The sequence below is a fragment of the Lates calcarifer genome, linkage group LG20, assembly GCF_001640805.2.
Source record: "Lates calcarifer isolate ASB-BC8 linkage group LG20, TLL_Latcal_v3, whole genome shotgun sequence".
Classification (NCBI taxonomy): Eukaryota; Metazoa; Chordata; class Actinopteri; family Centropomidae; genus Lates; species Lates calcarifer.
In genome coordinates this window covers 3169351-3386464 of record NC_066852.1, presented here as the reverse complement: position 1 = coordinate 3386464, position 217114 = coordinate 3169351, and the positions used below count along the sequence as shown (strand labels likewise).

General features: G+C 39.8%; 6 protein-coding genes across 14 annotated transcripts in view; 2 read left to right on the top strand and 4 right to left on the bottom strand.

Moving 5' to 3' along the window:
• The window catches only part of rcc1l (RCC1 like), a 38393-nt gene extending 31598 nt beyond the window's left edge, over positions 1-6795 (top strand). For 2 of the 8 annotated variants that reach the window (XM_051078840.1, XM_051078837.1), the window contains exons 11-12: positions 4653-4738; positions 5323-6795. In XM_051078840.1, coding sequence (XP_050934797.1) covers positions 4653-4738; positions 5323-5400 — 164 coding nt within the window. In that variant the 3' untranslated portion in view covers positions 5401-6795. Of the gene's footprint in view, positions 1-1440; positions 1529-3231; positions 3406-4652; positions 4739-5322 lie in introns of all 8 variants that reach the window. The other 6 variants (XM_051078839.1, XM_051078843.1, XM_051078838.1 and 3 more) reach the window with 6 other exon arrangements.
• Positions 6796-18902: 12107 nt separating this feature from the next.
• castor2 (cytosolic arginine sensor for mTORC1 subunit 2) lies at positions 18903-33766 on the bottom strand. The gene is made up of 9 exons (XM_018693790.2): positions 33445-33766; positions 29324-29394; positions 27397-27590; positions 24804-24936; positions 24510-24633; positions 23551-23661; positions 22030-22112; positions 21687-21781; positions 18903-21396 (listed from the first exon to the last, which is right to left on the bottom strand). Exons 1-9 carry the CDS (start codon positions 33555-33557, stop codon positions 21334-21336), a joined length of 987 nt encoding a protein of 328 aa, XP_018549306.1. The 5' UTR covers positions 33558-33766; the 3' UTR covers positions 18903-21333.
• Positions 33767-46047: 12281 nt separating this feature from the next.
• On the bottom strand, positions 46048-152905 carry doc2b (double C2-like domains, beta). Its single transcript, XM_018693783.2, has 10 exons — positions 152476-152905; positions 144362-145036; positions 97487-97566; positions 77582-77656; positions 68606-68715; positions 64706-64832; positions 56332-56489; positions 53294-53375; positions 51307-51403; positions 46048-50370 (listed from the first exon to the last, which is right to left on the bottom strand). Exons 2-10 carry the CDS (start codon positions 144690-144692, stop codon positions 50237-50239), a joined length of 1194 nt encoding a protein of 397 aa, XP_018549299.1. The 5' UTR covers positions 144693-145036; positions 152476-152905; the 3' UTR covers positions 46048-50236.
• Positions 152906-156120: 3215 nt separating this feature from the next.
• tmem248 (transmembrane protein 248) lies at positions 156121-169462 on the bottom strand. Of its 2 annotated transcripts, none has more exons than XM_018693780.2 (7): positions 169088-169462; positions 167603-167761; positions 166725-167013; positions 164442-164592; positions 162875-163058; positions 160850-161031; positions 156121-159647 (listed from the first exon to the last, which is right to left on the bottom strand). In XM_018693780.2, exons 1-7 carry the CDS (start codon positions 169088-169090, stop codon positions 159590-159592), a joined length of 1026 nt encoding a protein of 341 aa, XP_018549296.1. In that variant the 5' UTR covers positions 169091-169462; the 3' UTR covers positions 156121-159589. The 2 variants fall into 2 exon arrangements, with proteins under 2 accessions (XP_018549296.1, XP_018549297.1); XM_018693781.2 differs by having other exon boundaries at positions 160888-161031.
• A 1550-nt stretch (positions 169463-171012) lies between these two features.
• On the top strand, positions 171013-188465 carry lig3 (ligase III, DNA, ATP-dependent). The gene is given in 23 exon segments (XM_051078767.1): positions 171013-171103; positions 171914-172002; positions 172108-172691; positions 173558-173686; positions 174472-174690; positions 174793-174944; positions 175043-175195; positions 175197-175210; positions 176305-176382; positions 176481-176649; positions 178342-178497; positions 179599-179730; positions 179859-179938; positions 180518-180605; positions 180692-180769; positions 180886-181009; positions 181954-182096; positions 182211-182285; positions 182735-182881; positions 183521-183671; positions 184402-184481; positions 184637-184720; positions 185223-188465. Coding segments are annotated over 21 exon segments (3042 nt in total). The 5' UTR covers positions 171013-171103; positions 171914-172002; positions 172108-172135; the 3' UTR covers positions 185457-188465.
• Positions 187567-203729, bottom strand: rad51d (RAD51 paralog D). The gene is made up of 10 exons (XM_018693782.2): positions 203301-203729; positions 203163-203224; positions 198204-198322; positions 191556-191637; positions 191216-191350; positions 191039-191134; positions 190817-190907; positions 189752-189822; positions 189049-189216; positions 187567-187707 (listed from the first exon to the last, which is right to left on the bottom strand). The coding sequence occupies exons 1-10, from the start codon at positions 203380-203382 to the stop codon at positions 187609-187611; spliced, it is 1005 nt and encodes a 334-aa protein (XP_018549298.1). The 5' UTR covers positions 203383-203729; the 3' UTR covers positions 187567-187608.
• Between the last annotated feature and the right edge of the window lie 13385 nt (positions 203730-217114).

Here is a 217114-nt window from a genome sequence, read left to right as displayed (position 1 = left end):
GAGAACTGAGCTTCTGTATGGGCTGCTCAAAGGGCTGTTTTACTGTTTTACTGAAGGCTGCCTGACGGCTCTGTTGGGCTCTATTTCTACCTGTCAGTCATCTGTCCAGGCTGCCCTGTTCACAGCAGTCACAGTCAAATACACAAGATATGATATTTCAGCATTTTCACAGCATAAGACATGACAGGAAAGAGGCATGATGCAAGCACATTTTTATATTCCTGTCCCAAACCTCTCTATATTTCTTCCTTGAGGTTCGTTCTTGGCAAATGATTGAAAACACCAAGGTAACGAGGAGGTGCACCTGACTATGTGCATAATCCTCGTTCCCAGATGCTGCTGTGTGTATTAGCTGCCTGGTCTGTGCAACTTTCATTCACAAAAATGTCACTTAAGACTAAGAAGAAGTTCACAGTAAGTTCACAGACTTAAAATCTGCAAAAGAGCGAATGAAAATAAATTTTGCAGTTTCAGAGGTGATATTAATGAAAATATTAAAGCTGTTAGTGTCTGTGTCAATGCAGAGCTGTAGAACGTCTGAAATAACGAAGGAATGATTTGATATGAAGTTAATGACTTGGATTTCATTCTGATACAGTTGATATTAACACTGCAGTGATGGAATGTAACTAAGTACTATTTTAGGGTACTTGTAGTTTACCTACGTTTTGCTTTGCGTCTTGCTTTTCTTGCTTCTTCTTCACTCACTACTTTTAAGATTTCACATAAGAGGATCTTTTAAAATGTTGAATAACAAGTACAAAGTACCTTCAATTAACTTGGCAGCAGTTGATAATAACAAACTGTCAAACAAGCTCTTCTGCCTAATCAGTACTTGTACTTTTATATGTTAAGTTCATGTTGTTGATAATACTTTTGTGCTTAAGCAGCTCCTTGAATGCAGGACTTATTTTTAGATTGTGGTATTTCTACAGTGACGTGCATAAAGACCTGGAGACAGCTGTTGGAGGGAGAATTTTCCTCCTGAATTGCAGAAGCAGTGACGCACATCACTCTGATAGGATGAACAGAATATTACTTTTATTTTAAGCTTTTTCAGGTTTTCATTTATTTTTTGTTGATTGCGGCACCATATTCACACAACAGATTCATTGAGGTATTATTTCTTCCTGTGGAGAAAGGCTCCTGTCTGTACATGACTCGCACTACAGGTCTGGACCACTTTCCTTTTGTACCTAATTCTAAACATGAGAAAAAATGGTGGATACAAGTCTTAAACCACCTGTGCATGTCACTTAAGACCTAATCTGTTGTTATGAGATGTAAGAGAAAGATAGCCATGACATTGCAGAGGAGTCAAACACCACATATACTAGATGAATAATGGTATTTGGAAGTTAAAAAAAAAAAGACTGGGAGCAAACTCATCCAGCAACAGTTACTCAGTCTCACTGAACTCATCTTTTCTCTGTTTTCCAGATCAACTCTCCTCGACACCTTCCTCTGAAAGGCTGTGGAAAGGTGGTTCAGGCAGCGTGTGGAGGAACGCAGGTGGCAGTTCTCAACGGTCAGTTTGTACAAATACACCTGGAAACAATTCTTCTAAATGTGGACACTTATGTGACTTGTGAGGATGAATTACAAAGCTACAGACGACAGGGAGACTGAGACTTCAGATTTAGTGGCTGTCTGGAATGAACAGAAGCTTTCTGACCTGTTGAACAGTTTAAATGAACTTTAGTTCACGAAATCAGTCAGAAGAGTGAGTCCACATTCTGTCTCTTGGTGGCATCACAGATCACATGTTGGACTGTCTGGTTTATAGTTTGATTCCACAGATATTTGGGAATTTACATTTTTGACGCTACAACAGGAATAACACCAGTTGTTTCAGGCAAAAGCATAAAAAATAAGGCAACATAGCTTTTACTTATCCAGAGTTGATGGGTGTGGTGTGTGTTTTTTCTGTCAGGGCTGTGAGTCAACCAGCAGGATAATTTCCCATTTAAGGGACTATTTTAAGGGAGTGTTAATGTTCGCAGCTTCTCAGAAACTAGGGCCTGTATTTATCAAGTGTGTCAGAGCAGGAAATCACTCCTAAAAAAATCTCAGTGACACATTTTGGCTTATTTTACTTTCATTAATTCTGAAATGGCTCCTATGCTGTTGTGCAACTCTGCTCAACATGTGCGAGATGCAGCACCATCACAGGTATTATTAAATGCTGTGAGGATCTGTCACACAGCAGAGTCACGTTGCCCACTATTTTTACTTGTACAGTACATTTATTTTTTAAAGCTGTGCAAGTGACAATTATCCTAACAAGATTTCACCTTTTCATCACTTCTGGCGTCATGTTTTTAAATATAAAAACTGTGATAAGCTCATGTTTTTGACCTGTACACAAAGAAAAAAGTGCTACTTTACCACAATTTAAGATTTCACACTGAGAAGTTAAAAATTAATTTATACTGAAAGTGCCCTTGCTGAGAATAAGCGTAGGAAGCTTCATAAACTAGAATGGCACTCTAGAGCGCACACCTCCGCCCGAGCCAAACAGTCCTACACATCTGTCTAGCTTTTATCTGCCCCTTTAACCAGATCCACACCAAAATTTAATAGGTTCTTTCCTGGTCCATGCATCATCGCTCCAAGAAATAGAGTGCAAATTAGTTCAGTTCTTTTCATGTAATCCTGCCGACAAGTAAACAAACCAACAAACAAACACGGGTGAAAACATTACCACCTCGGCAGAGGAAGTAGTGCTTTTAGTCTGAGGTTAATCTTGATTAGGATCTAGAATATCTCAGCGACTGTTGAATTTATTATCATGTACTTTGATTCAGTGATTCGTGGTGTCAAGAGGATGAACCCTAGTTTCCTGTAGTGCCACCCACAGGTCACTTATCCTGTGAAATATCTCAACATCTACCTCCACCATGACGTTAACGGTTCCACCTTTTATTGAAATATCTCAACAACTATTCAATGGATTGCCATGAAATTTGCTACACACATTCATCTTCCTCTCTGGAAGAAGTGTAATAACTCTGATGATCCTCTGACTTTCCCTCCTGTGCCATCATCTGGACAGAATTTAAAGTTGTCCAATACTTTGGTTCATGAGCAAATACCTGCAAAAGTAATGAAATTCCCAGCAGCTTCGGCTGTAATTGTTTGGTGCTTATTAGCTAGTGTTAGCATTTTGTTTCACCGTGTTAATGTATGAATATTAGTCTAAGTCTTCCATGTGTCGCTGACTCTTTTCAGATAGAGGAGAGGTGTTTGTATGGGGATATGGCATTCTTGGAAAAGGCCCAAATCTATCAGAATCCTCCACCCCGGAGGTGATTCCCTCCACTCTGTTTGGACGCTCAGAGTTCAACCCCTCAGTCGCTGTCACCAGGATCAGGTGTGGCCTCAACCATTTTGCTGCAATAACAGGTAAGGATGTTTATCTTGTCAGAAAAGAACTCTTAACATCTAAAGTTGGACTTGAAGCTGCAGTAGATTAGATCTCTGTCAAATCAGCAGCACACCAGGTTTACTGATGCCACTTTACTGCTTCAGCTTTTTAAGTATCAGCTCTTTTCTCCAGAGCTTTTTTTCTTTCCAGCAAAGATAAAAGATGGAAACATAAAACTCATAAACCGCAAAGTCATTCAGTCTCATCCGGTCTGAAGTGCTAAAAGTGAGGTACAGATGTCTGGGGAGGCAGTTTACTGTTGAGTCAGGTAATTTAGTCTGTTTATGGCATTGAACAAAAAAAGTCGGTTTTTCATCTTGTGTGTATCTCTAAAGCAGCAGACTGAGAGGAGGCACACAGTCTCCTCACGGGGTAGATGACGTGGACAGTCAAGGATTGACTGAAAAGCCCTTTTAGCCAGTTTTTATTAGTCCGACTCAGACGTCTCAGTGAGCCAACAACACTAAAAGTCAGGACAGAAGTATTTGTGCCTTGAATGCCATTTCCTAAAGTCAATAATTGTTCCTTTGGTTGTAGACAGTGGTTGAATGCAAGTAGATTTACTAAAGTACTTTACTCAAGTATAGTTTTGAGGTACTTGTATTTCAAAGAGACATTTCCCCACTTAACCTCTAAGATGGTTTCATTTAAATAACAGTTTGAGCTCAAATATCCAATATTTCACATAAATTTGTGCATCAGAAATTCTTTTTTTTCTTCTCTCCTGGAGGTTGGGAAACCATCCACCAATACGTTAACTTTGAACCGCCTCCACCTCTCCCAGCGCAACAATCTAGTGATACCATATCTAATAATATAGTATCTTATTTACTTTGTTAGTTATTTTTCCGTAGAGCAGCTGGTTAGCCTGGCTTAGCACCAACACTGGAAACACAGGGAAACAGCTAGCTTGGCTCTGCCCTTGTGTTGTCTATAATGGCAAAAATTTACTGTATATTTAATTATTGTTTGTTGTGATATTAGATTTTGCCCAAACGCATCTTTTTCTTTGTTCAGCTGGTTAGACAACAAGGCTTTTTGTAAGAAGACATAAGCAGGAATGTTTTGAATTTATGTTGTTATTATTTTATTTAATCATATTCTGTGTGACTGAGAGATTTTCCTGCTAAAAGGTAGACCTTGTTCCAGACTGCAGCTGCTCTGTGTTGCGGCTCAGTGGGCGTTCAGACTCACGGCGTGCTGATGTTTCACTGTTGCATTGCAGATCAAGGCGAGCTCTTCGTTTGGGGGAAGAATGTGAGAGGTTGTTTGGGGATCGGGAGCAGGGACGACCAGTTCTTCCCATGGCGAGTAAGACAACACTGATTCAATATTAGTCGTGCAAACAAAGAGTCAAACGTGCAGCTGATGTACTGTGAAGAGGAGAAAGCAAAATGGCTTGTGAGCATGGACGTGGACGTTTTTTTTTTTCAAATCAAAATAAAATGCACACACTCTATGCATTTTCTTCATTATGCATGTGGGGGTTAAAATGAGAAAAGTCCGACATTTATCCAGCTGAATCTTTTCATTCAAGCCCACAAATAAATGTAATCCATACAAAATGTTGCTGGTAATATATTCTATGTTTGAAGTCCAGAAGGTTCTGTGAGAGGTTGTTAAATAAATCTCAACCTGTATGTCCCCTGCAGGGATTTCCAATATAAGTTTCACAGACTTGGCACGTCCCCTCAAGACATTTTAACAGGATTTGAAGGTGTAGCACTCAACACTGCTTGTCACTTACAGACAAACTCGGAGAGCAGGAAACAAAATAAATGCTCTCACTGTATGTGGAGCTGCACCAGGTTTTCATGGTTACTAAATCTGGAATTAAATCAAGTAAACTGCACTTTCCTCCTCTAAGCCGTGTTCCTCTGTGTGTTTTCTGTCAGGTGACTGTGCCAGGTCAAGTGGTGGACGTAGCGTGCGGTGTTGACCACATGGTGGCGCTGGTGAAGTCCCTCCTGTGAGCTTCTGTCCTTCCCAGCAGTGGATGAAAGGCTGGATGTTTTGGCTGAGCCTCCGCCCACCACCGCCACCCCCTGCTGACCCCCGGGCGCCTCAGGGAGCCGATCAGGGCCGCTCTGGAGTCTTAAAGCCAGCTGCTCTCCACGGGCGACGGACCCTCGTGTCCCTCCGTCCTGCGGTGACGTCAAGCAGTGAGCAGAGCAGTCGATTCTGCATCAAAGTGTCACTTACTCTTGCATGAAGGTCACAATGGACACACATCTAAGGATGGTTTTGTTACAACTACAGCTGAAACGATTAGTCGATTCAGCTATTTTCCAAGGAAAACAGTGAAGAAATGCAAATCATTCTGTGGTTGCAGCTTCTTCACTGAGAGAATTTGCAGTTTTTGTCTCTTATTGCATCGAGTCTTGGACTAATGTTGGACAAAACAAGACATTTGAAGACGTCACCTTGAGCTTTGGACATGTTTCATTGTTTACTGATATTAAATAGACTAAACTGCAGATTGAATGATTAAAAAAAATAATCATTATCATTTATATCGGTTATGTTAATGTAGTGCTCACCAAGTTAACTGCTGAGGTCTGGGAACTAAAACTGAAAGCTATGAAAACAAGACCAAAGCTGTGTTAAACTGGACCGGCTTCCCACCAGAAAACATAGTCTCCTTTCAGTTAGTTAATTCTATAAAATTATGTTTTGACTCCTCTGACTTGTTGGTGATTTGCCACTGCACAAAAATATTTTCTGTGAGAGAAATGTGCTCAGTGAATGAAGTGATTCACTGTGGGAATCATCGAACTCTAGTGGTTTGGGATTATCTCAAAACAATATGTTGCGGCACTTAAAATCTCTGCAGGCCCATGAAATGTTTGTGCAACATTTGTACCGTTTGAAAAGCCGGTGACAGCAAAACAATCCACAACAAATGATTATCTCCCTGCCGACTGCAAATAGAGGTGAAGGCACTCTGCCAGGGAGAAAACAGGTTTTGAAGAATCAGTTTTACAACATGAACTCATGTGTCATCAGCGGTGTGCGTTTGTTGTGCGTATAACAGGCATGCACTACTCAGGAGTGCGAGCCTGTTATATGCACAACAAACCAAAACAAGCTACAAGCATGGCATCCTGATGGCTGCCCTGACATTTACTGCCACATGAATCAAATGCATCAGCAGAACAGTGACTTGAGGCTGTTGTAAAAGGAAACATGATGAAAAAAACTAACAACAAGGAGACAGGGTTTTTAATTTGTTTAGTGTCACATCTAGTTTGGATGTATTTAGAAGGATTAACTCGCTTTTTCCCACAGTGTTACTTTAATGCCACGAAATTCATTCTATGAAACAGAGAATATGCAATATCAAAATAAATCTACTTTTATTTACCACATCAGTTGTGTATCAATAAATACTTCATGGTTGAAATAAAACTTTATTATACACAGGCAAAATAATGATTGTGACTCTGAGACATCAAACCTGTGATGTTTAATTTAAGGTCTAAGCTCAGTCATCTACAATACAGTGAGCTACAGTAATTTATCAGGGTATTGAAGTTAAAATGAGAAATTTGCATTGACCCAATGATCTGTATGCTTAATAATGAACACTGAAATGTGCTATTATGAGGTGGCAGTAGTCTGAGGACTGAGTGTCCGTATCTAAGGACAACATTTTGTGTTTAAAGATAAGAATGAGGCAAGTTATTTTGGAGAGATTCTGTGAATTAAAATTCACTAAAACTGTTGTAATAATTGAGCCAATGCAGCTGTTAAAGATACTTTAACTAATACCCATTTATTTCTGCAACACAGAGTGTTAGAATGAGTGTTTTGACAATGCAGAAATTTGTAGTTTGTCTACAGACAAGCATACAATTCAACCTACACTTGTAGATAATAATGAATAATGGAGCAGTTTGTTCAAACTCAGTGCTGAAATAACAGAACATTGCTGCTATTTTCCTCCCAATTATTACCAAATTATACACTTCTCTTCAAATAATGGAGCTGTAAAATACAGCATTACATTAATATTATTCTAAGTAATCTCTGCACTCTCTAAAGGTTGAGTTTAGCAGCTGTCTGAAGCCGATCTTGGCAATAACTGATTTACTGACAGTAAAAATGGACTGTAATAGTTGACAGACAGTTTAATTCAGTACAGTGAATGTAGCAGAAGTCAGTGCATTCACCCTGGTTGCTGCTGTTGTGCTGTGCCCTCCCCATTCAGCTCCTGTATTTTGGGCCATTCATCATTGTGACAACTTGTGGGCCTCAGAGAATATGGAAGTGTTTTAATGACAAAACTACTGAGTGAGTATAAAACATACCACCTGTGATCAACCTGCATGTCAACGTGTGAGAACTCACAGGGATAGATATGTTAACATAAAACAGGTTGGAGAGTAAAATCCTGGTTTTAATAGCAAATCTTACTCTGTTTTCTTTAAATGTAGTGAGCACAGACCCTGTGCTTAAAAATCTACCCAGAAATAGAAACACCTTTCCCTGTGGGGTTTTTCACATGGCATGTTTTTACAGATGGATCTGTTTTGTTTGCATTGCTTGTATTCACATTCTACTGTTTGTTTCATGCTATTCCACTGATTGAAAATTGGCGGAGGTTCCACAGCAGCAGCTGTAGCAATCAAATGTTTTATGAGGAAGGACATGCATTGGTTTTTTTTTTTTTTTTTTTTTTTTTTTTTTTTTTTTTTTTTAACCTCAAGGTGTGTTTTGGTGAGAATGATGGATGTAAACAGACACTTTGTTGTCTAGAAAACTCCACATGGTACCTCTAATGATTTCCCATAAAGCCTGAGATGTTTTGAATCATTTTTCAAACTTGCTGTTGCATCCGAACGCCTCATTCCTCACGCTCTAATCAAACCAATGTGTTAAAGATCCTCTTACTGGCTTTATCTGGGGCTTTCAACAAATCAAAGTAAATAAGTTTCTGTCCACTTGTATTTATGTTTATATTCAATTTGAATAGTTGCATAATGTTGCTTTAAGTTAAAGTTAACATTAGACAAACTCCATCCACTGATAAAGATCATGGCTAGTCAGCAGACCTTGAGTTGGGATTGGTTCTTGTTTAACTTTTGACTTTGAGGTCAAAAATGAACTTTCATGCCTAGTGAATGTACAGTAGATGTGACAAACACTTGTGCTTTGTTGAACTGGAAAGTTTGAGCTTTAATATCCAGAAATCCTGTAAGTTGACACCAGTGAGCTGCACATTATGACCTGAGTGTGTCATAGGAAAATGTGTTGTTGTTGATATCCCGCTTTGTCTGGGTGAAGTACTGCTGACTCACTGCTGTTTATATGTCAGTCGTAAAGTTTTGATTTGTTATTTCTGTGGGTGGAGATTTCCCACCAGTGGCTTTGCAACTCAACAGAGTGTGAATCGATCAAACAGGGTGAAGTGATGCATTTCAATTAGCAGCGATGAGACGCTCCTCCATTTGCAGCTCCACGGAAATTTTGACTCGTAACTTTAATTGTTGTGAGTAGGAACTGAGATGCAAGCAATAAGCCTTTACTGACAAGTCAGTGAGGCGCAAAGTTGAACTGCAGGGGGATTATGTAAGGAGAAAGATGATCACGATGAGGGAAAACACTAACATACCATGTCTGCTCCTTTAACCCGGCTCTACAGAGACGGTTTCTGCAGCTGGGGCAGCCCTCCCTCCTCCCTGAAGTGAGATGAAGCAGAGAAAAGCTGGTGTGCAGAGGCACCCGCGCAGCGCTACAAGGACCTGGCTGTTCTCTGCTTTGTTTACTCAGGTCAAATAATAAGACAACTGATATACCTGCAGTCTTCCCTGCTGTTGTCCATTTGCTGCAGACTGGAGCGTAGGAAAGGAATCAGTCCAGTCGTGAGGACACCCACTGAAGGGCAGGTGTGTGTAGTAAATGTGCATTTTCACATGTAAGTTAGAACTCAAACTACATCAACACTACATCAGTAAAACCCCCACTAGCCTCCCAGTGAGGCTGGCAGCAGCATATCAAAGTGTTGGATAGAATGAGTGAGATATAGATTTTGATGGATTTGGTTGAAGGCCCTGCTGTTATGAGACAAAGTCCAGAGGGGCATTTCAGTGAGACTATACAACTTTTTAGAGAAGAAATTGCACCTTTATTCTTTTACAAATGAAAAATAAAAACTGAATCAATAAAACACACTCCTCTTTGGTTCACACTCAGGGGTTTTGCAGATACAGCCTTACTTGGTCTGGTATGACCAGTAGTGCATGACTAATGATAGTTAATGATTGAAAACATTAGATGATTTTTGCTTTATCATCATGAAGTCATAAAGTTATGACTCCTTGCTACTTGTGCTCAAAATATGTCACAGCAATCTTCCTATTAGGGGCAACACACACCAGGAGCATAATGACATGTTTCAAAACATCTATACCCAGTGTTCTCTGTGTAAACCCACACACAGGCAGCATTGTGACGTGGTTCCTCGTGGGCTGACGTGCATCAAAACAAAGATCATGATAGATAGAGTCCTTTTCAGAACCATGATTCAGTCATTCAGTTTTTACATGTTAACCTGAAGGAGACAGGAAACGTTAAGGCCTCTTTATATACAGCTACACAGCTACAATTTTAAATACAGTCTACGGTTAGAAGACTCCTCGGACACCTTCCGCAGATTGGCACTGTTTCGACCAATCAAAACCAGCTGTTGGGCGGAGCAGAGTCGGCTGACCAATCAGCGTTTTGCCTGCTACGCTGGCTGGCGTGCTTCGTCATTGACCATGACGTGCGCAGAAGGGAGCAGAGCGACGGACGAACAATGTCGGGAAAACGAGTCAAAATGTAGAACAAAATCGTCGTTTAAATCGTCGCTTTGTCGCTGTGGTTTGTTGGCAGTGTGAGAAACACACGCATTAGCCTTGGTCTTCTCGTTTTTAATTGCATCTCTTGGTTTTATTTCCATTTTAAGTCATTTTTATTGCTTGGGCAAGAGTGTGTTTATGTTTCTGTAACTTAAACGTCCCTGACATGAGTTGTGAGCCCCTAACGTGGACAGAGGTAACAGAATTAGCATCTCTTGCTAGTCTGTTTACAACAGTTAAGTCCGTCTGTAGCAGTTTAGCATATGGTTGAGATCGTTTTGTGGCTCTTTGTGGTTGTTTCACACTCTGTGTGTCACTTTGTGGTCGTTTTTGTGTCGAGTTATGTCCGCTCCTGGCCATTTTGTGTCTCTCAAGTCATTTTGCATTTAGTGTCTCGGTTTTTGTATCTTCGGGGCAGTTTTGTGTTTCAATCTGGCTGACTTCCGCCAATTTGAGATCAGCTTTTTGTCTCTTCGTGGTTGTTTTCCAGCGGTCTTTATTATGCGGTTATTGACGAGTGTGTTTCTGTGACTTAATCAACTCTGACATAGGCTGTGGGCTCCTAACGCGGAGAAGTGATAACACAATTAGCATCTCTTGCTAGGCTGTTTACAAGTCAGTGTAAGTCTCCTTGTAATCGTTTCGTGTCCATTTGTGTGAGGTTTTTGTCCGTTCCTGATCATTTTGCGTCTCCTTGTAGTCGTTTAGCATCGTGTAGTCTCAGCTTTTGTCTCTTTGAGGTTGTTCTTCGGTCGTTTTTATCGCATGGCTAAAGGTATGTTCATGTTTCTGTGACTGAAGCGTCCCTCCCTAACTTGAGCTGTGGGCCCTTAATGTGGACGGATAACATAAGGGGCATCTCTTAGTAGTCATTTTGCAGCTCCTTGTGAATGGTAAATGGACTTGTACTTAATGCTTTTCCAGTCATATCGGCCACTCAAAGCGGTTTACATTACGCGTCACATTCACCCATTCACACACACATTCATACAACGCTTGCCATTTGCACAAAGCGCTCTAACCTCAGCCATTCACACTGGAGAAGCCGGGGATCAAACCACTGACCTTCCGATTAGTGGGCGACCTACCTCCTGGGCCACAGCCGCCCCAGCTGGTCACTTTGCAGACGTATAGCGTCTCTTTGTAATTTTGTTTTCCACCCTGGCCATTTTAAATCCGTTTCTGGTGGTTTAACATCTTGTTGTGACTGATTTTGTCTTTTCGCAGTTTTGTGTCTTTGTGATCTTTTTGTTGTGTTTGTAGTTCTAATAAGTCCAGTACCAATTAGTCCAAATACTGGTTTCTTTGTTATTTCTTTGTATCCTTTACTTTTACATCTTTTGACTATTTGAACTTTAATGCCCAGAAACCCTGTGGCTTCTGTATTGATGTTGTGAACAGTTGCAGCTTTATATTACTGTTTGTTGTTTCTGATTTTTCTTCACAGGACTGAAACTTCAACCAGGAAATCATGAAGAGACAGAGACCGACAGAAGATTTAAAGGTCAGTGATAGTTTATTAGTTTTTGTTTCTTCCTCTCTCATTATATCAGCCACAGTTTCAAACTTGTCTGGAACAAGCACCACTAAGTTAAAGCTGCAGATCAGCACTGTAACTTATCAAACTTCAGAAATATAATTACTATTAGGGCTGTCACTTTTGTCAAAAAATCAAAACCGATTGAATCTGACCTGCAATTTGTTTCAATTAACAACAACAGAAGAGAGCTTGAATAGTTTTAAGCTCAAAAATTAGCAAGGCAAAACCTGGTACCAATAGTTGTGATCGGGATCCAGGGTGCAGGTCTCTTATTATTAACTATATAACCTGCTGATGAGAACACGCTCAGAGTGCACAGACAATCCTGGCACGCACTGGTATTTCTGAGCCAGCTTTGACAGCTATGGATGCTAGTTTAAGGCGTGGGGCCAAGTGTATCAAATAATATGCAGTCAAACGATGCTACACATTTGGCACTGCCTCTGTTTTAGTGGGATGGTAAGCTAGCAGGAGAGTGTGCAGATTTGTTGTCATTTAAGAGTGACAATAAACAGCCTTATCTTTATTTGTGCCTTTGCCATCCACAGTGTAGAATCCAAAACACTTCCACATGCTGCTTCTCAGATATTTTGGTATTATGATTATCTGCTCTTCAGTAAAACACTTTTAACCCTTGAGGGTCTAATGCAACTTTCACGATGTTTACATCATTTTATAATATCCAAGTGTTTTATATCAAAATATTCAGAATGCTCTCAGTTTATTAATCATAATTAATATTAATATTAATTATTAATTAATTAATATTAATTTGTTTTTCAAGTGTTGTACTTGTGTTTTCCAGGTTTACTGGTTCAGCTGCTGCAGCCTGGACAGAAACACCAGCTCTCACCTTACAAACCAAACCGGTATGTGTCCTAAATATTTACCCAGTCTGAAAAAAATGTCTTGTACAAGCCAAATTATTAATGTTAGAAACAGTGTTATAAATCCTTGGTATTTAATGAGTGTTGAATATAATAATAACTGATAAATCATGTCTAGAAATTGTAAGAAAATAGTACTAGTTACAAGTTAATTTCAGTTAATTTTCTGCCTGTGGATTGAAGTATAATTAAAAATAACACAAGTCAAAACCCAGCTTTCAGAAAGTTTTTCTTATGCAGTTCACAGTAATACACATGATTCCTCCAGTGATTAGTTGACAGACAATTAATATTGAAATTTAAGATCTGATTTAGGACGGGTTAAAATGTTGAAGAGGAATAGTTCATAGAGTATTGATCATTTTTCTTTGTATATTTCTCTTTTTGCAGAGAGTCTTCATACAATGAAGAAGTTCTTTGAATCCAGGACAGACCACCAGGTAATTCACAAACAGTTTTACATAAACTGTCCAACACAGCACTGACATTAAATTATAAATCTTCAGTAATTGATCTGAAGTCTGAATAGTTTGATTTGATTTCACAGTTTTATTCTTACAGTGTGTGACACAGCACCAACACAGCACACCACACACACACAGATTCTGTCCACCAGAGACAACCAGTCTTTGACTCTGAAAACTTGAAATCTTTAGTGTAAATAAACATGACGGATGACAATGTCTCTTGTTTGTTGTGCCTCCGTCTTCAATCAGCTTACTTCCTGATTGGCCAATGCCCCGTTCCACATGACAGTCCACAAAGAGTGTGCCTGGCTTTCTTCTGTGTTCCCCCCACACAACAGGATGTTTAGTATTTATTGGGGCAGCCCCCACTTGTCTTTGGTGCAGAGCAGGGAGGGTAAAATTACTCTGAACACACCTCACACCTCAGGAGAATCTGGCAAAATAAATTTTAGAACCAAGCAATAATCAGGCCTTTGCTTGATCAGGATTTGGGCCAAGTATCTTTTGGTGTGTACCCCGCATTACTCTTTTTCTCTCTCTCTCATACACCAGTCTCTGCCTTTTGCTCTGTCTCTGTCTCATTATCTCAGTTCTCCAGTCAGAGCAGCTTCCTCTGTCTTTGTGTATAAAGCAAATTTAACTCTTGGACTACTTCTGATTAGTCAAGAACCAGTTCCAGTCTGGTTTCTTTGTAGATTTAGCATCTTTCACTACTCTATGACAGTTTAAAGTTCAATACCCAGAAACTCTGTGCTTTTATTTTGATGTGAAAGTCATGTGAAAATCTTTATATAATGTTTGTTGTGTTTTTCTCCACAGGATTCACACTTTAAACATGAAATCACAGAGAGAAGAGACAGACGTCAAGACATGTCTAGAAGACGATTTTTGATGCCTTATTATACTATGACATTTTTTGAGTGTTTTCGATGCCTTACTATACTATGACATTTTTTTGCACCTTATTTTTGACACCCTACTATACTATGACATTTTTTGACCATTTTTGACGCCCTACTATACTATGACATTTTTTGACACCCTACTATACTATGACATTTTTTGACCATTTTTGACGCCTTACTATACTATGACATTTTATGATGCCCTACTATACTATGACATTTTTTGACCATTTTTGACACCTACTATACTATGACATTTTTTGACACCCTACTATACTATGACATTTTTTGACCATTTTTGACACCCTACTATACTATGACATTTTTTCACCTTTTTTGACACCCTACTATACTATGACATTTTTTGACCATTTTAGATGCCTTACTATACTATGACATTTTTTCACCTTTTTTGACACCCTACTATACTATGACATTTTTTTGACCATTTTTGGCGCCTTACTATACTATGACATTTTTTGAGTGTTTTCGATGCCTTACTATACTATGACATTTTTTGACCATTTTTGACGCCTTACTATACTATGACATTTTTTGACACCCTACTATACTATGACATTTTTTGACCATTTTTGACGCCCTACTATACTATGACATTTTTTGACCATTTTGACGCCTTACTATACTATGACATTTTTTGAGTGTTTTCGATGCCTTACTATATTATGACATTTTTTCACCTTTTTTGACACCCTACTATGACATTTTTGACACCCTACTATACTATGACATTTTTTGACCATTTTTGACGCCCTACTATACTATGACATTTTTTGACCATTTTTGACACCCTACTATACTATGACATTTTTTGACATTTTTGAGTGTTTTTGATGCCTTACTATACTATGACATTTTTTGACCATTTTTGACGCCTTGACATTTTTTGATGGTTTTTGACGCCTTACTGTACTGTGACATTTTTTGAGTGTTTTTAACACTTTACTATACTATGACATTTTTTGACCATTTTTGACGCCTTACTATGAAATTTTTTGATGGTTTTTGACGCCTTACTGTACTGTGACATTTTTTGAGTGTTTTTGACGCCTTAATATACTATGACATTTTTTGACCATTTTTCATGCCTTACTATACTATGACATTTTGTTAAATGCAGCTTTCTTTTTCTTTGAAGTCGTAGGCTATTCTGTCTCCTCACTGGCTCTTTCACCCTGCACAAAGAAACTTTCCAAAGAAGTTTGTTTTTTGTTCATTTTGCTAGTTTGGGGGTTTCAATTTAGCGGTAATGTATTATGTGTTACCAGCCGGAGCAGCCCCTTTAGGAAGGTAGCGGATGTAGGTAAGACATGTGACCGAGGCAAGCATCTTGACATGCATCAAGAGTGAGTCATAGACAGATGTGGTGGAGAAAATCCGGTAATTTTCCAAAATAAAACATCGTTCAGAATCAGATAATAAATAAAACGGAAATAATGTAAGTTATGTATTCTTTCTGTGTGTCCCGGTACCAATTGACCCGCGGACCGGCCCTGGTTGGGGGTTGGGGACCACTGCCTTTCTATACAATGACATTTTTTGATGGTTTTTGACGCCTTATGACCTATGACATTTCTTGATGCTTTGTGATACCTTATTATACTACAACATTTGTTGATGGTTTTTGACATTCGTATGTCTTACCTATAGTATGGCATTTTTTGACTAGTCTTGACGCCATACTATACTACAAAATTTTATGACTGCTTTTGACACCTTATTATACTATGACATCTTATGATGGTTTTTGATGCATTACTATGCTGTGAGATTTTTTTGGCTGTTCTTGACGCTTTATTATACTATGACATTTTTTGATGGTTTTTGATGCCTTATTGTACAATAACGTTTTTGGCCGTTTTTGACTCCCTATTACATTTTCCACTTCAACTTTTTTATTTTTTGATTTTATACATATCACTTATACATTATTTTTACATAGCAGATTACTTCTTATTATATACTATACTATACTATGACATGTTTTGGACACTTTACTGTACTGTGGCGTTTTTTGACATTTTTGACCACATATTATACTATGACATTTTCAATGTCCCAATATAATGTGACATTTTTACCTCTATTTTGGATTACTATTACTTTTGCATTGCTTTTATATTACATATTACTTTTAATGTTACCTACTTTTACCATTATATATTACATACCTACTACATATCTGTTACATATTTCTTCTGTTATTGCTAATTACTTTTACAATACTTCTATTAATACAGATTACTTATTATCTTTATATTGTAGATTACTTCTATTATTACACTTTTCTGATATACTGAATACTGAACATAAACAGTTAAATGTCAGTGCTCTGTGTTGGACAGTTGATGTAAAGCTGAATTACCTGGAGGCCTCTGTCCTGGTCTCAAAGAACTTCGCCATTGTACGAAGACACTCTGTGATCGTGGACTACGTCTCTGTGATCGTGGACAATGTCTCTGAGATTATGGACAAAGTCTCTGTGATCACGAACAATGTCTCTGTGATCGTGGACGATGTCTCGGAGATCACAGACGGTGTCTCTGTGACCATCGACAATGTCTCCATGATCGCGGGCAATGCCGTCAAATCGGTGACCCCCGTCTCCGCCGATTCTATCGCAAGGTCTCTACGAAGCATGGGACAATGTCTCTGATCATGGACAACGTCTCTCTCGTCTTTGACAAGGTCTCTGCGATCATGGACAATGTCTCTGATCGTGGACGATGTCTCCCTCATCCTCAACAATGTCTCTCCGATCATGGACCATGTCTCTGCAATTGCGAACAACGTCTCAGCAATCGGACAATGTCAAGGACGAAGTGGTAACACCTGGAGAAAATCAAAGCAAAATAAACAAAGGAAAATAATCAATACACTACTACCTATTTCTTATCAACAGTTTTAGCATGAAAGCACAGATAAATATTCAACATCACAGCTGAACCAGAACATTTGATGGTTTTACATGCCTTTATACCGTGACAGTTTTTGACATTTTTCAACTATTACATCTTACTTCCGATATTGCTAATTATTTTAATATGCAGATTACTTATACATTATTTTTACATAGCAGATTACTTATTATTACACTTTTCTGATATACTGAATACTGAACATAAACCATTAAATGTCGATGTCATGGATGAAGTGGTGACACCTGGAGGAAATCAAAGAGAAACGTACAAAGGAAAATGATCAATACACTACTACCTATTCTTCATCCACAGTTAAACCATGAAAACACACATTCAATTCAATTTTATTTATATAGCACCGAATCACAACAAAAGTCACCTCAAGGCACTTTTCATATAGAGCAGGTCTAGACCACACTCTTTAAAATAGGTATTTACAGAGAGAGACCCAACTGTTCCCACCATGAGCAAGCACTAGGCAACAGTGGCAAGGAAAAACTTCCTTTTAAGAGGCAGAAACCTCGAGCAGAACCAGACTCGAGAAGGTGAGAAACGCAGCAGAATCGTTGTCATTTAATGAGTGCAGCCCTACCAGGTAAAGATGCAAAATGATGCAAAACTACCACAAAGAGGTAAAAGAAAAACTGAGACAAGAGATGCCTGTTGGGTTTTCATTCGTCCATGTTAGAGGTCCACGATTCATGACAGGGACACTTAAGTTACAGAAACACAAACACACACTTAACCATGCAATAAAACTGTCTGAAAAACAACCACAAGGAGACAAAAAGATGATCGCAAATAGATGTAAATCAGCCAGGCAGAGACGCAAAAAACGGAGATGCTAAATGCAAAACGGCCGCAAAGAGACACAAGAATGACAAGGAACAGACACAAAACGACAAACGATCACAAAGAGACATAGTACGACGTAAAACAAACTCAAAGAGCCAAACGATTGCAACCATATGCTAAGTCGCCACAAACGGACTTAAACGGACTTAAACTTTTCCAACTTTAGCTGAATTAGACATGACGTGTTACAGCTTTCGCACTGGCGCTGTGCAACGTCATCATATCACTTGACAATAAAATCTTGCGGGAACGCTTTTTTTTACACGTTATCTGCATGGATGTATTGTAAGATTATAAGACAAGATCTTATGATACATCCGTAAATGTTCAGCATTTAAAGATAATAGGATTATAATGTTTACAGTTTCATGTAAATGAGTGCATTTTTAGTGCTACCTTGTCATGAGGCGAAATGTGGGTGCAAATAATATCAAGAGGCCACCAAATAATTAGGATTCATTCATTCATATCTTCACATTTAAGTATTATAATATACTGCAGCTTCTTAAAAACGTGCCTATATTCCTGTTATGTTTTGCAGATTAGACATTAAGTGATTGTGGCTCTTTGTGCATAACACCTCAGAGAGTTTGGAAAATGCCTTTTCACTTGTGGAAAAAAAAAGTCCCTGATGGTTTGATGTAGTGCTGATGTAACAAACACTGTCAGTGAATGTCCAGACAACATCACTGCTGCTATTTGTGCTTGGCAGGTTATTATAGGTACGAGATGACATCTTTCACTTGCAGTTTGTCTTGTGCTGTATTGTTTTTTCATCTTGTGCCCAGACCTTGCAAAACCTAGCTATTATTCTGTTCTCTTACCATGTTTACAGCACTGCTTCTTAGCTGATGAAATTAATTTACTGTTTATGACAGTAAATATACTTGCAGAGTTGAAAATAGACCAGTGCCAGCTGGTATATATGCTACTGGATTATATTAAGTGGCAATTATATTTTAGGCAAATGCTTAGTGTTATATTTTCAGTGAGAGAGAGGACATTGGTGAGTAAAGACAGTAAAAATGAAACACACGTCAAGCTCAAAAAAAAGCTTGTTTATTTTTTTTCCACACAAGAAGCTCCAAATGAAAAGCTTTTAACATTTTCTTTGAAATGGAATCAGAAGAAATGTCACCTTTCTCATGTATTAACACTGATAAATACAGGGTTTCTACCAATCAAAACTGATCAGAAGAAAGGTTGCTGTTAGGTGCAAGGTGTCATGAAAGTAAAAGGAAAAAAAAAGAAAAACATTATCACCAAATGCTTAAGACCAACAGAGATCTCCCCATCTGGACAGGATCTTTCTAAAGTAAATAGTCCTCCCCATATTCACATCAGTACAGCAGGCCTGTGAGGGTGGAACCTGCATTAAAGTGCAGACTGGGGCAGGGGAGGGGCAGCTTCAAGACCTAAATGGACACCAGGGCGTGGAGGGAAATGTTCCTTCCCCTGTGTGAACCTTAGCTTATGCTTAGCACACTTGCACTGTCATTATTGTAGTACATTGTCAAAGTGGCTCAGTAATTTATTACTAATGTAGATGCAAACATTTTCATCATTGCATTTATCACCAGGTCTTAAATGTGGGTTCATACTGTGAGCATCATGATCATCAAGTCATTGAAAGTGATGTTGAAACACTGACAATTTAGATAAACAGCTTTTGCGTAGCATTATCTATTTATTGCTGAACAACTGTCTTTCTGAAAAGTATCTACTGCTGGCAAGTATTTGTCAAGAAGTAATTAATGTAACTCTCCATAAAACCACAAAATGTCAGTTTTAAGTTTCTCTTTGTGTCAAGATTAAACAAACAAGATGCAAAGTGTTAATTTGTAAAGTTTGGAGGTGCTTGTAGGTGTGTTTTTGAACTCTGGACAGAGCCAGGCTAGCTAAATTATTGGCGGCCAAGAGTGCCTGAATTCATATGTTCTTCTAGTGTGATTAGTGTTTTTGAGGGGGCTGTATTGCTCATTGTAAAGAGAACCAAATTATAAGATGGATAGAAGTCGAATTCAATTCAAAGGTTTGTTTTTGATCCTCAGCAGCTGCTGTGAAGGAAATGTGAAAATGGTAGTGGCTGAGCTGGTAGTGGTTGCTCTCAGTGCAATTTTAAATTATATAGCAAAGTATAACATCTGCTGTGTTCAGCATCTTAGTGTTGGTAGGTTAATGTCATAGCACTAAAAAGAAAGTTTAGTTGAGGCTGAGTTTTGCAGGGATTTGGTAATAAACCAAAGTATTAGACAATTGTAAATTTTGACCTGATGATGGTGCAAAATGAAAAGTTAAAGTCATTAGGACGCCTCATCTGGGAACCATTTTGTGCCAGATTTTATGCCAGTCCATCTAGTTTCAATCTAGAGTCAATAACAAGTGTCAGAGAATAGCAAAAATATTTGTATTGCCAATTTTCTTTTAAAGTGATTAAATCAAATCAGTTGTCACTGATTAATACATAAAATGATCTTTTAATAGACTAATGTGACTCTGAGGTGCAGCTCTGAAGTCACTGGTTAATGCTGCCTCACATCTGCTGCTAGCTGAGGGTCAGTTAAAAAACAAACCAAACCAAAGATCTGTCTGTCTACAATATTACAACACACAGTTAAAATCTACTGATCCTGTGTGACCCATCGACCAGGTTGCTCACAGTGTGAATGCATATAACTTATCAAAGCGCTAAAAGATTAATTCCTCCTTAAGATCTGGGATTCACTTCATGTTTCACCAGAACAAACATCTGAATTTAACTTCTAAATCTGAAGGGACTCCAACGGTCAGATCATTGCTATAATTAAAACATGTTCAAAAACTAATAATAAAAACAAAGAAAAAAAAAGACATATTACTCAACCAGGTCTGTCGTTGCTGGCTGTCTCCAAAATTGTCTCCTTCAATTGCACACATGTATAGTATTTTGACAAAGGCATCGGTTTAGGCATTCAATCATCTTGGCACTGAGAAAATGACCTGTGGAAAAACCAAACAAAAACCAAACAAAAAAAGGAAAGCTTGATATATATATATATATATATAATATTTCTTTCATTTTTGAGAGTACATTCGTCATCCTTCCGTGAGAGGAATTATGTAACTAATACAGTATGGTGCTCATGAGGGTCAGGGAGTGGGAAGAAGCAGCTTTAGAGAGGAAAAGAAACATATTCAGTCTGGTAAACTAAAGCAACAACTACCAGAGCAGGCAGTGGAGGGCCTCAGGTGCCAGGGAAGGAAGGAGGGGTGAGGGTAAAGAAAATGATCAAGTAACAAAGGCATCCCTATCAGACTGTCACACTCCCCCCGCCCCACCCAAACTCCACCCACGCTCTGTGCTTAGATCCCTTCCTTCTTTCAGAACCGGTCCATAGTAGTCCGCTAATAAGCTCTTGGCACTTTTTGGACATGATAAACGTTTGAACGAAATGACTTAGAAAACGGTTGTTTTCATGGTTGTTTCCTTCACTGTGTCGTGCTCTCGGTCCGCAGAGCTCCGATCACACTTTGGATGTTTTCCTCTGGAACCTGGAGAAGACACAGGGCTTTAAAACCATCTGTAAGCTGCTTATTAGGGGTGCAATTAAATATTATTTTTCACTTGACTCAAATTGACGTCATTAAATGTCCTGTTTTGTCCAACCAGCGGCCTAAAATTCAAAAATTTTAAATGTACTATAACATACAAGGTGCGATCAAAAAGTTCAAAGACTGTTCTCAGAACTTTTTGATTGCATCTTGTGAAACTACAAGCGTGTATACAGCATGTATATATAGTGTTAAGTCAAAATGAACTTTATTTGTGGTTCCTTTCTTACCAGGGCATGGTCAAACTTGAAGGTACTAATGTAGTAAGCTGGAATGTCAGCTGTTGCCAGGGGTTCTGATATCTGAGCCACGATGCCACACTCATCTGCAGAAAACAAAAGCCAAAGCATCACAGATTCTTGAATTTCCCTGCTGTAATTCATTCCCTTTTTTTTACAGTCTGATTTATTACTTGGTCACTTGAATGTGTTGTGAGGCAGTAAAGCAAGAACCACTTCTGTACTGGTCCCAGACTGGCAGAGATACATTTGCCATCACATGACCTTGTACTAACTACACCTAACCAGTCTTCTGGTGAGTCAAAACAAACAAACAAACAAAAAAGCTGCTCACCAAATCCTAAAGGTTGTCCCCCAATGCGAACCATTTTCCAAAGCTCACCAGAGGCACTGGTGAAGAGGACATTGTTTGGAAACCTTGAAGAGAACAAAGGAATTAAAAATTTTAATTTACGTTTAATTTTCATTCAAATAAATAATGTGAGATTTTCTTTGTCATGAAGGAGCCACATCGCTTCACTTTGCGAGGTTGGACCAACGTCATCACATCACAGATGCTACTAGTAAACAGCGAATGTCACATCCAATCATCGAATCACATGTATTTCTTTATTGCTAAATTCAATTGCAAAGTGTAATTTTATTAGGTCATCCACTGTAAGCACAACAGAGGGAGAGCTCCAGCATCAGCAGTGTTATGATTTAATGTCAGTTTTTGACTTTAACTTATGACTTTATAATCTCAGAGAATCTTCTGGTTTGTTTTCTCATGAATTTGTGAGTTTTTTCTTGTAAATCTCAGAGAATACTGGAGTAATTTTCTGGTATATTTACAGCTTCCATCCTATGGAAATTCAGAGTTTTTTCTCAGAATATTATTGCTGTTCCACTGCACCGTAATTTTTTTTCTGCCTACCATGGCCCTAATAATCTGTCATAGTGTCCTGCAGCAGAGAGAAAGATGTAGTTTTATTTCAGTTGGACTTTAATTCATTCCTATTGTAAACTTTTAAAACAATAAATCATTTATTTTATGTAGATTTTTGGGAGAGTGTCGCCTTCACATGTTTGCCAACTAGTGCTCCATCTACTTTAAAACACTTCTTTGTTTAACTGTAGTTAACAAATGGCAGAGACCAGGCACAGTTAACAGATACTGTATGGAGGTGCAGCACAAGAAGCTAACTATTAACCATCCAGCAATGGGAGCCAAACATGAACAGCAGCAGGTAAAATCTGTTACTATTGTCCAAACTGCTGCACTGAATAAGAGAGCCATTGTAAAGAAGAGTAAAACGGGTGACCTATTCCTTTAAGGCAAAGCATTAGGTCTTACATAAACGTGTGAATGAGGCTGACCTACATGCTGTACTAACAAAATATGAACTTTAAAAAATATAATAAAAGTTTGGTCCAATTATTATTTTACCTTCACATGGCTTTAAGTCATTACTGACCCATATATGGAACACCTCATCTATGAATGGACAATGTATGATCAGATGTGCTAATAGAGGAACAACCACATGGGATCTGCAGCTGCTCAGGTTTCTTCATAACCTTTCTGCTTAATTAGAGAGCCTACTGTGAAAAAGAGGGGGACGCAGTGGAGAATAAATGAGTCAGACTGAAACCCACTGTGACTTAAGTACATTATATATACCCAACTGCTCTATTACTGCTTAGCAACAAACTAATCGCTCCCTCACACAACAGTCATAAATTTGTTCTTGCTGCATAAACATTATGTCCCAGTCTAGTGTTGACTAAAAAAAGAAAACGTCTTGAAAGAACCAGTGTGGTTAATAAGCAGCAATATAAATGTATTCATCTCAGGTGTTTTCCTTTGCTCAACCTTTGAGTTGTCTGCTCGTCCATGACCAGAGAGATGTAGCCCTCGATCAGGGAGAAGGAGAAGAAGCGGATGTGGCTGGAGTCTTCACTGGAAGCTCCAGGCTCTTTTGGCCTGGAAAAGACAAGACAACGTTTGGTGTGGTCGGACAAGAGATGCAGAAATCACATTTTATGCTTATAGTCATATCCATATGTTTTCATTTTTATCCTTGGAACATCTAAGAGGCACGTGTTACACCACCTGAGAGCTGTAAGGCACTGGAAATAAAGGAGCATTTTGTAAAATTTCAACCTCATCTCTGTGTGTTTGTCTTATACACGCGGAGGTATAATAATGTGAACTCTAAATGAACAAGGGCCTTGTTTAATCTGGCAAGCACGACAGGTACAGCGCGGCAGGTCTGCTGCTGGCGTCTCCACACATGCCTGTTTTTTTGTTCATGTAGGTGCAGCGGCGCTAACAGCAAAAGAGCTAGCTGATGTGGAATATAGATCAGAGGGTGTGGAGATGAATAAATACACACTCAGCCTGTCACATCACTGGTCTCAAAGCACAGTGACGCATGACAACAACAGCTCAACAAATGGAGAGGTGCTACAGGAAATCATGATGGCTGTTTGGATGGATGGTGCAGAGCAGCACGACCACAAAACGCATTTCACCTCAAATCTGCAGCTAGAGGCAGATGGTGTGGGTTTTTTATGTAACTCAAACAACAATAATTGAAATAAATAGGCAAAAAATGAAGCTTTTCTGTGATCACATCAATCCAATCTTATGTAAATTTTAATTCTACTGTACCTCATGTCATAAATGGTCACGTCATATCGGAAAATGTAGGCAGTTTAGATATTTAATTGTGGATGAAAGTAGTGGACAGTCTCTCTCAGCTCAAACAGGGATTGTAGGTGACATTCAGACATACATATATTTTTTAAACAGTTAAAGTTGCTTCTCACCCTCCAGAGTAAAACATGACGTCCATGAGCAGGGTGGCTACAGAGGGCAGTGTGTCTGGGTCCAGGCTGGTCACACAGAACATGTTGCTGGGACTGGATAAAGGGTGGATGATGGGACGGGGCACTGAAAAACAAAAATGATTGAATATATGAGGCAGCTGCTTGAATGTTGCTATGTCAAAGGTCAAGAATTAACTTCTGAGCTGAACTCTAAAACCACCTGTACAAGAAAATATAATGTTTGAACAATGTTTGAAAGTCTGAATGCACGTATAAATGTTTGTTTACACCCACCAAGTTTTGGTTTTACAAATCCATTGGTGACTCCCAGATTGTGCGCAGCTACAGTCTCCCCGTTGACCACCCGAAGCAAAGTGAATTCGGAAGACAGTGTGTGCATGACCATCGGCAGGTCTCGCTCTCGAACCTGACAACAAAAACAGACCTTTTACTTTTCTCACAAATGGCTTTTTTGTATTGTCTGAGAAAATGGGTTTGGACTTTTACAAAGAGCACAGCAACAGCAACACATCATGTTTGAGGAAAAGCAAGAGCTGCATTCTTCACTCTCAGCACTGCTTGTGAGTGAGCAGTAAATGTATCTCTGCCTCTGCTCTGCTGTATGTCTTCATGTATGATTGTTGAAGGCTGTTTTAAGGTCAGGGACTGTTTACTGCAACATGCACTTAACGAAGAGCGATGCCTTCAGGGTCAGGTCTCTCTTTACCACAACAGAACACACCGCACAACACCTGCCTCAGTAGGGCAGGGTAAGTTTATATAACCTTTCATACACTGAGGTAATTCAAAGTGGCAAAGAAATACATTCGAACAACACTGAACAATGAGTGCAGGACAGAATGAAACACACTCAAGCAAAACACAAACAGACCAAGAAAAAAAAAAGAAAAAGCTGTTTCAGTGCTGTGATAAACTACCCCACATTCACAGTCACAGGAAAAACAGGAGAGCTCTTAGTTTAGATTTGAGAATGGCCAAAGGTGCATTTAAGATAATCAGTTAGAAAAACCTTCATCTATAGACAATCATGCTCCATGAAGTAAACCAGACTTCAAAGGGTCAGCTTAAAAACATTTAATAAATCGTGTTCATTATTATTTTGTTATAAGAAAGAAATGTGTGATGGAAAAAATGATCCTGTGAGTCATTATAATGAAATAATGACACTAAGTCAAGTTTAAGAAAGTTTTTTTTGAGAAACTAAGTCATTATTTTGGAATATCACAGAGCCATGTCATGGCATTGGCAGAAATTAGCTTCCACAGAATTCAGTGGCTTTGCATTCTGAAAAAACTTTATTCAAATGACAATTGAAGTTAGTGTAAAGCAACCTACAGTGAGCAGTTAATGCTTGATTTAGTACCTGACTATTAAACATAATGGAGCTGAGTATATTCAGATGAATTCTGACTTGAATCAATACATGAAGTCTTTGGTGTCTCTCAACAAATCTATTGTTCTTGAAACCAAAGTCATCTGTGGAGCTGGTAAAGTGTCAGAGTGTTTCTTTATCCAGGATGAAAGCTACTACGTCTATTGAATTTCTGTGTGTGTGTGTGTGTGTGTGTGTGTGTGTGTGTGTAGAAGGTAAAGCTGCTCGAGAGAAGCTGGTGTGTAGCGGCTTGCTCCGTCTAAATGAGTGCATTCATCATTTGGGTCAGGCTTTACTGCTTTATGTAACACAAAAGATCCAAACAGTGAAAAACAAAACAAACATGTTAAGCTGGCCTGTGTTTTGGTCTGCTCAGAGATTCTGTAATACAATCCAGCACAGTGTGAGATGAAGATGGGAGGGGGGTGTGGGCGACAGGGTGAACGCAGCAGGTTTTTTTATTCTTTTTTTGCCTCTTTGCCTCCAACACAACGATAATTAGGATTGTGGGTAGGAGCAGCCGGTGTCCAGACAGGAAACAGGCTCGAGTATGATACCTGGAATTCCAGAAAGAGGCTGAGCTGCTGATCCTCTTTACGTAACAGATTATCGGCATCGACACAGGTTTTTTTTTTTTTCCTTTCATTTTCATAAACATGCCAGAGCTGTTCAGCAGACCTTGTTTTTCCACTAAACCAAGGCAATAAAAAAACAGACTCCCTGTGGCCAAAAAGGCCTCGGTATGAGAGAGGATTTCTTCCTAAATCAAAGGAAGGGGCTGTGGATGGTACATTATATCCAAGGTTATTGCTTTTTCATGTCGGGCATGTGGACGTAAACAATTGTGTTGCCAGTGGTTGCATAATGGACAAATAATGCGACTTCTGAAGGATGCTGTGAACCCCATCAGTTGTCAGAAAGATCCAAACACACGACACACTCTGAACAAACTTTGTTTTGTTTTTTAACGTCTGGATTTCCTCGTTCAGTTTTTGTTGATTATCTTGGTTCATTTTGTTATTTAATTCAGTTTTTACATCCCTCTCCCAAAAACATTATGTCACTGTAGATGATATTTTTAAATCTCTAAGAAATAATTCTTAAGAATAAAAAGATATTTCAAAAATCTATATATCATAAATATTTCTGGTCTGCATTTTCCTGCGATCTGTACAGTAGTTTTCATTATTAGTGGCGCAGCCTGTCATTCCTGAGTGGGATTCGATTTACCCTCACACGCACATGGGACTCACAGGAAACGAAGCATGTATCCAAGCACACATTATTGTTTCTGTAAGACAAAAGTCTCACTGTTTGCTCTCCTGCAGCTCTAACCAGAGCTTCACATGAAAAGTGTTGAAAGATAATTGTATTATTTCATCCATGAGGGTCATCACTGAACATACAGAGACAGTGCAGAGAGAGAGGAGAGAACTGTTGTGTAGCAGTTTCTATCGACTGGATATACTGGAGATACTTATTATCCACACTCACCAGAATGAAGTCCGTCTGATACGTCGACAGCATGAAAACGGAGATGTTGTGGTCGGCCAGTGGCGCGATGACTGACTTAGCGATTTTGGTGACTCCGATGGGCGGTGAGTTGGAGGCGTTGCCACCGCCCGACACCACGTTAAGGGCCAACCATGTGGCATCGGCGACGCTGATGTGCTCTGACTGGGGCAGCTCTGGGAATGGACAGAGAGTCGTGTCAGAAAGAGGTCTCGTACTTTAAATGTTTGATGTTTGAAAACGCACAGGTGATGGTAAAGTTTAAAATAAACAGAAAAGAGACTGCAGCAGTTATCAGTGAACTGTGCTGTATTATAATAAATACAATACTATCACTCCACCCTAGGTTAGAGTCAGTGACAGAGCAGCAGCACCAGACTGTGCTGAACAGGCTTTTCTGCCTGTCCCAGTAAATTCCAGTCTAGACGGTGGTACTTAGTCCTGTTTGACTCTACTGTATGAACAGATACAAAAGCTACAGTCAAAAAAAAATCAAGAAATTCTACTGAGAGATTTGATTACATGACTGACCAATAATTTTAAATCACCAGCTTTACAAGGGACATGCTTAATACAGAGACTTAAAACACCGAATGAAACACTGTAATAATGATAGGGAATAAAATGCACCCTTGCTCAGTTCAATAGACTCGGGGTTTTCCTGCTGCAGCCTTACTCGGTCTGGAGGTATGATCAGCAGCTTATGGTGACTAATGTTGGCTAATCTTAGATATTTACTGAGTCACTTTACTGACTGGAAGACTCTGTATATATCTGCTTAGTTCTGCACAGCTGTAGATTCCCTGAGCCTCGCCACATTTATTTCATCGTGCAGTTGTTCTTGACTAATTGTGCATGTGACAAATAAACTTGAACTAAGACTTGTCATTATGCCATCACACTGTGGCTTGAACTGACAAAGTCTCTGAGGAAATCACACTGCAGCTATTAGAGATAAAATAATGAATCTCACATGTTATGCTTGCTGGTTAGGGCTGCAACAGTTAGCTGAATAGTTAGTCAGATGATTGAAAGATTTATGGGCAGTTATTTTTATATAATTAATTATTTGTTTCAGTCGTTTTTCAAGCAAAAATGCTAAATATTTGCTGGTTCCTGCTTCTTGCACATGAGGAATTCCTGCTTGTTTTTATCATATATTATGTTAAATTAAATATTTTCTGGTTTTGGAGTGTTGATCAACTACAACAAGGATTTTAAGGACCTCACTTTGGGCTCTGAGAGGTTGTTACTGGTGTTTTCTGTGCTGCTTTTTGAGGATTAGTCAGTGAATCAAGTGAATAATCAGCAGAGAAATCTGCAGCCCTTATGCTTATAACAAGCATTTAATATCAACAACAGCTAAACCTGACTTCAGTGTTATTCATGTACTTTGAATAGACTGATAATGATTGATTCTAATATTTACCTTAATGTTTTAGCTTAATTACCCCTTATTAATATGCATTTGCATATATATTGTCTATATTAAAGTCATAGAAGTGTATTTTCATGTAAATGTTTCAGTATATCAATAATGTTATTTGACATTTCTTGCTCGAGTTTCACAGTTTAGTTTCAACAGAAAACAGGCACTAACACAGAGCCAGTCACCAGCAGAAAATACCTGAGCCAGTTATGCAACAAATAGCCTGTAGTCTCCAGGGTAACCAAGGAGGGTCACCCTGGAAAAGGGTGTGTAATGACATGGATTCACTCACTCAGCCAACCACAAAACACAGCGAGCGGCAGCTTGGCCTCACATCCATAATGACAAAGTGTGCTCAAACACTGGCAGCTAAAGCTACGTGGTCCCGGAGAGAATCAGAGATTACACAATGTGATCTTTTCCCGCTGCCCGATCTATGGTTGCCACAGCGACTTTAAAGATCCACGGAGCGAGGCCCACCTTTAAAGCCTTCCTCATCGACGATAATGGTGTAGTCCTCCGGAGTCTCTGTCAGACTGAAAAACTTGCATCTGAAGAAGGAAAAAGAGAGAACAGATCAAGTATGTGAATTCATGATTTTAAAAAAGAGGACCTCTGCTGAGAAAAGCTCCGTGCAGGACAAAGCTCGACTTCATACGTCACAGCTCTGCTGCTCCCTGGAGCATTCATAACATACACATCAAACTGCCTGTTTGCAGAATTAAGGAGACAGACTCATATGAAAGCATCCAACGATGAGACGTGCAGGGACCAACACAGGACTGAGTCTGTGCCTGTTAATGTCTTCCTTATCATCTTATACTGAATATGAGGCTCATAACCAAGTCACCAATAAAGCTCATCTGCCTCCAATATAAACCTGGCCAACAGAAAGCACGTTTTTAAATACACCGACACAGAGCTGGATGATATGAACTAATATCATTACTAAGATAAATAATCAAATTTACCTCAGTAACAGTAAATGTAATAACATTAGTGTGTTACTGAGTCCACTTGGACTTGACCACTGATGACTCAGACTCAAGTATCAGCTGCGTTCAGACTCAGAAGTTTAATTAGGCATATGGTATCGATAGCATTATTAATACTGTAATGTAATTCAGCTTTATTCAAGGGCCGGCATGTGGATTCACAAGCACAGTCTTAGAACAGCTGGTGCTAAGGCTCAACCTTGATGACTCAGACTCTGGTACTGGGGACTCTAAACTGGACTTGGACTCGAGGTTTAGTGACTTGACTACAACAGTGCTACACACATATTCAAAAGGTACCATTTTGGTATCAGTACTAAAACCCACGTTTAACATCTCCAACGGTATTAAAAAGTTTCAATTCACATCCACAAATGTTCCTGTGTTCCTTATCAAATAACAGATGCATTCTGTTAAGACCACCCTTTTCTATGTCGCAGTTACCCTTTGGTGAGTCTGAAGTTATTCGCCTGACTTTATCCGAGTGCTGACATTTCAGTCACCAAACTAAAGATGTTCAAAGACAGTAAAGGATCAGCCTGAAATCACGTCCAGCAGACTCTCTTGAGCTCAAAGGAAAGCGGCACACTGGAAAAACACCATGCACGACACTCCTGTGATAATCACATTCTTTACAGGCCAGCTACTGAATGCTCGCACTTCACATTTGGCTGAAAGGTGTGAAGAACGGCGGGGGAATAACAGACAGGCTCTCAGCAGTGCTCTCTATGGAAACAGCAGCATTTTCTCTTGGAATTAAATGAGCTGTCAAGTGTCACTTTGACTCGCAGTATGTTTTGCAGAGCTAGGACATTAGGATGATGAGCTCTGGCTTTTTTTTTTTGTCTTGTGCAACGGGCTGATAATGCTCCTCTAATCATGATCATGTCATTATGAGCACTACATAATGACTTACTGTATTCTTTGACAGCGTCGATCCAGATCAACAATGAAACAGCAAATCACTGCAGAGATTCAGGATATTAGCCTTCAGCGAGGGAGGGAGGGAGATCACTGAACATTCAGCCTGCGTGTTTATGCAGGGAACTTCACAGGGCGTATTTGGATCAGTTCATACTGTAAAACACTGCACTCACACTCAAAACTCACAGCAAATGTGTTTGTGAAAACTAAAGAAGGCGACAGAGTTACTACAATTATGCTAAGCAGCCCCACACACATTCATTAAGTTTGAGAGACGCTGATGTACGTTAATAAGCTGATTCTGAGGCTTATTTAGTCTTTGATAAAATATCTCCTGATACAGATTAAGGAAACTTTGCATTGTGTAAAAACAGATGCTTAAGTTAGATTAATTCATTTATTGGGGATTTGGTGGCTTCAGCAGACACTGAGAAACATCAGTGTTCATTTGGAGTCGTACTCTCTTCCATCTGGCTAAATAATCACTCTTCATCTGCTAGATACTCCACTATGTTCACCAGTGCCTAATCAGAGCTGCTGCTGCTGAACACGAGGAAGACGACAGCTTTGTTTGAAGGCTGGAGAGCCAAAAACGACGAGCTAAAAGAGGCTAAAAAGCTCAGTGGAGCTGAGAGGAACTGCAGCTGGTTGATGATTCTCTGCAGGTTTGTCCATGCAAACGCCCTTCACCTCTCACATCGTCATTTAATCCATCGTTTATATGAAGATATCATAGTAATTATTTGATGGGAAAAAACTGGAGAAAAACTAGTTTGAATTAGCAAATCAACACCTAAACATGCATACATCATGTTCAGCTGAGAAATACAACCCTGTGATAAAAGGTGAAAGCATAGAGGTGAACGGGCTCATCAAGGAGGAGGCACTGCAGTTTGACCAACACGAGGCGGTGGATAGGAGGGCGGAGAAAAAGAAACTAGTTGCAAAACCAGAGTCAACTAAGGGACGCTCACGCTATCTAGTCAAATGATATGAACTTACGTAATCATTAATGAACGGCTGCCATGACCCTCCAAACATCCAGACTCTAACAAGGTGCACCACTTTAAGAATTTGCCCCAACACCAAATCCTGTGTCCGGCTAAGCCTGGGAAGATTTGCCAGAGCCTCACAGAATCCATTCAATCATAGAAAAGGAGTCTTTCATTTGTTTTTGTTATTTTTTTAAACTTCTCTGTCAGTGACATTTTGTGTGACGACCACAGACGAGGGAAATTACAACAAGGACAAATCCAACGTGTCAAAGTTAAAGAAAGTACAAGTCAATAGTTTAGAAAAACCACAGACTGTAAATGTAACAAACACAGTGGAGATGTGGATGCTGGTGAACTCTTAATATTTCCACATATTCACTGTTCAGTGTCAACGAGCTGATGAAAGACAAGACCAAGAGGTTATTCACTTATTTAACAGCTGCTCCTGATGAACAATATCAAAGCTGTGGTAACGCTGTGTGAGACAAAGAAGTTGGTTTAAAAAAAAAAACCCCACACTCATCATGTGTTTACTTCCTCACTCACATCAACACAGTAACTTCTGCCTTTCCTGTGTTTCAGGCGCTAAAAACTGTGGCTCAAATAATAATCCTGATGCCAAAGGCCTGCTTTAAAAAGCAACTAGATGACGTAGTCGGAGAAGAATAAAACACTGAAGAGCTGAAAAAAGGGTAGTTGGCAACCATTTTGACAGTCTGCTAATCTAAGGCGTCATTTTTTCCAAGCATAAATGTCAAACATTCTGTTTCCAGTGTCTCTGAGATAAGGATTTGCTACTTTTATTGTTTTTATATCATTATAAACTGATTATATTTTACTTTGTGTCATTTTATTGGACAAAAAAAGACATTTAAAGACGTCAAACTGGGAGTCTGTCACATTTTATAAGACAAACACACGATTAAAGGAATAATCTGCAGATTGATTGATAGTGACAGTGATGTGGGTAATTTAATTGCATCATGTAATCAGTGATGTGAAACCTGTGTTTTATCAGTGAGTTCAGCACAGAGGGAGAGTTGATCAGTTCACTGCCACTCTTGGGCTAATGACTGACTTTGCCTGTTGTAAAACAGCCGGTGAGGACACACAGTGTGTCAGTGAAGTGCACTCATTTGCTTAGGTTAATATTAATAACACACTTTGGTGATAATAATAAACAAAGTGTAAAGGCCTGGTGTTGTGGATCTTTAAATGAAAGTTTCTTTAGAGGGGAATGCCAGTGAATATTCACTTTACTGGACAGGACATTATGACTGATAGAGGTACACACACACACACACACACACACACACACACACACACACACACACACCCCTGCTGGCGTCGACCCAGCTACAGATGGCACAAAGCTACAAAATGACACTACAGAACAAGGATAGGCCTGGGAACTGGTGGCAGAGAGCAAACACACACACACACACACACACACACACACAGAAGAACACATCAAGCTGCGTTTTTACAGCATTAACACAACTACAGGAACTGACTGGGCGCAGGAACGAACACCTCCACCTTTAAAACACAAGCATTCAAGTCCTGTACGTGCAGCAGTAGTTTGCTGTAATGTTACAGTAAACAGCACTGAGGCAGAGCATGTGGAAAAAAACATTAATGACACAGAGGATTTTCACACAGATATCACGTCCTGGAAGTTACGTACCTTGTTTTTGAGGCCAGGAAGGCGAGTTTTATTAATCCGTGAGTGCAAATCTGGATCCCCTCTTTCTCTATACTCGCCACTTTCAAGCTGTGCTCTAAAATGTGAAGCTCCATCTTTTACGTCTTCTCATTTGAGGAGCGACTAAAACCAAATGTTTTTTAAAAAAACCTGGATACTTTCAAATAAGATGCATAAATAAATAAATACACACACACACACACGCGTGCACGCGCTAAGGCGTATTAAATAGAGAAAGAAAGAGGGAGGCAGGGTGGAATAAAGAAAGCAAAGAGGTAAAAAAAAAAAAAAAAAACGGACCTGCTGTCAAACCTGCGACGGAACCGCTCGCCGCTTCTGGTCTGAGGTTTTCAAAATAAAAGTCTCCAGCGTCAGAATTGGTAATGCACAGGGGTCATTCCTCCTTTTTTAAAGGGACCTCAGCTGAATTTAACCTGTATCCAAGCTCCATTTGTAACAAAAGAGCTGGTCTGTGTGTGTACATATGTGGATAAGTGGATTTTGTAATCACTGTACAGAGCCAGCCAGGCTAGCTGTTTCCCTCTGTTTCCAGTCTTTGTGCTAAGCTAAGCTAACCAGCTGCTGGCTGATACACTTGATCAATCGTTCTATCAATGACTATTTATCTCCACCAGGAAGCAAATAAGAGTTTGTTCCAAAATCCCAAACTATTCTTGTAACAATACTTAGAACAGTGTTGAATGTATTTCCAGATTCCTTCTGTACTATACTGCTGAAATGATTGGTTCATTAATCAGTCAGTAAATATTAAATATTAAAATCCAACATATGATGGATATTTTTGACTATTTTCTGACATTTATCGACTAAGAGATTTATCAATTATCTTAGAATATTGCACAACAAATCATTTCCATGACTGTCCACTGATTTGTTTGTATAACACAATAAGAGTTTGAAATGAAAACAAGTAATTTCAATATAGAAACATAGTAAAACAACAGTTACACATTTTTATTGGTAAATGAAATGGTAATGCTTTATTTAAAGTGCAGGCACTGTTATAGAAAATTGGATTTACTTGTTTTTAGTAGTTTTTGTGTAAGTAGGTGTTTGATTTCCTTAAAAAACAGCTCAATTTAAACAAAAAAATGCACAAAATGTTAAGGCTAACTACACAAATCAAACACGAACAATCAAAGCAGTTAAAATATTTCTGCTACCAGGCTCTGTTACCTCAGTATATCTGGCTATGCTGATTATATCTAAGATACAAAGACAGACAAGAGCGATGTGAAAAAAAACACAGACCTGTTATTCGTTTGAATGGGAGTGGCATGTTTTTTACTGTTACAATTCCTGTGCCTTTATTTTGAAGATAAAACGTGAAAGCGGAAGTGAGTGTGTGACCAGGTCCCCGCAGCTTGTCAGACCTGTTTAATGGGAAAGCAGTGGACCGCTGGTCCCCATGTTTGCTCTCCGACTGGAATAGTTAGCAGCTGGTCGGAGTGAAACAAACAACTTGCCATTCAAACGAAGGGGGCGGGTCTGCGGTGGGGCGGGGCATCATGGGAGATGTAGTTTTCTAGCGTGTTTGTTTTTTTTTTTTTAACAGGTGTACAGTGCAGTTTGCTGCACGTTGGATTTGAAATGAGGATTATTAGGTTAAAGTTTTAATCCTGGTTTGTTTACATCCTCCCAGATGATCAGTGTAGGAACAGACTACAGCTGTTATCATCAGTATAATGTCCCAGTAAACCAGTGAGCCTGAATGCCCAGTGACTGTGAAGATTTAGAGGACATTTAACATTAAGTTGAACCTTTCCCAGCTTCCCTACATCACACCACCAGGCACCTTTTGAGTATTGGTGTTTCATTCAAAATTAAATTCACAATAATTATCCCTCGCTGTGAGGCTGCAGTGGAAACACATCGATTCACGGCTTTGCAGGGTGCAACAGTTAAATTGGACCATACAAACAACCTCTGACATGTCTCCACCTACGTCCACGAGCATGCTCATTACATGCATGGGTCTCCTCACCACTCCTGTCCTTCTCTCATCCACTACCTGGTTGTCTGGTTGTCTGATCTGCGGTCTACCAAGTCGTTCACAATTACCCAGCTCCCCAGTGTGTCTCTTCTCATTAACATCACACATAATTTGGTTGTTTCTGACTGAGTCACCCTGCTTCATCAGCTCCATAATGACTTGCTTTACTACCTTTGGTCTCCTTATTAAGAGACTCCAAATGCAAATATTACATCTAAGGCTGAATCACCAACAAGACAAATGTTCTCTGTCCCTAGGTCCCCTTGAGACCTCCTGTCCACCTGTTCATTGTTCTTTTGGTAATTTGATTTCTTGCAAATTTGTTAGGAAACCTGCATCTCTAAAAGACAAAATCAAAAATAATGAGGCTGCTGAATTATTCTGCATTGTTGCAACCCTGTCTTGTAGAGGGGTCATATGTCTAAATAAAGTTTTAAAGGTGCTCTTTGTTAGTTTTTGCTATTGCTACATAGCCAGTGTTAGCATTTACAGCTGTTTACTGACCATGAGCTTCAGCCATTGTTGTGTTTACAAGACAGGATGTTAGAGTGATAATAACTCATCCTCTCATGTTGGACTGAGGGCAGACAGTGACTCACTATCTCAAAGTTGTATTACAAGACAGGATGGGCCTGGGCTAGCTGGTTAGCATGCTAACATAAGTAGAGGAAAAGAACTGATAGAAATGGAAGCAAAACAAGAGTTAACATTGGTGTTGTTTTCCACCAGTGGAGACAGCTCTTGGCGAGTGAAGGAATAAAGTTTGATGCTGAACTTGTTTGATGCTTGAACAATGTCTCCTCTAGACTGGTAAGTAAACAGTTGTTAATGCTAACGTTGGCTATGTAGCAATAGCAAAAATGTACATATAGCACCTTTAAGACATGAATTATTTTAGTTTATATTGTCTTCACATAGTGCACATTCCTAAATAGTATATAGTATATAGTCTTCTGTGTGCATCGTACTTGATGGAAACAACACCACTAATACATTCATTCAGGCATTCATTCATACCTACAATCACATCCAACTCCTTTTGCCAGGCTCTTTTGTGCATGAAGTAATGACGAAATGACACACATTGCCCGAGATGTTTGGCAGGATTTAAAGGACTTCAGGGTTTAAACAAGTCGCTTCCTGTCCATCGAGTGTCGAGTACTTTGGCCCAGAGGAAGACGACGCTGTGCACCAACTTTAAATCCCTGCCACTAAATCTCAAGCCCCAAGCGAGCAATCTTGGAGTGTTTTCTAATCCCGATTTGAATTTTGACACGGCGCATCCTGAGTATCACCAAAGTTTGGTCTTTTTGGAAATACCTCAGCATTTCTCTCACTGACATGATGCTTAAAATGTAGTTTTGGTTGGTTTTTTATCACATAAGCAGGCACCACCACTTCTCCTTCCTTCTTTTCACCATCCAAACCATCTCCTTGCCTCAAAGGCTACACTTGCATTTCATTTGAAGGTCTTAAACCACCTCCCTGACAAGTATATTCCTGTCTAACAAATCACAGAAGCACCGTGGTGTTAATTGTGTCTAGCCCAGGGCCTCTGCCGATGTAGCATTTCCAGCCAACACTCTAATTGCAAGAACATTTAGTCTGTAACAGCCCACAACAAAGTATTAATTAAGCAAACAAAGACAGGAGCTCTGCTACCACAACAGAGAGATAATTGTATTAAAAGAATTTCCCTCGTGACAGGCAACTATTGTACTGCTAATCTTTAGATGGGAGTTTGGAAGCAAATAGGTCTCTGGACAAATAAACATACAAACAATAACAGAAGGACATTACGTCCAATTTAGCAGCACTGACGCATTTCATGTAATAATAATTTATCATTGTGGTTCATGTTAATATACCACATAACAGATGAGCTGAGGTGTAGAGGCAGAAAAAAAATCAATATTCACTGGTGACTTCCTCTCTGTGGAAATTTATTTGTCGTTCTTGACACTTTGTGAATATTTATCACCAATTATATTTCAGTATTTTTATATTTATTGTGAGGCAGACTGGAAATATTAAACAAAATATACTGGTTTTTAAAATTTGTGATGAAGGATCAAGGACATTCTTACCGGCCCACTGCTGTATATGGAACCAAAGTCTGCTTAATGTACCTGCTTTTACTTTTCATGTGTGAGGTACAGTATTTCATATATTGATTTCTTGGAAGTGGCTCACAAGTGGGTCTTCTATGGCATCGTGCCTGTAAGTGAATACCAGTTCACTACTGAAGCATTAACAGGTTCACTTAGCTTGTGGTCCCTATGTGCTTTAGTGCTCAGTCATTACCTGACGTCATTGAGACACTTTTATGCATTGAGTTGTGGCTTTCTCCACAGACAGGAGCTTAAAGGTTTCTGCACGCTTCAAATAATGATGACCATGGTTTAAATACTGCTGGACAATCACAGGTTAAAGGGGAAAAAAGGTTTAGACCTGCTTTAAATGTCTGCATTTCAAGGTGGGGTGAAACGCCTGCTGTCACAGTCTTATCCTTCTCAAACTGATCGTGGAGCTTGTTCTCTTTTATTTTGGCGTCCTCCTGGTTACACTCAGTGTCTCTCCAAGTACTCAGTCTTTTGTGTGTTTCCCTAGTCACAACGTGATGACTCAAACAATTGGGCCCATTTCAGAAATAAGAGCTCGCACTTTTGGAAGTTTCTCCTTGAAGGCAATCATGGTGTTACTCATGAGGAGTATATGAAGTAGTTGCGTGAAATCAGAAATCACTTGATGGCTCTGTGGTTGACCTCTTTGTACCTAAAACTCTGCAGACTGTGCTCAAAGGGAATAACCCAAAATGCTTTGCACTGTGACGTCAAAACGGCGATGACTGTGGGACTGACTATTTGCTAAACTCCTACTCTGAGCAGCAGTGGTCCAATCATGGCTTAGCAACCGTAACTAAGCACGTCAGGCCTGTCAAGCTTTGGAGCCATGAGAGCATAGGGCTGAAGTACGAGTGACACTCCTGATACTGCGTATACAACAAGACAATTTACCAGTTGTCCAGGCCCTACTTACCACTGTGGTGTGAGAAGACTTACAACCAGGAAGCTTCAGGAACACCCCGGCAAAGAAACTGAAACAGAGCCCACAATCAGCAATCCCATCGTAATGCAGCTTCTTCCTAAAGCAAACAAAGTGTCAGGCTACATGTGAGGATACCTACAGACATCTGACATGGCAGCAGCAAGAGGAAGACAACAAGCGAAAAGCAATACCAACAGTTACATAAGAAAAACACATAAGATATTCAAAGTTAAATGGTTTGGTGCAGGACCTGCACAAACTGGACAGCCAGTAAACCCTGATGGCTGCTGCTCCTTAGCTCCAAGAACACATCGTCTTTATTTCTGGAAGCACTTACAAAAGCCGTGAATGTGGCTTGTCCCCACAGCACAATACTGGCAAAGAACTACACTGAAATTCTGTCCATTAGAAACAATGATTCTGTCCAGCATGTGATCATCAATGATTACATGATTGATTCTGCTGTGAACTGAGACAAATGATAGTGCAGTGGCTGCAAGAGGAGAGAGCGACAAGACTGGGAACTGTCATGGAATTTGATACAGAGCTTCAGAAGTATCCTTAAAAAACAAAGAAAGACTGACCTCCTGTGATATGTTTTTTGGGGAGGCATTTCTTCAGTTTTAGTTGGTCTTAATTGATACCTCTGCTGCTTAGAACCAAAATGAAAAAAAAAAAAACCCTTAACAGTGTAGCACGTTCTGTAGCTTATTATCTACTTGTACTAAGAGCCTGATCACTTAAGATGTGTTTTTTGCTGCACAGAGCAGCCTCTGCTTTTTACAGACTGTTTTTGGGCTGCTGTGCACCTTGTGTTTACCCTCTCACTTGAACAAGTTAAACTCTAAGATGAAAAGAGACCTATGATGCTTGTCAGTGTATTTCTGAACTGTGTGAGTACATTAATAGATAGATAAGAGTTCAACTGCGATGTTTTGAAAAGTTTTTGGTTGTAGCTGAGCTGAAAACATCCCAGTGTGAAGTCACGTTGCTCATGTTTGGACTGTCATCAATCAGAATCTGAAAACTAGAAAGCCAAGCACCAAAATGGAAATCCTGCTGGTGGTAGCTCATTCCCAGAGTTGGATCTCCCTCTGAGGAGTCGAATTAACACAGGAGGAGGTGGAGAGGAGGTGGGGTGAATAAAACCGTGCTGAAATGACAGCCAAGGACGGCAGAGCAACGGACCATTTTAAATTCTGGCAGCAGCATGATGATTGCTTCGCTGAAAAGATGGAGCCATCATAAAAAGAAAATTGCAGGAGCTGAAAATGACAGCTGACAGTGTGAGAAGTTGACAGAGTGGGAAAGTCCATATCTAAAATCTATATGTGCCTCAAGTGAGACGCAGTTGCAAGCTGTGAATAAGCTGGTAACTGATAATGTCAAGCTGTATGGGCTCTTAGAGCACAGGCCCAACACCCTCAACATGTAACTTTCACAAGTGAAACACCTTCTGGAATCTGCATGAATAGATGCTCAAGTCCTGTTTACAGTCAGGAACTGATGGATCACATGTTTCAGTTTCTCAGAAATACTCCTGACAGCCTCAGGCTCTCACCGATGCCTCCAGCAGACTGATTTTCTCCAGCTTCCAGACCCTGAGTCATTGTAGTTTCTGAGCACACTCAGCACTTTTCAAGATGCAGTTGTCCTTAAAAATGTACAAAAGAACTTCACACATCAGCGGGCCCAAACAGCAAGAGATAAGAGGATTTCTGATGACTCCAGTTACACAAAAACTCTGTGTACTGGCACAAGAAACTGCATAGACAGACACACACATCTTTGTACACCTATCTTTGTGGGGACTAGTCATTGACATAATGCATTTTCTAGCCTCTTACTCTCACTTGTGTTGTCCCTTGTGTTGTGAGAGTTCTGCTGCCAGTGAACATACAACCACTGTAATGTAATGAAGCGATCGAGTGGAGGTAAGCTAAAGCCCATCAAGGAGAGAACACTGCACAACGGTATCATGAGGCCTGGTTTACCTGCATAGTTCCAAATTATGGATAATAAATTGTGGATAATCTTCATAGAAACAGAAGAAAAAACATTCATTCCTCTCCAAACTTTGTCAGAAACTTACTATAACTTTAATGACATGTATCAAGATGTTTTCCTCTGTGCTGTTGTTTTTTTGAAGGGGATTTCAGTTCAATCTAACTTTGCAAGAAACTGACCTTTGTGAAGGTGTTCTGGGTAATTCCACCTGCAAAAAAAGTTTCTTGGTAATCTTACATCTTACAGATTTGATCAGAGAGTGCTTTCTGAGAAGGTGTAAACATTGTTTAACATTGTGCAACAACACAAGGTTTTGTTGCACTGAGCAAATGCTGCTAGTAAAGACAGTATTTGATTTTTGCTTTGTAGCATTTATCCATAATGAATATGTGAGTCTACCTGGGTGTCTGAGTCATCAGACATTTTCCAGAAATAATATAATCATGTGCTGAGAGTCAGAGATTTGGCCTTTGCTTGAGGATTATATGAGCCTTGTGCTTCAATCTTAGATTTAATGAAATAAATTTGTGCATGTGAGATATTTCATTTCTAAATTAAGAAAAAATGAACAGGTTTTAGCACTGTGAAAGCGTTGAGTGATGTTTAAGAGTTTCTGTGCTGCTGCTTGGTGTCATTTAAGAGCCAGACAGAGGCATGTAAAATGGAGGACAGGGGTAAGCTGTAATCTCTTCCTCGTGACCCAGATGAAATCCTGAGAACAACCAGGGTGTTGGCAGGACGCAGCCCAAGTCTTAGAAGTACCTCCCTGCACCAGTACACACAACCATGATCTGTGCAAACACCATTCTTCATGGTTGAGTGGACTTTGTACACGCTCAAGAACACAAAATACCTAAGCCTGTTACCTAAACCCACAGGTTATATAAGTATACAAGTACAACTATTAATCAAGAATCAGTGTGTTTCAAAAAAGTCCAAATGAAGTATGAGGTGTTAGAGGTTGTTTGATTTGATCAATAGCATGATCAACCCCCTTAAAGGTGTCATTAGACCACCTGTTCTCATTCAAAGGCAAGTTAAAGCATTTACAAGAAATGCTACCAAAGAGTAAAAATAAGAAGTGCACCCTGTGAAGCTTCAAGTCCTGCTGTCGGGAATCACCAGACAAAAAGATAAGAAAATGTAACATGTATCAGTAGAGGTAGCAAAACAAGAGAACAAGACGTACATCAGAGCAGAGATGTACCGAGATAGAACTAGAGAGGGTATGGTTTGAAATTAAGTGAATGACAGATGGTCAAGCGGATGTGACGCTGGACAAAAGAGTATTCTAATCTACAGGAGGGTTTAATATCCTCTGTTATTGTGTTTCACTGTTGGATGATACTGGAAAACAACCTGCTTAAAGACGCTGAGGTGGAGCTGGAGTGAGAGTGAGTTGATTTATATCCATTAAAATCATAATTTCCTTTCAAAAAATTCTTCTATATACGTGTGGCCTTATGGCTACAGTAGGTAGTGTGCGGTTTCTGTGGTTGCCATGGTCACAAATAGCTTAGTGCTGTGTTTCTGAAAGCAGAAACCAGGTGCCACCACTGTCATTTACTAACACACAGAAACCCCTGCTGAAGTCAACTAGTCACACTCATCAAAGCAGAAATATTACACAAGAAAATAAACATATTAATCTCAGCTTCACAGTTGCCTTATTTCTATTGTTGCATCCGTCTTCCCTTTCTACCTGCAGAGGTGGAGTTCAGCTGCAGGATTCAGCGAGCCACCAGAGCCACTCGTTCATCATTTCATGCATTTTCCATTTGTTAGATAGATGGCTGAAAGCTCAAATTTCCTCATTTTCTGTTGTGCTCAAAGACATAAATCAGAGGTCAAAATGTCCCAAAAACATACTCTTGACAGGAAAGTAAATGGGCATCCTCCACGGTTCTGTGTATATCCCTAAAAAATATCCTTCTAATGTGGGCTGTCAGACAAAATGCCATCTCCTGTCACTTGAAAGCAAACAAGAATAATTGTGCATTTTTGCTCTTTTCTCTTTTCAGTGAAGTTTGCTACATTATTTTCTGAACAGATGTCTTGTCATACAGTAACTGCAGAGATGTTGTTAGCCGGTAAAAATATGTCTTTTATGATGAGGTGGGCCTGAATCTCTGCCAGGTGAGTAAATGAATGAATGGATGAGCAATGATCCTTCTTTCTAATGATGAAAAGCAGGAAGAACAAAACTTCCTGTCAGACTAAAACTTTCTGCTTGTTTATCCTCCTCAAAAAGAGAGTCGTCATCAACTAAAGAGCAGTTCATTTTTAAGCGTTTGCTTAACATTTAAATGAACTGATTCTTTGGGGGTAGAAACCCAAAGACAAACAGCCAACACCTTCTGTTAGCTAACAAGCTAACAGGTTAGCAAACATTTTGCAAACTTACACATCTAACAGACAGAGAACAACATCATCAATCATTTGGAGTTGTGTTTCTGCCCCTTTATGAATTTAAGTACAAGGTTAATTCTTCTACTAGCTCTGTTTTCAACTCTGAGAAAAATATTTTCTCTTTAGCTGCTAAACAATCCAGCGCGTTCATTAGCTAGTTGGTATCTTTGACTGGATGCTGGGTTGCTAATCTACAGTGGGTTTATGTTTTTGTTTTGTTTTGTTAAGTGAGTTTTTGTTGTTGAAAACAGTTGTCCTGTTGTTGGAAAAAGGGTTGATGATTGTGACTTTGAACTATATGGTAATAATGTGTAATGAGATGATAACAGTTAGCTAAACAAGGCTAAGGAAAGGCTGGTAACTGTAAATTCCAAACTTAAAAGTTTTCCTTTAAGAGTAATGTGTCACTCATTGTAACAGCTGTGTCTTCTGAATAGTTTCAAAATACTACAAGGTTACGTTGTGTTATGATTTTAGCTTTAGCGTGACTATCAGAACCACTACAATGCACAAACTTACTCGCTGTTAGCATCGTACACAACAGAATTTTACACAGTGACTGGATGTAGTGGACAGAAAATGGACCTTCGGAGGTGTAGTTAACCTCTCTCCTTACTTTTTTTTAAATGTGCACATGCTTGTATTTTGACTCTTTATAAAAGAACCTGACATTTTAATGAAGTTGCTTCTTCTGTTTGATTTAACCAGGAGAGTTTCTTGCTCCTCCAAACAAGTAAGTAACTTACCACACTGACATTTGATTAATTGTTCGTGTACCAAAACATAGATTGATTGAATATACCGTAGTTTAAGCTCAACTTATTGATGTTATGTATGGGTCTACATCTTAAAAAACACAATGCTAAAGTGAGGTGTGTGGTTACTTGAAAACCAGTTGCTACAGATAACTGTGATTAGACAGTGTTACTGATCATCTGAGGCAGGCTTGTTATAGGACATTAGTGCCTGAATGTTGCTGACAGAGAGTTCAGACTCCTTCACTGTTGGGCGATAATGGGCTGCATTAGGGGATGAGGGCACAAAGAAACAGGCGGTCACACAGCTAATTGATTTTCCTTTGTTCCCTGCATCTGAATCAGGACTGTGCAGCCTCATGGTTTTCTGCAAGAACAACTTGGCTACAGGCAAAAGAAAAGGAGGATCTGTATCTTCTTGAATTGTAATGTCCTTATAGAGGAATACCACTTGAAAAATGGCCTGTCTTTTCAGTGACCATATACAGTGCAGCAGAGGTTTGAACAGAAACAACTCTCAATGCAAGACAGAGCAGAAGTTAGAACTGTATTATCTCATTTGCTGAGGTTGAGTTGTCTGAACAAGGCTGCATAATGTAACATTAATTACTGCAGCAGCTTCAGCCATCTGGTCAAAAATTAGGTTTATCTGCAAGGTTCATTTGGTATAGAAGCAGTGATTTGGAAGTAAAGATTAATCAAGAATCTTCAGATTGCCAAGTTATTTAAAGGGAAAGGCCAATTTTCAAGATGTCTGGGCATTTATCAGGCAGGAAGGGGCTACTTAAAGGATGCTGTTTTATAATATGGTGCACATCAGCAGTAATGTGGAGGTTGTACTGGACCATTGAGGTGAGGAGGGAGCTTTCGATTTACATTCCAACCCTCACCTATGATCATGAGCTTTGGGTAGGTACTGAAAGAGTGAGACTGTGAATACAAATGGGTTTCCTCTGTAAGGTGGCTGTGCTCAGCCTTAGAGATAGGGTAAGAAGGTCAAACATCCAGAGGGAGTTAGGTTAGAGCTGCTGCACCTTTGTATTGAAAGGAGCCAACTGAGGTGGCTCTCAACTGATCAGGATGCTTCAGCGCCTTCCACTGGAGGTTTTCTGGGCTGCGCTAACTGGTAGGTGGCAACGGGGTAGACTCAGAACATACTGGAGGGATTATCAAATCTGGCCTGGGAACTCCTCAAAGTCCCCAAATGCAACCTGACTCTTGATAGGCAGCAGGAAATTGATAGATGAATGAACACTACTAAAATATATACATTACTTTAGATGACAATGTTAGTTTGACCATTGGTTGGTGTGTTGTACCAGACTGAAATAACTCAACAACTGATGGACTCCCATGAAATTTTGTACAGACATTCATGGCTCCCAGAGGATGAATCGTGCTGAATTTGGTGATTCCTTTTCCAGGTGAAAGTTTGCACTTATCCAGGGAGAAATCTCAACATCTACAAAATGGATTGGCACAAAATTTGGTAATGAATCCTCAAAACCACTGGAATCTCCTGCCATGAAGTTAACATTTACGATTTTGAGTAAAACAGCTGTTGGAGCCATCAGATGGTCAAAATTTTAAAAGTTAGCTTTGCTAATATGCAAACAGTTTAATTACAGTTTAAAACACCAGTGTGTCTGAGAGAGGAATCACTCACTGCAGGAATGTCTCCAATCAGGGTTCAGCTCTGTGTGGACTGTTAGAAACTTAGCATTAGTGATACTGTATGCCTAGTCATCTGGGAAAACCTAAAAAAAAAGAAAAACAACTATGGTGAGTCAGATGAATCTTGCTAGGTTAATATGGAGACTTGAACTTGCGTGATCACACTGGCCTTGCAATAGCAGGAAACACAGCGGTAATGTAGCTTCCTGGTGTTTCTCCAGTCAAAATACAGAACATCGGTATCACTGAGCAGGCAGGAACCACCTGCCGTTCACAACCACCATCAGCATGGACCCCGACCTGACTGACAGAAATTAACACAGAAAGTCAGACTGCAGAACTTTAACCAGATTAATAATTTGATGATTTCTTGCAACCGTACCCTTAAAATGATTAATTACAATGGTATGCAGAGATAACCGACCCTTCAACATCATGACAGAAAATATCAAAGTGAAATGCTCCTATATTTCCAAACCTACGGTGGCCCTGGGAGTTCAATCCACTGCAAATTCAGAAAACACATGGAAGTAAGTGAGCATGTGGTGCGAAAACACAGAAATCGAGATAAGGAAAGGCACAATACCCCGTCCATTTGGCATAGGACTAAAATATAATTTGGGACAATCATTTATAGTCATACATTCAACAAACCAGAATAATGCAAACAAGTGCCTGAGTGTTAAAAAGGAAACAAAACAACAAAGGAGAGATTTTAATTCACATCAAGTCACGCTTCCAGATAGTCAATACAGCAGCCAAACAGGCAATGCGATAGTGTTCAAAGGTACAAAATGTTGTCCAGAAGAAAGACTGACTTATAGCATAATCTTAGAGCATCCACAGTCGTGTATTTTGTTTTTTTTTATACAGAAAACAGTATCAAACATTAGGCAAAGTCATCTCATGACAAAACCAAGAACGTACGCATGCAGAGTTGTCTTTTTTTTCTTCATAATATTGAGCTTGCATACAAAGGCAGACATATTACAAAATCAAAATCACATGTTGGTTGTATTCATTACATATTCATCAGAGAGAGAGAGAGAGAGAGAGAGAGAGAGGGATCACTGTTGTGTCAAGGAGTATATTGAGATGCCAACAAGGTTTCACAGCCGATTTGTGCCTCACAAATCAATGTGGCTGAAGAGGCTGTTAACACTTAACGGAAAACTGAGACGTGAGGCCTGATATGATGCATTAAACATTTCATTACCCAGCATTGAAGGTGTGATATCATATATCAACATAGTGCGAGAGGGAATGTAACCGTTCAAATAACACTATGTCAATAATAAAACTACAGGTTTAGAATGTAAAATAACATAAGAAATGGACATTAGGGCTTGTTTGTAACTATCCACCGACTGTAATTAGTGCCTTTAAATGATGTGATCATAAAAACAGTCAGCCACACTGACAGTCGACATGCTCCTAAAAACAAACATGCCTGGCCTATCACTTACAGTGACGTGAGGTAATGACAAAAAGCTGTTAGCTGAATTGCAAGCCTGACAGGAATCCTGAACGTTAGGCTACGTGAGGACTATTCGTATGGCGTTTCTGTGTTACCAGTCAGTGCACGGTGGAAATTTACAAGAAAGGTGGGTGTGGTGGTGGTGGAGGGGGACATGCAGAAAAGGTTATACTGCAGAATCGAACTCATAAAATCACAAATACATGGCATGCATCCCAGCCTACTGGTCCGTGAGGGCACTCAGGTTACGAGTTTTCAGTTTTCAGGGACTCAGGGTAAAAAACTTTAACATAAAACATAAAAATTAGAGAAACAGAAATAATCAAACAGGCTAGAAGGAATCAAAATTTTAGTTTCATCTAAGTGTATGACTTGAGTGAGGCAGCCCTGTTTGCTCCTGGGCTGCGAGTTCAACCATCTCTATTCCCAGACGGACGTGTGTGTGTGTGCTCAATTGGAGCTTGAGATTTGACATAATGAACATAATGAACAATATATCAACAACACAGAGCACTAAGGTGCACATTCTCAGAGGATTTACTGTGGAGTAGAAGGGGTTAAACATGTACATTCTGTTTGATACATTTAGAGTGGAACTTCTTACAATAAAAATCTAAATAAATCAAAAACTTATGCAGCAACAGAACAAGATACATACACGGCTAGTATATTAAAAATTCTGCCCTTCTCACCTCAGCCCGTCTTAGCAAAGCTTGCATTGCATGACTGAACAATCGCAGTGACTTTAGCAAGGGCATGTTCGCCCTGTCAGCAGCAAACTTGAACTTCAGCAAGAATAGGCTGTTGTAAACAATACATGCTTTTATTAGTAGTATTTTTTTTATATATTTGACGTAAACTTTCCGCTTTGAAGATTTTTGCCCTTTTTGACATACAGCAGGTACATTTTCATCCACATTACAGTTGAAAATGCCGCCATGCGAGTTTTTGTGGAAACTCATTTTCTGTAGTGTAAACAATAAGCTGCACACACATCACAGAGCTGCCCAATCATGTGGTATTGTGGTACGACAAGTGATTTTCACCCACTGAACTTCATTCTGTTGTTGATTACGGCTGGTGCCTATCAAGTAGGCTCTCTGCCTTCCACACTGTGTGATTGCTGTGCTCAGCGACTGTGAATGTTTTCCACCTCTGTGCTGAAATTATCCACAGATCATCAGAATTATCAGGTGCATATGAGATCTACTTTTACATCCATAACCCTCTCCAGCTCCTGAATAAACACAGACTCGCAGCAGCTATTACACGATTATGCTCTTATTGCGCTGGTTGGACTGTCTGTCTGTTCCAGTTTGACTCAGTGGCTCTCTGCTCACACTCTGCACAATGCATTTAAAAGAAATTTCATCTTGCCCTTGAAGCTCTGCTGTTCTTTCAAGACGTCAGTAAAAATCACTTTTGACCACAGACAGGCAGCCGGCTGAATGAAAACAACGCTGTGGCCTTGTACTCTTGATTCAATTTTACTTGAATTTCATAATGCATATCTGATTTAGCAATCCACTGCTTTTGCACTGTCAGTAAGAAACCAGCATTTTGTTGTCGGTGACTGAAAGGATGAAACACTTGTGGAACCTTGATATAGGATTACCACAAAGCTAACTAGGCAGCTCTATAGATCAGGGGTTACACTGAAAAATCAGTGAGTAATCCGGGTCGGTGGCGCCTTGACACCCAGCATCGTCTCATATCGATTTGTGTAGAGACGCACAGGGAGTCGGTGTTCGTAATGTCATGAATACTTGCTGAAACAAACCTCAGGGAGGAGTTTAGGTAAAGTTGATTTTTGCATTGGTTTTGTTTAGTTGACACCGGTCAAATAGTTTCTGCTTATTAGTGGTAACCTGTCATCCTGCCATTTTACAGATCAGTTGTCCTTAAATCCTCTACATTCATCTCCTTATACCCATAAAGCCTTGCATTTTGGGGTTGTTTTGTGTTGTTGGTTTGGTTCCGGTACTTTGTTCCCTCCAACTAACTGCACTGCAGTTTACTCGGAACAGGACTGAAGGCTTCAGTATACTTCAAACAAAATTACTGATTCAATACGTCTACATGCCTTTGAGGACAGGTCTGAAAGTTAGAACCATTTGTATGATTCACAGCTTTGACTGCAGACTTTTCTCCTCCCAGTGTGAATATTCAGAATAAGCTTTAACACTTTTACTTTTAAATGCAGTCAGACAAACAAGTCCTCTAAGTTAAATGGCAAAATAGACACAGTGGAAGCATCTGTACATTCTGTTTGATAAAATCTGATACCCCCATCGCCAGTGCAACACATTTTGTCCGTGCCCTTGGAAATCGTTATAGACCATTTTCTGATCTGATGTCGCTACGGTTAATGTTTGATTTGGTCTGGACATTTTCCTTGATGTCCTGCGCTTGAACATAACATTCAGACATTCAGACGTTTTGGACAGACGAAGCTGTTTGGACTCATTTGTTTGAAGCATTCTGAGGCCTTAATGTGAGCAGTATTTTAAGGAGGTTCTGTGTTCCTATGATGTTGTTCTCATCTGGGCCAAATGACTGAAATTAAATATACTCTCCAGATTTCTAAAAAAACTTGTTGCTGTTGGCCTGTTGTGTGTGAGCCGCCTACATGAGGCGTGAACAACAGCAGGACCTGCACTCCCCACATTAAAGTGCAACATTCAAATATGTGGCTGATTATTCAGCTGCTCCACTACAACATTAAATATCAGTGTCAAGATAAGGAGATCTATTCCACTAAACGTTTTTGCAGACTCCAACAGTATGAAATTTTGCCACATCCTCCACTCTTTTCCCCCTGTTCTTACGATGCTTGTTGCACTTTAAATTTTTACCCTCTTTTATATTATATTTTTTATCTTTTATCTTTTTATTTTTCTATTTCGCCAGTTTTGTCTTTGTTCTTGCTGCTGTAACATGTGAATTTCCCACAAGTGGGATAAATAAAGTCTATCTTATCTTATCTGTCTCTTACAGTTCTGTTTTACTTCAAGATGACAGTTTGTGCTGTAAATTATTCAGCTGCTGTAAAAGATCTAATTGAATCATTTGCTCCTTTTATCTTCACTTATCATACAAGAAATAAGTTCAACACTATAACCCCTTTGATTGATTTGGTTGATTGAACTGAAGTAAAATAAATGAGCAGCGGAAATCCTATTGTATATGTGAGAGTGTTGTTGTAAGGTTATGGATACTTTTAGTTGAGCCCTGTTGAGAGGAAATATATTCCCAAAGAGAGGTGTCACAGGTCACTGTGGCCAACATGAGGAAAAATCCAGAGAAGAAGAGTTGGGTGGAGGAGTTAGGAAAACGAAGGCAGGAGAGTCAGGCGGGGGCCAACATGTTCTGACGACAGGATGTGGGTCTTCAGTCATTTAATGAACCAGGTAATTCATTGGTCAACGTGTGCCAGCGCTCAATTTTCTTGTCCTTGTTTTTGAGGCAGTCAAACCAGTGTTTGAGCCTCTCTCCGTTTGCATTGATACCCAGAGATACACCACCTGAAAGAAGGAACAGAGACAGGATGATTCACACACATGAAAACATGTAGGGTATTTATAATGGGTCACATTAGAAAATCATCTTAAATGTCTTAGCAGCAGCACGAAACAGCTGGAGACAGGAATTAAAGATGCAGTGTTTGGCAGCAGTCAGTACAGCACTCTTCACACAGGGTTTACACTGCTTCACTTTGACTGAAAAAACTATTCTCCTAAAGGCCACAACTGCATCCATTCAGTCCAGAAAAAAACAGGCACATCTAAAGGATTCTTATGTTTAAATCAGAAGTCAGCTGACTCGGCCAGAGATCCAGTTTTTCTTAAACCACGATACAGACGTCATCTAGAGAACTGCCTAGTTACAGATATATAACATAACATCCTAGCAACAGACAAGTGAACACAAAGATCATGAAGTGTGGATGAGATCAGCACAGCTGCAGAAATAACAGCTCTTAAACTGGTAAATATCTTTGAACACCAAGTACAAATTGTCTCAGAGGAAAGACAGAAGAAAAATTGTATAGCAATGCTAATCAATTCTCAAGAGTATGACAGAACAATCTTAACTTAAAGTCCACTTACTAGCTTTTTCTAGGGAAACTAATGGTCTTCATCAGAGGACAGAGAACCTTTACTTTAAGATTATTTTGTCATTTGTCAAAGGTGAAGAATGAACGTTCATGCACAAATTCTTAGGAGGCCTCTGATCCAATTATTTTATTCACATCTTTTTCCCTCAAAATGTTTTTAATTCTCATGATGAAAAGTGGGATAAAAGCTTTTTATTACTCACTAACTGTAGAGGGAGTTCAACATGTTCATACTGCTAGTTCTCTGCATGGCTCAGTGCCTGTTTGTTTCTCAGCTCGCAGCCAGACAGACGGCAGACGCAGACAGGACAGAAGGATCCTGGCACGGCCCACCTGTGCTTACCTATGAAATCGTTGGACTTTCCGATGTCGTAGTCCCACACGGTCACCTCCAAGGTCTTCTTGGTGAGGTCTGCATATTTAATGTCATAACAGAACTCCTGCAGAGAACAGGAGAAAAAATAAGAGCTCCAGTGGTTTTTCTCTCCAGTGTGATCACACACAATTAGAATATAATATCTCATCTTTTCAGATTACCACAAAGGATAAAGCCTTTGTAGGTTTAAAGGTCTTGAACATGTTGAATAAGAGTCTGATTCTGCTTCACCACCTTCACAACAAAACACTCTTCTGCACAGGTGTTGGGTTTGCATAATCATTATTACAGACCTGAATGCAGCTGACATTTGTTTTATTTTCTGGTGAAATTGATTCACATAATTCTGAGCGCCTCATTGAGTTTTAATTTTTTTTGTTAGTGCCTAAAATAATACGCAGGTTAACGTCGGTGGAGTAGCTGCCTTTCCTCGCTCTCAGGGAGTCATTCGCCTCATAGTCAAACATTCAACCAGTCCTATTAGTTCAGGACGCTCACACAGACTCATTCAATATACTACAAGTGCGAGAAGTACCTTGATTGGAACATGAAGGAAATAAAATGTGAAGTACATTCAAGGGTACTTTAACAGAATGACAGTGCAATCAATAAAGTACACTGTCCACTAACTGAAACAAGCATTTCTTCTGATATCAATTTGCAGTGTGCAAAGCGAGAGTGTTTATTCTGCATTTCAGTCTGTGGTTCAATCAAGGTTGCTGCTCCACCTTAATGAAATCAATGCCTTGATATGGAGGAAGACCCCGGTTGCTCGGTGCTCTGACAGAAAGGCCAAGAGATGACGGAGGAATACGGGCGCAAAAAATGTCAGAGGAAATGTCAAGCCGCTGGCATGCGTGAGTGTTTGGCCAGGGCCGTCCACTCGAATACAGGCGTGTACTTCCGAGCCATGTTACCCTGTGCCACGAAGCACCGAGGGGCTCAGCCTTGAAAACATGTTTGGCATCCCTCTGAAAAACACGGCTGGGTCCTCAGAGACAGGGAAAATGCATTTCTGATTTCAACAGTATTTACAATCAATCATTTCAGTAAGAAAGGAGGTGTTCAGCTGCTCTGGCTGAAGGATGCCAAAGCACTCGAGCAGGGTTGAGGGGAACTGTGGTGATACAGTTGGTGATAATTCTAGCATTTAAGCATCTAGCAATTATGTGGGTTTGTCTCGATGAGCAGCACATTACACATGGTAATTTCCCCCCATTTTTAATGTAAAAATATTGATTAGTGCAGCTTTAAAGCTCCTGAAAATCTTCAAGTCAAAGGTTTTTTTTCTCTGAATATTAAATATTCATGATAAAAATCAAAGTTAAAGTTCTAAAACAAAAATCCTTCAGTATAATCAGAGTTTAACAGGCATAAACTCATCTTATCTGCTCATTTGGGACTGTATGGGCGTGATTTGGAAGACAGTGACCTCGCAACATAAGAAACAAACCCACAACTATCATCGCATTTTGACTCCAATCCTGATTGACAGCACCTTTTTATAAATGAAACTGCTCACTCCAAATCAGCCAGAAAAGCAAGGACAAAAACACAAATATAAAACTAAACAAAAACTGTGGTAAAAAATTCTGTGTAAGTCAGACCACATGAAAGAAATATGTCCTCAGGGCCTTTAAAGAAATAATGAATAGTGCATCAGTGGAAGACTCCAGGACCTCAAGTGTCTCACTGGTTTTCAAGGCTCAATCACTGGTGATGACGGAGGAAGCTGTGGTTCAGAGCTGCCAAGAGACACCTGAGCTATGTCTTCAGTGACAAATATTTGGCCTCAGTTCTGCTGCTCTTAAAAAGTCGTCTTGTGCTGAAAAATGTCAGCCGTGCCCTCTCTGAGTGCCTCAGCACTTAGTAACATTGGATAAACACTCAACAGCAGGTAGAAGGAAAATAAGAAATCAGAGCCAGGTTTCAGCGCGGTAGACGTAGTTCATACCTCGTTGAACTCGGGATTGAGCGTCTTCTTTTTCACAGCAGTCTTGTGCTTTGACTTTTTGTTCTCGTCGGGCTTCAGGTACCTGTGGGAGAGCAGAGCGGAGAGGACGACTGATTACAGACTTATTACTCAAAGCCTTCACTGCTTCTCATTTCTGTGGATGGAGCATTAAAGAGAAAATACTACTCGTCCCTGTAGAAAACATTGTGCTGATGTATTATGTGAATTGTTTGAAACCCTATCGTATGTAAAAGCATCTACTCTTTGTTCCTCAGCTGTTATATTGTTCTGTCCTCCAGAGGGTGCTGTGGTACTGCCCTACGTTAAACTACACAGCTGCATTTCATTACACACACCACACTGCATTACTACGTTTTCTGACTTTATAGACTCCACCTCTGCTTTTATTAAAGACATTTTTTCTCCACTTGGGTATACATCGATAGCAGAGTTGTCTGCTCTATCAAGACTGATGTCCAATACATGCTTAGTTTAACAACTAAATTTCATTTTAGTGTCTTTTTGATGGGATTACAGAGGTGAAGACGCCTCAGCTTCTCATAACAACACAACATTTCCAGCGTCAGCTGATACTCCCACTGCATCACAACATCTCCAGTATGTAGCTCACATAAAACAGAAATCTTTCGTCCTGTCATGAGGAGGTTTTATGGGTTTGTTCAGGTAGAATTTTATTACCTTTACAAAGTTACTCGTGTTGCTGTGCTCCTTCCTGTCAGTGGATTTTATTTTAGATATTTGTGAAGCATTTTGAGTCATGATACACACAGTTGCCAGTTTATTAGGCACACCCAGTCAAAACATCCCTGCAATAAATCCTCTCACAAAGGTTATAATGTTCAGATTTAGAGGTTTTGGTTTCATTTATGGTCATTTTCTTCAAAAACTAAACATCACAACGTTTGTGAAGTTACACGTTACTGCAGGGCTGTTATATTAGACTGCAGCTTTGGTTGGGTTTATGTAATAAACCAGGATTTGAGTGTGTGTTGTGAAATATGCAACGCAAATAAAAGTTGAGAGTGTTTTGCTTTGTTGAGGTGTTGCTGGTGTTCCCTAAGCATGCACCATTACAGGTTACTTATCAGTTACAGTTTGCATTCACTGCAGTCTGTGAAAACAGGCTGTTAGTGCCACTGTTGCTCTGGGTCCAGGTATACAGTCTGTGTTTATGGACGTACAGCCCGTGTGTGTGTGTGTGTGTGCAGGCTGGACCTTTGTTTCTGTTTTACCTTCATGAATTATGGAGGCAGGCTGTACTCAGACCCCGTGTACTGGATGTTGTTTAGCACCTCTGTTCATTTGGCAAAAGAACAGTTCTGGGCAATAATGCACATTCTGATGTGGTATATTTCAATCCAGTGTGCAATTACAGTAGCTCGTCACATCCCTCCTTTTCCTTTTACGTGCTCACCAGACCCACACAGACTTCAATTTCCCAAGGTAACAGGGAGACTTAAAGGGAGGCTAAGTGGGTTATTGCTCACAAACTTACCCCAGGGGGAGTGGGGAGGGGGCTGAAATTGTTGTTGATGAGGATGTTGCAGCGAACCTAATTGTTGTCACGTAATGGGACGACTGACCCGCGGGCAAAACGAGCTGTGAAACGGTGAAACCAGGATGCAAACAATGCTACTGTGCAATAAAATGGTTTTTAAATGTTATCTCACTGTGTAAATCACTGCAGGTTTGCAGCACTGCCATTATTCTGCTTTTGTTCCAGCTGTACATTGAAACTGAATTCTCATTCTTTAAAATCTCTTTACCTCGAAGCTTGATGAAATGCACTTGTCACTGACAGAGGAGCCATTAAGAAGAGCATTTTTCATGATGTACTCGCAGCACCTCGTCCACTAATGTGTACCTGCATGCTACATTCATACGGCACGTGCATTTTAAAGATATTCCTGACATTACTAACACAATAGAGCAAAACATTCTTCTGTTCAGGTGACAGCTGTGACTCGATGCATTAGATGACTCTTGCTAGACATGGGCTGGTGAAAGAGGAGAAGCCAATCATGCCTATCTGACAGAGTATACATTTCCTTTATTCCCTCTCACACGAGCCAGTCAGTAAATCTGTTATCTGCCAGTGTGTCCTTCAAGCTTCGGGGAGATTTTCTCAACCTCAAACTGTTGGAAAAATTGTTGCCAGCCCCTCCGAAACGAGTTGCGCTTTTGTTCTCGAGGTGTGCACAGCGGAGTCGGAAATTAATTGCACTTTCATTGCTCAGCCAGATGAAAGACTTGGGGAAATGTTCAGGTGTGATAAATAGGACTCTCCTTCAAATTGCAGCCCTGTGGATGGCCTCTTGTGCTGTGTGTCTTTCATGCTGCTGATAATCACAGTTAGTCTGCCTCTTTTCTGCTAAAACATCAGCACTGCCAGCTAATCCATTTCAGCACTTCTACAGTGCCGTGTACAGCCACTAAAAATAGCATTATTATGATGAGCATCCGGTGTTTTGAGGAGAAATGTTTGTTGGGAGGAGAGACAGCAATCAGTGGACAGGTTGCTTTATGTGAAGTCAACCCATATCTGTAAACAACGTATGCTGTAAATTCATTTACTTCTTTCGGAGTATAACAGTCCTGGTGTTTTGAAGGCTTAAAGATGAGGAGTCCATCTTACATTTGCTCCACAGCCAGATTATCTTGACAACTAAAAGTCAATTTGCCATGAAATTTGATTTCAGTATTCATGAAGCCTCGGGGCTGATTTGTAATGACGCTGGTGACCCCCTGAACTTTCCTCTCTCATGCAATCATAAGGTCAGATATTGTAATCATCATTTTGTGTCCCTTTGTGGCTTTGTGTGCATCTCTTCGTGGTCATTTTGTGTCTCATGTTCGTTACATCTTCGTGGTTTTGTGTCTATTTATACGAGGTTTTTTTTGCGTGTTTGTGGTCTTTTTTGTTCAGTAATCCATTCATGATACTAATAAGCCAACTACCTATCACCACCTTTCTCTGATGGGGGGGGGTATTGCAGGTGTTTGTTTACAATACTGACGTTTTGACGTAGGGGTCGGAGAAGCCGTTGGCGTCCATGGCGGCGAGGTGGGCACAGCGGATGATGCCCACGACCAGGCAAGACTTCTGGGTGTTGTACTTGAGAGAAATCATGATGCGTCCTCGTTCCTCCAGGGACTTGTCTTCTGTCTTGTTGACCTGCGGCGATAAAAGTGACAAGGTTTAGGAATAATAACCAGCTCCTGTAACAAACGCTGCCAGCCCGGGCTTCCCCTCACGCTCGCACGAGCATCATTTTCAGCTGACGTTTCTCATTTCTGGCTTTGTCATCATCCTTATTTGGGAGATAACCAAAGCTTTCATTTCCAGAATGCTATTAATTCATGTTGACAACAAAATCATTACCTGGAAATATTCTCACTCTGTCAACAGTGGATTTATTTCATTTTCTTTTATTTTCTCCTGCCAAGCATTTTCTTAAAGTAAGTCGGTGTCATTAAAAGTCAGCAGCAGCTACAGTACTTGCCCTCTTGACAATCGTGCATCTTGAAAATCATCAACACTGATTGGCTGATTGATGCCATCTCCGTTGTAGACGGTGAGTTAATAGCCTCATCAAAATTAATTTGCCATGTTCCTTAGAGACAAGATAAACATCTGAATTGACACATGACCCTGTGAGCCAAGAGTGTGTGCCTGTTTTCAGTCCAAACACCACCACCACCACCTCAGCCTGAGAACCAGACGTTCAGGTCCTGACAAATAAAACCAAACAGTCCTGTCTGTTTGGATGATTCAGGACTAAATGTGATGCAGCCAAGGTTCAATTTAAGACCAAAGAGAGACAATCATCTGAAAACTGTCAGCTTCCCTGATATGCTGCTGCATCTGTATCAGTCATGCAAGATAACCTCTACGTGTTACTAACACCCTCACCAGTCGCCTCGGTCGCCTCATCTTTGTCCGGTTCAGACAAGATAAAACTGGAGACCTGACAGATTCACTGAGGAAACACAATAAGATGAAGAGAAGTTAAACCTCTTCTCCCCCGCAGTAACACAGAGACACTAAACAACCCGACCTGGTTACTGAAACAGGTAGACTACACAGATACAGGAAGACAGATTGTGTTCTCACTGAGCTCCACCTCCTCAATCACTGCACCACGTACTTAAATAAGAGATGGATGCCTTCACAAAGCTGCCATCACACTGTGTGTTCAGAAATCCTCCACCAGAAAAAATGAAGGTGAGGCAGAAAAATAGCTCTCATGACTGAAAACATTATCATTTTCTATTATCATACATGTGCACTGTTTGAAGTCATTTGTTAAGATGTGATTGGTATCAATTTCATTTTGTTTCCTTGTTAAAATTCAGTTTGAAACATCAACTTTAACAACCATGCTGATGAAAACAATCTTAATCAATTCAATCTGTATGGACTGATTTTCACTAGAAATAAGTAGAGAACACAGATTTCTTTTCTATTCATAGACTCTCACTGACAGTGATGCATTCTTCTTCTTCAGCAGCTTTCACTCCTGTGACTCTGGACTCATCAGGGTATCAGATACAGACTTGGTGATTTGGGGTCTGTACAGGTACCTCTCTCCCTTTGATACATTACCTTTGAGCTGGAGTTTAACAAAGTCTGCAGGAAAGAGCTGGACTCTCTGGAGAACTCTTCAGAGAGAAAAATACATACTTGAACATTTGACTTTTTACTGAATTACAGCTCAGGTCCCTCATGAGCTGTCTGAGCTTTGTTTTTTTTTCACTGCTATGCCCAGTGACTTAGAAATGCAATTTACCAGGAACACTCCCTTTGCTGCTGATTGTGTGAATATGCACTGGACTTTCCCATACCTCAGCATTTATTTTTAACCACATATACTGTATAAGACCATCCATATCAGCCGAGCAAAATGCACAGAGGCTTGAGGCTTAACAACTTCAAGCTTATCAAGAGCTTCTTGAAAGTGCACGGACCAGTGGCAAAGGGAGCATTAGTACTGTGAGTTCTTTCAATTTCAGTTTGTGCCATTTCAAATTGATATTCATTAGGCTTTTCTGTCAAATTCTCATTTATGACAAACTGCAATTTTCTTCACGCAGGAGTGAAGCTATAAAGTTAAACTTAAGAGACATATAGTTCAGGAAAAGTAGGTCAAATTAATTTGGTCTTCATGATATTATAATACATGATGTGACTGATGAAGCCATCTCTTCCTATTGTACGTTAAAGGTTTCACTTCGGGTTTTCCAACTTATGAGGAAATTTCTGACTGTGTCAATTATCCACGTCATGTGTTGCATGAGGAGAGATCAGTGGGAAGAGGGAAGTGAAGACAGAGCATAGGCACGTGTTGCACTTGTGGATATTATGGGATGAGGATGCTGGTGAAATGGTTGAGATGATAATGTTGCTCTGTAACTGCTGGATGTGTAAATAAGCATCTGTTAGATACAAACTAACTTCCTCCTCTTTGGCTTTTGGAGCCAAAAACACTTATTCTAGTTGTGAAAAGTGATTCTGCTGTTTGCAGCTTGTCAACACAGAACAACAAAATATCCCCAAGATGCAGAGACAATATAAGAATAATGACATGAAGAAGAAAAACAGGCAGAAAAAGCCTCAGCAGACACAGACTTCTGTCTCCTTCACAGTCCTGTGCTGTGTGTAGGAGACTGTGCTCAACAATCTGTCCAGCAGTGTCCACCGTAGGATACTAATCAGATATCTCCAGGGAATGGACTCTCTCTACATGAATCACAGATGACTTTTGCAAGACGTCTCGCTGGACTTGTGGACTCACCATCCATTTCATCTGGCATGCCAACATGTTTCAGACGCCGCCTCGGTTCGCTGTCAAATCCATTTAGTCCCGTCTCTTCCTCTACTGTTTATCCGTGTTTAGGACAACCCACTGTTGTCTCTGTCTCTCTGTCTCCTTTAACAAGGTGCACTTTGGGAAGCCTGTGACAATCCAAGAGGCTGACAGGAATACAAGAGTATCGAGATGGAAAGCGAGCGAGGGAGGAAGTACAAACCTCGGGCTGCCTGGATGGTATCAAGGCCGTACCTGACAAGTGCAGACATCTTTTCAGCACTCAGTGTCTTCTTTTCCATTTCACACTCACAGAACATCCATTTAGCCTGGCTAGCCTTCCTGCTCTAACAGCAGACACCAACAAAAGACATTCAGAACCAACACTCAAACGATTACCACGCAACATCATTAATCATGGATAAAAACACAGAGATTGTCTTCGACTACTTGGCCTCTGCTCTCTTTTCCCGTTTCTCTGAGTCTCCTTTTCCCATTTCCATCAGTCCACTCAAACATAAAATCAACTTACATAAGCAAACACACTACTGCACAGTAGTGTTTGCTTAATATTTTCCAGCTAATTGTACCATTGCCTGGAAGGAAACTCAATTAAGATCGGCTAGAGGATGTCCATTAATTGAATTTAATGCACAGTACAACCGGACACCTCTGATTGTGACTGTCTGAGCATCACTCTGGATGAATGAAGCCGCAGTGCTAAATAATTGAGGGAGATTTACGTCACTCTCTCTGCCTGCTTCACTGTTTTCTGAACTCCACAGACAACAGACAACCCAACACAATATTCTAAGTGTATTGACTGGTTTCCAGGTATTACTCAGCCCCTTAGGGGTTACCAGGGAAACAGATATTACCAGGAACATGGCCTGGTAAAATCCCAGGATAAAGGGGAGTTTTCCTTTGACGGGTTCAGGCTGCTGAGCCGGTAATCAATCCCAGTTTTTAAACTTACAGTTCAAAGTTGAAAGCGTTCATTAAGTGCTACAAGTCTGTCTGTGTTTGTCTATCACTCCTGACTCGTGTAGAGGAGCACAAGTCTTCTCCTGCGCCACGTGTCGTAACTAACCCTCTTTGAAACAATGCGTGGGTAGCTCAGGATATGAGGCTGTAAATTTGTGTAACAGGAAGCCGGGCCAAAACGCATCTCCTGCCAATGTCCTGGTAGGGATCCCTCAGATCAACACCTCTCTGAGAACAGCGGGGCGCTGACTATTGTGCTGATGCAAGAGAAGAGGCCACGGCTTACAGGGCACTGGCATTCACTCGCAAACATATCCCATACAGAGAGGATGGAGAAAGCAGAGCTGATAACAGAAGAGGTAAAAAAATCAGATAAGAAAACTCGGTGCTCTGAGGCTTAACTGGGAATTTTTTGGCTCCCTGAAAGCACATTGCTGCAGGCCTCAGTCTTATTTTCAAATAAAACAAGAAGAAAAGTTTTAGGCCCTTTAAGAGCTGAAAACCTGGTTCAAACAAGCAACAGAGTTCCAAATTTGTGAATTATATTCTATATTATTATTTATAGAGACTTAAACGCTTTGCTAATGTGCTTCATCAGTGTTAGCCAGGGACAGGGACCTGGTCTATCTGGGCCTGTCTCCTGGAAATTATGTTTATATACAAATGAACTGCAGCAGCAAATATGTTTTGTAGGAAAGGTAATTGGTGGCTGGATTAAATTTAGAGGCGACTTCTTTTTAGATGAAGTGCTACATTTATTAACAGCAGAGGAGTCGCCAGGAGGAGGTTAGGGAGGCATTTCCTTCTAAACACATTTACTGTTGCAAATGAGTTGGATATAAACATAATTTCTAGGAGGCAGTGTTGCTAGGAGAGGCTGCAGACAGTCACATGCTGCTCTACTGAACATACCAGTCGCTCTTATAATCAGGAGACGATATAATCAATGTTTTACCACTTGTATATGACTCTACTTCCATGGAGATTTATAGCGTCTTTCAGCTCATTGTTTTGGTTTTACTGATTTTAATTCTTTCTCACTGCTCCAATCTGTGACTTTCAGCTGTAGCAGGCAGCTGTTTTCTGTGACCTACAGTATGCCACCTGCCCAACATCTAACGGCAGACAGTTAGAAACTGGCTGGTGAACATCCCGAAGCATTTAAGATCTAATAAGGCAGATATTTCCCTCGTGAGTCAGAGGACACTGACAGAACCACAACATTTAAACTTTATTAGTGTTAATGGTATTGTTACTGCCATCCATGTTTCACTGTTCTGTCATTATTATTCCTATAGCTATCATTATTATTATTACTATTACTTACATCTGGACATAGGCTGTGTATTTTGTAATGTTGTTTTTCCCTGGTGGGATCTGTTGGGTCTCTAAGATAAAGAGTACGGTCTAGACCTGCTCTTTATGAAAACTGCCTCAAGATAACTTCTGTTGTGAATTGGCGCTATATATAAATAAAATTGACTTGACTTGACAACTCAACAGATGAATGCTAATGATGCTGGATGTGTAAATTGTTTGCTAACATATTTGCACACAAAAGCTTTGTGAGGTAATGATGTGTTAATGTTGTGTTTATAGCTCATTTCTGCTGCTCCCAAGTGGCCAAAAAAACAATTATCACAGGTTTAGTGTGAAAACAACCTCCCACTTTTTTCTGCAGAGGAAAGAACTTGATCTTTCACTTGCTTCACTTTGACGGCCCCAGGTCTCTGTGGCCTATTCAGGAGAAGATTTTGACCTGCTAAACAGAAGCTCAGGGGTAATCATTATCATTAAATATCATCCTCTGGGGGTCATAAATGCCCATACTTGCACAGTTTCATTACTTGTGAACATATGTTTCTGTGGAGGTTTTAAACAGACCGACATCATCACCCTTCCTCCCACCACCACAACCTTTTTTAACTATTCAGCTCTAAGGCAAAGCAACAGTTTTTAAACATTTCCTTTCTTACGCTGTAATGAGACACAGCGTCGTCCAAAAGGAGGAATTAAAGCGGCCATTTTCCAAAAATGGCAACAGGGTGAGTGAAAAATTTGCGGCCTTCTCTTACAGTTAAGCCTTTCATTGTCCAACTGAGCCGAGGGAATAGAGAAATGCATTGCACGGAGACACTGAGCCAAGATTCATTGCCAGATAAGGCTACTGGCTCTTACACTGTTCAGGCCCTTCTTGCTGTCTTGCTGGTGCCAGTGCTGGGGGCAGATCCAGAGCCGAGGCTGGCAGATGCATCCATTAGATGGAAATGGGTGAGTGGTCACAATGCTAGCAAGGACGCAGCTGTCCAGTCACCTTGGGATTACCAAAACATACGAACAGCTCCTCTGTCTTTCAAAAGCCTTTAAGTCGGTGGGCACTATCTTGACTAGCCTGAATAGTTTTGTCCCTTTAGGCACATGTTTACTGCACATACGTGGGTCCTCGTCTATAAATTCCCAAAATGTTTTCAGGCTCTTTAGGTTACATCTAAACATTGTTTTCTGTGTTTCTTTAACTATATTTCAGCCTGTGACGGGTCCAATCCACAGGTCCACTGGCTGGCTGACTTGTTTATGAGCTGAACAAGCCAAGTCAAAATGCTCCACTGTCAGGCCAAAGCCATCAATAAGACAGGCACTGCTAGCTGCTGGACGAGATGATTAAATGGTCGGTGCTCTATTCTCTCCAGCACGGCTAAACAACATCCTGTGTTCAGGCTGAAAACTCCTTATCCGCTACTTCAAGAGCAAGCAGAGCAGAAATGCTTCCTGCCTTGAGCTCTCTGTAACCAGCAACGCTCACAGCTTCGCTTTGCCTTGAAGCATTTTTGAGTGAAAACTGTGCTTTAAATCTCCCGTGCTAGGGGTGAGACATATGACAGGGTGGTCCAAAATAGCAAAACAACTTTACTGAAATAGAACAGACGACCCTGGAAAAAAACAGTTATTGAGTTTGACACAGACATCTGCTCTACAGCTACACTAAAAGCCACTGCATGCTGCAATGGTTCTGAGCTACCAGATCTGCTGAAACGCCCTCCGGTTTTATTCTCACTAAAAGGAAGAAGCCATTTAAGAATTAAAGAGCATGTATAGTGTATGTAGAGTGAATCCATGCTGTAGATACCTGTTGAAAAGCAGCGGGCAGTGGTGTCAAGCAGGTTCTAGCTTCAATTTTCTGAATCATTTTCACATTTAGTCACAGTGAAGGTACATACGCAGCCATAAACATCATGTAATCCACTGTCAGGATGAGCTTTTCATGGCGTGAAAATACTATGAAAACACTTGTGAGTCATATGTCAAAAGTTTGCAAATTGTAAACTGCTTTACCCACTAGTCCCACTATGATTTTATACACACACACAAAAAAATATCAAGATCGGGACTGTGAGACTATGACTGTGATTTCTGCTGGCACTGTCACTCTGTAATCATTGTATGACAGATGATAGACTCCACACACATTTCAAATATGGTCATTCTGAAAGCGTAGCATGTACTTTTATTAAATAAACCTTGACAAAATCAGGGCCTAGCATGGTGAATGCACCGTGGCGGTTTGATACCAGTTTTGCACGAGCATATTTTGTATTTTTGGATGCCATTTCACACTCCCACATAGAGAACAAAGCATATGAGAAGAGCAACAGGAATTTGTCTCTCCAAACACAAGGCAGTGCTCTATACTCCGAACATGGATGGTCCAGAATGACACTGTATTATTCTTTTTAAACCATAAACTGTGTAGGCACTTTGAAAAGGATATTCAATCACAGTTCAACGACACTCCACTCCACTCCCATGCTCTCAAAACACATAATCCACTCCTGCACCACACTCACAGGCTCCAAACCCAAAGCTCTGATCTGTCATGTGGTTTAAATTAAATCCTTATGGATACTGTTGTTTCTTCTTGGTAATTACCAACATGTAGCCTACAATACAGAAAACCTATACTAATCCTAAGCAAGACTTAACTTCTCCTTCGGCTCTAAATTTGTATTGGTTATTGTTGTAACACAACTACTGGGAAAAACCAAACCTTTAATCATCTGAATTAAATTATTTAATTCTAAAGATCACAGAAACATGCTGTTCTCGTGAAAACTATTTCACTGAAGCTCGTCGCACCAAACCCATACTCGCTGCCAAAGGTGCCTCAAGTGCTGGATAATATATCGATGTAATATTTCACTTTTTCCTTAAAAAACATCAGTGTAGTGCAGTGATTGCATTATTCACAGAGGCCACCCCCATGCTCAAGTAGCTGCTGGAGTCTAGTATAGTGTAGTATAATCCTTGATATAGTGCAGTATAAAACAGTATTGTATGGTATATATACTGGAGTACAGTAATGAATAGTTCTGTAAAGTATAGTAAGGAGGAGAGTACGCAGCAAAGATAAAATCAACTGTTGCAGAGTGGAACTTCATTTTTTGAAAAAGTAGATAATAGTAATAAATTCAAAGTATTAAACTTATACTATCACTGTCCCTGACATTTTAATCATTCAGTAAAAAAACAAAACAACAACAACACAAAAACACGGCATCAAATCTTTCAGCCACAAGCGTGTGTGCTGGCTCAGTGGACTTACAGGTAACTGTTTCTCCAGGCAGTTGTTGAAGTTTTTGATTTGGTTGGGCTTCAGCTTCTTGAGGGGGATTCTCGTTTCCCCGATGAACTCGTTGTGGCGGAATTTGTCCTCATCACACACTGAAATCCTGAGAGGAGAAGAACAGAGCGGTTGGCGGAGGACATGAATGAAGCGAGGCTAAGGTGAAGGTTTTGTTGCTGAGAGGAGGTTTTAACACCGTAAAAAACAGTCATTTTCCACCTGGAGCCCATCATCCTCCATCACGGGGATTCAGCTCTCACCAAAATCTTCACTTCACTACAAAGCTGCTCCCACTGACTCTCTAAGACCTCTGGTCCTCGGAGCACTGAGGTAAAACCCCAGCAGTTGTGCAGAGAGGACTCACTGAGTATGACAGAAAATGACGGGATAATTAAGATTTAGGAGGCACTGCAGCCATGTGCGGATCAAAAGACTCAAAGATACTAAAATGAAAGGAGAGACTGATGAGAGGAAGCTGAGAGACAAATGACTTAAATTATAATTTAAAACCAAATCATGACTTCAGCTTGAACATACAGTACCTTGTTGTGATCATCTTATTTACTCAATTAGTGCAGCTTGAACTGAATTGTGCTGTGGTGCATGGTACATTCAGCCTGTTTACTGATTTGTATGACGTGCCCATTTTCTCTTCCCACAGAACGCGTAAACACACATCCTCTTTTCAACGCACGACAACATCCTTTTGCAAACATTAGTGTATATTTGCTAGTGTATTCTGCAATCAATAAAGAGAGATTCATTATATTACACAGTATAACTGCTAAGAAAAGATAATGATTGATGGTGGACTGAAAAGCAGCTCTCAATTCAAAACCACAGAGGACAAAGGCGCACACGCCGTACTCTGAGCTCCGGGTTTTACTTTCCAGACTGGAGATCCATATTCCTCTCCGCCATTTCATTAAATTTATAATGAAAGTCAATTATTGGCGGGGGAACAACGCTGCTCTCAGCGGACGTATGTCTTCAAGCGCCCACAGCCCCGACATGACATGATTCACACTCATGACCACACTGAGCTCATGTAGTGGATTACTGTTTGTTTCAAGTGCTTTTCGCTGCATAATCGCCCGACATATGGAGGAAAACATGCCGCCTTTGTGCACCCCATGGCATATTACTTATACCATGGGGTGCCAAGTAATAAGCTTGTAGGGGGATGTGGGGAAATCAGAATCACAATGAAACTCAAAAATAACTATCATCTGCTTCATGGACAGGTGCTGCTGAATTCAAATTTCAATTTACAAAAAGAAATGAGCCGTGTTGTTTGGAAACGTGCAGTCCTCTCTCACAGTCTGCTGTCTCTGAGAAATGGTTAATGTGGTGTCCATCAGATCACACCTAAAGAGTACAGACATTCACTGCTGATTTGACGCTCAGTGCAGTGGCAGCACAATCATCATTTTTGCAGCTCTGCAACACACACTGAAAAAAAGTAGAAATAAGTAAAAGAGTTGCAGAGCATTGATAACAGTCAGTAACTGTGCTTCACCGACTCATAATGTGTTGGAAAATCGTTTTTAAAATTAGTTTGAATGTTGAAGAACTGATGATCAGATTCTAAATAATTATTTTTCATTAGATTATTATCAGAGTGTTTTCTGATTATTTGATGAGCACTTGTGCGTTCGTCTGCCATTAATCCAATAAAGCTTAAAATGCAAATTAGATGGACGAACATTGAATTTGGCAGCAGAGGAAAGAAAGAGCTTCTTGAAAAGTACATTAAACCCCACGATACAACAGTGTTGAACAATGCTAAGAGGCTTAACACAAGGGGGCTTTGTTCACTATTTCATATTTAAAGGAGCTATCTGTAAGTTTTCTCTGCCAGGGAACGTGGTTTCTTGCCAAGAGCTTCAGTGATCGTCGTATTTACAATATAAGAGGTTAGAATACTGTAAGCAGGGTTCCTTCTTCAGGGCAGCTATAGTGAGTTGCTATCAGAAAGTCGCTGGTTAGCATGCTAACTTCAGTAGAGGAAAGGAAGTGTTATTTTTGCACATATTAGATCATAAACCAAGGATTAAGTTTTGTCCTGATGAAGTTCAAAGTTTCTAAACTCCTCATAAGAATGTCTGTACAAAATTTGTTGAGAAATTTTACATAAAACCACAAATGTGATCCTCTGGGGACCATGAATGTCTGTATAAAATTTCATGGAAGTCCATCTGATAGCTGTTGGAATATTTATTTCAGCCTGGACTTATGACTGTAAAAAAAAAAAAAAAACAAACAGTGTGAAATGTCATGATTGACAGCTGAGACTGAGTCATGATTGGTTGGTGGATGTACCAATGGGAGCTCGATACAGTGGCTCCCACCACCCGATCCCTACTGTGCCGACTCTGACTCCAAATGATATCACCAGCTCAAGATGGCAGCTCGTGTGGGTGGAAGTAGAGATGTGTCGTCCATCTTTACATACTGTCACTGGTCTGGACCAAAGCGGTGGACTGACTGCTGACAGATGACCCCCTACAGCCAGTCAGTACCATTTGTTGCCACCTGTTTTCCCACAGTAACAGTGTCACAAAGACACAGAAACACTACTCACAAACACAGAGTAGTTACTGTGATGCTTCAGGGGCAAACAGAAAACTAAAGCAAAGCAAAATCCTCCACTGAATACAGCCCACCTATCACTGGGATGTATGTTGTAGCTACTAAAATGATTATGCATATGATTACATAACCTACTTCCACCACTTGATTGCACTGTGTTAACACTTTGGTAAAAATAAAGGAGCAAAGAACAGTGAAGTAACACCTCCATTGCATAACAGTGTTTCTGTTCCAGGTTTTAATCTATTCTCAGGTGTTGTAGTGAAACACAAATAACCAACAAAACAGGAAGCTGTCTCACCCAAACAGAAGTGCTGTTTGGAGATTACACAAACAAAGGGTTTCCCGGCTGTTATTCTGATCGGGGGCTATCACACGTTCAGGTTTCACCCTGGCACAGAAACGCGCGTCATAGATTGTAGTGAAAAGGAAAACAAAGGTTAAATAACAACATCAGCGTCATCTCTGAAACGGCCGTGGCCAAACAGAGGGAGTGATTTACCTCAGACAAACATCACTGCTCCATGACAGTGACCGTCCGGATAAACATTTTCTCTTCTTTCTCTTCTATTTCTTTTCCTTCCCTCTTTTCTCTCCTGTCTCTCTTCCTTTCTTTGTTCTTTTCCTTTTGGTATCTCTTTCTCTTGACTTCATTTTCTTTCTTTCTTCTTTGTCTACTCCTGATATTTCCTTTCCTCTTTTTTCCTTTGCTTAAATTGCTCAAATTATTTCTTCCATCCTTTTTCCTTTTCGCCTTTCATTCCTCCACCTCCCTTCCCTCCTTTCCTGCTCTTCCTTTCGTCCTTCCCTTCCATTGCTTTCATTACATCCCCTATTTTCTTTTCTTCCCTTAGTTTCACCTTTTCTCATTTGCTTCCTTTCTTTTTCTTTTCCTCCATTTCTTTCCTTTCATTCCACCTTATTTCCTTCATTTTCTCTCTACCTTCCCTCTTTCTTTCCTCTGCTCCCTTCCTTGTCTTCTGTTGCCTTTATTAATTCTTAATAATTTTCTTTTTTTTCCTCCTTTCACCCTTAGTTTCACCTCCTCCATTTGCTTCCTTCTTTTTCTTTCCTCTATTTCTTCCATTTGTTTCCTTTTACTCTTTCATTCTCCTCTATTCCCGTCATTTCCCTCTCAACACCCCCTTCTTCCTCTCCATTCTTTTTCCTCCCATCGCTTTCATTACCTCCCTATTTTCTTCCCTTTTCAGCCATTCCTCTCCTTTTATTTTCCTCTCCTTTACCCTTCTTTCTTCCTCTCTTTAAGAGTGTATGAGTTAACAGTACCTGAGTGTTTTGCGGACCATATCCTCATCAGTGATGCCGTAGTAGGTCAGGGTCTCGCTCCAGACAGGGTTGAGTGTGTTGTGCAGGGTCTTGGTTCTAAGTTTATTGGCCTGAAAGACAAAGAGAGAAGTCGGCCATTGAACAGAATTGAACATTATAATTGACTAACTACTGTCTCGCTCTGACAGCTCCGTTGAGCTCATCCCTCAGGTGTCAGTCTCATTGAAATGCTGCCAGAAATTATATAAACATCCTTGAAAATGTACAAAGCCTCCCTGCCCTGGTGAAAATTTGTCAATGCATTGACGTCTGGTGGCACGCGTGCAAACACGAGCTCACTGCTGCATATTGAATGCTGCCGGGGGATGAAAAATAAACACGAGACTGCATTTACCAGTGACAGGCATTATCAAAGCAACGCAGGAAGTGAATGAAAAACACTGACTACAATGTGCTGAATACTCTGAAGTTAAAAGATAGTTACAATGGCTCAGCTCTCGCTCAGTCTGTTTCTGTCAACACAACATTTTTTAAGAAAACAGCGTTTCAGTCAGAACTTTTAATTCTCAGTCTGAAAATAAAAACATCTTTACACTCAAGCCATAAGCTGGAGTGAAATCACATACACGCAAGACCATTAATACTTTAGAGGATAAGTTTTTTTTGGGTGTAAATGATTGATAGGGAGAAAAATCTTTGCAGCATTGAGCAGCGTACCTGGCCACTGCAAACAGCTGCTGCAATGCAGTCCAGCTGAGGCTGGGAGTTTGACCATGTCAAACTATGTCCACTAAAGTGTGTGTTTTTGCCACTGACAGACTCAGATTGTTATTAGAAGTGTGGATAGACCTTATTAATAAAGAGTAAGATCCCTTTTGTGTAACCAGAAATCGCTATTTATTGCAACCTGACTCCATTGACAGAAACAGTAATTTTACTGAGCAGAACACAGGAGTTTGTTCCCGTCAATCATTTACAAAAACAAGGAAAATAAGGCCCAGGTTCAGGAGTTATCAGCATAATTTAGGGCATTTATAATTTATATACATATACAATATCACAAACAGCGTACTTCTAGATTTATAGGATACAACAGAAACCTAAAATACAGAATAAGTTAGTTCAAATAGGAGGATCAGACAGCATCCAAACAAAAGACATTTTTCTAAATTGGCACTTTAGAGGATCCTATCGTACGTGTCCCCTGTGATGAGAAGATTGATACCAGTCTCATGTCTGTCTGTTAAGTACAGAAGCTGGGAAACAGCTAATCTGACTCTGTCCTACCAACATTGCTGAAAGTGGCTTATTTGCATGATGTGTCTCTTTGTTTACACCACACATAAATATACATGTAAAATCAGAAATCTGTTCTTCAGCCATCCAAGCAACATTTCTGTGCGGCGTTCAAGCACGGGTCGGATGAACAAAGGTTTCGCTTTTATTTCTGGACAACAAGTGAGAACAAGAGCTCAGCTTCGTCACCGTAAAAAATTAATTACAGTACATAACGCTTCATAAAAGACATTTATTTAAATTTTGCACAAAGCCAGGCTAGCTGTGTTTATTGTTAGAAAAAACAGCCTGTAATTAGTTTGACAATGTTACAGGAGTTCAATGCTAAACACAACTGTGTTGAAAGGAAAAAGTAACTCAAGCTTAAACTACAAATTTATCACAACACATTAAATAACAATTAGATAATAAGAGTCTCTTTTTTGAGAACTAGGTCAAGGTTTCCTCCTCTGGGTTTAGACCTGCTCATGCCGATGAAATGAAGAGTTGAAATAAGATCAGGATGTACTCTCCAGATGAAGGCAGTGTTACTGAACAGGATCCCTCCTGTGTTTATCAAACAAAAAGTCACTGAGTGGCTTGATTAGCAAGAATTGCATCAATAAATATCAAAGTAGACACCAGACTGTTTTGTAGCATTTCACTGCCTTACTCTGTCAGATTTGCATCACCTACAATCTAGCGAGGTGATGAAAATTACTGTGACAAGCCACACCGGTTTTTATCAGTGGAATATTATGCGGGGAAATCCTCTGAGCACAAACACAACAAGATGAGGATGATGATACTGTTTTGTGAGTCATGGGTGAGGACATGTGATTCTGTTGAATTCAATCAATTAGCTGGTGTGATTATTTGCAAGTCTGATGGCAGGCTTCCATGTAATAAGCCTCTCGCTGATTGTTTCTCCCATAATCAGTGGTCGTTTCCCACAGGAGGGGCACTGAACACACACACACACACACACACACACACACACACACACACACACACACACACAGAGTGTTCAAAATCATGTTTTAAAGGCTGATAACACTTTGTATAAAAATGCAAATAACATATTTTATTCTATAATTTAATTAAATTGCTAAATTTGAATCTCGCATGCTTTGCATTAATTATTCATGTCTTTTCTCTCATCTTTCTGTCCTACATTACAAGTTTTTTCTAGGTTTTTGAGCTCCTCGACGTAAAACATCTCTGAAGTGACAGTAACTCTGTGGACTCCAATCAGTATGTCATAAGTCTGAATTCTGTCAAGACTAGCATCTCACAAACTTTTAATATTTTCTGATTATTTCAAATATTTCCTCAGTTTACCTGTTTATTTAGCCAAGCTACTCCAGTGAATTGTCTCTGAATTTGTCTCTCTAAACATTAATATACCATATAATAGTTGTGTATCCTAATTTCTGATTTTTGCAGCAATTCAAAGAGGTTAAATGTTCTGCTATGGCGTTTACTGTAAATGCCTGTGGGCATATACTGTACAGGAGTATGAGATTACTGCACAAGTCAATTACCAAGCAGTTTTGCTGTGGTGAATATTAAAAGCCTTCTCCTGTATGGGAGCAGAGAGCACTGACATAAAACATGAGATTCCTCTTGTTAGTAATGCGATTTTTCCATAAATAAGTCAACGTGTGATATTGTACCTGTCCATTTAGCTACTTCATCACTGTCTACAGCAGTGTTCCCATCCACTATATGAAGGTCAAGGTGTTCCCGACTGCTGGGAGAGGACACCTTGGTTATTTTGAAAGCACTTCTTGGCAGTTACTAAGTGGATTGTTGGCAGGATGGTGAAAGCAGAAGGAGTGATCGGTTGAATTACAATGTAGTCAGATGAAAGTAAGAAAAGTTGTGGGCAGGGACGTCAATAAGTCACAATGCAGCAGGTTGACGTGAAGGTGCACTGCAACAGGTATTTAATTAAAGGGTTACAAAGCCTGGTTCAGATCCTCTCTCAGAGTGACAGGCTGCTGGCTTTAACTGGAAGCAGTGAATTAGACAGATAAGGAGTGAATGTGCAGTAAAGAGGGAGTTTCCCCATCTACACGTGTTATTACCATGCATTACAAGGGAAATAATTCACCACCACCACCTGCTCACTACAAGCGAGCAACTGGTGTCATTTCTGCTGCAGAGGCTCAAAAGTATTAGCAGTATTTTTGCACGGACATCTGGGTTTAAATGTGCTCTAACTTTAGTATAAAAAGCTCCCGTACCTGAAGGACATGGCGAGAAAGGTGGTGAGGCAAAAATGCACAGCTGCGTAGGAGGGAGAACCAACGGGCTGCCGGCGCACACACTCCAGTTTGTTCAGTGACCCAGTTTAAAACACAACAGGTTCTTCATCAGCGTCGCTAACTTAACCAGCCTAAAACTGCTGCTTTAAGACTGCGACACCTGCATCTGCCTAATTGTATCTCTGTTATTTGATCTATAAAACTAGTCAAGTCAAAATGATCTGTTTTAACGACAAGACAGTGGAGCTGTTCTCTGAAATCTGTTGTTTCCGAAGCCAAAACAAGACAACCCTACGACCACAGAGGATTTTATACAGCTGTGTTAACTGGGCACTGTTAAAACTGTTCAGTTTCCACAACAAAAAATCACAGACTTCATTTCAAAGGCATCTATCGAACAAAGACGTGTTCGGTGTCTCTGTGGATGCAAGTGAATCATTTCAGCACTGACTCCCTGTTTTATTCCTGCCTCCTCAAACATTGCTTTTATTGTGGTTTGCTATGTAATACAAAATACAATATGCAATAAAGAACGCTGGGGTCTAGCTCATGAGGATTCAATTTCATTCTCCCTTAACTGATTGATTTCTTAGACAAGTGGTAGGTTTTTAAAAACAATCAAGTCAAACAATGAAATTCAATTTCATCAGCTGCTGAGTGTGTAACTCCTGCCTGTATCTTCTTTTTTTAGAAATTCAATATTACAAGTATGAAGGTATAAATGGTTTAAATATTAGCTGTACCCAGTGTATCATCACCTTGTGCTCCTGTGAAAACATTAGCATTTTACAGTATTTAATCCCTGACAGCAATCGACAGTTTAATCTGGAATAATTACAGGCATTTCATTGTGTTTGATTGTGGTCTAAAGGGAATGAAACTATGATCTGGCTTTGCAGCAGAGCGTGAAACTTCACTTCTGATTAGAGTGCAAGCAGAACTTATGACCTCTTTAGTGGGTCTTAATGAGGCTCTTAGACCGAGCCTAATGATTATTTTGAGAGCAAGCTGAGAGGATATCAGAGCAGGGGAGGTGATGGCGTCTTGTTTTAGTGGCAGGAATATGCAAAGGCGTCAGTGAGGCCTCCCACTGAGACAGGAGACAAATCTTAGAGGCAACATGCCCGCGTGGAGAGTTTTATTTCACTGTACCAGTCAAATAATCCATGACATTTTCATAGAAATTCATGTCTGCTCTGCTACTCTCTAAACTAAGCTGGAAGGAGCTGGGTAGTTGGCATTGGCAGTAACAGTCACCATAGCAGGACAAATAAAGAAAGGAAATCCTCACTAGAAAAAGGATATGACACCGGTCACACTGTGAATGACAAATAATGACAAATAAGTAGAGTGCAGAAACCAGGCTTTCCCTGAAGACCAAAAAACTTTGTAAGAATTATTGGATGCTGTTTATAAAGTTTTAAAAGTATATTTAAATCAGCTTAGAAATGGCATTTAAACAAGTTTTGAAGATGTGAGCGCTGACTGTGACGCCAAGGCATCCATTCACAGAAGATTTACAGTAGCACTTTATCAGTGAGAGCTGGAAGGAGAAGCAGATGGCAGGAGGAGCAAGCCAAACTCAGTGTAGTGGAGAACAAAAAGTGTGCTTGACCTCCTCAGGCCTTTGAAGAAATCTGTCATGAATGATGTTAAAGCTAAAGTTTACAGATACAGAGAGAGGTGGTACGGTGTCCTTAACAAAGGGAGTATGAAAGTAAAGAAGGGTCCTTAGCAGCAGCTTAAGGAATAGTTCACCAATAATAAAATCAATCACTAATACTATTATAATATTATATTCTTTCTGACACCTCTTCCATGTGAACTTTAGGGTCATTATACAGGCTGTAACAAAGATTGCAATGATTTTGGGTTAGGCTGCTGTCAGTCTAATCTAACTTGCACCTGGCTACTAGTCAGGCTTAATTTCACAGACATAAATCTAAAACATGATATCACGTAGGAAAAAAGCTGCTGAGGGTGAGACTTTTTCTGTGTGAGAAGATCAGTAGCAGCAGCAGCTAGCCTGGCTCTGCCCAGGTGAAAACATACACACAATGAAGGATAAGGTCGTTGTTTTATTGTTGTGGCACTCTGCCAAATCTGACAATCTTAATGTGTTTATAAAGCAGAGAGGTTCACAGTTAATGCACCTGTATCCTTATCAAAAAATAGCTCCGGTTTATACTTCCCTTTTAAAACCTCATATTGTTTTTACATCTCTGCCCGAGCGAGAAATGAAGAGCACCTTAATCAGTGAGTGTTACAGGTGGTGGTAGGCGTTATTTCTTATTCAGTGATTCAAAACAATAATATAACACTTAATATTGTGAAGGTAATAGCAATTATCTCTTGCAGAATTAAATAAAATTTCCATTTAGAACAAATAAAGTGTTGAATCACAACTAGTTATGTGTCATTTACTTCCAAAGGTTTAGAGAATTTTCAGCCTCAAACGGCAGCAACTCAGTTTGTAGAAATGGCATTTTCGACAAGTAAACACTTTTTCCTCGTGTTTATTTCTGCAGGATGGAGAGCACACAGCATTTCCCAAAGTCAGGCAATCATCAAAATCATCATCAAAGATGATATTGATTTTGCTGCAAGGATCAAATCACTTGAATCATCCTCGGGGTGTGATGAATATTCAAAGCAATCTGGTCGCTAGCCGTTGAGATATCTCACTCTGGATCAAATCTGTTGGATGGATAGCACAGATGATGTCTACAGTTGGCAGATTTCTCCTTTAACTGGAGTGATTAGAGTGGAAGGAGCTGTCCAATTCAAACCAACAGCAGGCAAACTGTTGGTTTGTTTTATTGGCCTATTCCATTTGTTGTGTGACAATTATTATGCTATTGTTTCATTGCAGTCATCAGGCCTCGGGCTTCCTCACTTTCTGCATGGCTAATTACACATTCTCATGGTAATAATCACAACTCTGTCTCTGGATTGTCACTAATTAGTCCATTTTTAGAAATCAGGAAAACATGTTGTGTCACAACAAAGCACCAGCAGTGTGTGCACACATGAAACAGTCAGTAATTTATTTTAATTAATTTTTAATTTTAGTCAGATATGAAGAGACTGAAAAGTCTGTTTTTTGTACATAGACTGCACAGTGTAAGTCCCAGCACATTGTTTGGCTGAGCTCACAGTGGGCAGAGTGGCATAACTAACAATAAAGGATGGCATATGCATGGCAGACACGATGACTGTTTCCATCTGTCTGCAGAGATCTAAGAGACTCAGTTTATTTAGAGACCCAGACATCCAGAATAGCCTGAGCATTAACTGAGGGGTGCGATGAAGACACTGTTATCATGTATCTCTCAGTTACTGTATGTTCATGTAACAGGGAGCAGTCAGTTTGTCAGAGCTGCATCATCTGTTGATTTATAAGTCACAGTGTGAAATCAACAGGTTTGCAGTAATAATACCAGACTTTCTCAGCCAAGAAAACGCATTCACAGCCTCCTCTATAAGAATCATTCACACTATTCTTCTTTTATTGTCTTTTTTATTAGGTTTCTCTGTGATAAATGGTCATTGCTGTGGTGAATTTTCCTTCATCATATACGAGGTGCGATCAAGACGTTCTGCTGTCGTGGGTCAGTATTTAGCGTCACGTCATGCGATCAACATCTAGAACTGTTACATGTGTTTTCTGACCACCCGCAGGTGCACATTTGTCTCCAAGACTCCAACACTGAAGAAGGTGCATCAGGACAGGAGCGCGACCATAAGTGTGATTGTCATTTTCTTCGACATTCTCTGGGTTGTGCACCATGAATTCGTCAACCAGGGTCAGACTTTGAAAAGCTGAGGGATGAAGACATTCAGTGCAAACAACCTAAACTCTGGCGCGATGGCAATTGGTTGCTTCATCATGACAACAACCAACACAATCGTCTGCATCCATCATATTCAGATTTGGCTGCCTGCAACCTTTCAAAGAAGAGGAAGAAGATGCATCTGAATATGAAATTCAAGCTGACTTTGGGCAGGTGAAATATCTCAACCAAGAAATTTGGTACAGACACTCATGGCACCCAGAGGATGAATCCTAACAAGATTGTTCTTGTCCTTGTTTTTAGTTTTATTTTGAGCTCTCCAATGGTTGAATTCATGACAGGACAGTAATGAATTCCTTGCATGTTTACAAGCAAATATGTTTAATATTAAATGCTACAGTAGCCAACATCAGCATACCAACATCTGGATTCTGTTAATTAAAAATGATAAACCACACGACCTGTCAGACGTAACTACATTCATAAAAATGGTCTGAAGTCAAAGCTAAAGTTCTGTGGTAAGACCAGGCAGGAAACAATTAACAAAGTTCTGAACAAAAGAACAAATGAGACGAGTTTGAAAAGGAATTAGAAGAAAGGGAGATATGAGTCAGGTAGATGGATAATCACACAGCTTCAGCTTTCAGTAAGCTGCTTTTGTGGAATGCACTCATTCAGAGGATCTATATTAGATCTGAAGACTTTAATGAAAGGATTAAATTAACCTCAAGGCCTGCTGTCAGACGCAAGCAAATGAAAGAATTCACTGTCTCCTATATAAAAGGACCAGTGACTCATTTAAGATACAAAAATTTAAGATACATTTCCATTTTTTAGTATATATATATATATATATATATATATATATATATATATATATGTATATATATATATATATATATATATATATATATATATGTATTATGTGATCATACTGGCTGAAAAGCGGTGATTGGGGACTGATGTCTGGAGATCCATGACAGCTTTAGTGACTCTTATACAGCAGAACAGTCCCTTCAAGTGCATCCACTTGTGACATTGAGCAGACCAAAGCTTTGCTCACAGCATGATGATGAGAGGAAAGGTCTTCACAAGTGAAGCACATTGTTGGTGAGTGGGTACATTAGGTCAGTCAGTTAATGTTGTTTACACTGATGAAGCCTTTGCGCTGACATATCCGCACTGTGGTGCTCCCCGAATCATGAAATAGATTATTAGCCTTCTACTCATGGGGGTCTACTGACAGCCGGGGGAAACTACAAGAAGGGATCAGAGAAAAATATGCAGTATATTATTCCTGAGAACTCAGACAGCAAGGAACTACAGACTACAAACCAAAATGATACCAAGCAGCTTTTAAAACTTGGTTTCTTTACTGTGTTTCAGTCTTTGGAAGCAGAGTGGACATGCTCATCTTTTTTTTTTTTGGAAATGCACTAATTGATTTCTTGTGTTTGTGTATTATGTATATCAAGCTGTAGTCAAGACACTGTTAGCCTAGCTTAACACAGAGACACATAAAACTGAAAGCAAGCTGAAACAGCTAGCCTGGTTCTGTCTAGTTGTTTCAATATTTCTCTTTATGTACCAGTCAAAAAATCCACCGCAGATTTATTATTAATTAACATGGAACGTACCTTGCTGGCGCCGGGCAGTAGGTGCAACTTGACATAGGGGTCTGACAGCCCATTGTGGTCCATTGGCTTGAGCCCCTGAGGAAGAGACGTAGAGAAGCATTCGTGAATCACTCTTGAGAATACTGCATTCTGTAGATTTTTGTGCACCCATTACAAAAAACATTACACTTCATCATCTAGAGACCATGAATATCTTCAAATTTAAATAAAATCTTAAAATATCCTGTTCTACAGCAAAATGTGGGACACATGGACAGACCAACCAGCAGATCAACCAACATTTACTTTTTAATTATTAATTTTCCCAACAGTTTTCAAGATATGTTCACTGGAGCCAAGGTGTTGGTCATACAGAGATTTTGACTTAATGGTGGCACTATACAAAGGTCATCACAATCATGAGAAATCAACCTTGAATATTCATCCTGAATGTCATGACAATCAGGCTAGGTCTGATTCGAAATACTCTGCTCTGGACTGAGCAGATGAATCTGACCAATAAACCAGCTGACATTGTTATTATTACCTTTTTAAATGTTATAAAACTCAACATACAGACATCATCAGTATGAGTAGAAAAACTGCCTGCAGTCGCAACCTTTATAATCTTACATTGTGTTACTGTTTTCACACAACTTGGGTTTTGTTTTGCTCAGGACATTTAAATCTGAATATGACACACTAAGAGCAGCTTAAAGTGTCACATATTATTGTGAGATCTGCAGCCAGTGACAGTAATTAACAATATCTGGAGCCTCTACTTGGACATGTCACCTCTTATTTCTCCTAGAAAATCATTACATAAAATCATTTGTCTCTGAGGTGTGAGACATTCAGTACAGGACCACCTCAGCTAGAAACTAACCTCCACAGCACCCAGAGAAACACTCAAACTGACTACAAAAAAAGAGGTTTTTACATTCCTTTGAAGAGCAAATCAATGAAACTAATAGAGGGCACAGGGTGTAAAGGTTACTCATACGACGAACGAATAAAACACCACCATGTGGCTGCACATTGAAAAGACCTAAGGGGGTTCAAAACTGATATTCAGAGGGAATAAACAGAGGAGCTGCAGCTTGGAAACCTCAGTCTAAATATCTTCTCCATGGAACGCAGGGTGCAGTTTTTGTTTGCTTTTCTTTGACCTCATGTGGTGATGTGATTATTCAAGTTGCCAACCCCCTTTTGAGGTAAAAGCTTAATTTGGATCAGTCCTTGAATTAGTATGTTTTAAAGACACTGCTGAAGACAGTTTAGACAAATGTCAGCTTTTTGTGCAAACAGGAAAATCAGCTCTGCTTCTAGTGTCATGAGAATGACTCTGACATTCTACCAACTGAGAGTGCAAGGATTTTTTTTTTTCATATTAGACAGGGAAAATTTCTTAAAACAGGAAACTGAAGCACCAAGATTTTCACATAGTACTTTTAAATCATACATTTCAACAAGACCAACAAATGTCTTAGAACAAAAAGATCTTAGATTTTAGTGGTTCACTTCCATAAATGTGGGGGAATGAAAGGATGAAAAACTGTAGCAACAAAAAGCCAAGATATTCTGACTTCGGGTCCCTAGAATGGGTCAAACTTTAAAAACACTGGGTTGTAACTGGGTTGTAAACACTGGGAAGTAAAAGGCATATTGTTTTAGACCCTCTTTGTCTGGTAAATTCCCCTGGTTTTCAATCTCCACCAGTTTGTGTTGCACTCATCATGACTAAACTGGCCTTCACGTATAAAATCAATGATCACTTTAAAGACCTCCATAAAGCTGGATCTGTGCTGGATCTGCCTCTACCACAATGCAACACAATAGTTAGTTAGGCTGCAACTGAGGATCATTTTCATTATTGATTAATCGATTCATTGTTTGGCCTTGAAACGTTGTTAAGTAGTGACAAATGCTAAGAGCCCAATCTGATGCCTTCAAACGTTTAGTTCGTCCGACCAATACTCTGTAAGCAAAGATTATTCAATTTGCAGCAATATCACAATAATCACATTTTGAGAACAGGAAACAGTAAACAGATTACAGACTACTTTTCTGTTGATGAACTAATCGATTAATCAGTTAATCGTCTCAGCCCTTTGTCCATTAGACTCCCACACGCCTCAAGTTTGTAACACCGACTGTCTTCTTTTGTTTTTCTCTCCTTCTTTATTTAGTCAACAACATATAACACAATAAATGTCAGACACTTTACATATAGCTGAGATGGGGGAAGTGCAAGTGTAAATGTAGTGAATGCCAGTGGGTGTAGAGTGTGGACGGAATATGAAGAATATGTGTAAGGGGAAGTGAGGAGAAGGTAGGAGGCTGGAAAAACACGACGATTCTGTGGATGTTTTTCATCAAAGAATAAAAAGCAGTGGATATAAATCATTCTTCCTGTAGTCCTTACATTATTACCAGGATGATCTTTGTAAAGCATCCTGATCTACAGAGGCTTCTGTCAGTAAGAAATTGTTATCTGTGCCTGGTCTACAACTGATTTCACCCTGCGTGACTGCTGAATACTGGTGTAAAATGTTGAGTCCTGACTCTCAGGGACAGCAGTTCTACTCTGTGTTTTACAGCGTGTGTTGTTCTCGGTTTATAGGAACATATAATATGAAACCGTAATATCAAAAAGCCATTTATCTTCTGGCTGTGAAACATGACTGTTATGCATTAAACAATACTCCAGAGGAACACACAGTAAAATTAGACAACCTAAATAATAAACCTTATACAGTATTTTAATTTGCAGATTAAATGATAATAAGGTTTAGAAACCCCATGGCTTTATGTTCTCTCAGTGAAAAATTCATTTCTCATGAGGAAAATAATAAAGATTTCACATCACATCACCACAGTGGGAAAAAAGGAAAATTCTGCATTATCGGCTTCGTACCATTATTTTAATTGTTCCCTGTCTTTATGGGTTTTTTCTTTAATGGATCAAAAAGGGAAAAACAAAACAAATATGACGTCTATTCACCCACAATTATCAGGCTTAATAGAAGAGCTCGGCTCAAAGCCCAGCACTCAGCAGGAATTACTGGCAGCAAAATGACACACTCAACCGTGTCGCTAATAAGGCAACACTACAGCTGTAGATCCTGTCTGCACAAAATTGAAGCACAGTGACACTAATTTCTTCTCATAAACATGTCCACATTTTCTGAAGGCACATAGTGTCAGATATAGTTAGGTCTCTGACGTCTCGGGACAGAACCCTGGACGTCCAGACCGAAGAGACGACTGTACAATATAAAAACAGAAATCAGTTTAAGAGGAGAGACGAACTACATGAGTGGTACTTTTTGATTTTATTTGGGGTAGAGCCAGATATGCAGTGAGCTATTTACTTCAACAGGATTAAATTTGTTTATGCTCTGGCTGGACAGGGCGTCGTCTGCCCTTCGAGGATTTTATTGTCACATCTTTGCTTTAAATGTACTGCAAAGACTCGAGATAAATGAGAGGGGGGCCCACGTGGCGTGCTGTTGTTAGCAGTCTGTTCGGAGAAAATGCAACCCTGTCTCCTAGAAATTACATTTATATACAACTAATTTGCAACAGCATATAGGTTTTGAATGAAACATTATGCCAACCAGACAATGTTTTCTATTAACATACTGAGGATATGTAGACACTGAATGTATCAGTAAAAAGGTACATTTATTTTGTCACAAAAATACCTGATGTGGCAGTACAATACAATCCACTTACAAAGACTACAGTATTATTAAATTGGCTTAAAGACTGTGGTCTGATTTAATATGGAAAAAGCTCACAGTGACTTGAAACACAACATGTTTATTTACATTTAATCAAAACCACCCATTCATGACCTTCACCTGTGCAAAACAGTTTGCTTTGAAGAGAGTGAATTTGTATGATGGTGCTGAGCCAGGACAATGTACAATGTATGGTGCATACTGAGGAGTGTGTATTAAGCTGATGTTTTGATACATCTTAGGACAAACAGATGGACGACAAATTAAAGGACAACCCTGAATAAATCTTTGTTTTGTGTGGAGTCATCTCCAGTGTTGAAATATTTCAATTTGAAATGTTCATAGGTGAACATGGAGGAGCTTGTGGAGACAATAATGATAGTAGTATACTGGTTTCTGTGTCCAAAACGATCACTCTCAACACAGTTGGCTTGAAAGCTTCACAAGGCTTCATCAACGTATCGCTACTGACCTTCACAGTTTCCAGGACCCAACTCAGCTGTGTCAGACAGCGCCCTCCACCACAATCATCAAAACACCAAATTGTTCTTCCCTCTAGTAGAGTTCAGAGACTTGGACAATCTATGGCAAGAAAGCAATGATGCAGTTTTGGAGGCTCAAGGTGGAACAGCACCTGACTGTGATACTTTATGTTGGTTTTTCCATCAATTAGCCAACCAGGATGATAAACATTCTTTCTGATTGTATAAACATAACACAGACAATTAATCCTGGCTGCTAATATATTTTTCTCGTTTGGTTTCCAAAGTGGGGGGAGGAGGCCACAATGGAGTTAGGGTTTTTTCAGTAAAATACAATTTTCTGCATTTGTCTACATATATTAATCTAATGTAGCATTATGAAATAGGTCGTAGTGTTTCCCATAACAACATCCACAACCGGAAATAAGAATAATATCAATATGTACATATATTTACATATATATTTTTACCTGAGGAGTACTATTGTCAGCCGCGAGCAGTGTTTGCAGTCTTACTCTCTGGCTGTAAACAGCCTCCTACATACAGGTTGTCCTAAGGTAGGAGATTCTGTATGGAGCCGGAGATATTTTAGTGAATAAATCAAACAAACTGTGAAATCAAAATATTAAATATTCTTCCTCTGGACTTGTAAACGGAATGGTGGCCGAAGCTCTAAGTAAACAGCTGCTAATGCTACCAAAAACGCACATATAGCACCTTTAAGGTTTTATAATGGTTTGAAATGGGAAATGAGCAGTAGTCTGAGTCTGAGTAGTTTGAGTCTAGTGTTTTGTCTGGCTTTTGCTACAGTACATTTCCTGGTCTGCAAGCCAGAGGAAACATTCACTTGACATACTACATAGTTGTCCAAATGCTGTATTCCTCATTAGTTGTCTGACATTGCTTTAATGGACTGCCATGTGTATTATTGGAAACAACAAACACAGAATCTCTTACCAAAAGTTCCCATCTTTTTTTATGATCATAAAATGTGCATTTAGAAATTGCCAAAGGCTTTCATTAGCTTGCATCTTGAAAAAGAAGTGGTAAAACGATGACTTCTCAGTCAGAGATAAAAGAAAAATGAGCCATGTTTTGTTTTGATGGCTAAGTCACAAGTTGGCCGGAGGGTTGAACTGAGCTGTTATTTTTTTTAAAGCTTTAAACGCTGCCGTTCTGTCCATCTTTAAGATTAAATATGTTGTTTTGTAGCACAGTAGAAATGCAAATCAAAAGACTTTAAGGAAGCAACAAGCACACAAGAGAGTATTTCTTGAAGACAAAGTTGGACACTGTGGGCTTAATGAAAATCAAATGAATACATCCTCATGGTTAATTACTTTAATTAGAGTCAAACATACATGCATTAAGACATGTTTGTAGCCCTGCTGCTTCACTGAGGGACGTAACGCTCAACAGCAAAATCCAGGCAACACTGAGAGGCAGATGGAGTCTGCTGCGTACGGTGGCTGGTGAAAATCAGGTGATACAACACAGTCAACATTCACTTTGCAACCCCAATCTCTGTGTCAGCCGTGACCCTTTCTCCTCAATCTGGTTTCTTATTTTCTCCCCCCTTTATACCAGGAGCAGCCTGGGTGAACAAAACATGTAAAAAATATTTGGCTATAAATAACATACTTGAGCTGAAATAGAAACACTTTGATCTGTTTTTTTCCCCATGTGATCTAAATAGGAACATAAACAAGCTCAAAGCTAAACATGCCTCTAAAATTGAAACTGCCTGTTCACTGATTTTCATTTTCTCCTCTTAAATGCACTTCTGGGTGTTGGAATGTTAGGGTTATATTTAGCCTTTTTTTTTGACTGTTTTCCACACAGAGTTATTGAGACGCCACCATGAGAGCTGATTGGAGAGGTTAATGTTAAGAGGCGTCTTAATCTACCTCTATTGTTGCCTTCAGCAAACACCTGAGCTATCATTTAAGTAGAGGCTCATTATGTGGCGTTGGACTGGGATGAACAGACAGCTGCGTCATGCTGCTGATTGCGCGAGCAGCCTGTGAATACTCGGTTGATCATAATTACCGAGGGTTGGAGAAAAATGACCACTGCGAAAGGCAGATGGGTAACATGCATCAGTGTATCCACACACCTCCCATCTCACACATACTCATTCATAACAGCTCCCTTGAATAACAGCCTGTAAATGCTGTGAAATGAAGTTGAGCTCTCTTTGTTTAGGGGGATTATGAGCTTCTTCCTTGACATCTCTCAGAGGAAGTGAGGGGTGTAGTGGGCCTTGGCATGCGAGGCCATGTTGAGTTGGAGCTCGAGTTGAACTGAAAACATCATAACGACCAGAAAAAGAAGTCACATTCAAATCTAGCGAAGAGCATAAAATATATGCAGCTTTATTTACTTCAAATAAGATTAAAAAATTTGAATTAAATCTTAATCATACGAAGTCATATGTTGATGTTTGAACCTTAACTATAAATGTTTCTCCTTGTTACTTGTACAGTTTGGATTTTCTTCATTTATGTTGCATTTCTTTGTATGTATTCTATTTTCTGTTTGCGTTTGTTCATCCTGTGGAGTCATTTCTTTACATAAATCATTAAATTGTCATCTCATTAATACATGAGGCTTCAGAACTTCCCATTTATTTTGAGCCACTACTGCTCATGTTGATTTTCTAAGCCCTATGTCACTGCACGGGTTCTTATTTTCCACAGCGATATCAGCCTCTTCATCGGCCGGCGCATATGTCTTCATTACCATATCTGACTGGGCCTGGTAACCTGCAGGTGGAGGAAGCATCAATCACCAGGAGCAGCAGATAAGAGGATGGATGAGACGGGGCATTGATCTCACCGAGAGCGGGCTGACCCGCAGTCATGTTAAAGAAGGGGTTAACACTTCGGGGCCACCTGGGATCAGTGGAGGTGCTCAGGTCAAGGCTATTTGAGGCGATCGTGGAGTGATGGAGGTAGGCAACATGGAGAGCAGACAGATGGGTCCCATTCATCACTAATAAATGTCAACGTGATGATCGAGATGGTTAAGAGAGGAGTGGAGGTGGGGGTTGTGTCATAGAGTCACACTGGGACGCATTAGTTTCATTGCCAGTCATGTCGTTGATAACGTCTCATTGATTTGGTGGAAAAACAGCAGAGAGGCCGATTTGTGATTTTTCACCTGAACTCACTTTTAAAAAGCTACTGGAAAGTAACTTGCTTGTCATTGCACTGATGCTCCGTGTTCTTTTGTTCCTCAAGGATAAATAGCCAAACACAGAAGACATGAAGTTCAGCTGAGACATTTCCAGTAGCTACGATGTAGTAAAACAGAAAACAAATTTCCAACAATCCCAAACAGCAACGGTAAATGTCTGACAATCTGATTTATAAGTTGTATCCATAAGTTGTATGTGTTGTCTGAACAGTTTACAGGTGCTTTCATTGGCTTGTGTTTTATCCAGTTGCATCATTTGCATGTGTTTTCTTACGTTACAGTGTGCTGATCTCTCAGCCACAGTACTTCATGTATCTGCAAAACCAACTACTTAATTAAAGGAGTACTGACTATTGTTGAAAGGCTTTCTAAGAAAAGTAGAAACTCACTACTGTATAAGCAGAAAAATGGATTTTCTGGGAAGCAGGTTCAACCAAAGATATAAATCACACAACCTAATTAAAAATAACTATATGATGTATAACAGTATCCTGTATCTAGTTGAAGTTTACCTTTAATTAATCAGTAAATTGGTTGACCTTTCAGTCCAGTGTAGTCAATCACCACATTACTGTGCATGTGCCTGTCACTGTTTGTTATCAAGGTGTTAGTTTTTAATTAGTTGACTTGTCTTGGTGAGTAATTATTTACAATATGCACCACTGTACAGCCAGAGAAGAATGGGACCAACATTAAATCACGTCACAGTGATAATGAGAGGGAGGTCAGAGGAGGTTAACTAGGGGTTGGTGATTTTTTCGATCAGGGTTCACTGGGTCTGGACACTGGTTGGATAAGGCTAGGTATTGATTAGCGGGGACTGGTTGGGATTTGAGCTTATCTCAGCGGCTTACCTTCTTGTATCTGGGGACAGGAAGCTGTTTTTCCAGCAAACATAAAGCACCGACACACAGAGACGATGACAGCATGCAAAAGAGTAAGGTGGAGGAGAAAAACAAACATAACATGATTGACCATGTGAAATTGTTGAAGCAGCTGAATTAACATGCAAATAAAAAAAAGACAACAACAAAACATGATGGAAAGAGAAACAAAAAAGAGGAAGTGGTTTGTATTCTTTCAGATATTGTTTGGTTTCCACAGCTCAGAGCGCTGATGAAATGTTTTCTGTGGAAACAGTCTGTGTGAAAAATTGATTAATGTGTGTCTGTTGATACAGTAATTCTCAAGTAAACCACAGCACATAGTTGTTATTTGCTTCATTTACATTTGGCAGTAAATTAATTGCAGTTGGAAAGAAATGTTGGTGACAGTTTGTGACAATGAGTAAAGCTGTCTGAGTTTAAAAAACAAAAGAGTTTTCAATCCATGCGCCGACTTCAAGGCAAACCAAGAACTTTAGCAGGTGTTTCTGCCCACGAAGGTTCACACAATTAAAGCACAGAACTTAAGTAGATGTTTCAACACGTTCAACACCTCCACATGGTGCGAGGTTCACATTCAACGACACTGAAAAATAAATAACTTATGTGAGATGATAAATTGGATGGCATCAGCTTTAAATGAATAGTTGGACATTTTGGTGAAGACATGTATTTGCTTTTTTCCTCACAGTGCCAAAGTGTTTGGGCAAAACAGAAACAGAAATATAAAAACAACAATTTGTGTTACGTGCTGTAACTAGGTCTTGGTAACCTTTAGGAGAGTCTGTGCAGATGGATTAACAGTTGTTGGTCAAGAAATAGTTACAGCAGGTCTTCCCCTTTAAAGACGAATTGCTTTTTACATCTCTTTGTGCACATTTAAGAAAACAGAGTTCTTTCAGGAAGTCTGGCCACTACAGTGAGTCACTATCGGAAAGTGATGAGACGGGCTGGTCGGGCCTGGGCTATCTGGTTAGCATCCTAACTTCAGTAGAAGAAAAGAAGAGAGAGAACTAGAAGCAAAACGTTGCCACTGCTCTCCACCTCTGGAGACAGCTCTTGGTGAATGAAGGAATGAATGCTGAATTCACAACATTTCTTTTAGACTGGTAAGTAAACAGCCGCTATATTGGCTATGTGGCGATAGCAAATAAATGCATATACAGTAGCTCTTTTAAAAAACTATTGATCTTCTAATCTCTGTCTTGGAAATACAATTATTATAAACATATTTATCAAAATGTTGAACTGTTCCCAAGGCTGATGTTGCACAAACTTAACAATACACTAACTCAACAAAAGGCTGAAAAAAAAAAAAAATGTAGTGGACAAATCACACGTGTAATTTATTGCTAATCTACCAGACACTTGCTGTCTAAGGCTTGACAGCACTAGTATTAACTGTTTAGATATGAATCACAATTGATTTTACTGTGGCCATGATGTAGCAGCTACTCATTTCATCCTCTCTGAACAGCCTTGTGGGAAAGTCTGCTGGACATTTCATCAATATTTATAGCCAAAATGTGACAAGTTGAACAATAAAAATAAAGCATGTCTCAGATTTTTCTGATTTTTTTCCATTTACCATAACACAGGGATTACAAATGACATGCTTGAATGATGAAGCCTTTTTATGTAAAAGCAGTGACACGAAAACAGATACAAACAAGGATAATGAATACAAAAGAGCAAAAACATCTCTAAGAAACAGAGCCAGAGTGTGTGTGTGTTTGTGTGCTCCCACACACGAGTGTGGGCGTACTGGGCAATGAAAGGCCAGTCTGCAGAAGGAGGAAGAGAATGAAAGACTGCAGTGGAGTGTTAAGGTGGGTTGTAGTGTAGGCGGTGCTGAATAAACAGGTCTTGGATCTGCAATTGAATAGTGAGACAGTGTCTGATTCACTGATAAAGGCAGGAAACTTGTTTTTTCTATGGAGGGAGGTGCTTCTTTAGAAAAGACTCTCCATGCAGCTGTTTACTTTAATATGTGTGGGATGACAGCGAGGGCTACGACGAGGTATGACTACACTTATAGAGCAGAAGTACATAAGCAATATATCAAAGGATGAGGCCAACAAAAGCCTTGTAAACCTTTACTGTGTGAAAGTAATATACCGCCACCTTTGACTCAGTATCAGAATGTGCTCCTCTGATAAATACAATAAATAAATGTGTGTGCTGCTGGATTGAATGTTGTTTTTTAAAATATCATCTTTGTTTAATTTAAACATCTATACTTCAAAACATCATTGCAGTTGCCAGACAGGTATCAAGTACACCACAGGCAGCCCTATCTCCAGAATAAATGCAAATGTACTTCAAATTTGAAAGAGCAAATACATTTTGAGGCTTCCCTGTTCGTGTCTGTAGCCGTGCTGGCAGCATTGCTCTAGGGGCTGCAGTATCGGCCAGTCATTCGTTCCACCACTTTAGTCCAGACTGAAATATCTTTACAGCTACGGGGTGGATCGCCATTAAATTAGGTACACATATTCATGTGTCCCTTGGGATGAATTGTAATAACTCTGGCAATCCTCGACTTTTCATCCAGCACCATCATCTGGTCAGAATTTCAATTTTCCCAACACTTTGGTTTCTGACCAAAGAAATCATGAGAAATTAAAAATACTTAGCAGGCTTACACACTATATGAAGATGAGCCTAAATACAGTATCACAGAGCTGCAGCACGGCTGTAAACTAATTAAATTATCATATCTGCAAGATCACAAAATTTTCAGACTGAATTTAAATGCAAAATAGTCAGTGGCATCATATTTTTTATCCTATCACAGAAACTAAGGCTTAATTAGTGTTTGTATGGTTATGCTTAGGCACTCAAAGCACTTAGATGAGGTTAGGAGAAGACAGTGGTTTTGTTTGAATTTTAAAAAGTCAATGTGGATTGGAAGAAAATGTCTTTCAAATTCTTTGTAACCACCAGATGCATTTGCAGTGAAGAGAATATGTTGTACTGTACAGAACAAAGACTCCAAAGCTTTGAAAAACTTGGATAGCAGTGCAGAGCTGAAGCCAACTGTGGAGGAAACAAATGGCTCTTTCTGGCCACAGTAACTTTTCCAAGAACCCATGAACGTCTTCAGGAAGACAGGAAATCAGGAAAACTACTTTGCCCACTCATGTAATGCCTAGAAACGTCCCTGTTTCCATGGCTGTCTGTTTTGTTTACCAGGTAAGGAAGTGGAATTTGAAGTGCAGTCAAAGACAAGCCTTGCCAAATGCTTCAGAATTCATTCAGTGTTCATTCAGGTTGCAGACAAACGCTGCTGGTTGCAAGCGTCTATATTAAGACCAGTATTAAAATATCGACAACTAATTTGATAGAGATCAGACCAGCAGTTGCTGAGATATCTTACTGTGCACCAAATTGTTTTACAGATGGATAAACAGGACTGACAGACTGGCTTTTACCACCCTCTCCAGACCACGCGTCTACAGGGGTGAAAAGGAGGAAATAACGTGATCCATCTTTAAACTTCTAACATGTGGTTCACGTGTTTTTGCTGTGTGCATCAAGCTGCAGAGTCAAAACAGATCATAGTAGATGACAGACAAGCAGCAGGCAGAGAGATCTGAAGACGGGGAGATGTGACAGTCCACAGATCAGCTGTGACCTGTTACCAGCCAAGACAATAAATTAGAAAAGTCAGGTGTGAGTGAAATCACTTAGGAGGAGTGATGTGGATGCCAACAAAGCATTGTAAGAGATTGAAGCTGACACAGAGCACCTATCAGGAGCTAATAAGTTGTTTCTTATTTGCAATGAAGCTGGAGGTGACTGTTGAAATTCAGGGTAACATTTGGCAGTGTTTTTTTTTTTAAATAGAGGTGTAAGATTGTGAATGGGCCTGTAATTTTTCAGCTTTCATGAAGCTGTGTAACTGGAGCGACAGCAGAGAAGCGAGGACAGCATCTTTCTATGCAGATGGACCTCCTGCAGGGAGCAGTTCTTTGGATAATTTTATGGTTGTGCGGTGATGTGGTGAGGTGGAACAAGCTATAAGGATGCGTTCAGTAGAACCAAAGTACAATGATGAGACTATCTCCTTTTTCCTGATTTTATGTGCATGTAATGCTAGTACACGAGGGAACAGAGAATTTTCTATTCAACTGTGGTAAGAGAAGATAAAGGAAAAGGCAGCGTGCCACTTAGTGAGATATGAAATGGTACAAAGCAGGAGTGCAGGGTGCTGGCATGGTTGCATTAAGATAGCTAAAAAGGTGACTAGCTGATGTTTGTTTGTGTTGTAGCAGGTATGACCGTCATTCAAAAAGAATGAACAAACTATAAGATCCTTTATGCTTTCATTTCCACAGTGCCTGTGTGGCCTCTCAGATGTGTTTTAGGTTTTTGTGTATGTATTTCTGATGAAGTACTCCTTCTAGTACTATACAGTATATTTACATGCACAGCATACAGTGTATAGTGCAACATGCCTTTATAAACCTTCCATGCTTTTATAGAAGAGTAAAATGTAAACAGATTAACGTGAGTTTCAGGCATAAATCCAAATTAAGAAGGCTCTGCTGTCCTGTAAATTGATGTGTGTACAAAACATTATTGGATTAAATAAGCATATAAATGTAAATGCACAGAAACTAATGTGGCAATAACAATCATCTTATCTTACTTTGCAGAATCATAACTTGACTGACACGTTTTCAAAGACAAACTTTTTACTATTACTAAATAAAGCAAAGAAAAAAAGACGAACGACCACTGTTATGTTACATTGCTGTCCAATAGAGGGGTCTAGGGAGAGAAGCTCAGCATGGAGTAAAGTTGTATCTTTGAATGCAGAGCAGATAATACAGAAAGGAAAAAACTATTTTTGTTATTTTCTTACTCTCTCTCTCAAGAGTTAGGGTAAAATTTTTCTACAGCCATGTTATTATTCGCTTTAACACTGGCACGCAGCGCATCATACATCTTTAGTGCGTCCTCACAGCACAGCTTTACTGAGTTGACCCATGATATTATGGTGAATCTCCTCCCAAGAAAAACTAGAGCATCAGCTGTTTCAGCTGTCCACAGAAGGCTGAGGTCAGGGTGAATGGATAAGACTGCAAAACATCAGACTTTAACACGGGAAACCACGGTTAGTTTCCCTGTTTCCCACTGACAGTCAGCATTAGTTTCCTTTAAGCAAGACCACGAAATGACATTTAAATACAACTCATTTGCGACAACAAATACATTTTGTAGGAAATGTAATTATTTTTTAGTTTTAAGTCACTCATCCTCAGAATGAGAATAATCCTCTAATTATGAATTATTTTTGAAAGAGCAATGGCGTCCTGGCGATATGGTGTCATTTCAGAAAAAACCTGTGCCGTCGTGGAGGACATGGACCGACAACATATTTTGTTGTTTAATTCATTGTTGATATTATGGCCCTGCGTTAAAGCCGGGCAAATCTCGACAGCCTAGATGGAAATATTAAAGTCACACTAAACTACCCGGGAAAAGAGAGAGAAGGTAGCAGTGGTCCACATTAAGATTTTTCCACTTGTACACCACTGGGGGGCTTTTATTGTGAAGAGCCCTGGCTAGGTGTTGACTTAGACCCTAAGACTGGAGATCAATTGCTAATTAATTCTTTGGGCTAACATTTTGTGGCACTTTATAGCCAGGGAGGCACAGAAGAAGAGAATGAACTGCTTACTGCAGTTTAGGCAAACCTCAAACCTCCAACGTGATTTCAAGGTGTCATTTTAATATGGAAAAACACTTGCACTGTGTTCTAATCACCTGTCGTGATCATGCTTGAAATGCAACATGTGTCACAACCTGTCTCTGCTCATATTTAAGAATTCTGAACAATAACCAACTCCCCCTGTAGCTGCAGTCATAATGAGAAGCGCACAGAGCCTGGGGAGGATCTGTGCCTTGAGCTGTATTGGCATATCCATGACAATGAGGCACCACTGTCATCACATAATTTGGATTAGCTCAATTAATTATTGGCTTTGTAGTCCTAAAGCTGTGCCCTATACCGTTTTCTCCTCTTGTTGTAGAATGAGTGGGTAAAATTAGATTCCAACTGGAAATTCAATATGTCAAGTACACAAGTAAGAAACAATGAAAATGCCATTCATCTTCTAGTTTTAAGTAAGTGACTTTACTGAATTTTACCAGTATCAACCTGCTGTAATATCAGGAATAACTCTATTGATGTCAGAGGACAGTAAATCATTCTGTACAATTCACTAAAATCTCACCAGAGGCGACTACAGTCAGACAGTGAAACAGCCCAAAGGCCGAGATTAAGACCAAACTGTTTTATCTGTGTTTGAGTCATCGTGATCCCACACATCTTTACTGCTGCAGCCGACTGGAGACGAACACCATGTAGAGGAAGTGCTGTTAGCTTGGAGCTATTTCTGTCTCTCTGTACATCTACATGCATGTACGCCCTTTTAAATCAATTAAAGCCTATTTCAAGGGGCTAAAATTGACTTATTTCTGTCATGTGAGCCATTACAATGGATGTGATTTGATTCACTTAGTGCAGCGAGCAGCCTGTGAAGACAGTGAAACTGCAGGTGGAGTGATGTTAGCAAAAGTAAAACTGTGAATTAAGACTTAAACGTCTTTTGGGTGAAATCAGTGCAAAAACAAAATCTTGGTTAAAAAGAAAAGTGACAACGTGCGACATGTGGAATGACTGTGCTGCTTCTAATGCTGTCAGAAAGGAAACTCTGGGCTTTTAGGTCCAGACCACATCTCACCGTTAGATGGCAACCAAAAAATAAACTTTTATTTGACTTCCTACGCCGTCAGATGAAATTAAAACATAATACTTTAGACATTTTTTCTATTCTTGACGTATTGTGCATCCTTGGTGCCTCTGTGCGTGTTTCCATTCATTTTATTTAATCATAATTGTTTGATTATGTTGTTCAGTATTAAGCGTCTTAATAGTTAATTTTATATTTGATTGACAGATGACAAGTCATCAGTGCTTGTAGCTGTAACATTTGTGCCCACACTTAATTGAGACATTATTTGATGTCACTAAAGCTAATGTTTTTGGTAAGTGCCAATCTCCTCCAGCAGCTCAGTAGGATGGAGGTAAGTGCAGGAATAATGCAAAGCCCACTTTGACGAGGGAAATACCGCTGTCAGATAACATATGTCACAGGGTTTTATCTCATAAAAAGTCCTACAGGATAAGAAACAGCAGTGCCAGAGGATCAGAGCTTGAAACTGTTTTCAACAGCAGTCATTTTACCTTGTAAAAGCCTTCATTAAAAAACTAAAAGCTAATTATCAAATAGTTCTGGCTCTCTCCCTGTTGACATGTCAAGACAGATGATTTAATTAAATTAAGAGAGAGTCCATGGGCTATTTGTCCTGCTACCTTCATCCTTATTGCATGGTTTGGAGCTTTTCGTTTCCACTTACAAATTAATTCCAAAGTAGATTACCAGGTGCAGCTGCCAAGAAACCCACAGACCTCTTACTTAATGTGTACTTTATACAAAAACTGCTCCACTATACTCTCAGAAATATTTACAGGGTTTCTTAGTATCCATAAAAACTTAATTAAAATACTGGAGACTGCACAAGCACAGAAATCTGTTTCACTGAGCAATAATAAGCAAATTAATTAGTGGAACCAGGAAAATAAGTAAAGCAATGCCTTATTATTGTGCTCATACTTTTATAATTTTTGTGTGTGGTAATGAGGATTAGAGACATACAGTGAATTACTCATTCCTTCTTTCTGAATACTGCCAAACACTAAAAAAGAAAAACACATTGATTGACTGAAAATGATATATCATTTGCTTTGTAATAATAGAGCAGAAAGAGAAAGGAAGGAGAGGAAGTGAAAATGCACAGGTCATGATTGGCGGCTTAACTGAGAGGCAATAATGCAGGTAGCATTTTGTCTGTATTGTGCTGGGTGGGTGAATGAAGGGGCAATTAAGGGCCTGAGACATTAAAATGTATAAGATGTGGGAAGGTTTCTCTCTGCTGGATCAAGCTGCAGAACTAGACCTGTTCTTGCTTTTAGGATGACATGGCCAAAATGGGTCTCATCTAGTAATTATAAAACACAATCTCGAACAATATTGTCTTAGAATCTAAATGAACAGAACAGATAGTTATACATTTCCAAAAGCTAAGAGGTGGAAATTAATTTTAATGAGCTGTTTTAAATGGAACATAGTCCATACAAATATTGGTGTACTTAACTGCCTATTACTAATTCTAATTCAGTATTTTAGCTACAGCAATGCTGGGGTCCAGAGAGCTAAAAAAGGGCAATCTCAGAAATCTATGCTGCTAAATCTACGAGCCATCTGATTTCTGAAGTCCTCACAGTCCCTCTTTATGGCTCTTTATATGAGATTGACTGCTAGTTTTCAGTGTGAGATATAGCCGAGTGTCATCAGCATAACAGTGAAAACAAAATACATACCGACTCATCATGTTACAAGGAAATGTAAAAAAAGATCGAAGGACCCAAGGTGGATCCTTGAGGGACTCCACAACTGATGTCAGCTAAGAGCAGCATGAGAAACTGTATATGTTTACTGAAGAGTCCTGACTGTAAGAAAGGAAGAACAAGGCTATGTCATTAATACAGACTGATATTCTTCAGGTGGATAATCTGAATGTTACTTTGTCAAAGACAGAAGTGAGGTTTAAAAGGCGAACAATAGCAGTTACCAGGAGCTAAAAGAATATTTATAACCTTCAAGGAGGCTGATTTATAGCTATTCAATCTAAATTGAAATCTATCAAAACATGTCCAGTACACCCAGGAATTACATTAACACCAGACAAATTTACATTCAATATACACAAGTGTAAGTGCTATAATCTGCTTTATATGTATATATGGGATATAATAAGTGTATGGAGGCAGGATGATGGATGAATGAGGAGTGCGCCCAGCTTTCATGCCAAAGACCAGTTGCATCCCGTTAATTTGTTTTAACCTCAGCCAACTTTCACTCTTTACCATACTTTAGCCATGTACTACTATAGAATATAGAATTAAGTCATTTAAAACCCAGGATTATGTTGCCAACAATATCAACGTTCTACCTAGTGACAGAGTTGAGAATATTGTATTGCTGTGAATCAAATTTGGAGGGAGCTCAGAGAAACAATGTTTTCAAAAAGCTGTAAGTGGGGTTTTGAGTGTTGGGTCAAGGGTGATTGTACCACTGCTTGTTATAAGCAGGGTGTCAAAAAACCTACGGGTGAGAGAGCTGTTGACAAGACAGAGTAATGGAGGCATTATATCAAGTTCTCACTTTCAAATTTTAACAAATTACAGAGATAACTGGTTCAAAATTGGCTCGCAGTAGAATGCAATACTTCATCAGCCATTAGTCAAATGGAGAAGAAATGGACAGAGTGAAAAACATGAGCTCTGATAGTTTGACATTTAAGAGCAAAAGACAAATCAAGCATTTCACAACAGTTTCAGTTATGTTGGAGGGCTTACTGACTAAATGGTATTAGAAAATGTACTAGCCTCAGGTTTAGTGCAGTTATGTAAGATACTGTCGCAAATTAATTCACTCTTGCAGTTTAGATTTTTCTGTTATCAATACTTGAAGTTCACTCTTTAATATTACAATCTGCTCTTTACTCCAGATTTGCTGAGCTTTGCTGTCTGGTGTTTTATTTAGCCCAAGCTGAGCTTTATTATTATTATTAATTTGGCATTTCCCATTTTCAGTGTATTTGAGCAAGTGGAACTGTATACAGAGATAAGCCTTTGTGCATTCTCCATATTTGACATGTTATTATTTTATAAAACAATTTTATGCAAATTTAATTCAGCTCTTTCTCCATGTTAGAACAACCATCAGATCAGTGGCCTTTTGCATCCTCCTTTAACCTCTTTTGTTTGTTTAAGTTTTGTTGTCTGGTGACCTTTTGTCAGTTTCTGCAATGACAGACATTGATTTTTCAGACTAAATGCCAACAGTGCTATGATAATATAAACACTGTAAACATGGGCCAATACTGTTGCAGAAATATATATATAATAAACCCTGTCCCCAGTGTAAACTTCTCCTATCAGTCCACAGGCTTTAGTAAAGTTCCTGTTCCTGTTTTCCTGTAGTGTGAACCTTCTCTCATCCTTCCTGAGCGAGGATCCAAAAGATCTGATGAGAGAAATGCTTAATTGAAGAATACTTAGTTACAGTTACTATTGGAGCAACTGCAGCTCTGGTAGCAAAAAAATCTATGGTTAGAAAGACCAATAAGGGATTTAGTAAACAAATTAAGACATGAAAATGGATATCTACAGTATTTGAGAGAGAAAAAGCATTTTCTCTGCTTGGCTAGGCAGCAGCTGAAGTCCAGGAGCAGAGCAGTATAGAAAATAACCACCATAAATCAAGATGGCCTGATGCCCACTGTGCTGTCCAACACTCCTGCCAAGACTGGCTCCTCTGATGCCCACTTTCCTCCATACCAGCTATTCAGGCAGACAGATAGGAAGAGTTATAGCTGCTGACGGCAGCCATGGCTGTCAGAACCACCACTTCATCACAACACACACAGGAGGGAATCAAAGAGGACAACATCCCTGTACTCACTGTATCAGATACGGTTTAGTTTTTTCTGTCCCCCTCTAATGTGCTGGATATTTGGATGATTGCGTATTTATCAAAGAATCAACCAATGTACAGGACGCCTTTAAACTGTACTGATTTAGCTGAAAGTGCCACATAATACACAGGATATTTTAGCTCAGCACTGCTGCTCTTACAAAAGAATTAACACATAAATAAAAAATAACACTTGATAGAAAAACTGAGATCGTTTCCTGTGATTTTATTGAGTATTTGCATGATAATAGTGAACTTACAAGCTCTATTAGCATGGCAGTAAAGGCCTCTCTGGCTTTTTAGGCGCTAGATCTTTGACCTGCTACATGGATTAGATTCATATAAAAACCTGCTTATTAACACTGATTTAAACACAGCAACACAACTGGTTGGGTGCATATTCATTATCTGTTTGTTAGCAATATGCTTGAGAAATAATTAATGCTTTCTGAGATGAAAATAGATGTAAATATCTCTCTCACAGAGGACTGTGGGACGTGTTAAGTTGCTATTCCACAGCCTTTTTGCCAGTGCGTGTAGGCTGACATGAGAGTAGGCTGCTGCAAAAATATTCATCTCTGACAGTCATCTTATTGAACCTAAAAAACATATTGAAAACCTGTCAGTTGATTTGTATTGATCCCCTCCTCACTGCCTTGTTGTGAGGTTATGATAGATGATGTAATGAGCAATGAGTAAGATCTCTTTAGCTGATTCTAAAACAACTGCTATGAACATGTGTTACAATTTGCGTCTTTCATGCCAGTGTATTTGGTACAATCAAAGACCCCATACTGACTTTGATAAAAGCGAAGATAATCAAGAGTGACATTCACAGATACGCTGGAATTGAAAGTTAACTGGGTTCACTGAGGGATTTCATACATAATTTCTCTTTTAAAGTAACATGAAGTAATAACCAAGGAAAAATTTAAATAAACCACTTTGATGCGTGATTTAAAGGCTGCAAATTAACGTCATTATCACCATCACAGTGACTCACCTTGGCTTTGTTAATGGTGCAGTGCAGTGCATTGTTCTCCTGGTCATACAGCAAACTGAATTCCAAGGTCCCCAATGTAGCTGTAAAGACAAAGAAAGGGAGAAGAGAAAGAGGGAAATTAGTTGCTAGGAAAGAAATCTTCATGGTGCACGAAGAGCCTCACTGGGGAGAGAAGAACCAACCCTGCCTGCTTGCTAACAGTCCTGATGGGAAATCTCCTGGTGTTCATATCTCTGACATGTGGCCATAATAATCAACAGAAATTAATGCACAAGAGAAAAGACATTTACAAAAACTGATGAATGGAGTTTCGAGTTTTTTTTCTGCATCTCAGTCTTTTGTGGAGCACCAACACGAACAGCACATTTAGCTTGTAATCAAAGTGGCAACTGGGAGAACTAAGAAAAATCCCAGCGCACTGTGTTGGTCTGATACTGTGGGCTGACAATACTGAGCCCTCCTGCAGGCTGAGCTGACAGAAACATTCAAACACACACACACACACACACACACACACACACTAGATCTGTCGCAATCAAGTCTATAACAGAGGAGTATATAAGCAGCTCTTCCCCAAAATGGCACAGTCCTACAATGACCTGACCTGTTGCTCTTTATAGCTCCACACCTCATATCTTGCTGACTTCTGACAGCACAGTGCACAAGGCTGAGATATAAAGTGACAGATAAAAAGGATGAGAAATCGTATTTTAAAAAAGGATAAAAACATATTAGAGCAGAATCCTGCCACGTCTACTAACAATAATGGATCTATTCTGTGAAGTTGGGCAGCACAAGTGGAAATATTAAGTGGTCAAAATAGAAAAATTAATGGACATAATTCAATTGTTACATATTAAACAGGCTAAAGGCTAAATTTTATTTTATCATCAGCCAAATGTAGCAATTACACTGTATAAAACTGATTAAATTAAGAATAAGCGTCAGGTCTTTTTCGGGGGACCAGCATCACCCCTGCTTGTGCTTAATCAGCATGTCTTCAAACTCAGAGGCTACTACATCTTATTAACACACAACAGTGCTGAGTGGTGAACTGTAACAGTTTATGACATGATCTCATCCTTTGTCCTTTCAAAATGCCAAGCGATAAGGGACTCGTTTCTCGGCCTAATGAAATGTTGTCAGGATGAAAACTTTTCAACAACCACAACATAAAAAAAGACGTGTGTGGGCTTCAAAGGGCCTGAGGCATTGTGTTGTTTGCTCATTCACACTTTGATATTTATATGAGAAGTGAATTAGAAGTGATTAGTTTCATGGATTTACAATTGCACTTATATCTAAAACCACCTCCTCCTTGCTTTACCTTCTCTTAAAAACTTCAATAGATTTGGCTGAAATGAAGTAGATGTGCTCTGTAATCTTGGAGGATCCAGTATTAGCTTCATTCTAGAGACTGCAATATCTCAACAACTATTGCTGGGATATATATGAAATTTTGTACAGATATTAATGATCCCCAGAGGATCTATCTATTGCCTTTGATCCCCTGACTTCCTCTAGAGCCACAAACAGGTTGGCATCTGTGAAACATGTTGGATGTTGGGGAAAATGTTGAGATCTTCTCTGGCATTAAAGGTATAATTTTGCAGGTGGAGGAAGCTCAGCGTTGTAACAGATGTTTAAAGCCGTGGTTGCAGCAGTAGTGGGACCAACAGAGTTGAAGAGGTTAGCAGGGGGCAGACAGGAGCTTAAGTCCTGGAAAGGGCGAGGCTTTGGTGTCCTGCTCAGGGAGCTTTTGACAGCTGTGATGAATGAATCGATTTTGAAGAGGAATCAAAGGTGGCTATGAGTTACAGTAATTCTCAACCAAACTATTAATGTGCAGACATGTTTCCTTTTAACTTATTGTTAAGTAGTTATGCTCCAAACTTATCAGTAACATAAAGTTTTTATGACTACTCTGTTATACAAGGACAGAACTGGACAAAACACAGCAACATTCCTTTAGAGAATTTTTCTTGTAATTTAAGAGGGATGGTATTTGTTTAAATATGTTTTACACTTTATAAATAACAAGGAAGCAAGAGAAGAAAGATAAAAACATCATGTTAAGCGAATTAAAGAAATACAAGAACTGATGAGTTACAGGATGGTCTGCTTAACCACTGGTGAACAAAACAAGGCTCTCCATCAACATCAAGTCAATAGTTGGTTTGCTTCCAAAGCATTAAATTCCTCAGGTTCAGAACGAAGTCTCTATTTGTGATTAGAGTTGTCTTGTGGCTCCTAAACAGCAGTGAATCAGTGCTCCTGGAGAAAGCTGAGCTCATCAACAATGACTGGACCTCTTCACCACCTCCACCCCCAACACACACACACACACACACATGAAGATGAAGACATTTAGTTTCCTGCCCAATTCGTTGATGTAGTGGTACGTGATTAATGGGTTTGTTTTACAAAGAGTTACTGTGTACAGTCATTATTTGCTGCTGCTTATTGCCGCCCCATGCAGCTACACGCCATGAACAACCAAGTTTTATCCACAATCTCCTGCAAAATATCAGTTGGTTTTACACAAATATTTCACCAATTTAAAGCTTGTTTTGTGTCCTGGTGTCTTTCCTTTCTTCATCAACCTGGACCTCAGAAACAGCTGTTTTATTCTTCTGTTCAAAGCCACCAGACTCCAGTGCAGAATGTGGGAGTTGCTAATTTACTGCTGCCTCGAACGGTTAGTTAGTTTGTGTTGTTATGTGGTACTTAACTGTAGTAAAAGACTGAATACTTCCTCCACCACTGAAAGTCACACAATAACACGGACAAACTACTAATTGAGGCGGTAACTCCTGTGTTCTGCTCATTAAAATGATGTTTTTGTGAGTGGAGTCTGGTAGTGAAAACAACTGTTTCTGGTTAAACAAAAACACTGTCAGACACTTAATAACATTTTGAAGCTGTGGCAAAAAGTGAACATGTTTTGAGGTGGACAGTTACAAGTTTGAATCGTCTTCTCAGAAGTTGCTTTGTGTATTTTCTGAGTATTGTACAGTATGCAGCTTCCACTTTGAAAGAATCTGTATAAAGTGTGCCTGCCTTTTCTCTGCTAATGGTTCATTAAGATTTAATTAGCTAACTTTTTTCACAGTAACACAGGAAAGATAAACAGAGGTATTCTAAAGAGGACTATAGTTTTAGGGATGAAGGAACAAAACATAACTTGTCCTGCCATGAACTCCTGCACAACATTAACATTTAATCCACTGTAACATTTGCCTGTGTTTATATTTGTATTCAGGCTAACAGTAGGTTTCTATTAGGCAGTTCTGTGGAGGTGCTTTTTGTAACACAGTTTTGCAGCTATCATGCAGCTGCATGAGCCATCTGGATGGCTGTGGGGTACGGCCCAGTAAGATGCAACAGTACTGTGAAGCCTACAGGAGTATAATAAAGTGGCGTCATTTTTTCAACAGCGGAGTCATATTCTAGTCTTGCTGTGCAGCCTAATTTCAGCAACTCTCAGGAAAAGGTGACGTGATAGGTCTAATTCAGTTTCGAGTGGCCACTTAACAGTGCTGAAAGCAATAATTACAAAATTTTCCTGCAAAGAATCGTGTATTATGCAATTCTTAGCAAAGACAGGAATAAATTACCTCTAATTAATTATATCCTGGACATGCATTAGAAGGTAGTGAGTTACTCTGAGACAAACTGACTTAAAATTTCTTTCAGTGTGCTGATTCCTTTTCTTTCCCTGAGAAAGACAAAAGAATAATTCAGAGTAGAAGGGGAAATATTGTCAAATGCGGTCGGATGCCCATAAGTATGTTGAATTGATGAGATGCTGAAATACTGAAAAACATTAGGTGATGATTGAACCTCTTTGTTATACAGAGGGATGGATCAGGTGATGTGAACGCTTCCCTGGGAATGAACGATGACAAGTGTTGAGAAGCTGTTAAAATGTTTACAGCGTCATCATTCCTTGTACAAAACATGTTGTTCCCACTGTGTGTAATGATTTATATGCTGAGGGAACTCGGTGCCTGTTACCACAGTCATTGCTTGAAGCAACATTTTGAAGCGGACACATCGACCTCTTCTTTTGAAACGACGGATTGAGGCTTTGGAGTGACATGGACATCCAAAGAGGGAACATTTGCCAGGAAGGCAATTGATTAAAAGTGAACTGTAAAAATGTATCACAGAGTTTAACACCTCTGAAAAGCAGGCATGCCTGCGTAGGTGTCACATTGTCGTCAAATTGCTGAAGCCTGGAAATAATGAAATATATAGATTTCATATCTTCTGTCTTGTATAGCCAGCAGAGAAAAGGATCAAACTAGTTTCTTCCTCATTACTCGTGTGTGCATTGACTTCTGCAGCAGCTTTTGATGAGAAAAAGTGAGTAATATTTTGTCTCACTGATTCACACGGTCCCTTATTTATTCCTTTATTTATACCAAGTGCTGGCCAACAGATGTCTCCATTTAGACTCTTTACAGTAGTATAAAGAATAGCACACTTACTTCAAAATGGTTCAGTCCTTTGAAAAGCTCCATTTCCCTCACCAGTGCCTATTAACCTATGAACAAGCGGAAAGCAGTAGTGTCCATTGCACAGAGTGTGGGCTAATATCAAGGCACATTAGTCTGAGCAAATTCTATAAAAACCCTTGGCTCATTGCGAAAACATGCAGCAGACAACACAAAGGCAGATCATCCCCACATGGCTCCACATGATGTGTGCGTCAAGTGACATTTTACAAATCTGATCTCCAAGAGAGGGATGAGAGGGCTGAGGAGAAACGGTTAAAATGTGGACACAGCCTCTGGCCTCTAATATAGTCAGGAAATGGAGAGGGGAAAAAAAAGAAACTGCTTAATTTACACATTCACACACTTAGGTGTAATGTGACGACACAGCCAAGCAGCATGTTGCACATGTCAGAGTGCTTTTTGTAGTAACGGTCTGCTCTCTTGGTCATAATAGTGTTAAAGGAGCTGATGAAGGAGACACAGCTGACGGGGACAGGAGGTTTTCTGAGTGATGACTGCTGTCAAAGTGGCCGTCACAACGCTCAGTTAAGAGGAGTGCCACACCAGCTCCATTATGTCCCTCCAGGCAAAACTGCAGAGGCAATTCCCTCTGAATGAGGCTGACCGGGCAGTCACCTCCCAGCTGAGAGCCAAGTTCACGATACAGTGCACTGCTGTGTACATCGTACCTCTACGTACACACACTGTCTTGGTCTGTCCACATTCAAAAACTTAAATGAATCCACTGCAAATTAGGACTTTTGTCCTCAGTTTCCTTTCTCTGATCAACAGGCAGCAGCTGAGGATGGAGCCAGTTGTAACATAGACTTGAACACTTTGAAGAAATAATCAGCACACCATGTGAACACCACCACCATTTATTTTTTGGGCTCTCTCAGGTGGAATGGAAGTGCAATTAGGGTGCCATTACCAGTAAATAGCTCAAAGTCAAATTGCATAAATTGAGTGCAGAGTAATTCATCTTGCAAACTAGGTCAAACACCTTGTGATTTTCTCACTTGGCTGTGCTGCAAATGAAAGGAAATAGATAATGAATAAAATGTGAGATCATGGACTTCATGTGAAAAATAGGAGTTATTTTTTCATGTGAACAAAAAGACTCTTCCAATATTTTTACTTCATTTACTTTCAAGTTTTTCACCTTGTTGTATATACAGTATATAACTTACGTTTGGCTGTAAAGACCTGGTCACACTTGCATTTCTTTGCCTTCAGATCATCTCAAAGTGAGTAAAAGAGTAACTGTTGAACTATTGCTCTAAAATCTAAGGTCCGCCGAGAGCTGTTCACTGACCCATTGGGTCAGAAAATTCAGATTAGTGGCAGAATCTTAATACAAGGCAAACATTTGGAGATTTGCTTGAATCTAGATGAATAATAAAATTCAAAAACAAACCCAGTATGTTTAAACTGCTAATGTGAGTGTTTTATTTACATAAGCGAGGGGGGGCCACCATGCATACTATACTGTATTACTGTAGACCAAGGGACAAATTGCCCAAGTGTTAATTTGTCTGCTTATGTAGTGCTTGAATGAACAATTAGATTGCATGCTTTGCTTCAGCATCCCATTATGCGTCTCTCATTAGAGTGGAAAACTCTCATGGGGGATGACAGGTTGTGTAAAAGATGTTATTTGTTTTGCTTTTTTCCACAGAGCTGATTTAATGTGTGATGATAGAAAAAAAACAGGATTTTGACCAGTGCTGTCACGAGACAAGTCTTTAACACTGACATCTGAGCACTTTACAAGCGTAATCTGTTCTTGACATCAGGGGTTATTTTATGAAACATGATATAAACTTTCCCACTCGCCAGCACAGCCTCTATCTGCAGAGGAAATGATTAAATTTTTGGAGCTTGTGACTGCACACATTTGCATCTTAATGAGAAATAAAACTTCAGAAACACTGTAACATCCTAATGCTTTTAGATAGAGTTCATATTAATTCTGAATCACCTGTGTGCTCTGTGCTCTCTTTTTAGTGATGACAACATCAGAGCGAAATGCTGGTGTTTAACATATGCCAGTTATGGCAGCACATTAGGTAGCTCTTATTAAATGTTTCCACAGGGGGCAATGATAAACAAAGGCCAACTGGCAACTGAAAAAGATCCTCAGCCAGCAGACATAAATGTATGATCTAAATATCTGAACAGCAGCGTAATAAATGTAACATGTTGGTTTAATTCTAATTCATACCATACGGAGATAACATTAGCTTAATAAACCACCTTAACAAAATACGGAGAATAAGCCAATCTTAAATTAAGAGGAGGAACATCCCTCTCAGATATTTTCATGTCAGGTGAACATATTTTTACCCCCTGGCAACAAAGCAAAAAAAATCCTCCTTGGCAAATCCCATTTAACAGATTAGTTGCTGAGTCAATCTAAATTTTAATCGTTTACTCTTGGCAACAGGATGACAATCCAACAAAATCCTTATACCTACAGAATCACCGTACAGGATAACGCTGGTATTTCTGAACCTGGGCCTTATTTTTTGGGTGTAAATGTGTGACTCTCAGTGGCGGAGGAAGTGTTCAGATCCTTTTCATAAGTAAAAGTACCACACAAGAACACAAACACAAACTATGGAGGCAGCAGTATTCCAGCAGCTCCTGCTGCATGGTAAAATTACTGATTTCGTCAATGGAGTCTGGTAGCAATATATATATATATATAGTGGGTACACTGTTCTTGCTCCATGCTGCACCGATATCAAAGATTTTAGTCCATCACTCCACACACACACACACACACACACACACACACACAAACACACCTAGCAAGGTAGATTCTGTCACTAACACTTTTTTCAAGCCACAGGACAGAAATCATTTATTGAATGTGTAATGTTATCCAACTCCAAACACTGAATGTGCTGTAGCTTCAGGAGGCATCAATACACACACACACACACACACACACACACACTGGAATAATAACTCTCTCTGCTTCTAAGTCTCCTGTCATCACTTTATATCCACTGCCAAATCTCTATCAGCTCCTCACCTTACATCGTCTCAATGTGTACAAACCATGGAGGAACACAAATCAACACAGCTGAATTTAGATTTCCATTTTCTCTCAAAATGATCAAATACAATCTTTATTTGTGCCAAATCACTAAAACCCTTCAATATAAAAACAGCTTTTGGCAGAATATGTCCCACAACTGATTATTTTTGATGAGTTTATTCTGATAATCATGGAACAAGTCAAAGACACATGGAGATGTCAGCCCAGTATAACTACAGTAAGATCTTTTAAAGCAGGTTTTGTCTATGAACCTGTGTGGCAGCCCTTCAGATTACTGGAGCCGACAGGAGCAGAGGTCAAACTCCTGTTAATTACTACAGCCACTGGAGTGTGACATATTTTGTCTGTGTTGCTCGCGCTCCAGGTTCTCCTTATTAGATACACAGCCTATAAAATATTCTGTATAAGTGCTCATGCTCATATGAATGTGCATCACATATCTGTGCTTCCATGCCGATACACAGTATGTGATAATACATGCGTGGTAGGTAAAAGATTAAGGAAGACGACGATCTCTGCCAAGGTAGAGATAGAAGGTTTTTGGGGCCTAGCTTTCCATCAAGACTGTCCTCACCAGCAAACACAATTCATCATGTGGTTAAAGACATAAAACTGAATTTTATTTGCATTTTTCTGACAAGCAACCTCTTAGCCATGTGAAATATAAAAGTTGCCCATCTGAAGCAGAGACAGCAGCAGTGGAAAACTTAAGGAGAAGGGAGGAGGTTGGAGTGGATGATTGGTCGTACAGAGACTTTGTCCACATCCTGTAAACAGTCCCTGTATTCTGTACTGAGATGAGAGCTGTTTCTCCTTCTCACTGTATCACTGTATCACAGTATCTCCAGAAAACAACAGAAAGAAAGAGACCTGCTGGGCTGAGGTACAGATTTATACTCAAGCTGTTAACATGCTTTGTAGTCTAATAACCAATGTGTCCATCTTTTCATTTTCAGAATAGGGTCACTTTGGTAAGATGTCTAACTTGGAGCCAGCAGCTGTCTTCTCTGTGGAGAGCCACCAAACTCTCTGTGCATATGAGTATTAACATTATGATGATTAGTAAATAACAAGAGTCTCTCACCGAGCTCGTGGCTCTGTGAGGCTGTACTGAATGCTAATGTCATGCTAACGTGCTCACAGCGAACCATGCTGATGTATAGTAGGTATAATGTTTGCCATGCTAACGTTTGTTTATCAGCACTTAACACATGCAGCTGTTGCTGATCAGAATGTCATTAGCTTTGGAGATATCTGATCATAAATCAAAGAGCTGGACATTAATAATTAAAAATTAAAATTAATTAAAAATTTGATCTGATAATGCTGCTAGATTAAAGGTTTAAGGATCACCAACGTTAGAGCAGTTCATCCTGAAGGATGCGTGACTGTCCCATCTTGTAGATGCCGGGATATTTCACACTAGTGAAGACTTTGCACTTTTGATTGACTAGACCAACATGCCATCCCTTCAAGACAAACTAAAATAAGTAAGTCTTGTTCTTTTGGTTTTTTGCAGGCATACTATACAAACTTTGGCAAGAAGACACTCAAATACAAGCTGAACTAGTGTAGATTAGACCTATAGTAAAGACAGTCCCAAAGCTCCTTGTTATAGCTGAGGCTGGTGGGGCTAAGGTCATTGTTATAGATGAGGCCTGTTTCTCCTCTGAATCTTGGATGTTGGTAGTAGGATGACAAATAATTCAGAGGAAGACAGCTTTAACAGTTTCTTTATGTGTGAAAATGCTGCCTTTGTTTATATTACATGCCACAAAGCTCTGTTGCTCTGTAAAGTCATGTTCAATATCTCTGTTACACTTCTACCTAAAATTGCTTTTGTGTTGTTTCCATAAAGCTCAGTCTTCATCAATACTTCTCATGGATTTTAGCTGCAGGCCAGTTTAGAATAAAGGTCAGCTGATTATGTATTTGGATGGAGGCTGATACTCATATCAATTATTACGAGTGGAACTCTATCCTGAAAATCCTGTTATAATAAATCAGACAAACACAGCATAATCTCACTTTGATTGGACGCAGAATCCACGTTCAGCCTGGATCCTTCGTTTTAATGAGGCCGTCGATCTGACAGGTGAAAAGCAAAGAAACTTTATTTAATTGTCCTGTCATTATGAAATATTGTTTTTCAGATTTTTCCCAAATGTTGTCTTTAGATCCCAGAAATGACCAGTTTCATTGTAACAGCTCCGTCCTCCCACCGACCTTGGCTGCCAGGATGCTTACTTACTCATTTCAGGTTGAGGCTTTTACAAAGAAAGATTACAGTTATCTTTATTTATGAAATAAATGCCTGGCCATAGTCTGGCCCCCAGGCCCTGCAAATGAACTTAACAAGCGTCCAAATCTCTGTGTGGGAGGAGCGCACTGCTGTGAGTGTATGAAAAGAAGAGTGAGATCAGTGCAGTACTGGAGGGCACAGGGAGGATAGTTAAGGAATTTGCGCTAACTAATGGCTCAAATGAGCTCAGCAGAGAATTATGGATAGATTTGCCAGAAGTCAAACAGCAGTTATTCCTCCATGAACAACAGTAGTGTCTTTCCACTGAAATGTGAGCATACAGTATACTGTAGAGAGACAGATTCACATTCACTGTGTGTGGTGATCTATCATGTCTTCTTTCTGTGCAGCTATTTCAAACATCTGACATGAGATAAGAGTTTCTTTTCCAAAGCCACTCTTTTGCACCAACATTACTGGAAGACGTATAAAGGAAGAGGATCTCTACAAGTGTAAAATAATCTGAAAATCAGCTGTTTTATTCACAACCACCAGCTCATTAGCTGTGGCTATTAGCTCAAACATCCAGTCATATTCATGCATGTTTACAGGGTCATCATTACGTCCCAGGCATTTCTCACCAGTGCTGCTCAGACTGGTTCATACTCCTGCCGTCGTCGTCTGCTCAGTGAAACATAAACCTTGCCGAACTGGGTGTATATGTGCAATTAAAGATACATTAAAAACACATCCCTAACTCAGACTACAAACCTAACTACTGATATTAATTGACAACAAGAAATATTGCTTTAATATTGGCCTCATATCCTTCGTGTGCTCGATTAAGAGCTTGTATGGTATTTGTGGAAAATGAGGTGGGCAGATAAAAATATTTTCCCTAATTTATTATTATTATTATTTTAATTTTTTGTGCTTCATTTCCCAGTAAAAATACAGTTAAAGAATCCTGATTTGTTTTAGTTGTTCAGAGATTATATGTACAGTTGGCTTTTTTAATGAGCTTTTCAATGTTAATGTTCTGCCAAGATCTTCCTCAAGATCTTGGCAGACGAGACAGTGTACGCTGTATCCTTGCTTGTAGGACATTTCTGTTATGTAAATAGGATCTTTGTTATCTTTTTCTTTTTTTTTCAATTTGTATAAGAGTACATCATTAGCATTACATGACCACAGTTTTGTTCAGTGTTTGTCTGTATAGGCTGGACACCATTTAGCACAAGACACTTAACTCTCTCTCTTTTTTTTTGTCGTTTTAAAATCTCTTGCTGTAAAATACCTCTCAGCTTTGGGGATTGTGTTGAAAAGCATCATGGGAAATGTATAAAAATAGTAACTAGAGTAACAAATTTGAGACAGTTCACCTCGATTTTCTCTTTATTTGCTGACTTTATATTCATTTTTTATGCTGAAGCTAAACCTCTGGTGGTAAACACATACTCTACAGCAGAACCTTTGTGTGTGTTTTTCAGCATTTCACTCTTTCCTCCAATAAAATGTAACGTCATCCATTCCTTCAGTAGGATTATGCTGTCAGGTTGTCTATGGGTTTAGAGGAACAAAAGGTGACTTTGAAGACATTGGCCTGTATAACACCTCAATGATACTGTTGTCACACACTGTGTTAATCCACTTAAGTGGGCATAAAGAAAGTCCATCATCCCTTTGGAGTTAAAAGTTCTGTCTTAAGCAACAGATAAAACACTGTTTCTGTTTAGCTATTGGGCAGACGTCGACTTTATTTATAAATTTGAGAGAGGACAAAGACGAAGGGAGTCAGGTGATCAAGAGTTGTGCCTGGCAGCCTCCCCTGAGAGAAGTTATCTTTTCCACCCCGCTGTACGTTCACTGTTGCAGCCCAGTGGATTAGACAGGAAGAGGAGTGCTTTTGCTTTTGCTTTTGCTTTTTTCCCCCTGCGATACGAAATTCAGTCGACAGAGCTGACAACAGAATGAAGGGAAGAAAAGGCCCTTTGATAAGAAATGACACCCAACACACGTGTACTCACAGGAAATGTATGTTTGCTGAATTCAGTGTATCTCCTCAGATTCATTACAGCTTGTAATGGGATTATGTTGATGTTACACAGATGAATCATCAGTCAGTGATACGCTGTTGGTAAAAAAAATAAAGGCACAGGATGCTACAGAGTCCATATTGTGTAAAACACTGATTTTTTTTCAGCTAGTAAAAGATGCCATCATATGAACATTATGATGAGCTGCTGGACCTCTGCTGTCTCCATCCTCTGTTAAGGATGAATGCAATCACAAACCAGCAAGCACTTGGCAGACGGCAATATGCAAGAGGGGGCCAAGTTCAACATTCCTCCAAATGGGTTCAAAATTTTCACAATATGATATTACAGCAGAGTGAAAACACTCCGTAAAACAGCTTTGGATACTGTTGAACTGATTTCAGAAAGATATTTAGCTCCTGACTTCACAGAGCAGTGCAGCAGGTAGCGATGATGGATGACTTACGGACATCGTCTCCACTTTCATTTTGGCTGTGATATATTTCAATGTAGGCTGCGGGCTATTGTATGAGCATCTATTGAATGTCAAAATGTTTGATGAGAAAGGTAGGAGCAACTTAACATGAAAGAACAGGCCAAAGGGCACAGACGCATGTTTTTTGCTTTAAAAAATTAAGTTTATATTTGGCTAGGAGAAGGAGAGAAAACGATGATTGCTTACGGCTAAAGCTTACGCCTCACCTTATTTCGTTGTTGACCTGAACTGCACCTATCAAATAACATGACAAAAACTAAAGCAAAACTGAAGTGTAATTATTTAATAACAGGCCTTAAACACTTAGCATCTACCTAATAGCTAAACTGTAGCCTACATCAGAGCTAACATGTCCCACCTCAAGTAGAAATACCTCTTGGAGACAACAAGAACTGTGACTGGTTGCTAAAGGAAAGGTCAGGGGATCACTGACAACATAGGGATCTATCCTCTCAAGACCATGAATATTAGAGGCAAATTTCATTAAAATCTAGTCCAGTGTAAGATATCTTGACAACTTGACAACCAAAGTGTTACACTGACCAACACACACAACACAGCTGCTGATGCTGCCTGATCACACCAGAGATTAAACGGCAACATCCTCCGGTGAAAATGGAATCGCTGCAATCGCTGGATTCCTTCCTTTAACTGTGGTGATCGACTAAGACTTTCGTCAACTCTGACACATGAATTTGCACTGTTGACCAGTAACAGTTCCTCCTAACAGTGCTGACCATTCAAGGAATGGATGGCTCAGGAAGTAGAGTAGGTAGACCACTAATCACTCTCTTCAGATCAGACCTTTTCTCTTTTCATAAATACATTACTGACAGAAATGCATTATAATCCTGAGGATAAGTACATGGAAGTATTGTGACTGACTAGTGCTAGCCTGTCTTGACTTATTAGCTCGCCAGCTAGACAGCCCTACAAGTAGTCATTACATCACCGAACCTCAAGGACCAAATGACTAATTTCTGTGTGCCAACCCCTGTGAAACTGGCAGTGCTCTTCACATCCAGCCACCCAGACGTCAAGTCAGACAGCACCACATGGGGAGCTGCAGATGATAAAGCAACACTAGCTGTGCTCCATTAGGAAGATGTATGCTACATGAATATGCATGCTACAGAATTCCAGTGTTTCCACACTGAGATGTACTGCAGTGAAGACAGGCGGTCTGTGTGATGGAGCGCTGCTTGATTGATGCACTGCTTAATCTTTGTGTCTGATCAGAGCTGGGCATCGACCGCGGAGCACCTGCCTGGATAATATGCAGTATGTCACCACAGCCAGGAGCTCCTACAAATACAGTTGTAGTGGAACAAAGAGCAAACATCAGGCAGTACTAAGACTTATCAGTGCTATGTCATGTGTTTAGAATCTTAAACTGAGTTGAGTTTGCGTTTCCTGTTTTATATTTCCTCTGCCTTCTTATATTTTGTCCACTGGCTGTTTTTGAAAATAAAAAACACATCTCTTTCTGATTGTACTCAAAAGAAAACAGACCTGCACATGTATGTTTTTGAACAACAGATGGTAAAATTTTCATGAACTGCCCGGAGGTTGAATCGTATGGCAACAAAAAGCAGACTACGTCAAACAACATCCAATTTAAACATCACATCTATTTTCAAAGGAGCTGGCTTTCTCTGTGGCCGCCATATGTTGCTGAACATATCTGCTTCGAACGTCAGGGTTTTGTTTCGTAAGCCTGTCCATGTGTGTGCGTGCCTGTGTGTGCAGCTGTCTGTCCTTTCTCTGTCAGGCACCTGTCACACAGTGATTTTACCTAGCAGTGGATCAGCCTATTTGACAGTAATCCCATCTATCTATCATCGTGTTTCTTTTTCTCTCTGCCTTGTTGTCTTATCTCACTATCACTGTCCATGTAACTGTCCATTATGCGGTTTTGTCCCTGCAGCTACAGCTCGCTGGGCTCAGCTTGGAGTCTCTTTGTGTCTAATGTTGCCGAGCCTGGATGTTTTCCTGCCTGCACCACTGCACAGAATGACCCTTGATGTAGAATCTATGAGGGTTGATGAGGTTGTTGATCAAAACCAGTGACTGAGAGGGTCACTTGACCATATGGTGATTCCAAGTTCAAGTTCATTTACTTTTATACCTTCAAGGTCTTCACTAAGGCTTCCTACATCCAACTAATCAATCACAGGTTAAAATGAAGGGAGACAGAACAGCATGTTAGAGAGAAGCAACAAGTAATCTACTGGCCTACACTACAACACTACAACAATGAATTCTCTTGCATCATTCTGAGGCATCTGAGGGAGGACATTCAGCGCAAAAGACCTCAACTCTGGCATGATGACAGCTGGTTGCTCCATCATGACAACGTACCTGCTCCCAGCACATTTTTACACCCAAGTTGTTTTTTTTTTTTTTTTGGCTGCACAGACACAATCGTGGCTCCCTGTAACTTCTTCCCGAAAATGAAATTCAAGCTGAAGGGTCATCGTATCGACACAGGCGGTCAGACTGGTTTCTGCTTGTTATGGGAGCATTCTCAGAACTTTTTGATGGCACTTCTGCAGCAATAAAATAATTCACAACAGAAAATGCAGGAGTTGAACTCAGGTTATGTCAGTGGCTTCTAGAGTAAGGTGTGCTTTTGTACAAAATATGATGAGGTTCCATGCAGAGTCTGATGGGTAAGACGTGTCCAGGTGGTAATTAAAGTTACCTCAGGCTGGTGTTTCACCAGCAGTGCTGCTTTTTTTGCCTTTCCCATCTCCACCTGATTGAGATGTTTGCCTCGACTTTTCCCAGTTTTTAAACTCTTAAGTTTTTCTTTTTTTCTCCCCAACACTGCGATGTGTGGCTCTGATTAATTTAAGTGAAAGTACAATGTGATTGATTGATCAATCTTTTATTGCCACCTGCTGAGCTCTATCAGACGGATCATGACTCATGACGTGATTAATTTAGTTACAACCCATTTCCCCTGTTCTTTCACCATGAAGCTAAATGTTTTATAAAAATAGAAGTAACTTCTTTTTACATGAATGCAACCCTACATCCTGATTTTTTTAACCACTAATTGCTTTTGCTAAATACCTTTAGGGAGAAATGTAATTGCTGCCTGATTACACTCTTATACCCAGAAGTTAAGAGGTTGGGGTGGATGTTCTACCTCACATGAGACAAGGTGACAAAAGATTAACAAAACCATAATGAAAACACATCCTGTCAGGGCGGTGTTGACTATTTTGATATGTAACCAAGACGATGATCTTTCCCCAACCTTTGAGCTGTCTAAACATGAGCAGAAACACATTCATCATGCTTCAGATGCTGTGGTATTACTCTCCACCTGTTGCTCCCTCCTTCAGCAGAATATTACATGCTGAACTTGGATCTTTGCACCCAAGTCACAGTAAAGGATCTGTGTGTGTCTGTGAGTGTTTATGTCGGGATGTGGTGACTTCTTTTCCTTCTTCTTTCTTTCTTTTACCACAAAAGGGACAGGAAGACGTCTGGGACCAGCTGGTTCAAACCAGCTGGTTTTGGAATATTTTGTCCTCACATACATCTGCTTTTTATATAATCTAAAAATTGAAGTCAGCCTACCACAATTGCCTAACTCCATTTTAGAAATAAAATGTGGAGTAAAGTGAATTGTTGCAGGTTTACCCTCTGTGACATTTCTGAATTTTATTATAAATGATGATTACAGGCTTTGGTCTATAGCCATATCCTCTTTTGAATCACTGGCTTATCAGTTGTGTGAGAGTGTGAGTGTGTGGCTGGATGTGCGTGCAGGCACATATGTGTTTATCTGCTGTGCCTGCATGCATGCATTAAGTCTGTATAATGTGATTATGGTATCTGCCTGCACTCTGGGTCTTTCTAAACCACTGAGAAACAGACAGTCTAATCTTGTTGGTTGCTAGGAACTGGGCAAGCTGGGGAATGGATGAGGCAGACAATTTTGTATCCCCATCAAATAGCTTACCACATTGGGCTAGACTTGATCTAATATCAAGGGGGGAAATAAATGGGTGGTTGTGGAAGGGGGATATGCATTTGGCTGGAAACAATCATATTAGAAAATGCACTGTGGCTGCATGTGGTCATTGTGTGGCTGAATGATTTAAGGCTAGCAGGGGTCAAGAGATGCATGGAAATGAACAAAGGAATGGTTTTGTCCCTGACAGCAGCTTTCAGAGTGACAATTACATTCATTCATTTTCGTGGATATTTCCATAAATATTTGTGCAGAGACTTTGCTGAACAAAGGTTTCAAGGCAAGAGTCTCAGCGGTCGATATACAGTTTAAATATGAAGTGACAAAGGTTGCAAGTCAGAGTTGGCACACAAGAGACATTTTGTGACATTATTGTGCTTTATGCTCTAAGCAGGAGAGTGGCATTTCCTTTACAATATGAGAAGCTTTTACTCTGAAGATTTAAAAAATGATTATTCTACAAACCCTGAGGATAGAGACAGTAGGCCACGCACATCCATCAAAAACAAACAAGTATGATTAACAGCTCTTGCTCTTCTTTTATACATTTGTAATATGAACATGTTTTGATAATCTCTCCCAGGGAAACAATCATTATTCTCCTCTTTTGTACTTTTTGTGTGTTTTTTCCTATATACTAGTTTTTCCTAGTTTCTATGATAATATCTTTTGGATATATTATGTGATTTCTAACTGATGTTATTGCTTTGTATATATTTAATGTATTTTTCTCTGTTTGTCCAGCTCAGTGCTGATTGTGAGAAGATACTGACTCTCAATCATGCAGATCACAACCACCTGAGTGGTGAATTTCCTCTTTATGATGTCTATTTGACAATGCCTGACAAAGATCTCTGTTATCTCTGTTAGATTGCAGCGTTAAATTAAATTTGGAGGGAGTTATCAGTGCGGTGTGCAGATCTTTGTCTGTTAATAGAAAAACAAAACATGGACTGCAGTGCAAACTGAAATCACCCTTTATACCTCAACCCATGCCAACTTTGTTCTTACAAAGTTTTGAGATGGTAAATGTTGATATTCATTGAATTTTTCACATTTTTTGGGAGCAGGATATTGGTTGGCACATTATATTAAGAAAATCCAATGGGAACCATTATCTACACTCCAGAGTCCACACTGGAAGGTCCTCTTTCTTTTGATTATTGAGGATGAGGTCCAGAAGCTGCTGGCCTGAGCACTCGTCACGCTGGTAATGTAAAGGGCTGCTATGGGTAATGCAGAGGCTCACAGAAAATGCTGACACACACATCAGCCAGGTTTCAACACTGAATCACATGGTGCTGTGTTTCCTGTCAGTAATTGGTTTTAAAAAGAAAAATGTGCTTCACATTGTCGCCTGAGAAGCATCCATGTGAACGTCTCAGAACAACACTAGTGCTCATGTCAGCTGAGAAGCGACAGTCTCTTTCAATTGAGACTGTACCTCCACAGGTTGAGGAGTACTCAGCGTTACTCAGGCTGCCTCCATATTCTCAGTCAACCACCGCCTACTCTTACACACTCTCACACATCTTGGGGTTTCCAGCAAAGCTCTGCATAGTTTTCCTCCTACCTGTCTGAGAGGTTTCATAGAGAGACTCTCATTCACCACACATCATGGGACCTCTCAGGCTCCGTGCTTTGCTTCCACCAATTCTCTCTTCACATCAACTATTATTGGTCCTTCATCATGTCTCAAATATTCCCCTGCTATGCAGACAGACTCTGCTGTGCCTCTCTTTTCACTCCACTGACACATGCTGTACATCCAGTGTACAGTAGCTGTACAGTAGCTCACATTTCCAAGAGGATTTCCTCCCACCAACTCATAAATGAACAAACTGAGCTGCTCTTCTTTTCCTGTGAAATCAAGTCAACAACAGGATCTTTTTATAATCATTGACCAAACTAACTAACACCTACCTCAGTGCTAAAACTTTTGCACAATTCTTACCCTTAGAGAAGCATTGTGGGTACAAGTCTCTGTTAGACCTCAGCTCTGATCAGCTTAACTACCTCCCTCCTTGTTAGCCTCTTTGTTTCCACTTGTTCACTCTTAGTTTATCCCATTTAGTTGCTCCACTATCTCACAATCACCACAGAGTCACAGAGCTTTAAACATAACTACACAGGGAATTAAGCAGGATAAGATATGTCACCACATTTGTTATAAAGAAAGCACAAAGACAGTTTTCTAACCAGGGGAATTGTAAATGTAGATTATGGTTTTACACTGTAGAGTGATTCAGTAATTCAACTGTTTAAAATGAGGGGTGAGCTTTTTTTAACATTAACACTGCTGATTAGCAGAACACTTGCAGTGCAGCTAACAAGGGAAGAGTAAATGTGTGAAAATGAGAGGTAGCACATTCAGAAATGTTCTACATGAGTAAAGCTCACAGCTACAATATGTTCCTAACCAGTGCCTCCATTTAAAACATTTTGTGAGTATTTGTTTTGTCTAAAAGCAGTTTAAAAAGGGTGATTTCTCTGTGAAGACATTTTCAAAATAAAAAATCACCATCATCAGAGGCTGTAATTTGCTGTCATCGTGTCAGCGTGAGGATCACCTGCAGGCGGGTTACAGCATCACTGTGTTTTAACAGCTAGCAGCTAGCAGGCATCAGCAACACAAGGACAACAACAACAAAAACAACACTGATGATATAATTAGTAAAGCTGTCTTAACCAGCTGTGAGCGTCAGACGTGTTTCCTTTCACCAACCAAGTGACAAAGGCCCTGTCTCTGTTTTGGATGTCAGCTGTTCTTGCCTTCACAAAAGGACGAGGGAAGACTGGTAATGGGACGTTCACTCACAGAAAAATGTAGGCCTCAGAGTTGAAGGTTGTTTGGACATTAAAAATGCTTAAAGATCAAATGACGTCACTGAATCCAAATTCCTCTAAATCAGAGAAAAGTTTCACGTGAAAAAAGTGTAAAAATAATCAGAACGGTGTGAAAGGTTAAAGGTCCTAGGTAAAGATCAGACATCAGAGAACTGCTAACAAGACATCAGATTTATTAAATGTTAAGGTCGTGTGTGTTTGTACAGTAGATGTATGTTCTCTGCAGCAGGCAGCAGCAGTGGAATTCAGGCACACCTCATAAAGCGGAGATTTATGAATGAATAAAGATATACAGCGTATCAGCCCCGCGGCCGTAATGACAAATGGCAAACACTGTGTTCGCGTCTCGACTGTTTTCTGCCCCCAGCCAATCCGCCAGCCGTCCAGCGGATTAAAGATGTGCAAGGGCGATAGGATTTGGTCACACAGAGAATTAGAGGGGGCCGTTCGTTTCTCCTGATGCACGAATAAAATTGCCTCTAGATCGATAACCTGCTGTCAGACATGACTTGAGTGATCTCGCTCTTATCCCTGGGTTGAATACCAAAACATCTCATGCTGTACTGAGCCAGCGTGCACATGCATCTTTTCAAGATTGGACTGAAATTTAGGGAGGGGTTGATAAAACGTATGTCGTAGTGGGCTGACTTATCCTTGCATGACCTTGAGTTTCTGCCTGATACATGAAGAGTAATGTGTTGGAACACAGCGAATGAATCTTAACAGGAAGGGACATGTCAGAAAAGATATTTTAAATCCCAAATAAAATCACAGTTTATCACCCCTTGTTGTTGTGTCACAGTGAACTTTTTACAAAATATTTATAGCTCGGTTCTTTCTCTGGAGCTACTGTACATTCTCAAGTGTGTGGCTCACCTGTCAACAGACCTTTTTCCCAGCAGGCATTTGGAATTCTAATAGCAGGTAAAGCACAAGTGTAATCAATAACATTAATTATGGCTTCATTCCATTTAAGTGCCTCAGTAAGCTATGCCAAATTCATTCCCCAGTTACTATATAGAGCAGTTTATGTACCCTTCGGCATTTAATTTGTGTCTGAAGTGTTAATTCTGTTCACTATATAATGCTCTCAAACATTTTATAGATGTGAAAGTGTTTTGTGACACTATGCCTGTCAGTGGTGATGCATAAGGTCCAGTGATTTATAAGTCTCAATTTAATGCTCACAATCAATGCGTGGGTTAACCTACTGATTATTGTGTCTATCATATAGGTAGTGGTGAAAGAGTCGAGGTCAGCATGCACAGCAATAGGACCTTGTAATTTGTGAACCTAAATGGAGTGCAGCCATTATCAGTGTTGTTAATTACACCTATGGTTTTCCTGTAATGACACGTCAAAATGGCGGCTGTCAAATGGTCGACTGTTGCTGTCGCTTACAAGCCCAGGACAGACAGCATTTTGTTAGCAGTAGCATTTAATTTCTAAATGGATCAATGTCCAGGTAAGTTTTTAAGCTGTACAGTGTGCTACAGCTAACTAGCCAGTTAGCTATCTAGCATAAATACTGATGTTAACAGTGCATTTTTCCATTCATCAAGCCAAAATGTAACATGAAACACCCATCGACGCATAAAAGAAGGAATCATTAGCTAGTTGTTTTGTAGGATGTGGCTCTTTTTTGTGCTGGCTGGCTGTTAGTAGCCTTTTCACACAGAGATTGTGTTATACTGGCATTAAGAAAACCTGTGTTGCCTTTGCAACAAACCAAACCCACTGATTTCACCTTTGTACCTTTTAAACAGAACAACAAGGCAGAATAAAGGCACAACATTTCCACCTTGAACAGGCTGTATAAATGGGTATAAAGTGAGAGCTTTTGACTGGGTTATGCAAAGACGTCATCTGCCTCCACAAGTACTGACAATGTGACAGACATTCAGTAATTTCAGTAGAACTTCAAGACATTTAGACTTGTTTGACATCAGATAATTTAGTGTCTGAGACACAGGAATAGATTGCATGGTATAGGCTACTCCTTAGATTCCTACAGTGATGTCTTGTTTTATTGCAATTTGAGCACCAACAGAAATTCTGGACCTTCGAGGGATTTATGATCTTGTGCCATGTGTGAATTTAGAAACACAGATTAAGTGTTTCTTTGTGCTGCTTAGAGGAAACATCGAGGAACCGGATTTAATGTCAAAACCCACTTGAATCTGAGTCCATATGCCAGGTTGTGAGATCAGTCTGTTATTTTTTGATCATTCCTTCCGTTCAGTCTGGCTTTGATTGTGTAGGCGGCTTTTTGAAGGCATGCAATGGGTCTGTGATAATCAGCATAATGAAGATTCTGAATACATTTTAATAAAAAAAAGTGTTTTTTCATTGTTGAAGCTCTTTAATTTGAAGCATGCCGTTTTTACTGATTCATATAAAACCCAGAGGCAGTCACACAGACTGTATCCACTGGGCTGTTTTTTAAGAATGTCTGCATAGTGGGTGGAAGAGAAGTAAGCAGATACGGAGAAAATAAAGAGGAAACATAAGAAGCCAAAAATGTTCTGCTTGTATCAGCAATACAGAGGAAAAAGGTGAAATATACAGGAGAGATTTTATAGATGTAAATTTAATAAAAATCTGTCTCTAAAAACCTTGCGTCATCCCAGTTTTATCCCAGTTGTCTCTGTTTTATTGTTGTTTATGTAATCCTTCAGTGATATATATTCATAGCTACAGACGGTATATAATGCAATAATGTATACAGACAGATGCAGTGAATCACTGTGGCTGCTCCCTGTGGTAAAAGGCCTACTAGACATCCCCTCACATTTCCATCATCATGTTGGAACAGAACATAAACTGTTGAAACTGTTTGAAAATGATCTTGACTACGCTGATGAGGCTTGTAATTACAGAGATGAAGTGCCTCTTAACAGCTTGTCCCATTGTCTGGTGGGCGGTGGCCTTATAACACTCATGTACAGCAGATGCATATAAACTCACTAATATACAATACATACACAATATTCCCGTCAGATCTATAAAGCCGTGCATGCACGTGGTTATGTTTTATGAATCTGAATGGGTGCACGTGCACAAGCCTGATCTCTGTTCTCACAGTCCACCACAAGACAGTCTTAATCTGATGATAGTCGTGCCTGCTCCACCACTCATTAGACCTGCAAATTTAGTGACTGTGTTGCATTGGCGAGGGTCTCCAGCAGTGCCAGAGCAGCCAACATTACTCATGATTACTACTATTTATAGCCACATATCATTAATTCATCACATGTACCTGTAAACCGTTATCGGCTGTGATATCTCAATCATCATTATTAAATGTCAGAAAGTTGATTAATGATTAATTCATAATGCTAATATTGAAATCAACTTTACAAAGTGCTTCACATTGGGGACAAAATGAAATATTATCAACAGGGAGCTCAAGGCTGAAATGTAAAAATAAAGTACATGAATATACCTTTAATTAACATGTTATAGACTGAAACATGCATTAGTGCCAATATGACAGCTGCACTGACAGCAGCAGCTGATGAGGTATCTGCTGTGAAAGCCACACTACATGTATATACAGTATACAACATGTCAGTTCAAGGATGTATCATGGTGTTTTTTTTTTCTTCCTATACTTACAATGTTACTGGGCCATTGCTGTGAAGGAGGGGACTGGCTCTGTACTGAAGCAGTTTATCAATCAGATTTGAGCAATTTGATGAAAATGATGGGATCATAGGGTCGAGGTCAAAACCAGAGTTATGTTTTGATCTGGTTCCAGTTTACAAAAAACAGGTTGCAAAATGGCAGGCAGTAAATATATGATATGACATAATAGTCATGTATGATGAAACGATGTGACCAGTCACCACCACATCCTGTGAGCATACACCGACAGGCCAACTGCAACTTTCCATCACTCCTCAGAGCTTTGAAAGGAACCCATTAAATGGGATGTCTCTGTCTCTCAAGGCTGCTGTTATAAAATGTAAAATTGGCCCTTCAGAGAAGCTCTCACGCTGAAAAAGCAATAGCCCTCCTCAGGTGTGATCCTCAGGCAAAATTAAAGTGCACAAGTGTCCTTCGGACTGATTATTTGATTGGCCCTTGCCCATCTAAATTTGACTTCAGATAATTGGACAAATCTTTGGAAATGCTGGCTCACTGGAGGCTTTGAAGCAAGTGGAAAGGACTGACGCACTTTCAGCACAAAAGTGAATAAGTCAGAGAAAGAAAGTGTGTCATGGGTGTACTGAAAATATCAATAATAAGGAGTAGTAGCCATCATAATCTTCCAGGTAGTTCTATGTATTCAGAGTCACTCTGGGGTTAGCTAATGCAAAATGGAGGCAATCTTATAATTATCCTCAACTTGCTGACACTCACAACGGTCACAATTCTGGCTCCACTGAGCTGCTGCTGTCATTATCAGGCTAAATAAGCTTATCTTGTTGATCAGCAGCGAAACATTTCTCGGGCTTATTGCAGGATTATTTCAAGATTAAAATTCCATTTCTTGCATCAATAATTGAGCTAAAACCTTCCCTGAAACAGAACTGATGTTATTCTTATGATACTGGAAAATAAAGGCTTCATTTTCTCTCTCACTCCCTCTGGCCTTAACCAAAAGCATCATCTGCATCACTGACTTTGACTGAACAATGAAATGAAACCAGTGAATAGCGAGGCTAAACATCTTGAACCCCCCCACTCCCACTCCTCCTCCTCCTCCTCCTCCTCCTCCTCCAGCCTCCTTCAAGCAGTCCACACCTGAAAACAGCAAACTGTGTCTCCTCCTCAAGGCTGCTGTTATAAAATGTGAAACTGTTCCTTTTTGCCTGTTGCCCTTTCCTTTTAAAAAAACCCATATTGCGGTGTGACATTCAGGACGAATTAAGGCCTAGAAGTGCCCTTTCCTTCTGATCATATGATTGGCCCTTGACCTGCTTTTTTCACAGACGATGATTGGACTTTGCTTTTTCAATGCTGGTGCAATCTGAAAGGGGAATTTGGTTCCTCTCCCCCGGTTTGCATGCTCATGCTTTGCAGCTCAGCAATTCCCAGCAGAAAAGCTGTCCCCCTTGCCACCCCATCCTGCAAACCAACCTCAATATCCACCAACACTGCTTTCATCTTTTCAGCAAATAACAAGGAGAAAAATGAAAGTGTTTTCACTCCAGATCAATATTCAAACACAGCAACACACGCTGCATTAATGGGAGTATTCAGGTTGGATTAACTGTTGTGAACTGTATAAATCATAACACCAAAAATGCCTAAGATGAAATAAGGTTTTTATACAAATTCCTAAGTGCCATACGAATTTTCACAGACAATCTTCACAGAATCTTCACAGACAAACTGCAAGTAATCTGCAAGTCCTGACTGTGACTGATAACAAGCGTGGAAGCCTTGGAGCTGCAGATGGATACAAGAGATTGTGACTCACACAGCACAACAAAAAGAAACATATGATTTGTTTCTCTATTAAAATAGAAAGAGTGTGTTTTATTAAAGGAGGGTCAACAGGGCCACGTTCTGTCTGTCCTACATTGTTGCCTGCAAGACTCTGAGCTTTGAAGAACCCTATCAGTGATTTTCCATGTGTTTGCCTCATTTCCAGGCAGCAGTTGATTTCCATTAATCACCTCAACAGTGTTGCAGTAATGATGGCGATTGTACAAAAATGTTCTGTTCAATGGCATGGATTACACTTCTGTCAAAAGTCTGCATGAGAAGCAGGAAAAATATACGAAAAAAATCAGAAACCTCATGCAAAACGGTAAGAAGACATGCAAAGTATCCATGGTCATACAAACAGGCCACACGAGTGTTATCTCAAGAGTAAAATATATGATTTTACTGCACTCCAGGTTAAATCTTTGTATACGGTCTTCACAGCTAACTGAGGAGCTGATACACAAACACTGTTAAGTTAACAAAGCACCAGTCTCCAGTGAAACTTCTGACTCCCAGTGAACTCCTGCTCAGGTCACAACCTGAGAGACTTGATCGTGCCACAATTTTCTGCCTGCTCAGACACAGCAGTATATCATCACCAATGGATTGAAACAGCATCCACTGGAGAAATCATAAAGTTAATTAGTTATCTAAATTCATAACCCAGAGAAATGGGTGTTCCTTTTACCTGAAATGTCCCATTAGGCAGCCAGGATGCTGCTGAGGTGAGGAAAGAGAAGTGGCTAACAAGCAAAATAAGATGTGATGGATGAAGAAACCTAAATAAGCGATTATGAGAAATATAAGAGACATTTACATGACTTAGTTTCATCATAATGACAAGGTTTTTAGCCAGCATGGCCCTGCAACCCACAGGACCCAAAGGATCCACTGCCAATGTCCCGGACACCACAGGACACCCCCAAAGGTCCTGTGTCCATGCCCTGACAGGTCGGAGTCGTTTTAGCGGCACAAGGGAGACCTACTCAGTATGAGGCAGGTCCCTCAGATGTGCACTCTGAGGCTGGCTGTTTTGGTTTTGACTGAAATTATTCAAATAACTATTGATTGATTGCTATGAAATCTGACAGCCATGTCCCCCTCAGGATCAATCATGATCACTTTGATAATCCCCCGACTTTTCACCTACTGCCGTCAGGTCGAAATTTTAATTTGTTTAATACTTTGGTTTCTGAATGACATTCCCATCAGGCCATGGCTAATCTTTGTGCTAATTAGCAAATGTTAGCATGCTAACAGCTGGTGAACATTAAACTCGCTTAACATTAGTATGTGAGCGTTATCAATGTGAATGTGTTAGCATTTAGCTCAAAGCTTCTCAGCTGTGTACAGCCGGTCAGAACCATTAACATTGCAGCTTCATCTCACAGTTACAAGACCTACTTTATCTTTAGGCTATAGTTTTCTCATAATTATGAAATACAGGTCTTGTAATTATCAGTATTTATAATCGTAATACAGACATCACAATTATGAGAAACAGTTCTGTAAATAACATTTAGTCAGAACAGGAGTGCCGTGCCTGGAAATTGAATTTCAAGTCTCAAATGTAAATCATTATTGACTCTAACTGCTAATAACGATTTCAAGCTTGCTTTTCCAAATTCATTTCCATTTGATTCAATTCAGGCTCAGCTTCCGCAGTCACACATCCAGCCATGAGGGATATGAGCGAGGCACGGAGCCACATGGCTCAGGAATGGAGGAGTGTTCACTGTCAACAGCTTTGAAGGAGCCGGACACCTTCCAGTCCACACTCGGAACAAAAACTACCCCTGCCCAGATGTGTGACTCATGAATGTCAGTTAAATACAGTTTTTAACAAAAATTAAACGAGATGTTTGGTTTCTGAGGACCAGTCCAGCAGGTCTGCCATCATTTTGTGTGGTGACAGCAAACACAACATCGATTAACGATACCTCCACTGGTACCTCCGAATACATGGATGACTAAGAACAGAATTTATTTTAAACACTGACCTTGTAAACCTGTTGCTATACCAACCACAGAGTTTTATTTTATGTTAGGAGCCATTCACAGTGTTTCTTAACTATAGAATATATTGAGGTAAACCTGCTCAAATTCAAGCTGACTTTAATGTTGTATCCATTATACGTATTTTCAAATTGAATGTGCCAAAACACAGAACATGAAAAACAAAAAAACCTTCAACTGTCCAATTACTTATGTGCACTGTACTGAGTGTGATGTAAATAGAAAAAGGAAGCTGGTTGTTTTAACATCTTCTGATCAAATATAAGGGCACAAAGCATTTGAGAGTCTTAAGAGTTTAGAGAGGAGGAGACAGACGGATTGCATTATGTTAGCCAGCAGGAGTCTGTGGTCAGATACTGTGTTGAACAAGCCAGCAGGAAAACGCCTGCTGAGTGCTTCTGCAGGGCTGTACCAGATTTTCACCACAGATACACAGACTGAATTGTATTTCCTTGTGTGCGTGTCGTCTATAATAGAAAGTTTCTCACATATGGGGTCTAATTGCTCGTTGTTGTGTTTGTTTATCTGTGAGTGTGTGTTTCTACATGCATACTTCTTGCACAGGAAAAGAAATGTGAATGAAGTAAGGGACTTTATCCAGTTTACTGCCATCTTGTTATTTGGACTAAAAATGATCATGTTGCACAATTCTTGGGAGGATAAATGTTTATCATGAAGGTTACTGTTTGTTTTTATTTTGCAAGGCTTGATTTTGCTTCCTGTTTAGTTTAATTGTGAGAGATAAAAACAGCAGTTTGGTCCATCGGATCATCCTCTGAGCTCTCCCTTAACATACGCCCTAAAGATCTGGTGGCTGGTAACAGCAGCATGAGGGCAAAGGGGGGTGGGGTGAAAGGACGGGAACATGACTCATGATTACTAATGCTTTTTCACCTCACTTGTAATAAATGAAGCCATGGGAGGCCTTTCATTTGGCAAGAAACAGGCGACAGAAAGGCTGCAAGTGGACAGTGTGGAAGAAAAGCAAATAAATAATGTATTTTCTTACTCTGACAGTCTGGGCGTGGGAGCCAATTACACTGAGCCTTGGGATTAATTGGAAATGACCACTTGGGCAAAATGTAAAAAGTGCTTTAGCTTATGAAAAATGAGCGCATGTGAGAAAATGTATGCAGGGGCTCATTACAATGTTCGGCATTTCAATTCCAATTAATCGCACAATTCATCTTCCAGAAAGTGAGAAATCAGGAGGGGATTTGCAAAACAAAAGATTGTTGTTTTACTGTGAAAAAAGCAAATGAGAGACAGCCAGAAAGAAAGAAAAAAGTCATCTTTAATTGTTTTTTTTATCGTCAGGACCCATTTTGTACTTTTGTGTCTGTTTGACTGATGCTGCTTTCCACTGAGCCTACACCGTGAAGATGGAGCCATCAGTGCCACACCTTATTGAATCTGCACTGAGCAGACACCATCCGCCACAAGATACAATCTCTGACAACATGTACAGGGCAACAGTGAATACACATCTGAACTATAGCTGCATCTGCGCTACAGTGGGCTACATAACTATACTATTGCACTACTGTGTACAAACTCTCTCTGTGTATCTACTTTTATGTGTGTGCAACATGTCTTCTAGACTGGTTTACGTTTGTAATGTAGCAACAGCAAAAACTTTAGTTTAGTATTATTAGTATTTCTACAGAAAATAACAATTTAAGAAATTAAATCACATTTTCAAGACTGGTTAAAAAAAATAGTTGAAATATTTTCCTCAAACGTTCTGCTTTACCTGTAAGGCTGTCTTAATATTGACTGGATATACACAATATTCATTCCTTGCATTCAAACTACCAAAATACTGCACTCAGAGCTGTTCTGTTTCATGATTCATGTGAAGATTGTTTAGAATAATGTGTTATAAAGAAAGCTTTGATTATTGAGGAGTGGAATCACCAATATCACACACACACATACACCCAGAGAGAGGCAGAGGTCCAAACACTCATGTGTGTAAGTAATGATTTAAACAAAAGAATAATTACACAACATTTGTGAGTGCTTGTCCTACGTATATGTGAATTCCAGGTCCGATTTTTCCTCCTTGTTGGTAGCCTGAATGACTTCAAGAGATTTAATATAAAACCAACGAGCAGTTCTGTTCCTTCACTTGTTTTAGTCAGAGTTTGCCTGAGGCTGAAGCTTAGGAGCTGACAAACCAGCAAATTACAAATCATTGTTCTCATGTGAAAACTGTGCATCTACAAAAAGGAGGAGAGTGAAAAATTCAAGATCCAAGGTTTTCCCCAGATTGTAGCCCTGTGTATAGACACATCAAAGTATCACATATTTAAGTGGGCCTATAATAAATAACAGGGGATTTATTATTTCATTTTATATACAGAGAGAGTGCACTCCAAAAACAAAGTATTATTGAGATAAAACTACGATGAAGTGCAAGTCTATTATGTCAAACTCAGCAGTACTGGCCTGTACACACACACACACAAATGCTCATATACACTCAAACACAGAGGCACACGTTCGTCTCCTTGTGCTCCCGAGTGAGAGGAGACAAGTGATGTGGATGAAGAAGTCATTCTCAATCAGGCAGAGCAGTCAGAAGGAAGCAGACGAGGATGAGAGTGAAGGCTGTGCTTCATGTCAGGAGGAGGAGAGTGCTCATTCATGTACAAAGGCCAAGAGGTAAATGTGCTTTCCACAAAAGGAAATCCAGTCACCTCTTGAACCCTAAATCTCCCACTGATGTACAGTATATTCAACACAGTAGCATAAGTGGATGCACACACCAATTCACACTCATGTACCCATCTGTGAGTTTGACATCAGTATCTCTGGAAACCTGGTTTTTGACTAGAATTTTAACTAAGGCTCAGCCAGTTTGAACAGTGCTCGACCTTGTGTTTGTAATGATGGACCCACAGGTGGCCACAGCAGGGTGGAAGAGGATATAATCATTGCAAATGTAGGCCGATCAGCACACAGTGGTTCTCTGAGAGCTATTATGAAAGGCAACACTTCTGTTGTAAGCTGAAAGGTACCTCAGAGTCCTTTTCAGGTTGGAAAGAATTTACTTTACGTTTTGAGCAGTTTCTGATATTACTCCCAGAAGCACAGTAGTCAGCTGATAGAGAGAGAAACTTTGACCTGCTGATGGTGCGAGATAAAAAGTCAGGGGATCACCAGCCAATACACTTCATTGTCTGGGGACGATGAACGACCCAGCAACCAACAGACCAGCATCCCATTTCCATACCCTAACAGAGCAACATTAAATGACAAGCTGGACTAAATGGTGTTAAATAACATACATAGACATGACATGCACAATGTCCTTGAAAGTGGCGTGCTATTTATAAGCAATCCCATGATATTACATGGGGCATCCACAGAGGAGTGCGATGTCAGACCTTGAGGACATTTTCTGACGCTTGAAAGGATCTGTAGTCAGATTTCCAAAGAGGGGTCCGGGTTATGCTTTTTAACTCAGAGGGCATCCTGATGCCTGAGGGGATGTAAACAGGACATCCTTGGTTTGTGCCGTGCCCAGGGTCTGATTACATGCCCTCCTCCTCTATTTACTCCTCTGTCTCATAATGTTCCCTGTCTCTCCACACTGTGAACTATCACACAAAAAGAAGCAGCTAAAATGCCACACACTCAGAAAAAAATCTTCAAACTCAGTGAGGCCCAACGAAGAACAGATTGGGTATAGATTGGAGAATGTGTAGTTTCTGCTTGAAAAATCCACCCACCCAGGGCATATTGACCATAAACTGTGCACCAGTAATGATAGAAAACACAGGCTGTGAGAAAGCACCTTCATTGATAAAACACCATGACATAAACACAGCACATGAGAAGCAGTAAAAGCATGACAATGCCACAGCATAAGGCATTCATAGACACATGAACCCTGTGGGAGCATTTAGAGGTTCGGGTTTCATCATGAGGTGCATTCAGGCAAGACAAGTCAGGTGCACACTGAGAAACGCTCATTCAGTCTTTTCATGTTCCTGATTGAAGACACTGCCTTGATGCTAGAAGGCAGCATTTGTTCTCAGAGTTTCTCCACATTCCCTCGCTCCAGTCTTACATGTTCAGGTTTATAAGATGCAACTAATGGCTTTATTTGTAGTTGATAAATACTTCTCTAATCCTTCAAAGATTAGCTAAAAACTAATAATAAGAAGCCATTAATAAGATTAATAAGAGGGGTGCAGGATCTCTCTCTAGCTGGTGAGTTTATAATAGTCAAGTCATTAGTCATTCTTGTTTTCAAGGGAAGCATCGAGTCTTTAGCTATAAATTCAATAGGTCAGTAATAAAGGGTAAAGAACATTAAATAACAGTCAAATATGTTTCTAAGTCATTAATAAAGGCTCATGAGTTTCTGTTTTGTTATAAGCAGTCGTCTTATAACTCTTAATAAATCTTTGATAAAGGTGTTTTTCATTATAGAGAAACTGTTAATTAATGGGGTAAACACTCTGTCTAACCAGGGAACATACTACACAATAATCAGGGCTAATTATAGTGTAGTAAGGCAGGTCAACATGGACAGTCTGCACACGTTATCTTGTGCTGTGTGGGAGTCTGCGATTCAAATCTGTCACCTCCAGACTGAGCCTCAGAGCAGCTGGAGCTGCCATGACCATACTGACATTTTTTTTCCCCACAAGTGGAATTACGAGTCTTCTGGTGATTCTGTTTCAGCTCGTTAACAATACAGACAAACACAGGCTATTTACAGTCAGTAAGGATTTTAAAGTCATGTAATGTGCTGAATTTGAATGTTGCATTGTTTTTTAGCAGCGCTATTATATGTATCCATGTCCTCTCTTCAACACAAACAGCATGATTTTAGATATAGTATATTTAAAATGCTCACTCGTATATGTTTTTCCTGCACTGTTCAGAGATTGTATGCTAGTCAGGCATCATCAGGATGAGAGGATCAATCCACCTGACAGCTAACTAGTCTCAGTTGTTTGGTTGTCTATTGTTTAACAAAGAGAAAACAAGAATATTAACATTAATGTATAGGCTAGCTGCATTTTCCACCATTTACAAAATAAACTCAACCTGGAGCATGGACACTGAGCTGGAATATTTAACAAATAAAAGTATGGATTTCTGGATGTAATCAGAAACGAGGGTCAAACACTAAATCCACAATATGAAGAAAAAGAGAAAAATCAACATGGGCCTTCACTGAATATGTATTAAACTGACTAAAATGATCTACTTTTCCAGGTAATCAATCTAACATTTATCAAACAAAGAGGAACTCTGCCGAGTGAGTTTGTTTTGATGTGAAATGTCATACGACCTGTAGGTGACTTTACTCAGCCTGAAACTATTCTTCTACCCGAGCTTCCTGTCGTGAGGCGTTTGGTTACACCTTCAACAGGCTGGCTGACTGGAATACCAGAGGACTAAACCTACGGCCTTTACCCAATCATTCAATTCCTGAGTCAGAGAAACCATAAAGGTCAAGGGGGCGGAGAACACAGCGTATAAATTATCCATCCTCAGACAGACCCAGGAAATCATTCCACGTCTCTATCCAGGCCTCTACCAGCCCCAATTACAACACTGGAAACTGTGAAAAATGCAGACTCACACTCTGTGTTGTATCTGTCTGTTTTCACTTGCAGACACCGTACACCATATTGATACTTTGTTTTCCTGCAGCTTTTCTGTGGTGAGATTATGGCCAGAGTAGCTGACAACAATCACACTCAACATTTTCCTGCACTAATTCAATAACACAGAACATGCCTGCACCTGCGTGAATGAAAGTGAAACTGGAAGGCAGCGAAGGACCCTGAGAGGCCCTGAAACCTCAGTCAAACAGCAGCATGGCACCATTGTGCTACTTTTGGACCTTATTTAGTGTTTGGTGCAAATGCATCTCTGGAGGGATCAAGGGGCAGCTTACCAAGGTGTTGCCGACTCATTAGAGCCAGCAGGATCCGATCAAACTGCACTCAGATCTATACAAATGGAGCTTTTCAGAGAAACCGCAATCTCTACGGCGGGGAGGGCGGGGGGAGGGTTGACCTTGATGAGGGATGGTAAAATGGTGTTTCACAACAAAGCCATACTGCACAGCACACTGAATCTTTCAACAGACTATTAGAGAGCCATTTTCTATAATATGCTTTACCAGAATATGCCGGGGAACAACACATTACAGTAAACACGTCTGTTGAAATATAAACACATGCGGTTATGCTGCTTGCTTTCTTTTGCATTTCATTTTACAACTGAGCGGCAGGGACCTTGACTGTATGTTTGCAGGGGTTTCATTAGGCTTAATTTGATTAAATTAAAAATCAGTATATGTTGCTGCTCATGCACACTTCACTAAAGGAGCACCTTAGCATGCCTCTTCACAAATAAAAAATGTATTCAACACCCCCCACCACTGACACTCCCACTGCCCTCACAGCTGTGGTCATTACTCCAGTGTTGCCAGGTTTCCATGTGTCAATGGTTCATTTCTACACAGTAAATCTGGGAGTTATCTGTGAATTCACAGAAACGTAGTTACATACTCAATTTGAACATCTACACTGTCAGACAACAGCTCCAGTTTCACTTTTTTCTCCTGCTGGCTGACATTCAAAGCAGTAAATGTGACTCCAGTCTCCACCTTTACCGACAGCCTAGTGGGGAGCCATCTGAACTGCTAGCTCAGCAAGGCTTCAGCAGATGCAGTAGAGTCAATGAAAAGCGGCAGAATAGAGGATGTGAACGGTGATGGTAACGTTTGCAGATCAATGTAAACTCCTAGCTTAATGCTACTGGTACCTCCTGGTAGTATAAAATAAAACAAAAATAAAAGGAAAAAACACAGTGGTAGGCAGCAGCAATGCGAGCACCCTTATTCACCATATCATCAGAATAATTTCAAAGATGCTATTATCACATGCTGCCCCAAAACAATATGTTTATATTCAAGTGACAAAGCCCTGTAGTGGCTGTAGTAACTAAGACTACTGTCAGGAATAGAGGAAGTCAGGTGACATTACTGTAGAACAACAAAGCCCTTAGAGGGAGGAGTTGTTTTCAATTTCCCATCTATGGTCAGTGTTAGTTTTCCTATAATCATGACCATGATCCTCCCTGAACCTTAACTGATTATTATTGTAACAATGGTGACACGACTCCCTGTCCTTAATGAAGTTGTAATTTTAATTAAACCATGCTCTTTCCCTGACCAACACAAAGTTATTTTTCAGTCTAAATCTAATGAAACACTGATCACAGCATTGATGGCACACACATGGACTCTGTGATTGGCCGCTGCCCTCGCAATAACAACACCACTCTCACCTTCGGATTAATGCCACTGTGCCAAATTATTCCCTCACACACAGAATTATCATTGCTACAGAGAAGTTAAGACACAGCTCTGAGGGTCTGTCAGTTATGTGTCTGTTAGCAAACAGAGACACGCTTGTTCAGTGCAGGGTTGATTCAGGACTTTACCCTGAGTAAGAGATGATTCAAACACCCAAGCAGCACTCTTTATTTATCACACTGTGTGTTCTTGCAAACGTCTACTTCCCCTGCGTCAGAGCACACTGGATCAGGCCAAAGTCTGATTCTCTTTGAGGGAAAAATCATCTGGTTGGTATGGACTGCACATATATGTCAATCAGTTATGGGTTGTTCCTCATGTTATCACTGCTGGCATCAAGTGGTCTTCATCTTCCCTCCACCGTAATGAGGGTCTGACTTTCAGAGGGCTGGGTGGGTGCATTAGGAGATGAAAGATTTTCATTTCTGTACTCAATTATACAGTTAAATGTCTACTGAAAGCTTGGAGGTCTGTATCTAATGTCTGCGGGGTTTCCTCATTTAATGTCACCGCAGGAAGTGAAGAATACCCTGGATAGGCACTGTGACTGACACAAATATTGATTTCAGCTGATGAGCCTGTTTCCCAGTAACCTGCCCTGTACTCTATGTGTAGATTTCATTCACTAATGGCAGTGCTTTATAGAGCTGGACCCTGACGGGAACTAGAAGAAATCATGTGGCTGTTTCAATTTAAAACATACGACATATTACACAATTCTCTAATCCTACTCTGTTGAATGAAGAGGTTTACGTAAGAGAGAACAGAAGTTAGTGCAGCAACATTGTCAGTAATCAGGCTGCAACTCCAGATTCATGAAGTAAAATAATGTGGCTAAATGTTTTCCATCCTGTTTGACACACTTTGTATACATATACTGTATGTATTTTTATCTTTCTGTCAGATTCCCCACCTACAGAATGTGAGGCAACATTCCCATTTCCACTTTGGCTGTCTTTTCTGAAAATAATCCTCTGGTCCTCTGGTAGGCGACTAGGACTCTGATATTTAAAAACTGCTGTGAGAAGTGATATTTCTTTGGCTGAAAATTATTTCGCTTTTAGCCGCGCAGAAGTCCGAAAGCAGTCAACCCACTCTTCCTGGAAAAAACTGGTCACTGCTGTACACTGAGGGGTTTTTATGCTCTCGCGATCAATAATTTCTATGAGGTGTAACTACTCACCTAAGACAGGATAAAATACTTTGTGCTTACTTACTTGTGTTTGTGCTGTAGTGATACTGTAGGTTTAAGACTATCAAACAATCAAAATAAACTAAGAGACTTGCAGAGACATCATGAGTCAGAGCACACACAGAAAGATAAGAACCTGCAGGGAGTCAAACCTTTGAAACTCACAGCATCAGTTCTTGGAAGTGGTGCGATGAAGCTGCCTCCTGAATTATTGTTGTTTGGAGCACTGTGTGGGATTTTTGTTCTGCTTCTCTGCTCAGTAAGTTACAGATTTCTACCTGGTGGGATGAGAACAAATGCTAATCGAGTGAGGCAAAGAGCTGCAGGCTTTTTCCCACTCTGCATGTTAAAATTTACTTCTAAGTGGTGGTGAAAAGTAAGTACATCTACTCAAGTCAATTAGAATTTTGAAATACTTTACTTGAGTATTTCCATTTTAACCTACTTCTACTCCACTTTGCTTTAGAGGGAAATGCTGTTTTTTGTTTTTTTTTTTTACTCCACTGTAGTTACTTTTCAAATTACGACAAGCTCGTAACCAAAAAAACGCACATTGTTAAAGATTAAGCCATTGGCTCCTAACCCTTTCATGCATGGTATCCACAACAGTGGACAGACATCTGGAAGCCAATTTGAACCTTTTAAGTCATAGTACCGTGCCCAAACCACCGTTCTTATCTTTGAATCTAATTAACTGTTCGAGGCTCCAAGAGGTAAAATGATCAAATACTCCATAAAAAAGCAAAGATAAGAGAAAAGTCAGAAGATGTGTAAAAGAACATTAACTATCTCATAATGTCAACCATTTTACTACAGAACAAGTCGTGACTTTTAACATTTCAAGTGAAATTTGCCTATAATACCTGGTGTATATTTACATGAATGTATTAGTACTTTATGGATCTTTGTACCTCCACCACTGCTTTTAAAGATAACATAGGAACAAGAGAGCACCCTGGTCAGTTTAGAGATACAAAGGAAACCCCGTCTAAAACAAAATCCTGTATGTTTACAGTGTATATACTACCAACTTGCTTTGCCAAATACATTTCGGAGGAAACTCAGCTGCCGTCCAGATTACATTCAGTGCCAACATTTTCTCTAATCATGGGAGTGAGATGTTGTTATCCTGGACAGACGTTGGAGGTCAGGGTGAACGGTTCTCTGAGAACCACACCTGCCTGATGTAACCCACTTTGTTCTTTTGCTGCATTCTTGTCGAGACATGGCCTATCCTGTACTGACGGAGCTTGGCCTTAACAATAGTTACTTTGTAACCATCCAATCTCTATCACAGTGGCTCTCAGGACAAACAGCAAGAGAAAAAGCTCTGTGCAACAACAACACCTGGCTTCATCTGAGGGAAGGAGGCCCTGCTTTTTACAGCAAAATGCCCTGAAGGAGCTTAAAATAATTGAAGCCTTGGAAAATGTTTTTCTACAGATGTCTAATTCATTACACTTTGATCAGATACAGGGAAGAATGATGACTTTTATAACATTATAGCATGATTGCAGGTCTTTATCAGGATGACAGGTTGTTACTGCCAATAACAGTGCTATTATTGGCAGATAAATGTGGATGTAGAGTGAGATGTTTTCATGCAGCACCCCCACACCAAACACTACAGTATGTTCCATGAAACATTCACTGACTGTCACACCAGATCTACTACAAAGATAGCATTTACACTCAACACTGGGGATTTGCATTTTAAAGAGTTATTGATGTGTTTTTTTATGTCACACGGCACTCAAGTTGACTGCCCCTGCTAATGCACTTGAGAATAACACAAGGGCTTTAAGTACTATGCTTCATTATCACGTTAAACCCTAGGGTGCATAAAGGAAGGGAACACTGCTGCACACACCTCAAAGTATCTTTGAGAATCAAAGGGAACAGTGGTTGGTGATACAGAGGTGCTAGTCATGAACTTCCATCCATCCTTCCTCTGAAAAGATCAAGACAGAACACAGAGAAGAATATACAGAATATAATGTGGGTGATTGTGTGAATATAAAGCAGCAGTCAGAACAGCTGGGACTAATAGAGTCCCATAGTCAAATACTTAATCTTTAAAGAAGATTGCACAGAGTGGGATCTGAATGGAATTTTACAGGAATACATGGCAGTGCACTGATACTTGTCTCAAGTCATTTCCCGCCACATGTGAGGATGCAAAAGCAATTAAGTCAGAGTTTACACAGGGCTTTCACAAAGTGCATTTATGTTGTTTATTGACTTGACAAAGTGTGAGCTAAAAGCTACTGGAAATGCTAAAGAAGTAGATCTGAAAAATATCTGTTGGATAAACTGAATTAGAATTATATAAGATACAATATGGATTTCAAAAGAAGAGCTACATTTTATGAAAATTAACGCCTGAATTGCAAACAGGAACATTAGCTTGTAGTCTCATGAAAGTTCTTTAGTGGAGTGAAGTTATTTAATATACATAAAAAGGTCTTGTTTCGTGCACCAACCTTTTCCTGTTGACATGAGGTTAACTTAACTGTAAGTTTTAACTCCTCTTCATTTTCCTCGTCACCTAAAGTGGAGGTTTAAAGTAACACCATCAACAAAACGCCTCGGCATTTATTGATAAAAGTGGACTTTCATGGAAAAATGTAATTTTTTTGGCCTTCTGAGTTTCACAGACCTGCGGTTCCCTGAAAAGATGACTCAAGCACTGATACAGTACTTTGTGGGGCTGCCAGAAGCAGAGTCATGGATCTTTACGTAAGCTTCTCACTGATGATATTTTGATTGAATTTTATTGGAGACACAGCATGCATACAAACTGTGCTTTTAATACTCAACATGACAATTAAATGTCAAACAATACTGTGAGAAGTACTTGATTTGTAATTCTGTGGTATTAGTTTCACTTCATCTTTCAAATGAGTCTTTGTCTTGTTGAATTCAGAACAGCAGCTTAGGATTTTTACACTCTAATTTAACTTTACCAAATCTTTCATGTCATAATTTACACTAATACTGAGTAACTGTTCTCAGTTCCATTCATTTGTTTACTTCCTGGAAAATACAGTGTCATTTTTCACCACTTGAAGCTGAGAATAAATGTCTAGACCAGGGTGTCCTTTCCTCTAGTGCCACCAAAAGGCCAAAATTTGCACTTGGACAAGAAAAACTTCAAATGTAACAAATGCATTGAGCTCATTCATGCTCCTCTGAGGATGAACAATTTCCATTTTGTACATTTCATAAGGTTTCCTCTCAGCCGCCACCAGCCAAGGAAAACGTAGCGCAAATTTTTACCAAATTTCAAGAAATATGCAAAAGAAACTGCTAATTATTGCACATTTCCATTCACTGCTGCTTTGTGAACTTTCGGAGTTGGGCGCCATCATAATAATCATAAGAGGAGGGTGCAACGAGATGATGTAATTAAAAGAGCAGCAGTCAAACCTTTGTATTAATTTGAGGGACATTGACATTATCTACATTTGTGAAAAATGTTATGATCACCAAACTCTATGCATAATGGCTTTAAACACCAGTTCTAAATCTCTGAGTTCTGTAAATTCCACATGAACTCCACATAAACCTCTAACTCCACCAGTTAACTGCACAGCAACCGCAATAACATCAGTCACTGAATGTTTCTATGAGGCAGAAACAGTGACACACAGTCCAGCACATCCATGCTCCAAAAGGGATAAAACCTTTTGATTTCAATAACTCAACAGATTTTTCCTCACTGACTTATATGACTGTGCTCTGACAAACCTGCTCTGCTTCTTCATCCTGTTCAAATTTAAAACATCTTAACTTACCATGAAAATGTTATTTTTATGTGACTTTTGTACAGTGTGATTAGAGATTACATACATAATCTTTAAGCCTGCAGTTGTCTGGAGACCATCTAGCAAGTCAGACACCCCCCACCTCGAGGAAATCAAATCGACTTTAGCAGACAATAAAGGAAACACACAAAACACCTACACAAGGAAATCCTCCTGCCCAGCTGGTATTAATCCAGGTGAGCTCAGCGAGCATTTTCAGCCTAACGCTCCACTCTGGGCCCAGACATTGTGGTCTGTGGTCTGCCTACAGCAGAGCTGTATTGTACCACTCATTGAGTTCTCTCTCCTGTAGAAGTAGTAACTGAAAGACTGAAATACTAAGATGTGGCTTCCAAGAGTCCAAAGAAGCATGGTAGTGACCTGATATCGATCCAACTGAGGTGGGATGTAGAGGCTTTGAAAAACACGACTTCAGCATCTTCTCAGGGAGTAACAAGAGGAACTCAGAGGAAAGAAAGTAGCCTTTCTGGCCAAGAAAGAAATACAAGTGTTGGACTAACGATCAAAGCTGAGGCCAACTATTGGTCCATTGAGAAAATCACTACATGTCTATTTATTTCTATATTACAGCCACATTACTGGAGATCAACTGTTTGAACAACTGTAAAACTGATCTCAAGATACAGCTACCAGTTATCTACAAAGACACAGTGTCTAAATGTGGTCCTTGAGCATTTCTATCAGAGTTCATTCCTGGATACAAAAAGAAAATGCAAAGTAAAGGCGAGGTAGTGAATAATGACCATCTGGTTAGGGTCATTAGCATTTGCTTATTATTACAAAATACATTATTTATTGTAGTTATTGAATAAATAAAATGTCTCTGGGTTAAGGGCCATGTATTCTCCAAAACAGACAGATATGTTTGGCATCCATTATTCTGTTTATACCACACTGGGTGTTGGAGCATCCTCTAATGGCCACGAGGCAATAGTGAAGACTGTACTGAGTTTTAAACAGAAATGATCAATTAGGCAAGGTCTGAGCAGAACAAGCTGACAGACATGCACTTATATACTTTAAGAGGCCCAGAAGCACAATTAGCTTCGGCTGTAAATGCTGTGGTACATGCCATTGGTTTATGCTATATACATGGGCCTATGCTTATAAACATTAAATAAATTATCACATTATAAAAGGAGTTATGACTAACACATTAGCAAACTGTTGCCTATTAGCACATCCGGCAGGCAGGGAGCAAAATTAGCATTTGTGCAGTAGTAGTTTTATCACAACTTGTTTGCTGCAAATGACTCCCTGCTGCCACCACAAATGAAACTGACTCTGGCTCAGTCATATAATAAATGAATCAGGTGTTAGAAATCAGCCAGACCTTAGCTCCAACCAGGCATCCTCCCTTTTGACTGAATTCTGCAATTTTGTGGCTCCAGCAGCTGACAACATGTGAACGGTAAACCAGAAACAAAACTCAAAAAATATCCCTTCAAAAAACCTTGGGTGACATCACAACATCCTGTAAATGTGTTTCACTGTATAAAACCTATGAACCAAGGAGATAAAATGGTTCCTAATAAAAGTATGCATAAACATGGATATCATTTTCAGTGGACATCTTTGCCCTGAACTGCAAATGGCAGTCAAAGTAACAATTTGAAAGCTTTGAACTGTCATATTCAGATATCCTTTAATGTGGCCTCATTAAACTGCACACAGCACACTCATGCTTCACACCAGAGAGACGAGAGGCTAAAAATCTAATACTGGTGGAGTGAGCTCTCTGTAGACGGAGTGCCCACTCTATGCAGCTGTGGTTAAGTTAGTTAAGTCTTGATTCATCACTTGGCGTGGGCAGAGAAGTGATCAGACACCAGGATTAATTTAGGCAAATGAAGCGAGTCTATGGCTTCTCAGGAGGGGAGGAGGACACTTTGTGGTTTAAGTGGACAAAAACAGGATATTGGATATTCCACTTAAAAAAACTGAAGTTTTAAGAGCATGTGTATCACCTGCGATATTTTAACATATTCCCTCAATGTGTGCATGCAAATTGTGAGAAACTAAAGCCAAAGAAAATTTCTCCCCACTGATGACAGCCCCAGACGCCAAATGGATCTGTGTAATAGCTGGCATTATCATTACATAATGTGCTTAGTGGGATGAAGGGAGGGTAGAGGCAGAGTTTGTATCTGATGAAGCAGAACTGCTGCTAACTTAAAACACTCGATGGCCCCTGTTGAGAGACAGCACCAGTAATAATAACCCATAATGTGAACTGACTGACAATCTGGCATGCTTTGTTAGCGCTGGGTTAGTCACAGGAAAACATGGGACACTACAGTGAGTCATTACTATTGCATGACAGCTTGCAGATAGACTCTTAACAGGATTCTACTGTGCTGGGCACGGCAGTGCTGAAATCACTCTTTACATTGAACTGAGCATTATGAGGCTCAGGGGATGTTTTCAAGTGGATTGATGCAGCCCTCTGTTTTGTAAAGGTCTGGAAATGGCTTTTGGTCTGGGAGAGGCAACAGATGGCTCACCACACACTTCCTTCTCCTCTGCCCTTAAAGGAATACACAGTTTTTAGGAGATAATCCCACTGGCCAGATAACAAAAGCATTTACACATTACTGCTAAACTGTTTGCTAAGAGCAGATACTTTGGAGAATTGTTCCTCACGTGAAACAGTATTCTGAAAAGCCATTATAACTTCGCCTCTTATTTTATCATGCAAGTCTTGCACTTACATTACTCAGACCGACAAAAAGTATGTCAGTAATCCTCATATTCTGAGTGTAAATTGGGATGGTGCACGGGGAAATATTAAATTATTCTTCTCACTCCAGATGATGGTGCTGCCATTTCTTTCTGACATTATCAGGTGTTCTCACTGGACCACTGAGAAAATTCTGTCAGCTTAGAAAGAAGAGTGCTTCAGATTTAGCTTCATTACTCAGATTCCCTGTTTGTTTTAGAATCAAATTTAATTTCTTTTTTAATTAACTACAAGGCACTACATGGTAGAGCCCCAGAGTAAAGTGCTGAACTTCAGTAAACTTCACATTAAATCCTAAATGGGGGGAAAGCACTGCTGTACTGACCTCTATGTTTTGAAGGGTGTAGAGGTGCAGTACAGCCACAGTCATAAAGGACTATCTTCAGCGACAACAGGAACAAAGAGTCCTGTGATGAATGGTATGGCCTGCACAGAGCTATCTCAAAGATGTCAGCAAACATCTGAGAAAATTCTGTCACATTTTGCAAATTAACCCCAATTATCCTCAGTAACAACTAAACATAAAATATAGTTATTTTTAAAAATCTTATTTACTTTTCGGACATATCATTTTGCTTTGTTTTAGTCACTTCCCTCCTACTCTGACTGCATCTCACCAGCTGACAACTACAAGCAAACAGTGTAGCTCAACCCTTGTGCTGAGGAGACAGCAGTACTGCCAGAGCAAGACATCTCAGGGGAGACCTGTGTGTGCATACATTACCAACTCTTCTCCCCCAACCAACCCTGCACTGCCCTGTCAACAGATACGGCTCTGAGGCTTATCTCTCAAAAAACACAACAGCCTGCTCTGTCATGTGGGTCACACTGGCTGTTTCTCCTGGCCCCGGCAGTGATGTGGCCCTCTACACCCACTATAAACATCCATTAATTGATGTGGCAGAGATCCGGATGTCCAATTGGTTTTTATTACCGCCTCTCGCAGGGGAGCTGGGACACTTGGTGGGTGATGCACTTTTCCGTTTCAATTAAAATCAAGTTTTAGTCACAATGAGTCAGAAAACGCTGCTGTTATGCAGATTAACCAGCAGGTTCTTAGCAAGGATCGAGATGTCCCTGTGTGATTTGGTTCATAAGGGAGTACACTGTCACACTGCTCCACTCTCCCTCGCCTCCCCCCCAGAGGACACATGCAGATACTGGATCAAGTCCCACAGGACCATGAACAGCCAATTTGGGGCAGCGCTGGCTCTTTTAAATCACAAACAACAGGAAGCAGAGAGTTCCTCTCTCTTACATTTCATGCAGCAACAGAGTGAAAGTTACATCTCCTGTGCAGTTTTTGAAAGTCTAACAAATTGAAACTGAAGCAGTTTTTTCATTTGCCACTTGCTGCACTGCCAGGAGAGAGAAATTACTTCACCTCAGTGTGTGACTCATATGTATGCGGCTAAGAATTATCAGATCAGCCGTACAACAAGTGTGTTTAAACTTTACAAACCCGTACACATACTAAACTGATAAGGCCAGAGAAAGTGGTTAGAAATTCCATTTCATTATTGTTACTCTCATGAGCCTGTTGCCGTCCAGTAGAAGCTGTTTCTCTGCAAAACTGATAAAATGTGTCTCAGCCTTTACTGTGAGCTCCTCTCAAACAGCCTTGGTTTCAGATGTCCTTCAGCAAATCTTTCAACACTGCAAATTATGGGAGCAGTTGTATATGAAAGGAGAAATCCTTTCACAGTCTTGCACCACATCAGTCTCTTATGTTTGTTGCATATTTTCAAGCAAGAGAAATGCTCTTTCATTTGTTTGCTTTACAAGGTCTTGATGTCAGAAAATGAATATCCACCAAAATATTTTCACATAATAAAATGTTAAGCCGACTTTTCAGAGTTCTCAAGTCAGAGTATTTCTCCCTTATCAAAAACACTCACACAAACACAAAGACACAATATGTGTTATGGCTGAATTGATCCACTGAGTCTATTTGTACAAAGAATTTCTCACTGGATGACTGTTAAGCTTTGGTGCAAAATAACGAGTGGCTGTTCTTATCTACTGTACAGTAGGTTTTATTAACTGAGTCTATGATAGCTTTAGTTTTGCTCTGCTGCAGTAGTATTTTGTTTATACACCGTATGTTCCTCCTTTCAAACTCCCATGGCAGCAGCAGCAGCTTGGGATTATTTGGGACGTTGCATCAGACCCAAACAGCCACTTGTTATTTATTCTTTTATATATTTATTTTAGCTCCTGCTTTCATTAGACACATCAGTGCTGTAGGTGAGGCTGGTGATAAGCATGCAGTTGACTCAGACATTGGGTAACCCATCCAATATTTTATTTACAATTAATTGCCACCCTAATTACTTTGACGCTCTTTTCTCACGTGGCGTTTTCCTCACGTTTTTTTTTTTGGAAGAAGGGTTGACATTGTAATTATCCTGCATCACTGATGACTCTTCAGGTGATTGTAAAATCATTAAGACGATGCTCCGGCAGATGTTTGTGTCTAATTGCCTTATTAGCAGGGAGGATGGAGAGAAGCTGTGGTTTGACATTTACATGAACGTGCACTGTGACTGATCCTCAACTGACACCTTGAAAACAAGTAAGTTAGCAACTGTGCCCCAACACCAATTTGATAAAGTCACAGTAACTGAACGCACTGCCACAACATCCCAACACCTGTTGCATGCAGCCAACCACATTTACACTTAGCTTTTTTCATGTATCTTAGGCATATTGGATAGCTACTGTCACCAAGGGAAAGCCAAGAGTAAATGCAACCAAGAAGCATTAGAGATGGATTAAAACCAAAGACCTATTCTATCCAGATGTTTTAAAGGTCTACATCTGTCTTTCCAAGTTGCGACTGTAATCTGAGACCTCAGTATGCTTCAATCTGGGTCATATGATGTGTCTCCAAATGATGTCTGAAGGCGAAGTTAAACTCAAAAGCCTTTGTAGTCTCTGCACAATGAACTGAAATGCAGTAAGGCTGCACACTCTGGGCTCTGAAAGCCATTTATAGTGTTGCACTTGGCTGTAAAAATGAAAAGTGGAAAAAAAGATCTTGAAAGAGAAGTTTAACCCCTGCCAACTTCCACACCTGTTTTAAAAGATACTATCAATCCTACATTATATAAAGATAGAAGGACTTTGACATGAGGACGTCACAGATGCTTCTTTTGAAGTATACTGAATCCTTCACTCATCCCAATCTGAACTACTTGGCAATGGTAAGTTGACTGCACTTAAATGGCACATTTCAACCTTAAATGGACAAAACACATCACAGTTTGTCTCTCATTCATCCCTTCACACACACTTTCAATCACCCATCTGCATGCAAGGTGCTGGCCTGCCCACCAGGAGCAACCTATGGGTGGAAGCTGGCATTTGAACAGGAGGAGCTGGGATCAAGTAGAAAGCACTTCCTGTGGTTTGTAGAAGGTGTAAGGTGATGCTGTAATTCAACTTGTACTTAATGTCATCTTATCAACTAGACTGGAGTGTGTCCCATTTGGACTGTTTGAAAAGCCACAGGAGAGAAAGAGAGAGAGTTGAGACAAGAAATATCTCTTTGCAGAAAGTCAGAAAGTCATATCTCAGTACAAAAGTCAAGTGTCTCACAATTTGCCCTCGCAAATTAGGAGAGTGCATCTCTCCATCTCTTTTTTCCCAGGGAGTGGAATCCTGGTTGCCTGGTGGAGGTCATAGAGCAACATCTGCCAGGCCTGACCTGCCTTCCCTGCTCTCTACCATCCCCCCTCCTGTCCAGTTCTGGATTAGAGATGGCCTAAGTCCCCCCCCCCCCCCCCCCCCGGCATGCCGCTCTGCATGGATTAACTCTTAGAGAAGCTGCACTGCTGTCACACATTAACCTGCAATCACGAGTCTCTTGTGCAGAGAACACTCGCTGAGCAGGGGTTGTTAGAGTCTGATACAAACGCACTGTGAAGCGTTTTCACTGTTTTAGTGCACTGTGAGAGCAACATGTTGCTCAGAGCGAGATGCAATCGGGCTAAGTTCAGTGGCAACCAAATGCTAAAACAGAGACTCCTGCACTGTTTCAGGGATTTATCAGATGACGCTGAGGTTTGTAAATATGATGCAGATAACAGCAGCTTCTTTCATTTTGGCACTACATCTACTCGAGTTCCCAGCACTGGCACAGACTGTCGTATCATCGGTCTGTGAAGATGTTTGCTGGGAGTGAAAATGGTTTTGCAGGACATAGAAATCTTGTTCCATCTCTGTGATTTGTTATTGTTCTTATTGCTGTTCTGCATGTTTTTAATTTCCATTATTATTCAGCCACTCAAACCTTTAGATTAAAGGAATGACATTCAGCAACGGCTTTCTCAAAGGAGCCTCCCTCTCTGATGAGGACAGATATGTACACACACACACACACACGCACATCTTTATGCTTTGGACACACAAAAAAAACAGATCGACAGACAAATAATACGCTCACACAGCTGGAACTTGTCTGTCTTGCCACTAGACAGCACAGTATGTGGATGAGCTTACAGATGCAGTCAGACTCCACTGAGCGCAAAACTGCGACTAATGTGAGGCTTCACCAAGAAGCTATGAATCATTCAACCCGCTTAGACTGATCGACAGTATAGACTGAGCACCCTGTAGACACTGGGAATATGAAAAATGCACACATAACACTTGTTGACAGACACATGCAGTCGTTTGCGCCAATAAAATCACACATATCATCTTTTCAGTTAGAGGAGAGCAGAGGAGGAGGAGGGAGGGGGAGCTGTATTCTTTGCAGCAGCAACAGTTGGCTGTGTGTCGACTGAGAGGCAAAGAGTTAGCTGCAGCACAGACACACACACACACACAGGGACAGACACAACATGCATGTACACACACACACACACACACACACACACAAAGCAATTGGAAATAGAAGGAGATGGACGGGGGAGCGGAGAGAAGAAAAGGTGACAGATAAAGCCACAAAGCCACACGGCTGGAGGGATGCCTGGCAACCGGTGGCAAAAATGGAGATGCAGTAATAAGAGAAAGGGAGAGGGAGAGGAAGAACTAAAAGGGGTAGACACACACATACAGACATATTGGAAAACACTATGGTAAACAGTAGGATGGAGATGACAAGATGGGATATCATCACTCACTGGAGTCATCTGAGTCGTATCCCTCCACATCAGGCTCCTCGTCCCTCTTGGCGGCCTGTAAGGAGGCGGAGGCTCCGGCACAAGCCCGGTCTGGGTTGTCCTCATTGGGGCGGTCACTTTCAGCGGTGGCGGCGGCCGAGGAGGTGGAGAGGGCAGAGCGCAGGGACCCGGCGTGGCCCACTTGGTGGGGCGCAGCAGGGGGGAGGCCCCGTGGGTAGCGGGGGAAGTAGTCAGAGATCTGCTTGATGGGCTGGATGGGGCCAGGGCACACGTCAATGGCCATGTGCTCCTGGATGCTGATGGTGGGTTTCTCGCCTTTGCGTTGTGTCATGCATGCGGTCCAGCCCGGAGCCTACTCCCAAAACAAAAAAACTGAGAAAAGAAAAAAAAAAAGAAGATAAACAGACCCACCCCCCTCGTCCTCCTCCGCCTCCTCTTCTTGTTTCTTTGGAAGAGGTGGGTGTTGTCCTGGGTGGGTGCTGATGGGTCCAGGTGATCTGTGGATGTCACCACACTGGTCTACATGGAGATGTGGAGGCTGTTGCTGCTGCGTCTTCCAGTGTTGTCCTCAGACCCAGACCATGCTGTCTGACAGCCTCACACACACTACTACCTACCCTCCTGCTCTCTCCTCTTCCTATACCCCCACACTCTGCCCACGTCTGCGCTGCCTATCTGAGAGAGAGAGAGAGAGCAGAGAGTGGTGTGTATGTGTGTGTGTGAGGGAGTGTGAGGGAGAGGGAAGGGATTAGAGAGGAAGGAGGGAGGGATCAGCTGATGTCACTGCCTAGCAACCGAGCGGTAAACAGGAACCGTCGGCTGAGGTGCTTAATTATGATATTAACCCCATCCATCTGTCAGTGGGAGGGAAGATCCAGTGCACTGCCAGACTCATGCACGTGCAAATGTGTGTGTCCTTCAGTGCGTGTCTGTGTACCTCTCTATGATAACGTGGACAATGAGCCATGAACTGATGCTTTGTGTTTGTGAATCACCTCCAGGATGTTTTGGTGCTGAAAATGGTTCTTTCGGACTCTTTCACCTGGGTTCTTTTCAATTGCAAATGTGTAAAGTAAATGGAAATTCAAAACAGAAAAAGTGCCTGGGGCTGGGGCGGGGGGGGGGGGGACTAAGGTAAAACTTCTCCTAGGGCCCCAAAATGGCTAATACCGCACCTGCCCTCTGCCACTTTTCTGCCATCACACCCTGATTTTTCATTTGTCACTCTCTTGGACATTAACACACACACCTCCATTCATTCATCCATTCCATTTCATTCATACACAGACCTATTTACACCACTTTGTGTACCAGTTATGTACCTTGATGTTATTGCACATTTCCTAATTGCTTACCATCTGTTGCAATTTGATACTTTCACACTTGTCTGATAAACATATTTCTTGCTGACCTAATTACACCTGCCCCCTCACTGTGCATCAGTGTTACTAGATTCACTAACTGTCCTACAGGACACACAGATAAGAAAACAATTAGTTTAGTAACATCACTTTAGAGGATTTCTGGGTAAAAATGCCTCCTAGTCATCCCCTGCTGGCAAAAGATGCACATGCAGCTTTAAATACAAAACTATAATTGTAATTTATTTATACTCACAATATGTCAAAGCTGATTTCCCCCCCAAGCATACTACAAGGTGCTTAACAATTTTCATATAACTCACATTACATAACAAAGCGACTCACAACCTCTCAGGAGAGGCTGTCCCTGCAGATTTACTAAGAACTCTAACCTCTGCAGCAGCTCTGTCATAACGTTCACTCATTCACAAACAAAACAAACACATCTACAGTGAACAGATGACGCAGCACCCTCTTGTGTTAGTTGTTAGCAACAAGTTACAGCTTTGTGGAATTGAAATTCAGAGGCTGTGCCATAGCTGACAGGTGGTTTTATTAGAGTTTCATGAGATAATCTGAAACAAGATGAAGCTCTTTGGTGAGGTCTGAGCTGCTCTGTTCAGCTGTTTTCTGTTCATTATCTGTGCAAACTACCAGTGTCTCTTCCTTTACCTATTCTAAGCAAACCAGAAACACAAAACACATCCTTTATGGGTGAACCAGCAAAGAACGCTTACTATCATCACTGCCTTGGCAGAGATTTTACCTCCACAAAACGCCTCTCTTTTGGGGCCTTTCTGAACAGGTGGCCACAATTATTTCCTCCTCCTCTGCAAGGCATAGTATCCCCACAGGATCCACACTGAGGATTTCCTGCCTGTCACCAGAAGTGAGGATGTCAGGTCCAGTGGATGAGTTTTGATTTGACAAATCAAGGAATCACAACTAAATCCAAAGACTTAATAAAAAAGTGTTGCTTTGGATATAGTTGGAGGAGATTTAGTAGAGTAGATATTCCATGGTGGTTTATTGTGACAGTCAAACGAGAGACAGATCCTTTGTCCACTTTCTTAAAATTTCATCATGGGGAAAGGGTTTTTTGTGAGTTTGGAGATTAAAGGCTTGTGTGTGAGTGTATGTGTGTGTTCATACATACACAATAGGGGCTTTAGAGAGATATAGTAAAACCATGCTTGCTTTGTAATAATGCACTGAGAGATAGCAGTGTGGGACTCTGGGGTATTTAAAGTAGCCCTCTTGTAATCCCCAGCCACACTGAGGCAATTATCTCAAATAAGCAGTGAGACAAGACAACAGTAAACACAAGTGGAGCACCAGGTAGCCCTTTCTATGAAAACATGAAAACTAAAACATCCCCAAGCAACAGCTGCCTGACAAACAGCATCAGCGCTGTGACAGTTTAGAGCTGTATATATGCCATACTGTTACTTCCTCTTCTTATATCAGAAAAGAACAGTTTACAGATACAAATGACTTTTGATAAAATGCAGATAAAATTCAGTACCCTTCAAATCGACTGGTTTGTGTAACATCCAATGTTTTTACTCGTTCCAAATGTACACACACAGGCACAGGGCAAAAAGCCTGTCATAGCTTCCTCCTGTGTGCATCACACTGCCTCCCTGATCTCTCTCCAAGGATGACGCAATGAACTGTACAATTTTGGAAGAACAGACAGTAACAGACAAAAAGTGGTGGCTGTAATTTATTATGTGAAGCAACAATATAAAGAATTAAGGACTTCACACACTGCCTAGTTTCACATCTCAGCACTTTATCTTGAGTCCTGTGATGTATTTAAATTATCGTTTGCCGCGCCCTGCTTCATTTTCCCTCAGCACCTGATATCACATAACTCTTAAAACACTGCACGCTCCCTGCTCAGCACCAAACAGCAGACAAATACAGTCAGCAACTAGCTAGTGAACACGGTGGAGCATTTAGCAAGTGAAGAGCCCGAGCTAAAAGAAAGTGAATATTCAACATGTAGCCAGACACACGACTCCAAATGAATACTAATGTTGCTCCAAAATTGCTGTATGTCTAAATAAGCAACTATTTGTTGGACATATCAACGTAGAAGCTGATGATATGGCAGTAATGTGCCCCCAAGTGACCAAAGGAAAAGAAAAAGTTATTGCAAGTTTAATAATGATAGAGACAAATTCAATGCTTATCAGATGATTGGGTTAATAAAGCGCACACTGATTACTGATTGGCTCTTGTGCAGGGAGGAGAAAAAGTCTGATTCAGAACCAAGAAGCTCACTGTGATTCATTTATTCCCTCTCCATGACAAATTATGCTACTGTGTTTGTTTTACTTGTTTTTCCCGCTTTGATCCATGCACAGTCATTTCCTGTCTGCCTCCACAAAAGATCTCAGTAATTCATTGAGAAGACAAGGGGTATTTTACAGACGAGCAGCTATTGTGGCCGATCAAATCAGCACTGCTTTAAAATCAGCTTTATAAAGCTTCCAGTCCCCTTTAAAAAGAAGCGCACTCCCCATGGTGACTCATTGATAGTTTTGTCATGGAGGGCCCAGACCAGCCTCTCCCAAAAGGAAATTAATGTTCTTGGGGTCCAGAGGTTTCAATATAAAACACCTCAAATATGAATACACTGCACACTAAATATGTCACACAGGGCAGGTGATTTCCCTTCTGAAGCTGACCTTATGGAACAGTTTCTGGAGATACAAACAGCCCGGTGACCATGTTTTCTGTGGGTAATGATGCACATCAAACAATTTCATTTTGGATATTGATGGCATGTCCTCACCTCATTGGAACTGTAGCAGCCGAGTAACAATGAAGAATAACCGTATACCTTTTGTTAGAAATAATGAGGTGTTGAAAGTTATGTACAGAAGCAGACATCCATGTCGAAAACATGTTTCACTGTGTTTGGTTTGTTCAGTTTACTGAAGTGATTGAGTCCCCATCTTGCCACCTTCAGATAATTACACAGACCTAATCAGCCCAAAAGAAAGAACATGACATCCTACTGTTGTGCTGTGTGGATGACAGGTATCAGCAAAAATTATCCCTAAATCTAGTCCAATGCACACTCTACCTTTTAGGCTTTGTTGTCTTAATCATATTAAAATCATATCTTTGAGGTTCATGTCCAGAGGTGTATGTGTGTGTGTGTGTTTGTGTCTCTGCCAAGTCAACCTGCTAAAAATGCATGGAACACCTGCAGCTGCACTAAAGGATGATCTGAGAAGGACACAAAATTACACCGCATCACCCAATTTGTATTTACTCTTCCCTCAAGTGCTCATTTTGGAGCAAGCAATGACATGGTGTACCATGAAATTACTGAATGGGGAAAAATCCACTTGTGCCCAACAAAATAACCATGTTTCCAGCCTAAGGTCACTGTATTTATCCTGCTTGTGAGCTTGTGAACCAGTGCGTTAGAGGGTGGTGGAGCCTGGTGGATCTACACTATCTACTACACATCATAAATTGTATACTGTGATTGACTGGGAATTAAAATTAACTATATTTTCATTATAGAATAATTTGACTCTACAGAGAGCCAGACACCACTTCCTATGAAGCTATTGATCCACTGGCTTCTGTTACTCAGTGCAGTCTGGCATTAGCATTTCTTTCAACTGTCTTTCTAATAACAAAAACTATTAGTTTGTTAGCATCAAAAAACTACAGCTACCATGGAAATGTAGCACCACGGGCACCGCAGTACAGCTAATATGTTATTATAACTTAGTTTCCTCCATATCCACCAATACTTTCTAATGTGATTTTTCCAACTTTTTAGCTGTGCTGCCTGAAATTGTGACTCTGCCCTGCTATTATCACAGCCATGTGTAAACTAGCTGCAGCCACTTGACTGACCCATGGACTCGGCTCGTTCTGTCGAGCTGGTGACATTTAACCCACAGTGTTTTTGGGCTTATGAGAGATGGTGTTTGTTGAATACAGCTTAAAAATAGGACTGTTAGATAAACAGCAATATTACATTGTTTTCAGTGTGATTTTTATGTGCTTTTGTTGCTTTTACAAATGAGCCTGGAAGTTGTGGTTTTACTTTGGATCTGTTATACATTATTATCTGTAACAGTCTGGGTCTTATTTTTGTAGATTTGAAGATAAATTCTATCAGTAATAATGACCTAACTGATCTCACTGAGTTAATAGCGGAGATCTGTGAATCACCAGCAGCAGACAGTCAGACAGGTGAAAATGAAAATGGAAGGATTAATACCCAAACTGTTGTAAATATTCATCAGAGATTATAGACCAACTACTTCCAATTGTGCTTTAAATAATGATTTGTAGAGTTTATTGTGATAGAATTAGTTGAAAAAGTTTCTCAATATAATAATTATGGTCAAATTAACTGAATAATTTACTGCCCAAGCAGATCTCCCGACTCTCTGCAAGCCCATTCATTTTTATTGTGAGTTTCATTTTCTATATTACATTCATATTCCAACCTATGCACTCTGCTGTCTGTGACAGCCTGTATCTGTTAGCGAATGAGCTGCTGCTGCCTTTTTACCAGCTGTGTCCCTGATCATTAACTTCTGAAACATATCTGCAAAGAGAGTGAGAGAGGTAAATGCATTGGACTGTCTTAACTCCAGCTTCCTCCTCAGCTGCTGACTTCCCTCTGCTAAATAACAGCTAGCTATCTATTGGACACTAACAAGCAGCTTTGTACACAACTGAGTTATAAAGAAGTCTTTGTTGACACTGTTGTTATTCAGAGCAGGAGCGCACATTTAAAAAAAAAAAGGATAAACAATCTTTCTCAAATTGCATGCCATGTCTGGAGAAATCTGATTAATGGTCTCTTAACAAGCGCTCCAAGGAGGCTCTGCCACTCCTGTCACCCAGGAATTCAGTGTAAATGAGGGAGTCAAGGGTAAGAGTGACCTTTTCAAATATGCTTGTTCATAATGGCCCATACTGATGCCTGAAATCCAGCCCTTAATTTTAACTGCACACAGTTCTTGCATGAAGATACAATCACAAAATGAACAAACTTCTCTCACACATCACCCAGCTCATGCACTGAAGACTCCTCAGAAGTAGGACTGCCCTAAAGACAGAAATACCACTCATGTCCCTAAATTAAAACAAGTAGTTTGAGCCAAATTTTTCTCTTGATGAAAAGAAAACATGACAAAACATTATACAGGGAACCATCTCTATCCATGGATTCATTGGTTCTGATAGCTGCCACAGTGGTGGGGAGTGATATATCCACATAAATGAAGGCCTAGCTAGCATGAGTTCAAAAAATGATTTTCATTCTCCTCAAGTCCCATACAGTAAAACAGATCATCATTATGTCAAACGCTGAAGGACAGTGTCTGAAAAGTGAAGAAATTGGTGCTCAGACTGATTTGATCCATTATACATAGCTCTCAGGGACAGAGACAAACTGTGTCCTTGCTGAGATATTGGAGGCTGAATGCGTCAACCTGTAGACTGAGAAGCCACAGGCTCTACGTTATGCTTATGTTTCCATATTGAAAATAAAGTACTCATAAAACTGAGATGTTCAGTGGTCTGAGTGGATTTTACTGGACACTTAATGACAAATATTATATTTTCAGGGTACAAGAGTTTGCAGTTTTAAATTTAAATTGAGTGTCTCTGCCCTCCAAACACCCACTGACAGTAAATTCTGTATCATCTGTCCCAGGTAATGTCCACAGCCATTTATTAGAAGGCTAAGAAACACAATACAGTAGGCCTGCCTCTCATCCATATGTCTTTCAACCCTGCCCTCTGGTGGTGACAACACAAAGACACTGCTTCAGCAAACAAATCCAGTTTTAGTATTCACAGGGGGATACTTCCCCTCCACACAACTGTGAGTGTGCCTGCTCCTTGTATTTCCAGGGAAATTTAAATGAATGAATGAAACATTAGTATGGAGGAGAGTGGTCTGCGATCAGCCTAACTGATTTAAAGGACCAGTCAGCTGATATGTCTGCTGTTTGTTACCTGTGGTTTCCCAAGACCTCTACCTGCTCCAAGAGATGGTTTTAATGAAAACTGACGAGCTTGAAACAGAAAATATTCCCCTCTTTATATCTATCATGTATTTGTTGTTATTTGTTAAATACGGTATACAAAAATACTTTATCATGAGTTTATCATGTCAAAAAACATATTCCTCTATAAAAACAAAAAAACAACAAAAACAACACTTGATCAATTTTCTTTCTACCTAAACAGGTTTGGTCTGATCAAATCCTTCTCCTAACATCGTTAAAATGTTTATCTAGAAGCCTGCAAACAACACAGCACATTAATTCTTCACTTGTAATAAACACTTGGCATAATCCCGCTAAAATTCAACCTGTCGTATTTCCAATCTATGTGGCTATTGTGGCCATAGGAGTTGTGATGACTTAACATTAACCACCACTGTAGGAGAGGTTTAAAAAAACATATATAAGGGCAATTATCACCAGAAGCTTTCCAAATAAAGGTAATGTTTTACATGAATCACAATGAAACGCTTGTTTCCGAGTCTCACTGAAAGTAAACATAGAGTGTAGCTGCTAGCAACCGCCATTATGCTAGTTTATCTAGGGGCTAATTAGCCAACGAAATTGTGACCATTTCCTCTCAGGTTCTCTAACAATTTCAGCTCGTAGTGGGTCCAGACCTTTCACAAGATGCTTGTGTTTACTGCTTATCCCCTCACAGTGTTTTATGTTTTGTAATATCTCCTCTTACCTTATGGAAAGCTGAGTGGTTGTCCAGTCGGCCGCCATCTTTACTCCGATAAAGTCTGGGCAGGTGAAATTAAAGTCTCCAGGAAAACGAGGTTGCTAAGCGCCGTAAAATCACCTCGAAGGGTTGTTGTCTTTCAGGGCGGTAATGTCGCCTCTCTGCCTGTTTAATTAGCTCCTCGTCTGTGCACTTCAGTTGGGAAAAACACCACAGTGACTCGCTCCTCATAATAATCCAAGGCATTTAGCTGTTTCCTCATAATTCCTCAAAGCATTCCCCAGTTTCCTTAGAAGACTCGATAACTGCGGCGAAAAGTTAGCCTCACACATGTAAACAATCCGGCGCCATGTTAACAGATTAGAGTAGCCATGTACCCCGCGTGACAGCGCTTCTCAGGTGCGGCTCGAGCGTCGCGACTGCACGCAAAATCGCGCCCCATTTTTCACGCGCATGCTCACGAGTCCCAGCAAAATCAGACAGGGAAAGATCTGCTGATGTTGACGTGATACCAGCAACGTGATATAAACAGTGACTTTCACTGTCACTGAAAGTGAAAGGCAGTGGTTTCCTCCTTTTCCCACATATCTGCAATGGAGGCCAATGCATAAAACCACACGTGCCACATTAGGAAATACAGTAGGTTGAATTTGACCAGAACTATGCTTTAACAATGGCTCTGTTCCATTTAGGTGTTCTAGTGAGCTAACACCGGTCGAGCCCTAAATGGTATGCACCCCTGTATTAGATACAGCTTCCATTCATATATTAAACTGGAATCAATGTAATATATTAATATGAGTGTTGAAATTGTTGCTACTGTAAAGCTTTGTGTACTTTTAGGCGTTACTTATTTGCTCAAGAAAGTCTCAGCTCCATCACGTGTTACCCTTCCAGTTTGACAGCATGCAAGTCATTATCATTATCTACTTTTTCCTGCATATGTCTTCCATGAAAGCAAAACAAGCTGAGAACAAGCTAAGAACAAGCTAAGAAAACAGAACAAGCTGTGCTTTACGTGCAATAATTGTCTATTTACAAGTGGAGCAGACACAAAACAACATTATCTTTAATTTGAAGATATGTTTCTGGCCACCTGCTGCATGTAAGTCCAATATTCACTCTTATTTTACTTCTATTTTACTCCTCCTTAATCCTAAGAGAAATATCTCTCACCTGTTAAATGTTCACTATCTTAGTTGCTAAAGTTGCCTGTTTTTTGTTTAAAGCAGGGCAGGTGGGCTACAGGGTGTTTCTCACACCTTTTTGCTGAAAGCAGCTGCCTGCTGTTTTGTTGTTGATAAGAACAGAGTTGTGGCCTTTTTGTGAGTAATTTACCTCTCGTATTGTGTTGGTGAATGAGAACAGGGGGAGTCTGAGAAAGTCTGGCATCAAAACTGAATGATTGGAGTCCTATGGCTGAAGGTCTGGTGGTGTTTTGGAGTCTTCTTCTCTTGCTTATTTGAGTATTAAAAAGGAGTCACTGGAGATACAAGATAAAAATAACTGTAATCTCTCTTTGGGGGGTGATGCTGTATTTTTTTTTTTTTTTTTTTTAACTTTCTGTTGTCTGTACTCTTTCTGAAACACCCCCACTCCTAACTATCAGTGGCACAACAACAATGATAGCATATTTGGCTCCTCCACAAGTCTCTGGTTTAATGGCTTTTCCTCTTATCTTTGTGGGAATAATGAGAATTTTTGAATGTTAATCAGTCCACATCTTCTGGCTTCCAATACGCATTTCTGAGCGGGAGACATTTTAAAAATAACATTCAAAAGGCTAATGACACCCAGTGGGTTTCACCAACCAATCTTGGTCCAATATTAGAAGCAAACAGATGACACATAATGGCGGCATCCTGATGTCCTTTATACACAAGCACCAATGTACTGTATTATCAGCAGTGCTAAGTAATCAGCTGCCTTCCTTTGAAATTGGACCTTAATTTCACCAACTAATATGTTTTATATATATATAACCACTCAGCTCTGCTTGCCTGCACAGGTGTCGTACATTCACCGGACACTATGTAGTGGTGGATGCTATTTGCTTTGGCTCGTTTTTGATAAATGCTAAACTGTAATTATGTATTTTTAGAGAGAGCGTGTGGTGTGTGCCCGCTTGTCCTGTCCTCAAAAATAATCCAGTGTCCTCAGTTTTCTTATTGTCAACAAATCCCATGAAAAGACCAACAACAACAGCAATGCATTAGTCTGCCTCTCAAAGCCTGACAGGCCCACTGGTTCCTCCTGAAGACAAAATTGCCTCACTCTTTCTTACTTATGTTTTTTTACAATGCTCAAGAATTTCCTAAAATAGCTGGGCACTTTCGTTTATGGCACACTGTAGTAAATAGTGCATTTGTTGGGGACTATTTTCAGACATGGATGAACAGACATTTAGTGCTCTATTGAGTTTTTACGGTGGCAGGATGGTGAATCTGGGATTGACTCGAAAACTACAATAGCCATGTAGTGAATTAAAGAAAAAGTCATTCACTGCAACGAGGCAGATTTATGTTTTTTATTAGTTTATGGACAACAAGTGGGCTGCACTTCACAGGCAATACTTTGTAACAGGATCAATTTTTCGGTTTAGGTCTGCTAAAGGGATTTGTTGACAACAAAAGATAAAATTGCCAACCCTGCTCTTTAAAGAGCAATTTTGCAACACTGAACTTTCTTGACTGAGACTGTCCAGCAATGCATCATGACGGACTGTAAATAGTTCAGTCTCTGTTGGTTGTGTTGTGGGCAAACAGCCTGTTGTTGTGTTTGGCTCTGTCACTGAGGGGAGAGGACTGATTAAACAAAATGTTCTGGTACACTGTAGTTAAGAGGTGTTTATTGTCTCTGCCCACCTCCTGGACACAAGCTGATATTTCAAGAGAGGAGGAGTACAAAGGACGAGGAGTAATACATGCCACACAAAACCTGATCCCTTTTAAACCATAGAAGACCACACCAGTGAAAAGTATAGCTAGAATGGGGAGAAATTCTGAGTACAGTCTCTTTAATGGAAAAGTTTTCAGGCATTAATGCAACCGTTGTGACGGTGACTGCCTCCACAGCAGCAGCTCCAGTTCTGCTTTAAATATTCTTGGAGCTACACCTTCATCCTGTTTCAGAGGAGCCTGTTCAGGGGCTGCCACCGGGGCAGATGGGTGTGCTTGGTGGTTTTGGATCTCGAGGGCGGTTTTGACCTTTGTTCATCAAGGTCTGCGGTGGTTAGGCCTGCTTAGTAATTCTGCCCTGCTGCCATCTGCCCTTTGAGTCTCACTGATAAATAGTTTAACGTGTGAGGAACTTTTATCATTTCCTCCAACCACAACCAGCAAAAAGATAGCATGTGTTTAAAGCCTCTGCTTGAGAGTCATTAAAGTTTTTTCAATTCACAAAATCCACATTAATCTAACTTTGAAGGACAAGTCTGGTGATATTGTTTTTCTTTCTATCACCTGGTTAATACCTAAACTCCCACACAGACCGTTTGAGCCCTGGGTCTCCAGCTCTATTTGCATGGCATTTTACTTCCAGCACCAGCAAATTAGTTCAATTTATCTCCACTGGCACACCATTAATCTCCCTGTAGAGAAAGATGAAAACTATATGGTGGTGAATAGAAGAAGTGTCAGGGACAAAGTGATGTTGATCTTTAGAGACAGTTTATTTAAACTTGAATTCATTTACAGCAGTTCCACTGGAGAGGAAAAGGATTTGAATGACATCCTAGCCACATTAAACCTACGGTCCTATCTACTGTATGTACAGGGAGGAGGATGCAGCTCGATAGTGCAGAAGGCACAGAGTTGGCTTAATACTTGCCTGTAAGCGCTGCTAATATGACAGAAAGGATAACAAGGTGAAATGGCAGCCTTATATAGGAGACTTCTGTGCATTTTGCTTTATGTAAAGCCAAGTATGCTGTGAGATGTTGGAACTTAAGGAGAATATGGCTCCACTGTTTTTACTCCAGTCCTCAGTGATATAGTGGAGTAGATTCAGAACTACAACAGCAAGCGTGGTCATTTGAGGTGATAACATGAGTATTGTGTTTGGATCTGTTTCTGGAAAGCCGGTGCTTTTTACAATATGAGATATGTGAAACAAAGAAAACTCCAATGAAAGTGGACAATGTTAAGGCATTTTGCAATTAGAGATGCAATTCCAACCAAAGATGAAAACAGCAAATCATACACAAAGAGGGATAAGACACAAGTAAATGCAGGTCACTGACACTAATTATGACGGTTTGGCAATAACATAGCATGCTTCATTCACATCTTCAAGTTTCCCCCACTCACATACACCCCTGCCAACCCAACCGTCCAGTAAAAGCTGCCAGATCTTCCAAAAAGAGTCGGCACAGGAGAGCGCGATGACGGTAAAAGCAAGAGATGTATGATCAAAATATGATGCACATCAGAATTAGGAAGACTTGTCCAAGCATCATTCAGCGTGGAGGGCAAAGTTTATGACGACCATTAGGGACCAAAACCCAACACCTCTCACTCATCCACTGACATACACACACACAGAAAATCAAACGACAAATATACAAAGTGTTTGATACAATAATGTGACAAGAGATTCATTTTTGCCACAAAAAACCCTTATATGAATACCACTCAAACTAAAACACAATTCAAGTAAAGCCTTTCAATAATCAAACTACATCAGATTTTAAAATCACTTGGAATTCTTGCATCTCAGATTTAGATTATGCTTCTTATTTTAAAAAAGTACATTCAACAGGTACATCAATTATGGAACAAAATTATAACACAGAGGTAAGTAAAATCTATCAGTAACTGCTAATGAAAAAAAGTCATACATAACAGCTGTTAAAGGCGGATTTAGATTTTTCCTCTCCAGTTTTCCTTTAAGACTGTGGGTAGGTTTGGATTTTATCACTGCATCTTCTCTGGGCAAAGACCAGCTCAATAGACTTTACATGTGTGTTAAAACAGCACAGTGGACAGAGGTTGGTGACTCAGGATTTTAACATTAACTACAATTTAAACTTGCAAATCCAATATGTGTTCCAGTTCATTTAGAATAAATGATTGTCAAAGTCAGCCATGCTCTCAAAATATGAATTATATAACCATTGGAGGAGCACAAATTTATCCTTAAAGCTACAGTTAAGAGTTTCAGCACAACAAAACAACTCATGTGAAAATGTGCAAACTTTAGTCTGTCAGGGGAGGAGAGCTTGTTTTTATCTCTGTGCCCAGTCAAGTCAAAACAGACTTGTGCAGTGAAAAAATCCCATTACACTTACAAGTACCCAGACGTTTAGTCATTCAGAACGAGCTTTCAGAGAATCAGTCTAAACCCGCCTTTATTTATCCAAACATTTCCAAACTCACTCACTCAGGCACTCGCTCGCACACGCACACACACATACACACACCCACCAAGTGAGTTTTTGCACATTTTGTTGTATTACAAAATAATAAAACTTAAATGATTTAATCATAAATATATTAATTTTATACATACAATTATATGATAATTTATAATCATATTTATTTTTAGGAGTCAAACTTGTTTGTTCAACATCAGACTGTTTACATCTGCTATATGGACTTTTTTTTCTGTCTTCAAGGAGCAAATAACTCAAAATGTGCAAGAAATCTGAAGGTGCACTAACTATGCAAACACTTGATCACGTGCAACTGATATCGATTTGCTTAAAATAAAAGCTTAAGTAATTAAAAAGCATCCAAAAATATAATAACTCAAGGGCCACTTGACATTTACATTAATCGGACACAAGGTGACAAGTTTGATTTCAAACCACAGGCTCTTCATACTGGAACAGAACAGAAAGAAAGATGGCTGTGGAAGAAGGGACTGACAAGTTCATATTGGAAAGAGAGAAAAATGATCTTCTCGCCTATTTTTTAAGCAAGCAAGTCAGTCATATTGTACTGTAGGTAAGGCAAGAACATGTTTTGCTTCATCCAGGTGCAACAAAGAAGAACTGTATAGAACATCACATAAGTCTGGAAGCCAAAACTACCAAACTGCTGCAGAGCGACTGGCAGCTGATAAAACACGAGAGGCAGGTGAGTGATGAAGCCACAGAGGAAAGAAAACAAAAGGCAGAAAATCTTGTTTTGAAGTCTGACGACATCTACTTGTCTCAACAATTTTCAACACAAACCACAGTTTCCGCAGCTTATTTAACCACCATTAAAGTGGGATTCATTAATTTTACTGATGATGATGTTGTCTTCTATTCATACATTATTGTGCACAGTGCAATCATCTGAATACTTTACTCCATGTTTACTGACACACAGGGGAAAATGGGAATTTAATTTGGTCGTGACAAAATATGATTGAGAGTTCAATTAAATAAACTAATTGCGCAAAGCTACTTTTATGTCCAAATTCTGATCAGACTGTTGATTACACTGTTGAGTTTGGTGCAGAGAAACATGCTACATTCATTCTCTTCCCTGTTGAAGCTGCAACGCCAAGTGCATACTGAATATTCAATTTTAATGTGTCACAAGCATCTCATCCCCAAGCAAATATCTCAACCCAGTTATTCAAGCATATTTAGTTCACTTAAACATATTTCAAGTGACTAATCATCATGCTCTCTCATCATGGGAGATAAAAAATACTCTGGATATCTCAAACCCATCTGAAGACATTTACAGCAAAAACTCATCCAAAATCTGTGATTAATGTCATGAATTGTTTTGGGAGACCCATGTCTCTGTGGTTTGAAATGACTTTTTTTCTCTATCTTGCTTGAAAATGAGACTACATGACTGCTAGAAAAAATGGCAATGTAGTTCTTGAATGTGGGGTTTTGCTTTGTTTGCGTACTGCATGTTTGGACATGGCACAAGGGGACTCAGGCAAAATAATAATAATAATAATAAACCAGAAGAAAAAAGATTTTGCACAGAATATCAGAGTTCCTACAAATATTTACACCACAGATACAGGCACTTGTATATCTTTGGTTGGAGAAACCCAACATTGCAAGAGTAATGCATTCACAGAGCTTTTGTGTCCCTTATTGTATTTCCAGGGTTCACTAGGCAACTGGTATGTTTATTTTATTTCTTCTGTTTCTTTGAGTTTGTCCACGTTACAGGTAAGTTCTGACATAGCTCTCTGACGTCTTTTTAACTCTCTGACAACGCCACCTGCAACAGAAGAAATGCAATTTAGTGCAGCTTCACAACCTTGTGACAATGACTAGTGCATGCATTAAAACAGCCTCACAATCCCTCACAGAAAAAATACACACACACACACTCACACAGGAGCAGTGAAATCAGATGAATGCAAGATGACAGAAAAGACTGCTTCCTTCAGGTAATTCTGACTGTTGTTTGAGTGCTCTCTGACAGCGTGTCATTTTTGACACAATAAGAAATTTTCAAATCCTACATCTAAATGTAGTGGCTTGAAGAATTGTGCACGTAAGGATTTAAAAGCTCCTCAATAAACAGGAAGAAACAACTGCTGTGAAAATCACCAAAATGATCAAAGTGAAGGACATCTCAGTTCACACTGACACTTCCCTTTAACAAAGCCCCAAATTCAACTCGATGACGTGTTTATCTCTGACTGAGCGGTGCTGCATAGGCGGGGCTCTTCTTCAATAAAAACACATCAAGGCAACAAAATAAGGACATATTCTGAGCTGTGTGGTCAGCAGACGTGTTCTAAAAATTGCAGGGAGGAATTTCATAAACAGAAACAGTCACAGTTGAGCTGTTAGATGAAGAACTATACAACTTTTAGTTCAGCTCCACCCCTGCCTGTCTGTATCCAAAATCAGTATAATTTGTTCCCCCAGCAGAGCTCTCAAAATCTTCCGTTTGGCCTAACTCAGACAATGAATCAGAGCATGCTGACCTAGCTTAAATCTGATAATCTCTGAACTGGCTCCTCGTACAGTGGCTGTGACGAAAGGTGAGAATTCGTTGTGTGTATTGTGGAACACACAGCAAGACCAAAGAGGAACAATCTTCCTTTACCACTCAGAGTGAGATGTGACTATACACGTAGCAGGCACAGCCAAGGACCATCAGCAGCACATGACAACGTCCTCACAGGTTTACAGCTTTTGTGTGGACACACCAACAACTCATCTCCTGCTATAATCACTTTAAATATTACCAGCTGAAGCAGAATTTGCAAATATGTTTACGTTAACATTGTCAGTATGAATATGTGCTCATCATTTCTCAAGCAATAAGGAGTTAATGTGCCACATTACAGCCATTATATATATATATGTATATATATCCATAGATGTTGGAAAAGCAGCAGAAAGTCAGAAGTGATTGGATCATGTCTTTGACCAATCACTGGTCAGTTGATGCTTGGCTGAAACTACCTGTTCACGTCATATAGCACTGCTGGTGTCTGTTGTACCTTCTCAGGGCAGAAGTCAGGGTTGGTTTGTCGTACTTTGCCAGGCCGCCCCTTGATGACTGCATAGCAGAACATAGTGATGACCATGACAAACAGGAAGTAGCTAGTGTGCATCAGATGCAGGTTGATGAGGGAGCGGTCATCCTGGTAAGAAATGAGTTAAACACTGTTAAATATCCCAGTTTAACTGAAGGTTTCATTATATCCAAAGGCATTTTCTACATGATCCCTGGTAATCGGTTAATGTCACCACCTATAAATACATTGTACATATCACAGTATATTTGTTTAATAGAATATGGTTTGAGCAGCATGAGACTGTGGGAATTGAGTTTCTTACTGAATAGAGTTATAATCAGTTAACTTTGAACACACTTAGTAACATAGTTAACATGTTAGAGGGCCTTGTACTGTATAGCTGACACCACATGCATGTGTTCTTGTCGCAACACAACATTTTTACACACTGTCTACACACTTTTCACTGCTGCTTCAAAGCCACGTTGCTCTGTATGAACAGGCACAGTTGATGTCTTTCAGCCAGTGTTTTCTCACTGTGAGGGCAGAGTCTCAGTCAATCAGTCATGCAACAATGTGCAGATTGTTGTTTTTCTTTCCACACCACCCCTGAAGCTACTCGTCAGAATGCATTATCAAACATAGCTCAAACTTAGAATTCAGGTTTGAGTCGTGTTTGAGAAAGTTGCCTAATACTTAAGGTGCATCCCATAACTGCAATGTCCGCAGTGTGAAAATATGTGAGGTGACACACAACATCCACTGTCAGACCAGTTCTGCGTGGTTTGCAAAAGCCATATCACTACCCTCTCTTAGAGCCAACTTAATAATTACATGACTAGGAGTCTTAAAAATAACTTAATAGTGCTTTGTTTCAAAATTAAAATTACTGGCTGCGGTTTAATACAACTTCATATCACTTGATATCAAAGATTTTTGAAGACTTTTTAATACAGATTACATTAGACAAATTTTATTTGCACAATGAGTCTGAGGAGTAAAGAAAAGAAAAACATAGCTGGAATTTTTACAGCCATTTAGGCTCCACTTATCAAAATAAAAGAAAAAAGGAGGGAAACAGCAAGTGTCAGTCCATCTCTCTGTTATTTTGTTGATGATGGTGGAAGAGTCTGTCTCAAGCACCACTCCCGAACCCTCTGTGTGTTCAAGTGGGCTGAGATCAGGTAACTGTGCAGGCGCAGCATATATTTTTAAATTGTTTTCAGGCTCGCTGGACCATTCAGTGCCCAGTTGTGGTCTGTCAATGGGATCATTGTAATCGTGGAACAATCTACTGCCATCAGTATAGAACTAAGACTGAATGGCTTTCAGAATGGGCTTTGTGTTTGGTCACATTGACCTTGTCTTATAAGGGAGTGAGTGAGTGATTTGTTATCCTGCCTGAAAAATCACACCTGAATGATTCCGATACACAATCATACTGGCATATTTGGCTTTTCCTGCGTTTTTCTTGTGCTGCACTACAATAACTAAATGACTGTAGAACATTCTAGAAAAGGAAACATCTATTAAGTTAGGTATAAAATACCACATGAACATAATGTAGATAGTGTACATCACTAATCATCTGACATCTTCTGGTCATAGTATTCAAATAATATTACAGCTGTCATTACATTACACTGAATTAATAAATCAGAAAAATGCGAAGAAGAGAATGTGAAATTAAATAAAATTCAAGTGGCAGCGGGCAGACATTAGGAAGAAGTCAACCTACAACCTGAGAGATCCTGACTAATGACAATATTTGACACTTGATCCAGGAACTCTGTTAGACTAGAGTTACTGCCTGCAGTCCTTTGAGCCATTCCTGAGACATTGCGCTCATAGAATTGGACAACAACCCACCAACATTATGCCTCTGGCCATGGCTCTCACCAGTGCAGAGGCATAATAAAATGAATCTGAGAAATGTTTGCGATCAGAAGATAAGGAGATGATGACTCACATCTGGAACGATGACAGTAAGCTTTGGGTTGAGTGCGTGGTACACCTTGCCGATGGCTCCTTTGTAACACCAGAAGGGGTTGTAATCCTGACTGTATTTGGTATCGGAGTCACGGACTGTGGTGAACACCTTATACCAAGATGTAGCATTGGTGTATGTCTCCGGCACGCAGTGTGGCGGCTGCCTGCAAACCAAAACACAAGAGTGATGTTTATTGCCTCGTGTTTCAGAACTGTGTTGGCTCATTTACATGATGCAATTCTCTTTATTTACTCATCTGGTCATTTATTTCATCATGTTTTAAATACTGGACATTTTAAAGAAAAGAGAACTGTGATGTGGTGTAAAGAGTTTTTATTTTCACATGAGCAGTTTATCTTTGGACCTCCAGAGGTCTCCCAAGTGTATCTAAGACAACTAATACCCCATAATACTTTCCACTGAAGTGAGATACTACAGTGTGACATTCATAGTAGCTGTCCACTCTGAAAGCAGTGTCAGACTACCAATAACTAAGTCACATCTAACATCTGATAAAGCTAAATATCTCCACTTTGGCTGCAGTGCTCTCATTATAATTTCACTGACTGGCAAGAAAAGCTGCTGCTCATCCCACAAGGTCCAAGAGTCTCTTTCACCCCATTCTCAAAGTGCATGCTTTATTTGCTACACAAGATCATTTCCTCTTTCTCATTTTTACACATTGCACTAATCAAAACAAATAACATATTTGTGCTCCAAGAGTGAACTTGCAAGAACTTAGTAGGGCTTGCAAATTCATAATTTGCATGTGCAAATCATTTGTGAAACAATTTGCTTTAGAATGACACATGGATGTTTGAAGTTAGAATTTAATTGGGATTCAACCTTTGCTACCTAGATAGCAGCCTTATTTGGAATATCACACAGAATATGAGATGGGGCTACCTAGCTGCTAAAATGGAGAGCAGAAAAAAAAAGAGTGTTACAGACACCATTACAGACTGTAATGTCTGTAAACGATACTGACTTGCAGAGCAAGTTTCATTTTGCAGTACAGACTCATGGGATGAATACTCATCATCTATAGCTTTTAATATCTGCGGGCAACAGCTTTGAATAAGGAACCTGATAACGCAACGTTCTTTGGTTATATTACACCATGTTGCTGCGACAATTAATTAATTTATTATGTGCTTACAAACAAAGAGATGACACAGAACAGAGGTACAGACATAATATCTGACCAAACTCCACCATGAGGAGGATACGTATAGAAAATATTTAAAAAGAAACAGTTCAGCTTTTAGTATTGGACTGATCTGAAAATATTTTGCTTTGTTGTAGCTGAGTGTAAAGAACAATAAATACCTCTATGTGTCATTCACACACTAATTATCTTTTCTCAGGGACCATATCACCGACTAGTGTAATCGCTGAGATTCAACACTGTATGTATGCATTAATACTCATAATGAAATGACGTGAAGATAAAAGCATTAGGATACTGTATTTCATTTAGTCAGTTATCATCCAGCTCTGAAATATAAAGTGTCTTCCCATGAGGCAGGGAGGCAGTCCAACTCACACTGTGACTGGGAAGATATTGCTGGCCGCTGTGATCGTCATGCAAGTGCTGAACACCACCTGCTCGCAGTGTCCGTGCAGTACACAGTCATCTGAGTTCCAGGATACAGGCAGGGTGAAAGTGATGTTTATTTCTTCATGGGCTTCCCGGCCTACGCACAAAAACATGTGATTTTACGATGAGAGCAGAACAGATTATTAAAAGATTGACATGATTAGACTTGGACTTCAAACTAACCCTGAGAGAAAAATCAGTCTGTCCAAATTTCTTTCACTTTTTTGTTTTCGGTTCATATGCGTCAAACCTTCCTATCCACATTCTGGTAATTGTTATGTTGACATGGGAATAATTGCTTGTGATTAACCATGATCAGAATAAAACAACCTGCGGGCCTAGAGAGAGGTGTGTCCTACCTCTGAGGAAATTATTAGAGCCTAAACATAGTGTAAACAGTGTGCACACAATTCTCACTGCAGGAAACCAGGGACAGCCACAGTGATACCAAGCTTCTCCCCTGATAACAAATGACACACTGATTGTAGGCTTATACAAAGTCAAATAACTGATGACCTTTCTAGTTAGTCATCAGACACTTGATTGAGGTAATTTTCTCTCAAGATTTCATTTGTTCCAGATACACCTGAAGGTTAATTAGATGGAGAAGTAGACATGAGAACCATAATTGAAGATGTGCATTTATACAGAAAACCAACCAGGGTGTCAGAATAATATCTAAAGATTTTTTTGTATTACTTTATGAATGATATATCCTATAATCTAAGGAAAACAGTTTTGGACGGTAAATTGATTTCACAAGGTTCCAATGAAGGAATTCGTTGACATTTCCAAGGAATACTCTCTTCTCATTTTACACTGTGTAAACTTTATTCAGACAGCTCTATTTGCTCAGTTTAATACAATATTTGCATTGCTCCTTATCAACTTTGCTTTTCCATTCCAGTGCTTTTTTAATCTAAAACTAAGTACATGATGGCAAGTCACTGAGCCTGGAACAAGTATCCCACCATACTGTACATTCAATAACAACGGCAAGTTATCTATCTGCCTAGAGGTGAAATTATTAGAGGACACCAGAGTTCATCAAAACAGAGGAATTATTTGGAGATAGAATGTCCTCAAAGTCAGAAAGCTAAAACCCATATACAGCCAATCTGGATGGGATTAACTTCAGTGTGTAAGGCTGTAAAAAATAAAATTACCTGACCTTACCCAGGGGAATTTAATCTCCTCTGAACAGAGATAGAGACACAAAATGTTCATTTTGCTCTGTCACTAAGTAATGGTTTAAGATGACCATTTTACTTATCCTCACAACAATGATGTTGGTTTTGGAAAGCCATCACATCCACTACATGTTTAATTTTCGCCAAAGATGACATCTGATTCAAGTTTGACATTTAAGTTTAGCTGCTTTGCATAGATGCATAACTTTACCATCTGGCTGATTTATGCCCAGCCTGAAAGACACAAATCTGCCAAGTTTAACATTGCAGTCATTTCTTCCACCTTCCTGAATTCTTTCTCTGTGGAGCTGTACAGCCAACATACCAGAGATGTGCTGCCACAGGACACAAAGGTAATACACAAACAAAGACGTGCACATGCGCACATGATGTATTCAAAACAAGGGGTTTTCACTTTTAACTTTCCTTCTGCCTTCTGAAACCTTTAAATCTGAAACCTATAGGAGGACTGAATAAGAACAGCTTAACGTTACACAAGGCTGACATTGTTTCCTCCCCATGTTTAAGTAAAGTCACTACACAAAGATGTAAGTTAAAACCCATTAAAAGGACAAACTCCCAGCTTCAAAAGGCATGAATTACCTCCCTGCAGCAGCCACACAGAAACAGCCCAAGTCAGTAACAAACAGACACTATGGACTGCGTACATTAATCGCATAACAAATAATAATTATACATTTCAGTCTATAGTGCAGATTAACAGATTGATGGTTGCAACATATGGAGTTTAATCCATAAGCACAGTTAGTAGCACTGTGCACTTCTATGTTGGAACTTTTATCATGAAGTAAAATGGAGTAAAACAGGTTTTCAAAAACATGAACACATACAAACACAAACAGGAACACATACACAGGTACACAGGTCAGACACTAGTGATTTTATCTTCGCTTCACCTCCCAGTATTTATTGCTTAGTCTTTGAAGTCCAACCGTTTTTCCTGGTACCATAAAAAGACTTTTTTTCTGAACACGGATTATGGGGAAATAAAAAAGTGCAAGTGATAAAGAGTACCTACCGGACAGACCAACTTGCTGTCCCAACACTGTGGCATACAGGTGGGTGATATTGCGAGAGTATCCTCCAAACGGGCGCTGGGGGTCCAGCGTGAGAGTGATGGGGACTGAGATGTTGATGGGACCTGAGTCCTCTAGCAAGAGCGGAGACTGGGTGCTGGAACGAGCCTGGCCACTGGTCACAACCATGCTCTCTGGCGTGGTTGATTCATTCAGGCCGTGCTTTATCGTTTCATTCTCTGACACACAAAAGTCCAGCTCGTTGAAGCGCAGCAGAAAGGTGTTCCAGTCCTGACAAAGAGTAAGTGTGTGTTGATTGTTGGACATGACAATGTGCTGTGATTAACAAATCGTCTATTATCTGATTTACACCACTACATCAAAGTATGAAATGCCATGCACAGAACCTCCCTCATGATAATTAAGTTATGTATTAGCAGATAACACTTCACATCACTTGCTCTATTCGTGGCACACTCCATCCAACTATGACACCACCTACAGCCTTTTTGATTTGCATATGCTTCCTGTTGAGATTCACATGCAAAGGTTTATTTTCATGCAGCTTGTGTATGAAACTTACAGCCAGATGGACAGGAAGTCAAACGTACTGTATAGCTTTCACTGTAGAAAACCTAATGGTTGTACTAAAAGGAGCTTATTTTAGTCCTGCAGAGTAAAGTGGGTGAGACTAGAAAAGGCTGAACAGGTCATAAACTAAATGAGGCATGGCTTAAAATTTTGGAAACATGCATCTTTGTGGCAGGCAGATGACATATACTATTTAACAGTGACCACCACACTTCACTGGTACTTGATACTTTAAGGAGAAAACAAAGCAATTTCAACTTTTTTAAAGAACTCTGTGTGTGAGCCTCACCTCTGTCAACTCTGGTGACTTGATCTCTTTAATCTTGAAAAAATAGCCGATGGTCAGGAAGGCGATGGCCACTGCACTGACACTGATCATAAAAATGACCAGTGGTGGACGGTTGTTGATGTAGCTTCTCAGGTTCTCTATAGGATTCAACAGGTACACCTGCATATGGACAAATACACAAATGTCCCAATATTTAAGCAATAATTTAATTCTTATTATTAAAATTATTCATTATCTGTATCTATGTATTAATATAGATGATGAAGTAACTGCTAAACAGATTTGACCTGAACAATGGTTAACGACTGCCTAGGTCTTAAGTCTCAAACCTTGAGTCTGTACTAGGTAAATTTAAAATATCTAAAATGTGATGCATTAACGAATGGGTCAGAAACTGTGGTTAAAAAAAAAAAGCATGAAGCAGTCCTTGACATGGTGATTTTTTTTATTTTTTACAGCTAGAATTAAGGTCAGGCGGTTTAGCAAGATGCTTTTAGCAGGAGTTTGATGTTTCAATGGGACATTTGTCAGCAGAATTTTAACAACCACTCATTAAATTTATCCCATAAACCAGTTGCTTTATAGGACTAAAATAGCACTGACGTGGAATGGGTGGTTTAGATTGAGGCTTTGAACAGTCATGTCTTCACCACTGTTATAAAGACAATCTGTTAATGAAGCAACTTTTTCTGACTAGTGCAATGTCAACTTTAAAAAAATGGAATTGCTCAGACTACTACTGTATAACAGACTTACAAATGCGATGCAAAAGTTTTTACTGCATACCAGATACAGAGCTGTTAAAAGGAGGAAATAGATGTCATATAAAGGCAGTGAATAGGATTATCATTTCTTGAAGGTGCCAGTAACATTTTCAGTTGTTTTAAAAAATGAAAAAAGAGCTTCCACTATGATGTATGTCCAATATCATTGTTTATGCACATAATTCCTAAACGTGTGAATTCAACAACCTATCCAGTTGTACAGGACGTCTTGCCAACTCCTCGTACTATCACTACCTGCTTGTGCAAGACTTTTAGCCATACTCTTCAAACATAATACTGTATGTCCAAGGCTGGTAACATGGGGGAATCTATCTCTTGAACTGATCTCATTTCCCTGCTCCAAAATATTGCTGCAGCAGTCAGTAAGAGCTCAGAAATTTGTTGAAGAATGATAAAGAAAAATATAAATGTTACTAACAACTCCAAAGACTCTCTTATTTCAATTCTACAAAGTGAAGACATCTAGTATTAAACGATCTTTTCACTGCAAGGATTTTAAATCTAGTGCTGAGTTCGACCGCAGCCAGCCAGGTGACAGAAGCTGTCAATCCTGTAGCTCGGTAAGCTAGCTACCTGGCCGTTTGACAGTTCTTCAAAGATGTGACAGCAATGTGACAAACAGGGTTTACTACAGGCCAGACAATAACACTGCTTAAATAGCAGATTAAATTTAATAAAACAGCACATTCGCAGCTCTCACCATTTTCTCTTTCTGTGCATGCGACGGATGCTAGCTGGGAGTTTCGTTGAGGGCCACGATAAAGGCAGCAGTTCTGCTAGCAAGCTAGCCTCGCTGCGAAGCTAGCCTGTGCTGCTAGCTTGCTTGCTTCCCCGAAGCTAGTCCCTCCTGAATATACCGCTGAAAAGCAAAAGTCGGTGTTCGGTGGAGACGACCAGGCTTTCAGCGTTAAAAACACCACGTATACTCCTTCCCATTCTTTGCTCTGTAGTTCACTGCAGATCTGATGAGAAATATCTCCTACGAACAACCTGGAATAACGTCAATAATATATCTGGGTCCTCCCTGCCGACATCTCCTCCGCGTACTCGCGCACTGCGTAGTGAAAGCGTCGCAGCGCCGCCTTCTGGTTATTTCCGTAGAATGTGCGTCCGAAATTGGTCGCACGCGCATTGGATTATGTTGACGTATACGCAATTTACGTAGACGAAAAGAGAGCGCTCACCGTGTTTACAAATGTTTTGAGGGCTCTTGCTGCATTAAGGTACCGTCGGAAATATAAAGCGCAATGGGTTGCGCAACTGACAGTAAGTTGTGTTTGTTTCGTGTCCCTAATTAGGGTGTCTTCATGTCTTCAAATGTCCCGTTACGTCAGCCATATAATTATATTTACAGTACGTTTGTTTTTTAACCGACTATGAAGCTGTCTGATGTTATGTTCTGCTAGGAAACAAGATGAAAATGGCGATGCATGAATAAGATGAAAATATTAATTACTGTAGGAGGTATACAATAATAATAATAATAATAATTAAAAATAGGGGGATTGTAAAACTTCATATTAGTAAAAGATGCTGAGTGTAAATAAGTGAGTTATTATGAGTGAAGTCCATTTGATCTACCATTTCTGTTGAAATTACTCGTACTAACTTACCATCTACTTAGGTTTTAAAACTAGCTATTGAGTTATGCATGGGTTAAGTGCTCCGGTTCAGCAGATGGCGGTGTCTGCATCCTGCTGTGTATTTAAAGGTCTGTCGTTTCTCTATATACACGAGCAAACGAGCAGTGTTGCCCCTGCAGCCCATGCTGTAGCTGCCTTGGCTTTTAGCTTTGTGTAGCTCCGTCAAGCTCAGCAAAGTTCACATTACATTTACCGGAAATAGGCAGCTAATCCTTCAAAATAAAGCATGTCTACGACGGTCATTACTCCATTTGTCCAGGGGCCAGAATTTTACTGAGCAGACATTGTTGGGGACTTTCAATAAAAAAAAGATTTACACTTATTTAGACCTGATAAGCCTATAATTGTTACATATTTTCACTGATAAAATTAATGTAATTTATGTATTTCTTTTTTACGCTGTCCGTATCAGTGTGAACAGAGAGATGGGAAATCCATTATAACTAGATATTAGGTCTAACTACAAAATGTTCTCAGGTCTTCGCCAAGAGGCAGATTCCGGAAACGTATTTGAAGAATGCAGTCATAATTGGCGGGAAATGATAATCAACTATAACCGGTTTTGACCATGTTATTGGTCTGCTTCAGCTGCCACAGCAAAACTGGTTGAGACCAGGAAATATACGAAACAAATTAATTGGTCAAATTTTGTAGTTTTACAAATAGTAAAAATAAGAAAATATATGAAAATCAATGTGCAGCGGTCAATGTTAAGGAAAACAAATGCTAGATATGCTAAATACCTCCTCGCGTTTTCTGAATTAATTCATATTCCGCGATCCAGGTGAGAAGCTTTGGCGGGCCACCTGTGGTGATCACAGGTGTTCGAGGTGGAGCAATAGTACGCGCTTAATGTACAGAGGGTGTAAATAAATTATTTTTTTTAATAAAAAATAACACAAATTTCTCCTAATGTGGCTTTTATTTTTGAAGGGCCACGCCGGAAGTGTATTGCCTCTTCTTCTATTGTAATTGAGGGTTTCTTGACACTATTTGAGCTGTTGGCTAACAACAATGAAGAGGAGGGGTAGAAATTTAAACCGTGCTGTCGTATTTTACTAAGCTTCTTCAAGGTATAGTTCCTTTTTATGTGCAGAGATATTAGCGACATGTCTAATATTTTTTGTTAGCTCCTGTGCATGTAAGGTAGCTCGGTTAGCCGTCTGTATGTAGAACAGAGAAAGTGTGGCTAATGCTAATCCACAAGTTAACCCTAACAATTGCCTGCGTGTCGTCAAACTTCCACGTATCTTCTGCACCCAACGTTAACATGTATAAATATTTAACTAGAGCATTATAATTGTGGCTGTCTTTAAACGTGCAGCTTAGGTGAACTTTTAAGTCTAATTTGCTGTTAAAATGCTGCAAGACACATTAGCAGTTTGTGTGTTTTGTTGAAACGTCTCACCGCCTTTTGTTAACAAATTAGTAATGTAATGCATATAATGCAGTGTAGTTTCTTAGTCTGCATATTTATATGGCATATTTCTCAAATGCTGTTCTTGAAAATTATAGTTGGATTAGCATGTTATTATAAGTAGCTAATAACATTACCATCTTCTTTGTAATATTCAGCGGCGTGATGCTCCAGCAGCTAGCTTTGTGTCTTCAAAACAGGTTTTTACAAAAAGATGTGTTCAACTTATGTACTATGCATAGCACTATCTATGTACTCTTTATGTCATGTTATTTATTACTTAGTTGGTTAACCCTGTCTGTTCAGAGATAGAACATATCAAGAAATGAGTCGAGATTCTTCTTCTTCTGCACATTTTCAGACATTTTGGTTGATTACACAGCTGTTACTAATGAGGAGAGGTGCTAATGTAACTTCATCTAATCAAAATATTGGATTCTAAACATAAGTGACGAAATTTGACCAGTCAAGGGTCAAGATGAACTGGACACTATGGGAATCAGTTGCTGGGGGCGTACTTTGGTCCTGAAACCTGGGATGAACTGGCCAAGCTGAGTCAGTTATGCTGGTTTTAGTAATGTTTGATATGCCAAGGCAGCTTTTATACAGAGCTAATAATAATGACTTCTCTAACTCTTATGTCCCTTTGCTTTTTTTAAGGTTGTAATTTGCCCACCATCACAACTGGATGCAGAGATCTCTTATTTTGTTAGCTCCCAAGACTGCCTGTCTACGCCTACAAACTCCTCGAGCACTTGTTAGGAGTCAGCAACTCTTGAAAGCGTGTAGATCCTTTCCTGTCTCTTCATGCTTTGGACATCAACTACCTCCACCCGTGTATGTGCTTAATTGTTCCAGGGCAATCTGTACCTTGTCCATAGTATCCCATAATCACAGCCTCCTCCAAAACTATCTTCCTCGGTATTCTCCGCATCGGTGTTTCTCCAACGAGCCAGATATGGCAGAGCAGAGGTTCCTTGTGGAATACGCCAAACGTGGCACTGCAGGTTGTAAGAAATGCAAGGACAAAATCCAGAAGGGCATAGTACGGATAGGGAAGATTGTGCCAAACCCTTTCAGTGAGTCTGCAGGGGAGATGAAAGAGTGGTATCATGTGAAGTGCATATTTGAGAAGCTGGAGAGGGCAAGAGCCACCACGAAGAAGATTGAGGACATCACGGATCTGGAAGGCTGGGAGGAGCTGCAGGATGAAGACAAGGATCTCATTAACAAACATGTTTCAGGTACAACAGACCCACACCCACATTTACTGTTTTATATAATCCAAAAGCCATATTTATCATGTTCAATACTTAAATACAGTAAATAAAATTATTGTTTTGTTTTTTGCATTTGTTTGTGCTTTAGATTCAAGTGTGTACCTTTGTAGGGAGCACATAAACAGATGATATAATGATATTATTACACATTTAGAAAGTCAATGAAACTGACCAGAGGCTGCAATGCAATGGAGAAACACTTTTCTGTCCACTGAAGTGTTACCCAGTTAGAGAGCACCGGTCAATTAATACACTCCAAGTAAAAACTATATAATGGGCAAGTCATTCAGTGATATATAATAAAAAGAAATCAGAGGCACCACATATCAGTACAGAGTTCTCTGGAATAAGTCTTCCTGCCATTATTAATATCTGTCTGACCTTCTGATATCCAGTAATTAGGTTCTTTTGGACTTACAGTGTATGAATTTAAGTATTTAATGTGACTCCATGCAGGGTGTGTCTGTCATTATGGCACCTAATGTCACCTTACCTGTTCAGCCAGTACAAATAATTAGATGACTTAACAAACCAAATACAATGCTACTCTATCATGTGATGTAGTTGTACCTGGGCTGTGTAAGGGTTTGCCTCTTTGTACTGCATAGAGGGTGTCTAGCATGTACACATTTTGTATGCGTTGTCATATTGCTGGGAGAGAGTGTATGAAAGTACATATTATATATATGTGTAGTCATACATTTATGTGACATTAAAAACTCATTCAGTGTTCATTCATCATTCATTCATGTGTTCTTGTTAAAGGCTTGAGCATTGAAATATGGTGTCTCACATCGTTCTTATTGCTCTACACTCGTCTAATCTTGCAGACCTAATGGCCAAAGTCAATGCAAGTCCAAAGAAGAAGGTGCAGGGCAAACTGAACACCACAGGCCAGCTGATGGGTCCTCCTGCTGACCCATCTGTCAACGCTCCACGCAAGTTTTCAGGCTTCACTGGTAAGAAACGACAACCAAGGTCAAACAGTTCCTTATTTGTACTAGAGCCTTTTACAGAAGAAGAAACGATACAAAAAGCTGCTCAATGAAAAGTAATGGATACAATAACATGATATAAAAGTGGATAACTTCTCTCTCATCATTTTCATGCCACAAGAGGAAATTCTTTTCACAGCAAGGCAGTATAAGAATATAAATAACTAAAATATAAACCCAGTAAAGACAACTGTGGACAGTGAGAGCGCTGGTGCTTGACACGCGATACAAAACGCAATAAAAGGTTCCAATGATAAAAGAAAAATGACACCAATAAGAGGAGGGATAAGATTAAGTTTTCAGCTGTGTGAGGGTAAGAGGCAGTTTTTGGTGTATTGAAATTAAGAACACTTATTGCACGTGGGATAAATAAAAATTTGAACCAGTTGCACCAAATTTCTAGACCACAAGGTCTCATTAAGAAGATGGTCTGGATTTGCCTTGATAGATATAGCACACTTGATTTGTATCCATAGTGTCAGCTACAATGTAAGGCATCAGTAATTAAGTGTTAGAATTTAAAACATAAGCATAAATAATGACGAGCAGCATTAAAATTTGCATAGGCTGAGAAAACAGCTTGGGAGACTCAGCTAGGACAGTTAAAATAAAAGCTGAAGTTCTATAGAAGCCAAATGATTCCCTTAAAAGAGATGAGTAAACTCTGAAACCTACTAATAATCATTAAAGCTGTTTCAAATCGGGAGAATGTCACCTTGATGTCCGGTTGATGTCTACTCTCCTGTCAGCTGCGAAGGCTGGCACCTCCAGCAGCTCAGGACCATCATCCTCTTCCCCCGCCAAAGCCAGCCAAGGCAGCGCTCTGTCCTCCCAGCTCTGTGACCCCCAGCACAAGGACTGCCTCTTCAGAGAGTTTCGCAAGCTCTGTGCTATGGTGGCAGAAAACAACAGCTATAATGCCAAGACACAGATTATTGAGAAGTATCTCAAGAAGGGCTCAGCTGGAGGTTGGTGTGGTTTGTTTAATCAGCACGACAGCATCTGACAAAATCCAAAGCCAGGATTTCTGAGTAAAAAACTGTCTTAAACTTACTTTTCTGTCATTCTAGATAAGTTCCACGGAGATCTTTTCCTGACCGTGAAACTGCTCTTGCCAGGCGTCATAAAAAGTGTCTACAACCTCAATGACAAGCAGATTGTAAAACTCTTCAGCCGCATATTCAGGTGTGACCAGGATGCCATGGTGCGCGATCTGGAACAGGTCTGTGATCCATATGTTCTCACACATAAACGCTCCTGCTTTGTGAATATTATCAAAAGTATGACACTTACAGTACAGTTGGTGTCTTTGTTTTTAAGGGCGATGTATCTGAGACAGTGAGGATGTTCTTCGAGGAGAGTAAATCATTTCCTCCGGCTGCCAAGAGCCTACTGACCATCCAGGAAGTGGACGCATCCCTGACCCGCCTCGCCCAGCTGACCAAGGAGGATGAGCAACAGACTGAGCTGGAAGGATATTGCCAAAAAGTAATTTCATTTCCAGCACATCATCATTTCCATATTAATTAGGCTGAGTAGTGAAGTTGTACAGAGAAGGTAATTGATTAAAATAATAAGGACTGCAGACCTGCTGCTTTTTGAATGTATCCAAAAACAACAGAATTGTTCATGTGGCAGAAATTCAGATATAATCTTAACATACAACTGTTCAGTGTAGTTACGTCTGCATTACACAGAGAGGTGTTTCTGTTGTTTAGCCCACTCTCACTGATATAAATGGAGTGGACAGAATAATATAAACACCTCTTTGTATAATGGAATACTGCACCACAAACTACATCCTCCAAAATTATCTTAAAATTGAATCAAACAATCTCAGTAAAAACTGAACATTCTAACTTTCATAAACGTAGGATTTAGTGCGGGACTGTTGTATTAGACTGCATTAGTTTTTCCTAGGTGTACATAATTAACTGCCTACTGAGTGTATTTTAGTGCTTGTAAACAGTTTACTTCACCACTGTGTAAAAGCCAGGGAGACAGATTTTGTGATTTCTTTTCTCAGTATTTTTAAATGGTGTGATTATTTGTTTCCACTTGTTTAGCTTGTACTGATTTTTGTTAGTATTTGTTGGTTTTGCAGTTTTGTCTTTTTAGATTATCTGCCTCAGGCAAGCCTAACACACACACACACACACACACACACACACACACACACACACACACACACACGACATCTTTATTTGACATTCCACCCTCCACAGCTGCAGACAGCTCAGCTGGACTCTGTTTATTTGTCATATAAAACGGACAGAAGCATTATTTTGTCCTGTACTGAATAAAATGTCTACTGGTGTTATGTGACATTTATATGGAAAAACAAGTCATATGAATCATTACATTACATTACAGAACAACAATCTCCCAACATTCTTTCCACATTACTTACAGTTTCTGTGACTTGCAGTCCAGTTAATGTAAATGTTGTATATTTACTGCTTTTGTATTATTATTTTAAACACTCTGTGGTCATAAAGATGTCTGCTCCATAAAGTCCTGTAATACTCCAGCACGTCACAGCTTTTACCCCAGTGATAATCTACACTCTCTGTTCATCATAGATGCACCAGCAATGACCTGAAATGCATCATTCGACTTATTAAGCATGACTTGAAGATGAATGCCGGTGCAAAACATGTGTAAGTGTCTTAGTCTACTGTGTAGAAGTTAATATACACTATGTTCTTTAAACATTTAAAAAAGGCTATTGATCTTTTGTTACTGCTTCTTTATGCAGCCTGGATGCTGTGGATCCAAATGCTTATGATGCCTTTAAGGCCTCACGTAATCTGGGTGATGTGATCGAACGGGTGTTGAGGAATCAGCAGGAGGCGTCTAATGGTTCAGGACCCAGGAAACTCCTCACTGTGGAGGCCTCTCTCATGACCCCTGTTCAGCCTATGTTGGTGAGTATTTCCAATGGAATCCAATGAACATGACCTCCAAGGAATGACCTCATTTAATTGTTAAATCATTACACATCATGTATCCAGCAGAGGGCCAATACTAAAATCATCTACTTTAGCTTTAGGGCAAGGTATGTGGGTTATCAGTGAAAATAAACCCAGTAAATTAGAAATAGATTTCCAATAAGACTGTAATTGTTGCTTTAATACTTTGGGTTTATAAAAGAGAAAAGTTTAAATAAGATGTGACCTTCTGCATTGTGAAAGTAATTCAATGTGATGCCTTGGTCTTAATGACCGAGGCGCTGTTAAACCTCTTGCTTTAAAGGCCTCAAATTTGTAGTTTTTTTTTTTATATATACTTTTGTATGCAAGATAAAAGATTTAGAGAAAACAAATTTCTTTTTTCTTCAGATTAAGATGACCATACACATTAAACAAAGCAAGCACACCTCCACATATAGCATTCAGTAACAGGGGATGGACTGTTTGTGACTGACTTGATCCCCAGTTTCCATCAGATTAGGCAAAAACTCCACAAGATGTAGAAAATATGATGTTCACAGTGTTTGCAGCTGATGCCTCTGACCAAACAGGCAGCAGCTGGTCCTTGCAGATAACTCTGTACTCTAAACATGAATATGGTGAATCCCCTTCTGCAAATGCAAGTATTAATTCAGCATGATTTAAACAGTTTCCCCAAAAACCTACAGACCGTTAAATTTCACATTACACAGCAGACTTTTAATCACACACACTATGAAAGTAAATTGAAATTCACTGCAGTTATATCATATTTTAGTTTACAAATGAGTAGCATGGTCCAGTTCCCAGCTTCCCACAGGCTTACAACTTAAGTGTTTTCAGTCCTAACTTCTTTCTCTCCTTAACATCAGTTCACAAAAAGCTCCATTGCCCTCTGTTACATCCAGTACACACAATAGCTGAGGGAGAAACATGAAACAGAGTCAGGAGGAGTACGGACATAAAATTAAGTATAATTTATTTGGATGATGTGCTCTGAAATGCAATTAGTGCACACAGAGCAGCAGGTGAACATTCAGTCATATTACCAGCCTAGTCATATCAATTAGTGTAACAGCATAGTATTACCAGACCACATACTGGTACCACACTGAAAGGAATTAATTAGGTTTTTGTTAATGACACAAACACCCGTTACCATGGAAGTGAGTTCATGATGCATGCTTATTTAGTAAAGGGCAGGTTTGTTTGCTTTCACTGTCATTAGTACTAACCTTACCTCTACCCCTTAATCCTAACCAGTTCACTAGGTGGCACTGTTGTGAAAGACTAGGGTCCTAGGGATGGAGTCCTTGGACAGCGGTCTTAGAACTGCAGCCTCCTCTACTGCAAGAGCATAATATTGACAACGTCTCTACAGTGATGTCAGACAGGGCAGAAAAAATGACTAGACAGGTTGTAAACAAACAAAGTTCAGCCTGACTGAAGGTAAAACCACAAGTGAGCAAACCAGAAATGTCCATTAAAAATAGGAAGGATAGCCACAAGTATTACACCACGATTGAAAATAAATATATCAGAATAATCCTTTATGGAAACACTTGTGTCAGTGGACCAACCAGGGAAAACTTTTAATAAAATGTAAGCATAAGATTTTGGTTACCTGCTGGGAGCTTTGTGATTGACTGTTTTCCTTTGTGATTTCAGGCAGAGGCATGTAAATCCATCGAGTACGCCATGAAGAAATGCCCCAACGGGATGTACTCAGAGATCAAGTACGATGGAGAGCGTGTGCAGGTCCATAAGAACGGAGACAACTTCAGCTACTTCAGCCGCAGCCTCAAACCAGTGTTACCACATAAAGTCAGTCTCATCACACACACACACACACATACACATATATATATAGTGCAAATGTAAACACATAACCGCACAGTCAATGCATGTATGTATATATGTATTCATGCAGAATAGAATGTCTCTAGGTTTGCCCCTGCAGGATAAGCAGCTTAAAGGTATTATCCTAGTGTGAAATTCCGACATTTCCCACAGCGATTTTCCAGCATTTACTTTCTCAGCATGCGGCTGATAGCCTTAAACATGCAGGGATAAATAGCTCCACATCACATTCATTAGCCCATTTAAACCACTAGAGGTAGCTGCTGTGCACAGAATACATACCTCACAGCAACTTTGAACCCTAGTAAATTTCACAAAAGAACACCAAGCACTAAAGCAGAAGGAGGAAAAGCCTTGGAGCTTTGAAACATGACAATATGTACAAGCCTTGTGCCTCCGCTCATCGGGATACTTGTGGAGGCTTCTCTGTTCACACAGTTCTGCGGGTGGCTTTTTAATGAAAGAAATCTCTCTTATCCAAGCTGCTCACAAGGAGCTTCGCCCCCTTGCTTTTCCAGTTTCTGAGCAGCTATCTGAGACTTCTCATGTTCTTTGTGGTTTCTGTTAAAGCGTGGCCCAGTGTTAGCCCTCTAACCTGACTGGCTGTAGACATGTTTCCCTGTGTGACCGCCATGCCTGTGCTCCCATCAGCCAAATGGCTGATTATGCACCCTCGGCCACTGTAATTAGGCAATTTATGTTAATGTTAGGTTAACATTCTGTGGGGGTGGGAATGGGGTCTAATTACAACAGTCCAAGTTTCCTAATGCTTTTTATTCTGATAAATGATGACACTGTAAAACTGTTCAGATCATCCACCACAGAGTATAATGAAGGTCGATAGTGGTGAGAAGCCCAAATGTGCTGTGGCATGCCATTTCATCTGCACTTTTTTTTTACAAGTTGACAATAATTAGGCTTATTAATTACTTTTTTACAGTGTCATGCCTATTAGAAATTTGGGTTGCTGCCAATCTCTTAAGTCCTGCTCTAATAGTTCTTTGAAATGCTTCCTATTTTTACTCCGTGCCTAAGCCTCTGTGTGTGTCCATGTTGATGTTTCAGGTGGCCCATTTCAAAGAGTACATCCCTCAGGCTTTTCCCGGAGGCAACAGTATGATACTGGACGCTGAAGTCCTCCTAATTGACACAAAGACCAGTAAACCCCTGCCCTTTGGGACCTTGGGCGTACACAAGGTGAGAACACCAAAGCCAATTTGTCCTTTCTTTTTTGTCGGCAGCATGAATTTTGTCACACAGCTTGTTTTTGGATAAGTCACTGTTGTCACACGTCATGCTTTCCTCTCTCTTTCCTCTCCCTTCAGAAAGCAGCCTTTCAAGATGCCAAAGTGTGCCTTTTTGTTTTCGACTGTATCTACTTCAATGGCGTGAGCCTCATGGAGAGGTAATGTGTTCCACTCCAGCCAATATCTTAAAAGCATATTTTTGTTCCATTGTACAAAGAATAACCCCTGATGGGAATGTTGCAGGCATGTGCTTTTTAACACGGTTAGTAAGATGCTCGTCCAAACCTCAACAAACACCTTTCTACTAAAGCATTTTGTTCTGTCCTTGTGGTTGACTGCTCTGTGTTTGACTCAGTGTTATTTATGCAGTGTTTCCAGTATTGTTTTATGTGGGGATCCCATTTTCATTTTAGCCTCAGTTTATTTAAAGGTAATTTTCCTTGTGGGTTTGGTAGTTTTACTTTTTGGTAATTAGTTTTCAGTACTATTTTAATTGTGAACAAGATTTAATTATTGAAAAAACTGTGAGCGAGTCTATAAAAATATATCTACATTTTTCACATGCAAAAGCAGCTATTTTCCCCAAACTAGTGTGTTTCATTAATTTGTGTATAAAATTAAAAACTAAAGCTCTGCCCCATGCTACACTTTTTGTCACAGGTTTCATTTACAGTAATAACTACAGAAATACTATAAGAAGCTGTCTTACATTAATCCACTGGCATTTTATTCTCCAGGCCGCTGCGTGAACGCAGGAAGTTCCTACATGACAATATGGTGGAAGTCCCCAACAGGATCTTGTTCTCAGAGATGAAACATGTCACTGTGAGTAAAACTATGATTTTTGGCTTTCTGTTTTTTTACATCTGCAGTAGCAAGGATATCATTTTGTGTCATTTTTTGTGTGTCAGAGGGCAGCAGATCTGGCTGATATGATAACTCGTGTCATCAGAGAGGGACTTGAGGGTCTGGTGCTAAAAGACATAAAGGTGAGGTTTTTTCTTTGTTTGTTTGTTTTTCCCTGGTTTGTCAAGTTATACTTAGAAGTTTAATTATAGATGTAGCTGAATGATTACAGTGACTGATGTGTATATCTGTGTCTCAGGGCACCTATGAACCAGGAAAACGCCACTGGCTGAAGGTGAAGAAAGACTATTTGAATGAAGGTGCGATGGCAGACACAGCTGACCTGGTGGTGCTGGGGGCCTTCTACGGAAAAGGCTCAAACGGTCTGTAAAGCTCTAACCATCCACCACAGTACATTCATTTCTTTATGCAGTGGACTTGGAGTTTGCTCCAGCCCCTGATGCTTTATCTTACTTGTTCTGACAGTTTTAGTGTCCTTTTTCTCTATGCTTAGACACTTCCTCTAAGGTGAGGAGTGTGACTCTGGGGACTCCCAAATTAGCTAAGCAAGACAGTTTTACTATTACTGTTAATTTTTAATAATGCTATGAAACTCTGTTCAATGATCAGTAGGACCATTTTGCAAACAGTGTTCAAGTTTCAGCAAAATTGATATTTAATGTGTTTTAGTAAGGCTTTTTATTAAACAATAAGATTTAGTATGATCTGTATTCTGTATCAGCTACAGTCACATCTTCAACATAAAGACTAAAATGTGTATATGTTCATATATACACAAAATATATAATTTGCCCAGGGGGTGCCCAAACATTTGCATACAACACTAGTTAGACCATATGGTGAAATGAAAAACAACACAATTTTAACTTCTGCAACACTGTGAGCTCAAATGAACACAACATGCATAAGGATAGGTTGTTACTGGGTAACGCATATTAACAAACAAGATATGGGAGCCATTGAGGAGGCCGGCTAATGAGCATATGAAACAATGGAAGCATAACAAATGTCAAAACAAAGGTACACATCTCCAAAGCATGGCTAATAAAGACAGCTCATGCAGTGTGAAGACAGTCTAATAGAGCAGAAACAATAAATCAGATGAAGACACTTGTCATAACATACTGGAGGACAAAAGTGGGAAGTAGAAAACAACAGCTGGGAAAAAAGACCATAGGAGTGGATTTGAATAGGGCTGTTTTGGGAAGTTAAGTTAAACTATACAGTGTAGATGTGCACTGACTGGGTATGAAGTCACTTCTCTAAGTTGTCTTCCTAATGCCAGGTGTCTTCTTCTACCCACCAGGGGGCATCATGTCCAGTTTTCTGATGGGTTGTTATGACCCAGACTCTAAGAAATGGTGCACAGTCACCAAGTGCTCTGGAGGCTACGATGACGCCACCCTGGCCAGGCTCCAGAAGGAGCTGGATGTGATCAAAATCAGCAAGGTCAGAGAGGATCCACTTACAGACCTGCCTGGAATATTGAGCTGATGTAATAAAATTGAAAATGAATCGTGTGTGTGTGTGTGTGTGTGTGTGTGTGTGTGTGTGTGTGTGTAGGATCCAAGCAAAATCCCAGGCTGGTTGAAAATCATCAAGAACTATTATCCAGATTTCATCATCCGCGATCCTGAGGTGAGATTTCACTATTCAGCACATTTGTATTTCCCAGTGGAGCCTGTTCGTGCACAGCCTAGTTGTATATCTGGGTACTATAGACCTTTAAATGAAGTGATCAGTTAAAAATATCTCTTGCATATGTCGTCAGCAGGGATGTCTACAAGTAAATTACTCTCAGACGTGCTGAGATAATGACCACTCACGCTGCAGAGCTGGGAAATGTGTTTCCAACCTGCACATTTACTGAAAATAGTCTTACATGTACATACTTTTTAGAGAATGAAAACATTTGATTGAAAATGACCCTTTGTAGCTTTAGAGTTTGAAATGAAGTCCACAAACTTCTTTCCTTAAATAGTAATAATCATAGGGTTTTTTTGAGCTGAGGTGATGCTTGGTCTTTTTTCATTTAATGGAAAAGCCAGTCATATATTTTCCTTTCATTTATTTTTCACCTGCTGCAGCAAGCACCTGTCTGGGAGATCACAGGTGCAGAGTTTTCCAAATCAGAAATGCACACTGCTGATGGCATCTCTATCCGCTTTCCCCGCATGACGCGCATCCGTGATGACAAGGACTGGAAGACTGCCACCAACTTGCACCAGCTTAAAGTAGGATATCACTATTTAGATTTACACGTGCTTTGGTGTTAATGATGCATAGCTCTTCCTGGGTACAGGAAGAATGAATGTAACTCTGTGTCCTTTTTTCATTAGATACTACTTATTGAAGGACATGACTTGTAGAAAGGAGTGTTTGTAAATGCAGTTAACTGATGGTAACATGGGAAATAATTAACCACCATCACATAATGATTAGGTTTTAATGAGATCAGTCACAAAATGCTGTAAGAATCAGCTGCTCATTTGATACTAAACACTTGAAATGTATGTCCAGGGATTGTTGCTAATTACTTTCCATCTCTACTGTAATATATGATGGAATATGGCTGAGGAAGGGGAGGCCAAGAGATATAGGTGATGGGTGTGGTAAATAATTAAGGCCACTGTTGAACAAAGCACCCATGGGGCTACCTAAGTTAGATATGATTTAAATGTTGAGGAGGAGGAACGAATTTGCAGTCAGAGTCATCCAGCAAACTCTGACAAATGAGCTGAAATATTGGCTGAGGCAGTAAAACATGCCTGCGCTAAATTATTTCAATCCAACACAGGCCTTCAATCTCTTGTGACACGAAACATTACATTTCTTGGCTGAAGCCCATGTTGTCATTTCATCACTCTGCTTAGGAGCTGTTTCGCATATCAAAGGAGAACTGTGACTTTAAAGTGACAGCCGGACCGTCTACATCTAATGATGACAAGGGCTCATCAGGAGGGGACAGCGGAGGAAACTCCCCACCGTCCTCATCCCACAGAGGTCCTCCTCCCAAGAAGACCAGTGAGTACACAAGTGTTACTGTTTTCATGCTATTTACGTAGTATACATTTCTGCTCATGCTACAGTTTGATGTGAAATAATTTAAAGTTACGAGCCGTGAGGGCAGGATGCTTACTGTTGAGTGTTCAGACTGCAAAACATCATTATCATTTAATCTGCAGGTACATTATTTCATTTTACCTGTGCAGCTATCAGAGAATAGTAAAGAATGTCTGCAAAATTACATTTTCAAATTGCTCAATTTTCAGATCCTTATATCATCCTCAACAGTCAAAGTAGTAACAGCCCAGCCATTAGCTATCATCTAGCTCGAGATACTCCAATTCTGTTATTTTCCTTAAAATCACTTTTCCTCCTGTCACTCTGTATTCATGGAGTAGAGTCTAAGCCTTGGGACAAGCACACATTTTTTGCTTGAAGTTGAAATTTTCAACTCATGCAGACACATCTTTGCCTTCACTGGCTTCACCCACAGCAATGTCAATATGTCCCCATCATTTACACGTCTTTTTAAAAGACAGTTTCAGGCAAAGACAGGACAAGGACACAGTCACAGAAAAGTGAAATGTATGGCAATGTATGCATTTATTAAATAAGGTCTGTTCATCAACTTTAAATTGACCTGGAACACAGAGAGAGATGTGTTGATTGACTCGACATTCAGTTAAATGAGTGAGTGCTGCAATGCTGCTTTATTCTACATCATCAATAACATGCACTCAATTTTCAGGCAACAGCGCTCCACCTAAACCGAAGGTGGTGAAATCTCAGCCTCGCACCCCTGGCTCGGAAGCACCAGTTGCCAAGAAGGTATTGTCTTTTCTGCACAGCACACAGCATGTTCACATGACAGACACCTGCATTATTACAGTAATCCTGTCAGACAGCTGTGACAGTAGACTGGAGCTGCTCAGGCTACACTTCATGCAATAGTGATGACCTGACTGTGGTCTGTTTACAACCAGGCGAAGAAGAGTGAAAGTGTTCAGAGCAACGGACAAACCAAAACAAAGGCAACCTCGCAACTGCTGGAGCCAAGAAATGACAAGGTAGGTCAACAACAGGTCTCGCTTCCTTTAACTGTATGCAAACAAGTGCACTGAAACTGTCATGGTGCTTTAGAAAACATTTCTGAGGAGATAATGAATTAAGTTGATGTAAAAAAATATTAAAATTCTGCTTTTTAATGGCTCTTCATCTTAACAGCTATTCAGAATAACCTCTAGTGTTCGAGTGTGACATTTTACTAGAGCTAAAATATTAATAAGTTCATAAATTAATAACTGACTTTCTTGGTCAGTCAAACATTTTGCTAGTTTTACTGGAGGACATCACTTATGTTGTTCCAGTTGTGATAAGTTGTGTTGTGGTAATTGCAGAATTAAATCACATTAAATTAATAAACATATGAGATGTCATCCTGCAGTTTTGTAATAGGTGAATACCATGCAGCTTTAACATTATTAAAACTTAAATAAAACATGTGAACAGTCTGTTTGCATGGATTCAGGTGAGGGTGTGTCTTGTGCTGACCGTTTGTTTTCCCTGTAGACTCTGCTGGACATCTTCAGCGGGGTGAAGCTTTTCCTGCCCGTCTCAGTGCAGGACTTTGACAAACTGAGGCGCTACTTTGTGGCGTATGACGGAGACCTCGTCCCGGACTATGACACCGCCTCAGCCACACATACTCTGGCTGAACCTGAAGAGAACAGCCAGGCCCAGAAGGTCACACCCAGCTGGATCTGGGAGTGTATCCGCAAGAGACGCGTTGTACCTCCCTGTTAATAAGAAGAAAAAAGAACACTGCACATTTTATACACTGCGTTTACCTGTAATGCACATCAGTGTCACTTAAATGATAACTCTGGTAGTTTTGAACCTGATATTGATATGAACCAAAATGTTTGGAATCAGTGCAGGAATGAGCAGCTGCTGCAGTGTAATCCACTGGGCAAAAGTACATGTCAAAGTACATGCACTGAAGTGCTTGTTTTTGCCACTGACAGATTGTTGCTCAGATTGTTATTATAAGTGTCTGAGAACATAATGGATAGGATTCCTACAGAGACAGACCTTTTCAGTAAAGAATAAGATCCTGTGCACAACCACACTCCATTGACAAAAACAGTAATTTTACTAAGCAGAACACAGGAGCTGACAGAATACCACTGCCTCGACTGGTTTGTTTGTGTCATTATGTGACTTTCAGTGGTGGGAGAAGTATTGTGTTATTATGTGGTGCTTTTACATAAGTACAGGTACCACATAAATAGAAGTACCACACAATAATACAAACATAAACAAACTAACCGATCAAAGCAGTGATATTCCAGTAACAGAACAATGAAGCCTGGTAGTGATACATAGAGACGTTTCTGGTAAAACAAAAAGGATCTTACTCTTTAATAAAAAGGTCTGTCTCTGTAGGGATCCTGTCCATAATGTTGGCAGACACTTGTAATAACAACCTGAAGCCTGTCAGTGGGAAAAACAAGCACTTTATTCAGTGTACTCTGACAGACACATGCACCATTTGTTTATATTGCAGCAGCTCACTGCAGCTACTTTACTGATTCCAAAGATATTTGTCTCCATCAATCATTTACACTCTAAACATGGCAAAATAAAGGTTTAAAAATATCAGAGTTACCCTTTAAATCCATGTTAAACCACATGAGCAGGGTTGATCTTTCTGCTTTGGGGACATTACTGTGACATCAGACACTGTCCATGGGTTCACTTACCCACAGTGATTTCTATTTATTCTTTTCAAGCCCTTTGTGTTTTGAACATTTGCAAACCAGCAGGGGCCACATACAGCATTCATTTACTTGCAGAGTTTCAGTTTTTGAATGCTGGTGATAGATGTAGAGTTTTCTAAGAAAATTCACTGAGACGCGGTTAAATCAGCCACACGAATAGAGTGCAGTCCTGAAAAGCTTTTTAAAAAGAGATCATGTAACAAATCACAGAACGAACTTGGAAATGAATATGCAATTGAAGTAAAATAATGGGTTTCAACAACATGAATGATTTTTACTGTGACAGGGAAACATTTGTAAGGTATTAAACCCCAGCTCATGAACTAGGAACAACCAGACTGGTGGGCCACTGAATAAACAACGTACTGATAAAGATAATAAAAATGCCTTGGTAACATCATTCTAATGCTATTTATATCCTTCAATTTGCACTGCAGCTACTTGCAGTAAAAGCAGCCATATTACAAATAGGACGTTAATGGATTTCTGATGACATAACCACTGCCCTGCCAAACTACTGCCTTCCTGTCTGAGATAAGGAAAAAAAACATTTTCCTAAATAAACATTTTGGAGAGTGCTGTTCATGTTCTCAAATTTGCCAACATCATATGAGAGGAATTAGTTGTTTTAAAAGGCTTCCTCCTCCTAAACCAAATACATTTCACTCTGATTCTAAATCATGAGACTGTACAATCCGATGAGATGCTGAGAGGGTTTTTTACTGCAGCTTCCTGCATCTGAATGGCTTTCAAGGATAATTCAGATTTGCTTCTTTATCCCTGGGATACTTTAGGCTATGAGGTGGCTTAATTAAATGTTTGAATGTATTAAAGCTCTGATGGAGCAAAATCCACATGAACCTGCTCTGTTTCCCCGAAAAGATACACTGGAGAAAGAACTCCTTTGCCTCCATATTCCTCCCTCCCAGGCTAAAATATTAATACTGCAGTCGATGACTGACAGAGCATCTCAAAGGAATATACTTCCAGTGTCACGAGCTAAATGGATATATTTTGTAGCAATGATCCTTTTAATTGGCATTAAGTTAAGCAATTATTCAAATGATCAAATATTTGCATTCTGCTTCAAAGACACATTTTCTTGCAAATCTGGTCCAGACACTTTCACTAACCTTTGGTCGGACATTTTGGCAGAGGTTTATATTTGGCTCTCGTCAGGAATCAGTCTCATCCAGTTTTCTCTTTCCCAAGGAGGGTCCTCCTTTAGATCGACTCCACCACTGCAAGTCAAACTCTTCTTTGATGTGACAAGGCTAGAAGTGGAGCAGACGACAGGGTTGATTTAGAACTACTTTCCAAAAAAACTCTGAAATATAAAACATTAATTTTGGCTATGTTCATTTTGAAAGCACTCATTTCATTTCAACTGATGGACCAACTCCAAAATATATAATTAATGCAACTGTAGGGAGGAAAAAATACAAAAGTTTCATCAATTTCCTTCCACTCACTATTAGTCAATTAATGTGTTTGCCATTCTGTAGGTTGGAGTTTGAGGTGAGTTTTGACCTCTTGAGGGGTTACAGGCTTTTCATTCAGACACTCTGGTGCTTTCACTAACGTTTCTGTTGGTCTGTGCTGTTTTTGAACATACATGTAATTTTATTAATGCAAAATAAAACAAAAGTGTAATTGGAAAATTACAACAAACCCATGAATCACTTAATCAAACCTGCCACACAACTTAGGCTCATATATTATTACTTTAGTCGAGGAAACGAATGTGTGTTGGAAAGTCTTCGAGGGTTTTTGTGTATTGTTTTGTATATTTCCATGCAAATGTTGGTTTGTGTGGTACAGAAATCAGTTTGAAGACGTTTTGAGTTGTGTAATTCATAAAGTGAACACCAATACTGGATTAATATTACTACAAATGACAAAAATGAATGCATACTTCATGTTCACTATGATAGATTACACAATTTAAGGAAGTTTCAAGAGGCTAATACTGTATTTTTATAGTGAATGAAAATAAATTTGAATCCAATAAACGCCTCTGCTTCTGACTGCAGTGGGTTTCCACTTAAAACTAACTAACACTTGAAAAATAACTGCAAGCACTGAAGTCTTTTGAAACATTGTACAAGAAAAAGTAATTTGTTAAAGTAGAAATAGGTACAGAAATAATGTTGTGACAGTGGACACTAGCTCCAAACAGCAGTCAGTGGGACTGTTAGAAGATATAAACTTCACTAACAAGAAATCCTACTAAAGTATTCTACACTGTTATAGGGGTCAGGTCAAACTCAACTCGAGCGCTCACTCAGGGTTTAGCATTTTGTTTTGTTAGTGTGCGTACATGGCACTGGAATTGTTTTTGGGGTTAAAACAGCCGAGCGTCCTGAATCTAAATCAGGAGAATGAGACACTACTTTTTGTTACAGCCTGTCTTTGTGAATTAGAAAGATGAGATTAGTATATTTGTCTTATTAAAATCTCTTTATCAAACCAGACCTGTTTTACAAGAGCAAACGAAACTTCAAAGTCTCCATTTTAACGAGACGTTTTGACATTCGCCTCTCAAAGAGACTGCTTTAACTGAATCAATACGGAGCTACAGCAGATGATGTGCAAGTCAATGCTGCTTGTCGTACCTGTCTAGAAGACTTGATCAGTGTTGCAGAGCGCAGACCGGGACGGCTGACGGCCACGGCCTTCTCTACTCGCTCCAGCAGGACTCTGGTTCTGGGGATGTGACTCCACGACACACCAAGGCCTGGCTGCACCTCCCCGCTGCCGCCTCTCGTTACGTGGTTTGTTACCTGCAGGCCCAGACATCATGTTTAGTATCACAGCATTTCTACATTCTGTTTTATGATTTAGTATAGCTTTCCAGAGATAATACAAGCTTTAGAAGAGATGAAAAATCTTAAGTAGGACAGCCAGATTGTCCCACTTTTAATCAAATGGGACATCAAACAGCCCATCAAATTATCTTTATCTCACTTCAAATAATGTGATGATCTGAGGTGAAGGGAAAATTTTCTTTGGTGCGTGCTTGTTAATGTGATTAGTTCATTAATTCTACATAATTATCACCTCCAGTCATACACCTGAACTAACAAAGGTGTTTTTGTTTTACATCTTCCATCATGAAATATGAGAAACCTTGTGTTTTTAATCTTCATTGTATTTTCTTGCCCAAAGAAAGGTGGAAAAAAAGGTTTAGTTTTCATCTCAGGTCTTAGAGCAATAACAAGAGGAAGCATGAAAAGGGCTGTGAAGAGTTTAGATTGACACTGGAAATGCATCTTGCATCCCAGAGTAGCACACGTCAAAGGAGTGTGTCATCCTTACTAAAGCAGCAACATTGAAGTCCTTCGCCATCGTCTTAAGAACTCCCGCCACTTGTATCATCAGGGACATCCCTGGAGGCACAGGAGGTTGCAGAGAGGTTAGTTTGTGTACAGAAAACTCTGTGTCTTTCAATGGTACTCTTTAAGCAACAAGTCAAACTACAGATATTATTACTGTCATTAAACATTTCTGCTTCATTTTGAGCCACACTTGTGGCAGGCTCCAGGGATGGCAATGTTAGTCTGCTATCTAGCAAATATGCTATGATATGCAAATGCAAATTGTTACCCATTATCCAGCATTAAGTCCATCTTCAGGTTATTTTTGTAATCTCAGATGTCTGCTGCCCACTTGGAATAAAATGTTGCCCAGGGTGAAACCAATGTTTAGATTCCATATTTCCACAGACTGTGACTGTGTGTGTGGTATCTTTGAAGATATAACCCGCTGGTAAGTAAGAGGAGTTTTGACTTTTCACAAAATAAAACCTTATGTAACTGAATCACAGGGTAACATATGGTTGAGGTCAAAAATGGGCAAATCCTGTTGCCAAATATACAGAGATGGATTCTATTTTTGTTTTTTATGATAAAATGTCCTGACTACACTAATTCATTTATAATACACCAACTACAAAATTCTCTACTGAAGCGAGCTCATTCTGTCAACGTATAACCTCCAGTTTAGAGACATAATCTATAGTGTTTTTGTTATCATGTTGTCTCAACTGCTGAAGCCATTTTTGTTTCATTTTTTTTGTTTAGGAGTGGAGAGAAAGAAACTACTTGGAGGGAAATTCTATATTTCTGAAAACAAACTGAAGTCACTCTAAATAGACTATTAGAGTTTTTCATTAATCAGTTCTGTGCAAATTTAGTTGTATTATTTTCACGCTTTCTTATGACTGGAACTCACATAGATGCCATGCCTCCAAAATGTGCGTGGGAACCCTGTTGTGATATTTATTTTACAGATTCATGACAGGCATTTGCAGTTTACAGGCTCAGGTGTAAACACAGCCTCAGGTGTGATGGGCTATGATGGACCAGCAGAAAGAGATATCACCTTCATTCTGTTTGCCTCCCAGGAGGGTAGAGATAACAGCTGACACAGAGTCCACAATCACTGCCTTGACAGAGCCACCGCCAACAGATGCCTAATACAGAAATGTGACAAAATTACATTGCTGAAAATTTGATCCATCTGTCTCAAAGGTTCCCTGGGTACAGCAAGATTGTAGGTGTATTTTAAGCATAAGGAAAAAAAACCAAACAACTGCAAACGAACCTGCTGAAGCCCACCGCTGCAAAGACCATGCAGACAGTCGAGTAAGGAGAAGACGTCAAATAAACGAAAGATATGGATCCTCTGGAGAGCTTCCATCTATAACGTGATAGCGTCTTGTTTCAAATCATTTTATTTTACACGTAATATTTGTTTAAAGCTTAGTTCCCGTCAACCCACCTGCTCTTCTGTGTTAGTTGTCTCAGCTTGTAGCATTTCAAGCAAGCGGCTGGCAGTCAGTCCTCCTGTTGTATCAATATATATTACACTCTGTTTCAGTTGGTAGGAAATGTGCACTGCGACACCAAAACACACCTAGAAGACATGACAAGCATGCAGGGAATAGTTAAAGATAGCATGGATAATTTGTGCTGGTTAAACTACAATAAAGCATTACCTCAGTATTATGATTTCAGCCAGAGTGAATTTGTAATCTATAGGAGATGGGGGAATTCTGAAAAGAGTGAATTTATGAGACTGAAATAATCAGTGATGGAGAGGGAAGGAAGGAAATGTTCACCTGAGATTTACCACTTCCTGGGCCTCCTGACAGCTCTGTTATCTCTCCAGTATACAAGCCTGAATCCAGCAGTTTATCTAAGCTGCAAGAAACAAGGTACAATTCATTACTCACAACTGCCATCCGATGTAATAAACTATTAAGTCCAAGTGCATCTGTGGAGCCAACATAAACTGCAGTTGGGTAAACATAATACAAACAGGGCTTGCATTAGCTTCCAGACTATTCTTAAGATGTTTGGCCAAATCCTAATTTCAGTTGCTATTTGATTGCTTCTTATCAAGCTCAGCCACCGGCTGTGTCTTTCAAATTGAATCTATCAAAAATAGTTGGCTTTTCATTCATCTGTTTTTGGAAGGGGACTGTGTGTGTGTGTGTGTGTGTGTGTAGGGGTCATTGTTTGTTAGTTACAAGTCTAATGAGTCTGTGTAGTGAATCTACAGTGCCAATAAAAAAATTAATCAACATTGTGTAAAGTAAAACAAAACACATTGTTACACTGTATATCCTGATTTATACACATTCAGCTGTTGTAAATGCAGAATCAGACCATGTGTTGCACCAAATTGCCAGTGTTACTAGGTTTAATGGGATGGGTGCGCTGCAGTGAACTGTACCAACAGACACTATTAGGGATTTGTAAAGACGTTCATGAACCCAGAAGATGAATCCTACTGACACTGACCTTTCCTCTATCGCCACCAGCAGGCTCCGGTTTTCACTTACCCTGTGAAATATCTCCACAGCTGCTAGACAGATTCATGTTTCCAAGAAGACAAATCTAAATGACTCAGGTGATTCCGTTTTTTGTCCTATTGAGGAATCTACCATGAAATGGCTTGGCCTGTAGCAGAGTATGACATTGGCTTGTTTGGACTGATCTGCAGCGCTGGTTTTTCTTGCTTGTAGCCTCAGCCAGTGCAGCTAAATGACCACCTGTTACCACGTGACTGAAGTCTCACATGTTGGGGTGAGTTTGAAAACCCTGCAAACACCTTGTACTGTGAATGCACCTTCATGTCATGTGGTCAACAACAACAAACCCTCCCAAGGTCAAGAAAGCTTTTTTGATGCTCAGATATAAATCTTCTGCACACGTCCTCTTTGACACCACTCTGTTCAATTACATCCCATTTCACTATTCATTTTTTATTACTAGATTTCTTCCAACATTATAGGCTGAGGCCAATTACTGCCAGCAGAAAGCAGATGCAACACCTGCAATAGCCTCGAACTCCTGCAGGAACATGCAGAGATGGATACTTAAACTGTCTTTATTGACAGGGATATACTGGGTGAAGGAGGATCTGTACTTAAGATTCATAACCTTGTCAGTCTCGTTATGGGTTCTTTGTTGCTGCTCGGGTAAATCTTCCCCGAGTTCCACCTTCATACACCTCAGGTCATCTATATGTGACCTCTCCCACCCCAGTGTATCCGCTCTTTTTATGTGTTCACACCTGCAGCAAACTTAAACCATAAATCACCAGAGGTCCATTAATTTCCTACTGGGCTCAGTGAGCAGAGGCAGGGCTGATGTGATGGTGTGGATGTGGTTAAAAGAAGGTCATGGATGAAAGCGTCACATTTACCTGTCAACAGTCAATGACCTTACCCTACCACTCTGACTCCATTTTGTAAACAATAGTTCTCAAAACTATATTGAACTAAACAACAGTCCTGCCAAACAAATGCAAAGGGAGTGCCAGGATTGTTTACAGCCTGTCCAGTCTGTAAGCTGTTCACAGCTTCAGTTTGAAATACTACATGAAAACATCAATGGTTGGCGAGCTACTGAATCCATCACTGGGGTTGAGGGCGAGCTCTGAGGCTGGTCGTTTGCCTAATCTGATCTTTCTGCAGTAGAAGTCAAAGAGGCAAAAACGACTTAATTTTCCTGTTCAAACCGAAGCAGCTGTGGATCACTACTCACATCAGAATAACGTCTTGTGTAAATTTATAGCCCCTCACAATGTTTAACAATACTGGCACAGGATCCTGAAATTGCTTGACCTATCAGTCTTCTTTGGGGAGGGTTTTGCTGTGTTTGGCTGTGTCTCACACTTCCACTCCAGTAAAGCTGAGAAATGGGAGACTACTGAGATCAAGGTCCTGCCAACAAAAGCTGAGCAACAACAATATCTGGTGCTTTGATAAGAAGTGGAAGGTAAAAGCCTATGAACATAAAAACTACTTTTTGATTTAAAAAAACGAATAAACACTAACGATAAGAGCTAAACACTTTATACAAACATGACAATATATATATTTATATATTCACACAGCAGTGTAATGAAATTCACTTTCAGATTATAAGTCAGTTTTGGACAAATTCAGCAACTGTGGTGCACCATTTTGTTTCCAACTGTAAAACGAAGCTTTCTGAATTTGCAACAAATCTGATTCACTAAGCAAAGAGACATGAGCTTCTGGATGACTCAGCATTTGGAGCCATACACTGTAAAAAAAACAGATGTCAAACACATGGTTTCTCAAACACAATTATGTTTGGCTACAACATAAATATATGACAAAGTCTACATAGAAGCTCCCTTGTTTTTATGCTGAGGAAAATCGAGGATATATTTAAAACTAAAGTTTTAAAATGGATTTTCATTTGATAAATATACTTTTGGAACCATTAGTTCCACATTTTCATTGTTTTGGTTTGTGTCTATTTGTCTGTGCATGTTAAACGTACTGTAGGCCTAATACTTACTGAGTGCTGATCAATATGTCGGTGACATTGAGTACCAAAATATCAATCATTCACTTATATTCTTGATTTAAGTGATAATTTAGTTAGTCTAATGCTGTATTTTATTTTGGAAAACTTTCTTAAAGCTACATCTACTGATACATTTGAGAGTTTTAGGTTTATGTGACCAAAGCTGAAGGTCCCATTGAATGAGTGCTGTTCATGCACTTATATTTTGAACGTCGTCAACAAAGTGTTTGTTGCTATAATCCGATCTGATCTGTCAGCATTGGAATGTCTTGATTACCTGACATTCAGGCCAGTGATCTGTGCAGATTGTGGAACTGCATCATCTTTGCCTGCGTGTGTGATGACGGATGTGACGGCCTTACAGTTAAATCTATTTAGCCAAGGTCCTCCAGCTTGAAGGTTAAGAATCACTGGAAGTCTGTGGTTGGCTGATAGTGGTTCTCATCAGCCCACAGCATGATTGTGAAGAGGACAATAGGTGGGGACGGACATACTCGCATTATTCCAGCCATCTCTGACAATGGTGCAGAGAGGATTGTACTGTTGATGAAAACATCGGGTTGTACTCATGTAGGGGCTCTGAAGGAGGAAAGTGATTGCCCTTGAAAAGCCAAGGATGCAGAATTTCCCATGGGCTGCACTCATCAGAGAGATCAAAATACTGTGCAGTCCTTGGACCTTAAGGTATTCATCTTAGTGTGTGATTGGACTCAAAGCAGTGAGTCTGGTTCTTAAGACAGAGAGAACTTTTGAGGACAATTTTACATTCCTGTGTACAGATATACTTTCCGTGGACTTTCCCAGCAGGACTTTTTATTTTATTTTATTGTGGGTCTTAACAGGCATAGCCCTGCATAATTTGCAATCACAAATCTCTTTAGTTTATCTTATGCTGGCCCTTTATTCAGTTTAGCCTCTGTCCAAAAAAGCCAGTTTTTGCTTCTGGTCTCGTTAAGGTCCGCCCTCCAAATGAGCCCCACTCAGATCTGATTGGTCAGCTCCTGGAGGCCGCCTCTAAACATCTGCCAGCTCGAGAGGCTAGTAAAACAAACAATAGTCATAGTCACTTCTTTTTCTCATTCTTTACTGAAAATATCAACTTCTCAAATACATTTGTACATGTTCAAACCAAATGCCAGTTCAAAATATTCAAATAGACTTGCAACAAAGGCGGCTGTTTGTGGTGATGTGCAAATGATTTGCCGTCACTTTGAGGGGGGAAAAAAAAAAAAACACAAAAACCCTGACACATCCCCTTAAAACAAATAGTGGGGATCTGCAGCATCTTATTTAAGGGTGCTCAATATAGGTGTAAGTTGCAGCTTCATTTTAAGGCTGCCTGTGGGCTGAATGAGAACCACTAACTCTGAGCTTCAAAGCTGAATCCATCAACTCCTGAATTCAGTGAGGTTTTAAGTAATTGCCTTGAATTGCTGAATCTTATCATTTAATCACAACCAAACGTCTTTACAGTAGCCTACACATGGTACAATAATATCACTGTGACATTATGTCATTAAGTATTGACAAAAGGCTGCATGACACACAAGCTGATGAAAGCTATAAACCATAATAAGCCCTCATCATTCATCCTCTTTGTATGATAAATCACCATGGCAGCAAGGAAATCTGATAAGCTTTGTTTAGTTTTTGTTACTTTCTTTCTGTTTGTCTTGGTGCATACTGTTTGATATTCTGAGAAGCTAAAAATAAATGTCATTTATCATTCATTATTAATTATTTTACTATGTTTGTGTTTTGCTACTTGAGCTGTGAGGGGGATATTTGAAGTGTTGCATCTATGTGTTTACAGTGTTTTTGTGCTGCCAAATACAAAGACATAGATACTTTTTGAAATTTAATGAGGCATGTACTATTGTAGGCGTAATAATGGGAATACAGTGCAAGTATATTGTGTTAGATAGAAAGCTCAAAACTGTCTGACAGTCCAGGAAAGGTTTCCCGAACCATGCCAAGTATAAAGCTTCAAAAGCTTTGGTTATTCCACTGTGTTATAGCAGAAAGGTTTACTTTGAGCTTTTTTGACTAATTGTTGACATTTCTATTAGGTGGATGAAATAAACCTAAAAAGTATTACGCTCAATAAGTTCTTTTTATCATTATCTGGGCTGGAGACTCGAATTCACTGTGAGTCATATATCAAACAGCTGGAAGAAGAAAGGGAGTGTTAAAAAGTGTGTACAGCCTTCAGGGCTTCAGGCTTTAGGTAGGAAAAGTCTACACTTTGCTGTCTTCAGTGAGCATGATGAAGAAAATGTAAATATTAAAATACATGCATCCGTTTTGTTCAGATGAATTCTTTTCTCAAACAAAAGAGAAACAGAAAAAAGCATCAGTTTTCTGCTGTTATAATGAAAAATATTTTCTGTGAGCAGTTCACTGATTCTGACTCAGTGACCAGCAAGAGGAAGATCTCTTCTATCTACGCAGGCACACTCAGCATTAGCTAGTAAGGAGAGCATGAAGTGTCCTATTGAATATCAACAGGTTACAGAGTCTCTCATGCATCCATCTGCTGTAGTTATGCTTCTGCATCAACTGAATCACCACCTCTCTCAAACTGTTTCACCAAAATAAAGTGGCAACTAAATATATGTTTCATTACACACTCTGCTTAAACCACACCACACACCATACTGTCTGTGACACCATGAACAGCAAGGAGCATCATTCATTACTTCACTTTTTCACCAGTAGAGCGCAGCCAAGACACACACACACCACACACACTGACTTTCCTCACATGGCTGATTCAGTTTCATATCACTAATCCAAAGCACTAACTAATTAATGAAAAACACTTAAAAAGAGCCACAGGAGAGGAAAAAAAAAACACCTGTGGTCGTTAATTATGCTGAAACAGTGAGTTTAACTGTAGGAAAGGTACCATCCTATAAATTATGCCACCCTGGCCCATTTCACAGATTTGTTCAGAGCAGTCTGTGTCCTGCCTGAAGAATATTTCCATTCTTAACGTGAAATATTTACCTGTGATGCTTTGTGCTTTAAGCATATACAGAAAACTCAATCTTCCAGCACACATCTATCCGTTAACCTCTCATGGGATGCTGTGTCTCAGTTCTGCAGGTTAATTGTAAGCTCTGCTGTAACACAATACCACGCTGGTAGCAGTGGGAATTTTTGGTTTCTTTCAAGCCATTAAATTTTGATTTCCTGATGTACCGCAAAAATGCTTAAAAGGACTTGCCAATAGTGTTTGTTTTTTGTGGAAAGTAGTCATGGTGGAGGCCTAGTAACTGCAGCCGATATATCAGAAGCCACTTTAGGCTGCGTTCAACGAGTCTAATGGAGGAACACGCAAAGAAGTCAGCTTCAGCTGCTAAAATGTTTCCTCAGTGCAAGAATGTAGCACACGAGCCATTTCTAAAGCACTCGGCTGTATTTTTAACTACAGCAGCCATACAGCAGATGCATATTCTACCAGCACAGCTCAATGGAAATTGGATTTTAACAACACTGAAGAGATTTTAGTTTGATAAAACGGATCGATACAGAGGATTCAGGTTGCAAACACCTTTGGTAATGTATGATTCTATTGATTTCATGTTATCCTGTGATTGTGGAAAGTCTGTGTTGGTTCAAAAAAAAAAAACTGAGGACCAACATCTGCAAACATAATGGATTTAAAATATTAAAAATTTCCTGTTCATCATTATATCCACTAATGAAGAAGGCAGTGCAGGTTTAAACAAGCTCTAAGCTGAACAAAGGGAAGTGCCTTTAATTCAATATGTGGAGAACGGTCCTCAGGAATACATATTTGATTTTGGAGGTGAACCTTGCTTTAAGCTCTTGTGGCACTGAGCCTGCCGTTAAATCCCCCTGGTCCCTGGAAGACAAAGTAGTGAGCTCTGCTGTGTGTGCAGAATTGTCTTTACCTGGGATTTCCAGTGGAGACGATGGCTGTCGAGCTCAGTAGTTCCTCATACAGATCAGCGCCTGACACGGGGAATGCTGTGTGTTGGGCCAGCAGCACTCGGCGGATGGCAAACAGAGCCTGAAATACAAAAATTACAGTATGAGCCTCACGCAACTCCTGCATGGATCAGCCACAACACGTGTGCTGAGCCACCTCGGCCAGCGTTGCCAGATTGGGTAGTTTTCTGCCCAACTGGGCCATTATGTTGATAATCCGAAAGCACAAGGTGAGATTTTGGCTTGTTTTGATGTGATTAGGAGGATTTTTGAAATAATGTCACCATGCTCTCACTGTCTGCTTTTTCTATGCCCTTTTTAGTCAACATTTAAGACTGAAGTATACATCATGAACACAGAGCAGATTTCTACCCAGACTCCATATCATTTAGGGTAACAATTACATTATGTTATTATGTTATTATGTACCTAACAATTATTTTCATTATATATTAATCTGTTTTTTGTTTAGTCTATGACAAAAACTGGTGAAAATGTCCGTGACGATCACATTTTGCCAACTTTTTTGGTCTACATCTTTTTTGTTTAAGTGTGATAATAAGTCCTCCTTCTGTTCATTGTAAAAATAATTAGTCAATATAATGTATATTAATGATGATAACTGAGTCAACACTGATCTAAACAGGGATTGAAACATATCCCACCTCCACAGAGAAGCTGTCACTGAGGGAGAGCGCAGGGATAATTCTAAGTCAGGACTGAGCTCATTATTTCTTGCTGTAAATTTTGCCCCTTGTGAACACCTGACGACTCAAGAAATGAACCTAGTTTCCACACACCTTGCTGGGGAGTTTCACTGATTCAACACGTCTTCATCTACCCATCGCTATTTAAAACAGCATGAGAAGCCCGCTCCAGTAAATGAATAACAAGCTGCACACCGACTCACATACTTATTTATTAGGAACTGAAACACAGAACATCTCAGCCCACTCTAAGCACCCTCAGATCCCAAGACAGTGACCGCAGAAAATAGTAATTGTTACCGGTGGATTTTCTGGGGCCAGTCAATCAGCCTGCATATTCATTCTGATGCAACAGCCTTTGAGACATACATGAACATGGGACTTTCAGATCCTGTAAATTTAAAAATACAATCTGCATCCCTGTGTTAATTGTTCTATCTCGTGGTAACTGTCAAAAACACATCAGAAAAGCAATCAAGTATTAAAATATAAAACTCCCTCTCTTTTCTGCTATTCCTGCACTTGGGGGAATATATATATATATGCACATACATATACATATGTAAAGACGCACTTGACCACTAGCTCATGGGCTGTACGAGCTGAAATAATGTGTGTTTTTATGTGTGTGTTTTGATATCTTAACTGGCAAAAAATGTTGTCCTTTGCCTCCTGATCTAACAATACAGGAGAGGGAGGTGTGGTCAGGGTGAACAATCCTGTATAGCTGGTGTTATCACAGCGAGATGACCAGGAACCACTGTCACCTCCAGCACTCTGCCATTAAGGTGGCTAATCAATCACTCCTGACAGAAATAATGTTTTAAAAATTCATTTAAAGCTTCTACAGGAAGTAAAGAACTTAATGAAAAGTCCCTGCAAAACCCACTGAAGATGCATGACCAAAGGGAGCACGACTGCTGGAGGCAAATAAACGAACGACCAATCAGGTCGCTCTTCTGATCACCACAGGGTCACCTCTTGGGATATCTGCTAAGACAACAAGTGCATCCCACTGGATTTTACAACATAACATCAGTCTACTGCATGAGAACGATGCTTGTTATAAGCTCACTGACCAGACTAGGCTGTGATGTTTTGTGTTCAAAGGGATCAGAGGGAGAAAACATCAAATGTTGGGGAGTCCAGCTTTCTGTGGAAGAAGCACTTAGTGCTGTTTAGCAGACTTACATTCTGATTAGTCTCTCCTTCTGGGCACAGAGGATTTCAAGTCAACGAGTTCAAGTCTAACAGAAGAAATTTATTTTGTGAAATAAGGCAAATCTATTGGGTCTCAATTAGTGGGAATTCTGGTGCCCCAGTTTAAGATATGGCTTCATAAGACGGCTGTGTTTTTACATAAAAACCTTGCCTTGTCCTGCTTTAACAGAACTGTAGGAGGCTGCCTTTGTCAAATAAACGTGTCGGTACAGATGACCTAGCATTGACCTCCTACCCGTTGTGTGTGCAAAACAATGGCTCAAATCAACAGCGGGAGTCTGGTCGACCAGAGGGATGCTGGTTATCAGCTCAGGGGATGTCTGCAGGCTGGACAAGCAGGTCAGGGAGTCTAGCTCTGTCACTGGGATGAACCTGAACCTGCTACAGGCAGTGAAAAGAATATTTAAACAACATAATGATCTCATGGGGGGAAATGACTTTCACTCACTCTGTGGTGATATCTCTAACATTTTAAACTCAAATCACTTCGATCAAAGTGGTACATGACTCCTGCAGCCACAATAATTAGGTAGTGGGGGAGGATGCAATCACAGAGACGTTTAATTACTTGTAGACAACATGATAATAAAATATGTGGCAATAGGAGTATGGAGACAGTAAAATATATTTCATACTATTTCAAACTTTCTCTTGTAATTGCAGATCTTTTTAAATTAGTTTCCTATATGTGTCTAGTTTGCATGTCCAGACACTCTGACCACAGAGGATGTATTAGTGACTGCAAATCTCTCACTCATCTCTTTACTGAGAATGCTTGGGTTGCCTTCTAAGCCCCACACAATTACTCACTGATACACTTTTATCTTAAAGCCCCTTCTGGGTCTCCTTCCTGATTATTTACGCTCCTATATCTCAGAACGTGTTTGGTGGAAAACACTATTTATGATATTAGAAAAAAAAAAGTTACTTGTTATCTGCTCATAAAGTCAGAACTGAGTTAGGCAGAATTTCTTTCATGATCTCTGCTCTCTCTTCATGGCTCTCACTGCAAAATGATTTAAAACTGAAAGAGCTGGCCTCTCTTTGTGGGTTCAAACTTATAATGAAGGACTCTGAGGCAGACCCAGTGAGGAGTTTTTTTTACTTTCTGCTAAGACTTTCCTATTGTTTACTGCTCACTGTACACATACTACTATATAGAAAATGCTACTTTTAATTTTTGCCGTGCGACCTCTCTATGACAGTTGGGTGAAAAAGTTTGCCCACCCCCGGGCACATTACATATTTTGTTGAGTTCATGAGTGAAAAGAAGTAAATACAACTCCTGCGGCAAACACACATTAAAAATGTTGATGCACTGTTACTTTCTATTCCATGAACTTAAAAAATAGAGACAAATTAAGCATACATTTGGACACCCTACTTAATAACTCTTTTCAGTTTCACTCTGACTGATTCACGACATCTGAATCCAGAATTTCCTGATATTTACTAGAATCCATTCTTCACTCTATCGGTGCAATGATTCCTGTGCCTCCAGTTGCCATAGAACCCCAGAGCAGAGAGTTTGCACCCCCTCATGTTTGAGAGTTGGTAAGTTGTTATTTTCATCAAATGCTGTTTTTTCCTCCAAACACACCTTTGTTGTTTTGGGCCAAAGAGCTCAATTTTAACTTCATTTGTCCACAGCACTTGTTTTCGAATTGACTCCTGGCCTGTCCAGATGTTGCTTTGCGGACATCAGATGTTTGCTTTTGTGATGAGGTTGCAGGTAAGGTTTCCCTCTGATGACTGTTTCCACTCCTCCACAGTGAAACAATGTCCCACCACTCCTGTGTCAGCTAAACCTTCCTGCAGCTCCTGTATGCCCAGCAGACCTGCAGTTTTATCTTTTTTTCCCAGATCTTTTCTTGGCTTCCACATGTTCCACTTAACTTCTACTTCTTAATGACATTTCAAGTAATGGACATTTCAAGCTGAAAGTGCTTTGATATCTTTATATAGCCTGTCCTGCCTTGTAGTTATCAGTTAGCTTCACTGTAAGATCCTCAGTCAGGTGCTCAGAGGAGCCCAGGGTTGTTTGAATTGGGTTTGAATTGTCAGAGATATTTCATCAGCAGACAGTTTTTGACCTGCCTGTCCTAAAGAGTCAATTCTGATGTTTAAAAGTAGGGTGCTCAAACTTTAGCATGTGCCACAATTAGTAACATATTTTCTGTTTTTTAAGGTCATGAAATAAAAAGAAAGCCTCATTTTCAATATCTGCTGCAGGAGGTGTATTTACTTTGACAGGGGTGGCTGATCCTGTGCATACAACTGTACTCAGCACAAAACAATAAAGTCTAGATGTAATAGCTGTGTGGGAAAATTACAAATAAAAAACACAGAGAGGAATAGGAGGCAAACATGATCTTCAACCTTAAATTGAACATCTGCCACGAAACAATTTCTCCTGGCTTCTAAACCAGATGACCCGGCTTGCCACGGCTATACATAACAAGCCCAGTGGGAGGTCTGCTTACATTAAGAGTGCCCTTTTTTAAATTATAGGCCATCTAATATAAACTACTTACACAATGGGATACTCGTGCTGTATGTGGTGTGTCTAAGATCAACAGGATATTGGTCAGGTCCTAAACCTCCCACTCTGCACTGTTAATACCAGGAATTAAACGTGGGTATTTTTTGTTTTCATGTTATTTTTTTTCTAAAACATCAAACAAAAGCGATGAATTTGATTTATTCCAAAGAAATGCTGAAGCTTGTCTTAAAAGATGAGCTGCTGTATGTTGCAATGAGGAACTGTGTTCTGTTTCAGGGGCCTGAACGAAGCAGCACTTCTTCTCTTTTGCGTGTTCTCCAAGCACCTCATGGATTTGGTGAACATAATATAACATGTTGGGTTAATGTGGCTTAAGGGGACATGGACAACTCAGTCTGGCAAGGCTGAGTCCCAGGATATTTACTATGACATGCACAGTTTTCAGGGTCAGTGAATGAGCTCCATGTTTAATTAATGTATGGTATAAATACCTTATATGACACAGAACACTTCTGAGCAAGTTCCTCAATGTCAGATGAGACCAGGTCCTCCACTGTGAAAACAGCAATCTGAGTGTTAGACCATGAAACATCCTCAAAACAAGCGCGCACGCAAACATACACACTGACCTGTTTTAATATCAGCAGCACGCAGACCCCGCACTAAATCCTCATCCAGTCCAGGACACATACCTTCTCTCAGGACCACCATGGTCTTGCATTGTTAACTACTCATTCACACGTAACTCGACGATAGGAAATAAGCTTTCATGTAGCTGCGTTTACAGCTGCAGCTAGCTACAGCTGTTTTTAGCTTTGCGGCTAAAGCGTTACAGCTAACTTTTCTGTTTGTGTGGTCGATGTCGTCTGTGCGAAGGACTTTGCTGAAGCTGCTTCCTAAGTGGACGACGATAAAACCCGAGTCGTATCTTGACTAACTCAAACTAATCGCCGTCACAAAACTTTTTCACGTACATCACCAGCTCGGCAGCCGCACACGCTGCTTAGAGCCAAATTATAGGCGAAGGCGTAAATGCCCCCCTCCTGCTTGCCGTAGGAAAGTGCACTCGCAGTGTTGTTAGGGTAATGTAGTATATTGCCGTGACGTTTTTCATTTTTACAGTAATTATCATTGACTATTTACTATTGTCAGATTTTACTTAGTTTCATTCGTTTCTTTGTTTTTGTATTCCCCTGTGAAATATTGTTTTTTTTATTGTTGATAATTGTTTAATCGTAAAACATGGCGTCTAGTAATCATCCACGAAGATTGATTTGATTCTGTCTTTAGATATAGGCCTACTAAATATATAGGACATGACACAACATAAGGTAAACACACTATAAAACAGCAGCAAACAAGTTTTGAAACAACAACCTGAGAGCATCACAAATGACCCTTAAGTCAGACTTAGAATCGCAACATTGTCCATGAGTTGTTCAGGCGTTTTAGACAGAACCATAAAGGTGTATATTATTTCCATTATGACATTCAGCAAGTTAAGACTGTTCTCTTTCAAGGTAATAAAGCCTTGCACAGACCCCATCAGTTTGTAGTCTTAGGCCCTTCAGTGTAATAGCCACACTCTCAGAAAATCATCAATGAAAAGGATTTTCAGGTTCACCTTGTCCCCTCTGCAGAGATCAGCGTCAGGTGTGGAAGTGGCCGTGTCACTTTGAGTGCTGAGGACACTCATCTTAAGAGAGACTTCTAATACAGTGATCATAAAACCTGTTAGTGACTGATCCTCACTAGCTCAGAAAGTCATTGACTCTGGCTCAGCTTGTCACTCTTTTCAGTACTCTCTGGTTCAGATTCGGAACAATTTTTGTCTCTGTTCTGCACCTGTGTTTCTTAAAGTGGCAAGGCAGCTTTGAGAGCAAGGAGACTGACCCATTAACCCAAGTACATGTTCTTCTATCAGCAGTCATTTCCCAGCTTAAGTGTCATTTAGCAAGACACAAAGTAATGCTAGCCAATCAATATTTTTACTTACTCTATGATCTCCTTTTATTCTTTTATTGTAACTAATCATTTCCTGGCTGTGTTGTGCCTCCTGTTAAACACTTTATATTGTGCAAAATATATGCTTCATAAGTATAGTTAGATTTATTTGATCTGATACACCGTGGAAGAAAGGGAGACAAGAAAAAATGTGATTCTCTCAGGGATCAATGAAGAATCCTATAATAACCATTAATATGCTGATATAATTCCACCCAAATGAATCATATTAGAATTATGGATAAAGAGCTGAATACTGTGTTAATCATTTCACTATGCCTGCACGTATATGAGTAATAAAGTTCCACTTTGTGATGTGGAGTTTTGAGTAAAATCCAGCTGCTCTGTTCTCTCCATTACTGAAGGCTTATTCTGAAAAGTTATTTCTGTTCCCAGAATCATCCCTTTGAAGGCCGAGTGAAGACTCTTCACCTGTCACACAATATGATGTAGAAATGCAGTGGATACTGTGTATGTAAATGTGTACAGCCAAAAGAATAGAAACAAAATTGTAATGCAAAAAGGACCTGGATATTAATTTAGCACTTTTTAGTTGTGGATCCTTTTGTACAAGAGGTGACGCTGGGGCCCCTTTACTATACAGAAACACAGTTCTCTGCATTCAATTATTCATCAGCGATAACACACTGTTTTCACATACAGTGAAGTTAGAATGAACAGGTTGTACTTCCCTGAGCAGATGACAAACATTAACTGACGTAGATTTAGGTACCTAGATTTTTATAAAGGTCTAGAAGGACAACAAGTCAAAAAAAGCCTGCCTCTTTTGTTGTCACTTCACAAAAAGAACAACTCCAACAGACGCGACAGAAACCATCATTCTACAAATACTGTTCCACAGATTCTCATTAGTAACTGGGGAGAGGAGGTCATTCAATAGTCAGCTGTTAGAAATGAAAGGGTGCACCTGAAGTGTCAGGCAGAAAAATACACAACCAAACCATGCAGAGGAAAAATGAACGGGATGAAAGAAGATAATAGAAAAATAAAATCAAATGACATGGTTTGCTGTGTTTTGGGCCACAGAATGGTTTGTGCTGGCCCCAGTAATATTGCTGCTGTGCCATTTAGTGTCACTCCTTGCATTGTTGTCTATCCCATTACTGCTTACTTCACTTGTCAATGAAATAACAGAAATGACATAAAAATACAATTAGCAGAGTTGCCCCCCTGCATCCTTCGTGATAACATATATCTGAAATGTTCTGTTTAAGGTGGAAATACGGGAAGAACTCTGTACCAAAGCCTGGGGTTGTTGAATATTATGGAAAGCCATAGATTAGGGGTTGTTCAGTTCCTGTACTTGCTTTTGTTTCATAAGGAAAGGTGAGGTGTGGGATCTGTGGGAAAAACATCATGGACTTGGGTTAAATTTGGATGCACTTACAATACCTATCTCTCAATCATGATGTTCCTGAAACTGTACAGGACAAGTAAATGGTAGATGTCCGTATATGACAGTATCATCTGGTCCATTTGGAGCTTCACAAAAATAATTACTATGGTTGGACTGCAGAACATAAACAATCTCCTTCACCTGAAAACAGCAAACTTTTCTGCAGCGGGTGAAGTGGTATAAAAACGTGATATTCATAGCAGTGGATAAAAAAGATAAGGCTGAGATGAGTCATCCTTTTCACCCTGTTCTCGACAAGCTGAATATGACCATATGTGCACATCAGAACAGGTCAAATCATGTCTGTTGACTTGGCCATTAACAGAGTGAAAGGTTGTTATGTTGGCTGTTTTATGAAGCCCATTTTCCTGGTTTGGCTGTGGTGCTGTTATTGTCTTAGAGGCAAATGTCAATCACACAAAGTGTTACTGAGTGCTGGAAACCATGTGGAGAAGCATCCCTGGTTTGAAACAAAGTCAAAACTTTCTAACAGTTTGATGAGACAGCAACTGAATCGCTGTCAAAGTTATTAATTTTAGCGGTAGCAACAAAGAAAGAGATAAAAATTCTTGACTTTGCACAGGCATTCTGAAAAAAGACTGAGCTCATAAAGTGTGTTCACAGACCCTCTGGGCTTTAGGTTGCTGACATATTGAGGAAAATGAAGTGACAGTACCATCTCTGCTCTTCCTTAACCATCTTTAGTGAGAAGATATTAACAATGCATGCTGCAGTTTAAAAATGGCTTCAACATCCCGTTGATAAGTCATAATCCTAAAGAGTTTTTTCACCAAATGTAGGCAATGTTGCTAAAGCCAGCCTCATTTACACAGAACTTGGTTTTGCAAACATGCAATCTCTCACATAGAACACCAGATACTTATCAGTGCCAAGACTCTGTGAAGCTGTTCTTCATACGCCAAATGCCAAATTACAGTGTTTTATTTTAGCACTTGCACTCCTAGAAATGGGAGGTGTTACAAGAACAATATAGTGTTTTTTAACTTGTCTTCATATGAAAGTCGTTTTCCACCTGGTTAGACTTTGAGCAAAGGTTACACTGAGAATCCTCTCTAACAGATTCTTCCACAAATCCTTGTTAATACCACAAACCTAGGTGTGATAGCACATTAAGTCATTATGTCTGGAAACCTTGAAATTGTTCAGGAAGAACCCTTTACATAGTTCTAAGGTTGAAGTAAGTGCTTTCTCTAAGGGAGGGTTTCGGCAAAATTCCTGTAGCTTTCTGAAGGTTCTTTAGATCGGCCTCTATTATGATTATGATTATCTGACCAATTCCAATAATGTAATAACAAGGCCAAGAGTCTACAGCCACAATCTGGAGCTGTAATGCTGTCAGGAAGATAAACCAAAGTATTGGACAAATTGAAAGTTTGACCTGATGGTGCTGGATGAAAAATCAGGTTCACTAGCAGTTTGCAAAGACGATGAATGTCTCCACCAAACAGCATGGTAATCTGTTCAACAGTTGTCAAGACATTTTACTCTGAACCACAGAGGAAAAGTCAAGGGATCACTAAAGTCATTAGGCTTCATCCTCTAGGGAACAGTAATGTCTGTACCAGTATTTGTGCCAGTCAGTCTTGTAGATGTAGAGATATTTTATTGGATAAGTGGAAGTTTTGACCTCCGGGTCAGCTGTGAATGTCCTCTTTGATCTTTCTCTGGCTGTCCACTGACTCCTGGTCGATGACTTTGAAGATTTCTTCACAGTCAAAGCCTTGACCCATGTTGATCTGATGTTAACAGACTGCTGATGTTGTTTGGCGTTCAGTCAGTCTCATGTCAGTGGTCATCTGATGCCACAGCCATCCTTGTTCGGGTTAGAGAGGTTTAAATGCCGATGCTTTTAGAAACTCTCTGCATGAGACTGCCAAGACTGTTTTCGTAAGAGGCAGCATGCACTGTCATAGAGACATCTGCTTCTGTTATGGCCCCTGATCAATAAAAGAGAGGATGATGAATCATAAAATGGCAGTTTAACTGTTCATGTGAGGTACATCTTCACTTGGGGATTTCATACAGGCTCCTGCAAAGACTTAGAAGAAACTATGGTTGTTAGGTGACATGTGACCTTTAGGGAAATGAAAGAGGCCTAACATGCAGTACTTTAAACAGTCAACCCTGTCTCTTAAATTATTTTAAATACCTCTAATTTGCAACAGAAAATAGGTTTTGTAAGAAACATAATTGCGACTGGACTAGTTTATTAGTATATGAATGTAATTTCTATGAGACCGGGTGGAAATGGTTTAGGGATTTGCTCATTACACTGCATCATTATAACATAATGGACTCAAAATCCTGCCATCCACCACAAAAAAGTTTCTCTTGGTCCTGGTGAGATAATTGAGTAGTTGCTACAATAAAATAAATGATCAACTAAATGATTCAATTTGTTTTAATGTGAGGAAACTCATATTAAACAAATCATAACAGTCCAGTGTTGGTGTTGAAGCCACTGTAGATCAAGTTTTCAAGTGATGCAGCACTTCTGAAGACAGAAAAAAGAAAGAGGAAAAATAATAAAACCCACATGGTAGTTTAAAGGAAACAATTCTCCATTTATCATACAGTTCGATTGAGGGTCTTGTATCGCAAATTGAGTTTTGTGGGTTCAGAGCTAACTTTCTTTATTGTTGGCTCCCTGTTAAGCAGGGCACATCGCCATGGTAACCGAGCTCCACGTCGCTCCCAGCAGGATGCATTCAGGCTATGACGCCTAAATGTATAAAAAGCCTTGGTGTTCACTGCACCCTGTGGCCATTTTAAAATAACCACCTTTATTGCAACAGTTTCATCTCGAAGCCCGATTACCTGTCTCATCCAAAACAAATGAGACAAGTAATAAAAAGAACTGTACAAGGGGACCACACTGTTCTCAAGGCGGTGCTGTGCAGCCACTTTGCCTTCTGTGATGATTTATTATATCGAACACATAATGAATGTTTGTAGCATTTCCAAGCCATTTGCCCACTAAAGCTGGCCTCTTTAACTAGCAGGTAGCTATCACTGTTTGATGATAGTTATCAATAATGAATCAAAATGACTACTGCATAATAAAAACGCTGAAATTATTCATTGGATTCCCAAGAGTGATTAATGTAGTAGAATGCGCCGTAGTCCATCACCTCAGCACGAGGCTGACTCTTATATTATTATTATTATACAGTCTCAGTGTGAAGACGCAGTGTTGTCTGGATAAGGTTAAGGATTGCACTTGGTATAATATCTGAATCCTGCTCATTATGTTCTTTAGAGAACCAGAAAAACGCTCTGGTTATCTATCTTTTTCCTGATGCAACTTCTATATGGTGACTTTATAAGTTGGCGGTAAAAACATTTATCTCTACGATTTGATAATTTGAGGGATTTGAAGGATTACATGCTGAGCTGTGACTTAAGAAAATTCTTTTTTCCCCTGCTGGATTATCTCAAATGCATTGTCACACGGCTTAAAATAATTTTGGAGATTCAGGGTTTTCATCTGACAGCAGCAACATTATTGTATAACCTAGAGTCATTTAATGTCTATGTCTTATGCTCAGTGAAGAAATAAGTATTCAGGTCTTTTACTTAAGTAAAATATCAGTACAATGATGTAAATACTCAGTCTGCACTGGCCTCTCTGACTGATTCTCATACTGGACATTATATTGTTATATTGTTTATGATGATGGTAGGAAATAAGAAAAAATTTAGCTTTGTTACCCAACAAACAACATTAATTATAACATTAATTTGTGGGTGTGATCTTTGTTTGTAACACTTAGCTGATGAAACCAGAAGTTTAGGGGTGGGACTGCTGATGACAACCAACTGAAACATGACAAATGTTTTGTGAGGGATCACAGACAGATCAGAGCTTATGTCATGGTTTTAAAATGTAAAAACTTATAATAATAACAGTATATAATAATAAATTTAGTTTAATCAGTGCAGGATGAAATGGAAGTAAAGTATCTCAAAATGTTGCTGCAAACAGAAGTTGAGTAAATGTTCTTAGGTTCACCACTGTTTTTGCTTCTTTTTATATTCCAGTGTTGTTCTTACATTATGATCACAGTTCTTTTGCCATCAACAGCCTCATTTCCCGGTCAAAGGGATCAATATGCTACTTTATATTATAGCCAGTACACTACACTCATCGTGATTTGCCCACATTGCATGAAATTGGCCATTTGTTACAAGCAGGGTCTTTTTAGTGCAGGGTTTAAGTATGTGTCCTTCAACGCATCATAACCAGCGTGTCGTGAGACAGTTTTCAATTCAGTTTGAGCCTCACTGAGACTTTTTCTATAGCTGGAGATGAATCATGTATGAAGTATAAATTATATACAACGTGTCTTCTTGTAACATGCTGGGTTCGCTCAGTATGTACAGCAGCATATGGTGGTATGCTGTGACCTACACGCAAGGATCGAGTTCTTTCTTCTCTTGTGTCTTTAACCCTTCCCCCTGGAATGTCCTCATATTAATCTCAGTTAACAAATGTGTGCTCATGTGCTGCTGTATCCTTGGCTCCCCTGCAGCCTGTGATGCTGCCGGGCGTACAAACTCAGATTCTCCATCAAGTGGTAAAAACTCACTAAAGATTGACGTCTGAAGGCACTCATGTACCTCAATAAATTTAACTGGTTTACTCAATAATGCCTGGTGTTGACATTTACAGGTTGCTTTCAAAATGAAATCACCACACTAAAGCCAAGAAAATGATCATTGATTTTTGTCACATAATGAATCCCTGAAGAACAAGTTCCTGACAAAACAGTTCTTTATGTGAAAAGGTTCTGGATATATATGTGTGAGCAAACATTTCCTGAGATCATTTGCAAGAAAGCTCAGTGAATGCTGCACATATAGATTTATCTCTATATCATCCTTATTTTGCTTTCTAGAGACTAGTGTATTAAATATGTATGATTATCTATGCTACACCTCATTGTCTTTTGATGTAGTTAGACAAAAGACAATTCTCAACCTGAAAAAATGTCTTAATCAAGGAGCATTTAGCTCTTGTTGGACATATTTCTAGAGGAGAAGGTAACCAATGTTCAAGAATTTGTCACATCTGACATTACAAAAATACTCAGTTTGTTTGTTACGGCTGAGGGTTTATTTGCTTTCTTTGCATTTCTTCTTCTGGGTCAGAGTCTTACTGATGATTAAGTTGGACATGTTGGCTGAGAAAACGGCTCGGGGTTATCACCCTCTTGCAGAGGGCTTGCTGCCGATGGACCCTGACAAGATGTTGACTCCCACTGAGACTGTAAACCCTCCCTTTCTCAGCCACTTAAGGGAGGCTGCCAACAGTTCCTATTAAGTCTCTCTCTGTGTGTGTGGTTGCTTCTACCATCTGTGTAGACATCACACTGCATGGAAATGTGGGCAACACCTTTAATCAAAGATATCACCATATGTATCTATTACATATAAAGCTGCAAATGATGTACATTATTGCTGATGAGGTTTCTAAAATTGCTGCAGAGGTAGTTTTATATCAGAGAAGCAAAAGACACTAGAAGAGTTAACTTTTCATTTATGAATTCAAAGTCGACCATAAAAAAAACTACAGCAGAAATCGCTTTACATAAATAGTTTGCCAGACAGATCATTTGATCATCATCTTTGGCAAAATTCATGGATTCAGAGCCATGTTTGCTGCTTGTGATAACACGTCCACAATTCACGACACTAAGTGGGTGACATCGGAGCCTGTGCAGACTTCCAACATGACGTGAACACATCGTGAGCCCAGCTCCAACATCAAAGCGTGTTGAGCTTCCCAGGCCTGCTGTGAAGGTGGCAATGGACTAAAAACACATTTTCACCGTCTGAAAGATGCATTTGCATGTCATTACACGGAGATCGCTGCACAGCCCAATCAGAACTGATTTTTAAAAAGCTGGGTTTTTTCGTGGCATCCTACATGAGGTGAAGTATGGCCAGACTGCAGCAGCAGCAGCAGCAGCAGCGAGACACACAGTGAATCTCTGCACAGTTTAAAAACAGTCAGCTGTTATTTCAAATAAGACTCATGAACCAAGATCCATGCAGGAAGTGATGAACGAGAGCCGTCAGGAAAACAGAAAGACTTTATACAACAAATTTCTGAATATGTTGCTTATTTTCTAACAGCGCACATCAAGCCTGTGGAGGCTGGTAAGCAGCATCATCCCTGCGGTGACATAACTTGGCCCCGGTCACTGTTGTTAGGTCGTGTTTTCTCAGAGGGCACAGTAACGTGCAGGTGAGTAGTGGTCTAAACACACAATCTCACACACATCAGGTGTCAGTCGGTAGCCAAAAGCTATGTTCTTAAGCTTTGACTTTCATTTCCTGAGAGCCATACTGAGAGCCAAACAGACTCCCACACAGTGTTGTGAACGTGCTTGAGGGAACATTCAGAAACACACTCAAACTGAACCACTGTGGATGGATGTCAGGATGTGACGGCGTGAGCTGTCAGCACTATTGTTGTTGTGCATATATTAAAATCCAATAAATAATAACTGATCCTCCAAGTTATGATTTTAGGCCTTATTGGACAGGATGAGATGACAATTTTGTGTTTGGGTAAGAAAAGCTGAATTTTTCATTGGGCTCTTGTGTTCATAAAACATGTATGATTTTTTGGTGTGTTGTATGGTTGCTGTCTGCAAGTTCACACTGCAGTTTCAACAAAAAGAGAACATCAAAAAGAAGTAAAAGATGCAAATACAAAGGCTTGAGAAACATATCTATGATTCCTCTATCTTCAGATTTCTTTAATCTATTAGGGCACACACCATCACACCCCAGAAAACCTTGACAGTGTAACTATCAAGGAAAAAGCTTTCCAAAGACTAGCTTGCCCTCTCCTCAGTTTTCTAGACCTTCATTGGCCAAGGCTGAAGACAGGACATGCTTACAAAGGCACACCTTGAGCCTCAATAAAACTTTAAACTGCTGTCTCACCCACCATGATGAATAATGGTTTTGTTGTCCTTGGTTGCAAAACACTGTTCCCTCAGAAAACAAAAGAACCATCCAGATAGATTTATTTAAAACACCACCAGGACACTGGAGGCTGCACTCATCCTGCACAGCCAGTCCCTCTGATGAAAAAGGAATTATGCGTGTTGAGCAGTGGGAGGACACATTGCTTTGGTGAGCGCTCGCCAAACGCTCCACAGCAGCTACTGATTACACAGCATTTCAAGCAGTGAATAATGTTAGTTTGGATAGAAAGGCCGCTGGCACAGCACATTGACCTGGGTAAGAGTTGTCAACATGCCGCTTGTTTTGATGCTGCCTGTTTATTGGCACCCCCTCCCTGTGTTTGAGCAACATCACTGTGTCAAAGCTGTGGAAAAAATTTTAATTGTATTCTACTGAGGATTCCTTCCACACCATCTAAATTTGTTTCTAAATGTGTAAAAATCACTTTATGATAAAGCCTCTTGCCAAAAGCTATAGGCTGACTTCATGTAGTCAGGGCTGTCCTTTATCCAGGATCACAGAAACATCCTCCAAGTCAAAAGCTCTCTAAATCCTGAAAATAGGACACAGTACACAGATTTTACGATATACATACAGTTGTTATGGACACTAAGCTAGTGAAAGGCTAACACAGATTTGGTTCTCAAGAGTCATACCCTTACTAGGACAAAGAAACTGTAGTATCCACAGCAGTTTAACCAGCTACATGTACAACATCTCTTTAGCCTTTAATAAGCTTAAAATGAAGGCATATGCAAACAAGGCAGTGTCAGCCTGTTTGTTGAGAGACAGGAAACAGGAAATTGATCTCTCTGTTACCACCTGTTATGTAGGTAGATGTCCTCAAATGGGAGGTCAGCCTTATGCCAGAGTGATCAATGCTGCTAACCACCATTTCTCAGTTCCATGTGTCTTGTTAGTCATGTGAGTTGTTGAAACGTGAGGAAGTGGCCCATCTGAAGAAGAGCATGTAGCTCGAAGCGTCACTGATGGATGTCTCATTAAAAGTGCATCTAAGTGCTACAGGGTGTGAATGTTTTTCCTCATTTCTAGTTAGTTAGCCGGCGCCCTCTGCCACCAGTTAGTGATAAAGTTGCATCCATGCTGGTGTCGCCCTGTAACTGGAGCCTGAAGTTATTCAGTGTTTGTCACCATCCTTTGTCTTCCTGAGATATATTTTACACTCATCTGAAAAAAAGCTAAATGTCAGTGTTTGGAAAAGAAAAATGACAGCTGTAGGCTGAAAGCCAAGCCTGAGCAAATATGTCAAGTCAACTGACCCTTTAATATTGACACTACTTTGCCAGAATCACGGAGGAACATTTTCTCACTTGTAGTGGCATCAGGCTGAGCAGAGTCTGGTGCCTCCTCAGCATAATACAACTCTTTTCACAACATTTCAAAGCAGGAAAAGAAGAGACATAACTAACTAATGACATTAATGACTGTTATCAACATTAGCTTCATCAGTTACACCTGTGCCTGACTGCTGTGCTCAGGTTTTAAAATATATGTTTCTGGGATTTCTGCCCTAACATCAGGTAAAATGAATTCTCTTAGCGATATAGCATTCAATAAATGACTCTTAGAAGAAATAAAACAACATCACATTGTCATAGGAACTGGTCAATCCACAGAACTCGCTGTACACAGCTTTCATTGGAAAGGGTTTGAAAACAGTGAGCGTGGTGTATTCAGAGTATTGGGGACACTGTCTTTTGAAAGAAATAATCATATTGTTTTTTTTTTTTTTAAGGTGAGTGAGTTCTCTAGAAAAACCCCACTGTTTTAAGAAATTATTTATCTTATTTAGAAAAAAGGTTAAATGTGTTTTTGGTTTTAATCTGCAGTGGGAAGCGGTGGGTTTGGGGCTGAGTGCCACAGACAGGGTGGGGAAATTGGAAAGTAGTGAGAGATACAATGACACACTGTTGGCTTTGGTCTTTTTAGGGGATTAACTGACACTCAGAAATGTTTATTACCATCCACACCTCTTTTCCCATTCACCTTCCTTGTGTTGGGTTTGAGGCAGAACTGATCATCTCTATCAGCAAGACGCTCCTTATCACACTATAGAAGTCACAGCTGTAATCTTCATCCCACTCAAGAAGTTGAAGAAGTGTTGAAATGTACTTTTTCTGGTATCAACTTTCCCTCAACCTGATGGTCTACTTCCATTTCAGGTAGTGATTTCTTACTTTATCTCTCCAGAGAAGGAGCTTTAACATACAAGGATCTCTCTCTCTATATATATATATATATATATATATATATATATGAGGAAAGAGAAATGTGAACAGCACAGCTGGAGCAAGATTTTTACCACTCACATGAAGAGTTGTAGCCCTCACCTAAAATGCAACGTGTCTTGTCTCAGCATTGCATTCTGGTCTATGGAGGCAGCTGTCAGTGTGTGGCTGTTATCTCCGCTTCCCCTATGATGGATTTCTCCCTGTATGATTGCTGAACGCCTGTGAAAATGGTAAGTGTAGAAAGAAGGCTCCCTCTTTGATTCGGAGGGACTGACACTGAAACCTGACATTTGCTGTTGATGTTTTATATAGTTTAAGATATTTCTGCTGTCAGGCTTCGTTGTAGCTGCTCTGGAAATATCTTGACATATGATCACAGTCTCCATGACTGGCCTGGAATAAAATAAAATAAAAAAAAACACACACAAAAAATGGGACCAGACATGAGAGCTACATTACCACCATCGGCTTCAGGTGTTTTTCACCCCTTCATGAATACAATTCATTTCACATACAGCTGTAATTAAATATGAGTCCAGCCAGTGTAGTGCTGGATCTATGACGTTGTCTTGAAACATAAAGGTTTTCTGAAGCAGTGGGGCTCCTGGAGCTCCTGAAGTGACCCTTTATTACAGGTTAGATAAGGCATAAATGGCTGTGCGCTCGCAGAGAGCTCGCAGATTGATTCACTCGGAGACAATCCTGCACTTCACATTGAAACAATTTGCCCCTGAGCTGAATCTATTCGACTGCTGAAATGCCACTGACATGAGGCATCAGAAAAATAATATGTTAAATCAGAGGAGTTCAGTCATGACCAAGCTGCATTTGTGCCGTTTGTCTGAGCATCAAATGTGTAATTAAAGAGCTCAGATACAGTAGATTATGAAATAGAGTATGAAATGAATACATGCTCCAAGTCCTGTATATTTTTGTACATACAGCAGCAGCATATGCTAAACCTAACGCAGCCATTACCCTGAAGTGTACGTCATTAAAATCATGGGTCAGAGTAGCTGAATGTGATTTGTCAGTGGATTTTTCAAGGACTAGGACTGCATCTCTGTAGAGACCACTATTAATACATGTTCTGACTGCATAATTATTTCAGTTAAATCTCATAAAGCAAAGACTGGTGATATTATTTAATTTTCTTTTAATAAATCCCATGAAAAGCCCAAAGCCAAAACACTGTCTCTCAATAATTTCCAGCCCCTACCCTATCAGTGCCACTTAAACCATGAACCCACTGGTTCCTGCTGAAGAGGTAAATGTTCAAAAACAGGTCACAGTTTTGAAGTTTCATTATTTAAAAAAGATTAAATAATTTTCCTTTGACAGCTGCGAACTGCAGGTTTTAGCAGACGTTACTCAAGCATCAGTAAACTGTGTATTTATTGGGCAGTTTTTTCAGCTCTGATTTTGGAACGTTACTGATTATTTCCCCATGGTGACAGTTTATGTGGGTTTGACTCATCTTTTCATAAGATTTGTTGACTATGTGTACAATATCGAATATCAGCAGAATGATCCTTTAAACTCAAGAACATGTTTGGAACATCTGAGCACTAAGTGCAGCATCAACTATGACTTTTTGGTACAAAACAGCTACTGGACGTTTGTTTTGTTTTGTTGTATATGAACATTTAAAAAAATCTCATTTGATATTTCTGGTGCCTTTAAATAACATGTGTTTTAGTAGCTTAACATGAATCTCCATGGAGATAAAAATCTACATCGCTGCACTGTGACCTTCATATATTTTGGA

Coding starts and splice junctions, on each gene's coding strand:
- tmem248 (XM_018693780.2), bottom strand. Junction 164,593..166,724: donor ACAGCAAGTTGGTCTGTCCG/GTAGGTACTCTT, acceptor TTTTGTGCGTAG/GCCGGGAAGCCCATGAAGAA. Junction 161,032..162,874: donor TTACTGTCATCGTTCCAGAT/GTGAGTCATCAT, acceptor ATTTCTTACCAG/GATGACCGCTCCCTCATCAA.
- doc2b (XM_018693783.2), bottom strand. CDS start 144,692: ATGACACAACGCAAAGGCGAGAAACCCACCATCAGCATCCAGGAGCAC. Junction 77,657..97,486: donor GCACCATTAACAAAGCCAAG/GTGAGTCACTGT, acceptor TCTCTTCCTCAG/GGGCTCAAGCCAATGGACCA. Junction 68,716..77,581: donor TACTGCCCGGCGCCAGCAAG/GTACGTTCCATG, acceptor TTTGTCTTTCAG/GCCAATAAACTTAGAACCAA.
- rad51d (XM_018693782.2), bottom strand. CDS start 203,382: ATGGTGGTCCTGAGAGAAGGTATGTGTCCTGGACTGGATGAGGATTTA. Junction 191,135..191,215: donor CAACTAACACAGAAGAGCAG/GTGGGTTGACGG, acceptor ATCACGTTATAG/ATGGAAGCTCTCCAGAGGAT. Junction 190,908..191,038: donor GCAGCGGTGGGCTTCAGCAG/GTTCGTTTGCAG, acceptor TTTCTGTATTAG/GCATCTGTTGGCGGTGGCTC.
- castor2 (XM_018693790.2), bottom strand. CDS start 33,557: ATGGAGCTTCACATTTTAGAGCACAGCTTGAAAGTGGCGAGTATAGAG. Junction 24,937..27,396: donor ATCAGACGGACTTCATTCTG/GTGAGTGTGGAT, acceptor TTTTGTTGTCAG/GTTCGAGAGCGAGACCTGCC. Junction 23,662..24,509: donor GTCATGTTTTACTCTGGAGG/GTGAGAAGCAAC, acceptor TGTCTTTTCCAG/GCCAAAAGAGCCTGGAGCTT.